At 47.0% G+C, this 288,358-nt stretch overlaps 5 protein-coding genes, 1 long non-coding RNA gene and 1 pseudogene across 19 annotated transcripts; 3 read left to right on the forward strand and 4 right to left on the reverse strand.

Moving 5' to 3' along the window:
- Positions 1 to 858: 858 nt before the first annotated feature.
- LOC8050983 (oxysterol-binding protein-related protein 8) lies at positions 859 to 34,455 on the reverse strand. Of its 3 annotated transcripts, none has more exons than XM_029986664.3 (19): positions 34,040 to 34,455; positions 33,527 to 33,566; positions 32,049 to 32,150; positions 31,716 to 31,811; positions 30,131 to 30,198; positions 28,675 to 28,740; positions 28,070 to 28,261; positions 27,307 to 27,429; positions 26,044 to 26,371; positions 23,337 to 23,524; positions 22,178 to 22,362; positions 14,249 to 14,429; positions 12,640 to 12,736; positions 11,451 to 11,647; positions 10,273 to 10,398; positions 9,174 to 9,274; positions 6,944 to 7,129; positions 4,690 to 5,039; positions 859 to 3,122 (listed from the first exon to the last, which is right to left on the reverse strand). In XM_029986664.3, exons 1-19 carry the CDS (start codon positions 34,049 to 34,051, stop codon positions 2,827 to 2,829), a joined length of 2,934 nt encoding a protein of 977 aa, XP_029842524.1. In that variant the 5' UTR covers positions 34,052 to 34,455; the 3' UTR covers positions 859 to 2,826. The 3 variants fall into 3 exon arrangements, with proteins under 3 accessions (XP_029842524.1, XP_029842525.1, XP_029842526.1); XM_029986665.4 differs by lacking the exon at positions 34,040 to 34,455 and adding an exon at positions 33,670 to 33,716; XM_029986666.3 differs by lacking the exon at positions 31,716 to 31,811.
- A 228-nt stretch (positions 34,456 to 34,683) lies between these two features.
- On the forward strand, positions 34,684 to 36,221 carry LOC8050985 (vacuolar protein-sorting-associated protein 25). Its single transcript, XM_002399415.5, has one exon. The coding sequence runs from the start codon at positions 34,801 to 34,803 to the stop codon at positions 35,326 to 35,328; it is 528 nt and encodes a 175-aa protein (XP_002399456.2). The 5' UTR covers positions 34,684 to 34,800; the 3' UTR covers positions 35,329 to 36,221.
- Positions 36,222 to 36,228: 7 nt separating this feature from the next.
- LOC8050986 (protein saal1) lies at positions 36,229 to 52,954 on the reverse strand. The gene is made up of 11 exons (XM_029986663.4): positions 52,722 to 52,954; positions 52,508 to 52,629; positions 49,612 to 49,722; positions 48,189 to 48,272; positions 47,468 to 47,547; positions 47,341 to 47,400; positions 46,634 to 46,749; positions 46,317 to 46,440; positions 45,690 to 45,775; positions 42,293 to 42,460; positions 36,229 to 37,726 (listed from the first exon to the last, which is right to left on the reverse strand). The coding sequence occupies exons 1-11, from the start codon at positions 52,759 to 52,761 to the stop codon at positions 37,560 to 37,562; spliced, it is 1,158 nt and encodes a 385-aa protein (XP_029842523.2). The 5' UTR covers positions 52,762 to 52,954; the 3' UTR covers positions 36,229 to 37,559.
- Positions 52,955 to 53,132: 178 nt separating this feature from the next.
- LOC8050987 (DNA polymerase delta catalytic subunit) lies at positions 53,133 to 95,565 on the forward strand. Of its 2 annotated transcripts, none has more exons than XM_040222493.2 (20): positions 53,133 to 53,214; positions 53,595 to 53,805; positions 56,555 to 56,847; positions 57,320 to 57,413; positions 60,717 to 60,888; positions 61,831 to 62,042; positions 63,407 to 63,573; positions 65,271 to 65,516; positions 67,297 to 67,407; positions 68,178 to 68,369; positions 69,900 to 70,213; positions 85,556 to 85,703; positions 86,150 to 86,383; positions 88,201 to 88,373; positions 89,257 to 89,409; positions 90,412 to 90,647; positions 92,202 to 92,315; positions 92,462 to 92,517; positions 92,658 to 92,755; positions 95,296 to 95,565. In XM_040222493.2, the coding sequence occupies exons 2-20, from the start codon at positions 53,628 to 53,630 to the stop codon at positions 95,390 to 95,392; spliced, it is 3,288 nt and encodes a 1,095-aa protein (XP_040078427.1). In that variant the 5' UTR covers positions 53,133 to 53,214; positions 53,595 to 53,627; the 3' UTR covers positions 95,393 to 95,565. The 2 variants fall into 2 exon arrangements, with proteins under 2 accessions (XP_040078427.1, XP_040078428.1); XM_040222494.2 differs by lacking the exon at positions 95,296 to 95,565 and adding an exon at positions 94,083 to 95,289.
- On the forward strand, positions 74,598 to 76,711 carry LOC115317934 (annotated as a pseudogene).
- LOC120850127 lies at positions 78,918 to 81,467 on the reverse strand. The gene is made up of 3 exons (XR_005718072.2): positions 81,391 to 81,467; positions 80,875 to 81,002; positions 78,918 to 78,970 (listed from the first exon to the last, which is right to left on the reverse strand). It is a non-coding gene; the product is annotated as an uncharacterized LOC120850127 (long non-coding RNA).
- A 617-nt stretch (positions 95,566 to 96,182) lies between the features above and the next one.
- LOC8053432 (ETS homologous factor) lies at positions 96,183 to 236,683 on the reverse strand. 11 transcript variants are annotated; one of them, XM_040222496.3, is made up of 9 exons: positions 236,606 to 236,683; positions 110,886 to 110,958; positions 109,245 to 109,410; positions 107,064 to 107,345; positions 101,021 to 101,128; positions 100,748 to 100,882; positions 100,335 to 100,421; positions 99,394 to 99,589; positions 96,183 to 98,551 (listed from the first exon to the last, which is right to left on the reverse strand). In XM_040222496.3, the coding sequence occupies exons 2-9, from the start codon at positions 110,922 to 110,924 to the stop codon at positions 98,377 to 98,379; spliced, it is 1,188 nt and encodes a 395-aa protein (XP_040078430.1). In that variant the 5' UTR covers positions 110,925 to 110,958; positions 236,606 to 236,683; the 3' UTR covers positions 96,183 to 98,376. The 11 variants fall into 11 exon arrangements, with proteins under 11 accessions (XP_040078430.1, XP_029845978.2, XP_040078434.1 ...); XM_029990118.4 differs by lacking the exon at positions 236,606 to 236,683 and adding an exon at positions 171,342 to 171,604; XM_040222500.3 differs by lacking the exon at positions 236,606 to 236,683 and adding an exon at positions 171,342 to 171,603 and having other exon boundaries at positions 96,183 to 97,940; positions 100,748 to 100,852.
- Between the last annotated feature and the right edge of the window lie 51,675 nt (positions 236,684 to 288,358).

The raw sequence follows: 288,358 nt of genomic DNA on the forward strand, positions 1-288,358 counted from the left end.
TAGGTGTTCGGATTTCGTGAAGCCCAGACAAAAGCCTGGCAGCGAGTCTTGACACCGATTGGTTGATGGGTGGGAAAGGAGCAGTGAGGTGCTCGATGCCGATTGGTTAAGTGGGAGGTCCTGCGACCAGAGGGGTAGGAGATCGACCACCTGTGCGCACCGAGGGAGAGGAGCTTGAGAATGTGAAAGGCTCTGGAAGATCACCAGGCTTATCAGCCCGATTAGCCGCTTCATTTTAGGAAAAACTATCAAATGTACACATGGTACGCATTGAACTACTTGATGAAGAGCGCCATGAACATAGGCGTCTGGAAACTCGAGTATTGCTAAACGTTTGCGATGTTTCAGGTATGCAAAGCAATTGCCTAGCAATGCGCTACAATTCTTTTTATCTTCGGTTTTGTTGCAGTAAGCTATGACCAGCGCAATGTGCCAAAATCTACAAGGTCCCCCCCCCCCCAAAGAAAAAAGAAAAAAAAAAAAAAGTAGTTTTTTTATTGCAAAAATTGACCATGCATGGATAAATGCTTGGCCTTCGGCCAAATGTAGGTGTGGCAGTCCAGACCAGATGACAATGTTTCCGAACAAACCAGCATCTTATTTAAAAGTTAAACAATTTCCGGAAATTTTCAATGGGAAACGTGACGGGCCTCATTTTCTTATTGAAGGCTCCATAAAATCACACGTAAAGTAACCTTCTGGGCCAGGCCGCTATTGCTACATTTGGATAGAGACTGGAGCTCCGAGATGCATACTTTATTTTTTATAATGAAGAAATGCACTATTTTTTGCTTTCGGGGACACACTGTGTATTACATCATGGTCTGCTTGAACTAGTAAAAAAAGAAAGAAAAAGAATTGTTGTGTGTATACATATACATTTTATTTACACCTTACATTCTTTCCTATAAAACAACTGCGAAACAATGCCAAACAAACGCCGCTACGAGATGTCTCAGCAGACACTTGGAACGCGCTTAATAAATCTTTCTTATACGCTCACAGTTCACATGGCAAAAGTTATTCACTCCAGCATGAACAAAGAAATTCAACAGCGATTAGAAAATAAATGCCATATTTTGGACACTTCACCCCACACTGAGAATCAGGTAACAATAGCAAACAAAAAAAAAGAAACCATAAACAGGCGAAAAAAAATACTGCTCAAATTTATGATCGACAGAAAAAGCTGCCTTGGGATATGAGTATCCACACCAAAAAAGCAATATGATTCAATGCGCAACAGGCATCTTTGTTTTTCTGAAAAACGTCCATAATTCTATTTACGCACAACGACAAACATTTAAAAAATCAGGGTGATATAACTCCAAAACAAACAAACAATAACATTTCCATCGTGCCACTCACACCGGGAAAGCATGGATGAGGAAAAAGTATGTAACAAAAATAATGAAAAAGAAAAAAACAGCTGTGGTTCCAAACAGTTGCCACCATGTCGGACTAGTTTTGTGCAGGTTTCTATAGGAAACACTTGAAAGACAGCAGAGCCTCACTTCTCTGAAGCATCTTTACTGCGAGGAAAGCGAAGCTAGTTGAACCCCAGAAAAAGTTGCTTGTCACCGTTCTATATATATACCACTCAGACCTGCTCCACAGGTTACTTGGCTTCCTAGGTCTCGCAAAGTGGCACCGACGTGGAGCGCACAATACCCTGGCAAAGTTGGAAAGTTGAATTAGATATGTCCGGCTGCAAAAGCCTGAACGCCGCAATAACACCGAGTGCGGTTGCATATACCCGATCGAAGCAGGCACGATCGTTGGCGTCCCACCATACTCGGTGCTGCCGCAAAATACTACCCGAAAGCTATTCGCCTAACCCAGCTAGGGATAAGAAACCCCCAAACCTAGCCGCTATATAAAAAAAAAGCAAGGAGAAGCGCTTGTGCAGGGTGCTGTAAAAACGGGAACCGCATCACAGCTAGAGACTGCAGACTGCAAACACCTTGCAAGATTGCACGTCACCCCATCCGAAAATTGTTCCCGTCGACAAGAGAGAAAAGCCACCATGCAACGGGCCGCCTCAACAGAGCGGTACACGGTTCGACGATGGGCAGTCTCGATTTGTTCTCGCCCCCAATGCTCGTAAGGAAACCTACACACCCACACCTACCGGACATCGAGCACGTCTCCCAGGACACCCCTTGAGACGCTACCGGACATCCGTAGAACGTCAGCCCGTTGACATGAATGGGACATCTGCGGTCGTGCAGAAAGTAATACGACTACATGTCCCTCAACTACCAACGAGCAAGTTCTTCAAAGGCGGTGGTTGGCATCCACCACAAGCAGAATTAGGTAGAGGGGAGAGTGTAGAGGTCGGCTTCAGTATGGGGGCTAATGTTTCCTACATAACAAGGCTGCAGCGCTGAATTTTCTATATAAACCGAAGGAGGCATATGCGGGGTATGGACTGGATGTGACCGCTGCATCGGCGTTCGCCTGGGACTCATTCTTACCGGTCCAACACTAGTTTCAGCCGAACGCGAGGCATAAGGGTATCCACACCAACAGATTGGACACAAGAACGCTGACGCAGCTCTCGTGTCCAAGCTGTACCCCGCGTTGGCCTCCTTTAGGCGATGCTGAAAATTCAGCACTACGGCCCTTGTTACCTAAGAGATGTGGCTCACAAACCTTCTCAATATTCCCAAATACGTCGTATCCCCTGGCCTTTCGACGGATCGCTCCATACGGCGCTTGTGCCACGCAAGAGCAAAGCACCCCGATGACCCGCCACCCGTCTTGAACTTCTAGAAGCAGACGACCCAGTTCTTCCCCTCGTAGGCTCCGACGCTCGGAGCGTGATCAAGAGGAGGACCATGCCCAGATGATCCAGTGAAGGACCAGCTGAACGAGCACCACCGCTGCCACCGTCGTCAGGTCACTGCGCTGTGCCAGCTGCTGTTCGATGCGGCGCTGCTGGGCTAGGGCCGCTTCCAGGTGGCGCTGAAGAGTGGTCAGCATCGATGTGGCGTCCTCCAGGGACTTGTGGAGGGGCCCCAGCGCAGGTCCCAGCACCTGGGACATGGCTCCCGAGATGAGGCGGTGCTGGTGCAGCCCCAGGCGCTGGGGGACCGTCTTGCCGGGTTCCACGGCATGGACTGAGTGGACGGAAATAAAGATGGAAATCGCAATCAGTATGAACGTTGAAAGGCTCATTGTCAGTGGCAAGGGCAAAGCGAGAGAACCAGGTAGATTAAAGATCGTCCGAAAGCTCGAGGCGTGGCCGAGTCAGCCAAGCGGTGTTTGGTGCCTAGTTCCAGTCAGCTTGCAGTTTAGATGCAGGTGCAGCAAAGGCAGGCATTGTGAATGTCACAGTTGTGGGCTCATTACCACTGAGGTTGACAAAAAAAAAATTACATATAAAGAATTAGGCGGCGAAGTATTTGAGGCGTTATGGCTACGAGCTCGGACAAAAGAGGAAGTTGAGACTGACAAAATTATCACATGGTGAAAGTCTACCATCACCAGAACTATTTTTCTTCTTCAGCAGAGACAATGTTGCTCATAGACATCTGTCCATCTCTGCTCTTTGAACACATCACTTTAGATCCAAAGATTTAAATTTGGGTGAACCAGTTGGTATGTTAAGGGGGTACGGAAACAAAATGTTTACACTTATTTATTTGCCTAAATATAAACTATTGAATACAAACACCTCAGAAACACCAGTCTTTGGCTGGACCCAACTTTAAATTCAGCATCAAGAACGAAAAATATAGCTATCCGCTCAATATACAAGTGTGCGATTATCATGAACAGGTGCTATTCATCCTATCCGACTTATTTCTTAATGTTTTGCATATATTTCAGTCTTTGATTCAGTATCCCTTTAATGAGCCCTTTGCAATGGCCGCACACTGATAACCAGCAGTGCTACTGGCCTTGGAGCCAAACTTCCCTGGCACGATCCTGAAATGTCCCTAGCGACCTTCCCTAGACAGAAATCAACATGGGAACCTTCTGAAGGGGGTACCATAAACTGGCACTGTTTGTGTAGATTATAGCCCTGCAATAGCACTAATTTATGGATAATTAAACTAGACTGAAAACTGAGGGGAACAATATTTCACAGAAAACAAAAGCCAGACCTTGCGACAATGAATAAACTCACAAAAAAAACTAGTTAACTTCCCAGTATATTTAGTCTTTCTGCATTTGTAGGTTTCCTCTTTTTTCATCTTAATCCCTAGTTGCAGCAGGGTAGTTACTGCAACAACGCCCATTTCCCCGTGTCAATGTTGGGAAATCGTTCCACGTTCCTTTTAACCGACCACTTCTACCAACCGCTTTTAAGTGATCACAAAACCTTCCCAGAGTATCGCATCGCACGGCGAGAATCGGAGAACCAAGCTTTCATATGCAAAGCTCCAGATGGCCTCAAATCAAAAAGTATGCTCGAAGGCGCGAGCTTTCCGAACGCAAGTTTAACGTGGGAGCTTTTAACGGCCAGCAAATTACAGCTGGTCAGACGGCTATGGGTGTGTCGGATTTCATCGAGGCTTCCCGTACCGGCTACCCCGTTATCTAGGCCATCCAGTTTTCTAGCCGGTGAGTATGCTCAGCCGGTCTTGCCCACCCCGATCCAATTCAAATGCAGTGGGCCACCATTTCAAAGCCATACGCAGTCGTAGCTGTACGACCGACAGACCCATCGAAGCAACCCACCCTCGCTGTCGGTAGAGTCGCACGAGAAGCGCGCCCCGTGCTCGGCCGAGGAGCTCTCGCTGTGGGGCAGGCAGGGGGCCCCGGTCTTGCTGCCCTTCTTCTTGCGCTCCTTCTTGGCACACCCTACCGCGGTCGAGTGGTGGTGGTGGTGGTGATGACGATGCGGGTGGTGGGGGCTCGAGTGCAGCACCCTCCTCCTCAGGCCGCCTGGCGGCTCGGGGGGGCTGCCTTCGACGCTCACCAGGCTGCCGCCGGACGGCACAATGGGGGTCTGGTGACGCGTCTTGCTCTGAATCACGCCGCCACGCTCAAACTGCACCACGTCGTTCCGGGGGTCCCAGGGTCGCCAGCTGCAGAGACCAAGTTTTCCCCCCCGACTGAGTTAGGGTGGGCGTCGAGTCACTGGACCACATTGGACCGTTCGCTGGCTAAAGAGTTCCCAGTAGTCTGCGAAGCGCAAGTTCGTCCGCTTCTTGCACAAGGGTTGCGATGACGTCGTAACGCAGAGGTTTTATTGGCTGATTGAAAAAAATAGTAGGTAGATCTCGTGGCATCTAGCATCGAGGTCTACCCACTATCCTTCCCATCAAAGCCAATCGGAGCTCAGAGTCGTTCCAACGTCACCGCAACTCCTAGGCAAGAAGCAGACGACTTGCTCTTCGCATTAAAAACCAGACGCGCACAAAAAAAAAAAAAAAAAACGCGCGACATGACGTACGATGCATTGGATAATCTGTGTTGCCAGCGTGAAAACTTCTCGCTAGGAAACTCGGAGGTTGCACGATCCTGCATAATTCCATTCCGACGAATTGGAACGGAATTATGCTCATTTCTTCGTTCAATTTCCCCAAAATGTACCATTGCCAGAAGCTGCGGCAAAATGCGAGACTAGCTTATTTCAAACAATGAATTGTCTGTGCAGTGCAGCTCAGCTCGGACCTTTCTTTCAAACAGCATTCCCCATCACCCGATGCAGAACCACCAGAAGGCATGCCGCCGAATGCAGTCTGGCGGCAGCACCATAATTGGGCATTGGGTAGCGCTACACCGCGCGTTAAAGAACAGACCTTCACCAGCTTAGTCGAGCATTCGGTTACTCTCGCTCACCTGCTAACTTCTCCCAATCTTTTCTGACGGCGGTTCTCACAACGACTACAGCTCGAACTACCTCATCCCCAAAGTGTGCCGCTTCCTCTTTTGCGCCGCAGTTTGTTCCGTGAAGCAAGGAATCAAATCCTGTTCAAAACGTAGATCAAGCAAGCACTGCTCCGAATAACACGCGGCAGGAACTTGGCACACGAGCAGCGGCGGCTCCAAACGACATCAGATCTTCTGGTACGAGTTTTCGAACTATTTGCTCTTCAACCGACTCTCCCGAGCCAAATCAATAGATAAAATTAAGAAGCCACATTGCTTCTAGAACTTTTGTTTATAACTTGCGATTCAATTCAAATGAAATCAACATAGCTTATCTGCCTTTACAATGTGACTATAAATACATATACATGCCGTAAAATACCGGGGGAGCGCCCAATTCACTTTCCCTGAAAACTGGGTTAATCTAGAAATGGGAACTTGTTCGGTCCAATCAGGTGCTTAACATATAATTTGCAAAATTTCCAAGTTTAGGAAATGTTAATAGTGGGCGCTTGAACGAAGTGGGTTCTTCCTCAGCGTTTTACTATACTTAGTTTTTATGTAGCCTTATTAGTTTTGTTAATATGAAAAGTTTCGTTAGCTAAGATTATGGGATGGATTAAGACGAATCGGAATACCGAAATCAGAAAATAAATGTATCTCAGTTAATTGAAAGGTATCTGGAATCCAATGAGGTCTAAATAAAAGCTCTAGGATGATTTATACATCTTTTTATGCACTTCTGAATTTTAAGCTTCAAGCTTTTTCATTGCAGAAAGCTTAAAGGCATCTAAAAAAAAGGTGGCATATTTAACATACTTATTGCATACCTCGCATATACACCTACCAGAGAAAGAAAAAAAAATATGAAGCTTGGATATGTGAAAGTGGAGATACAGCTTCTGTAAAATAGCAGCATGTAAATAGCTCATTCTGAAATAATAACAAAAAATACACGGACGCACTTTACAGTTCTTTACAACAATATTTCAAGATAAGAGATTTCACAAAAGTACTTCGGGACAACAAGTGCCTGACAATCTTCAAAAACACGACTGTCTTTTTGTTTTATTTTTTGCTTCGAAGAGAAGTGTCTAAAGGAAATTGAAAGACTCACTCTGCGTGCTTGTAGAGGAAGTCGCCCGTGAGCATGTCCTGGAGGAAGAAGCGGGGCGCCCACTTCTCCATGCGGGCCTGGCGCTCCTTGGCACCCCTCCGCTGGGCCTCCTCCAGGAGCGTCTTCTCCTCCGTCGCCGCCACTTGGTCCCCACGCACAATGGCTGCCGACACGTGCTGCCACAGCCTGCGTGAAACATGCGCACCGCGTTGCATCCTCTGCGGCACTTTGACTCCAAAGATAAGACTCCCCAAAAATTTCCTAGAAATTGTTGTTCAGATCGTACCGACTTTGATGGTGCTGCCATCAGTGAAGAGATTAGGCGCGTGCAAATAGTGGATTTTCAGTCCGAAGCAAATAGTGGTTTTGGCCGAATATTTTCGAATCGAATGTTCAATTGTTTCTCTAAGCCTTTCACAACTGTAACATGCTTAAGAGTTAAACGAAAGCCCAGCTGAATTTGTGAAGTTCGCTGTCAGCTTCTACTTGTTCATTTCTGAAATAAGTTAATTTTAATCTAACTATAATTATTGACTGTGGCTTCCAAAAAGTCCAATGCCTACATTAAAGTGGCCAGTGAACAAAACATTTGACATAAAATTAGAACTATAGAGATGCCCAGCTATACCTAATCAAGGGGATTTATGAATATTCTTGCTATATGCAAATATCTTTCCTTTAATCATGTATGATTAACACAGGTTGTCAGGGCACCTCTGCTTAAGGGAGGACACTGCCCGGAAGGGCCACCGTGGAACCTTTGGCTCAATATGAATGAAGTTTACAGTGTGTACTGGCATTTGCGAGGCAGAATGCAATGCAATGTTTCATTTGCATACATGAATTGTAATATAAATTCGAGTTGTTTTTATCAGGAACACGCTCAGTTTGTTTCGGAAACTATTGTTAGAAAACTAATGTAACAGCACACATTTTTTTTCACTAGATACGTAGCAGAAGTCCTGGAGAGTGCAACTGTGAAAACAAAATTTCCAAAAAGTAATTCATTTTATGCTAACATCGCAGTGAGGAATCAAATTAGTTTTTTGCCTTTTATGTTGTCAGCAAAATCTTTACATCTTTTATAAAAGATATCCACAAAGTAAAAAAAAAACAAACAATGTCACAGTTGTATTGCCCAATAAATTCCAGTTAGGAAAAACAGAGTGAGTCTTTCCTTTCGTCCCTTTACCAGACAATAGATTTCCTAAAGTAAAATTTATGCCAAAAAAGTGAAATGGATAAAAACGCGAAGTGCTCAAACATCTACATTTTCTTCAGTGTCAGTGCTCTGAAAATAGTTTATAAAAAAATAATTAACTATGCAGTGTAAACAAATGAAACTTTCTGGGAATACTTTCTAGATGTTGGTGGATGTAAATATATAACAATTTTCCAAATCAACCTATTATGCCAGAATAGGTACCAACACTCATGAAGTTTCGGCAACATAGATATCAACACTCATGAAGTTTGTTACCTTTTCCACTTGGGAAATGAGCTTTCTTCCTAAGCACACGGCTGCAATATTTGTACTTATTTAGCTATTGATCACGGCGGGTTAAGGCCCGTTCACACTCTTGCGACCTCTTAAAACTGGGTTCCTTAAAACCTCTTACGACAGTGGTGCCATCTATTGGGTAGCAGTGTAAACTTGGCGGACCGGCATTATTTCTATTTCTCTCGCGCATTATCCTTTCTTTCTTGGCTCGAAAAACTTTTGTCAACGTTATTAACGAGCCTTTCTCATAGGTATTACGCACATTTGACCTCGGAAATCCCGCAAAACCTTCGCTCTTGTGAAATGCAGTTCCAGGGTCACCGCATAGATGGCGCCAGCGTACCATTGTGTTCTCTCGTTCTAAGAAATTTTAAGAAGTTTTAACAGATATCGTCTCTCTCGGTCGTACTCGGTTGCAAGAGTGTGAACGGGCCTTTAGCCCCGTTGAGTGCACTTCTTACCGAGCACCAGCGCACTGCAGAGAAGCGGCACCTGAAGAAACGAGCTTCGCAGGTGTTGCTTTCCTGCTGTGCACTGGTGCACGGTAGGAAGCACATTGAATGGGGCTAACCTGCCGCAATCAACCCTTCGAAAGATACGAATATCGCAGTTCATCTTGAAGCAAATACCATTTTGCATACTTTTTGTAGGATCCTGGGGGTGTGGAGGAGGGCGTTAGGGGGGGGGGGGTATAAATCACTGGATTCTGTACACTCCCCAAAAACTCACCTCTCAGACTCAAAGTCCTGCTGCAAATCGAGGGGAACAGTGGAGCGTTTCAAACGCTTGGCTCGAACTTCGTGACTTGGGTTCCACAAGACTTGCTCCTCCTAAAATACAAATTATGGTTGAGAGTTGAAATATTTGCCTTTGTTGGACAATACGGTGGCAACATTCCAACTTGACATGCACAGCCTAAAATGCAGACTCCTCGTGAGAAGCGCAGAAATTGCACAGCAGAACGAGCCTCTCTCTGTTTTAATGGCTTTCGTGGCCCTAGGTCAAGGATTCTTAAATTTTTGGTTCCTCAGCAACTTGTATCCACCTAGCCTCCTTTGCATTCAAATAGCAAACACAGTTCTGAAGGTCAGCAACTTTGTTGATTAACAACAGTACACACTTTACACCCAGCGACAGATTTTCCATAGATCATTGGGGAAACCACAGTGTGCCCAATGACCTCAAGTACATGTCAGGTCCTCCAATGCCGCAATCTCCAAGAACCTCCACAAATACGGTATTTGTTGTTTCATCTTGGTCATTTTGCTGCTGTCGTTTTGTTCTCCCCACAGTGCCGCACACTGCTGCACACTGTATGGGTGTTAAGTCAATTGGCACAATTGTTGGAAGGGTTCCATTCGCACAATGCGGGATTGGTGCAATGAAAATTACCTTGCTTATCTCAAAACTCCACTTATCTAGAATTCTTTTTTCTAGTTTTCATGACTTCCGAGTTTATAAGGGTCTACTGTGTGCTCCGTCTGCTCCCAAATCAACGGCGCGGAAGAAGCTAGGCGCTTGCCGGAACACTTAACCGCCTCCCTTTTGTCACCCGACACTCCCGCTCTCTGCGCGAGGGTTTGGACGAAAGCGTGATCATGTGGCAAAAGACGGACGTACGGTCTGCCTAACCAGCACACTGTCGGCTTTAACATACAAGAAGCCAACCAGCACATTGCCAGCTTCTTCTCTAAAGTATAGAGAAGAAGGCTGGAAGCACTTTGATCGTGGTTGAACATCGACGCGCGAAAAGTATTTTGGAGTTCGGGGAGCCCGCAGGTAGCGCTCCGAGGCGGCGAAGAGAGCAAGCTTGCCCGGCCAGTCGTACCTCGGTCCTCTTGTCTCGGAGGGTGATCTGCCCGTCCCAGTGTCCCTGGATGAGGAAGAGCGTCTCCTTGCCCAGCTTCACCTTTCCCGTCACCAGGTTGCACAGCTCGGCACCGCCCAGGAAAGGCTGCATACGAGGCCACACGTATCAGCCGGCGCTCGTCGAGGCTCCATGGGTTCTCGCACTCTGCTCCTAGGAACTCTTGAGGGGCTGTTCCCCAGAGTACCTTGGTGCGTTCCCAAAGTTCTCAAATGTCCTCGGCCGCACCTGCCTCCAAGCTGGGTGCTTTTCAGTTTGATCGATACTTTAGCAGACCTAAGCCACTCATTGATGCGTAACAATGAACCAAACTCTTCCTACTGTGCACGTTACTCTTTACAAGGTCTGTGGGCTTCCACAATGCTTTATTGCGTCGGCACCAGCGCCTGGTCGAGTTCCTCGCCTGTCAAGCGAGAGAGATAGGGGCTCCTCAAGATAAAAAAAAGTTTGAGAACTCCGTCGTTAAGGAATCGCAGCAACGAGACATCGGCTGCGCAGCGCCGCTGCAACCGTTATTCTTGCTGTAGTTGACAAGATTCCGAAGTGGGCATAGAGGACGTCTCGTGTTTCTGTTAAAACCCCGGCGTTACTTGTTCCACAATAACTTTTGCAATTTTGTTTGTGTAATTCGCTATATTTTTCTTGGAACTTTTTTTTTACATGCGAAATGTCACTAAGCAAATGAAACTTAGGTTTCATTTGCTTAATAAATTATTATAAACCATAATACCAATATGTAAGCACAATTTCTAGACACGACTAATTCAGTACTGTAAACAAATTAATTTTTGCAAATTTCGGAATCCAAAATATATCGCAAAAAATTTATTACACAAATATATCACCTGATTATAACAAATACATAAAATATTTGTCTAAATTGTGAAACTGTGTCCTTAAGATACTCCAAAAACCTACACTTCGTAAAATGCACGAAACATACTCTGCAGAAATATAAAGTCGTTTACAGCTGTATTAGAAAGCAACTTATTAAGGCTAACTAGAATGGCAAGACCTTTTGATTCCCACTCGATCCTAGAGATCACAACTTGCACATCCAAAAGTTGTCCACCGAAAAATCGCCGTCCACGACTCGAGATTTCGCTGAGCCCGCGGTCTGTCGGTCCCGCATCCCCCACCTTGAGCTTGAACTCGAGCTCGGTGCGGTATCCAGTCTTCTCGCAGACCAGGTTGACCTTTCCGCCCAGCTCCATGGTGAGGGTGCCCATGAGGATGCCCTTGCAGTGGGCGTATGGCATCGTGATGCTGTACGTCTCGCCACGCGTGAGCAAGCACAGCCGCGCTGTCCCTTCCAGGATGGCCGACAGCGAATTGCCTGGGAGGGGACCCGTGGTTACAGTTAGTGACATGCCGGACCAAGGACCGAAATCAGAGACGTAACAATGGCCTACATAGACTGCTTCTAAGTTGTGTCATATTGTCTCTACTTCTATCTCGCTCGTTCCGGAAGCTTGCTGAGTATTAACTCCTCAACGATTTTGGACGAGCCTAGCTCGTCAACATGGAGCTGTTCCCAAACCGTCCAGGACAAGTATAGCTGGTCTGTTTTCGCCGGTTCACGCACTCAAACGTTTTGGACGAACCAGGCTCGCTCATGGCTTAGTTGAAGGCTCTGCCAACAAATGGCAGCACTGAATTTTTTTTTTAATTTCTCAAATTTTGTTTGTGGCTAGAAACTTGATTTTGAAGGCAAGACATGTCATTTTGAAGCCAAGAATTAAGCAGTTGAGGGTCAGAAATTTCTCAAAACTAAAAACGGTTATGGGGCCTCTGAGAAGACATTTATGCATCTCTTATGAAAACAATGTAACTAAAATTAGTTTAAAAAAAAAACATTTTTCAGGGCTTAATTTTGGTTTGTTGTTTTCTCACAGAGAAGTAGTCAGCTAAAAATAGGACACCTACGGCTTCCCCCATTCACTTTTTCTCAGCCACGTGCAATGAAGAAAGAACTTGAAATATCTGAAAGGTAATCAGCTCTTTGGGACGCACACACATTTCTGAACATACCAGAATCCACAAAGTACAACTTTTACGATCGTGAAAGCACGGAAAACAAGTTCATTTAAAAGAAACCTTGAGCATATAATCAGAGTGAATTACACACCCCGAGAAACTTCCAGAGACCCTGATGTCCTATTTCTCGGTACTAGTTTCTTAGCTTCAGTCCGACTTCAGTTCGTTTTTCTCAGCAACCGTGCAGCGTAAAATTACTTGGGGGGTGTCCCGACACCATATACTAGTGCTTCCCGTTAAAAAATAAGGACCCCTTATTGACGCAGCACGAGGCAAAGAGAACAAACCTACCGTAAAACTTTGACTTGGCCAAGATGGTCCCGCTGATGCAAAACCCATCGGGCCTGTTGCTCACGTAGAAGGCAGAGATTGGAGGGTGGTGGGACACCTGGGCCAATCAGGAACCTCCTCTCAGCAACATCAGTTATTCGGCCCATTACGGCTCCAAATAGCCCCCGAGCAGCTTCATCCCTTCACCATGGAGGTGCGTAGGCTGGAAGCTAGTAACTTCCTTCTTTAAAGCATAAAATGCTTTTTAATAGAACCCCCAGTTCTGAAATTTTGTCCGTCCATGCATTTTCTGCTAAACTGAGTTAGGAAATTGATGTCGTGTGACCTAACATCACATGACCAACGTCACACAAAGTAGAGAAATTTACCTTGCGTGACCTATACGGCAATTCAGCTTCCCCACTAAATTTAGTGGCAAAAATTTACTCATCTAAACACCAATTCAGTTTCGCTCCTAAATTTAGCGGGGAAATCCACACAACGTAACCTCAACACCAGTCTCCCCACTAACTTTAGCGGGGGAATTGTACGTCACGTGACACCAATTTACCACTCCCCTCCCTCTCCTCCCTTCCCTCTTCCTTTCTCTCCCCATCCTAGGGTGTCCTCGCCATCCCTCCCTTTTCTCGACCTTTCCTTCCCACATATCTCCCCCTCCCTCTCTCCTACAATGCCCTCCCACCCTCCTCCCTTTTTCGGTTGCGACAACAATTCTGTTTTCCACATCTCTCTCCTCCCTTCCCTCTCTTAATCTGTGTCCTCACAGTCCTTCACTAGTCCCTCTTCCCCTCCCCCATTGGCTTCCTTCCTCCTTTCCTCTTCCTGGTTATGTACCACACCAATTCAGTTTCCCCAAAAGCGATAAAAAATATGGGTTCTTCACTCCCGTAACAACTTTTTAATGTCTTCCAAACAATTGAAACAGTCACTACTGAATACTGCATTTCACACATCATAGGGCTTCGGAGATAAAGGTTGCTGCCCACTTTTTTATAGCAACTTTATGAGCATGAGTAAGTATCCGGCGTATCTGAACTGCTGCACTTTAAAATTAGGCGTTTCATTATATTATGAGGACTTGCAGTGTTGCTAGCGAAATGGATCTGTACATCAAAAGAGTGCAGCTGCAGGCTGGAGGTCATGAAAATGGCTGCATCAGTCGAGGGGAACAGGGCTCCCATTTTTGAGGGGAGGGTTTCTACACTGTACGACTGTCGATACACAATGAGAGTTTATGAGTGAAACAGCATTAATGATAATTACTATAGTAATTCTGCTACAATAACAGCAGTTACTAATATCATTAAACTATTATTATTGGCCCAACTTGAGAATTTATCAGATCTCACCATAATTGTACTTTTTTAGAGGAAAACTTCAGGGACTCTTGCATGTCACCCAGAATGCTGCATATGACATTCACTCGCTCAAACTGCCTGCATAGATGACCTTTTAGTCATTCACTGGTATCCTTCCATAAGCAGCAACGATAGGATCTCTGTAAACTCCGCAGGAAAGTGCATGTCCGTAAAAGTCTTGAGTAAATACAATAGCCACTGAACAATGGAAAAAAAGTGTGAAAGTGATCGTGCGACTGTCAAAGGCTCACCTGTTCGGCGAGGTAGAAGGTGCGACTGCCCGTTTCTGGATGCTTCCAGCAGCAGCGAAAGACTTCACCAAGGATTGGGTTGTAAGGCTTCTTTAGTCCCTTGGGCTTCTTGTAGAACCCCGAGAGGTACCACTGAACTACCAGCTTCATGCGTGTCAGGGGGTCGTCTTCCTGTACCGCCCTGTGCCGAGGAAAATGAGCAATATTGATTCCTCCGTCAACGAAGTGATGGCTCATCTTTTGAGTCTGAGAGCTAATACCAATGCTAGACAGCGAAGAACATGGAACTGTGTCATCCCCACTTGCCTCAACCATTTTGTATGTGCTACCGAAAAAAGTGGGAAACTATAATTGCAGTCCCTCTTTGTCCATCAACAACGACACTGGGCACGTTAAGTCCATGGTCCTTCACTCCTACTCCGACACTCAGAGTTTCATACTCCGAGCGCAGCAACTAAATGGTGCATGACGTACAGGAGCGCAACACACCGAAACTATCCATGAGCTCCCTTCGACCACACGGTTATGACAAGCCCGGCATCTCGTGGATTCAGGGCAGAAGCCAAGAATCATTTCGAAGATAAATTAATTAAGGCCTGTGTAGAGTGGGAAAGTTTAAAGTAAAAGACACGGCGACGTTGTGTGAAGTTTCTGCGAACGTTTTAATAATCCTGAAAGATTTGAAGACTCACCTCAAGCACATACGCAAAAAGGTACCTTGATTGATCTATTTGTTGATCACACATGTTGTTCAGATTAAAATGAACGACAACATTCTTGACCTTGCTTTTCGAGGCAGGAAACTGTCAAACTTGTCAGATGTTCCGTGGTTCCCTCTTGCAGGGCGAGACAGAACCCTTAGATGTGCAATACAGTTGAGCCCGGTTATATCAGACCGGGGTATTTCAAACTACAGTATAGACCACTTACAACGTAACCGCTTAGAGTGCGGGACCGGGTATAACGCGGTTTTTTTAAACCATTAAACCACCGGTTCGTCTCCCATAGAACTCCATGTAATTACATACCGCTTAAAACGCAGGCGCGCGAAGGGAAATACCGGTTATAGTGCTGTTTCTGGCACAGCCCGCCGGCCGCGCCGACGACCGGAGCAGCGAGCGCGCTTCCCTGTGCGACACTAGATAACGGCGCTGACGGCGCGAGCAGCAAGCGGCACTCGTGTGGCAGTTGCGCCAGAGCCGAGTTGCTCGAAGAAGCGGGAAGATGCGAAAGGCTTCAGTTGCCATAGCGACGGAGGGACGCACGCACGTGTCGTTCACGTGCGTGCGTCCCTCCGCTGCGTTGGAAACAAACAAACGCAGCGACAGACCAATCGCAGGTCGAGGAGAAGTGTTCGCACGCGTTGCATGCCGGTCGCGGGCGCCCAGTGCATACACACCATTGGCTCTCTCCTTCCCCCCCCCCCCCCAACCTCTATTACAACGCTTCTCCTCCTCCTCCGGTCGCGGGCCGGCTGCTTCTATCCGCAAACACGGCGTCGGTTGTGATCGCCGTCCGTTCATCTCATCGTTCCGCGTAAAAGCGCTATCCTTGACTGTGAATTTTCATTGTGTGTCGCTATGATAATCCAGCACGTACTAGAAGGGAAGATCCACCTACTCGTGCGGCAATGTCGTGGCGGCGCTCTCAAGACGGCAGAAACAACCGTGTCGTCGTGTTTGCTTACTTCGACTACAGTGGTGATTTCTAAGCATTTGTGTCCTCGAACATCGCCCGGGCTTCTTATTTGGCGCATTTCATGCGTGTGCTCAAGTTCAAGGTATTACTGGCGCGTACCTTATGAAGGATGCGAATTTTTACGTGTTTTCGTCTCCGGAGAAAAGTGATTAGGGTTAGCAATCCTGAACGCTCGCAACGTCCGTCCGCAACCCGTGACGCCGTTAAAAGGCTGCGCCAGGCAAAAGTCGCTCATTTCTTTCAAGATGTGTGACACACTTGAGAGAGAAGTGTACTAGTCTGGTGTAATAAAGACTTTCCTCAAACTAAACTTTATTTTTCATCTAACATAAAATAAATTCTTTTACAAGTGCAAGTTGTCTCATGGCATGTATTTGGCCTGAAAAATTGATGTTTTGGTTATAGCGCGGTACCGCTTATAGTGCGGATTTTCGCGACTCCCGCGACATACGTTATATGCGGTCTACACTGTATTGTTTATATCTAACAGTCCAAACATCCCCTTGAAAATCACATGTAATAGTATGGGAGCCTTGTTTTTCTGTATCAAACTCCCATGGCAGAGACACTCGGTACACCAAACAAAGCAGGGCTGCCCCTTGCTTCTCCAGCGGGGTCGGATTGCATAGCGGCAAGCACATAGCAAGCACATAGCTCGAGTTGTGGGGCTGGCAGATCGCCAAGCCAGCATACGGGCAAGGGGATACGCAGCGAAAGTGCAGTTGTAAGAAAGAAAAGGGCAACCGTAAAAAAAAGAAAAAAAGTGGAGGATGGCAAAAGCAAGAGGAAGGGCAGGTGCAGCGCACATAGGGAGGGCAGGGAGTGCCTGCTGTTGAAATGGTGTGCAATCTTTCCCCAATACACTGCTATTGCTATCGCTGCGCAATTCCTTAACCCCCCCCCCCAAAAAAAAAAGCAAAAAAAAAAAAAAAGGTCTTTATCAAGTCGACAACAACGGTTGTGCAATCGCACGTTGAATACCTCATCTTTGTTTACCTTTTGTCCTTATTGTTTTGCCCGTTTTTTTTTTTTTTGCTTTTTTTGCATTTTTTTTGTTTTTTTTTTATCTAGTGAGGTTGTTTTTTTTTTTGTTGCCTTCTGAAATATTTTTTTATATGCATCAAGAGTTTTTTTTTATGCATCTCACTTTTGAGTTTTATTTATTTATTTTTTTTTAATATTTTTGTGTTTTCTGTTGCTTGTGCTATGTGGAGGTTTCGCCAAGCGCTCGCGTAAGTGCGGCGGTGTTTGGGGTCTCTGCCACTCGGCTCTACTGTATTTACATCTCTTGGATGCTCTATTTGGTAAGCTCCCGTTTGTCGCGACCTTCGGTATTAGCAGAGACGCAGGAAATTACATCTCGAGCTTAATTTGACATACTTTTGTATATCAAATTATTGATAAGTCATACTATCCGGGTTTGACTGTATCTTTATTCCCTGGACTAAGCATCCTAAAAAGGGCAGCGGTCCGACTGTTTTCTCATCTCGACAACTTTTCTGTCGCTGAGCTATCGGCCCGCTACCGTTTGATAGATGGATTCGTTTTGAAGCGAGATGCAAGAACAAACCTTTACCGGAACGCTAACTGCTATCTTGGTTAAGCACTGCAGGATCTGCTGGGTTAAGCACTGCAGTCAAACCCACTTATAACGAACGTGATACTTACACGAAAATCAGTAGTTTGTTATATCTGCACTTACTTTAAAACATGTTATAAATAAGGCTAATGAAGCTGGTATTGGTAGTTTCACTCTGCCAGCTCTTTATTTAAAGAAACTGTTTGGAGGATTCTAACGTGCCCCCAATTCTAACGCGCAGGCAGATTTAAGTAGCTTTCACATAATCAAAAAGAAAAATTGCTGTCGATTCGACCGCGCAAGTGAAATAATGAAGACTAACCACATACCTCATAGAACAGATTTTATGAAATACACGCCAACACAAAAATAAATGCCGTGCACTAATCCGACGATGGCTCTTTGCCGTCCAGAGAGGTAATTAATACTTGCTTTGGTCTAAAGCGTTTTAAGTGCCGCGCTTCCTGCGCATGTACGAGTGTGCGGCCGTCGCCTATGGCAGGGTCGTCTTTCAAACAACACTTTGCGAGCCTGTCGGGTGGCTGAGATTGCGAGGCCACGCAGTGCTGCTGCGTTTTATCTTTTCCCGTCGGCGTGATGCTCCTTCGTTTAAATAAAGCCTCCTAGTGGATTTTTTTTTTTTTCCCATCTTAAAATGACAGACACGAGTCCATAGATGCGAGAGAATGTGTACGGATACCAAAATGGCGAACTTAAACAAATGGTCACAATGATGATGGGGCTAGCCCCCTTATACCGAGCATTGAGTTTTTCTTGAGTTGAATATAGACCATTTCATCCTTCCAAATATGGGCGCTGCCATCTTGGAATCACATGACGCGGCAGCCATTAGGTTGCTTCAACTTGCTGCTCCGCTCTCCCCTTCGCGCCTTGACGGATGCGTTGTATTCGTGTTTTTCGCCGCGTTTCACCGCGCTTTCTTGCCTTACTTCGGAAACTTGTCTGATACATTTACTCGTTGACGAAAACATCACGAGGGTTCAAGGGTCCTTATGACAACTGAGGTTTGTTCATTAATATTGGCGGAACATTCTCAGTAAGAAGCGCGTATATTCATACAGCGCATTTAGGATCTGAAGGCGTCAAGAATAGTGAGCGGAAGGAAACAGTCCGTATTTCCTGAAAGTATCGTTCTTTGTATTCATAATACATTGAAAACAGTTTCTATTGATTATGTGAGGAAACTCACGGAGGAGATAGGCAACGAACGTTTAACTTGTATTTTATCTGAGGCTATAAGTAATGGTACTTCAACATCAGGCGATTTGTTTGTTCATAATATCACACCTACATGCGTACAAGGTTCTCAATCTTTTTTTTTTTTTTTTTTTTGAGAAGTAAACATTTAGTTGGTCGGTTTACTTATGAAGTTTAAGAAATCGTATACCGTGCTCGCTCCCATTTCGACAGTCATTTAAGTGATTTATTGATCATATTTAGATAACCAATGCCATCCACTTAATTTATTTTAACATGAAGGTTGGGACTTCCCGCATAAGAAACTGCCACAGACAACTTAACAGTAGCGAGTTTAAAAATAGCATGCACAAAGAAATAACGTAATTTCTATCTGCAAATCCATAACGCTGTTTGGGTTTGGCGCATGCGCAACAGGGACGACGCTTCTTTTCTTTTTTTTTTTTTTGCATACTACGTTGTTTTAAATTTGCCAGTATCTAAAATCCAAAACATTTGACGCAAAAAGAAAAAAAAGGCCGTCTGCATAACAATTATTTGTGTCCAGGATTGTCGATGGCGAATAAAGGTTTACCTTTGGTGGCTGGCGACGCCGAAATTTGCAAAGCAAATCTGTTCAAACAAATAAATATTTGTTCTCACAGGTCCGTGAAGTGGTGCCTAGCGCTAGAATTCAGCCAAACTTTCCGAGCTATTTCTCCTTCTGCGCCCTTTAATTATACTTGGCCAATCTTACGGTAGACAAATGCCAGATTTACTTTGACGGGCCAGTCACTTATAGGGTATCATATATTGAGTAAGCAAATGTTCATATAAAAATAATTTCTTTCCTAGAGCCAATAGCGTGAAATGCTGCTTATGAGTACTTTAGCAGGGTTGATAATCTAAGAAATTTCCGACTCGGCCTGTCAAAACATGCTCGAGTACCGAATAAAAAAAGAAAAGAGGCCAAGGCGATACTTCGTGTTTATATCAATTATCTGCGTCATTACACGATACGTTTTTAGTCTGCGAAGTTCACTAAAGGTTGGGTGCCCACGAAAACCAAATAGTGAGTAGTAAACTCGCAAGTTCATCTGTTCTGTACGATTCAGCACAATGCTAATCACTGGTTTGAGTTGAGCTAGTTAGTACACTTCTATGAGAAACAGCTTCAACGGTAAACATTTGCACACAGACAGGAGCTGAACTATCAACTATTTAATACTTCCTCCTCCACCTCCTCTTCTTCTTAGTCCCTTCGAGCATACCACAACTGCGAGATAAGATGCACTTTTTAGACATTTTTTTTTTTCGTCTACCATTTATTTTTATATGCACTTCTCACCATGCTTTGTTCTGTTTGAAAAATTCTAAGAAGTTCATATCTCGCAATCGTGGAATGCTCGAAGGGACTAAGAAGAAGAGGAGGTGGAGGAAGACGAAGTATTAAATAGTTGATAGTTCAGCTCTCTGTATGTCCTGTCCTGTCTCTGTGCAAGTGTTTAGCGTTCAAGCTGTTTCTCATAGATATTGCTAATTAAGCTGTCGATATGCTTCTTTACATTCACGTGTTAGTCTCTTCATTAGTTTGTTTTTCTGGAAAATGGTGTCACCGGGTACGGCTATAGACGACGGTAATCTTCACTGTACATCAGTAAGGCATTACGCAACCGACCATAATCGGATACATAAGGGAGTAGGTAAAAAAAGCCCGCAATTTAGGCTAAAATACACCTCGTAATCCTAAAAGTGGCTCAATACCACTGTTTCATTGGTTGTGCGCCACAAGCAAAATAATCGTATCACAAAATTAAGCAGAAACAACGTAAAACAGCAACATAGCCACGTTCACGTTGAAACTGAAACCAACCAAATTGAAGCAACCCAATGGCGCCGGGAGCGTCAGCGCCCTCTATCCGCCGGTGAGGCAACCACTAAAATGAAAAGGTCTATAGAGCTTGCATAGAACGAACGAATGCAGCACGGCATGAGAGTTGACTTCCTCCTTCTTTTCCTCTTCTCCTTCCCGCGCATAGTCAACGGACTATGCAACCCATGCACCCAAGAGGGCATTTTTGCTTTTGTAGTTTTGTTTCCTCCCTGGGGAAGTACGCCGCGCGGCCGTGGAAATGACCTTGAAAACCTTGAGCCTCTCCCGTAGCACCGCGCCCGGAATGCAGCCCTTTCTGATTTTGTTTTTCTTTCTTTTGCTGCGCGGGAGTTTTTTTTCTTCCGAAAGCAGATTTTTTTTTAGTGTTCGTTGTAACAGTATGATGCTTTGAAAAACGGTCGTTTTATCTGGACTGATTTCAATGGGTAGGGCCTTGAATTCGTATATTTTCTGAAAGCTGGTCATTATAACCGATAAAATGTCGGATCGTTATAAGTGGGTTTGACTGTATTGAATTGAAAAGGGTCGGTGGTCCGACTACGTCCTTCATCTCGACAACATTTCTGTCAAAGCAGACATCTTGTTTGTGGACGTGACGTCCTGGAGCATGAAGAAGTCACTCGCGCTGCGAGAAATACTTGGTGCACAGAGTGCGCTCGAGTGCCAGCCTCCGGCAGTGCTCTGTCCATTTAGTGAATGGAACGCTAAACTCTCGCGCTTCGGTCCACGGACTTAACCCACCCACTGGCAATGCTGTTGCCGATATTACTGATGATGGTCCGTCTTTAATTTCTATTTAATCTCGTGATTTGGGACCGATTGATTTTGTGCACACTAAAGGACTCCAGATGGCTTATGCACAGCAACTTTATGCAGTGCACACCGAAATCACCTAGCACCCGCTTTCATGTAAGAAGCAAGAATTTCAGATGTGTGTGAAGATTAAATCGAGACCATTGAGCCAACCAAGAGGTCTGACACAAGGGTCGTTTCTCCTAGCACGCCGGTGGAACGCAGTGAAGCTTGTACCATGTGCACCGGTGCAAAGCTGTGAAGCTTGACACCCAAGCACTGGTGCTAAGCAGTGAAGCTTGAAGCGAGAAATCGGTGAACTCTCAAGACGGCAACAGATATGTTGCAGCGAATCAAACTGAATCGCACACACCATTCACAAATTATTCAAAGTTTTGAATGTTCACACATCTCTAAAGGATTTACTATTTTCCTACTCACCATTCACCTAACATTTGTTTATGCATTTGACATTTGTTCAACAGCTATTAAAGAAAATGTTTATATAAGAACCAATATCATACCATGTGATACACACGCAAGTTTCCAGTTTCCTCGATACCGTTAGACTACGCCATACAAGCAAAGCTCAGACGCCTTATGAAGTTGGACGGAATGGCCGAGGACCGTCGTAGCATGCATCCCACAACCGGTGCCTCTGCAGACTTGGAGGCTTCCAGACGTCGGACAACTTCACCGAGCCCCACCGGACGAAGCTTGGTGAGGCTCTGCTCCACAACAACGCACCGGGGGAGTGAAGGGCGCTCACCGTGACAGGATGTCGGCGTGGTAGTAGTAGTCGGCGAGCTTGTCCAGGAAGGAGCGTGGCTCCAGAATGAAGGTGGGCAGGACCACCTTGGACAGGTCCATGCCGGGCCGCACTTGCTTCACCAGGCTCCAGATCAGGCTCTTGTTCTCCTCGGCCACCTCTTCCGTCTGGCCCGCGTCGCCGGCCTGGGTGCAGCAACATGGTGGAGACAACAAGGTTAATAGCATCTGTCCAGGTTCTGGTTTACCTTCCACGTTTTCTCAAATAATTCCCACACCATACTTGTTTTCACCTCAAGAACAGTAGTGAAAAAGATTGGCTCCTCATGGAGCATTACTAATTTTCCCCTTTATGCGGAGAGCTAAGATATGTGTAAGCGCATTTTAGAATAGATATATGTTGTCTTATCAAGACGTGCACGTTTCGAATGCCAAAAGCATCGCTCCTTCCTCTGTAACCAAATCTTGTTAGAACTACTTTGCGCAGCGTCCTCCCGTCTGCTATTGCACGGACGAGTGAAATACCAGGTGTGCATATGCTGTTACGCGCAGAAACTCAATATTTGTGACATACGAAATGAGACATGCAAGTGAAGAGACAGGGAAAATGCTTGATCTTGCAATTTCCCATTCTGACCACGTGGATCGTCACGTTAGACGTCGTGGTGCTGAGTACATGTTTGTGCAAACAGGTTACCCCCACATTGTCATCCTCTGACATCTCACAAATAGCCAGACTGGTGCTCCGTTCGCATTGCAGGAAAGCAGATGCACAAACCAAATAAATAATTTAAATACCTTTTCAGAAAATTAAGCTACTAGTATAACCACCAGCTTGAGAAGCATTCTTGACCACCCCTTCCATCACCATCAATACCAACCAATTCTTTTCACAAGAAAAGAATGCTAATCAATATAACACGAAAGTCACTAAAAGAATTGGAAAAGTACCAGAATTGCTTTTGGCACCTAGTAACCGAGCAACCTAATCAACAACTTCTTGGTCACGAGTAGCTGTAATCGGAATCCTTAACTTTACTCAATGCCGGTAAAGCGTGGGAGCGTCAAAACACGCCATTTATAGCGGGGTCATGTCCAAGAGTTGTCCAGAGGTTGCGACGCGCACGCAACAAATCGCGCCGAGAGACGCTCCCACTTACGACGCCCAGTTCTTCGTTGCTCTCCTCCTGGTAGGGGGTCTCCGGAACTTCCGCCTCCTCTTCCGCCTCCCCGCTGTCCTCTGTCAACCTCTGCGGGTCCTCTTCGTCAGAGTCGGAGTCCGTCGATCGCAAGCTCTGGGTGCCGTCGTTGTCCCTCTGGTCGTCGGTGGGTGCGTCGTCACCGAGGTCTGTCGAAAAAGAAGTCCCGACAAGAATGTTTCCTCGTGCGTCTCCGCTACAGAATACCACCAGTCGCAAGGGTTGAGTCACACACTTTCTTTTGTTTGCGATTGGTTGTGTGCCAACCGGTTGCCACCAAATGCCAAGCGTGTGAACCACCATTTAACGTGTTGGATGGTTACTGGCATGGTATCAGGCTGTGGTTTCACATGACTTCAGATCACGTAATGTCACGGTGCAAAGTTGTGGTGTTGCGCAGTGGCGTCACTAGGGTCAGCGGCACCCGGAGCGGTGGCCCGCCATGACATTCCCCCCCCCCCCTTTCACTGCCCAACTGCACCCCCCTCTGTGCGCTGCACCCGGGGCGGTACCCACCCCCTTTAATGACGCCACTGGTGTCGCGTGACATCACATTGTCAACAATGTGATTTGTAGGGTTGTGCGAATATTCGAAATTTCAAATAGTAGTTCCGAATAATACACTATTCGATATTTGCTTCGAGAAGAACTTCACTATTCGCGTTTTTCGAAGTGTTGATTGCGGTGGGTTAGCCCCGTTGAGTGCGCTTCTTACCGAGCACCGGTGCACTGCGGAGAAGCAATACCCGCGGAAGCAAGCTCCGCGGGTGTTGCTTCTCCACATTACATCGGTGCTCGGTAAGAAGCGCACTTAACGGAGTAACCCGCCTTGATAAACACTTGGAAAAGTATGAATATCGCAGTTGCGTGCTTGGACGAAAACCATACATTCAAAGCGGGATGGTGCACGCGTGCCGGCTGTATATGAAAATAAATGAAAAATTTGTGAATGTGTATACAGTATCTACATTGTAGTAAAAGTTTTAAGATTAAACTGACTGTTTTGCAAGAGTATATGTTGGGCAGAGATGCCCTTACAAACTGCATTCATCATGCGCGAGTCATTCTTTTTTAACTCGAAATTAAAGAAAGAATATTAAAGATTTGTAAATTCACTAAATCGGGTATATTTGGCCATTTCCATTGGATTCATTTTATTACAAACTTGTTGTTTACTCACCATCCCAAGACATCAGACCTTCTGAGGTCACAGTTCATAAATATAGACAGATTAAACTTGGCTTATAATTGAACAGGTGGAAGAACCTTCACAAGTTTCGCTGGGGTTTTGTCTAAGCATTATGTTTTGGCAGTGAAAGGCGTGGAAAAACTATTCGATATTCGATTAGAAAATATTCGGACAAAACCACTATTTGCTTAGAATTCGCTTCGAACTCAAAATCCACTATTCGCACAAGACTAGTGATTTGACATTGTTTGACAAGTTAATTTGACGCTGTGACGCCTCTCGACGTTACGTCCTTATGCTACACAAATTTCTGCACTACGATCGCTGATGCATTCTGCATGAAGTACATATAAATTGTATACAAAAAAGCGCCTAAATTATTTTTTTTTTAATGTGCAACGTTTTTACTTTTTAGGCTATTTTCTTTGGATTCTGTGAAGCCGTGGCCTGTGACATCAGAGGACATCACATTTACGCCACATGACATGACATCACGTGACCTATGGACTAAATCAACTTCTCCGCTAAATTTAACAGGAAAATTGATGTTTTGTGACCTACACACCAATTCAGTTTCCCCGCTAAATTTAGTGGGGAAACTGACTTCACGTGACTTGTACACCAATTCCGCTTTCTCAGCAAAGTTAGCAGAAAATTTACATTACGTGACACCAATTGCATATCGGTACGGCCACGAGGTGCAGCTGCTCCAAGTAGACAAATTCGGATAGTAAATTCTGTCACTTAGCCCGATCACTCGCCCTGAAGAAGCGGCCAGCCTGTCTAAGAACAACTCAAGTATAGACATGACAAGCGTTAAATTATCTGATGAAGAGCGCCGTGAATGTAGGCGTCTGGAAACTCAGGGTATCGCTAAACGTTTAAGACGCAACAACATTTTATGTATCCAACGCAATTGCCTAGCAATTTGCAATACATTTTTCTGGTTTTGGTACTTCAGAGGCTTACAACCTCCCTCGTATGCAACCTAAGACACGTCCGACTCAACGAGTTATCCTTTCTTCATTTGTTAGGTTAAGGAGAGGTGCTGTCCAGTTCAGTGGAAAAAAAAAAATCGAGACTTCAGGAGGAAAAGGAATGGAAGTCCCATGAATTGGCTACTCTTATCAAAAGCTAGTGCCTGTAAACAATAAGTGATTCCTGTTCCCCACTTCACGCATGCAAAGTGCCTAATCTGAATTGGCTAAAATTTAAAAAAAAGTTGTTGCATGGTTTTTTTAAGAGATCACTGAAGGTTGGTTTACGCACCTGCGGTTGAGTTTGATAGACAGTGTCACAAGTGTTTCGAAAAGAGAATACAATAGCACACTGCTAGCCCTGAAATACATCCGATCCGCATATACTAAACTAAAGGGTTTGCGGTACCTGCAATATCAAATCTACATATTATCAGAAATGGTTGCTCATAATATCGACCGAATTAGTATTTCGACCACTGCACACGCGGCAGCGTAGTACCTTGGTCGCGGAAGTGGTTCTCGAGGTCGCTCTCGTTCCAGAGCTGACGCTGCTGGGACGGAGCGATGGCCGTGGGGCTCGTCAGCAGAGGGACCTCGGCATCCCCCGCCTCGTGCGTCTCCCGCGGCCGCCCCTCCCTGAAGGAGGCCGCGTGCGAGACGCCGCTCGGAGCAGATGACATGGAGCGCAGGAGCAGGGAGGAGCAGCGCAACGACAGCTCCAGGGCATCCATCCAGCACTTCCCCGCCGCCTCGGAGGGGGCCCGGAAGATCAGGTGGCTTACGGGCAGAGGCTGCACCAATGCCCCAATGGCCTCGTTGCGTGGACCCTGAATGAAGAGATGAGATTTGATGTCTGGTGCCGGACCCAACGATACGAATGGTGACGACATTGTCTAAAGACGCGTCGAGGTGGTGGTACGTAGCAATCCACATGGAAGACGTTGCCTCCTAAAAGCGCGTTGAGATGACAGTGCTTAACGACCCATATAAAAACACTGCCTAAGAACAGGTGCTTAGTGTTGCTGTAGTTTGAAATGGTGTTAAAGCTATACGGAGCGCAAGTTTGTCTGCTTCTTTTACAGGGGTTGTGTTGACGTCAGAACATCAAGCTCTGATTGAAGGATAGTGGGTAGACCTCAAAGCAAGCTGCATTGAGGTCTACCCACTATCCTTCAATCAAAGCCAATCAGAGCTCGGCTTTCTGACGTCACCGCAAACCCTGCAAAAGAAGCAGACGAACTTGCGCTCTGCATAGGAAGACCCGATTGCTGTTCCACTTACAGTGCAAGCTTTTTACTGTAAGTGATGTTGCAGTGTTGCACAGGCTTTGAGTGCATATGAAATTCACACAAATATTGCTTTATTTGAATGAGGATGAGAAGAACAAGCTTTTGTTGAGAAAACCCATTTGAATTAATTGTCCCTTGTCTTTAAGATAGAAAGTTTTAGATCTTCCCTTTTGAGAGCATTTGATCTTTGTTGCCACTGAGCATGTTGGAGGCCAATTATCGGCATTCGGTGAAGGACAGCAGTAAATGAATGCTATTCTGCAATTCCAAGCATGTGAGTGTCATACTCTGCGTCACAGGTTACCAATGTTATCAGTAACCTGTCAATCATTGCCCTCCTTCTGCAAATGCCAATGACTGCCTCTCTGCACTCTGTTCAGGAAAGCTGACGTGCGGACTTTGTTCATAAAGTGGCTCAGACTACCGGGAATGTATGCTGCTTTAGGCTCAATGCAGATGTCTTGGGCACTGACCCTGGATGCCCAGATGGACTGCTCCAGTGGATGGAAGATCTTGAAGCAGAAGCCGTCTTTCTTTGAGGGTCGCTCGATCAGCTCGCAAGCGTTCAGCAACACTGTGCCCACCCACTGGCTACTCTGCGGTTCACAAGAGAACAGGGTGTGGTCAGCGACTGTCGTTCACTAGGTATAGATAGCTCTTACACAAACAGCTTTCCAACTTTCCCACCACAAATGAACTAAGCAGTGTTTCATAATCAAGCAGTGTTTCACAATCAAGTTAAAATGCTCGGTGCGCACGAACCTGACCCGGCACGGGAAGGTGCGCACGAACCTGACCCAGCACGGGTCAGGTTCGTGCGCACCCAGCATTTTAACTGTCTCTTTGGGAACATGAAGAATACAAAAATACTTTAGGCTGACATTGTCCTTACAACTTTTATGTACTTTCCTTTTTTTTTTTTGTTGCTTTTTGAGCTATTATTGCTCAAAATTAATTTTATTTAAGACATAGTTTATTTAGCAACATTCATTTTGAACCAAACAACAAACCTGACAGCACACTGGTCTAAAATGCTATAATGAAAAATGCTTTTACAGCAGCCCGCTCAGCTACATTCACCAACTGCCAACCTGAACCAGTTGAACTACATTGCTTACGTCCAGCATGCCGAGATCCCCCGACATAAAGGGGGTGGACCAAGATCCAATTGAATCGATCGCAAGTCTTCGTTTAACTGAAGCTACCAAAAGTGTAAACCATCTGAAGCAACTCTACCTTGGCAATCTTTGGGCTCTTGTACAGCAGCAGTAGGCCCGGCTTGAGGACACACCACAGCTTGGTCCAGCCCTTGAGGGAGCCACGGACCTTGAGCCAGTCGGCCAGCACGATGATGGAAGGGTCCGTGAGTGTGCTCGACAGTTCCATGGCCACCCGCTTCTTCTCGCAGCGGTAGTGCTTGCGCTGGGCCTGAGAGTGACGCCCGCACGGGCAAGAAATGTTCCACACCATAGTAACCAACAGAATGCGGATTGTGCATGCGCAGCCTGAGCACAACGGGAGGCAGCGAGCGTGTACCGGGAGCCAGTGATCCAAAAGTATGCTGCCTGGAACGCAGTGATCTGAAAGAGACGTCCCGCTCCGATTCCCTCGGCAAGTGTGGGGGGAGGTTACACCCCGCATGGCGTCTTCGGAGAGTCCCAAGAATGTTTTCCGACTAGACCGGCTTCTGGGTGCCTTCGTTACCGATCTCTAGGTCGATGGAGTGCTGGCAATAACCGTTTCTGCTTTAGCGTATCTTTGCAAATGTTTTCGGAGCTCAAGGGCTCGATAAGTGAGTAATTGACGAAAAAGAGCTGCATTTGCATGACAGCCACACTTACCTTGTACGACTCTCTCTTGGCCAGCTTGGCAGACTGCTGAGAAGAGTCCACCGCTGTCATGTCCCCCTGGAATAGAAGGTCCCGTCACGCCAGTACGAAATTCCAAAGTTTATTTTACAGCATACATAATGTAGTGGTACCCCTGGTGAAAAAGCTGTAAAAACAACTCTTTTGCAAGGTTTTGCTCATTTTTCTTTGCCATAAGAACCGTCGTCTAAACAGCCCCACAAGATGCTCTGCCATACTTTTTTTTTCATATCATAAAAAGCATGAATAGAAAAGAAAAAACTCTTTCTATGTGAAAATGCACTACCGTGGAATACTGATCATGCGCCCATGTCACAATAAGCACTCGTCCACTACTTTCAAGATGTTTAAAAGCCAAGCGAAGCACCCACCAAAGAGTCGGAGCCCACTTATCTAACCGTGATGTTCCTCCTCCTCAGTCGCTTCTCCAAGCACTCCGGTGTAAAGCGGTGAAGCACACCTTTCATGTGCACATTCTGCATTTTAACACGGAGTGCATCATACGACTGATTCCTTGCGATTCCTGTCATGTTAACTCCTACAACACAGGAGCTGCACATGAAAATCCACCAGTACATAGACAGCACGGAAACGTGCTCGGTTTCAAACCGAAGTTCCTCCGGTCGTAAATTCAATGCTGAACAAACTGTGAAAACTGCATGTGGGAAGAGCAAGTTTGAATCGTCATCGCGTTCACACATGTGGTGGGAAAGTGAGTAAGAAGTTAGAGGGAAGAGAACAAGCATCTGGCTTCAGAGGAAACAAGGGGACGTGAAAGGTCGAAGGTGCTGTGTACAACTGCCAGAGGCACAAACTTCGCATTTCACACCGATTCAACCACTAGCTTTGGCAGGGCTTTCCTTCAGAAATGCTACCCAGAATGACGTTTGCACCATCAAGGTACAAAACGCATACTGAGATCATATGTGCAACATCACTGCAAAGCAGTGTATTCCACATTCTGCACTTTCACTTCTCAACCACTCAGGCTATAGAGGCGACTTTCGTGGGTTTGCCGGATTGAGCGGAGAAAAGTCGGGTTATGTTGAAAATTCGGGCGCAGGTATTTCGCACCATCAAGACACAAAATGTGTAGAGAGTTCATCTGTGCAACATCACCGCGAAGCAGCGCATTCCGCATTCTGTACTTTAATTTTTCAACCACTCAAGAATGCTACTTTACGACAACTGCGCTCCATTTTGCCCTTGTTGAATAGAAGGAATGGGATAACTAAAACTATATGAGATGTATAACGGAAGGTAGGAAGAGGCTCAAACTAAACATAGTTTGAAATCGAATTCATATAAAATAATGCACTCATTTATAATACTTTTTCTTTTCATATGCCTGGAGAGGGCAGAGTAAAGCCTTCAGTAAAGCATACTGAACCACTTCCGGCCGATATCTCAAACTTCAAAAGAAACTCACCTTCGGTGACAGCGAGGTGGTGCTCTGTGTGTCAGAGAGTCGCGGCTCCTCACCACTGGCCTCGGGACCTGCAGCAGGAAAGAACACCTCGCTGAGACCAAATCCACCTCTTGCCACCCCTAGAAGCCAGAGCCAGCAAACACCACACAGCCCATATTTCTATCGCACACACTGCAGACAGAAACAAGCATAGGTACCATTACCCTTGCACTACTGCATGCAGTAGCAAGCTCACAGTTCAAAGCCTCGGAGCAGAGGCGCTTCACACATCCCAAAGCAGCAGCCCCCCATCAAAGTGAAACAGTTAAAGCTAGGAAAAAAAAACAAAAAGTTACAAGCCTGAGAGCTCAAACAAACACGATGCAGCTGAAGCGTGATTAGCCGCTTCACAGCTTTAGCCAAAGCGGGCCCACATACACGCGAAAGAGCTCGCCAGTCTCGCGTTCTTCTTTTAAACTTTTTTAACCTCGATTTTAGAACGATCCAATACTTTCCCCAAAAGACCATCGAAATTTCCAAAAATGACCCGAAGTCGACTTGCGCGAGGAGCGGAAACCGTAGGGCCCAAACGCAAAACGGTCAGGCATTAGACGCCCGCGGGCGTCGGTCGCATCGCAAAGCCCGGTTCAACGCAACGTTGGCCACATCCCAAAGGTCGGCTTCACCTCGCGACGACTGGCTGCTGATGCACGCCGGCCGCTTCTCGATCTTGTTCTCGCTGGAACCCCGCTTCATCGCTCAGCAGGCCTAGCGCGAACGCGCGACGTCGCTGCACCGCGCGGTCAGACCCCCCATCCTCCAAACCTCCCTCTTTCTCCCCCGCATCCCATCCAGCATCTTCCCTATCCCTTTTCCCCAAGCCTCCTCCTCTTCCGCTGCTTACCTGCGCGGAACATGCGTTGGTCGACGCAGAAGAGCAGCAGCATCGGTCACGTTCGCATCGCCCGACGTTTATTGGCACGCCTATTCCTATAACTGTCGTTTTCTGTCGCAAGCTTGACTTCCTACGTGCATTGCGCGCTGTTATGCTACAAACATAAAATTAAAAAAATTAAAATAATAAAAAAAAATTCGAGAGTACGATATTTTGTAAGGAACACGATAGGAAGACTAAAATGACGCCGTCCTCGGTTTCGGTTTAGTATATAAAGCGTGCGTAGCGTTCGTCTGCTACGCGGGGTCGACTACTACTGCTACGACTACCAGCTGCCCCTAAGGAAAGAGAGAAGAGAAAAAGGATGGACGGAAGAGGGAAAGTGGAAGAGAGGCATAAAAGGGGAGAAAAACACAGGGATGATGAAAACATGTAGGGATGGAAGAGGAGACGAGGAGCTGAAGCAGCAGCGCCAGTTTAAAGAGCGCATGCGCGCTCCGCCAAAAGAGCGAGAGCAGACAGCTGCGAGGACGGCACGCTCGAGTAGGGTACGGACAACTAAGTTCGCCATGCAATTCGTCCTTTTTTTTACGTGCGTTGCAGAATGTTAAGCTTCGAACGTAGCTTTGCTCCCTGCTCGACTAACTAACGAAGCTGGCCTAACGAAGTCTGTTATAGCTCGCCTGCGTTTTGCACGCGCAAAGGACTCACCGACTGGTGACGACGGCGTCTTGAACCAGTCCTTGGAAGGCGGAAAGCTCGAAAAGGGAGTTCGGGACAGAATCGACGCGGACGTACGCCGACTTTCTGAAAAAGCCCGTTGCGTTTAACCTCCTCAGCCTTCATTCATTCTATTTTCTGTCTTTGCACAGTGCTTTTCGAATAGCTGAAGGCCGCGTATTGAACTCACGCGATAAACTGCATATATCTCTAAAATAAAGGGAAGGACTATTTAGGGATGGCTTGAATTGAAGGGAAGGGTTAGGGGAAGTGGGGTGGAAAAAATAAAATAAAAAGGCGGTCGCCAAAAAACAAGCAAATTACCTTTGGCCCCTGATGCGTTCGTCGGTCCGGAGCGCGCCATAGCGCCTCCGAACGAACCCGTAGTCCGACCCGGCGCTGAAGTTGGAGTGATGGGTGGCGCCTCTAAATCAAACAACAACACCACCGTGCGCCACACACTGAAGACCATAATGCCATAATGAGACACTACAATAACAGTACTAATACAGTGCGATCCACAAATAACGATACCACATATAACGATGCACTGCTTATAACACTCAGTTTTTGGAGTTTTTAGTTTTTAGTTCAGATAACAACGATAATCGGCTATAACGATTGAATTTTTGTGACAAGCTTCATGAATAATGAAAGATTAACCGGGGATCCCTGCAATAATAGAGAGACGGCCAACTAATGTGAACCCACACAGACTCGGCGACTGGGTCTGAAAAGGGCCACATGCCCGCCAGACGCCATGTTCCCTCCGAAACGCTCGAAGGAGCTGCTGGCGCGGTTCGTTGAATAGGATAATAATATAAAGGAAATTGAAGGACCGTGCACACGATTGAGCACGGAGGGGCCAGATTGGTACTGCCTCAAATTGAAGATCAGGAGGCTGCAAACGTACAAAAAAGAAACGAGAAAAAAAAAAAAAAAAAAAAGAGAGGTGGTTACTGTTCTTTGCTGTTCCCGTGGTTTACTCCGCGGCACGGGGGCAATCAGACAGCCTTGGACCAAAAAAAGTAAAAAGGGGAATTTTGTGTCTTCGTACCAGGAACTTCGATCGCGGACTTGGTGATGACGCGCCGAGACCATGACCTATCCTGCTTGTATTTATTTATTTTCCCTTCCTTCTAGCTAACCGCGTTCCTCGTCGCCTACATTAGCATTCAAATTTCATCGCGGGTGGTACAGGTCTCAGAGACAACGTGCGCACCCCGGCCTAAATTATCGAGATAAAATGTGGGAGAAGATAAAGAGAGAGTCGCTCACTTGATTATTTCCGACTTAGAGTAGGGCGGTGGTGAAATCAATACCAATAAGCGAATGGGGGCAGCCTGATGGATCGATCGCGCAGCTTCTGCTAAAACAAAATCCTGTTTGTTTTCTTTTTCGGCGGCTACGGCAGAGTAATATACGAACTCCGGGGGGTTTATTTGTGGAACTGTCCAAGTCGGCCCCGAAAAGCATCGCGCTAGTAAATAACGGCTTCCGCCGTGCCTGTCCGCCAGAACTCGATACAGCCGTACGTAATGAGTCATTTGATACAACGATGAAACGTTGTATCGAAGAGTCTAATGAACTGCACATTTAACTGATAAGCAAGACAGCGAGTTCAATTCCTTGCAAGTCTTTTCTTTTATTCCAAAAGTGTAGCGGAGATGTTTGTCCTATGAACTGCCAACAAATGCGCGCGCTGTTTTTATTTATTTATTTTTTTTTTAATTGAGCATCTAAGTTACTTTACCGCACGTTAATAAACAGAGCACAGGCACCGAAATCTATGTTGCACTTACCAGCTGGAGAGCTTACTGAACGGTTTTCTTTGAACATCGCCTGTAAAACAGAGAAACACGGCCAAACATCATGTTTGCGATAGCCTTTAGAATTTAACGAAGCACAGTTTGAGTTCCCCGAACAGTTAAAAATTGTATCTTACTTATTCACGGCATGCGAAACATCATGAATGAATGTTTTCAACCTCGTATGAGGTTCTATCGCAAGCAAGTGACGTCAAACAACATTGCCTACGAAAGTGCTCATCGTATCCCATTAAACTGGGCTGCATTGCCTTTTAATGAGGCGTTAACACAGCTGCGCCGCGAGAGAGAGCCGATGATTCGCTGCGTACCACACAGCAACTCGACCCTGAATCCTCAATCAAAAAAGAGGGACGTGTTTGGCCGGTGGTCGTGGATGCGCCGTCGCGCGCCCGCCACAACTTTCACGGTGGGACTCTCCGGGGATATATACATGCGACACGATCAATAACGTCGTGAAACAACAAAAAAGAAAGAAAAAAAGCTCACCGCAGGATCCATCACGTTGTCATTCTCATGGCTCGAGCACGAACGTTGGTCCCAAGGGATGCAGCGAGGTTCTTCGGCCGGCCTGAACCACGGCCTGCTGAACACACACCACACGCCACTTCACGCTTCCGTCGTCAGCGGCACGCCCGCCGACGACATCGCCGTCGTCAGTCGCCGTCGGCCCGGCCAAGACACTTCGGTCGAACTGCTGATGCCGCTACTTGCGAGCAAGAAAATTTCCCTGGCCGTGGCAGTGTTTTAGGCTGCTAATTTGTTATTCAGGAACGCTGCAGCGTGAACCAACTCTTACTAATGGAAGCGACCAGAAAAAGTGCAACATAAAAATTACAAAATGATAAAAATTAGTGGATATAAAGATTTGGCTTTGACCATTGAACTGGGCGGCAACTTGCGTTACCTAGTTTCAACAAATCGGGGGTTTGTCTCAAATTATATAATATTTGTTGCTTTTTTTAATTTTTACGTTTTTTTTTTGTCTAAAGAAAAATTATGCTAATAGTTTTACTAATAAAAATAAAAAGACAAAAATTACTTTGTGCACAGAACATAAACGTTGCTAAATATGGGACTCTTTGCTTTTCGTGCGGCAACGCTAAGCTCAAGCCTCCAAAACGGCCAAGCCAAGTTTCATTCTTCGAGTGACATGTGTGACATGTACGGATTGAGAGCAGGGGTTGTATACGGTTCTGGTTGTCTACGCCCCACTAGGTGTTCGGAACAATAACCCGACCAAACTAAAAATGTCGGAGTTTGAATGGCCGTGGCAGTACAACTTTCCGCCGTTCTTCACCCTCCAGCCCACGCTCGCCACGAAGGAGAAACAGCTCGAAGCTTGGAGCAGCCTCATCCTCAACTATCACCGGGCGCATCGGGCCTACGTGCTGGACGTCACCGAAGCCCTCAGCTCGCCGCTCTTCCACAACAAGACCATTTCGAGGAAACTGTCCGTCGAAGCGCTCCGAGACATCCTGAACGCGATGAGCGAACGAGGCGCCGTAGCCTGGGCGGACAAGCAGCGCAGCCGCTGCTACGTCTTCTGGAGGTCTCCGGAGGAGTGGGGCAAGCTCGTGTACGAATGGGCTGACGCCAGCGGCCACCTCAACTCGGTGTGTACCTTCTACGAGCTGGTGCAGGGCGACGACACCACGGACACGGAGTTCGCGGGACTTGACGTGGACGTGCTCAGACTCGCGCTCCAGGCGCTCGAGAAGCAGGGCAAAGCGGAATTGATTACGTTTGACGGTAGCGAAGGAGTGAAGTTTTTTTAGTAACAATTAAGGGAGTACCATGGGCGTTTTTCCCTGGTGTAAAAGGGGGGTCTAACTGGCATGAAGTGCTGGTGTCAAGGGCGGTTTGAACACCTGACGGGGGGGTAACTGGTGTGAAGGTCTGTGAAACCACAGTGAGGGGAGTTCTTTTAAGAACAGTGAGGAAGTAGCGTGGGTGTTTTCACTGGGTGTAGTAAGGTGGTAGAGCACCACACAGGACTTTTAAGTGGTGTGAAGTGCTGCAGAAGCTGTAACGGGTGTAAAATGCAGTTTGAGTGTCACTGAAGGTCGTGGCTGACGTGTAATGCCCAAATCCCACTAGAGCAACAAACAGAAACATGCGACAAGCCTCCAACACAGGCAGCATGCTCGCGATGGTACCTTTGGCAGGCGTTTAGTCCATTGATTCTACAAAGCCTGTCAAATTGCAAAAGACTGGTGAGGATTGTCGCTCTAGTGGGACTCAGGCATAAGGTGCAGCAAGGCCACAAATGGTGATGAAAGTTGCGTAAAATGTGGGTTAGGGTCCCTCCACCAAGCTCAGCTTTTTTTTTTTTCCCAATTGTGGTTGTTGAAAGTGTTTTAAGGCTCACAAACAACAAAGGAGCGCTTGCAGGCATGTCGAGTATTCCTCGTTGGCAACTTTTATTGACCCTTCAGCACTGGCCACTGAAGATGTTTGTGAAAACAAGCACTAGTGTTGAAAATGTTTGAGCTGCTTCAAAGTTGCTTTTAATTTGTTGCGTTGCCGGACATTATCCAACATTTGTGGTGCTGTTGCAACAAGCCACGAGTGCTTTGGCACATGCTTTTATTACAACTATCGCAAAGTGATCTCACTCGAGCTTTGTTCAACCACAGTGTCAAAAATAAAGTGCAGTGTCCCCATTTTCTTTTTTCGTAACATAGTCTTTATTGTGCCAGGCATTTATGCGACTTCATTATGTGCATGCAGTGGCTGCATAGAGATACAACTGTCGGAAATATAATGCCAACTCCTACCTTTATTGCCCACGTATCAAGTATTCCTTTCCCCCAAAACTAACCAATTCCAAGCCTTCAATTTATGCTTGGCTACTACACTACACACAATTTTAACCATAGTAAACAATGCCCGCAAGCATAATTTGTATCGCTCGCCGGGGTCATAGACTCTTACTAAAGTGTCTGACAAAGCGTTTACGCTTGCCTCGAATTGTGCAAAAAACCCATAAAGACCAGAAAAAAAAAATGCTAATAATCTTTTTTTGGGGCATAATGAAAAACTCGTTTTTATGACTCCCACAACACCGAAACCATAATAATTTAAACACTTTGAATGTGCAGTCGGGAAAGCGAAACAACCCAAATGACTTCTGGGGCCTCCGACGTAACATTTCCTCCTGGCAGTTCTTCGGTTTTGGTGCTACTGTTTTCCTCGGCAAACATGCGGCTGTGAAGAAAAAAGTAATGGTAGCGTCTAGACAACATGATCTAGCGCTTTCCACGAAAGCAAACCATTATTTTTAGGTGTCGAAGGCCTATTTAAGAATTAAACACATTCAGCTTTTGGGTTGCATTTGTTGCCAGTATAAATAATAATCTGTACATCAACACTAATTATGGAATGCAAGATAAAATCTGCCAAGCTGCTGTGAATAGTTCGTTATCACTTTTTTTTTCTCTCCTGACTGACTGACTTTGGTTCCCGTTTCGAGTGCCAGGAGCAGGAGCCTCGAGGCATCGTAGACGCTGTCAAGTGGACTTAAAAAAAACCTGCGTCGTGGCAAAGCCTTTGTTTCGTCTGCTCTCATTCTAACAGACGAATTGCAAACGCACCACGTCACAATTTATGAATCCACGCGGCTGCCGCCATAGTTACATTCCCTGAGCATGACATCACACCAAGATTCCAGCTCCCAACCGTCGAAAGCGAAACAAGAAACACAAAAACAATGTATTCGTGGCACTCTGGCGCATTTTCTTATGTGCTCCATAATTAGCGATGCAATGTACGCAATGTTTAGAGTAACAAAACACAACCCAAAATATGACGCCTTTAGATCTCTCTCCAACCATCATGGTTGCTTGGAAAAGACTGCTGAACCCTTTTAGATTCGATGGCTCTGCCCGGAACGTATCCAAATGTGCTACAGAGGGCAAGTGGGAGGGGGGTCTGAGGACACAAACCCTCGGCACGAAAGCAAAGATACGAGTGCATAGACAAGGTCCCCGGTCTTTGTAGCCACGCACTACAAGCTCGGATTCAGAGCTCGCTCTAGTGCGTTGTTGAGGAGATGAAACGAGTCATCGAGGCTGTCGGTACGCGGCAGCCCCAAGCGCTCTTCTGCTTGTGCTTCCTGCAGGCGGCTCTGTAGCAGCTGGTACATTTCCTGCAGCCTCCTGCAGAGGTCCCGTGCTGGAAAAAATGAGACAGTTTGTTCCCTCTGGAAGTATGGAGAGAGATGTGGTTCGTGCAAACAAGTGACCGGCAGCTTTTATGGTTATACGCTCGCAAATTACCGAAACCACAGCCACTCGATTAGCCGGGCTTAGAGCGTGGCTTGCCAAACCGGGTTCCTAGGAACCAAGGGGTTCCCGAAAGAACCCTTAGGGGTTCTACGAGCTTCCAAATCTATTGGAGTTTCCTCTCATAGAGGCGCATAGGATGGGGCCTGCATGTTAGTTTGAATTAATGAGATTCGACTGTACAGTGGCCCAATTTTTTAATAATATCAAGCGAGCGTCGATTGCCGCGACGGCTAGCGCTGTGCCGCGAGAGAGATTAAGCGCGTGCGCACAAAGCTCTTTTTGTTGCTAAGCTACTCCGTTGACCGCACACAGCCGCGACGGCCGCTGTGTCACGAGAGAGATTAAGCGCGTGCGCACAAAGCTCTTTTTGTTGCGAGCATCGTCTGCTAAGCTACTCTGTTGACCGCACACAGCCCCTGTTCATTATCTGCTGGCATAGCTAACCGCCTTTTTAAGCAAAGATCTGAAAAGCGCTTGCTTGTTTGATACTGCTCAGGTGTGGCGTAAACCGCGCGTCATCTCGAGTTTAATTTACTTCTTTTTTTTTTTTCATTACATGTTCGTGTTTACTTTTGTGAACACTGACAAAAATAAAAATACGGTAACGCGACAAACTGAATCCAACGATGCATTAAACTATATACCGCAGACAATGCTACGAGCCATTAAAACAAATCCAGTGTTTTCACCCTGCCGCGTGACATTGTGCTTCCTTGCGCGGTTGCATACGGTTGTACCCAACGGGAAAGCCACGTGACACATTTTTAGTGGTAGACTGGCCAAGATGGCTCGTAGCGTCAGCTGCGGTACAACACAAAGTGAAACGGAGTATAGACAGGGTTTCCGCTTAATGTTTTGTATTGTCAATTGCGCTGTTGCTGTCGTCATCTAGCTTATGTAGCCGGGTAGTCACACTTTTCTTTGACCAGGGGTGCGAGCACATTTTTATGCCCCCTCCAGTGCCCATACAAACACGAGAAAGTGCTGTGAGAATGTCAATGGGCGGCATGACGCAAAGGGATATAGCAACAACAGTCGGGGTTACACAGGCTATTGTCAATAGAATTGTGAACGCAATCCAAGAGGAGGGGTGTATTGGCGATGCACTTCGACATGGCAAGCGCCCTGCCCTCCTTTGCTACGGAGCCGGGGCTGTGTCCAATCAATGGAATAGCCTAGCAGACGACGCTCGCGCCGGAAAGAGCTTTTCGCGCACGCGCTTAATCTCTCCCGTATCGCTGCACGCATCCGCGTCCCAGCGCTCGCCGACCCAGCGGTCGACGCTCGCTTGATATTATTAAAGATTGGGCCACTGTACATGAAAAGTTTAAACAAAAATGGACAAACCAAAACCGAAAGCTTACATTTAAATTAGGAGTGTGCGAATATTGAAATTTTCGAATACGAATCGAATACAAATAGACAAAAAAACGGGCTTAGAATAGAGAATATTTGCCTAGTACATAAAAATTCCAAAACAAGAAGTAACAGCAGGTTTTACTGCCTTTTTAAAATAAATCTATGCAACTGCATTTTACTGGGCTGCAGCAAGCTAAAGATACTTCTAGTAATGCACTCATTACAAATTATTGTGTAGGAAAATTAACTGCTCGATGTGTTCAGAAAGTAAGTGCTCCCTACGCGCCGTGACAACATTTCTGCCAGTAGAAAGACCCTTTGACTCGGGGAACCGGCGAAATTTTGCTAAAGTTCGAAGGAGTTCGACTTAGGGACAGTGTTGCCCAGCTGCTACACGAATATTTCGAATTTTGGGAAACAAATAACGTAGAAAGTACTCTATTTTATATTTCATAAAATGGTTAATGTTTACACCATATAAAGGCGAAAATATGCGCTTTTAATGCTTTCATTAGTTATTCATGTGAGCCAGTGATGCCAATAAACCCAACAAATATTGCAATTTTCCTCTGCCAAATGGAATCAACTTTTTTTTTTTTTCACATGCGCACAAAAGTTGAACTTCACTCAAACCTTTGTGAAACATCACGTTGAAAGTTAGAAAAAGTTGAACTTGGTCGGCTTGAACCTGGGCAGGCTCGCGACATCCCTAGTTTTGACTGCGCAGGAGTGGCAGGAGTTGTTGTCAATGGCGATGCAATGTTCTGCTCGCACCTACTTTTTCTTTTTTTTTAATTTTCAAACATTTATATTAGATAACACTCTCAAGACTTATTTTATATTTATATTTCACTCTCGAGGCTTATTGTATTGTATCAATTTATAGAATGTGCAATTACATCACATATTGCTAAAAAAATGCCACACAACAAAGGGCTTGGTGAAAAAGAAACCGAAACTGATCCTGTCTTGCTGTTATCGGACAGATAGAAACGGAGCAGACCGATAACGCACGCATGATACGCCTTTCTCAGTGAATAAACATATTCATAGGGTAATGCATGGCAGGCAGATTATTCGTTACTTGCTCGAAAATTCACAGTTTGAGCGAATATTCGCCGTTTTCCCGAATATTCGGTTTTCGCCAAATATTCGGGAACTTCCGAATATGCAATTTTCGAATCAAATACGTTTCGAATAAGGAAAATATTCAATTCGTATTCGAAATTTCGAATATTCGCACACCCCTAATTTTAAATATCTACACACTAGTGATGGGGCTGAGCAGACGACTTCAGTGGAAAAGGGAGTGAAAGAGGCAGAAAGAAAAATGTGGGAGGTGAGAATGCAGGAAAAGTCAGCTTTAACAATATACACGACACAAAAACAGGACATAAGAAAGGAAAATGTGTTTGACAATTCACTGGGAAGTTCTTAACTGTTTGAGGTGAGAACAGGTCTTTTGAGGAAGAGGACATAGAGAGCTAAATTTCAAAAGACAGACACATTGTGTGCAGCCTGCCATAATGAGAGTGAGACACTAGAGCACTTGGTATTGAGGTACTCAGGGCTTTGCCCTGCCCTGGAGGGGTAACTGATGTGGCCGGGGGCCCTGGGTTTTGCTGGCGACGATGGAAGAACAGAAGAGAAATGGATTACTATCACCAAGAGGCGATTAGAAGACTGGTGGAAATTATCTAGGAAAGATGAAATGATGAACAACTAACTATAGCACAGCTGGGGAGAGGCAGGACGGAGGAAAATTGGGACTACCTCCCGTGTGGCTCCGGCCCAATGTCTCAACACTGTCCCCCAGTGGCTCTGGTGCTGGAGTAACGCCGACAAGGTTTGACCAGAGGAAACTTGGCGACTCCCTCGTCGGGGAGAAGAAACAAAGGGGGTGATGTTTAACACCGCCTGGTGATAGTTAGGGTGAGAAAATTGGCTTAGATGGGCGGGAGGGGTCATTTGCTCGTCTTTTTAGACTTAGGCTAGGTGGCGCAAGCTACCGCCTGTTACAAAAGGTATAGCCATTAACATCCATCCATCCATCCATCGATGGCCAAAGCGTTGTCACCCTGAAGCGTAGCTAATTTAGTGACTGTTGTCAAAAATACAAAACGCCTAAAAAAAAAAAGTTTTTTTTTTTTCTTTATTGCAAAAATAAATTATGCAATGCCCAACGCTCAATTATTCATCCAGAAGTATCGCCAAATTTCAGGACGATCCGTTATTTCATTCGAAAGTTATAACCGATTTTCCGAAATTTTCAATAGGGAAATGGTGCTTAAAAGAGCTAACGAATACGTGGAGTCACCGAAGATGGGCGAAAATGGACCCCATTTTTTCCGTTGAAATTTTCAGAGTTTCGACTGAGATAACGGTTATGGTAGTTCAGACACTTTAGCACCTGGTTTGGACAGCTAGTGTTACATTTGGGAGGAAGATGACCGTTCGGCGATGCATACATACAGCCCTCAGTTTTGTAACATTTGGAAAATACACAAAGGACATATCTTTACATATTATTGACTTTAGAAGTGCCCATCTTTTAGTTTTGCGCAATTAACTCAAAATTTTGACTAGTGTGCTGGTTTAAAATTGTACAACAGTTTATTTCTAAAGAAAAATGCTTTAAATAATTATTTTGTTTGGGGGGGGGGGGGGGGGTCGCTGTACAAATCTGGCAGAATATGTGCACTCGGGTCATCGGCTTAGGCAGTATACACATTTTGAGCTCGTCACTTCACTTCAAAAGAGCATGTAGAGCGCAAAAATAGCGTCGACGTCGCACTTGTGGCGACTGCATCACGCAGCGTAGGACCGCGGGTAAGGGAACAGCCACGGTGCTTGGGAAATGTTTCACGTGGTACCCTACACTTCTGTGGGATTCGTGTGCTAGTACGGTGGAATCTCGTTAATTCGAACTTGCGGATAATTCAAACTAACATACAGATCCCATCCTATGTGTTTTTAGGAAGGAAACTCCTGGTAATTCAAAGTTAGCATCATTGAAACAAAGTTTTTGTCCCCCCTCGGCTTCAAATGAACGAGATTTCACTGTAGAGGGGCAGGAGTGCTTGGGGCTTCTCACCCAACGGTTGGCTGGCACTGGCACGACTGGCGTCTCGTAAGTCGGTGACGAGCGTGAGGCCGGTCCCGAGCGTGCGCCAGCAGGACCTGGGTGGCAGCGTGGGCGATTCCTGACCTTGTCCTTGAAGCCAGTCAAAGAGCAGCGTTTCCAGCTTGTCTCGCCAAGGAACTGCGACACGGGGAAAAAAAAAAGTGCGGCTAAGGCAATTCTAAGGAGGTCGTCGAAGCTTCGTCTTACGGTCGAAATGAACGGTGGAGCGAGTCTGGACAACGGTGAGAAAATTCCCATTCAAACTTCAGTATCGTACCTCCCACACGCATATCTCACCGCACCAGTTATCTTCCTCAGGCTGCTCGCCCACGCACTCGCACTGTCACTTTTTTTGCGTCGTTCTTCCCCCTTGCAGCTCTGGACTGGAACGGCCTTCCCCACCACATTGCTGCCATCACCTGCCAATCAGCCTTCTTCGAAAATGTTACCGATCATCTCTCACCCTGAAAACTACCTACCACCTACCGTAAAATACTGGACGAGCGCCCATCCAACTTTCATTGAAAACTGGGATAATCTAGACATGGGCGCTTGTCTGGTCAAATCAGGCGCTTAACGTACGATTTGCAGAATTCCCAAGTTTCGGAAATACTAATAGTGGGCGCTTGAACGAAGTGGGCGCTTCCACGGTACTTTACGGTAAGTTGGATTATTTTTTGTAACCTCACCGCTTATGTAATACCCCCTAAAAGAGGGTATTACATAAGTGAAAGTTCTGGTTTCAGCTATTCCTGCTAGTTTTCACGAACTGTATTTCGGGAACAAACGTTAGTTGGGCCTGATGTTGAGCCCTCGCAAAGTGAGAAACAACATTTGTGTTGTTTTTTTTTAAGATGACAAGTAGCGAGGACTTTTCTATTACTTGTTGCGCCTGCAAAAGCTGATTTTTTTTTTTCATCTCAACTTCACCCCAAAATCAACTGTGGTCTTCTAGAAGAGAAGAGAAGTAATGGCTACATGGGCATCAGCATGACTTGTTTTAAGGGGAAGCAAACCCTATTTTTCCAGGGGGGGAGAGTGCAATTTTTTTTTTATGGAAGCAACTATGATTGGTTGAATGGGCACTATTATGTTTTAGTAGGATTGGATACCTTTTGGTCACTATACTCTGCTTTCATTTTTGTCATTCACGTCTGATAATCAGTCATGCCGTCTTGAGTAGAAACCATAAAGCCGTAGTTACACTACTCATACATCCTAGAAAAAAACATGGTATTTGCTGCAGACATGATGACAGAAGCATCTCTGGAAACGCACCAAGCATCTTCGAAGCATTTGTTTCACGCATACTTTGAAGATTAAGTTACTCACAAGGCCGAACCAGTAAAGGTCTAATGGCCTAAGAGCACTGCCACCGCGTGACCACGCTACCAAGAGAGTGGTTGCCGCGCCGGGTTCATTCGCTGACTGCAACGAGTGGAAGTAGCAGCGCCAGAACCAGAAGATGATCCAGATGCAGTCCTTGTTTAATGAAACTAGAGTTCCGTAAACACACTGCGGCCGAGGTAGTGTCGGGTCATAGGCCCGACGCTATCATCGACCTGAGTGCCGAAGACGTCGCATATCGTCGTCGGAGGTCGACAATCCACATCTTTCGTCAGTCAGGCCCAACTGAGCACGCACCCACGATCACTCAGGCCCGGGAGGACCAGCTCCCCTGCGCCGACCGATTTATCGAGAGAAAGAACTTTGCAAATGGGATGTGAGAGAGGATGTAGCGAAGGAGAGGGCAAAACGAGTTATCCATTCTCAAATAGGGATTCCCACACCTTCCACTCGAAAACTATAGTGAGCTAAACAGAAGGCCTACCGGCAATCGCAAAACACACAACCTGCATGCTGGCCACACAGGTGCCAGTCGCGCTCACATATGTGAAAGAATTGATGCCGAGGTTCTTGGCATCCATAACGTTCTATGCACCAGAGCCTGCAATGCACTGGTTTACGGTGATGATGCACCCTGGACACCGTCTGCCAAGTCTCGTTGAAACGAACACAGTGATACAAGAAATTCACCATGGTTGCTCGGGGAATGGCTGCGGAAGGCCAGCAGCCCGAACAGCGTGAGCCACCGAAGTAGGCACACACGCACCTCGATGCAGAGGTCAGGTGTCACCCATTACGAGGATCGTGTCAGAACACCCGGTTCAGCTGGGCGACTCATAGAGATCGGACCAGACAAATAGCGGCGGTGTCTCAACGCTCTCATTGGGAGGCATCCGACAGGTATCTGAAGCAAGATACCGTTGCACTGCAAAGATGATATGCAAACCAGTGCACGTTAGACTGCGAACAAGCGTCGGTGCCCAAAAGAAGAAATGTGACCTTTGTTGCAGTTCACACACGGCCAGGGCTTGCAGTAGCAGCCAACTTCGTAAAGTCTTCGAGCTGCTCGCTTCTCTAGCGAAGCGCTAGACACGAGAAAAACGAAAAGCCACTCTCCTTCGATGGCACTGTGCCACACGTGAACAATGCAGAGGCATAAATCTCAGAAAGTGACAGCAGCTCAATGGCATCGGCGAAAACAAATCTAACTCCCTTTTCGGCACTGTGCAAAGCGTATTGTATGCCGGCAGCGACCATGCTACTTCGGAGCATACCATCGCATGCACAGATGTCTCGCACCTACAACTACTTTGGAGACGATTCGGCCTACGCACCGCCCGGTGCGTAACTCATTTCACGAGTCCGATTCTCTATATGGTAGGCCAGGTTCCCCCCTGGCATCCCCTTCCAAACTCCCGTGAACAGCTATATTCTTCAGCAAAAAGCTTAACCACAAGAACCAGTTGCCACAAACATCATCGTGCTAAATTATCTACCTTAAAATACCGAGCGAGTGTTCACCAACAAGCCAAAGATAATCCCGAAAAAACAGAGATGGACACATATTACGTCAGAGAGCAGAAAGGTAGAAGTAGTACACGGTAGAGTAGTACACGGTAGGGTAGTACACGGTAGGGTAGGGAGGGGGCCTTATATGACCCTTGTTTGATATAACAAAAAGGTGTAGGAGAAGGATAGGAGGCTGGCGGAAGTCTTCAATCTTAAAGCAACTGCGCCGCTTCCATCAATCCTGCTTCAGGTCGGCGCCCTTGCACCAAGCTCCACTGCTTTTCACCGGCGTGCGCGTACGAAGCTTCACCGCTTTGCACTGGCTTCTCGGAGAAACAACCGGCATAAACATCTCGGTTAGGTCGGTGGGCGCAAAAGTTTGTTGGGGTGGGTGCTTGACATGCCCTCTCTATATATTTCTTATTGCGACGTGGGCACATACCTGGTACTTTACGGTAAACAATTCTTCAAAAGCTTCAGGAGGTTTCAGAAATATTCGTGATGGTCTCACCGAGCATGTCCCTGATATCTGTCTCGTAGTCCAGAACGTGCAGCAGATGCCAGAATGCGTCCAGGAATTCTTGCTTCTCCATGGCACTGCACGGCAATTCAACGCTGATCACGTAGCACTTCCCCTTATAGCAATAGGATTGTAGAGGAGGATGGAAAGATGGCATAAGAAAGATTAGTATAGTTAGGGTCATTTTTTGAGCAGGATTTAATTGTGGATCCTATGAATCATCTGTGGCTGCCATAGTGGCAGTTTTATATTAAAAAAAAAAAGTGCTCGCTGTCTTTCTTTCGATATTCTTTGCCAATAAATGCTGGCTCGATTCAGGTAGACTGAGCTGTTCCTCGGAATATGTTAGTCTTTCATTATTTCGGTGGCTCCAAATGGAATGCACTGCTAGAGCCACCATCATGTTTAATCATAAGTGCGAGTGAAGCCCATGCTATAAGCGTAAGCACATTGTTTTGAGCAACACTTTCATTTTACGAGCGCGTACCTATGTCCCTACAAAAGGTATTGTGCTCGCTTTTGTAGTTTTCCCTTCGCTCGCACTTATGAAGTGAAATGTATCCGCTCATGCCCCCTCCCCTCTCTTTCTCCGCCCTCCCCCTTTCCCCAACAATGTACCTCAGATGGCCTGCTGCAGCGAAGACAGCTGTAACAAACTCTTCGTTGACGCAGTAGCTGCAGAGGCTTGGATCCTCATCAACAACACAGTCCAGGACTTGGAAACACACCTTCAGCAGCTCTTCTGCAAAAATGTTTTGTTTCAGAGGCATGCATAGAGACCATGCAGTTCCCTCAGAATAGACAGGTAACAAAGTATGCATTGCAGGATGAAGAAAGCAGACTGCGGTTCTCGAAAGAACCTAGTATGCATGATGACGCCTCTGGCAACCATGCAACATCTTAAGTTCAGCTAAGAGTGACTGAGTTCCACAGACCGTTGATGGAGTTTCCCAAGATGAAAGTGATGTGGGGAAGGCAGCTGTCAGCTCCACGGATGGCCGCGAGCCAGAGCGGTAAGGACTCCCTGTTTGCGAGGCATGTGTGGCAGAGTCTGAAAGTTTGACACAATGTGTTCACTAGGCCTCATTGATGGATGAAGGGATGGATGCAGCTTAACCGTTAAAAAAGGAGGAATCGAGAACTCCAGTTAAGGGCAAGTGCGCTCGGACAAGGCTTGAAAACATTCATCCACTTTCGTTTCGCACCTTTCTAGAATACACTAGCACGGTGTTTTAAGAAAATGAAACACGCCTTAAGGTTAAGCTTTCTTAACCTCATCATGTTATAATGATGTATAAGGGTGTCCGGGAACTCCGATAAAAGAAGCTGATACTTTGCGAGCTTCACTGCATCATTGCAATGGCTATGAACTTGGTGCTTCAAAAGCACGATATGCACTCTGTACAGCCAACTCCAGATGATTGGCGACGACTGCAGTCAACAGCACAGGATTGCAGTCGTTGCCTTTCATCGGACTTTGGCAGTGCGTGCACACTTAGGGTTCCCGGGATGCCAAAGCGCTATTCAAGGAAGAAGCTCGCAACAGAGGCGGGACAACTGAAGGACCGCTTTGCCATTCCAGCCCTGCCAGTGACTTTACCACGGTGAAAAGAGGCCCCTTGCACTCTTTAACGAGGCTTACCTGAGCAATTGAAGCAGCGTGGGGGCGTCAGATCCCCCCAGAAGCTGCAGCACCATCTGTCTGAAAGCCAATGCAAGGCACTCTTTCAGTGCCTGCGCAAAGGAAGTCACGCGGCGCCTCCACTCACAGCATGCTGTCTTCCTGCGACAACGCCAGGCTCAGGTCGGGGAACACCGCCATGTTGCCCAGGATTCCGACCAGAATTTCCTGGGTGAACGAAAAAGGGGTGCTCGTTGAAAAGACGCTGACAACAAACTCAAATCTTTTGTGATCTACATTTCTGCCTACAATCGATGGGAGGTTTGGAAAATAAAATAAACTTTTTCGGGGATTTAAGGCAAGTGATTGTTATGAGATGTTGTTTAAAAAGAAACATTTCTTGAAGACATTGAAAGCGAGCGAAATGACAGCAAAAATCGCTCACTGCAACATCATGAACTGAGCGATCGTTTTGCAAAGTTCCCCGGTAAAAAAAAGACAGGGAGGCAGTCCACATCATATCACTGCAGCGAGCGCCGCTACATCTTTGCTGAAGTAATGCTCCCTCATGAACCCGGCTTGTAAGCGAAACATTTTGCTACGTGTTTGTGAGGTGATGTCCTTTTTGCATTTTTGGAATTTCGGGAATCTGAAAATTGATCAGAAGTAAACTGTGATAACTTCCAAAGATGCAACCGAAATGAAGTCCGAAAGCCGAGAATCCCAGTTGTGTACCCTAAACAAAGCAAAAGCTCAAGCAATCATGCCGGATGCATAGCTAATCGCTTTCATCTATGACCAAAGTCAAGCAGATTGTTAATAGTGGAAAAGACTGAGGCTTCTTTCGGTTCTCCAGAGTCAAATCTCACCACAAGACGAGGCGATCTGGATGTCTTGATGATCTGGAGAAAAATCTCGAAGGCCTTGAACTCGTGGAGAAAGCGAGCCACATCCTGAAAGCCAAAGGTGCCATTACAAAATTTTGCACAGCAGACTCAAACAACTTGAGATCAGTTCCGACTTCTGCACGTTTTGACATGAATGACTTACGTACAGTCTGAGGCAACACGATCTCGCCCACTTTAATGGTAGCTGAAAGGGGTAATATGCTACATGGGGCATCTCCTGTTAGCTAAGCTATGAAACCAACTGCCATATTGCAATAACAGGAATTGTGGCAGTCCGTTCCAACCAAAAGCTGTTTCCCAGTGGTTGGGTTTTGTTTCCAAAGGAATAGTATAGAGATAGGGTCAATGCGCAGGTTTTTTCCCAATTATCTAGCGCAGTGGTCCTCAAATGGGGGTCCGCAGACCCTTTGGGGTCCGCGAAGGCATTCTAGGGGTCCGTGAAGCCCTGCCTCATCAGTCAATGTCGGCAATAAAAGTTGTCTTTTTTCAGGTCGAGAAGAAATGTTTCAGTTTTCGGGCGAGTTTTCTCGTGTGTATGTCAATAAGAGAGGTCTACTTGACACTAGACCTTAGTTATATCCATTTATTAAATCAATATTATATTTAACCTATACCTTTCCTCATCTCTTACCACGATTGGGGTCCTCCATCATCTCCGCCGATCATCAAGGGGTCCGCGAAGCATCGATGGTTGAGAACCACTGATCTAGCGGGAGCACGTACAGTGCTCACAAGCTGTTCAGGTTTACAAGCATCAAATAGAAAAATTGTAGGCAAAAAGTTGTCACCTTTCTTCCATTCTATTGCATTCTGGCATGTCAATGGCAGATTCAAATTCGAAACTGGAAGCACTTTTCAGAGCTTCTCCATCAGATAGAAAGCTCTTATCCTCTTAATTAAATTCTGAGAAGTGCTAAAAGTCGGAATTAGAAGAGCCAGTACTCCAATTGCCACCACCCCCAGAGCACCTGACATGCGAAGCAACCATCTCACGCGAATAACGTGCCCGAAGCGTCTGATTTCAAAACTATAACCAGCCTCAGCAAAGCGAAACACTGTGTGAATATAACATTTATAGTTTACTACAGACATTAGAAAGAACAACACCTCCCGCGGTGCGCGCGGTTTCACGTTTAGGTGGGCGCTTTCAAATGTGTAATCGCCGCTGTATATAAGGGGCGGCGACGATCGTCAAAGGGTTCGCATCCCCGGGGATCTCTGCATGGCTGTTGTGCTGTCCCGACCCGAACACCGCTGGTCAGGCCGTACCGCCACTTTGTACCTCCCCACATTTATGCAAAGATGCTAGCTCAAGACCTCCGCATAAACGTCTTTCCCAGGCTACTGGAATGTGGCGATTTCAACGGGACCGAGCGACGCTCACCGAATTGGCAGCCATGTCCCAAAGGGTGCACAGCTCCTGCTCGACTTCTCTGTCGAGTTCGACGACCTCTTCCATGTCAGCCTCGCCGTTGGCACTCTCATTCTCGGCTGCCTTCAAAACGAGAATACGGGGCAGACGAAATCAACACGAACATTGAACAATCAGGCACAGAGACACTGTCATAAGAACAAAATAAAGGCCAGAAAAAAAAACTTAACTTTAGGAGTACAATGTGTTAAACCAAGAAAGGGCATCGGGTACACAACATCTGGGGAGTGAGAATTCATTTTGACAACCTGGAGATTGTGTGACATGCAACCGATTTCTCAGTTACATGTAACTAGGGTTTTTGTGTTTTTGGGGGGTGTTTTTACTTGAATTTGGGTGTGTTTTTTATGTCCTTTATTGAACTGTCTGCGAGGCTGTTCAAAACAGCCTCGAAGACAGTTCAATATAGGGCTGTGTTCCAGGCACGGTGTAAGATATACCGTAAAATACCGGGCAAGCACCCACTCAAAGTTTAGAGATAATCGCGAAAAAATGGGGGATGGGCACTTGTCCGGTCATCAATTTTACATATCAATGTACTGTGGATATTTTCTCAGATCTTACAAATTTGGGAATGGGCGCTTAGTGTGGAATGGGCCGATGCGCGGTATTCTATGGTATACGCAGGTGAGGACACGCAGCACGGCAAACAATGCGATGCGATCGGCCAGTTAAAGTCCTCTTGGTGCGCGCCAGAGTAGCTTCAACCAAATGCGTCTCCGCAATCTAAACACTGCAACTAAAAAAAAAAAAAAAAAGTGTTTTATTCTTGGGAGCATGTATTATTTGCTCGGGACGTCTGCTCCGACCTTGACAGATGCCGGATCAAACACCGCGCCAGAGATCTCTCCGCTTTGACGTGTTCACAAAACTGTTATTGCCGCCGTTGAAGAATGAATACAGGGTCAGTGACGAACCAGTATCTAAACAACACACATATCGCGAGTGCCAAGTCCTATGTGTCGTGGCACACCTAGAAAACTATTTTAAAAGCAAGCGTGTCTCCCTTAGAAAAGCCTGAAAAACCGGTCCCGTGACAGGCTGCCACCAGCCGCACGTGGAGGAGCCATCTGGTGTCGCCACTTGCAACGAAAGCGAGAGGAGGACTTTATCAGGCAGCTGCGATGCGAGTGCTGTTCTTACCTATTACATTTTACACCGTGGTTCCGGGTAAACACAAAAAAACGCTGCAGATAAAGATTTTTTTTTCAGTGAAGTTTGGGCTATTTTTATTTTAGGGTAACTTCCAACTGGTAGCAACGCGCAAAAACACAAGGACAAAGGAAAGAATGCACAAAAGGACTTGTGCATTCCTTCTTTGTCTTCATGTTTTTGCGTGCTGCTACCAGTTGTAATCATGAACGAACTCGCCTGCATACCGAAAACACGAAACACCTTCCCCGCAATAAGCCTCTATCATATTGCAGGAACCTCCGCAGGGAGTCAAACCCGCCGGCGACTGAGGCAAGACAGACGAGCGGGTAACAAAGTAAAAAACAATTTAGGGGTTTTACGTGCCAAACCAACAATGGGCGTTTGATACGCCCTAGTGGAGGAATGGCGATTAGACCACCTGGAGATTTTTTTTTTGACGTGCAACAAAAAGCTTGGTTGCAGAGCGACTTCTCGACAATAGGCCTCCGTCAGATTGCGGGCACGTCGGCCGGGAATCGAACTTTCCACCTTAGGCTCCCTAGGCCTGCACTGGATGAATGAATGGATGGATGCTAATGGCTGTACCGTTATATCGGGCAGTAGCTTGCGCCACCTCGTCTAAAAACTAACAACCAGAAGTATGACTCCTCCCTTCGCCCTTCTAAGCCAATTCGCTTCCCCTCTGCAATTTTGCAACTATTACCAGGCAGTGCGGGATATAACCAGGATCACTTTTGGAGGATCGGGCAAAAATACTAAAAACATCTTCCCCCGCCTCTTCCCCATGGCGAAAGAGTCGCCAATTTACCTCTGGTAAAACGTAGTTGGCGTTACCCCAGCACCAAGCCCACTTTGAGATAGGGTTGACTGAGATTTCGAGGGGAGTCCCAATTTTCCTCTGTTCCGCCTGTCCCCAGCCATGATAGTTAGTTGTACGTCATTCAATTCTCTTCAGATAATTTCCAATAGTCTTCTTATCTCCTCTTCATTATTAAAATGCACTTTTCATCCATTCTTTAATTCTTGTCTGCAAACCCCAGCGCTTCAGCTAAATCCGTTGCCCCTCCGGGAGGGCGGGAGCCAGCCACGTGCACCTCAACACCACATGTTCTATTGTCTCGTCTTCCCCTTGGCATACGGCCCCCCACACTGCGCCTCTATTGCCTCACACTTTGTCCTATATGTCCTAGTCTGCAATAGTCCCATTCTAGCTTCAAATAACGAGCTCCCCCGAGAATTACCATACCAGTGTTCCACATTTTCTGTTTCCGCCCCCTATACATAGTTAAAGCTAATTTGATTTTCCCTGCATTCTTCCCTCCCATATGTTTTTCTAGGCTTTTCCTTCCTTTGCCTCGAAGGCACCGAGGTGGCTTGACGAGCGGGCGAGGGTAAATGCAACTGCACAAACTGCGCTACTCTCTTTCGTGTCAATGGTAGTACTGCGGGAGCAAGTAGCATCATACAGAACATTTCCGTAAATAAACGCGCGCTCCATCAGCGGTATTTTGGTATTTTTTGCAACCGGTCTATTCGACTTTAGACAGTTCTCACTTATCGGTGCCGTACTTTTTTCTTTTTTTTCAGCATTTATAATCTCACATTTACAGACAGCAGAAGTACTTCTGCATGCATAATTATATCTACAGCCGCGAACAGAAAGTGTCCCAGTGGAGAGTGATTCGGTAGTTACCTTTAGAGCATTGAGTAGACACTGAAACACCCAGTGCCTGCTGAACACGGTTTCGCCTATCCGATCGGCGCCCAATGTCTTTTCCGCTTCCAAGAACCCGGGTGGTGGAGAGGGGTTTCTTTCTGGAAGATGAAATACGTTCGGAGCATCGGGCCACGTTCGCGTGAGCTTGACGAAATAAACGCGCAGCAAAGTTCGCGCCGCTGGCACCCACCCGTTTCGTCCATGACGACGAGCTGGCCTCGCCCGGTCATGAAAGCGCTTTGTCACAAAGTGTGCACTGAAAACCGGTGTTTTTACACTTTGCGCCCAATTCAAACCTCAGTAATCGATCGGATTGCAAAGGTTACGGTAAAAATTCTTCACACACATATGCAAAGAAATTTTTAGAACACTGCGGAGCCATCTTGAAACTTGACGTTTCTGCCGATGCTGCTTTACTGACTGAGCGAATACAGGACTGGTCTGTGAAAATCTATAAGACTCCTTAAAATATTTTAAAAAATGATTAATTTGTACATAAACATAAAGATAGTGTTTTGTTTTTGCTTATATTGACATTCTTTGAACACCAAATTGACTGAATATTTGCAAATATCATCATCGTCATTTCGGCGCCAAGACGGCCAAGACAGCGGCAACAGCGGTGTTTCTTGCAGCCGTAGAGAGTTGAACGGAGACTATTCTTCCTTCTTTTGCCAATTTACGTGAGTAACATTTAATTTCTCTTGGCTTGCGTTCTTCCCAGCCGTGATACAGGTTGTAAAAAATGATTTGCGTAAACAAGTACCCTGCCCAGCAACACCGTAGTGTTGACGATCCAAAATGGTTCACGTTGAGTGCCAGCGATTCCAAAACTGTCTACTTTCCTGTAGCGAGTGATCCGTTCGCCTTAATGTCTGCTTTTGTTGTTGTCATTTTTCTGCCAAAATTTGAAGAAAAAAAAAAAGGAGGCGGCAAAATCTAGGGTACCTAATCTGTCGATTTGAGTCGGCGTTGTACCGGGTTCCTCACTTGTGGGACATAGGACGTGTGTGTCCTGTACGCTGGCGAGGTCGACCTATCTTTTTTTGTCTTGGAACTGCATTCGATCAAGGATCGCCGTCGGAAGGCCACAGAGATGGACTACAAAAGAAAGCCAAAGCAGAACGGCGGTGGCCACGGCTCATCCCAAGGAAGCAAAAAGTTCCGTCGTCAGGACGACGACGAAGACCCGATGGACTTCGAGGCGGAGCTTGCCCTGATGGAGGAAATCAGCGAAGAGCAGATGGACGACACCGAATCTCAGGAATCTCTATGTAAGTGCACCGTCGTTCTTTCAGTTCCCCGTGTAATGCATGCCCTTGCATATGGTGCCTGGAACGCGTCTCGGAGTGGTGTGTTTAGCATCCTATCCCGCCCATACATCAAAAGGGGTCCCGAAATGACAACGGATCACGTCACAGAAACCGAAGTGTCATGCTGTTGCATGTCGCGATCCTGGCGGTTGGTCGTAGAAAGGCTGGCGAAAGGCACGAGCGAACGCGAAATGTCGCTGTCGTCACGGTGTCCCCAACTTCTGGCTGCCGTAGCTTCCGTAAACTGTCACAGTGGAGAGCGACCTGCAAAAGAACTAGCATCTGCCACATCCACCACCGCTGCTGTGACACCGCCAGGTTCGTGACCGGCGACAGCATGAACACTTCTATGACGTCATCAGGCGCAAATCAAGGGGCCACTTTCTTGGACACGGTAAACACACTAGTCGCAAACGCGTTCCAGGCACCATACTTGCATGCGCTATCGTTAAAACGAGACCTTTTTCAAAAGTGGGCACCCTCTGGTAGCTACTGTGCTTATTAACCGAGTCTGCTGTTGTTAGGCATGCACCCTGAGCTCTGGGCATGTATTGTCAATGTTTGGCGTGAACTCGGCTGAGCTAGTATTGAGAATGAGTAATTCATTCAGCAAGGACCTGGATCTAACGATTCCTGGATCCAATCAGTCCATGAATGGATGGATGGATGATATTGTCTGCCATTTGTAAAGGGTGGTAGCTTGCGCCACCTAGCCTAAAAAAAAAAAAAAAAGAAATGCTTTCCCCCACTTAAATATCTAAGCACTGGTGGCCGCCGATGTTGATTGATGAGGTGTTGAAAAGGGTATCTCGTTAACATGCTACAGGCAAGATTTAACTTATCGCTTATTGAGAACAACTAGCTGGGGTGGGACGTGCACAGTGCATAGAGCAGAGTGCTAGGAGGTCAACTCGGCGATGCCTGTGCACCAATGTGCTAGCTCATCCCATCTCGGAACTGGTAGGCAGTTGTGAAGAAAGCCACAGTTGCAAGGGCATCTATGTTATAGGTCAAAATTCTGCAGAATGCCGTGTTTAGCTGAGGACCTGCACAAGGGCAATCCTCTGAAGCCACGTGTTCACGTCCGTGTATGACACAATGTTGCACATCTCTTGAGATCGAGTAGATGTGGTACGTTTGAGACCGTGTGGGATTTTGGTTAACCAGAAAAGTTGCCCTAATGCTTTTGTAGTAGTCTCAGTTAGCTGCGCCTTTGGCTCTCACTGCAGCTCGTGTTGTTGCTGCGACGATTCGTTTTCTGTAAGCTTTTCTTAACTTTACAGTAGGGTTTATGCCATTTTGGGCACTTCAGAACCAGAGTTGCAAAGGTTACGCTTAAAAGGTAAATAAATTGCATTTATTTCAGCTAGAGTGTAATTGAGCTACAAATACAACCATAGAACCTCTCATAAATATATCTACTATAGTCGGTGAAGGTCAAGAACGAATAGGAAGCTCCTCCCACCTCTTTCTACTTTAGTAGTGCGAACGCTGGAGGGGAGGCAACCTCCTCTCCACCGTTCGCTCCGCTGAAGTGGAAAGGGGGTGGGAGGAGCTTCCACTTCGTTCTTGACCCATCACCGACTATAGTTAAGGCCCATTCACACTCTTGCAACTGAGTACGACCGAGAGAGACGAGATCTGTTAAAACTTCTTAAAATTTCTTAGAACGAGGGAACACACTGGCATTCTGGCGCCATCTATGCGGTGACCCTGGAACTGCATTTCACAAGAGCGAAAGTTTTGCGGGATTTCTGAGGTCAAATGTGCGTAATACCTGTAAGAAAGGCTCGTTTATAATGTTGACAAAAGTTTTTCAAGACAAGAAAGAAAGGATAATGTGGAAAGAAATAGAAAATATGCCGGACTGCCAAGTTTACACTGCTACCTAATAGATGGCGCCAGTGTGTCCTCTTGTTGTAAGAGGTATTAAGCCACCAAGTTCTAAGAGGTCGCAAGAATGTTAACGGGCCTTTACAGTTACAGTTACTTGCAAAAAGTAACTACCATATTTTCCGGGCTATAATCCGCACCCGGTGTATAGTAGTATGCAGAGATTTGAGGCCAAAAATAAAAGGTTTTGCTTACATAGTCCGCACGCCATGCGTAGTCTGCCCCTTGTGCTTAGTCGACACGAAAATCTTCTCATACACAACACACCTGGACAAATGTCCACTTTCTTAGCTCACAAAGAAGCTTGCATTATACATAAATCATTATTAACATACCCTTTCAGTCAATATCCATCACGTCTCGTCATAATTAACGATCTTGAAAAATAAAATTCCCGTATAGTCCGCATGCATGGGTAGTCTGCCAAGCCTGAAATTTCAACTTAAAACATGTGTAGCCCGCGGACTATGGCCCGGAAAATACGATAAATATTATGTCTGACTTTTTGTATTTGCCAACATGATTCTGTAGCTGCAACAGGTTACTCCCAGAATATAACGAAGTTCCATGCACTGAAATTTTACTTTGACCTAAAACATTAAATCACTAAGTGTAACTAATTGCAGTAACTTCATTGCACTAAATTAGTTGCCTTACAGCTCTTGCTGGTACTGCAGCTTCTACCAGTGCAGTTAATTATTTGTTTTGTTTGGAGCTTTGCATTTCTTTTTTCACTTGACATTCAAACTTGTGCTCCACACTGGGCAACTTCCTGCTGTCTAAACATACACACAACGGGATTTCTTTCGTTGCGCAGCGGGACAGGGCCCCGAGAACGCCTGCACGAGCGTGCGGTGGACGCGACCACCGATGCCCGCGTTGCGTCCGGAGCGGGAAAGCCTGGAGTTCCAGCAGATCGACCTGGATCACTACCTGGGACGGCCGCTGGACTGCATGCCGGGAATGCGCACTGGAACTGTGCCCATCGTCCGCATGTTCGGGGTCACCGACGGCGGCCACAGCGTGCTCTGCCACGTGCACGGCTTCCTGCCCTACTTCTACGTTGAGGCACCGGCAGGCTTCAAGAAGGAGCACTGCAGGGCTTTCAAGGTAGTGGCACGGCACAATTTAATGGCAGTGGGAATTTATTTTTTGGGGTGGTAATATGTTATCAGTATCTTCCAGGCGCTGCAACATCCTAAGGGCTTCTTTCTTTAGTACTTCAGGCACCTTGTTCAAAAATCTCTTGAAAATTGACAGTTGTAAATATTTTAAAATAAAAAGGTTACCAATTGGAGCGATTACATCATTATTAAGTGCTTGCCACCATGAATGCCTACTTACACATATTTAAGCAAGAATTTATTTTACAGGCATTAGGTCTCTGGACCAAGCTTCCAGGCTCCATTGTCACTTTGCAGTCCGTTTCTGAACTTGAGAATGTTTTGTTGTTTTTCAAAGTGGAGCTATGAAGCACTGGATCTAGATGACAAGCTTTTTTTTTTGGAAAGCTTAATTATTGATTGTGCGGTGTTAAATTTATCTGACATGTTTTCACCCTATTTTTCTATTGCTCTTTAAGGATGCTCTGAACAGGGCGGTTCTCGCAGACATGCGATCCAACAAGATGAACCTGACAGATGCAGTGGCTGCAATCGACCTGGTGATGAAGCAGAGTAAGAGGCTTTCCTTCAGCATATCTCTCTGTTGCTTCGTGACGCCAGACAAAATTCATCAGTACCAAGGGCTCCAGGAAAAGCTTTCTTCCTGCCTCAAGCTTTGCATTTTCATATAATCCAGAATGGTCAGAGTAACTAACGTCGTTGCTCAAATGATTAGTGCAAAACAATAGGTATGGGCGAATAGAGGATTTTGGGTCCGAATCGAATTCGAAGCGAATAGTGATTTTGGTCGAATAATTTCGAATCGAATAGTTTGAATAGTACAAGCAAAAAATACCACAAGATACGCTTAAACTATTGTTTTATATTTGCCCTTATTTGGTATAGATATACTGTAATTGTTAATTTCAAGTGTATCGAGTTCGGTAGCATGAAATGGTTGAAACGGTCGGAAGCTTGTGCCACCTGGCCGTAAATCCAAGCCAGAGTAAGTGGAACCCGTTTATATTGACCTCGCAAACAAACCAGGTCGATATAGGGGGTACTTCAATATAAAACTTTTAATAAATTTGACTCTCAAAAATTCACTTTCTGCTGAAATACTACACAATGAAGTTGTCTTGCATTTTCTGCTGCTTTCTCTTCATTGCATCCGCGATAACGATATTTTCCTGCGCGATCGACGGACTCCAAAATGCTGAGGCCGCTGCCTTCGATATTCGCGCATTAGCGCCGAACAATGCCGAGAGCACGGAGCACGTCCAATGGGAGCACCTTCTCCTGCAGAGCGCCGTTTTGCTCTGCAAGTTGGCTTTCCCCTAAAACAAGTGGCGGCGTTGGGGGAAGCCAACTAGCAAAACAAGCTGGCTTTTTTTTTTTTTCTCTCTCTCTCTCTCTCTCTCTCTCTCTCTCTCTCTCTCTCTCTCTCTCTCTCTCTCTCTCTCTCTCTCTCTCTGTGCGGTTGCATCAATATGAAAGAAAAAATAATATTCTCTTTTGCCGACGGAGGGGGGAGAGGGAGCACGTAGCACCCTCTGTCCGCAAAAGATATATTTTCTTACAAGCAGTCGACGCGGCCGCCGGGAAAAAAGAAAAAGCCAGCGTGCTCTGCAAGCTGGCTTTCCCCCTATGCGTCCGCGCGCGTTGGGGAAAGCCAGCTTGCAGAGCAAAGTCAAATTTGGGGGTTTTACGTGCCAAACCAACGACGGGCATCTGGCACGCCCCAGCGGAGGACTGGGGATTAATTTGGACCACCTGGGGATCTTTTGACGTGCAACTGAAAGCTCGGTTACACGGCGCCTTCTCCGCAATAAGCCTCCGTCATATTGCGGGCACCTCAGTCGGGATTTGAACCCGCCACCTGGGGATTCGTAGGCCGGCGCTCTCGCCTCGGAGCCACCGAGGCGGCTAGCTTGCAGAGCAAAACGGCGCTCTTGGCAGTTCAATATATCGGTAGCGGCTGCTAGTTTTGTTCGATGCAACCATAGTTTTTGCTATATAATGTCACTGTAATATTACTGTGCACAAAAATTGTTCGATATAAGGAATAACTCAATGTAAACTGGTTCGATATAGTCGAGCATGGCTGTATTTAGAAAGGTCGACTAATTCTATATTTTCGAATAATTCGATATTGTCGAATACTTAAATTCGATTCGAAGCGAATGCCGAATAGAACGGAATTTGATTGGCTATTCGTAATAACCGAATATTCGCCCATCCCTACAAAACAACTGTCGTCAATGCTAGAAACATTAATCAGTCTTTGTTGATACAGGAAGGAAAATCAGTGACTTTGAGTCACTTAGCAAGCATTTCGAAACAAATTTTTGGGAACAATTTTACTACTCTTTCCCCGATCAGAAGAACAATCTCAGAAAATGAAACTACCATATTTACATGACTGTAAGTCGACTCGATTATAAGTCAACCCTCCCCACATTGCATGTCAGCAAAACGAGAGAAAACAAATTATACTTTATGGGCACATTGTACATAAGGAAATGGCAGGGTGCCTCTTTTGAATGCCTGGCCTTCAGCGCGCGCTCGACGCCTTCTGGCATGCTTTAGCTGCACAGGTACATGCGAGGCGCTGGAGATGCTGAAGCACTATCCTAGTTAGAAAGCTCATGCTGGAGGCGAGACAGCTGAAACTTTTCCCCGTCATTATCGCTGCTACGTTCCTAAAATAGATTGTCTGTGTTGCCCAACGACATCTCGCACTTCGCAAACGACCGCGTCGACCGTATCTCCCGCGCTTACTCGGTGATTGTGTCTTGTGTCATGAGGACGAATTAAGCGCGAAACACATGTACGACGAAACCGTCCGATCCGACGTCTGACCGCGCAATACGACAGTCGGAGGCGAGGGTTGTCAACGCTCTCCGATGCTACGAAAACCCTCACCCCCCAAGGTCATTCCGGCAGTCCGCACGTCGGATCGGACGGTTTTGTCGTACATGTATTTCGCACTTTAATCGCACACTTCCGCAACATACTGTACTTTGCAAGCTCGACATCTAACTACAGAAAACATCCCGACGCATCCAAATTTCGGCCTGGCGTGACCCTTAAATCATGTGGTGCCACCCCCAGAACTCAGGCGCACAGCACGCCTTCCCGCGGTGCGGTGTATTGCACGCCGTTCACCGCCGTGCATTTGTGTTGATTTGCGAATCGCGACCACTGCAGTTAATCACTGCGAATTGTGATCACTGCAAATTAAAAAAATATATAGAACTTGTAAAATGAGTGCACAGAATAGCAATATGCTACAGGTACAGTCAGCTGAACTTGTAACAAGCCGAGATGTTCTTTATTTTGTGGTTGTTTCGTCTTTGTCGGCAGTGGAATGCTTTGGTTTCGCTTATAAGTCGACCACCCCCAGTTCAGATTTTGAAGAATTTAAAAATGGGTCGACGTACAATCGTGTAAATACGGTATATACTACAGTCAAGCTTGTAATCGTTGAGCATGGCAACATCTAATCCTAAGGGTGGGCTGGAAGAAAGGCGAAAGTGACAGTAGAGGGGTCTGGCACAACTTAAATTGCTCAAGGACTGTCTCATGTGTTGAGCACAAATGTGTCCAAATATAATGAATGTTGAGTCGTGTTTGAGACTTTTCTTTCTTTCTTTCAGTCTTCCTACCAGCCTATCTTAGAAAATTGTCAGTATGTTCAGCAATTACGTTTCGTTTCCTCAAACCCTTCAGAGTGCCAGTTAACTCAATCTCTTGTCAAGTTGTAGTGGAAAGGCAGACATGCTGACAATCAGGGGAAGCCCGTTGGGAGTCCTCACATTATGAGAGAGATACAGCAGTGAGCTGAGGTTTAAATTCTGTCCTCTGCAACTGCAGGCATCTACGGCTATAACAGCAAGGGCAAGACGCCCTTTCTCAAGATAACAATGGTCCTTCCGCGTCTGATTGCCCCGGCCAAGCGGCTGCTCGAGACCGGAACGGTGTCGGTCCCTCCTTATGGCGCGCCCTGCTACAGAGTCTTCGAGACCAACGTCGACTTCGAAATCAGGTCAGGAGGATTCCTGGTGCCATGTTGTGGTTTGTTTTCGGTATTGTGACCCGCATTGTATGCTAGAACAAGCGCAGCTGCTTTGGCTTCGGATAAGGAACTTCTGCGATGTCACAAGATGTGTGTTTTAGGCCAGCCGTACCGTTGAGAAGAGTTCTCAAAGTCGGAGGGTGCCCCCTCTTAATTTGTTGGTTGTTGGAGAATAACAGTCTGTGGCCACAATTGCATACTTCGGTACAACACATGCCTTGCATCCTTTGTTGTGTCCTTGCTGCTTTCATGCCGCCAAACTTTTTTTTCTCGGCAAGAACAAGTTGGAATGACAAGCGACGTGGGGCAATAACGTCATGCTCTAGCCGTGCATAAAACCTCTTTGTGGTACAGACGGACGTAAAGAAGATACGGATACAGTGAAGCAAACTTGAGGTACGCTTGTAATTCTGATGTCAATAGAGGAGTTTGAAGCATATTGATGTTCGATACCACGAGCTTGAAATAGTAAAATTCGTTGCTCAACACTCATTGGCCCGAATAATATGTGCACATATTTTGCATTCATGTTGATAATGTTGCGCACTGTGCTCAGTCCACCCTTTTCAGAATTCCCGGTTTTGGAGTTTCTCAGCATGAAGTTGCATGATACGAGCGAGCAGGAACGTTTTTTTAAGCAACGAAGCTGAATCCTGTCTGCTGCATTGAGCTACGGTGACTTGGATCAAGCTTCCGAACCACCGCTTTTGTGCCCGTCATGGCTCGTCTTCCTCTCCCAAGTTTGCGAAAAGAAGCTTCACCTTTTCCTAACGGCACCCTTCATTTCTTCGAGTTTCCCACCGAGGAATCCTCAAAGCAAGTCTCCGCCAGGGGGCGCTAGTTCTCCCGAAAGCGGTGGATCTCCGTCGTCACCATCTTTCTCAGCGTTGTCGGCACACTCATCCCTTGCAGATTCATGGTGGACGCGTCGGTGGTGGGCTGCAGTTGGATTGAGCTTCCCAAGGGAACCTACCGGGTCCGCGAGTCCACCAAGGTGTCACGTGTGCAACTCGAGGTCGACGTCGCCTGGGACTCTCTCGTGGCCCACGCCCCCGAAGGCAAATGGGCGCGTGTGGCACCGCTGCGGATACTCAGCTTTGACATTGAGTGCGCTGGTCGCAAAGGTACTACGTGCTTTCTTTTACTTCATTTTCGACGTGGGTGGTGGCAGAGTGTCAAAACCCTAAAAAGCATACTTTTCAAATGCTCGCAAAAAAACATTCTGCGTGGAGCTCTGCCGAAAAAATTCCACTTTTCGCACGCCTTAGGAGGGTTGTTTGTGTGGGGTGAGATTTGCCAGAAAAGGCCAAGTTATATTTTTTATTTGTTTGAGTACACTGTAAACGACCTATTTGCAAATGTCGAGACTCAAAATTGATTGCGAAAAATTGGTCTCATTAATACACCACCCCACAGTAACGCACACTTGGCATATCATTTCAAATTGCAAAATTTTGGACATAAGAAATGTTTCTGAAATGCGTAATTTACAAAATTCGCAAAATATTAAACCCTCAAAAATAAAATTTTTCGCAATAATATGCACTAAAAAAAAAAATTTTTTTTTTCTTTTTGTTATTTTTAGTTTTGTTACACAAAAGCACAAAACACATGTACGACGAAACCGTCCGATCCGACGTCCGATCAGGCAATACGACGGTCGGAGGCGAGGGTTTTCAGCGCTCTACGGTGCTACGAAAACCCTCGCCCCCGAAGGTCATTCCGGCAATTCGCACGTCGGATTGGACGGTTTCGTCGTACATGTGTTTCGCGCTTAATACACTTATGTTTAGAAATCAAACCTGGTTAAAGGAACTTGGCAGAAATCACTCGCCCTGTTTCTCAAAGAAACTAATCTGGTTAAAGAAATAAAGATATTTCAAACGACTACTATTTTTGTCATGCAAAATTATGCATTTAAAGAATGCATAACAGTGCTCCGAAGCCATGTCCTAAGCTTTACTCGGTCAGATTCTTTTCACACCGCTGGGTGACGCGACATTCACGCAAAGCAACACTTGCCACTCGTAAGATTTTGGAGCTCCGTGGTACCTAACCTCTACTCCGTCGTGAGATTGATTAAGTTTTTCTGAGGCCTCCCTAGAAATCCAATACTCGTAAATGAGTGCATCCAAAATCTGATTCTACCTGTTCACCGAATGAAATTGTAAAAAAAAAAATTAAAAAAGGACCGCCATTGTATGAATTCTCAAACTTCATTCCCCAAGCTTTTGAATTTCTTCAAACGTCCCTGCCCTAAGCGAAGAAGTCTTCCAGTTTAAGCACTATTTCTTCAGACCTGAACCACCCGTTCATGCACAACTACGAGTCCGAGACTCCCGAGCATGTGCATGTTAGGTTTACAAGCTTCGTAGGCTTCTAAAATGCTTTGATGCCACGATGACGAGAGGTGATGGGAGGCTGTCGATCGAGAGAGGAGTTCTTCGAGACCAAAAAGAACCTCCGCGTCACTGTGTTTTGACCGCAGGGATCTTTCCGGTGCCCGAGAAGGACAGCGTGATCCAGATCGCCAACATGGTGGTCCGCCAGGGGGAGCGGGACCCCTTCATCCGCAACGTGTTCACCCTCAACACGTGCACCCCCATTGCCGGCTGCGAGGTGCTCTGCTTCAAGCGGGAGGGGGAGCTGCTTCAGGTGGGCCTCCGCCGATGTTCATTCGCACACGCCTTCTATGCTCATCGAATTAGCGAGATTGCTTCCAGCAAACGCACATATTTTGTGGCTCCAGGCGCACTCTCTAATGCAAGCTTTTTGTAACTCTGAAACCGCTTCGAGACTGAGGGGCACCCCAGGCACACGACGTGGCAACCTTTTGTTCTATTTTATGTTGCGAGTGTTTGCATAATCTCAAGAACACGAATAGAACTACGGGCGAGGTTGTGCAGAAGAAATGAGTGTTGTAACCGCTAATTAGCAACGTACATTCTAATGCACAAGAAAACAACAAGAAGGATGCGAGATGTCTTTTTGTGGTGCATTAAAGTGTTAGTTGCTAGTTAGCGATTTTCCTCTTCCCTTCTTCCATGTGTCTTTATCCATAACACTATTTGTGTCCTTGCTACGTTTACCCAACTCGCCCAGCAGCCCCTTTTGCATTATCTCGCACTTTCTGAGTAGCTTGTGACCAAGCCTGTAGTATGTGCAGTTTTTTTTCCCTGAACTTAGTATTTATGTTTCTTCATTAGACTCATACTTTCGAAGATATTTAGTCTACAACAACTAACGGCATATATCTCTTATAGTGCTGAAGCACGAAATATGGAAAGTGTCCAGAGAACAGTCTTCCTTTTTACCCAATTTAATTACCGCTTTTCGTTTAAATTCGCATTAAAAAATTTTTTGGACAATGATGCTGCGATAAGGAGCTGTTTGCTTTGTTCTGAGTGCACAGTGTAGTCCACATTTAAGGCTGGTTCACACATTGCTTGCCTGCGACTGCTTACCATGAGAGCACATTGGCTCCGTCTGTCAAGTACCACTGGAAGGCTTCTTTATATATTTTATTAAGCCGAAGCCTGTGCAGTAGTTATGAGATCAAACTTATGCACTATCTATGGCGAGTGGTTGCTCGTAACATCGTGTCAGAAATAATTCGTGCCCAGTGAAATCAGGGACGGCGCCAGGATTTTCATAATAGGGGGGCGGCGGGGAGGCGAACCAAATTGGGGGAGGGGGGGTTGCTTTGAGGTGCTGTCACCCACGAGCTTATTGAAGATAGCTTATGCGGTGTGCTCATTGAAAAGGGAAATGCGGAGACACGAGGAGGAAAGGGGGGGGGGGGGGTTATCACAGCAGGGACCTCTGCCACCTGTGCTCAGGCTCACAGCTAGGTTTTGCTTCCCTTTCTGAGACAGTCCGGAATTCCCCATGACCTTGACTTTAACTAAGCTCACCTTCGTTCATGTTTCTGGTATCCGCTGAAGATAAGCACCGCAGAGCGGAATACGGAGAGAAAAGCCAGCAGGCGTCACAAAGGCGAGCTGCTTTTTCTAAAGCGCTTGATAGCTTACTCGCCCGCGGTACGACTTCCCGTGGATGGAAGTTGGTAGAAAAAAAATTTATAAAATACGCTCTGAACGGCTCCAAAGGCAGGACACTCGTTACACTGGGTCTTGAAGCCGACGTCGTAGCCAATTATTTGCATACAAAGCTGCTTCATCTTGGGGTGGCAGAAGAAATTTTAGGGGAGGCACCCGCCTCGCCTCCCCTTGGCGCCGTCCCTGAGTGAAATAACCGGGATTCACTTTGCCCCAACATCACTCATGTCTATAAATTAGACAAAACCGATTTCGAGCTCGTCTGCAGTATTTTTCTCTGTCACGACGTCACAGAAATGGGCCGACTTTGTGCGGGACGTGGACCCGGACGTGATCACGGGCTACAACATCCAGAACTTCGACTTCCCGTACCTGATCAACCGGGCCAAGCACTTGAACGTGACCCACTTCCCCTACTTGGGAAGGATCAGGGATTCCCGCACCATCCTCAAAGATTCCGTGATGCAGTCCAAACAGATGGGGCGGCGTGAGAACAAAGTGGTCACCATGGAGGGACGCGTCCAGTTCGACCTGTTGCAGGTACGCCGGCCGCTGCTTCGGCGATTGCTCGGGGTGTAGACGTTTCGACGAGCACCTGCCCAGTTAACCGTCTGGCTACTAACCACGAGCATGGCTCGCGTTGTTCTGCGTACTGAAAAGCCCGACCACGAGACTGGCTCGTGCTTCAGGGTCTGAACTTCTTTTGTGCCTTTTGCGGCAGATGGCAGTTCTACAACCATTGCTCTGTCTTTGAGAGAGAAAGGCTGTATGGCCTCAATATGTAGGTCCGTTTTACCCAACAAAGATATGCAGAAACTTTTTAGAGCGCAGCTCTTAGGGGCATGTTTCCAGCCTGAGCGGCGGCGGCGTAACCGGGGGGGGGGGGGGGGGGGGGGGGGGGGTCACGTGACTACCCGCAGGTGACGTGACCCCCCTCAGTACCCTTCCCTACTCCTCCTCAAGAGCTGCGCTCCAATTCGGCGTTACAGGGATTTGTAAACGGCTTTCATTTTTTTAAAGTTATAACTTATAAGTGCTCTACCACTTTCGTTCACGAGTCGCACCACCTCTCCAAGGACTCCGAAACTTCCTTTAAAATCGGCAATTTTAATAAATATTATCGGTAAAATTTAGTTTGCCTCTAGGTGTTATTTGCTGCTCTCCATCTTTCTGAATGTTTACAACAGTAGTACACGGTGAAGAACTACTCAGTGGGCATATCAGATGGCCTGGGATTAATAGCAAGGGCACCAAACAACATCTGTATGGCAAATGAATGCTTTCCTTAGTTTTTGTCAAAGTGGCTGATTTTAAATAAAGTTCTGCAATGCTTTATGGAAAAAAAAACAATTATTATGCAATGGGTTAAGCCCTGTTCATACATACACCACAGTGCAAACTTGGCGCCTGCGTTCCAATGCATGTGATCCCACCTTTTCTTCATTACATGCACAATGCATTGCTATCGCAGCACTGAGTTGGTGCTCACAGTGGCGCGATGCAGTGCTGGCTTTCCGTTGTCTCAGTGCTGAGATGCACGTGTGAACTGTCCTTTAAGAAACTTTGTGCGCATGATTTAGCATCACTGCACTTCGGAAGACCGAAGAATATAGTGGCAAGCAAGAAACTGTGTTCCACAATAAATGATTTGTTAATGTGAAACATTCTTTGACCGGGTGGTCGGCATTTCGTGAAGCCCGCATAAAAGCGCAGCCGGCAAGGCTCGACACTGATTGCAAAAAGGCCATTGCAGTAAAAAAGTGTTTCTGCCGGGCGATAACGAAACCCATACCATTTAGATTATTAAGTGAGTGTCCTTCCAGCATGTCACGTCACATCGCCGTAAGCTAAAGTGCCTTTTGTTGGGAAAGCCCTGGGGGGCACCTGCCGGCACGTATCTCCATTCCAGGAATTGCTATCAAGTGTACATGCCACGCGTTGGACCAGTCGCCAAACTAACCGACGAAGAGCGCCGAGAGCATAGACGCCACACATTTCACGCTCAACACAATTGCCCAGCAATTTGCTACGCATTTTTGTTTCGGGGTGTCTAAAGGCCCCGGAAGGCATTACTCGGAGGGCTATCGTGCAAAGCATCCTCATGATCAAGCAGTGAAACGGAAATTTAAATTATGCTGCGCAATTGGAAGTCGCATTCTACCGTCAAGTGGCGAATGTTATCCTCAAGGTTTGATTTACCGACCGTTCGCATGGATATTCGCACAAATTTGTGATTGTGTTTGAATTGGGACGCCGTTAAACTCAAGTGGTTTCCGTTTTTGGCAGCGTTGCCCCGTAACGTGCTGCGTTTTATTCCCAGGTCCTGCTGCGTGACTACAAGCTACGGTCGTACACGCTGAATGCTGTCAGCTACCACTTCCTGCAAGAGCAGAAGGAGGACGTGCAGCACAGCATCATCACCGATCTCCAGGTAACCTGCGTCCGTGCAGCGTTAAAGAGGCTGTGTAGCGATTTGTGTACCTTCAGTAGATCCTCGAAGTGCTTAGCCAACGAAACATGCATTTGTTCTCACCTTCTCGCGGTAGCAGTTTCAGAAAAAACTGGAGAGAAAAATGAGCAGCGTTGAAACCCTCAACCTCCGGCCGGAACATGAGGCCAAACGATCTGGGACCGATTATACGCCACCAGTGTTTGTCGTAGCCACACACTAGGGTCGGCAAAGCGCACGGGGCATAGGCCGGGTTCCAGACATTGTTAGTGCTTGGCTACTGCCGTCATTTTAGTGATTGGACACGAGCCTCTATTCGAATGTTCGTTAAGAAATTGATTGTCACGAATCCAAATTGGGTGCTCATATGCTCACACAGTGTTCATGCACAATCCATGAGCCTCGTTTGACTGTCGCCACAATGCAGTAATCTCCGTGACTACAACGACACTGTGACTCCCGTCACTGCGCCATCAAGGTTTGCAAAGAAAAGTTTGAAAAAAAAAAAAAAAAAGTCAGGTTTATTCTTGAAATTAAACCGTGACAAGGAAGTATTTTAGTCAGTGGCATTGCCTGCATGTATACTTGAATCCCACTAAGCGCCAGTGAGCTCAACTAAAGGGGAAAACATTCTAACCCAGTATTGCTGCACAGCAGCTTCGAAGAACTGTCTTAACTTGCTGCTGAGTAAGCAGGGCACAAATAAATCTACAACCCAGTACGAGTGATCCGTGATTTCCATCCGCGTCCAGAATGGCACGGACCAGACCAGGCGTAGGCTGGCTGTGTACTGTCTGAAGGACGCCATGCTGCCCCTGCGGCTTCTGGACAAGCTCATGAGCGTCATCAACTACATGGAGATGGCCCGCGTGACTGGGGTGCCCCTCACCTACCTGCTCAGCAGGGGTCAGCAGATCAAGGTTGTCTCACAGCTCCTGCGAAAGGTAGGCCTTTGCCACCGTTGGCTGTAGACTTCTTCATTTCGGCAGTTACCTAACCGGTGCATGGAAGGGTCACCACCATTTCATGGCTTCGATTTGGTTTGTTTTGGTTGCAGCGCGTCTGGTACGAATGTGTCTCGCCTCTCATTTGGACCCATTCTTGTGTGATAGAGGCACGGAATGAAGTGACATTCTCGTGCAGGTAGTCCCGACACCCTCAAAGCACTGTGGTTACTGTGATGTTTCAATAGCATGACATTTCCGTCCCCCAAAGTCCTCCACAGTGTAAGTTGTTGGCGTTGTGCGAATATTCAAATTTCTGAATTTCGAATAGTGGCATTGAATTCTGCACCATTCAATATTCGCATCTAGATAAACACCGTCGTTCGTATTTTTTTAATTGTGGACTGCGGCAGGTTAGCCCCGTTGAGCTCGCTTCCTACCGAACACCGGTGCAGTGCGGAGAAGTGACACTCGCGAAGCTAGCCTCTGCGGGCATCGCTTCTCCGCTCTGTACCAGTGCTCGGTAAGAAGCATGCTTAACAGGACTAGCCCATTGCAATCAATGCTTGGAAAAGTACAAATATTGCAGCCGTGCGCTCAGGAAAAAAGTGCACTCTTAAAGTGGGGTGGTGGTGCACGCTAGCATTTGGTGTATTTAAAATAAAAAGGTAAACTGAAACCTTTTAAACATGGTATTCATACTACAGTAAAATTTTTCTATATTAAAATTTGACTATTGTGCAAGAGTATATGTTGGGCAGAGATGTCCTGACAACCTGCGTTCATCATTCATTATTGGCTTTTTTTTTCTTTTCTCAAATTCAATATTTAATATTAAGAAAGGATATTTGCATGTCGCAAGAAGATTCACAAATCTTACTTAGGTATTGCTGGACATCTCTATAGGTTTAATTTTATGCCAAACACATCATTCACTTGCCACACCAATGTAGGCAGTAGACTTTTTGAGGCCACACTCCATAAATATGGCTCAAATCAAATTAGCTTAGCTATGGACAAGTGGAAGTTGGGAACTGCCTTTACGACTTCAGCTGGGGTTTCTTTCAAGCACGGTGCAGTAGTGAAAGTCTTGGAGAAACTATTCGATATACCAGTATGTGTGGCAGTTGGGTTTGCAGCGGGATCCTGCGTTTTTGTCCACGATCTGCGCGCGCAATATCGGTTGCCAAGACGTGCGTGTTCGTAGCGAGTTCCCGCATGTTAATCGCGTTGCAAAGCGCGAATTTGTGGCGTCTGCAATCTGTGGTATCATTTGCCGTCTCACGTGGTTTGTAGCGGGTGCCCCTTGTGTTTGTCGTTGATTTTTTATGAAGTTTTGCTGTCTCATCCCCACCTCATGTTTTTCGCCATTTATCTCTTCATTCATTTTGGGCCCTTACAAAAATTTACAATGATTGTAAGCTTCTTCATTTTTAATTTGAGGTTTGTTTAGCGTGAAGGGTTTCGCTGTTCCAATGAACTTGGAGCTACGAAATGCAGCTGTACACTAAAACGTTGTTGTCCCGGCAGGCGGCGGAGCAAGACCTGGTGATGCCGACCGTCCACTCCGAAGCGGGAGAGGACTTCACGGGCGCCACGGTCATCGAGCCGGCCAAAGGCTTCTACAGCGTGCCCATAGCGACGCTGGACTTCTCCTCCTTGTACCCGTCCATCATGATGGCACACAACCTGTGCTACACCACGGTGCTGGACTCCAAGCAGCGGGAGGCCCTCAGGGCGGACGAGTTCATCCGGACACCGTCCGGAGACCACTTCGTCAAGGCCTCCGTGCGGAAGGGACTGCTGCCCGAGATCCTCGAGGACCTCCTGGCGGCCCGCAAGAAGTGAGCCGTACTTGAGTCTCGCTCCGATTTCCGGTACGGCCTGTCTTGGGAGAGTAGAGCCCTCACTGCGCTCTAGCTGAATTCTTGGATCGCAGACGCTCGGATTTATTTTAGCCGCATTCGATCTCGGCTAGACTGAAGTTCTAAGGCATGCGTTGTGCAGTTTGTGGAGTGCATGCACGAGACCGAACCCTTAGCGATTCTTGCCTGTTTGCAGGGGTGGTCCAGCTGCGCCAATTGCGCCATTTTGATAAATTCTCCTTTACCTGCGCCTTGCTGCGCCTAAAGACACAAATTGCGCCAAACTGCGCCAAACCGCGCCAAACTGCGCCAAAAAGGGCTAGTCGGTCCGTGAACGAATCCTTTTTTGGAAGAATGGCGTTTTCGGCTGGCAACCCGGTGGGAGTTTTATTTTCTAGGCTAGGTGGCGCAAGCTGCCGCCCGATATAAAGGGTAGAGCCGTTACCATAGCCATCACAATCCAATTCAGGTTTCCGGCCCAGTGGCATTATTGCGCATTATTGTTTTGTTGCGACCATTTTGATATGCGGCGTTGTGGCTGTTAATTTCTGCATCGCCACTACTAAGTCCTCTTGAAGATGAGCCAACGTGAGTACTTTTTTTTTTCTGCATGCGTGTTTTAAGTTACAGACCCCATAGTAGAAGTTTGCTCGGACGCTCGTTCACCGGCAGACCAGCGGCATCATTACCGAACGTGGTACTCTTTTCGATTGCGTGGTCGTTGCTTGATTTCCTTGTTGCGAATTGTTGCGTGTTCCTTTTCATGTCAAATGCCGTAAACGATTGGTCACCCTTTGGTTGTCATACTGTCGCACTGCGTGCGAACTCAGAATAGAGCTTACAAACATGTTTAATAGGGGTGTGCGAATATTCGAAACTTCGAATACTTCGCGAATAATGCTTGCTATTCGATTCGATTCGCTTCGCCCTTTCGCTGTTCGAACTATTCGAGTTCTTCGAATACTTCGAAAACTACGAATAACGCGGAACTCATTGATTAGTGTCAGCTTGCGGTCGAGTTCTCCGTTTTGTTTTAGGACTGCGCAGTATGGTTTCGAGCTTGGCAAACCTACACAACCAACCTAAGTATCTTTTTTTTTTTTCTTTTTGTAGGAAGGATTGGAAAGTTATTTGCACGCGGTAGGGCGATCTGTCCTTTGCTTGCCGTGATGTCCGGAATGCAGAGTTGCCCAAGTGGTCGTGGTGCAAACGCTGCGATAGATAGGATGAAGGACTACGGTTTGCAACGGCACATGCATCGTCGCGACGGACCGCACGACGTTTCGGGCGTCCGCCCGAGACGTCTTGTATACGTTCCTGTCCACATTCATTTTTGATGTAGCACAACCATATATTCGTGATTTCGTACCTACAGTGACTCACGTTGGTCGTGCAGTGACTACAGTAGCCAAGGTGCTATGGATTGGGATATGGATTTATGGCTCACCTCGGCTATCGGTGATATCTGGCTTGTGTTATTTTCCGCTTGATTTTCGGGTTTATCAGTTTGCCAGTATTCCTTTTGTTATTTATTTCTACCCGTTTTCAATGATAAAAGTGAGACTTCCTCCCCCCGCCAAAAAAACAAACAAACAACATATTCTTAATTTATTGCATCTTTGTGGCGCCCTCCACGGACAGAACTATTGCACACGGAAAGAGATAGAGCATAGTCAGTGCGGTAGCAGCGGTAGTGCGGTTGCACAGCGCGATCGCGCAATCTGAAACTCAGCTGTGGCCTGTCGACCCGCCTCCGCTTGTGTACTTCGGTTTCCGTTCGCGTGGTTCCGTTCACGAGCGTAAAAAGAGATCGCACAAAGTAGAGACGCAATCATCGACTTCGTATTGCGGCTTGCGGACCCGCCACCGCTTGTGTACTTGCGTTTACGCTCAAGTGCCTCCTTTCGTTCGCGATGCGATCTCCGACTGCGTTGTAACTTGCCGACCCGCCTTCACTTTTCCACTTTCATTTACGTTCTCTAACCTCACTCAAGGAATGGTATTTTACTGACTAATCTTTCTTCATCTGTTTTTTTAACAGTCACATGTGGGACATTTTTCTTATTGCAATAAAAGTAACCTTTTCATAAACGTTTGATGTGAATTAAACAAGAATGCTTAATAAAAGAACACTACTGGAATTTTTTTTTCAACAAATAGAAAATATTTGTTTTCAAATATATCCTTATTTGGAACTACTATTCGTATTCGAAAATATTCGATTCGATTCGTAACCTTTATTATTCGATTCGATTCGCTTCGAAAGATTTTGATATTCGCACACCTCTAATGTTTAATAAATCGCTATAGTTTCGGATTCTCGGACGGCTTGACTATATTTATCACGATAACGAAAAACAGGTTGACTTACAATTGTGTGAATACATATTCACCGCGGTAACTTTAAAGTTTGTAGATCATGGCAAAAAAGTTTCGGCGTATTTTCTTGGTTTGTTTAAAATTGTAATTTTGTCCTTTTTTTCTAAAGCGAAGCACCAAGTTTAAAGACTCAGTACTCAGTGAGGTGGACTCAAATAATGATTTAATTAGTCTCTGGTGCAAAAAGGGGACTCACAAAACTGATGAATTTTGCGTCTTCTGCAATTCATCAATTTCCTGTGCACAACATGGAGTAGCTGCCATCAAACGTCACGGAGCATTGAAGAAACATGTTGAAGCTGCTGCAAGGCACAGAGATGAAGGTGGAAACCTTCAGGCCCCCAAATTGGTGCAAGCCGCATTGGATTTCTCACAAGGTGCTTCTGGCACATCACTCCAAGACCAAGTGTGGAAAGCGGAATCAATTTTCGCTATGTCCGTTGTTTCAAAGTCTATCCCCAGTGATGTGATTGCTGCGCCAATTGCGCCAAGCTGCGCCAAGGGGCTAACCCTGCTACACCCTGCTACATTTTGCCAAAATGTAGGTAATCTGCGCCAAGCCTGCGCCAAAGGAGCAATTTCGGTCGCCTTTCAAAACCGAAACTAAACTGAAAACCATAATGGCGCATGCATCAGCTACCGTAGGTGGCATAAGCGGCCGCCCGACACAAAGTATACCTGCATCAATCGTCCATCTGGTCTTGCATGCTTTTTCCCGCCGTCCTACCCTCCTTGCCGCCTTCTCGCATTTCAGCCCTCGTGCCCAACGTTGCTCGTGCCCTCGTCCTCGTCGTCTCAAAAATCTTGTCTCGCGTCTTCTTAAATTTTTTTTTCAACGATAGACGCAGGCGTGTGCGGACACCCCGACGCTAGTGTGCTGGGTGCCAGCCATGCCGTCATGCTGTGAAAAAAAAACTGTTTTTGGGCGGCGAGAGTTACTTTGGGAGCTGAAACGCCTGCGCGACCACAGTCACCATGGTCGCGCGACGTCGGGTGTTGCCGTCCCCACGTCGCTGCAGATATGGCGCCTTCTAAACTTGTTCATCGACGTTCCTGGCCTCCTTTAAATTGTACTCTACTACAAAAAAAAAATCTTTAGTTTAAAGACTGCTTGTCGAAATATTGATTACTCAGGTTTCTCTTGGTGGACTTTCTTTCGAGAGGGAGCCCGGTACGTAAAAATGTGCCGCGAAAGAAAGTTGGTGAAGAGAAGTGAGCTAAAGCAAAGAAAGCAATGTGTTCACGTTGAACCCGCACATCGCGCTTGTTTGTCTCGAGTTTGGTCGTTGCACAAAGCGCTCCAAGAACTTTTTGACCCTGGCTTGCAATGTCATGGACCGAGGCGCTCAGGTTCTTGTTTTCTGTGTGTTTAGCTTGTACATCGCCTGGCAAGCCCAAGCCGCTTGACTGCTGGTTTTTTTTTTGTTTTTTTTTTTTTTATGCTGGACAGTTTTATTTTGCACACTATTTTGGGAACCAGTTGGCGATGGAGGGGAGTGGCATTGTTTCGGTTTCGATTGAACAGCCGTTGTCTCCGCTCGCGCAATGAAGCACGTGCCACTGCAAGCCTGCTGAAGTTGTCCTCACGTGCATGTGAACATGACTGCATGACGGAGGCGCCAGCCGGGACGCTTGCAACTCATTGCTTTGCGTGTGCTTACTTTTGACAAAAATCTGGCTCGTCGGGAACCAGTAAAACGGTGGCAAGCGTTCTTTTCGGAATTCCTCGGCAACGTCTACAGCACTGTACACTTCTGGGATGTCTCAGCAGTAAAAACACTGGCAGCGAGTTCCGTCACAACATGTCACATCAGAACAGAACACAACATAAAGTGCATTCGTAATATTTTTGTTTTTCTAAGAATATGGGCTCCAAAAGCCAGTTTTGCTGCTCCGAAACAGTGTTTGGGCTGCTCCAAAAGCAAATTTTGCTGCTCCAAAACACTGTTTTGGCTGCTCCAAAAGGTGCTCCAAAACAGCCTAGGCCAATCACATCACTGTATCCCTTTCTCGTGGGGAGACAGTGCTACGGGAATGTACGAGTGTATGTTCCCAGACAGCGAGGTTGCTAAGAAGTATAGCTGTAGCAGGTCCAAGTTATCACGCATCGTGTCGGATGGACTCGGCCCTTACTTCAAGTCCAGAGTTGTGAGTGAGCTGTGCCACCCAAATGTTTTCTTCTCCGTGATGATCGACGAAACCCCAAAGCCAGAGCAAAGAACGCAGCAACTGGATGTGCTTGTTAGGTACTTTTCTAGCAGCCAGCAACAGGTTGTCGTTGAGCATGTGCAATCGTACAACCTCGGGCGTGCCACCGCGGAAGTAATTGTGGGCTGGGTAGAAGACGCGCTGACTGAGCTACCGAAGAGAGGGCTTGTTTGTTTTTTCAGTGACGGGCCTAACGTCATGAAAAGCGTGAGGAACAAGCTCCAAAAGGATGTGCCATCAAGTTTGGTTGAGATCAACAACTGCAACCTTCACAAAGTTCACAATGCTTTTGCAAAAGGTCTCGATGCGTTTGGCTCGGATGTTGAGGAGGTCGTCCGAAACGTCTACTACTACTTCAAAAGCGCTGTTCGTGCTGAAGCCCTCGGAGAATGTCAGGAGGCTCTAGGGATTGCTTCTCATGTGTTTCTGCGTCATGTCTCCAATCGCTGGCTCACACTTCAAGATTCACTGTGTCGTGTCCTAGAACAATTCGAAGCGCTGAAGTCATACTTTCACAAGGCAAGCATGACAAAGTAGCGAGTGGACACTCAGAATCTTCACAGCAGGCTTGCTGCAGCATTTTCAAAGAAAGACCTTTATGCCAAGGTGTTGTTCTTGAAGAACTGTGCCGAGCTTTTTTCTCGGTTTCAGACACTGTTTCAGAAGCAAGAGCCCCTGCTACGCATACTCCGCGCGGAGTTGCTGTCTCTAGTCCAGCGAATCCTCAGCCGTTGTTTGTGGAGTGCAGCCTATGTGGAGAAGAGTGCGGAGGAACTGAAGAAACTCGATGTGCAGGACTCTACCCTGTGGAAAACCAAACCAGAAGTGGGTATGCACACTGAGCAGGCAATGCTGAAATGGGATCCAGGTGAAAAGAAGCGGTTACTTCTTGGGGCCCGTGCCTTCTACTTGGCTTGCTCGAAAGACCTCCTGCAGAAGCTGCCTCTTGACAATAAAGTCCTTCAGCACACAAGTCTCTTGGGATTGCAGCCCAGCGACGTGGAGTCAGAAGTCCGATCCTTGCGATACCTTGCTTCCCAGCTGCCCCAAGTGCTCGAGAGCGACCACGTGTCATCACTGGTCGATGAGTGGCATCTGCTGAGATGTGACTCTGCTAACAGCCTTCAGTTGATGGAAGATGGACGGATCGACACCCGTTGGGCTACAGTATTTCAACAAAAGTGCGCAGCTGGTCAGAAAAAGTACCCACCGTTGTCAAGGCTAGTAAAAGCGCTGCTCTCTCTACCTCACGGCAACGCGGACTGTGAGCGAGGCTTCAGTGAGAATAAGCATCTCCTTGAAGGCCGAGCCTCATTTTGCATTGCGAGCATCAACGGATTGCGGCAAGTGAAGACCTACCTGCAGAGGTATGATGGAGATGCCACAAAGGTGCCCCTGTCACCAGACCTTCTGCGAAGCGTCAAAAGAGCAAGAGCCCGGTATGAGGAAAGAATTGGAAGCAGAGAGGCCGACATGAAGAGAAAAAAGCCTGACAGCGCACAAGTTGATGCTGACAACTCGCATGACAAGCGCTTAAAGAAGCAGTTGGAGGAAAGGGTGATCTCGTGCCGTGCGTTGCTGAAGAGGGCGGAAGAGACCATTGGTGCAGGACTGAAGTGCCAAAGCTTGGAAAAAGTAGAAGGTGGCCAAACTATGTTAGCTGAAGCCAATGCCACTTTGTCACGCACTCTTTGCGAGCTGGACGAACTGAAAAAGAAATGCAAAAAGCATTGAGTCAATATTTTTTTTTCACCTGTGATATATAGCCTACAGTCAAAAGGCAAGAAGTATTAAGCAATAATTTAGTTTTCATCTGTGATATTTTGTTACATAGTTAAGCTTTAGCTACAAGAATGTTCTGTCATAAATAAAATGGTTTTCTTATGGTGAGTTCTTTTCTTTGTAAATTACTATATGAAATTCAGATGTTTGTGACACACACAGACATATATGTATATATATATATATATATATATATATATATATATATATATATATATATATATGGGGGGTGAGGTAAGATTGACAAGGGCAGCCGTAATATATGATAATAAAGACATGGCACAGAACTGCTCTATGTTCATGCTGCTCCAAAATGTTTAGTTTTCCTGATACCAAGGTGCTCCAAAACAAGCTTTTCCCTGCTCCAAAAGGAGAGTTTATGTGATACGAATTGCTCCAAAATTGGGTTTTTCTTGCTCCAAAAATTGCTCCAAAACCTAAAATGGCTGGACCACCACTGTGTTTGCATTTCTCCAACTCTTGAAAGGGATGCTTGGGATTTGAAAATGTGCCACGTTAGCGCTCGGGTGATTTGTCCTTTTAAATGAAATGTGTTACATGACTAGCCGTAGCAGTTTCTTGTAACCACCCAAGTAGCACAAAATGTGGCTACAACGTTACTGGAATGTTGTCAGGCAACGTTGCCGAACGCTGCTAACGACCGCGGATTCTACACTCCAGTAACGTTACACCACAATGTTACAGTAACGTAACTGCATACGTTACCTGGACATTACCCAAATAACGTTACTGGAACGTTGTTAGATAACGTTGACAAACGTTGCTAATGGCCACCAGTTCTACCTTCCAGTAACGTCACATCAAAATGTTGCAGTAACATAGCTCTCTATGTTACCTGGATGCTAGATCAGTGATGTTACTCGGACGTCGTCGCTAACGTTGCTAGTTGTTCTTAATGGCCACGAATTCTACCATCCAGTAATGTTACACCAAAATGTTGCACTGACATTACGGCTTACTTAAAAGTGAAGGAATAAAAATGTGAAGAACATACACACACGACCACTCTTTTATTTCGCAACAACGTTTATTTTTTGAGGAGCAAAGAGTCGCATACAGGTCGAGATCAACTAGATACCGAAGGTGGAGTGTTACTGACTCATCCCTTATCTCCCTAAAGTTCCTTTGATCAAGCCTTCCTTTTGCAGTTAATCTTGACCTGTGCGCGAGTCTTTGCTTCCAAAAAACGAGCGTCGTAACTAAATGAAAGAGCGGTCATCTGTTTTTCCTCAGTGCTTTTATATTGTCAACTTTCAGTAAACGTTTTTACAATATGCTGGCACTGGCCAGATATTACTGCATCTGTTACTTGGACATTACTGAACAATGTTATCCGAAAATACATTGACAAGCGCTGCCAGGAAACTGCATTTATGGTTGTCATGAAGTCATTTTTTGAGCTGGTGCCTGATATGAGTAAATGGATGTGCATTACAGGCCATTAATGAATCAGCATTTTGAAATCCTAGAAGCAGGACTCCGGAAGAAAACAAGAAGTTATTGGAATAAATTTATTTCAAAAACGAAACCAACATTACAAGTACCAGAGAATTCTTCTGTTTCTTACAAGCTATTAGATCTACAAAATTGTAAAGAACACACTAAATTACAAGGCTGATCTGCATAAAAATAAAAATGTAAAATATTAAAACTCCTAGTAACATAAAGCAAGTAGCCTAAAATAAAATTCTAAATATATCTCAAATTACACCCGATCTTGGGCTAGGACATATAAATAAATAACGGAGGCAATAAACCAAAAATGACTAGAAAAAGAACATAAATTTTAAATCTTCTAAAAATACCACACTAATGTGTACATAAATTAAATAAAAGAAACCACTAGCTGGGGCTAAAATGTATGCATGAATAGAAATTAAAGGTAACATATGCATATTACAAATTGACATAAAAAATTCAAACAACAGGGACTCCACTCATGGGATGGCTGTAAAAAAAGAGAAAGAAATCATTAGGAAAAAAAGCATTTTAAATGATTAAGAAAGCATGAATTTTTTTTTTTTTTTTTTCAATTCTATGCATTTAGCACGGTTAACCATTCCATGCTTCCAACTGGGATCAAAGTAATCAACTACTAACATTTAAAACTAACAGAAAAATCAAGGCAGAAACATGCTGAAAAACAGCGCAAAATGCACGGATAAGAAAACACACAGGACAAGGTACTGTGTGTTCTTTTTCCTTTGTCTGGTTTTCGCACCGTTTCTCAACATGAATTCTTACCAACTAGCCCAGCCCAACTGTCCATCCTTGTAATCAGAAACATGCTTGCCTTCTCCCCTTGTGGCAGCCCCTCAGTCACTCGTGAGAAGAGGCACACTGCTCCTGCAAAAAAATAACACAAAAAAGTTGGTTGCATTCAGAAAATAGGTGCCTATTTCAGGGCAAAGAGTGTCATCAAGATAAAAAAAGAAATGCCTACATCTGTCCTAGCAGTTTCACCACAGTTTCTTTGCATGCACAAGCCATTCTTTTCATCCAGTTTAGACTTTTACCGCAAAGTGTGACCTACCCACAGAAGACAGTGGATACGCGACTTATTCTTTTCTGGCAAGGTAGGCGGCTGTTGTCGGCCACTCACTTTTTCCCACTTCAACCTTCTATTTATTCATGCGTGAAAGGCACTTTCTTAAGAGGGAAACAGCTATTTTCCGCAGCGCCTTTTTTATTTTGTATTTGTAGATTTAACTTTGTTTTCATTTTATCCTAAGAGAATAGCTTTCTTTTTAAGAACATAGATGTTCTTAAAAAAGACGTGCCTGCCCTCTTCGTCAATTTTTTGTAACCGACAGAACCGTGGACCTGTCGGATCTTTGACATGCAGTATATTACTGTATGTCGAATATCCGGCAGGTCCACGGTTCTGTCGATTATAATAAATTAACAAAGAGAGGAGACACGTCTTTTCTTTTCCCAGTATCATGGGCCACGGAGACAGATCACTGCCTCAAGGATGGCTTCGTCTTGAAGCAGAATAGGTCTCTTCAAGGATGAAGATATATACCGTATACGCTTTTGAATGGATGTGCATTCATCACTGCACCTGATGATCACAGCTTTTAAAAGTGTCGTTAGTGTTACCCTGTCTTATTGGCCTCATTAAAGGGGCGGTGCAATGATTTTCGGACTTCGGTCAAAGATTTCTGGAAGTTGCCCTCTGACACTTCTGAAGTAATGAACAGAAAACCGATTTCGCCTGCGTGTCCTAGTTGTTGCGTAAAAAAAAAGATAAATAGTGGCATTTCGGGCACCTCTCAACTCATTCCCAGCCTTCAGGGTCACACCTGGTCGCACTCCCAGTGACGTCATTCGGAGTGCCGTGTAGCTTCCCGTGTGCTATCTCGGAGGACGCTTCCCCTCCCTCTCTCTGCGTACATTAGCGGGCGCTATGCTGCAGCTTAGAGCCGAGCCAGGTCACGTAATCTTTCCGCCGTAGTTCCTTCGGCTGCCACTTGGGGCTGCAGGTGGGGGAAAAAGCTCGACTTTTACTTTGCGATTATGCAACGGAATCACGACATTTTTAATGAAGGAAGTGTTTTCTCTATCCTCTGGGACACGATAAACAACGTAAAAGTGACGAGATGCAAATTCTTTTAATCATGAAATCGTTGCACCGCCCCTTTAACAGAAGTCATCATTTACTAAAAAAAAAAGAATAGAAGGTGACAAAAAAAGGTTCCTTCCTTTTATATATATATAAGTTTATAAGTTACAATAAATATTAAAACACTGCTATCCTCCCGGCACTAAAAAGAAAAATATTTCTACTGCTCAAATAAGCTACGTTCAATGAAACAACTTCGATGAAATGGCGTTCAATGAAACAGCGTTCGATAAAACTGCGTTCAATGAAACAGCTTCGATGAAACAATGTTCAATGAAACGGCGTTTGATGAACTGTCCGGACCCAGGGGCAATGTCAATGAGCATCATATTTTCTACAATGTCAAGCTCATTGCAGACAATGTCATAACATGTTCAATGAAACGGCGTTTGATGAACTGTCCGGACCCAGGGGCAATGTCAATGAGCATCATATTTTCTACAATGTCAAGCTCATTGCAGACAATGTCATAACATGGTGTTCTTTCATTGGCTAAATAAATTTCTTAATACTTAAAAATGTCTTTATGTAAAGTGGACTAATGCCTTTGTTTGAAATCTGGGCTTGTTTTAGGATGCAAAAGTATTTTTCGGGAGTTTAAGCAAAATTAGAAATATCATATTACCATTTTCTTGGTCCTAGCTGGTGCATGCCTGACCGATTCAGCAGCAGCCCATTTGGCGTCGGCTTCCTGCACGATGATGGCTGGCTCATTGTTTTCTGCCTTCTGTTTAAAGCAGGTGCGCACAGCTCCTGTTTCAAAAGTATATAATTACAACACAACGTCAGCTACCACAGTGAAATATCGACAATTTCATGCCCTACTTCAGCATAACTTGGCAGACATCGGTAACTATGAAATCAGCCAGGGTGTCTAGCAAATTCCTCCTTCTAAGTTCCCCAGCTTTTCCAGGTTTTAAATTCCCTGTCCATTACAGAAGTTTGGAGATGTGGTACGAACTGCTACTAAACACCTCAGTGTCCACCGACTCCTCACTGCTCGTACCGCAACTTTCAAGTTCCTTGCGAACACTTTCGGCTACTCTATGTCTTTTTTGGCGATCGGATAGCTCTGATAGCGAACGCTTCGCCCGCTCCATTGTTCAGCACAAGTAGTAACAACAACGAAAATGAAACATACCTTTGTTTACGTTTCCTCGACGCCGAGAGATCGGCAGAGCGGACCGATGAAACAGGCCTTGACGGTCCGTTGACATACGGTCACGTGGTCAACCTGGCTTCGACCTTGCTTGGCTTGAGCTACTTGCACTCTTGGCGTCTTGGCTTGTCAACAGTGTGCGTAAACGAGTAAACGACTAAACATGAAGTTTCAAGTAGGAATAAACTGTGAAAAATCTATCTGACAGTACTAAAATAAGTTTTTTTTAAGAGCTATAAAACATTACATCGATTGGAGAAATTGGAAATTGGTCTAAGCCGTACAGCCATAACCGTGATGCCGTACTAGTGTGCAATCATGGCGGACGATGGCGATCTTGCAACGTCTTGCAGTGATCAGTGGATGACCTCGACCGTAATATCGGTAACGATAGTGAACTGTTAACATCGAAACGGTAGTACCGTGGCTATGCGACTGTGCTGTGCCATTGTGATGTGTCCAGATAACAAATGTAGGCAAAGAGTGGTCCACGCAGAGCGAGCTTCGAAGCCTCAAGCTCAATTATGTTCTCGTGTCGACGGCTCTTTGGCGAGAAGTGAACGGGGGCTAACAATGTGTGTGCGATTATACTCGTTTCATTATAATTAGGGTCCATATTAGATGAGCAAATGACGTTTTAGCGAACAGCGGCATTTGAGCGAATCGACGTTTTAGCGAATAACGGGGGCGCGCGTTAACCCATCCGCCGCGCGGCGAGTCTGCGGCGGCTCATTACAAAAATGTGAACCCACTTGGCCCACCCGAGAACGCCGCTTCGCAGCGTCCGAATTTTCGCTAAAGTGTCATTCGGTGAAACGTGGACATTCGCTAACACGTCACTTGATAAAGTGAGTGCCTCCCCCCTTGGGGCCCTTCATTTTGAGTGGTCGGCGGAGTGCGTCCTTGTATCCGTGGCCCTTGATGCTAGATCTCCTTCCTACCTCCCTCCCCTCTCACTCACTTTTCTTTAATCTCACCCCATTCCCGTCCCATCTCTCCTATGTTGCCTTTTTCTAACCTTTCACTCCTCATTTCCTCGCATGATTTAATGTTTGTGGCCCCCCCTTCCCCACCTTCATAGGATTATATGTTCGTTGCCTTTGACCTTTGATCTCGACTTCGGACCCTTGACTGCTCCTCCTCGCCATCTCCCCTTCTATCTCCTCGGTCTCCTTATTCCTCCCTCCCCTCTTCCTCTACTCTCTTGTCCACCTTCCTCTTCCCGCTACCCATCCTACTCATCTTTCCTCCCCTCTTCCCCCTTCTCTCTCGTTTGAGTGATTCTATGTTCATGGCCTTTGACCTTTTCTTTTTGGTGGCAGCTGCATATGGCTCTTCATTTTGAGTGGTCGGGGAGGTGTGATCTTGTGTCCGTGCAACCGAGGCCTATGACCTGCGATGTTTTACGTCTTACCTGGCCCCACCCCGTCCCATCTCCTCATTCCCCTCCACTCCTTCTCCCCCATTGGTCTCATATTCCCTCTGTGTGCTCTTCCTCCCCTCTTTCCTCTCTCCTCCCTCTGATCTTGCTCCTCCCTGCCCCACTTCTCTTCATCTTTCTCTTCATGCTCCCTCAGCCTCTCATCCTCATTCCCCTTTTCCTTTTGTCTCCTCTCTTCCTTGTGTGAGCATGTGTTTTTAGACTTCGAACTTCATACTTGACCTCTTTCTTCCTGCCTCTATTCTCCTTCCCATCTCATCGCTCACCTTCCCCCTCAACCGTCTCCCTTTTCCCCTCCTCTGTCTATGAGACAATGGCTACCGCCAGTCGTCTCACTTGCAGTGTGCTGCAATGAGCCGCCACTTTTTGAGTTTTCCGAATAGAGTGCTGAGCTGTAAATTGGACTGAAATATTAGCTTCTGCATGTAACTATTTCAAATTTTCAACCAGGGTGTATCTTATACTGCACGCTCCAAGATTTCTCTAAATCTCTATGGCAAGCACTGGCGCAGACAACCTAGACAGGGCGAGAGTAAGAACCACCCAGTCGCTCGATTTGACCCGAGTCCGTCGTGAAATTAGTCCTCGCTTCTATTTTAAATAGTAGAAATCATTTTGCAGCAAGCTCGGGTCGGATAGAGCAGTCGGTCGACCCTAAGAGCTCTCTGCGACCTGGCCGTAGGGTAATCATGTTCGTATTTTTCACAGAAACAGAGCTACGCTTCGAAAATAACGCAATAGAGCACACAACTAAAATACACTTTTGGTGATAATTTTAGCTAGCTACATGTTCCAAATTAATTTACAGGCTACGACTCTCATGCCATCCTATACATGTTCGGGAGGTCTTTGGGTCGTCGCGTCACCAGCGCGAGTTTTCCACCTTTGATAACACAATAACACCCCATGACTTCACCCTCTTGTTATCTTTAGCATGCGTTCCAAAAGCTGGACATTCGAATGACCTTAACCTAAAAGCTATGATGAGGGTGCATGCTAGCTCGTGAATATTGGAAGCAAGGAAATGCCATACACACAAATGAATTCAATTTTATCATAAACCTTTTGGACAGATATTTTTTTAATTTTCTGCAATCTTTCCAGGGTACATTTTGAACATTTGTTTCAAACATGCCCGTCACAAGCATTAGAGCGGTCTTTCTGTTTGTAAAAAAATAAAAATGTTTGAACAAGAGAATCAACATTGAACTATTATAAGTTTGGTATCTTCGTGTATCCTTGACCAGCCTCTGTGTGATGTGGTGATGCGTCACATTTCGTCACATTAGGCCAACATCGCTGCATAACATTGCCCGTATGTCAGGATGGAAATGTTACCAAGAGGTTATTTCTAAACGTTGCTCCAATGTTGCTTCTCTAACATTCCTGGAATGTTTGCCTATGTGATGTAACGTTACATGACGTTCTGTGACATTCAAACAATGTTACAGGAGAACGTTTCTGTTACGTTAGTTTTCAAACATTGCTATAACATACCCAAATGTGCCCCAACGTTACATTACATTTGTGACATTCCAGTTACGTTATGGCAACATATGGTGCTACTAGGGCAGGGGTGAGAATAAAAATCAATATGTTTTACATTGCTACTTCAATCGTGATCTAAATCAGTCTGGTTTTACTATAATAGTTTCAATCAAATATTTCCAAAAGAAATAATCAGAAATATTTTTTATTTACTGTTTGTCTATCATTTTATCATTTGATGCTTTTTCTATGCATCTAATTTGTATTTAGATCAAAGAATCATTGAGCAAGAAACGTTCATATAAGGCTTAACACGAGCTAAACAAAGTGCTCTTTTGAGCAAGTCGGAGCATTGAACTTGATTTCAACCTTCCGCTTTACGTAACATCCTGTTGCAACAAAATCGTAACGCTAAAATAAGAAACGAAATAGTAATGGTCCTTGCAACGAAGTCAAAACTCTAAAGAAAAATAAAACAAGGTTTTTAACTAACTGTAAAAAAATCAAGTCATTTTTGTTTTAGTATGGTGGGGATTACAGCAATAAAAAGTTATTGATTAAACTGTTCTTTATATTGCAGTAATTATTTTTGTTTTGCATTGTTATCAGCGGTGGGACGAATTGATTATTCAATCTGCCACATTAAAGAATTCATCTTGTGGTAAAGAATCACTATTTTTAGCTACAGTGATCTAAATCAAACTATGTACTAAGTAACCTAATTTAATTGATTTTTTTATTTTTTGTTGGCAACGCACTTTGTGTGATGTAAGGGCATCACTCAAAAATTGACTTTTGATCAATTTTTGATCAAAAATTGACGTGTGGCTATGCTCACGAATCATAGACGACTTCTGGCCAAACAATGACGCAGCGCTTGTGTTTAATACGTGATCTGCGCTCACGCTCCGGTAGATGACGTACAGAATCCAGCACTATGGCTCAATTATCTCGGAGGTGTCGAGCAGGTGCTCTCCCAGATAAAGCAGGAGAGTGTGCAGGAGGCACAGTAAAAATGCGTACCAATTTCATCTGTGTGACATCGTTGCAAAGCAATGATATACATACCTCTAACCACAATAGTTGGGAAAAGGAGCAAATCTTTTTTTAAGTGTGTCCAAGCTATGGGAACTTTTGCCGTCCGTTTTTCTGACCGTTAGTCGCCGGTTGTGAGCTTCCCACCGGGTGGAAGTTTGACACTTACCATGCGGCGCCCAGGGCCAAGACGGACCTGAAGAACGAGTCCGACCCCTTCCGGAAAAAGGTGCTGGACGGCCGGCAGCTCGCGCTCAAGATCAGCGCCAACTCCGTCTACGGATTCACGGGGGCACAAGTGGGGAAGCTTCCCTGCCTGGCCATCTCCCAGGTGTGCAGTCGCTGTCACTGTTACTAATTGCGACTGATATCCAGATTGTGCTCTGCTGAAGCGGCCGGCCACAACAAGCCACTGCGGGGACTCGTAACGCTTGAGCGTTTACAACGTGGAAGCATACTGGGTTGCATCTTAGTATTTGCTTTCTGCTAATGGCTAATGCTCTACAGTCCCTTAACTTTAGATGTGTCGTGGGGCTGGGTGTTACGGGGAAAGCAACATGCCACTCTCGACCGACACATAGCTCAAGGTCGTATATAAGCAATAAAGCAACTTAGGGGCAATTGCTTATAGGACCTTGACGTCAGGGTGTCCCATGTCACTGTGACAGGACACAAACACGCAGCATGTGACACAAACACGCAGCATGTGCCCAGTTAGCATGCAGTGTGTTCTGTCAAATATACGATCGAGACACTAGTCATTTTTATTTTTTGCAGAGCGTCACTGCCTTTGGTCGCATGATGATCGAGCAGACGAAGCGGGAAGTGGAGGAGCGCTACACGCGGGCCAACGGCTACCCAGCAGATGCCAAGGTCATCTACGGTGACACGGACTCGGTCATGATCCGTTTTGGAGTGGACTCCCTGGAGAAGGCTATGGAACTTGGGCGGGAGGCGGCCAATTTTGTGACGGAGAAGTTTGTGCGCCCCATCAACCTCGAGTTCGAAAAGGCAAGTTCCTGTCGCGAGTATGCGCTTTGCTTTTGCTATAGTTTAGTCGTCATAACGACGATGAGTCGAACAAGCATGTTTTCTTTTCGCGTAATTGTGTTGTATATGTATGTTTAGACAGCTGGAAGTTAGTCAGCCCCAGGAGGCGTCTGGTGTGTCTGCTGTAGACAAGAAATTTAGCCATTGCAGTATAACTGCCAGCCCTGGGGCTTTCCACATGCATCGTGCAGCAGCAATTATACGAACAGATGCCGGCATGATGCTCATTCAGATTCATTCGTTCATTCATTTGCTTATCTGTTGCGCTCATGAACAGCTTTTACCTTTGTAATTCACGATATATCGTGTTTGCACAATTGTAAAGTGCCCCCGATTGTAATGCGCAGGTATATTTAGCACTCAAATATTCGGGAAGTAGCTTGAGCGCGATTGTACCGCGCAGGTAAAAGAAAAAGGAAGGCTGAACACATACCTCATAGAACAGAACTTATGAAACGCACTCCAATGCAAAATACCGTGCACTAGTCGCCATTGTCAAAGGCCGCCGACGATTCTTTCGTTGTCTGCCTTCGTCTAAAGCATTTTAGGTTCCGGGCTTCTTGCGCTTGTACGAGTGCGCGACCGTCACATCTGGGAAGTCCGTCTTCCAAACAACTTTGCAAGCTCGTCGGGTTGCTGGGATTGCTAGGCCACGCAGCGCTGCTCTGTTGTCATCTTTCCCTTCCAGCGTGATGACCTTTCGTTTAAATAATGTCTCCTAGTAAAATTACTTTTCTTTTTCCATCTTAAGACGGCAGACGCAAGAGCATACGCATGATACAGATACCACATAGTCCCATGGAAACAAACAGTCACGGTGCCAATGGGGTTAGCCACCTTATACCGATTATTGTGGTTTTCTTTTACAGCAGAGCTGTTAAGGGCCAGTTTCCCCAGGATTGTGTCCCCCGCAAAGAAATGAAGACACCAAACTCTGGACCCCTACCACCATCTATGAGCGACGGCGGCAAGTCACGTACCTGGTTGCCACCGTCGCTCATAGATGGCCACAATTTTTCCACTCTGGCTTGCCGACTTGCGGCCGGCCATTACTTTCCATTGTCTTCCTTCCTTCTTCACCAGAGTGGAAAGGCTGAAAGTTTCTTTTGAGTTTCAGTTTTTGGTTTTGATTTTTCGGCACCGATTTCGGCGAAAAAATGTGTGCGTTACAATCGTGCTAACACGGTACATGGAGCAAAAAAGGGCAACAATAAACTCTAGAGATTATTAAGGAAAGACTGAGTGCAATAAAAGATTGATTAATAATGCAATGCATGAAGCATCGAGGCGATTATAAAAGTTCTGAATGCGTATCACGGGGCAAGTTTGGAAGATTTAAATGGGCACAGGGTGGGGGGAGTGTACGCAAGATTTTTGGGTTTCTTTTCACATGTAAACTTTTTTTTTTGTGTTTAATTTGTTTTGGGCATCTACTTATTTTCATCTACCACAGGAACATCCTCGATACAGTGCTGTCAAATGTATATCACTTTTTTCAGGTTGGGGTAGTATATACGGCGCCTGGCACTATTAGCGCAAACAAGTGGTCAATGATTTTTTTCGGGTTTTCTCTTTGAATCGAAGCACTGTCATCAATGCTAGTACTGTTATGAAAGAAAGTTCATTTGGATCACTATCTTAAGCTGTAAAGTTTGACACGTGCCAACACTCTTTCGAAGTGAACTGCAAAAAAATGCTTTTGTCCTGTTTGCGCTAGCAGTGTCGCGCAGTGTTCAAAACCAAAATTAATTTAGTTTATTCTTTCTATCATTGAGCAGGTGTACTTCCCTTACCTGTTGATCAACAAGAAGCGCTACGCCGGGCTGCTCTACACGCGGCCTGATGCACACGACAAGATGGACTGCAAGGGCATCGAGACCGTCCGCAGGGACAACTGCCCCCTTGTGGCCAACCTCATTAACACCTGCCTCGAAAAGATTCTCATTGAGAGGTGAGCCTCGTTTGTGAACGCTTCTGTTGCGTTGTCCAGCTGAGGAAAGTTAAGTTTCGTTGTTTCTTTGCACGAATGTTCATTTGTGTGCTTTCATAGGGGTATTCTTAATGAATGCATTAAGGTGTACTGTCGTCTTACATCTATGAATACTATGTAAAATTAACGAGGTATTACTACAATAAGAGTTGAAAGATTGAGGTAGAAAAGAGAAACCTTTGGTGTAGTAACCAAGGTATAAAGTTACTAGGTAAGAGAATAAAATGACATGCTTCGTATGCGGAAACGCTAACTTCCCCTCCCTCCCCCCTTTTCTTCCCTCTCAACCTTCTCTCCCTTCTTTTCTCCCTCTTGCTCTTTCCCCCCTTTCCCCACCGACGGGTGTTGGTGCAGACTTCGCTGGCGTCAAATATATGTTGTTGTAAACTGAAAGCTTGTACATGTCTGTTTTTGTCCCTCTGTTTGTTTTGTGCTTTCTTACTGTTACATATTCCTCCTCCTTTAAATAAATTACCAGGCAATTTATTTTTTGTATCGCCGACAAAAACAGCTGAAGAAAATCTTTAAAAATATGAAATGTGATTTCTATTTCTTTTTCGTTTATTACTCATTTTAATTTGATGTCACTGTTATTTAGTAATTACAACGTATGAAGTGTTTTGTTTTACTTGTGAGGCATTTGCTACTTGCCATCAATACACTTTCTACCGTTTGTTGGCTTTTTGGTAAGTTGTTTCATTGTTTACCCTGTCCCGTGGGCAGGCATTTCTTGCTTTTGTGTGTTATATTTATGTGGCCGCTTCCACAACGTAAAACACATACCACACATTAATATTACCGTTACGTCTGTGCGTTCCTGAGCGTGACCTAAACGTTGTCGCAGGGATCCCGACGGGGCGGTGGCGTTTGCGAAGCAGACAATTGCGGACCTCCTCTGCAACCGAGTGGACATCTCGCAGCTGGTGATCACGAAGGAACTGACCAAGAACGACGGGGAATATGCCGCCAAGCAGGCGCACGTCGAGCTGGCCAATCGGTCAGTGGGCGGACGTCGAGCCTGGGAGTGGAGACGCGGATGCCATCTTTCCGCTCCAGCCGATCCTTGTGCTCGTTATTAAGGCGGCAGCAATCTAATCAGACTAACTTCATTATGATTAGCAGCGTAATTTCTATAAAACTGGCAGTTTTATGTTGCGAGTCAAGCGGTTTGAAATTCCCGTAGGTTTATTGGGGACGCACTGTATTATGCATGCGGTAAAATTGAGTTGTAGGTATCGTGCTTGTTGGGGGACAAGGGTAAATGCAGTTGTGTCGACTTTGTCGGACGTGTAGTAACTCTAATATATTTGTGAGCAAATTGTTTTCATTTGGAACCGATTATGGTTCTTACAAGATTGATCTAACTTGACTAACCAAATAGTGCCGAGACAGTCCTGGGGCACTGCACTGTTCATATATAACTGGTACATATAGTAAGTGTTCGACCAGATTTCAACCACTTAGGACATGTTGTGTTTGGTAAAAAAAAGTAGAAGCTGAAGGAAAAAAAAGTATGGCTAATTGAGAAAAAATTTTGATTGATTTAATGTAACACTTTTTATTGAACACCAAGCTGTGCACTTTTTGTTGAAATAAACTCCCTGTGGGATTACAGTCCTCAATAGGCGCTTCGGACAAATAAACAAAGAATTAAATGCACACTAGGTACGGTAGTACTATTTGCTTTTCAGGAAGGCGGCTAATTTGACCATTTGGTTCATCTCCAAGTTTGGAAAGAGCAGCGACACAAGATGCAAATACGTGTAATAGAAGCCATCTAGGAGTCCGGTTGTTAATGCCTCGTAAACCCTAAATGCCTCCTGTAATTTAGCTTGTTTGTCTCCGTCTTTTTTTTTTTTTTTGCATAATTTTCAAGTTTGTACTTGCATTTCCTTTAGAACCTGGGCATGTTTACTATGTTTTATTGTAGACTAATATCCACGATTACACAACTTTTATACATATACTAGACGTACAAATGCGCTTGGGTCCGTCGCAGGATGCGCAAGAGGGATGCCGGGAGCGCCCCAAACCTGGGCGACCGCGTGCCGTACGTGATAGTGGCGGCCTCCAAGGGCACGGCGGCCTACCTCAAGTCCGAGGACCCGATCTACGTGCTGGAGAACAATGTGCCCATCGACACCCAGTACTACCTGGACAACCAGCTGTCCAAGCCCCTGCTGCGCATCTTCGAGCCCATCCTCGGCGAGAGCCTGGCCGAGTCCGTGCTGCTCCGTGAGTTGTTTTTCGGGACTCCGGCCCGGCTGGCGGATGGCTGCCTCGGTCCGTAATATAAAGGCGGCTTGTTTACCACGTAAGAAGTCGTTCGCAGAGAGGAGCACGCGGCTCCATACCTTACAAAGCTAGCTTGCAGATGAGGATTGTGGTTCATAAGGAACGTGACTTCTTTGCGGAGAAAGGGATTGTGTACTTGAGGGATACAAGAAGTTTGGAAGCAAGGGACGTGCAAGGAGAACTGATCCGTCTGTTCCAGCTGTTGCCCTGGTATCTTGGCACTTTGTATTTATTTTATTGAACTTCAGCATCTATGATATAAAAAGGGGAAATCAAAGATTAAGAATTTTTGTGTCTGTCTAACTTAAAAGTACTTATCATCCTCGTTTATTATTACTCCTTGAGGGCTCTTACGGGCATTACACGAGGGGAGGGGAGATGATGTTAAGTGTTTTTGTACAAAAGCAGAGAAAAACACAAGATGCACACTCGGACGAATTGAAAGTCTGAGTTGTCACACGGTAAGCTTCACAAATAAAATATTTCTAGTGAACTCTTTGCTATTAGTACAACTTTAAATGGGTGGTCAGCTGTAAAATGGATGCGGCACAATTACCTATCTAAAGCTGTGAAGAAACAAATGTAATTCGGGAGAGCTTGTGGTACTATGTACTTTCGTCATTGCAGTCAGCATCCTCAGTACCATGAAGTCTTGTTGCTGTGGGCCTGCTATAAGCAGTTCACTATATTTCTGCATGTTCAAGAATTTTCTGCGTAAGAGTTATAATATATTTAAGTGGAGACTCAAGATAGACCTAAACTGTGGGGGGGGGGGGGGGGGGGTTGCAGTCCTTGCCGTGCTATTGGTCGGAAAAGAAGACAGAAAACATGACATGTCACCTTGAAAGCATTTCGGTTATTGGGGATAGAGGGTGCGTAATAATGCTGCAAGTCATGGTTGAAAATTGAGCCTTCTTTTTACAGGGAAGCTGTTATACGCTAGGGTCTGGGAAAAAAATGCGTCCTCGCATGTCGACAGAAAACTCCCCGTTGGTCGTGGCAGGTATGAATAAATAAAAATAAAAAGAGGGGGCAACCAGCGTGAGTCAGCCTTCCTTGGCATTATTAGATAGTGAGTTCCTGATCTGTTATCATCTCTAGGCATCATCCTTGAGGTTGTCCTAGAATTCTTCCTTGAGGCCGTCCTAGACGTCGTCCTCTAGGCGTCGTCCCCGAGGTCGTCCTAGAAGTCGTCCTTGAGGTCGTCCTTGGCTGCGCCCTGTAGGAATCGTCCTGGACGTCGTTAAGATAACAGCTTCGCTGGTCCTCCATCTTCACGTGAAGTGGAAGGGCTCTACAACTCTTTTTTGTCTGAACGTGTTTTGAGGCTCGATAGGGAGGGTGTGAACGGTGAAAGCTAAGAAAAGGGAGTTGTGTAGCTCCTCTTTGGTGGTGCTTTGGAAATACCATTGGCGTGCACAGGGGACATTAATCTCACTCCTTGTTCTCCTGTTTGCATCGACGGTGTGTGCACCTTTCTTTTTCTCTGTACAGGCGGTGACCACACACGCACCAAGACAGTGGTGCACTCTAAAGTGGGGCCCCTGGCAGCCTTCACACGCAAAAAGAACACCTGCATTGGTTGCCGCGCTGTCCTCGAAGACCAGGGTATGTCCATCGTGCTTACTTTCCTCTTTCACATTTTGCTGACATTTTCTTATTTTGTGCACACGTGGAGTTTTCAATCTTCTGGACGTAAAGCTTTTTTTGTGCAGGCCGCCAATCGTAACATTTTTCATACTCTATTGTTTTAGAATCCGCTGTGTGCCACGGCTGCAAACTCAGGGAACCTGAAATCTACTTCGTGGAGGTGAGTGACATCTTTTGAATGCAGCACGCAAAATAGCATGGTTAATACTGGCACCTGTGTGATCGACCACTTTACGAGTTTCACGTAAGTAGCGTACGTACCGTTTTTGAAAAAGGAACTCTTTCGTGTCCCAAACACAGATCAACCACCTGAACAGTCTCGAATCAAGGTTTTCCCAACTTTGGACACAATGCCAGCGTTGTTCTGGAAGCCTGCACGAAGAGGTCCTGTGCACTAGGTAAGCTGTGGTTCAGTCAAGTCTCGGCTGTGTTCTGTTCATCTTTAGTCTTGTTCCTAGTTTTATGCTCAGCATCGCCCGTCACTTGCGGTTCTCTCGACCTTTCTGCTTTATGCAAACAGTTTTCTTACGGCAAAAAAGAGGCGATACGCAATTATGACTGATGTCAGATTTTCCCGAAAATACTGTTTCAGTATCTCCCACTACCTTTGATTTCTCTTGTACAATTGGAGCTATGAAAGAAGGTCGCGTTCCACCCGCAACTGTGCAAACATGGGCAATATAAGCTGAAACAGCCCTCTGACAACTGGAGAATAGCGGTGGCGCTTCCCCGACCCAAGAAGTTGGAACTATATTTATCAATGAGAAACATGTCGACGAAAGTGTGGCGGCCACTGCCATGCGATGGCCTGCTTCTTTTCCGTATTTTGGGAGCACTTCAGTGCGACTGGCCTCCACTCTTTGCTCCCGCCTCCTCACCTTCGTTATCTGGGTGCTCAGCCCTGTCGTAAGTTAAATTGTTTGTCAAATGTAGGAACAAGCAAAAGTGACGGTAAATGTAAACGTGCATGGTGGCAGTTTGGAGCAGCAACAGTGTGCAGTTCTCAAGCTTGACCTGGCCGAATCCAATAGCAGAGTAGCCAATGCGATTCCGTCCGCACACTATCTCTTGTTTCTAGTTCAATCTCTTACGGCGATTCGGCGCCACCGGCATGTTTCGGTCGTCGTTTGGTCGTTTCAGCTTATATTGTTTACAGCTGTACAGGTCAGTGTTCGAAAAACTTTGAAAAGTTGCGATATAATTGAGGTTCTGAAAACTGCAGACACAAAAAAGATCAAACCGAGTGTTTCGGTTCCTATTGTCCAAAGGGGAGACATGTTTTGCTTCCTAAGACAAGAGTTAGAATTGCTTTGAATCTAGACTGCCAAGTGAAAGAGCGGGAGGCAGAAAAGATCAAAAGTCTAGGAGATGAGACATTTGTGCCGATGTCTGATGTTGCTGGGTTCCTTTTTCTATGAAATCTAATACCTCGCAGAGAGGCATGTGCGTCATTTTATTTCACCGCTTACCTATGTAGAGTGGGTGTAACACCGTAGAAGACCGTCTTCGGTACTGGCGACCACAAAAACCATTTCAGTAGTGAACCCCCTCTACAGTTAAAGGGGTAGTTTAACGATTTTAATGTTGAAAGAATTGAGTTTTTTTTTTTTTTATATTGTTTATCCAAGAACAAGCGACTAAAAATGCATAATGTTGCCCCAAAAAACTGCCATTCCACTGCGTAAATGCAAAAAAAAAAAAAAAAAAATTGATTTGCATTTGCAGAGGTTAACAAAAACCTGTCCCTCTCCGCTGCTACACTGGCTGTCATCCCCGTGGCAAACCGTCTTTTGTGTCAATCGCTCGCCGCGACCTTCGACGATGCTAATCCTTTAAAAGTCGACAATCGCGGAGGAGGTGGCCGGGGTCTCTGAAGAGAGAACTCAAGAGGAAACCAGGTGATCCCCCGGAGTATGTCACTCGAAAGGCGACATCGAGAGTTGAGAGGCACTTTGACCTTCGATTTGTCTCATTTTTTAAAATAAAAACTAGTGCTCGCAAGAAAATGCGCTTTTCTGTTCACTCCATAGGTGACACAGATTCATTTCCGCAGTTAATTGACCAAAGTGCGAATATCGTTGTTCAACCGGGTGAAGGTAGTGAGTGGGCTAACTTTTAATGTATAACCCCCAAAAAAAAGTAAAAAAAAAAAAAATTGTAGCAAAAGAATGTGAAGCTTCATTCAGTCACCCTCAAAATCTTTAATCGAACAGTCTCTATCACTGTCAAACCAAATGTCAATCACTTCGTCGCATTGGTCCTGCAACCTCTGCAACTTGTTATCGCTCGTGCGCATTTGCCCAAATCTAATTGTACGACACGGTGCCCTTCTACGTTGGAATTAACGTTTTTCTTTGTAGACGTGTCAGGGTACCCGCCGTAACGCTCGAACACGATTGAACTAATCAAGAGGTTGAATTAACCGAGGTCGAGTTGCCGCCAGTTTATTGTGTATAGAGATTCTACCGTACGATCGCCACGTCCACTTATTCGAAACTCGACAGTCTGCCTTTGACCGCGAGACATCTCAATTTCAAGCCAACAATGATGCGCAATCCTCGTAGTGTGTGCCCAGAATTCTCTAGTTGTTTTTTTTTCCCCATTCCCCCGAGCCAGCCTAATGTCTGACTCGATTAGACGGGGCCGCTGTCGCAAAAGTCTGCTTGTTGTTGCCGGAGAGCCTGGCGTCTTGAAATCTGGACGCTTCTTCCAAGTTCGGACACAAACTTCCTGGTCACAAATTGCACGGTTTCAGCTGCCGGCTGACGTCTTCTCAAAAAGGGGGCGGCCACTCATTTGCTTGGAGAGGTGCCATTATTGTCCGAGCAAAGCCCTTACTTAGACACAAGACGTCTTAACAGCTCCGCAAAAGCCGTTTGTCCGGCACTCCCGTGTCCTCTTCGGTTTCCCCGCGCCCATCATGAGATGCTCGTTACAGCCGGGACTGCCCAATCTTCTACATGCGCAAGAAAGTGCAGAAGGACCTGGCTGACCAGGAGCTGGTAGTGCGGCGTTTCGGCCTCCCGGAGTGGTGAGGCTATGTGGGTGGCTGCAACCGAGTTTACCAGCAGGAACCGCCGGCGCATGGGGTTCTCTAGTAGCGTGCCTCAGCTGTGCGCCGTTGTAAATATTGTTCTCCCTGGCTGCAAAGACTGGAACGAGCCTGCTAGCTTGGGAGGTTGTAATAAAGATCTTTTAGTCGACAGTAGACCAATCACTTGTGTTGTTTTGAACATTATGCTAACACAGAACCAGGACAGACAAGCGGAGTAACAGGCCATGCAGAGTTGTATCCTCTTTGAAGTGGAAAAACCATAGAAAATGAGGACGCGTCCATAGAAAAGAATGGTATAGTGAGGCAAAGCTGAAGTATGCTCGTAACATTGTTTTAGCCTTTTGAGGTAATCGCATGTCGGAGATTTATCTTGAAAAAACTGAATTTATCATAGAGAGCTTGTACGGTCCTTGTTGACTGGTCAAAGTCGTTGACAAATTTGACAGTTTGTTTCTGTCATGTGGTCCTGGATCTTGGCTGTGGTCTAAATGTATCTTGGGAGACCTAGAGGAACACATTATAGAACACTATTAGTCGGTGACGGGTTAAGAATTCAGTAGAAGTTCCTTCTCGGCACGAGCTTTCTGCCTTTGATAACACTTTTTGACTCGCGCAGGCAAAGCCCAGTGGAAGACAATAAGAGCTTGCTGGAGGCAAAGTTTTCACTGCATTCTCAGCCCATCACCGACTGTAGACCACGCCTGTAGGTTTCCCCATATTCGGGCTCGTCTAAAACAAAGAGTGACGAGTCCACAAGGAGATCCCGTAGCTATCTACAAGTAATGTCTTTATTTGCAGCTTTCTTTCTTGTACAGAGTAAATAAAATCAGGAGGAAAAAAAGGCACTTTGCATACAGAGAGTTTGCTTATAAGTATTTATATATAATAGCTCTGTGTTTATAACCTCTCGAAATATATTTCTCCTCATAAAATATGGTTGGAAATATCAACAAGCCTCACTTTTTCGCAACACAATAAGTTGTTCTTTGAAGGAAAAGGACATATGATACACAAGGCCCCCCCTCCCCACAACCGTCAAAAAGGACCCCCAGTCTGTAGGAGGGGTGAAATACACTTTTACAACCAATGTGCCGCGAGTGCCGACGGCACCTTTGGCATTGCACGTCCGAAATTTACATCGGGGGAGACTGCTGCTTCGAGAAAACCATGCCAACCCGCTTGGGACGCCAGGAGGCAAGGCTTAACAAGTTTGTATCGCGTAAAAAAAAACATTGAGCAACTCTTTGAAATCCCGCGCAGGCAACTGCAGCGGGCTTTTTTGACTGGGTCCTCAATCGGTAACTTCAAATGGGTTGCATTCTATATACGATTTAAGTACACTTGCTGGGCTTCGGTTGCCTGGATGGGTCAGAGTATTGCGCGTAAGTAATGGAGCAACAAGTAACGTGAATCTCTAGCAGAGGTTCCTTGGAGCGCTGCAGCAAGCCGCGCTCGCAGGAAGAAAGTTGGAATGACAAAAAAAGGGGCGCACGCCCGCACACATTCTCTGGCGCATTTGCATAAAAATACCTGAAAATACTGCTCTGGCATTTATACACAAGGTTTGTACAGAGCCTCGTACAAGAGGCTGGTCACTCCGTCTCACTGCCCAGGGGTGAGCGTTCCAAAGGACACCGGATGAAGTGCACCTCACACGGAATGGATCACCGGCACAAAGCAAAGGAGTATGGTGAAGAAAAAAAATCAAACAAAAAAAAAAAAAGTCACCGGTGTGATGTGTATAATGCACTTTTGGAGAGTGACTCGAGGTGACATGAGTATGCTACTTGATGATTGCACGTCACAGAAACTCGCTGGCCCTCGTTATTTTCCTGTCTTCACATTTACGACATCTTGATTGGCGAGAGTCCAATGCTTGCTCAAATTCGTTTTTCCTCGCTTGCGTTGGACGGCACAAGAAATTGTAAGGTCCGAGAGATTGAAGTAACAACGCCTGGTGACTAGAGCGACGTAAATTTTATCAGAAATTGGGTTACGTTTGGTGAATAAACTGGTGCTGGGGTCAACGCCATGCAGTCTCGTGGAATGTTCCGTTCGGGTTTGTGAGCGGGAAAATTGGAGAAGACGGAGGAACGGCACTGCGCCTCGCCGGTAAGCGAGTGAACGTGTCGAGGTCCGCGCGGCCAGACCTCGAGGTCGAGCTTGGGCGCTTAAAGGTATTCCTTCCAAAATTTACGTGGCTCTGTCCGTGACTAAACTTGTTCCCTCTCCTAAAACAACTGAACAAAGGGAGGAAGAGAGAAATACAAAAAAGAGGGAAAAGAGCTGTTGTACTTTTGTTTGTTTTGGGGAAGAAAGATAGAAACAAACAAGAAAACGCACGTTAAGCGCGTCTTGGCAGAAAGTGTGATTTCTCTCTTCGGGGGAGGGGCCCGGCCGTGCCGAAATGGATATTTTTGTTCTTGCGGTGTCTTGCTTAGGGTCTCCAGCCGGTGGCGTTGGGACCAAATTTGTACACGAGCCGACGTCCAAACACTGGTAGGAGGACCTGGCTTTTGTAGTAGTATCTGAAGGGGGGAAGGGGGCCACACAGGATGGCACGATCGTTAGTCTGTGCAGCTCCAACGTCTCGCAGCGAACTTCAAGCGCCGCTTTTGATGCTCAAACTGACTATGATTGGCAATCGTTTTTGGCACATATGAGGACCCATTTTGGCCTCGCTCTGGTCTGGAAGTGCACACAATCGTGCGCCCATTAAAAATTTTTGGCAGTGGCTTTTGTAAAAAAAAGTGTCCGTACCCTAGAGCCGAAATCTCGGGTAACGAGGATACACAAGGAAATGGAAACATTGCTACTGTAAGGTCTCCAACTTGACTGTTTAGGGGAGTGCATGTCGGCTGGCTTCTTTTCAGTTTGACGCGTTGTTAGCGCACCGTCACCGCGCATAGAGTGTACAGAGCACCATCACCAGAGAGTTGGGGAACGAGGACGGGAGGGTCGGTGTCAGTAGAAACACTTGGTACCGGCACGGTGCAAACGGGGGTATGAAGAAGGGTGGTAGTCCCTGGAAGCTGAGCGGAACCAGCCACCGGCACGGGGTCCAAACTTGTAGACCAGTTTTTTGGGGAGGCCCTCTGTCTTGGGCACAGGTTCAAGGATCTGCTTGCCATAATAGGTTCTTCCGTTCGTGCACCAAGGCCAGGGGAGAGAGAGGGTGAGTGTAGAGAGAGAGAGAGACAGAGGTTAGGGTTAGTGAGAAAACCAACACCAATGGTTACTCAGAAATTCTGAGGTGCATTCCAGGGACGTGTCAGGTGGTGTTGCAGCTAAGAAGTTCAGTCGAAAGATAGAAACTAACTTGCTGTGGGCATGAACGGGAGCATTTGGATGTTTAACCCTTAGTGCTAACGTGGCTGGCACTTGTCGGTTTGCCCGAGGCAAACTAGTGCGCTTGGGCCCTGTTGTGATCAAATTTCACTTTGGTTTGCACAAGATAGCCTTTCATAAGCACAGCCTAAGCCTGATCTTAGTTTCCTCCAAGTTGGCTCAGCTTGACTTTGACTTCAGAATAGTGGGACTGAGCTGGAAAGTATCCTTATAAGTAAAAAGCTTAGTGACTGGTAGTAAGTCTTGTATCTAGTAAGTGTTTTGAGAAAGCTTATTCTCAAACCTCTTTATAAATTAAAATAAATATTGGCACTGGTAAATAACCCACTACCTTTTCTTTTTTTTTTTTTTTTTCATTATATTAATTTAGTTTATTAGGTTTTCCAGCTGCTGTAGTTCATCCAACTACTGTCCTGGCTTTCAGGTAAAACCTCATTACCAACCAGTATGACTCGCATTCAGGAGCATACTCGAGGAACAAATGTAGCTCGTGTTCATTTTGGGAAAGTATCAAGAGCACCACCACCTCGAGATCATGCATTTGTTAAGGGAAAGCAAGAAGCAGCTCAAACTCTCGGTCTCAATGCCACGACGAATCCCGTATATCTCTAACTAGAACCTCTGGATGCTTACCTCATGGCCCTACTGAGTTTCTCGTAGGTCATGCGTGGATTCTGCTTGCGGTCACCCCACATTTTTGCGACCTTGTCTGACTGGACGAACTTGAAGATGCCATCTTCCCTCCGCTCCCATCGGATGAGGCTCGGGTTCGTGGTCGGGTTCAGCAGAAGGTCTCGGATGAACTCCCACAGCTTGCCCATGCCTTTGCCTGGAGTTGCAGGGAAACAGCGGCACGCTTGGTTAGAACCCGATCCTGCCACATTCTTGGAGCTTTTCGCTGTGGTCCATAGAACACAGATGTTTGGGGACGTGGCCCAATTACTTTTTGTTTTGGCTCTGCATATTTGTGAAGAGAATTGTTTCAAGGTACAGCATCAATGCAACTGTTTCCATGAACGTCTCCATGCTCATTATTAGGAAACAAGATTTTAAATGTGCGTTGCCACAGAGCACCTAATAGCCCTTGAATAAGCAAGTAACCACGACTTCTTCCTGAAGGTTCGTTGAGAAACACCTCATGTTCCTGTTGCATTAAACTGGTTAAAGGCTTATCTGCATCTAGGAAGGAGGGAAAGGAGAACTTTCCCCTTATTCCAATAGCCACTGGCAAGTAAGCCAGATGCAAGTACTCTCCACCAAGTTCCCTTGAGCGTTGCTTTTTCACCTGTTGGGAATTCTCTTGTCTTTAAGACCTCCTCCTCTTTTATTGTAAGGACACAAAGGGAGAGGGAAAATAAATTCGGCCCCGCTGAATATTCCGCAGGTCGGCCTTTAACCGTTTTTCAGGAATGGTGAAGTCGAAGCCTTGTACAACACACAATCTGCATTGGGTGACCTTGTTTAACTCTCGCTGCTCCCGGATTCGGTTTAAACCGCTTGCCAAGGGCCCCAGAGGCAGACCCGGCGGAGAGCGAAGCCGCGACGTAGGCCCAGACAGGCTTGCTGGTGCTTACCTGCTCGGCTGCGCACTTTGGCCTCTTTGATCGGAGGTCTGCCTCTCCGGCCCTTCTTTTTGCCCATCAGGGGCATCGGAGGGGGCACTGCACACACAGAACGGGGGAGGGGAAAAGGGGTAGACAAAGGCCTGCATCAGTCTACCATCCTATCGCCAGTCTGCACCCAGCAAGCCTGTCTAACCGCAGCGCCGTGCCAGGCAGGAGCACTGGCCCCAGTTTAACTGCAACAGCGAGGTTGCGCGTCGATAGGTTTAACAGCTTTTCTCGGCCTGTCGGACCTGTGGTTTATTTTTTGACATCTGTCCTGTCTTGCAGTGTCCTCTATCTTAGCTCAGCTTCAGCTGCAGCAGTCGGTGGATATTGGTTTGCTCCCTAGGGGAGAGGAAGACAGATTTTTTTCCTAGACTCACTTTGTTTCGCAAGTATCCGTGTGTCGTGAGGCATGTAGGCAAAGAGGTTCTCTGTCCTCTCGTTGACGGTGCTCAAGCTGCTGCTTGTGCTCCCACTGTCAGACTCTGCAAGACCAGGAGATCTCGAAGATGTCACTGGACAGGGTTACAGAAAGGGATGGTGCAAGGCTGCAAAAACGGCTCTCGGGCGACTAAATTGGCGAGGCTAGCACGCCTGCCACTGAGATTGTTCTGGTGCAGCATGCTTTGATTGGGTTGGGAGAGGACGCTTACCGTTTTCTGAGCCGGGGCTGCTGTTTGGGATCTCCAGAGGGTCGAAGAAGTGCTGGAAGGACCCATACTTCTCTGGGTCGTAGAACGGTTCTGAGAGGCCAGTGACGTCTGTTGAGAAGAAAGGTTGTATGGGCTTAGGAAAATAGACGTTTCACCGAAACCGTTTGGATGTCATACTCATGTTCAGGAATAATCATCAGAAACCATCATGGCATGGCATATTTACTCCATTTCATAAATTCCAGGCAACACAATCAAGGATGACTGGGTCTCTAATTATGCTTTTCTAGGTATCTGCTGTAATACTCCACTTGTCTTTTTGTGCTTAACCTTTTTGCATTTTCACCCTTGAAAACACTCAGTGCCAAAAGTAAAATATAGAGCTCAAGTTTTTAGACCGTATTAAAATAAATCATGGCAGTAGTTAAGACAACAAAGAAATATTAAATAGTAATGTTCCACGGTACCGAACCTAAAGTGCACAAGAATGAAGAAAGTTAAGCCTCGAGAAGGGATGCCGGTGGCAACAGTGTGACCGGATAGCGCATCCGGTCACATGATGGTGTGGCGGATGGCGGATGGGATCTGGTAACAGTGCTGATGATGCAATAATCTCTGGTTCATGTGCTCACAGCAAACGCACTTCACTTTCTGATGTCTCTTTAGTTAGGGGACTTCTGGCACGCTCTTCTCCCTTAGTTTCGGAATGATAGCATGAAGCAAAAATGTTCTTCTATTTATAAGTAAAGTAATGGTGCACAATTCATTCCCTGATTATTGCGTCACACTCATGCTGCGATGCCGTTGTCGCTAAGGGATAATAATTTTAATTCAGACTGTCCAATCAAAACGCTTTATTTTCGTGTGATCTTGAAACGTCCGCGTGCTACAGAGCTTGCTAACAACATTCATCGGGCTAGCCCACCTCTCGGTTGGGCTAGTCGGTAACTCGGGAGTCAGAGTTGCGCGTTCATTTCCGTAGCGCCGTCTTTCCTGCACGACATGTTGAGCCTGCTCCTCGCGTGACTGAATTTTGCGCATAGCGGCGCCGCGGGTTCGAGGCGCGCGGCGCGCTCAAAAGCAGGGGAACGTAGTACAGCCTCTGTAAACGTACGCCGGTGCGTGCGCAACGTCTACTCTACTTTCCTGCACGGCATTTGAGTCTGCTCCTCACGTGATCGGATCTCGGCGAATGGCGGCGCGGCGGCACGTGGAAAACAGACACGCAACTCTGGCTCCTAACTCTAGTTCGGTTGAGCCAACACTTTTGTAATGAGCCGCCGTAGACTGCCGCAGCATAAAAGGGGCACTGACACATCAAAATCATATTTTTTTTTATTATCCGAAACGATTGAAAACGATGCCGGGACATTACCCTCAAAATTTGAGATTTGGGAATTCAGTATTTGTGAAGTAAAAAAACAATTTCCAAATGCCGAATTCGAAGTTCCCGCGCGATCGGCGCCGGTGCCTTGACGTCAAAAATTGAGGAGACCTGAGAGTCCCCTTCCTTTCACCACTCCCTGCTGTTGCCATGGCGACCCAAAGCAAGGAGGAAAGGAGTGAGCGGCGGCGTTTCGGCGGACCGGTTTTGAGCGGTGTCGCCTGTTTTCCGTTGGAGGATACAAATCCAGGAGACGGCACCACAACGAACTCCCGATTTTTGGTATTTCAAAAAGAAGGGCCGTAGTGCGTTCGCAATTGCGTTAAAAAACATGTTTTAGGATTGCCGTAATTAAATGTTATAGAGATGTCGCCTACAAAGCTTCTAAATTTCCTGATTTTTGACGTCACCGATCAAAAGAAGCGAGGAGGCGAGAGGCGGGAAAATCAAACGCCAAAAATAAAAAGGCGCGCGCGCGCGCGCGCGGGAAATTTTTTTTTCGCGATGCGGTTTTTTTTGCGTGTCTGTGACTGCAACCTGCATCGTTTTAGACAATAAAAATAAATACGACCTTTGGGGTGTCAGTGCCCCTAGCATAAACGCCGGGCGGGAGGGCGGAGGGGAGTAATTTAACACTCGCGAAACAGGGAAGCCTTTTTTAAACAGCGTTCCTTCTCGATAAACGGAGTTTCTCTAAATTTGGGCTTCGCTTTCTTTAAACCGAGCTTCGATAAAACGTGGAAAATGTTTCGCGGTGACCCGGCGTCAACCAAACTACAGTACATCTCTGACACTGCTTTCTCGAAAAAAAAAAAATATGTTAGGGGTTTGCTAACAGTGGTTCGAATCGAATAGCGCAGAGTCATCCCCTGCCCCAAGACTGGTTGTCCCGGCTTTCCCTTGGACTCAACCGCTGCCTTTTTATGCTACCATCATCGTGTGCATCGCTGTCAGCTGCATAGCGAGCAACGCGATGACTTGGCGCTTTTGAATTCGCGTCGGAAACATCGTATGCAAGCCCCATAATGTAACCCTGAGACGAGGAGAAATAAAATAACGGACAATGCGGATTTTTGTGTTGTCTTGTTCGTTATTTTCTTTCTTTTCATCTCAGGGTTTAAGTTATGATGTTTCCTAACCACCTTGCCTGCACACTTCCGCCCCTTGCAACGCAATGGGACCCGCCTCTTTGGTGCCGAAATAGTGGTATTTCGAATCTTCGGAAAGAAAGTCGGAGGTCTGCGGTGGTGGTTGCGGTTTAGGGGTTTGTTACGCTCGTGTTCTTGGCATCGCGGCGGTACCCGTGACATACGAGGTCCTGTGGGGCGTAGCCTCCACAAGCCATGCTGCCTTGACGCCTCGCCTCTTTCTCATTTTCCTCCTTACTCTCGTCACTTACCATGCCAACGTGACCACATCACGTGACCGGAGCTAGCCTTGGCCTTGCTATGGGGTACTACAATACACCACAGTCTAGTCTTCGATCTGATAAAACCTACCGGACGGAGCGCGCACAATCCTGCGAGGAGTCTTTCTACAATCAACCATCCATCTCACACGTGACATGTCACGCGCACCAATCACCAGACAGATCTGCGGTCACGCTGGGCACAAAATCGTTTAAACTTTTTATGACTAGGCTTCACCAATATTGCAACGTGCCCCCTCCTAGTACTTCTAACCTCCTTGGCTTTCGGCGAGTCGATGTGGGGAAGCTTACGTAATTCGTACAGGTGCGCCGGTTTTCTACTTTATCTTTTTGTGGCTCAACATGATGCCTACTTTCTCGGTTCTCGGTGCGAAGATGGAAAGGGTAGAACTGTCATCGAATTATTTGAGACTCATAAAAAGACGAAGTCTGACACTTTTTTTCTGCGTGCTTCGCGGAGAAAGCTATAGTACAACGGCAACTTCCCAGGAAGGTGGACATATTAGCCCCGGATGGATGGATGGATGAATACGGCTGAGCCCTTTGGATCGGGCGGTAGCTTACGCCACCTAGCCATTTTGTTTTACCATTTAAGCTTAGAATATTTAAATGTGAAATCTATATTCACTCCGCAGTGCAAAGAAAGTGAGGCTATGAAACCCCCTTGCCATCAGTGGATAAGAAAATACCTAGTTTTCTCTCGATTTCTGCCACCATTCACTTAATCTTTGCTTGGTAATCTCTACAGTCTTGAAATCCACTCTCCCTTCGCTGTCTCTAAAACCCAATGACTTTATTAAATCTATGTTGTCTTCGGTAGGCATAGGGTGAAGCCCTTTACAGTAGAGTATCAAGTGCTCAGCCGTCTCGTCCTCCTCTCCACAAGCAGTGCACACTGTATCAATTTCCTGGTACTTCACTCTATATCCCCCCCGAGAAGTTCGCGTGGCGCCCCCTTACGGCGAACCTGGGTGACGTCACGGCGAGGAGAGAATATTTCCCCGGCTCGCCCCGCTCGCCCTGTGGAGGCTGTGACGACGCTAGCTGTCGGCGCGCTCGTTTCTATTTAATATTTTTTTGGCGTGTTTTTCGTAGGAAGTGTAAATTTTTATATGTGCCTTTAATGAGGTATGACCTGTAGCTACAGGCGAAACTTCAACCAACATTTGAAGCATGGTTGACAGGGCAGGCAACGCATGAATCGCAGCAGATATATGAAAATGAAGAAATATAGCCACAATTGCAGGAGCATCACTATAGATTTACATTTCGCACAATACATGCTGATGATGGTCTGAATAAATTAGCAGGCTATGTATACTATTTTTTTTGTATCTTTTTAAACAAGATGTCCGAAACAGAAAAGCTGCATGTTGTTCGGGCAACATACTAAATACAGTCTGGGCCATGGAGAGAGAATCACAAGTACGACAGCCCAATTGCGGGGGCAAAGTAAATAAACAAGGAACATTTATAATATACTTTGCTCGCATTTGACCTTGGTTGGATTCGGATAGTATTTCAATGGACTACATGGGTGGTATCTGTAAACTTGTTTATATCAACCCTTGAGTAATGTATAACAAACGTAAGCGAAGGTGTGTAGCTTGTTATTAGTCCCTTAAGCCCTGAAATTGAGATGCTTAAATCGAATTGTCCTGAAGCTAAAATATCAAAAGCTTTTCTCACGCAGACTGTCGCCCTTCACAGGTTCCACATTTTCTGCTACTAGTGCTGCACCTACCACTGGACAGCCGTTCGAATGCTTGCTTTTACTCCTGTTTTCCTCTGCTGTCTGAGAGTCCAGCTGTAGGGAGTTCGGAGGCTGAGGAAGCTTTTGGAGACCTGCAGCAGTGTCTCTTTTAATTGGAAATGACAATTCAGACTCAACGCTGTATTTTACGAATACCAAAGGCTGGAATAAAGAATGTAAAAAAAAAAGTATAATCATTCCAAATTATGTCACTATTGCTGTGCATATTTTTGGCAGTTCAATACATATCATACAGGCAACTGGGGGCAATTCAGCCGTTTTTGCTGCTACAATACAAACTAATTTCCAGTAATTGTGCATCTTCTAAGAAATATGCCTGCATACGTGTATAAACTATATAATTAATTCACGAAGAAGCTACATTTATGTAAAACAACGCTGTTCCACGAGCACTTCAAAGATCATCAGACGCAGGGCCTTTAAAACATCTGCGAACCAGAGCATACAGAGTGGCAGCGCAGAGTCGGGGTCGCGAGCTAATTTGCCGACCACCCAAAGGCCCATGATATAAATGCCACTTTAAATACCTTGAAATCGGGATGTAATATCGTCCTAAATCATGAACATGCAAGGAACAGAATTCTAGCGTCTGAAACACTTGCGCCACCGCTTCACCGACCCCTCGCAAGATTGCCGTGTGTCTGGACGGACGAGGAGGTTCATCGGCGGTATTGCCTCCGCCGATAGCTTTCGAGATTTGTAACCCAATTTTAAAGGTAAAAGGGACAAGCAGGCTTATAAAATGTACGGAAGCACGTCAATATCGGCCTAACTCAACGCCTTTTACACCGGGTAAACAAAGTCCAGCTCCTCGAAGAGCTTGCGGCACACAACGCCAAACCAGGAAACCGGTGCTGGGAAGCGAGCCGATGCGAGATCGCGGAGCGGAGTACTCCCCCTGACGTCACGGTACACCTCACCCAATCAGGGCGCGGCGACCGCAGCGACGCTTGTGTTCGCTCTCGGCTTTTCTTGGCAATGCAGTGGAAGGTACGTCCCGCGTCACCCTCTCCCATTTTGAGTGTGCGCAGGCTCTCCTCCTCCCCCATTTCAGGGGAGAGGAGGAGAGCCTGCGTACACTCAAAATGGGAGAGGGAACGCGGGACGTACCTTCCACTGCATTGCCAAGAAAAGTTGTCGCGGAGTATAGCTACATGTACCGACATCCTTTAGAGCGCTCACGTCGCGACGGTGCAGGTTTCGGGAAGCAAATAGCAGCGCCTAGGATGAAGCCGGACTGTCTTAACAACTTTGACGCAAGATGTGGGTAGGAAAGTGATATTTTGGCTAGTTGGTGGTCGCTGAACATGATGAAAAACAGTGCTCAAAGGGACTTTTGTTTTGTCCTGTCCCTTCTGAGCGCTGTTTTTCATCATGCCGATGGGAAGCTGCTTTAAACTATCAAAGCCCGCAGTGGAATCGCGAATGGCGATGGGTGCACATATTATGCACTCACTGCGCGCTGCGGAGCCGCTGCCGAGGTGTCGCTGGACCTCCTCGTAGAGCATGTGGCCGTAGGACGGGGCGATGTTGCGGAACTCCTCGGGGCTCAGTCGGCACAGGTGGTCGCCAGCCATGTTGCTGAACACGTCGATCTCCTCTTCGGCCAGCTCGATCTGGTTGTGGCCGAGCCAGGACAGGAGCCAGGTGAGGACGTCGCAGGACTGCCAGTGCTGGATCGGAATCCGCTGCCACCGGTCGCCCTCCAGGTCCAGCACGTCGCTCGGGAAAGGGTCGCCTGTAGTGCGCGCGGGGCACGGGAGGTTCGTCACGTTCCAGCACTTCCTCCCCAGGAAGCATTACGGTGTTTTCCCAACTAGAAGTGTTTAAAAGCTGAAATTTTGAGCGGTGCGAACTGTCCACACCGTGCGGACCTACCGTATGTCCACAAACTCTACATTCTATTTATTTTACATTCCATGAGGGTGGGAAGCAAGAAAGTTGGAGAAGTTGTAATATGTTTAAAAGACATGTTTAAAAGTTGAAAATTTACGCGGTGCGGACTATACAATGACTTGTTTTCTTCAAGATGCCTCATTATGACGAGACGTGCTAGATTTGTGAATGGCGGACAATGTTAACGATAATTTCTGTATGATACGAGCTCTCTTGTGGGCTAATAAAGCAGGTGCGTGTCAAGCTGCGCTGCGTATGGGAATATTGTGTAAAGCGCGAACTGAGCACCGGGTGCGGACTGTGCGGCAAATGGGGAAAGTTCGGAAAATGCGCATGTTAAATAAATGTGACCAGTAAGCAGTAACGTCGACCAATTCTTCGTTTACCGCATTGAGCAAGGGCTATCAGTCCTCGAATTAATTTCACTCTAAACGAAAAATTTTTCACAAATGTCGCTTAAAAAACAAACTGACATGACGTAATGCTTAAAGGGATACTGAACCAAAATCGCAAGCACATAAAATAGGGCGGGAGTGATAGGAGGGACGCTGCAGAACCCCAAAACACTACCCATACAGCGGTATCTCTAACGGATGGTCGTATTTTTGGAAGTGCACGATTGAACACGGCTGACGAGGCCGACGAGACATGTGACGTCACGATTCTCATTCCCTCTCCTCGCTTCGTCCCGTCGAGCTGGTGAACCGAAGCGAGGCCGCTTCTCCTCATTCTTAACCGTTCCAGGAGGATCGTGAGGTTAGAGTCCTCGCTTGATCGCGCCCTTCCTTTTCAGAAATACGGCCATCCGTTTGAGATATCGATGAATGAATGAGGTTTTGGAGTCCGTATAGCGTTTTGTTCAACGCTTCTGCGGCCTTGTTTTGGGAAATGCAAATTTCGTTTCAGTATCCCTTTAAAGGGATACTTCAACGAAATTTGAAATATTCCCGTCGTGTTCAAAAATAGGTTGAATATGATCCACAATATCCGTAAGTGACAATCGCACGTTTGTATTTTGATCCTGGTGGCTGTATTTTTCGTTATAAACGGCCCACTCTGGCAAGCGCTCGGAGAAGGCCCAGCGGAGACCACGTGACATCCAACGCAATCGTGACGTAGGTCGTCTGAAGACGAGCAAAGCTACGGCGAGGCTGACAAAGAGAGGATGGCCTAGTCGTTCCAGCCACCGAAGCGGCTGCTTTTGTACGAATTTTGAGTGACGGGTTAATCTTCTATAACTTCTAGGGGGACAATAGCGACTTCTGCGGCACACAAAAGGGATTCTCGGGAAGAGGGGAGTTCCTCCTTCCCCCCTTCTCTCGTCGTGGCCGGAGACGAGACAACCTCCGTCACTAGCTGTCAAGGTTCCTAGACGAGCATTACAAACGAGGCGTTAGCGACATCCACCAGGTGCTCTTTGCTAATCGTTTAATTCGTTTTAAAATTCCTTTTCGAGACTTTTTTAACAAGATATATGTAGGTTCCATGTGATACTGCTCTTTTGAACACATATAGACCAAAAAATGAGCGTTGAAATTTCGTTGTAGTATCCCTTTAAGCCACATACAAGTCTGTAGCCTTGTCGACATGTATTCGCGTTCCTCTTTCGCAATAACGTACTCTAAGACGCTGTATGGTAACCAAATAATAAATAAACATACGCAGGTTTACACATTCCTGACCGCTCCTTTTATTTATCTAGCTTTTTTTCCCCGCTTTGTGTCGTAAGATAGGGTCTTGCCTTCAAATGGTATGGGCCTCGAGGGGGGCATGAGGTCCATTGTGTGTTGTAGGCAGGGCGTCACGTGGTCTGAGGTGTCCAGGCCTATGGGCTGCAGGTTGCAGTAGGCGTTCTTGTCCTCTTCCGTCGGTTCGTACATGAACTGTTCTTCTGTGCTGTAGGGAGACTGCGCGAAAGCAAAGAGAATCGTCGTCATTTTGTCAGTGCCCGGGTAGCGTGACTACATGCTGCGAGGCTCTCATTTCGTCAAACATATAAAATATAGCAAAATATGTTTGACTAAGATGAACCAACTAGCCCAACAACTTACCCTACTCTCATTTCGCTACACTGAAACGGATTCTCTCTTTGTGGTATGTCTAACCATAGCCTCCTCTAGTGTAGAAGAGGCTATGGCCTGACTCCCATATCAGAATATCAATTTCCCTGTACGGTTTCTATGGTCTCATCCTAGAGGTAATAAACTGGATTTTGCTAAACAGTTTTTTTTTTTTTTAATTTTTAAAGTTTGGCCGCCGTAATGTTTCTGCCGGTGAAGGCAAGCACATGCAATTCCAAGCTTGCCAAAGTTAAGGTTCATTCACCCTGCCCCGTTTTCTTACGTTAAGTTACGGTACGAAATATTACTTTGAAGTCACCGGGACCTCTGTGCTTCATATTAAGCGAGGCTACCATGCAGTTCAAGGAGAAAGCATGACAGCTAGGCGACATTCGAGACACGAATGTTTCGGTGACTTATACGTAACCTAACTTAAAGGGGCGATGCAACAATTTTTGTGCTTTGCGCAAATACCGCTTAGAACGGATGCCTGACGTTAATGACCTATAAAACGCGTTCGTTTTTCACCCCATGCAATAGAAGTCCCAGAAAAAAATAAATTAAAGAAAAACGAGCAGCGTTCACCCCCTCAACTCGCAGCCAGAACAAGCGGTCACGTGATCTGGGGCCTATTATATGTCGCCAATGTTGATCATAGCCACGCGCTGGGGTTGGCAAAGCACAGGACACACGCTGAGTTCCGGACATTGCTATGGCTCGGCTATTGTCGTTGCAGCGATTGGACACGGGCCACTTCCAGAATGCTTCTCGAGCTAGTAGTTATCACGAGCCCAAACCGAGTGCCCACGCAATGCTCGGGTCCAATCTATGAACCGCATTCAAATATCTTCATTGGGGTGTACTGCGATCCCCACGTTACGTCATCAAATTGTGCAAAGGAGAGATTGAATGGAAATGATCGCTGTTGTCCTTGAAATTACACCGCAACAAAGAGCGCATGCTTAGAACTAGCTCACGTTAATAGGCTCCTAAGATCGGCAATCTTGATGGTGCGGAATGCACGTTGCAAAGGGACTGTGGAAGCTCGCCATCAGCACGCGCTCAGCAGTCGCGCACACAGCTATGGTCGATAGTTAATACTCGCTATATTGAAGCCTCTGGCACGAGAGTGTAGCTGTGCGCAATGTTTTGTTTGTACGAGCAATCCCGCGAAAAAAGCATCTCTTTGAATGCCCCCCCTTTTTGCGGAAAGGGAGATGGGAGCAAAGTAGCCCTTTGAGGCGGTCGGGTTGGCTGATCGTCATAACGTGTCTGCTCGGGTTATCTCTTTAATGCCGAGGCACCCAAAGCACCGGTCTCACCTCATGCGGAGCCATCAAGTCTGTTTGGTTGACCATCATTCTGTAGGCGAGGTTCTGCGTCCTTGACTGGACTCTGCAATCAGACAAGCAGAGAGGCGAAATTGTAGCGAAGGCTGTAAACAGCCATTGCCGTTTCAATGTTCTCACACACACAGACACACACACACTTTATTTCACCGTCCGCAAGGACACGCGTCGTCTCAGTAAAAGGTCGAACAGACCCTCGGCCACGTCGTTAGGCCTAGCCGCGTACTCGTGAGAGCTTCGCCACGATGCTACCGAAGGGTACGCCCTCGACCGTCGACGCTCCTCGACAGCGAAGGTTGCGCGGGAGAATGGAAGCGTTGTCAGAAGCAGCGCCGGCCGTCTGCCTTTTGTAATGGGCTCGGGCACTTTGGCTTTGTCCCACTTGTCGCTCCTTGTTCGGATCAGTTGAGAGGCACTTTAGCTCGAGTGTGCGAGCGTTAAGACGATTAATCGGACGGTCTGCCGACTAACGACGCCAAATAGGCATTAGACTGCGGGAGCGGTCCAATGTTCGTTGTTGGATTACACCTGTGGTGGCCCGGTGTCTCCGCACTAGGTGAGAGATGTAAAGCCAGCGCGGACCACGGTGGTGATACACGACCACATACCCGTGTACAATGCTAACGCAGATCGAAACGGGCAGGGGTGGGGACGGAGCCCCAGGGATTTTGCAGCGCGAGCTTTCATTCCATCTGCTCCGAGCTGTGGTGTGCTATACTTGGGAACTTTTTTTTCTGTCCATTTCCGAAGAAGATTGCGCGAGCACATCTGTGGTCGGCGCTCAATCTGCGCGAGCGCATGGGTAACCATACAGCTTTGGCTTCGTTGCCAAAGTTGTCAAGTACAACACGTTCGGCCAGCAATCCCCCCCCCCCCCCCCCCCCCCCGCCCCAGTTGATGAGTCGGGTGAAACCGCAGTACATCGTACAAGAAACATGTCATCGCTGCACGCATGAGGACAGAAATATTTGCGTTGACACGCCTGAATCACGTTCCAAGCACGTTTGCTCCGTACATAACTACATATGGCTGGATGGATGTTAATGGTTAACCCTTTGTAACGGACGATAGCTTGCGCCACCTAGCCTAATATGTGCGCTTCAAACATGTCTGCAGGCAGTTTTTGTACGACCAATAGAGAGGACCGTCGTGCAAGTAAGACAATCAAGCAAGCGCTGTACGTTCGCGTTGCGCGCTCCACACTGAGCATGCGCGTCGTTGCCATGCGCCAGTCCAAAACGCAGTTTTGGGCTCCGCGCACGCGCAGTGGGGAGCACGCAACGTTGACGCACGATGCTCGCGTTTGTTCGTGTACGCAACTCTAAAACTCACTTGTGTCTGCAGTTATTTCTTTTGTACGATGTATTGGCGGTGTAACCGTGGCTTCACATTTCGCCAAGAGACTATATATACCTTCTTCACGACCCGAAAAAGCTAATCTCGTATCGACACGTCGGCTTCCACCCTAAGGTCTTCCGCTGGTCCCTTTCAAGCTCTGAGACGTCTTCACCCCAAAGTGCCACGAGAGCTGAACAACGACCAACCAAGCGGCCCAACTTAACCAGAAACGTGACTCCGGCTTCAACGTGACCACAGCCGACATCTGGGGACCGTCTCCCGCCAACAAGTTCCGCTTGCGGTATCTGTCACCGCGCCGGCCGGTTTCCTAGCGGGAGGAGGTCCCCGCGACGTGGTCCCCTAGGGCGCAATGCTGGCGTCTCTGGAGCCGGTCGTCCCGATATATCAGGACCGGGTTCGAGCGACGCGGCGGCAACCGGCCCGGCGTGGACGACGATAATGGTGGCGCGGCTAACCGAATAACCCAGATCGAGCGGAGCCATCGGCGTTGCTTCCCAATTAAAACACCGCGGGCCACGATACGCGGATGTGGCGTGGCCTGGCTTATCGCGACCTTCCCGCTCCTGCCACTGGGTCAGGACGCGCCGAGGGACTGCGTCGCTGCTGTCCCGCCCGGGCGAGGAGGACCACGGTGAGGGACACCTCCGGGTCTGCTTTTCTATTCTTTTTTTTCGACGCTACCCCCTGCTGTTTACTTGCGTGCACTCGTCTTCACACTTAACTGCACCGCCTTGAGACTTGGTCGGTTTTTGGTGTGGACGCCTTATATGAAGCCGATTGACGTCATGCGTCACCCCAGGGTTTGCTGCGGTCTGACTACCATTGTAGTTTCATCAGATATGCTGTCGTAGTGCACGTTTGGTGGTGGTGCTGCTGAGCGCGCGATCACAATGAGCTTCTACTGGTTCTATCGCTACAACTAAAGTGTTTCTACTTCTCGCGCATCGCAATCGGACTCATGATTTCAGCTGAGGAACGCCCAGGACATATTTGGTGGGAAAGGGGGGGGGGGGGGGGGGGGCATTGACCATTATGGTCATTAACTAGCCAGCAAGGTTGCCATGCTTCGCCCGCCTATTCTCGTTATAATTAATGACACTCGAGCTCAGTTCGCTGAAGAGTTGAAGTAATTGATCCGACTAAACGGTAGTCGTCAGTGATAAACGTATATATATGCCCAAGAACTTTCTTTTATAATTGCTGCGATGGGTCCTTACAACATTGCCTACAGTAGAAAGCGAGCGTGTGAACGAACAAACAGGAAAAAGTACAAATGCAGGTTGGCGTGGCTCGTGACGTGGTACGATGCTGAAGCAAGCTTATCGTGGCGGAGAGACTTCCGTTTGACATTGCAGAAAGCATAAATGAACCCAGGTTCAGACGAAAGCCCAGGTTCGATAACGTTGAAAGTTCACCGGCCTTCGTTCTCTCTGCACGTGCCCCCCCCCCCCCCCCCTCCAATAATAATAATAATAATAATAATAAAACAATCCGTTCACTTTCAATATAAGGCGGGACATCGAAGCAGACAACGGGCACTGGGGAAAGGTAAACAGCAAAGAGGGAGACAAGCGCCCGTAAGGCACGCAGGCAGCATTCCGACGGGCGGCATGACACGACACTAGCCCAATTCTGGAAATAGCCTCAGCGCGAGAGCAGACTGGCGACTCGCTTACAAGGCCACGACGCCCTACCGAAGAACAACAGCAGCGCGGGCACGAGCCGTCCCACAGAAGAAGCGGCCGGCCGCAGCAGCAGAGACGAACTCGCGGTTCGCTCTTCGCCGAAGCGCGGGCATTGCGGCAGATAAATGAGTCGGGAATCGTCTCGAACGTCGACGTCGTCTTTTCGGCATGGGCTCGCGGCCGACGGAATGTACACTGTACGTACTCGCCGAGTCCCATGTGGCGTTCTCTCCCGCTCTCGGGGGAGGAGGACGCGCCGTCTTCGTGAACATGCTAGAGCGGAACGGAGACCGTTTTTTTTTTCCTCTTTAATTTTGTGTTTGTCGATTACACTTTTTTTTTTCGTGTATTTCTTTGCTTTTTCTCCCTCGCTGCTGGCTTCCTTGAACGAACGGTACTCTCGAAGGCTGAGCTGCATTTCAATGAGGTTCGCCATCGTCCGTGTGGCGGTGCGGCGCATCCCTCCTCCTCTTCATCATCCCGCTTCTCTCTATGAGGGGGAGGAGGCGTGTTTCTAACGGACTTGTGAAGAGGGGGCGTTGAACTCGTGTATATACCATTGGCAATCTTCTGCGAGTTTGACGACTATGGGCTCCGTTTCGGATGGGCTTTTTTTCGTTTTTTGCTGATTTGCGTTTCAGTGTTGCTTTTTTTCCCCCTTTTTTTACGGTTCGTTGCTGATGGAAGTGTAAAAAGAGATACAGTTTTGGGGTGGGCACTTCACTCTCGTGTGCGTTATTTTCTCGAAAAAAAAGAAAATCTGGAGTGTGTTTGCTATTACTCTTTAGTGTACCGTAATCCAGTTGTACAATCGTCTTTGATACGAGGGTGAGCACGCGAGCATACACGCATGCGTAGAAGAAAGAAACGCGCTATCGCAAAAGCCAGGGCAGGAGTCAACTCCCGTCTTCATTCCTAAAGGCACCGCTCCAAGGCGCTGACAGTACCAACCGGCCGACGTTTGTAAGTTCACGCTTATATTCCATACGAATGTAGATCATGGTGTGCAAACTCCGAGACTGGGGAGGAACTTAAAAATGAATTACAAAGCACAAAAGAACAAAAGGCACAGACAGACAGAGCGCCACTTGTCTGTCCGTCACCTTTCTTCTGTGGCCTTCTAATTTGTCTTCAAGTTCCTTCTCGCAGGGTTTACACGTCATGATTAATGCGCAGCAAACTCGCCTGCCCTTTGGTCGTTCTTTTCGACATGGAGTCGAATCGTTTGCTGTTCGTCCGTAAGTCATCTGGCTACATGGATGGATTTTTTGAGCATGACCGAGCTCTCTATCCAAGCGCGTAGCATCGCTGATCATTGCCTGTCGCCAACAAAGACAAAAACGTTTCGATCACAGTTGCATCTCCAGTGAAGTTTAAAAAGAAAAGTCATGGTAAAAACAATCGTGCCTTTTGGCATTGCGATGCAAAGAGTTCGCATTGCAATGCATGTTTTCTCCTCTCTAACGTGTAACTCGTCAGCGGCTAGCCGGTTCAACCTCGGACGCCTCTTTTAATATAATTCGCCGTAGTGGAAAGATCGTTCGTGGCAACGCTGCACGTACTGCATACTTTGCTGCTTCTTACTGCGTGTATTAGCAAAAAACAAATGCTGACGCCCCGCTGTCGACGCTGCGCACTTTCGACGATGTTGTGAACACAGCGTTGTGCAATCGACGCTTTAATAACGTAAGCGCGGCGTCTGCTGCTTTCCACACTGGCATTGGCCGTAATATGGAATGTAATAAATATTTGCTCCTCAAAGTTTATACCGAAATATGAGGGCCGTGCGAGTAGTGGTTCTAATCGAATAACACTGCGTTATGCATGCCGTCAGGGGAAAGTCACGACAACCGGCGTTCACACTTGCGCTTGACTGTATACGACCGCGTCAGACGAGCCTCTTGCGACGGCTTGCGACAGTGCGCATTGCATGCTGCGTAGTCCTAGTCAAACGCAAGTGTGTGAACGGGCAGCGATGAAACCGAGGTATTTTGATTGTTCGCAAGTCTCTAAAAAATATGTGACAAAATTTCGTTACGTTGGTACCGTAGACTGCAGCCCTTTTTAAACGAGAATGCCTTTGTCCCTCTTGTTCTCCTTCTCTAGGGATTATTTTTGTCATGCCTATATATACTCAAAAAAAGTTCGCATGTCAACTGACTGCCTTTTTTTATCTTGCGCACTGTCTGTCTTATTGCAACAGGTAAGATCTCTAAAAACAGAAAAAAAAGAAAGGTTTGGCCCTGGGCACACTTTGTCGCGATTCGGCAACATGGCGAAACGAACAGAGACAAGCGTTCCAGACTACATTACTCCGATAATGTTAATTCAAGCTCGCGGTATATATCCGCGTTATCTTTGCGATCATTGTTATCCGTGTCGGCCGCGGTTGGTTTAAAACGCCGCCGACGGAGCACCGCCGCCTGCTGGAGGCCGTCTCTCTCTCTCCTTATCGTTTGTTGTGGCTGCGCTAATCTTGTATCACGGGATCCGAAGAAGGACTTGTTGCGAACGCGCCCGACCAAGGCCGAATTCCTCGCCTTCTTTGTTGGCTGTACGCACGCGCGTCCTATCTCGAGTAAAAGGGTTGCGAGCAGTGTGTGTACACCTCCTCGTAGCAAGGCCGAGCACGGCTGAGGTTTCTGCGTCACGTACTTGAGGCCAACGCGGGGCGCTGATTGGACGCTATATTTCTACGCCTATAGCGTCCAGTCTGACGCCGCACTCGTGTTTAAACCTGCTCTGCACCGTATGGGTCTCACGAGGCGACGCAGAAAATTCAGCAGGCCTCGTTACCTAAGACGAAACGCGCATCGTCACGGCGTTCGGATGTGAAGAGCAAGTCGGTGACGTCAGAACGATCCCTTGCTCTGATTGGCTCTGATTGAAGGATCTCGAGTCAGCTTGCTTCGAGGACTACCCAATATCCTCCAATCAGAGCTCGGCGTCGCTCTGACGTCACCACAACCCCCGCAAAAGAAGCAGACGATCACTTGCGCTCCGTATAAGAAGGCAATGGTGAGGCGCTCCGCGGCGGGATCGCCAGGTGAGGTTCCCCAAACAGTTCGCGATGAGCGTCTGAGGTCACCCTCGTCTAGTTCGCCGTCGGCCGGAGCTTTCTTACGCGCGCTCGTGCACCCTGATCGTTGCTCGCCTGGGCGCCTCCAGCTCTCTAAAAGCACCGCAAAAAGATATAGTAATAAAAAAAAAAGATGGCGGACGGCGGAAGAAAGAAAGAAAGAATGGGGGAGGTTGCTCCCGCCGCTGCTTCGGCCCGGCGCAGTTTAGCGACTCGAAAAACAGAGCGAAGCGGAGTATTTCGGGCCGGCCGAGCATCGCTCCTCGAGAGCGCATTTGGCCACGCAAGAAAGCCCACCATTTTTTTTTTCTTCTTCTCCGGGGAGTGCATTGCTTCCCGCGCTGCGTTGAGTGTGTGTGTGTGTCTGTGTGTGAGCCGCCGCCGAGATTTTTAAGCGCGCGCGCGCGGCAAACGGCGGCAACACCATTACCCCGGGCGCGCTCTTCTGGGGCCTTGCGCGAAGAGAGGGATATGGTGTTGGTCTGGGCTGGCTGCATGCACAGCGTTGCGTGACTTGCCGTTTGGCCGCTCACTCACGTGGTGCGGATGCGTCCGCGAACGCCGTATAGCTCTCCGCCGCCGGCCTGCGTATGCGAGAGAGATCCCCCCTGGCTCGACCCGTCCGTCTTTGAAGGGAATTAACAACAACAGCGGCAACAAAACAATAATGCATCGTGGGCACTTCACCGTTATCGCGTTCTTCTGGCCAGAGCGGCTAGTGCACGCCGAAAGAACGAAAGAATGCTTCTCAGCGCGTACGATATAGGATCAGGAGAGGCATGGACGATCTTTGGTGTCTACGGCATCTTTTGGATTGTTCCAAACTCTCGTGTATCATAGAAGCCTGATGAGTCGTGTTTCGAAGTATGACGGATCACTATGGTTCCTTTTTATCGCGTGGAATATATATCGAACGTCAGCCTATATCAACCTAGAGCGTCTTCAAAATATCGCGACTTTTCAGCATTTTTAATAGCTGTGTCTTCCCTATATTTTGTTTTATGATAGTAACTTAGTGCCAAGCGATTAATTTTCTTTTTTTAGGCGCGTTTAAAGTACTTTTGTATGTATCAATGTCTCCACTGTCCCTTATGCTATGTCTTTTCGACATTTCCGGCATCGAAACGAGTAAATGAATAACTATCCGCGTGGGAATAGTGGATTCTGAGTTCGATACGAATGGTGACTTTGGCTGAATATTTTCGAATCGAATAGTTTTTTCGGAGCCTTTAACCTACCGTGCACCATGCTTAAACGGAAATTCAGCTGAACTCATAAGGTTGTTCTCAACCTTCCACTTGTCCACTTCAATCTCAATTATTTGCAATTGTTACTATATTTATGAACTGTGGCATGCAAACAACTAAGTTTTCACAGCTATCCCAATGGACGGCATTTATAAACCTGCTTACTATGTTCAATTATGCTTTTTACAACTTCAAAATAAAAAAAGAAAAACCAAGCATGAGTGATGAACGGGGGTTGCCCAGCATATGCTCTCGCAAAATCGCGGCAGGTTAGCCCCGTTGAGTGCGCTTCTAACCGAGCACTTGTGCATTGCGGGGAAGCAATACCGACAGAGACCGCGAGCTTTTTGGGGTTGCTTCTCCGCAGTGAACATGGGCTTGGTGAGAAGCGCACTCAACGGGGCTAACCCGCCGCGATCACCGCTTCGAAAAGTAACAATATTCTCAGTTCATCTCGAAGCGAATATCGAAAAGCGTAGTATTCGAAACTACTATTCGAAAATTTGAATATTCGCGCAGCCCCGTAAATAGCCGTATAAACAAGCACCGTCGAGTAGCATGTACTTTCGTTTATAATTTTATAATGGTCCGTACTGGCTCGTGCGTTTTGACTGTTCTAAGAGTACGTTTCACTAGTGTTCAGTGTTGACCCAGGCCAGGTTAAGAACAAAAAGGAGAAAATAAAAAGTAGAGGTTCTGTTGAGTATACAATCTGAAAGTGATGCGATGCTTTTTTTTTTCTACAGTGTACTACAACTGTGCATTACATTTATAAATAAATATGTTCCGGATGCTGTCTGGAAAATTCCCCGTTGATATCGTGTGCTTGTACCAGCTGGTGATTAATGAGGCGCGCACCTTTTCTATTTCAATGCCGAGGACAGAACGCTTCACGCTAGTGAAAGGAGCATATATTCAGCGGCTCGTTGCGGTGGCGTGGCGCTAAGTAAATGCGCATTCCCCGTTCCGACATCCATGCGCAATATTTCCTACACTCGTGTTCGCCTCGAGAACTGTAGCACACATAAGTCTGGCTCCTTGCGGGACTTTACTTTGTTCCCTTGTCATGCGTTGAATAGGATATAGTACGTAGGTGCATCTGAAATTCGCTTTACGTTATTTTATCAAGATGTACACGTTTCGAACGCCAAGAACATCGTTTCTTCCCTCGACAATCGAATCTTGTAAGGACTATACTTCGCGCGGCGCATAAATAATGTGCAAAACTTGCTGATGTTGTAGTAGTAGTTGTTGTTGTTGTTGACGTTGTAGTTGGCGACGTAGGGCGTCCGTCGTCGGCGTTGCCAAATTCTTGAAAATGATCGCCCGGGTCTGCTGCGTGTGAAGCGGGCGAGTTACCACTGAGCCACGCCACAGCGCGTTAATAACCCGCTCTAAACTTAGGGTTTCTTGTAGTACCCAATCTCCACAGCACGCTCTCTCTGCTTAATATTTTTTTTTCTTGCTCTCTTTGTTATGTTCAGCTGGAGTAAACGTTTTCAATCGTGAGATTTTTTTTTTCTATTTGTTTGAGCATTTTAGGTTGTCTTGCTCGCTTACTCAGCAGTCCTTGCCTCGTCAAGCCCGCTGAGTGCCCTTGGAAGGAAGACAGGTCCTAGGTGATACACTGTGTACACAAACACACGCCTTTGTTTCGTCGCGTCTGGTGTTTTCGCAGTCCTGCTGGCCTTATCCGCGGCTCCGTCCAAAGTGGCTTCCTCCGCGTATCAGCCGTCAAGGTGGTAGTTCGGTTTAGCCGCTGCAGCGCGCAGACAATGTGTCCTCGCAGCGGGCGCAGAAGACTGGTAATTGCGCCTCGCACCAGGAGACAAACAAACGCCCGGCGCCATGCTACAGGTCGTGTCAGGGGTCGGGGGGGCACACGTGACCACACGCGCCCGACCACCGCGTTAGCTCGGACAAAAAAAACACAGATACAAACGAACAAAAAACAAGAAGCCTTGGCTAAGGGAGACAGCGCCACGGAGCAATCTACTTTGCCAATTAGGGAGGCACTACCAATCATCCCGTAATTCGCGGCGTGGTTTTGCGTATTAATTAGCGTGTGTGTGATTAGTTTCGCTGTTATTGTTGCGCGCGCGTGATAATGCGAATGGGAGAGAAGGACCAATCCCACCTGGAAGAGAAGGCCCCCCAGACGTCATCGCTCGTGGATTTAAGCAGTGCCGCCTAGCGGACGCGTCTGCCGCTTTGCCGTGTTTTGCCGCTTGGGGGCGGGTCGGAGATCCACAAACGATGACGTCACGCTCGGGCCGTATCTCCTAGGCGGTATTGGGAGGACACGGTTTCAGAGGAGGAAAACCGGACCTATGGGGACAGGACTTGGAGTGCGTGATTGCTGCAGCATTCAGGATGTTGCCGCGCGGGTCTCGTCCGTTTACGGGATCAGATGTCTGCCTCGCCCGGCCAAGTTGGCCGCGAATGAAGACTGCGATGTGACGGCATTAATCAGACGCCGAGATGGCGCTAGTGTGTAAGCCGCTCTAAAGCACTGGATAATATTTTGTCCAGTGCTCTAAGCCGTTCTGTCATCCGCGTGTGTGTCTTTGTGTGCCCGCACGTATATAGCTGCCGCTTTCCGATGATGGAGCAATACAGGAAGACGCGCGTCTTCCGGCGAAGGTCTTTCTCGGGTCGACACAGCCCGACTTTTTGGCTGAGGTCAAAGTTGAGGCGGGACGAATTAGTCGATCGGTCGCGAAGCGATCTGTACGACCGCGCAGTTTATTTGAGAAATGATGCGATTACGATTACCCGCGGTTATGGCTGGTGCACCTATTTCGGCGTCGCAAGCTTCGCAGTTGAGACCCGGAAGCTGGTCCTATCGCCAACAGGAGACACGAACAAATAAGGTGAACCTCAGATGCAAACCCGTTGATGTGGTCTAGGTTATTTTGTCCGCGACCGCACGTCTGGCATCTGGCGCGATTAAGATTATAATGCAATTAAATGCAAAGGTGCAAGCGAGCTGGACAAGAATGACGAAAGTAATCCCTGGAGAAGGGGAACAAGGGGGACAAAGGACAAACACAAATCTCCAAACACAGCTAGGTGACTGGTGGGCGACCGAAAAAATCCGCCTGGTCCGGGTATTGAACCCGGGACCTCTCCATTACAGGTGGAGCGCTCTACCAACTGAGCTAACCAGGGGTTAGACGTCAGTAGAGCAAACGGGTTTTATCAGCCGCGCCACCAGTCGTACACCAACAAGGGTGAAGCTTGCAATTTAATGTTATGATTATAATGCAATGAAATGCAAAGGTGCAAGCGAGCTGGACAAGAATGACGAAAGTAATCCCTGGAGAAGGGGAACAAGGGGGACAAAGGACAAACACAAATCTCCAAACACAGCTAGGTGGCTGGTGGGCGACCGAAAAAATCCGCCTTTGTCCCCTTGTTCCCCTTCTCCAGGGATTACTTTCGTCATCTGGCGCGAGTTGTCTGTCTGGCCCATTCAACACCTCTGCGTTTCTCTACGTCTGACTAGGCGTACGAGGACAGTGAGTCGCCGGGACATCTGCCGTGCTTCGTAAGTCGCGTGCGAAACTACGTCTTGAATTCGATCGCCACACGTCAGTAAACGAAGCGCAGATGTCTCGGTGACTCGCGGTCGTAACCCAGCGGATATGGCCATTCAGGCCCATTCACACAGTGTACCGTTTGATTACGTTTGAGCACGTTGGGAGGGCATTCGTCGAGTTTTGTGGAGCGTGGCAACTATTAATTGAACTAGCAGCTTTGCACGCGACTCACAGGAGCACGAGTCTCCCGGAAACTCGCTGTCGTATAACAACGTAACGCAAAACAAAATGTAGTCAAAAGCTGCGTGAAGGGACCTTGAATCCTCACAAAGCGGTGCCGTGTTAATGAGTTTTTAGCGCAACGTAGTGTAGTCAGACAGTGCTGTGTAAATAGGCCTCAGTCGTGACAAAGTAGTCAAACGCAATCTCCAACGCTGTGATGTTCGCGGGTCTTTATCACGACGTAACGCTGTCAAACAGTGCTGTGCGGATAGGCCTTTTGTCCTCAGAATGCAGTCAAAAGGTCCTGTGCAAATGAAGCTTTATCACAACGCAGCTTGGTCAAACGCTGCTCCGTAAATGGCCCGTTATCACAATATAACGTGGCCCAACGCTGCTGTGTGAATGGCCCTTTATCACAATATAACGCGGCCCAACGCTGCTGTGTGAATGGCCCTTTATCACAATATAACGTGGCCTAACGCTGCTGTGTGAATGGCGCTTTATCATAACGTAACGTGGCCCAACGCTGCTGTGTGAATGGCCCTTTATCACAATATAACGTGGCCCAACGCTGCTGTGTGAATGGCCCTTTATCACAATATAACGTGGCGCAACGCTGCTGTGTGAATGGCCCTTTATCACAATATAACGCGGCCCAACGCTGCTGTGTGAATGGCCCTTTATCACAATATAACGTGGCCCAACGCTGCTGTGTGAATGGCGCTTTATCATAACGTAACGTGGCCCAACGCTGCTGTGTGAATGGCGCTTTATCAGAACGTAACGTAGTCAAACGCCGCTATGTGAATGCGCTTTTAAAGCTATTGTGTGAAAGGCCTTTACCGCCGTCTACCGACTCTGCAAGGCTACGCCAACTGACTCCAAGAATTCGCACGCCCCAGTCGGACTCCGAATACCTTAAGTCAATCTACGTCGCATTTTTTTTTACCGTTTTTTTACGTCTTTTACGTGGAAAACGGTAAGCTCGAAACTACCGCTCTAAGACGCTGGGAATATGTTTGGGTGAGCGTAGATGGCGGATGCGGGCCTTGAGATGGCGCGGTTGTAGGTCTGCGAAAAAGGCGGCGCGAGCCTTGAGCTTGACGGAGAGAAGAGAGGCAACGTCGTCGCGTATGTATACACACGCCGTGGCCGCTTCATTAGCGCACCTTGAGCCCGTTTTTCTTTTTTTATTTCGAGGGTTTTATTGTTGAAATTGGGTCGGCGGAGACAATGGTTCGACAAATTAATGTCACGCTCTCCCCGACACCTGCCCGGGGAAAGTGAGAGTTTTCCCCCCCGCGCTCGCGGCGGGTTTCCGATTGTCTCTTTTCTAGACGGCTTTCAGCGACCAAAGACCTTTGTCACTTTGTTTTTTTTTCCGCTCTTATATAGAGATAGAGAAAGTGAAGGGCACGAAGTTTGCAACCTCTGAGTCAGCCGCCGTGCTTGATCTCGTGAAGTGACGCCACGATTACTTTTTGTTTTTAATCAAAGCTGGCTAGGTGTGTGCGTATGTGCGGGTGCGTGCTTTTAGGAGGGGATTTTGTGCAGTAGAGAAAGTGGATTGAGGACGGGGAAAAGATAAACACGAGAAAACGAGGCTGAAGCAAAATGAACCTCGAGAAGGATTTATTTATTTTTTATCAAGATGAACAGTTGGGTTAGTGGTTCTTCATCTGTAACGCAGTACGCAAAAGAAAAAAAAAATCGCTAAGACAGAGAAAAAGACGCTGTGTGCTTCTACCTCTTTCTCTGCCGCATTTTTTTTTTTTTTTTCGTAGACACTGACAGTGTACAGCTCTCTTCTTGTTTTTGACGCTCCTGAAAGTTTTGGAACAAGCTCTGTTCAGAAAGAGGGCTAGAACGCAAAGTTTAGACCCCAAGCCACGTATACCATTTGAGACGTTGAGAGTTAATATAGCTTTCGGGAGCCGTAAAACAGGCAAGAAACCAGGTAAGGTGTTCACCTTCATATTGCCGGCGGGTGTACATCAAAACTTCATAGGACGGAAAGCGGCGAGCGCTTGCTGGAGATCCGTCATCAAAACTCGAAATCCACTCCTTTTTTTTTTTCATTTTAAGTTTATCAACTCTTTTCGTCACACACTCGCAGATAAACGGCCGTTTCAATAGTGCCTTCAACACGCCACTTAAGAAGAAAGCTCGCTCACGAGTCACGACGCCATCGTTGGAACCCGACTCTCACGTCATGAACTCGAGCAGACCGCAGCGCACTGGCCGAGGACCGGCGGAAGGCGTCCCCGACGCCTGTCAGATCTCGGCAAGATCGGGTGACGGGCCTACTGGACGCCCCGTCGGGAGGCGCCCACCCCGACGACGCACCGATACCCCCCCGACAGCCACGCGGGGAGCCTCTCCTCCCCTCCGTGGAACCGGTATCAAACTGCTCGATCATTGCCTGCCCGCCGGGAGGATCTCTGTTTCCCAGAGGGCCTGCACTGCTACACTCCGGTGGGACGTCGGTGGACCGCGAAAGACGCCTCTAAGAAAGGTTTCCCTGTTTTCGGAATCTACTTCTCTTCAAACACAAAAACTTTTTTTAAAATATATATTTGGCGATTTGCGACGTAAATGTTCGGTCTTGGACAAAAATTCGTTTTTATCCGGGATTATGTTGAAGAATACGGCACACGGGCTTTGGATTCCCTATTCCCCAGGGAATGTGTGCGTTATCCCAATACTTGGAAAACGCCTCAGTATTGATAAGGAAAGGAAGCAAGCTGAGGTGTTGGAGATTTTATCTAGTCTTGTCCGTTATCTTATATTTCTTGGCTCAGGGTTTGGATTATGATGTCTCCTAACCAAATCGCCTTCATAATTTCGCTCCCTTTAAACAATTATACTCCCCCCCCCCCAAAAAAAAAAAACCAAAAAAAAAAACCCTAAAAACTTCGTAAAGGCTTGCACCTTTGCATTTAATTGCATTATAATAATTTCCCCTCCTTTTTTTTACTAAGGGGGTAGAGGGGACGGGGAGGATGCGCCGGCCTTGTCTTCGAAATGGTACCAGCGTCTCCCGCGGACGTCGTGACTGCCGCGACGGACTTAATATAGGGACCTCAGAGGCACTCGGCGGCAGAAGATGCTTGATGGACAAACGCGTTTTGGCCGTAGAGCGCAGATCGGTCGCGCGACACGCGTGTTCAATGGGATTTCGAGATGCGCGTCTCACGGACTGTCTCTCGCTTGTTGGCTTGTCTTGTTTCGGCACTGCGTCGTGCCTTCTGTCAAAGCCCCGCTGTTTCTGATTTTATTTTGTCTCTAAAAAGGACGCGTCAGTTGTTTTGAGAGATGGGTGATGATTGAGATGTAATGGGCCCATCGTCTCTCTTCCGTCATGACGCGATGGAGCTCAAATGTCGTGTTTTGCTTTCTTTCTCTCTCTCTCTCTGTGTCTCACTGTTATACAAAATACAGTCTGCTATCGTACAAAATACAGCCTGGAGATACCGTCTGAGAGGCGGATGTTTTCCTTGCATGACAGTCACAGCGGTCGTACAAAGCCTGCCATTCAGACATGTTCCAAGCATAGATATGTATGAAACAAACATTCACAGAACATGCGTGAGGGGCGTCCGCAAGTGATTCTGTCATCATGTGTGAAACAAACATCGTGTTTTTTTTTATATATATAATATACGATTAGTGCGGTTTAAAGGCATGCCTTTATAAGGAGAGCAAATTCGTCTGCTTTTCTTGCAAGGGATGTGGTGACGTGAGAACGACGCCGAGCTGTGATTGGCTCTGATGGAAGAATAGTGGGTAGACCTCAGAGCAAGCTGCCTTGAGGTCTACCCACTATCCTTTAATCAGAGCCAATCACAGCTCGGCGTCGTTGTGACGTCACCGCGAACTTCCTGCAAAAGAAGCAGACGAACTGGCGCTCCGCATGCCTTAGAAACGCGTTCTGCAGCCCAGTGTTGACGATCGCAGCGCGCGCAAAGCAATCCTTGGAATGGTCTGTGTTCGTTTACGGTAGTTATACTTTAGTATAAAGGGGGGGGGGGGGCGTGGAGGGGATTTATTATTATTAAGTATTCAACCTATCGCGTCAGAATTGTTTGTTTGGTCTTGGGGTTTGAAAATAGCTTCTTTGGTGGCGAACAAGAATCACTTCGAGCACGTGCAGCTTTGGCTATTGGTGAAACTCGACGACACTGAGCGAGAGGACGATTGGGGGGGATCATAATTACGGTTTCGTGTTTTCGGGGCTTATTTCTTTCCCCAGATCCGGTGTTTTTTGGCGTCTATTGTTGGGTGTCGGACAAAAAACAAAAAATCTGCGTTTTCACGTTTTATGTTGACGAAGAAAAAAAAAAATATATATATATATACATACAGGGCACGGGCATGGGGCCTCGCTATAAATTTTAATTCCCAGCCTTAAGGGAGCACGCGCGCGACCCGAATACTGGGAAAACGTCCCTGTATATACCCGTAAAATGAGGAAACGAGACAGCAGGCGTGATTCCCCAAGAAAGAAGGGCAGTGGAGTGGGGGGCCCGTATCGCGGGTCAGGGCAAAATACGACTGTAGCCAAAGGGTTCTCCCCGCGAAACTTAGGGGTTTATTTTCTTAATCCCCCCCCCCCCCCCCCCCCCGTTTTTTTTTTTTTTTTTTTGCTTATATAAAACTAGCGCGGGGGATAATTTTCGAATTTGATCGGTTCACGCCGTAAACACGGAAACGTTATTATAATCGTCATTCAGGACTGCGGATTCTAACAGGAACTTTAAGCGTCCACAAATAATCGAAAACTAACCCTACTGTTCTCCACTTTTTTTTTTTAAATATATATATAGCAGGTTAGTTTTAGTTTTGTTCTAACTAGTACCATTCTTCGCCAAGACGAGAAAAAATACAAGTCGTAACGCGCGAAATGGGGTGCGGAATTGCAAGATTTCCTTTTCGCCAGATAAAACGCGACCGCTCGAACCTAACCAGATGAAATCGCAGCGCTCATGCGAGGAGCAGACAAACTAATCTCGGCTGGAGCCAAATTTAGCCGAGCCAAAGCCGAGCTCTGGCATAGCCATGCGGAGCCGTCAATTCGGGCCCGTCCCGAGCCTTTTTCCCAAGTCGGGGGTTGGCTATGAATAATGAATGCGCTTCACCCAGTTCGGCTGACCTGATTTCTCGAAGAGAGCCCGGCGCGGCTGGCTCGTCGCCGATGCAAGACGCCCGCGCGCGAAGCGTTCTTTGACCCGTTTCGAAGGCTACGGCCAAGGGCGCTCGCGGCGGTCAGCTCACCGGCGTCCACCCCGTTCGTCCGCCCGCTTGACCGTCCTTGTCGAACGGAAGCGGTGATCTGCACCGATCTCGAGTGCTGAACGCACCGCCGACAGTGCCCTGGCGGAATGCGCCGCTCATCCTAATTTAACGCTGGTCAAAGTAACAACTGTGATGGACCTGGATGGATGGATTCAGCTGAACCCTTTTAATCGGGCGGCGGCCTGCGCCGTCTGGGGAGTTGTTTTGGAACTACAAATGGTGGGAAGCCCAACGCGACTACAGCGGGCAAAATACATTGGCATCGTGCCGTTATCTCGGTTTTCGTTGCTTTTTATGTTCCGTATAAACTACCAATGCTGAAAGAAGAGTCGTAAAAAGAAATGATGAAATACGACCAAAGGTAGGCGTTGAAAATGCTGGTCGTGCGCCCTCCGAAAATGGCGAGAGTATGGAAGCAAGGGCCGGGTGAGGGTGTAGGGGTTGCGCGGAGGCTTACTGGGAAAATGTCCATTGTGTTGCGTGTTTGTTTAGACAGCTGGAAGTCAGCCCCAACGAGCGACTTGTCACCCCGTTGTAAATGAGAAATTTAGTCAATGCTGCCCCACTGACAGCCTGGGGTCTTTAACGGACCTCACGCAGTTAGTGAGTGATACATTGAGACTGGCATGGGAGGTGATTGAGCTTAGGATCTCTGGGTTCTGCAGCGCGAGCTTTCCCTGCACGTGCTTCAAGGTTCGCATGGGTCCCCTGCAACCCCATTAGTCGTAGTCAGAGGTGCTTATTTTGGCACCAATAGGCGTTTAAGCATAATGCCGATTATATTCGGGCGGTTGTCGTCAAGTTTTCGGTGAAAACCGTTCAAAGAGAGATCCCGGGGTTGTTACGTTCAAAGCGAGTATCCGTAACTCGACTCGAATTGCGTTGTCAGACCGACGGCCGACAAGATTGATTGCCCGTGTTGCATCCCACGTTAGTGTATTTGCTTCCGGCATTTTTTTTTTTATGAACGATTATTTCCTTTTTTATAAACAACCATTTTTTTGCCACTTAATTTTTTTTTTCTGCTGCTGTATTTTTTTTATTGTTCATTTCCATAGAACTACGACGGCGAATCGTACGATACTATGTAACCAAAGATAGACCATTTCAATATTCGCCTTATGGGACGCAGACACCTACGTCTACACGAGTGTAAAACACGTTTTCCGCATGCGTAGGTCTCCTCTGCTGACTATAAGGCGCTGAACGTGCATCAATAGCCCAGAGACGCTGCATTTTTTCGCTTGTGTACTGAAAAGCGCTGAAAACGCACATACCTTTGACTGAGTTTTCCACCATTCAGCGTGAAGTATGCATACGCTATTAGCCCCGAGAAGTTCGCGTGGCGCCCCCTTACGGCGAACCGGGGTGACGTCACGGCGAGGAGAGAATTTTTCCCCCGACTCGCCCCGCTCGGCCTGTGGACGTTGTGACGACGCTAGCTGTCGGCGCGCTCGTTTCTATTTCATTTCTTTTGGCGTGTTTTTCGTAGGAAGTGTAAATTTTTATATGTGCCTTTATTGAGGTATAACCTGTAGCTACAGGTGAAACTTCAACCAACACTTTAAGCATGGTTGACAGGGCAGGCAACGCATGAATCGCAGCTGGTATATGAAAATAAAGAAATATGGCCACAATTGCAGGAGCATCATTATAGATTTACATCTCGCACAATAAATGGTGTTGATGGTCTGAATAAATTGGCAGGTTATGTATACTTTTTTTTTGTATCTCTGCTTTTAAACAAGATCGCCGAAGCAGAAAAGCTGCATGCTCCTCGAGCAACATGCTAAATACAGTCTGGGCCATGGGGAGAGAGTCACAAGTAAGACAGCCCAAGTGCAGGAGCAAAGTAATAGAAACAAGGAACATTTATTATATACATTGCTCGCATTTAACCTTTGCTGGATTCGGATAGTATTTCAAAGGACTACACGGGTGGTATTTGTGGACTTGTTTATATCAACCCTCAAGAAATGTCTAGCTCGTTATTAGTCCCTTAAGCCCTAAAATTGAGACTTTACTTAAATCGAACTGCCCTGAAGCTAAAATATCAAAAGCTTTTCTCACGCAGACTGTCGCCCTTCACAGGTTCCACATTTTCTGCTACTAGTGCTGCATCTACCACTGGACAGACAATCGAATGCTTGTTTTTACTCCTGTTTTCCTCTGTTGTCAGAGAGTCCAGCTGTAGGGAGTTCGGAGGCTGAGGAAGCTTTTGGGGACCTGCAGCAGTCTCTTTTAATTGGAAATGACAATTCAGACTAAACGGTGTATTTTTTTTTAATACCCAAGGCTCGAATAGAGAATGTCAGGAAAAAGTATAAACATTCCATATTACGGCACCATTGCTGTGCATATTTTGGGCAGTTCAATACATATCATACAAGCAACTGGGGCCAATTCGGCCGTTTTTGCTGCTACTATAAAAAACTAATTTTCAGTAATGTTGCGTCTTTAAGAAATATGCCTGCATACGTGTATAAACTATATAATTAATTCACGAAGAAGCTACATTTACGTAAAACAGCCCTGTTCCACGAGCACTTCAAAGATCATCAGATGCAGGGTCTTTAAAACATCTGCGAACCAGCGCATGCAGAGTGGAAGCGCAGAGTCGGGGTAGCGAGCTAATTTGCCGACCACCCAAAGGCCCTTGATATAAATGCCACTTCAAATGCCTCGAAAGCGGGATGTAATATCGTCCAAAATCATGAACAGGCAAGGAACAGAATTGCAGCGTCTGAAACACTTGCGCCACCGCTTCACCGACCCTTCGCAAGATTGCCTTGTGTCGTGGGGACGGACGGCGATGTTCATCGGCGGAATTGCTTCCTCCGATAGCTTTCGGGATTCGTAACCCAATTTCGAAGGTAAAAAGGGCAAGCAGGCTTATAAAATGTACGGAAGCACGTCAATATCGGCCTAACTCAACGTCTCGTACACCGGGTACACGAAGTCCAGCTCCTCGAAGAGCTTCCGGGACACAACGCCAAACCGGGAAACCGGTGCTGGGAAGCGAGCCGATGCGAGGTCGCGGAGCGGAGTACTCGCCCTGACGTCACGGTACACCTCACCCAATCAGGGCGCAGCGACCGCAGCGACGCTTGTGTTCGCTCTCGGGGCTAATATTGCCGAACAAGAAGTGGCAAAACGTACTATCTACTGTCGGTATTGCCTTTTAGTCAGTCACTTCTTTTCCGACGTGAAATCGCGTTGTCGATTTTGCAACTATCCGTCGTCCGCCCCCCTTTGGAATTCGTTGTTAGAACTTGTTTTGGGTAGTACAAACTAGGGTGCCTCCATGTGCGCTTTGCTTGGGGTGATGACATCTGGCCATTTTGTTTCGAACGCTTATTTTTATTTTTTGTTCTGAAGCGCGTGTCTTTGCACGCGCTCGTGGCCCTGACTGTACTACGGCAACATTTTGTTTCCTGCGATTCCTTTGTATTTTCCCTGTGAGCGCGTGCTGTCGGCATCGGGTACTACAAACGATGGCATCACCCTAAACAGAAGGACATTGAGGCACACTAGTACAAACCGGTACAAACTTGAGCGTCTCAAACTGTCACACATGTAGAAGCGTGTCTGATCTGGTGTGGAACGCGAGATCACGAAGAAAATACAAAGAAGTAGCAAACATTCGAACGCTGTCGAATCACATGTCACGTAAGCCAAGAGACGCCGTTCCATGTGTTCTAAGGTAAAAATGAAGAAAAAAGAAAGAAAAAGAACATCCAAGAATGTTTTTTCGTTCTTCAACACCCGACAGAAAAAAAAAAAATGCTCAGTTAACGTGTTATAAGTAGCGCGAGGTCCAATCAGGTAAGCTTGTACTACCCAAAATAAGGGCGCCACAGTTTGTTCAAAGCCAGAGCCGTATATTGGGAGAGTTTGGCCAGTGGGCGGAGCAAAGGCCGCCGCCAGCGCCGAATATCACCCCCGAGGTTAGAGTGTCAACTAAAAGTGCGACATAGCGTCGACCAATCAGCAGACCGCGACGTCACAATACTGGAAACGGCTTTTAAAGCGTGAACTAGAAGCGTTCAATCTCGGCGTCCCGGTGACTATGGCGTCAGTAGCAAATGAGCAGCAATGATCGCAACTACGCTGTTTGCTCTGGTTTGGGACGCACGTTCGTTTCTTCTACCGATGAATATGGGACGTGAGGAAAACTTCACACGCGACAAGTTTTCAGTCACCTTTTCACTCTAGCGACGCTGCAACGGCTTAAAGTAGTCGAGTCGCATTTCTAGAGTTCACGACCACCGCCAGGGGCTGTTTGGCCGCCTGTGGTGTGCCACGAGATGCTCGCCTGTTCAAAGCAATGAATGGCCAAACTCTCCCAATACACAACCCTGTTCAAAGCTTCAGCGCAAGAGGCATATTAAAAATACACACTATAGCAGCTGTGTTCCATACGCGTGTCAACATTTTCTCGACCGGAAGTCAGAGTGAAGCGTGGCCTGACGCTATTTGCGATGTTGTTCTCACTGTTTCGCAAAAACTTTTACGTGTTCACGGCCATGCACATAGGCTTGTATTCCTATGCGGAGCGCAAGCTCGTCTGCCTCTTGCACGGGGTTGCAATGACGCGCAAGCTCTTATTGGCTGTTTGGAAAAAAAATAATGGGCAGACCTCAAAACTTCCAAAGCCCTAAGCTCGTCAAACACAAAGTTGGAGTCGAAAGTTTGCGGAGCGCGCCGATTGGACGTAGAAGAAAAAAGCGCGAAGTCATCGTCGTGATAGGCCAATCGCGAGCTCCTCCAACTTTGGCCCCAACTTTGTGTTTGGCGAGTTTAGATACCTAGGATCGAGGTCTACCCACTATCCTTTCAATCACAGCCAATCGGAGCTCGGCGTAGTTCTGACGTCACTACAACTCCTGCGCAAAAAGCAGACGACTTGCTCTCTGCATGCTTAGCGTTTCACAGCATCCTTAAACTTTTTTAATGTGTTGTTGTGATAACTTTTTCTGGAGTATCAGTCACGTGGTTGGACTGCCTCGCGGGGTTCGAGTGAAGACCACCGAAACTTACCTCAGTTATTTCAGCTAGGACCAAGGGGAAGGTTGTGGGCGACATACGAAAGCTCCGAAGCTCGTGCTCTCAAGCGAGGATCACCCATGTGACCCGTGATGAATAAAGTTGTTAAAGGGGAACGGTGACTAAACATCGGCGTGCATTTGGTCACAATCCCAAGCCTAGAACAAACCCTGCGTATGAATTCGCCTATCTCGTCTGATAAGGATACTCGAATTCCGTATCGCAATTCTATGTGTCCAAAAGCCACTGACTATTTTGTTTTCTTGCCCAGACACTTCTATTTTTTACGCCTCGATTATCGTGTTGTCGGCTGGTACCCGATCGTTGACAACGATACATGGGACCAAAAATAGCCGTACAAACTTTAAAGATTGTTTCTTGCTTTACCCAGCTCAATATTTAGTATTCATTTCTTTTTTTTTTTTATTTAGCAGCCTTTCAGCAAAGTTTATCGGATGTAGCCTGGGCACTGCAGCCTGTCAAGGCGTGCTTCAAAATAGCGGCGCCAGTACTGGATTCCAGCATTGTGATTCTAATATAAACGGATTCCAATATACACTGATGCCAATATCAACTGATTTCAATTCCAGCTGATTCCAAAATCAACTGATTTCAATATCAAGGGATTCCAATATAAAACCGATTCAAAGACCAACTGACTCCAATATCAAACCAGATACCAATATCAAAACAGATTCCCGTATCAAAACAGATTCCAATATCAAAACACAATATGCTAAAACTCAAGTTCTACCGCCTCGAACACAACTCCAGTTTGTCTTTAGCATGCTCGAAGTTCAGAGAATCGTCAAAGTCCAAGAGCTCGTCCTGAAAGAACGAGCACCTGAAAGGCTCGTGTCGTTCTGGAGCACATGTTGTGCCACTAGTGTTGGTAGTCAGGGTCTGCCGTTGAATTGTTCTACTTTACTGGCTACCTACAAATCTAGTTTCGGCGCCCGCGTTCTTTCTGAACTTGCAAACAACATTGATATCGACATCCGCTTCGCTCGGCATCAATCCCGCGATTTTGAAATGCATGTGCTTGCGTTGTGTTGGCTGCTGCTTTTTTTTTTTTCAGGGCTATTAGCAAGTTATATAGACCAAAAAGGGCAATAGATCTCATGTTAATTTCTGGTCGCTCCTCGGGTCGAGGCGACGCTCGCGTGAAGTCTGTCGCGCTAGGGCCAACACCCGGTCGCGACCTAGCCCGGATGGAGTTGCAAAAGAGACAGAGAGAGAGAGAGAGAGAGACTGGATGCACTATGCGCAGACGTAAGCACTGATAGGACAAGAAGGTCAAATAGTCTGCGCATGCGTGGTCGAGACCCGCCCTAGTGTCACGCAGACATGAAGTTCTGTATCTATCTTCTTTTTCTTTTCTTTTTTTTTTTTCTGTTTTAAAGTACTCGCATTCACTCGCCGGTATTAACGGCCACGCAAGACTGCCCTCGATGCAAATCCAGAAACTACGACCTCGCCTGATCCTCCACGGTTCAGCATTACTTCTTTTTTTTTTTTTTTTTTTTTGTCACTGTCCGGAAGGGCATGGGCAGCCCTTAGAGGGCCGATAAACCCCCGATCCTCGGCGAGGCAAACACCGCAGTCCAAGCCTCATGATACCACGGGCTGGTGTCATGGTCAATGACAATAATAAGCTAAACTGGCTTATTATGCTCCCGCTTTGTGATTGGTGGTTTGGTGTTCTTAACGGCTAAAATCGTAATCTCATTGGTTACGGAGCGACCCTACGATACCCTGGACCTGCCAGGCCACCCTGCCGTTCTTAAAAGGGCAGTGACTTATAGTTTGGGACGTCTGCTTCGAGCGTTCAAAGAATCGAATTCGATAACGCTGGGATCGATCACGCTGGGACCGGGTGTCGTTATCAACGTCAGCGGAACGATCTAGTAAAACTCTCTAATAACTCTGATAACAATACGCGACACTCCGCCGACGCCTTCGCGCATGCACCGTATCGTAATCAGAAGGATCGGAACGACCTACTAAAGCTCCTTAATTAGTGATAAGCGGTTGACTTGCACGGACGCGCGGTTGTTGCTTCGTGCTCTGAGTAACTGTCAACGCGGCTGGTTTTTGTTCTGAGCCGGCAGTCACAACATGCCGAGACACAAAACGACGAAGACGCGAGACGAACGAAGGACGTCGGTATCCAAGACAAGGAACACGCGTATACGAATTGCTGACGGCAAGCGTCTGGGTACACGGTAATAGATGAACTCTTGCACTTATGACGGGGCCAAGTGAGAGTGGAGGAAGGCTGTTATACATTGTTCTCCCGAATGACGGCGGCAGCTGGACCAGAGGACGGCCCCGTTGAAAAGAACGCCGTCTCGTTTGTTTGTTTGTTTCGAGCTAGTTTCGGGTTGTCTGCGTGTCCGCGAAGTTCGTCGCTTTTCGCCGCGCGCAAAGGAGGCAATGGGATGTCGTGGTCGCTTTCGCTGCGAAGTGACAATAAAATTCTCGTGTTTTGCCACGCGTGTCTTACAATTGTCTCTGACTGTAGTGTTCTGCTCTTTATGCTGATGTACACCTTTTGCTTACTTCCTATGCATCGAATGATTGGGGCGATTAATTTCGATAAAGTGAGGCTGTAATGAGTATGTTAGAAACGCTTTGTTCGTCGTTTTATTTCGCTCAGTGTCGGGCATTCATTATAAACATAAACCAGCTGTTTTTCCTCTTTTATTTTTTTACTTTAGTTTCACTGATACGGCTCGCGAATAATGATGCACCAACAGCGGGATTAATACAGAGAGGTCCAGCTTGAACATCATAAACAAACGCGAAGAGAGGGAACGAACATACACGCAGCGGTGTCCACGTTCGCTCCTTCTATTTGTGTTTGTCTGAAGTTCGAGCTGACCTCCCTGTATTGACGTATACCGACTATAGCTCAACTTAGGCCTGTTATTCGGCGCGATTAAGCAGGTTCGGTCGTCGAGTGCGTTAAAACGCACCGCAGCTTTACAGAACGTGGAGCGAAAGCTCAAGGTGTGAACTCTGACATACCGGTGAACTCAATTTCCGCTTCTGTCGGTTTCGAACTAGATTGATGTTGTATACCGGCACATATTCGTGTAATTACTGGATGCACGCTCTCAACAAAATTGGGTTACAGCCAGGCTGAACCGGCCAAATTTCCTCACTACAGCAGAAACATCAGACGCCTTTGTTTTGTTTTAACAAACTGTTCTTTCCGCTGTCAGATAGTTTACGCAACGGAACTCCCGCAGAGTATGCGTGTACGAAGCGCAGCACCTGATTCGGTCGATGCTGCAGGACACCGAAATTGACTCCCCCGAGCATCATAATTTTTTGTTTGCAAATTGATAAACAGAGAGAGAGAGAGAAATTTCGTTTTTCATTTTAACCCGGGACCTGCCTACGATGAAAGGTTTAGCACAAAATGGGTTGCATTCCATAAAGTATACTATAGTTCGCAAAAGCAATCAGGCGTCGGAAGCTAGTTTCGCCACCGCGGATGAAAAATGCTTTGTTGGGGCAGCAGTCTGGCAACCGTAAGTCTGGCAAGTAGCCGACTAGGTGGCGCAAGCTGCCGTCCATTACAAAGGGTATAGCCATTACCATCCATCCAGACGATTTACACACATGAGTAACAAGACGGCGGCGCCTAAAACTATTAATAAGGGAAGCTTATTTATTGACTAATAATACCTTCATAAAAAAAAAAAAAAAACAGTCCGCATGCAGGCATTGTTTGAGACGCGTTTCTTCGTCGTATGACTGCCCTGTTACACCGGTCATATAAAACCTGTTTGCAAACGATGTTCGAAGCATTCATATCAGTGAAGCAGACGCGGAGTGTTAAGTTCGTCTGCTTCTTGCACAGGTGTTGTGATGACGTCAGAACGCCAAACTCCTATTGGCCGATTGAAAAAAAAAAAAAAATAGTGGGTAGACTTTGCGGCATCTAGCATTGAAGTCTACCCACAATCCTTCCAATCAAAGCCAATCCAAACTCGGCGTCATTCTGACGTCGCCGCAAGAAAACGCAGAAGCAGACGACTTGCTCGCCACACATGCTTCGAACACACCTGAGGCGTCTTCGCGGATATTTTTGCCATCTAGTTCGCAATCAACAGCGTCTTCTTTTTTTTTTTTTTTTGTATACTAGCATGTACGAGCAGTGCGGCTACGGCCATACGCGTGAAACCTGGAGCCTGCAGCTTATTTAAATGGCCCTAGGCCTCACGGCAAGCGGAAACGTTGTTTTGAGTGGACGCCTATCACGTGACGGTCAAGACGCAACGGATAGCGGTCCACGGTAGTTAGTTATAGCCTGCTTCCAAGCGACTTGGCGCAGAAAGGTTTCCCCGCTCCCACGGCAAAGTCGCGGTCTCGGTTCGGACAGGAGATGCGCTCCAGAGAGCGTGTCAATTCGCTAGAGACGCTGCCGCTGGCGTACGCTCGCCCGAATGACGTCACGGCTCACGGGGCGGGGGCGTGACCAATCATCATCACGGTCGCCGAAGAAACGAAGTATCGCAGGGGGCATCGTGTCGTCGGCTGAAAGTATAGGCATTTGTGCAGAACAGAAGCAATGGATGTAACAGGTACGTGTCCAGCAAGCCCGTGGTGGTATGTGAGAGGGGTAATGACTCCATTTTGTAGATAACATGTTCTCTTAATTAATTTTTGTTAGTAAAAAGCGGGTAGGACATGGCGATGAAGCTTTGATTTAGCTTTTTTTCTTAAAGTATCGTCACCCTCATGACAATTGCTTTGGCTTATTAAATTGATACGACTCCGTTATAAATCAATGATCTGTTTTTTTTTTTTTTCTTTAGTAACACTACTCAGTTATCTTCGTTAAAAACACACGTTGCTCAACCTGCGACAGAAATTACGTTATTTTAATGAAGCCGAACCAGCCAACTGCATGTCTATGGGTCCATCTGCTTCTTCGGTTGATGATATACGCTTTCCTTCTAATAAAAACTGATTGACTGTTTGCCTGATTGAATGACAGAGTAATGCCTATGAACCGGTTAATAGCGTAACTAGAAAAAAGGTTAAAAAATAGCGTTTCGCCGAAAATTATCATTGTCTTCGTCCAACACCAACGTCATCACGATCACGCCTGGTGCGAGATGACTGAATCGGTTCGAGCTTGATCCTCAGCTCGTGCAGTCATCGCATTCAAAAGGACCTCCAACCTAACGAAGGGGTGGAGTTGCGGGGTAACTCTACGTCAAGACGATGTTAATCTTCCGCGTAACAATAGCATAGCCACTTCATAAACACAACGCGCGCGCGCGAATATATCGTCAGCTTATCCGTCGCTATTCCAGAAGCCCCGTCATCATTCACGGCACGATTCTCATAGACGCGGAAAGAGTCGCCAGCTTAGAACGGCGTCGTCGAAGCAGTAAACAAAAAAATCCGACACACTGTCGCGCCGGGAGTACGGTATAGGCACCCAGGCTAGAGTTTTCTCAAGTCGTAAATTCCCGCGAAAAGAATACGCATAAATATGCACCAGTGCGAATAAAATGAAAGAAAGAAAAGCGAGGCTGGTAGTCTAGCTGCTGCAGCGGCGCGGTGCACTGCTATATTTACACTGGCGCCTGTCGAAGCGAGCCGGCCAGTTGTGTATCGCTATCGGTTCTCCACCTGGGAAACGGGCTTGGAACGAGAACCGCTTTGGGACCGTCCCGCGGCGATCTCCTCGAAGGCGTCACTCGGCGACCTGCAGAGCAGCTGTTCTCGGTGTGCTTGTTTCGGTGTTACTGAGGGCAGCTGCTAGCTGCTGCATGTGTGTGTCCGTGTGCCTGAAACACTTCGCAGTCTCGATCCAGCGGGCATCGAATCATTAGTTTCGCTCACTTGCTCTCCCGTCTTTTTTTTTTTTCTCTCGCCCGTGTAGGGTGCTTAAAGTGCGCTTTGGAACGCTGAGGAGTTTGCATGGGAGGGCCTGGATGAACGTTGTGCCGGCCTGCGGTCGTGTATCGCCGCTGCGTGATGCACGTTGAAGAACCCAGGCTAGCGGTTGTACCGCACTGGCTAATTTTTTTTTTTTTTTTAATCTATGATTGAGACACTATGTATGTCCATTGGGGCTGACTAAAGTCACACTGTTTCAATATACACCCAATACAATTTTGTGGATGGGTAAAGATTTTTGCCTATATTGGAAGAGCAGGTAGTAATATCGACTTACTAAAGCTGTCAGCCTAACAAAAAAAAAAAAAAAAAATGGAAATTTGGGGGACAAGTACAGAAGGCTGAGCTGCTTTCCGAGAGAGCCCGGTTGGGATGTTAAAGGTCCTCTGATGGTCGGTAACGAATAATCAATTTTTCGGTGGTTGGAAGGAAGGGGGGGGGGGGGGGGGGGGCAGATGTTGCTACGGCATGTAATCTCGCCCCCAATATTCACTTGTCTTTTCAAACACTGAATCGGTTAACTCCCCAAGCGTAGGATTTAGAATGCTATCCTCCAAGTGCTGTCAGGAACGACTACGTGGGATGTTGTCGGCATAGTACACACATCCGAGCTTGTCGACGCGCTCGAGCAGGTATCGGAGGTTCTAAACGGTAGCGGAGCAACAAAAACAAAACAAAAATCACCGGCTGTAAACGTCGCTCTTGTTTTACTCTTGTTATTTCCCCCTTGGGCAACGTGGCGGAAGAGGAACAACGTTCTGGACGTGAATCACCGGGAAAGCCGTCGAAAGCCGCCGCGCCAAGACGGAACGTACAAAATAGCCGAGATCTCGGTCTCCAACCCGGAAGAAAAAGGGGGCAAGGTCTCGCGACTCGGTGCGCGCCCCTTTTTTTGTTCTCGCGCCGCGCCGCGAGCCTTCGTCGAGAAAGCGGCCGCACGCGCGAACGTGTATCGGTCGGTAGAGACGCCGTATCGAGCTGCTGACGGAGTTTGCAGTCGCCGTTCCGCGTGCGGGGCGTGCGGCGCCCAGTACGGGTCTGCAAGATCGGCGGCGACACTGCGACGTTGTCAGGCATCGTACAAACGACGCGGTGTAGTATCTGCGCAATTGCTTCAACCATATTGAGCTCATGCATTTGCACACCTCGATGTTTTTGTGAGGCCAACGTGGAAGGACCATCGTACAAGAAAGAAACACGCGTCAGACTTTCTGCAGACTACCTTTGTTTGATGCGTTGGCAGTGTGACCACGGCTTCGAGGTGGTCGACCCCTCCTTACATATGTTTTTGTGATGTTTGAAGGATACATACGAGTCATTGCATCGGACATATTTCTTCCGATGCACTCCCGATGACTGGAGGTCATCAGAAACCGTTATGATGTCCCAATGTATGTAGTACAACATCCGCTGCACACTCATATTTCACGATCATGTCGTATGAAAATGACAGCCACGTCTGGAGGTGTTGTAGATGTTCCGCGATGGCCACGTCCTCCGGATGCCCCTGAGGGAAATCTTTCTCAAGACCCGGAGGGCATTTCCCCGCAGCAGACACCTTTCGGGAGTCTCCCTAACGTTCCGAAGGCGCACGTCCGCGGGACGTCCTACCGACATCAGGAACGTATCGGCGGATCTGGGCGCCCCAAACGGAGCCCACGGAGGGCTTGTGAACCAGCCTAACGGGAAGTGGTTGCCGCCACGCACGGTCGCCCGTATGCCTCTCGGCCGAGCTGAGCGACGAGGCAAGGCAGCGGCGGCGAGACGCCGGGTGAATGCCCTGGCACGCCGAGAAATGCTGCCCGATTAGGAAAGACGGTGAAGGATCCAGGTTGGGGAGCCCGCTCTTGGGCCGCTCCAAAAGAAGCCCCCTCCTCGCCGTTGGATGTGGTTGGTTCCTCGGCGCAGCGGCCGCGGCGGCGGCGGACCTGCGGGCTGCTGGCTGGCTCGCATGCGCGCTGCGTGCCGCCGACCTCTTGGAGGAAAATTCGGGCCGCGTTTCTAGGTCGACCGTCCGACGTCGTGCGGACATTGCCGCGGGGGTCCCTCGTCTCGCACAGCGCCGGCCGATTGGGAGGAGTGAGTGTGTATTTTGAGGAACGTCGGCGGTGGACCAAGGCGCCCGCGTGCGCGGGGCAGCCGGGCCGGCACCAACCCCCTTCGGGCTTGCTGCAGGCCCGCATATGGCGAGACGTGCCGTGCGAAGTTTTGGCGAACTTTTGGCGAACTTCAGGTTCGGCGAACATTGGAAATTTTGGCGAAGTTTCGACAAAGTTCCGACATTTGAACAGTGTTGCCCGACTTCCCACAAAAAAAAGTTCAAATTTGGGGTGAAAATAACTTGCGCGGTAGCCCTGAATTTTGAAACGATACAGAAGCAAGCGTCTGGACTTTTTGATGTGTAGTTTGTGCCGAGCGATGCACCCGATAAATATTACGCCTCCTGCCTGGTCAGGTGGCATCGGCTCCTGGTAAATTTTCACGCATGTGCATAGCAGTTGAACTTCATTAGATATATTGTGGAACCTTAGGTTACAAGTTCGAAAAACCCGAACCTGGTTGAACTTGAATCCCGGCAGGATCGCGACATCAGGAGTTCCAGTGTAGATTTAACAAGACCTTGGACTGGATTGACAAATATGCCGACCGATCATCGGAAGTGACGGGGCCGTCCGACTCTTCAGTGAAAGCGTCCAAAAACTCGGAAGTGAAGTTACACCGGTGACCGGCTTGACACCGTCGGTTGGGAAAGAAGAACGTTGCGTTCTTACTCGAATAGCGTTGTTTTCTGAACAGAGGCTGCGAGACCACTTTCCCACGGAGCACGCGGATAGTAAATCACCGCGATGGACAGTTAACGGAGCAGAGCTAACGAACGTCCTCACGCGAAAATGTCATCTGCGCGGGTCGCATTTTTCGCTGAGAACCGTTTCCTCGACCTGGTTATTCGCTACATTTCTTATCTAGAGCGCGATGATTGACTATATCTTTGCTCCGGGGGAAAACAGACGCGCTGGCCTTGTTCACAAACAGCGCGTCTGTAACTCGAGCAAACGGGGTAATTCGCTGACTTGCCATGGAACATGGGCCAACTCACCGATAACCAGCGGGCCGTGGGACGTTTATTGCTGTGATACATTTATAACAAAAGCGAATTGATATCGAGTTTAATCGAGTCTTGCTTTCCAAAGTTACAGTCGTAGCCCCTAGCAGATTTTCACAAACGCGGAGCACGCTTGGGTGCACCACGTTGATCGTTTCTGATAATCAATCCCACCGTGCTATTAGAAAAACTTCTTGGCGGTAATGAGCGAGAGGTCTCGGCTGACCACAACTTTCGTTCATCCGGCGATTCTACGAACCACAGCGTTCAACCACGCGCATGTTCGGGTGCTGTCTGCCTCTTTGCGCTCGAGAAGTGACGCCTCTCTGGACAAGTGGGCGCCTTTCGCTGCGGTGCCATGCAGGCGCGTTCCGTTTCTGACAAACGGCGCGTCAGAGCGAGAAATGGAACCAATGCGAGGCTTGTTGGAGGCGGCGAGAGGAGGTCCCAGGTCGGCGGGATGCTCGCTTCGACGACTCAAGCGTCCCGAAGACGGCAGGCAGGCAGCCCGTTGCGGACTGCTTGACTGGACCATTGACGGATGGATCGACGTGTGACGGCCCGCGAAGCAAACAGGCGTTTCTCGAAGGAGGCTTGCCGAACCGCCTCCCCAGGGGGACGACCTCTGTTTGGGCGACTGGACTCGGAGGAATCGCGTCAGCGATTTTTAGGACGGCTCTTGCGAAGGGCCGCCGAAAAAGGACGAGCCGTCTGTCGCTTGCCGAGTCTTCTGATTGGAAGGTTTGCACCAGCAGGGAACAAGGCGTGCGCCAGTTATCAACGACGCCCGTGTCGCAAGTCGTACTTGATTTTGAAATCTGATGTCCGTCAGAGCAATATCAAAGTTGAGTGAGTGATAGAGATAATGGAAATAGAAAGATGTTTGCCTGGACCAGCTATCCTAGCGGGGCTACTCTTTACAAGGGTTTAGAGCGTAATTATAGCTGATGAATTGCCCAACGCTCGAAGGTAGTGAAGTGTCCCTGAAGGCAGGACAACTGGATGATGGTTCCTGCAATTACCCATTGCGGAGATTGGCGAAGACATCTTTTCGTTGAAGAGAAGTTCACTGATTTCTACAGAACGATGGAGTGTGTATGTTCTACATACCTACGTAGGCAAGTGGACACCTTTTGTAGGCGGTAGGCTTATTCGCGCCCACATCTCTGTACCCGCCAAAGGCGTCTCCTATGGTAGCGAAGACTACTTTCGCAACGAGTTGCCATTCCCGTCTTCAGAAAGGACGACGCAGGCGGCGCCATCTACGGCGGAGGAAACACGAACTTGAATAAAGAGGACCCCGTGCCCACTGAACACAAAACTGCCGCCGCGTAGCGGCGAAAGCACGAGTCAGGGAACAACATCTACAAACAGCGATGCGCAACGCGCTGGACCATCAGCCACATTCGGACCCAGCCTCAGCTTGCGGTGGCGAAGAACGTGAAGACGCGTTCTGCCGTATACCATGTATGAGTCCCGCTGATGGAGTGGGCACGGCGTACCCAGCTGCGCATGCGCGGTGAACGAAAACGTGACATCCGTCTCCATTAGATGACTTGTCCCTCTCGTAACGCTGCGGCGGCGAGTGCGCCCGCGGAATACGCCTTCATGTCCCTTCTTGTTGCCCTCTTGTTTCTCTGCCTGGTTCATTCATCGAGATTCCGCTTCGGATCTGCGCTTCTTTTGTTTCTCTCTGTCAGCGGCGGCGCTTTGTTTGTTTTGCGTGTCGACAGCAAGGGTGCGCTGCTCGTTTGTTTCGGAACGAGCGCTACCCAAACTACGTCCAAGGACGTTGAGATCTTAATCAGACTTTGAATGAAGGGAGCGAAAAGGAAGACGGCGCGGGCATGTCTGCGATGTCGGCAAAGGAAGGCGGCGTTATTTAATAGAGAAGAGAGAATGAAGGATGGTAGGATGATATCGACAACGGTGAAGAGGAACAGGTTATATTTTGTCGAGTCACTTTATGGTCTCATAGACCATTCTCTTCTGATAAAAACCTGTCATTATACATTTCGGTACATTATTGGAGGTGCAGTGAAACGCTGAAGACGTTGAGGGTTTGCAGTTGTGATTAAAAAAAAAGCGACGTTAATACTGTAAAATGAGGTATTTTATTGAAGTGATAGAAGTGATCTAAGTCGGTAACAGGTCAAGAAGCCCCCTCTCCAGCGTTCGCTCTGCTAAAGGGGAAAGAGGTGGGAGGAGCTTCCACTTTTTTCTCGACCTGTAGAAATTCCATTGACACAACCAGAATATGAAGAGCACGGTAAAGATGACTAAATATGATATAAATATAACGACAAATATGAATCGCCTCTTGTTCTCACATAAAGCAGCAACAAGAAGTGAACGTAGCTCCTTTGTCGAATCTTTGAACCTGCTTAAACATACAGGCATCTATCAGGCGCGTCTAGGTGAACAATGGATTGTACCCACCGCTCGCACAAACTATGGTCTCACATCCACTAAAGGCCGACAACGAGACTCGATATTCTGCAAGGCAGAACATCCTCCTCACCATAGGGGAGGAGGAAACAGGCAACGGAGAACAGGGTAGAAGGGAGAGAGGAGGAAGCGGGGAAAAAGTGGAAAGCGCGAACTGGTCGTCGGTCTTTAATTATACGTACTACCATCTCTATTAAACGCGCTAAATCATCAGGGATATTTTAGCGATAATTTGCCATTGGATGAAATTATGAAGCTTCTCTCTACGCCGTGAATACCATTAGTTATGTCGTTACTTCTTAAAATATGTATCTTGTCAATCGATGTATATTAGCGAGATTGTTCTAGCATCATATTTTGTTGTTTGCATATCCTGAAGTGTACGCTTTTGAACATGCTGCTGTGTAGTTACACTGTATTACGCAGGCACTGAACCAACGGTCGTCTCGGCGCTGCGGCCTCGTCAAGCTGCACTTGTTCTCGCAGAAAGAAAAAAGAAAGAATTGATCGATTGATCGAATGTAATTATGACAAAATATGACGAACGCGACTAACGTCATCTGACTTCCAGCGAAGCGGCTTCACTTCAAGGGACGCCTCCACCGACAGGGCGCCTGTATACTACAGAATCAAATTTTCTGCCAATGCAGCAAACTCTGCGACTGGGACCCTACATGTGTATATAAAAGGTCGTCTATTGCCACACCACTATTAGTCATTCTTTCCCCGACCAGATATTCCCCGCACATAGGTCGTGCTCTCCTCTCTCTCCGTCGGTCATTCCCCGTCGTAAACTCGCAATAAAAAGATTAAAAAAAGAAAATGGTCGGGCCGCTGGTACGCACACACACGCACCGGCGTCGCCAACAAAAAAGAAAACAGCGGAGTCGAACCCTGAGTTGCCCCGAAGGCAGCTGGTAATGAGGCACAGTCTTACGAGTCCTAATGAGAGAGAGCGGGCGCGGTGCCGTCGCCTCCGTCGAATGAACGCACGCCGACGACGCCGATGGCGCAAGTGTATATCCGTAGGGCCAAGATTAGCGTCGACGCATGCAAGCCTCGCCGATGTTGCGGTCCGATGCAGTCGCAAACCCCTAAGCGGTCCGTCAACGGTAGCTGTCGCAACGCGCTGCTCGGCGGCCTTGGCTCTGACCTTGAGGGCTGTGCGCTCCGCGCATCTCCCGCCATCGAATCGCGGCGCCCTGGGATACCTGGCCACTCGATGCGAGTGCCATTAGAAGGCAGCAGAGTAGGGTCGACCTTGCCCGCCGTTGGCGCTGCCGTGGTCACGTGACTGGGCGCTTTTTTTTTGTTTTTATGTGTTAGCCGTGGGGGCGGTCGTTTTCATCCGATCCGCGTTTCGGACCATTATTCACGTTGGTTGGGAAACGAAGCGTGACATTTGGGACTGCGGGACGAAAACGATGTCTAAATGACGCGTGCTGTCAGGGTCGCATGGTCCGGCATGCCGCATGCAGTGATCGAATCTTACGTTCTTCATTCTTTTTGGAGAGAACTGTAACTGTTAATACTGTAGGTACCCTCCTCCTACCAGTACAGTCCTCCAAAGATATATATACAGCTCAGAGCAAGTCTGCCTGTCGAACTTTGAACCTTGATCATCCTCGTATACAAAGTGTGCCCCCCCATCAAAAAAAAAAATATTTTTTTTTGGTAAACAACGCATTTTTTAACTCTCATTATCTGCCCACATGTAGTGCAGCTAAAGAAAAAAAATCTTATATGTTTGTTTTTGGACACCTTGTACTTTCTGTCTAGTTTTAAGCCTATGCAGAAGGTTTACTTTGGGAGTGAGACCACATGATCGTCCTTGTTTTGGAATCATGAGACAAGACAATCCCGTCTGGAAAGTATTGCCACACGCCGAAACGCCGTACGCGCCGACGCCGCATTCAGCGCAAACGCTGACCTGGGGAAGACCACAGAGAGAGAAAGAACTTGCGTAGCAGTAGAGAAGCAGCGTCGGCCGCTCGCGCCGTCACCTTGAAACCCGCAGAGTCGCACCTCTGCATTGTTCGACAGGCCTTCTAACTACTACCCGTCCCGCGCAGCGAGGATGGAAGCTGCAGAGCGCGCAAGGTGGATGAAAACGCGTCTCTTTTTTTTTTCTCTTCCGCGCATAATGGCGGGCGGGATTGCCTAGTGAACCCTCCCGCTTCTGTGAAGAAGGTGAGCTTGAAAACAAACGACGCGGGAGCGACGTTTAGCGAACGCTATATACTTAGGAAACAAACAAGGTCGTCCGCCGTGTTACCGCGCCGCGGTTGACGAAACGTTCGCGGGAGACGCATCATAGAAGACTCTTCTCCAGCTCGTAGCGAGGCTTCTTCACTCGGCGAATTTAGTCGCGCCTGGTTGACAGTGTGGCTGTTGCCAAGCAACGGGACGACGCCGTGTGGGTGACGTGGGCTCGAACGAAGAATAATCGCTTGGGAGACGCGTAGTGTTCAAGCTGCCGGCAACCTGTATTTCGATATTTGAATCCATCGAAAGCCAAAACACTTAAAAAAAAAGAACAAAGAAGAAAACAGCGATCGACTTGGTGCTTTAAAAATATCTACAAGAAAAACGTGCATTATATAGTATACAAAAAAAAAAAAAAACTTTCGCCACAAAAAAAAAAAAAATTAAAAAATCAGACATTAAGAACGCGGGGAACGTAGGTAGATGCGCCGCACGCGCTCAGATTGTCTGTATAAAATCTCATAAGTGAATGAAGAAAATAAGGCGTTGACGAAAGCACTCGCAAAGTGCCATTTGCTCTAACTTTAGAAAAGTTACCACCTCAGACGTCAGCGAGTGGAGCGCGTGTAACTCCACTCCCCGCCGAACACGTTGATATTTACGTGTTCAGACTTCAGAAAGGAAAGATGCGTTGTCCTTTGTACGTTTAATTCTCGGTTATATATATATTCAAATTAAACCCGTCCGCACGTGGCTCGCTGACGTTGGAAGCTTCCGAGCTTCGAAAACACGTATTCGGGGGCAAGCAAATTTCCGCGTGCGTCAACCCCCCTTTCCCGCGCGGCACAGCGACAAATTCGTTCGATTTCCCATCCCACCGTCCGCCCCTGGCTATCTGCATGATCCAAGACGCGTGACGACTTCGGGGGACGGCCCCGTTATCTTGGCCCGCATCGACGTGTTCTTCCCTCCCGCACCGCGACCGTCTGTAATGACCGGAGGCGTTTTTTTGTTTCTTGCGGAACGGCGACTCCCGGCGTCGTCCCAACCGAGGCCGACTGTTCCTTGCCGATGGAGTCCCGCACGCGGGTGGGTGGGACGTACCACCTGGAAGACAAGGTTTCCGCAGCGACACCCCGCTTCCGTCCGCATTGCCGCCGGCGCGTCTTTACAGCGTCCGCGATTCAAAGGGTTCAGCCTCGCCCATCCGACGATAACGTCATAACGCAGGGCATAGGTGGTGTTGGCTGGGATTGGTCGCGCTCGGTCCTTGTGTGCTCACTCTAAACAGAGGAGGGTGTAGCCTTTACACCCCTTGTCAGATGTAAGACATCCCAAAACTTCAGTTCGTCGGTTAGCGCACTCACGTTGAACTGACGGTTCCAGCTTTTACGCGAGGCTCGATGACCGGCGGGATATAACATATTAAACAGCTAAAGTACGTATCAAAGCTCAGAAAAAAGAAACACTAAAGTTTTGCCGTCACTCACACGCACATTAGCTCTTTTAGTAAGTTGTACAACTCGGCTATCAAGCCGCTCGTGAAAGCTGGTACGGTCGGGTCAACGTCAGTGCACCGTACGTCGAACTGAGGTTTTGGGGTGTCTTATATGTGCCAAGAAATGTAAAAATACACTTTTTTTTTTTTTTTTTTTTTGAAGCGGTGCGGGGACGCCCTTAGAGTTTGGCCAGTACACACTTACGTTTGATTTCGTGCTCAAAAAAAACATAGACGTCATACCGAGTGACCCCGAACGAAGCGAAAAACAGAGATACAGGGACCCTTGGCTGCTTGTCGTCTTCGATTTGGAGTCCCTCAGACTCATCGTGAGACACATTTAACACGAACAAACGATCGCTGTTCCTCATGATGTAGAAAACCCGAGACTGTGGTAAAAGCAGGGAAACGGTGTCGAAGAAGAAAGACAGGGGAAAAGAACGTCTCAAGATCTTGAGACGTTCTTTTCCCCTGTCTTTCTTCTTCGACCAAGTTTCCCAGCTTTTACCACAGTCTCGGGTTTTCTACATCATGAGGAACACCCACCAGCTCGCCTGCGCACTCACTGTTTTTTTTTTACATGCGAATTGTTAGCATAAAAACTATGATAGAAATCCTTCGAAAGCGTTCTTTTTGTTGGAAGCTGCGCAATTCCTGTACAATGGCGGATACAAGCGCGAGTTCCTCTTGTTCGTTTTTGCCCCGGCTGCACGAGCACCCGTACAGCGGGAGCACACGTCGAGGGAAGATTACCCGCTCGCGCCCGTAAAGCCTTTGCGGTTATTACCGCCATCCCTGGTAGTTTTAGAACTCGTACGTTCCACGTTGTAGGATTCTTCCGCCATTGTGCGGTGGATCGGATCTTCCATCAGTCGGCACATGAGTTTCCAAAATGGCCTGGAGTCGCAGACAGGACAAGAACGGCAGGGCGTTTCTTTCGGATGCCGCGGCCTTCCGTCGTGCTTCGGTTGTGCACGCATGCTCGAAATCGTTATCGAAAATAGGAAGTGCGCGCGCTGCAGGACTGAAAGATCTCGCCGTGCCGTTCTGATGCTATCGGTGACTATGATGGGGGATGGACGGAGCTTACCCGAGTCACCAACTGAGCCGGTAAAACTTCGGTGGTCGTCGTCACTGTATACACCTAAGGAGAATGAGAGAGAACCACCGATGCTGCAGCAGTGTTGCGAACGCACTGCAGGCGTTTCCCGCTTTCCACTCTTTCTCACTTCCTCGATGTCACTCTATTAGTATTAGTATTGCCCCCCTCGTCCTTTCACTGTTCCTCCTCTCCTAATGTTTGAATCTTTTTTTCTACTGAGCGGAGAGAGAGGGAAGAGAGGGAGGGAGGTCCTCTGCTTCTCCTTTTTGGTGCCATCTTTTTCTCCTCGCAGTTTGACAAAGAATGGCTCTCAAACCTTCGTTTCGGAGAACGGTGGATTTGACAAATCGATTAGGGATGTCCGCCTGCCGATGTCCCTAACCGATTGGTTAGCCCATGGCGCCTTTGCTAACGCGTGCTTGCAGAATGCCGATGTTGACCCGGACAGGGCAAGTTACGTTGAAGCGTAATTAATTAAAAAAAAAAAAAAAAGCGCGGTTCGGTTATTACGTCGGGCTCTACTGGTACCCGGCTGCGCAAACAAAAACAAAACAAAAAAATGGCAGCGCTCTACACGGAACGCTTAATTGATCTGATCGAGGCACGTGTCGCCGGCAATGCGACGCGGCCGTCCGCTGCTGGTTAATATGAAGCCGTGTTCGCTTCGCGATTTATCATGATTTAGGGTTACCAAACGCGTGTTTTTGTAAAAAGCATTCGCGTCACTTTTTTCCTTTTTTTGCGACGAAAAAGTTGTGGCGAAAGCCTAGACAGGGTTACGTGCTTTGCTTGTGGCGAGCACGTGCTGCGCCCTGTGTCGATCTGCGTCACGTGGTCGAACGGTAATTTACAATGTCGTTGCGACGTGGACGCTTGACGGGCACGCTTTTGATAACGTGTATGCGCGGTGTGGACATATATATATATATTCGAAGATTTCTCTCTTGAGAATCATATAATATCAAATTCTACAGCATAATAAGAGTGCTCCTTCATAAAGCGGCAGTCACACTGCGCATGCATCATACTTAGGACAGTCGTGTCTGCACAGACTGTCTGAGGAGTGTTGAAGGGAATTGAATTGAAAACTTAAATTCAAGGTGGAAGGACCGTCATACAAGGAATCAACATGCCCGTGCGATGTTATTAGCAGTGTGAACGCGGATTTATAGACCCTTTTCATCCTTTTCATCAGAGTAGTTGCTCGACCGGCGGATAGAGGGCGCTGACGCACTCGCCGCCATTAGGTTGCTTCAATTTCGTTTCGGTTTGAACGTGACCGCGGCTGCGTTGCTGATTTACGTCATTTTTACTTATTTTGGAGATACAAATGCGCCTCATGTAGCACGAAACGAATTAAACAGTGGTACTGAGCCACTTTGAGAACCACGGAGTGATTTGGAAACGAAATTGCGGGTTTTTTTTTGGGAACATTTGATGCTTCTGATTACGTTCATCGTTAATTTCGGCCATGTTCGGCGGCGAAACGTCCGAGCTGTCTTAGTCATCTACATACTCAGTCTGCCCCAGGGATAGCGCTGATTCCGGTGCCTCATCTTCATACGTTTTAACTACGCCGGCGCACAAAAACAGTAAAACACGTGCTACAAAATTAACTGCACAAGTTGCGCACACAAGGATGTAACGGAATCGGGTATTCAATATAAGTATCAAACTACACTTTACGAAGTAAGGCGAAGAAACTGGGTGAAGCACGACGAAAAACACGAATACGAAGCATCCGCCAAGACGCGGAGGGGAGAGCAAAGCGGCGGGTTGAAGCAGCCTATAATGGCGGCCGCGTCACGTGGTTTCAAGATGGCAGCGCCCATGCAACGCGGGGTGGAAAGGAACCGACTCTGGGGACTCGTGACCTTGGACATCCTTTGAAGCCCCCGCTACTGATAGTGTTATCGTTCCACCGGTACGCTTGCTTGTACAGCTCGGTACTTTCAACGTAGGCGAGCCTGCCCCGCTGGCACACCACCGTGTAAATATATATACATCCACCCGGCTGGGGTCTTGTAATGGTGTTGTTTCGTGAACTCGGGGACTGGCCCGCGACCAACTCGGATAAAGAAAAACTTTTTTTTTGTTGTTGTTGCAGGTCTTACGAAGGTGGGGAATGGAATACGCAAGTTGGGCTGCCGCCATTAGCGATGGGTGATATGAAAATGAAACAACCATTAATGGTGATGAGACTGCATGTGAGAGCGACGACGGGTTTTTTGGTCGGGGCGGTGATTACGACGGACGACAGCAAGAAGACTACCGCCGCCGCTGCGTATGGTTGGTATAACTGCTGGACCGCCTCTTGCGCCGTTGTACGCTATGGGTGCTTCTGGGTGGAGACAGGTTGTACTGCTCATTTGTCGAATCTGGCTGGTGGAGCTTATTTCTGGGGAAGGAAAAAGCCGAAGCTTTTTTTTTTGTCTGGAGACACAAAATAACTATACGCAAGGACGACTATAAAAGTCACGTACACAAAAACAGCGCTCGTCTCGCGTCCCTTCTTTTGATTTACGTATTTCTCGGACCATAGTCCTCACCCAGTCTATAGTAAGAGAAAAAAATTTTGGCTGAAAAAAAGAAAATGCTTTCCTTAGACATTCCGCCAGTTGTTGCTTGGTGCGCGACCAAAAACCTAACCAACACGTACAAAAAAAAAAAAAAGAAAAAAAACGGCACAGATTGGCGAATGTTTGTTTTATTAGCTTACAAAAAAGGTCGTGTGATACATAAATCATTAATAACATATTCTGTTCTTCATAAAATCTGGCACGTCTCCACATGACGAACGATCTAGAGAAACACGCGTAGATAGACAGTACTAAGGTAAAATTGCAACTTTTAAACGTGCGCTGCGGCCTAAGGTCCGGAAAATACGGTATCCTGATCCTGCATCGATTCGCTTCAACAACACACTTTGCTTCAGTCGCGTCTGAAGGTCTCGGTAGGTGAGGAAAAACGCCGGCTTCGGCGGATTTAGATGTGAACAAAAATAGCTGCATATGTAAAATGCTTCCCCAAAACGTTAAAACCTTTTCTTTTTCTTTCTTTTTACGTGAGGTAAATTTTATACTGCCTTTTTACAATATGAGAAAGAAAAAAAAAAAAGAAAATGTTTCGGGAAGCGTTTCACTAAAATGGGGAGCTTTGGTTCGCTTTATAATTCCGAAGTCGCCTATTTAAGGGCTGTTCATACTCCGACGTTGAGCGCAGTGAACACAGCGTAGCGCAGAACGCGCGCCTTTCATTGGCCGGCAACCAGGAACTCGATATCTGCGACCAATCAGAATCTGTGCGCGCTGCGCTACGCCGCGCCCGTCGACGTTACGTTGGAGTATAAACGTACCTTTATTCCTTCGATCCGCTCAAATTCTAGAGAAAAAAACAACAACATTGCGAAGTGTTACGAAATTTTTTTAGCATACACAATAGCCATTGTATCGTATTGTATATGCTGCCTTTAAAAAAAAAAAAAAAAGTATAATGGTCAAAATAAGACGAAATTGTCTTCTGATCAGTCTCGTACATGTTACTCGAACAGAAGTATAATCGATTACAATTACAGTTAATCTTGGTTGAAAAGTATTCAACTAGGTTACTTGATTACCTCAAAAAGGAAAGTAACTAACCGTTACTCAAAAAAGTAACCTTTACTTTTCCGATTACTTTAGCTATTTTCAAAACGACATGTTTTTCTACCGGTTTGAAAACAGGTCCTGCGTACTGTCCATCAGGAAGTTTTAGGGAACCGTTTTTGGCACATCCGTAACGGTTCGATGTGGCCCTCCGGTGCGAACTGCGCGCGTGCGAATCTTCTGCGGTTGCGCATGCGCAGTTTGTACCGGAGGGCCCCGTCGCACTATCGGGTGTGCAAAAACGGTTCCCTAAAACTCACGATGATTGGATTAGAATCACCGGAATATAAGCTACTTATCCTCTTGATTAAACCGCCGATTTGGACAAACCGTATTCTCCCGTTGGAGTCTCGGTTCGAAAAGTTTCTCGGTAGGAAACTCGTAGAGACGAAAGGTGCCATAGAAAGGGGAAGAAAAATAAAGAAACGGTACAAGTAATTTTAGAACCTCCAAAAGTAATCGGATTACCCTTTTGATTCTTTCCTAATAAATGCATTTAAATGATACAAAGATTACTCCAAAACGTAACCGATTACTGTCGAGACCGGTTATAACGAAGTCGGTTATAACGAAATAGCGGATATAGCGAAGTGATTTCCTATTCCCTTCATCATCATCATCATCATAATTTACTTTCCTTGAGGGCCCGTGGTGCATTATACAAGGGGTGGCAATATAACAAAAACAAATAGAACAGTAAACACAATTATAGCACTGTGAGCTAGCTAGGTATAGGTTAGATAAAGAGAGGGTAATGGCTTCAACAAATTTAGTAGTATCATTAATGGACACGATGTTATGAAGTAGTGAATTCTAATCCTCGATGGCCAATGATAGTGCGGAAGTCTGGTGAGAAACAGTTGATGATCGAATTGGACGTACCTAATTTACATAAGTGATCTAGACGCGGGAAGATACGATGGGAAGGTGATAGCAGTGATTCTTTGAGTTGGCTATTGTGATAAAAAAATCAATGGAGGAGAGAAAGACGTGATACTCGCGGCGAAGGGAAGTGAATGAAGGTTAGCTGATTGGCGTAATCCTGATATGCTGGTATATGGTGAGTAGTTGTTATAAATAAAACGAAGGGCTCTGTTTTGGACGGATTCTAGATTATTTGCAAGGTAGGACTGCCATGGGGACCATATAGATGAAGCGCATTCTAACTTCGATCTTATACGGAGGGTGTAGCAAGTTTGAGGTTACGGCGCAAATATCAGAGATAACGGTTAGTATCAGAAATAACAGAAGTTATGTATGTAGTCCATAAACGTAGAAAAATGTTTGAACAGCAGTAGAGGTGATAGGTCAGAGGTGATATGAACACCCAGGTATTTATAAGATGAGCATGCTATTACTTTAGTGTTAGAGAGGTAATAGGAAAATGGTGTGCAATGCGAACTGCGGGAAAATGATAGGGATCTACATTTATTGAAGTTTAACGTTATTTGCCATTTTTCACACCAATAGATTACAGACTCTAGGTCTTCCTGGAGAGCATGATGATCATGGTATGAAAAAATGGGTCGGTTAATGACACAATCGTCGGCGAAACGGCGCACAGAAGAAACGATATTAAGGTGGAGATCATTAATATAGATTAGGAACAGAAGGGGGCCAAGTACGGTTCCCTGGGGGACCTGACGTTACGGTAGAGGTGGGAGATTTTACGTTGTTAACAGAGGAATATTCCTTACGGTTAATTAGGGATTCAGAAATCCACTCACCAACAGAGGGATGCATATTAATATCGTTAAGCTTTGTTAAAAAACGTTGGTGGGGTACTTTGTCGAATGCTTTAGAGAAGTCAAGGAAAATGGCGTCGGTCTGAATATTCGAATCGAAGCTTGAACAAATATCAGTAAAGAAGGCGGTTAGCTGGGTTTCACAAGAGTAAGATTTACGAAACCCGTGCTGATGTTCAAAAAGAAGGTTATGAGAGTCAAGAAAGTTTATTATATTTAAGTGAAGTATATGCTCCATGAGCTTAGACTCTGTTATAACCCCTTTGACTCTGTTATATAACCGGTCTCGACATACAAGTCATTTTATTACTCCTAATAAGTGCCGTACAAGTCTGCTTCTGAACGGGATTAACCCCTGGTGACAACACTCGACAAAAAAAACAAAAAAACATTAATTTATATCAATGGGAGATTGGACTGGTTCTGAATGATGCGCGTAAACTAACAAGCCGATGTTCCAACTGCAGATCATGAGACATTGGTAGTATATTGCTGAAGGGTTTTTTTTTTTTCCTTTTTTTTTTTAATGTTTGGAATGAGTTGGTTGTTTGAGATAATTCACCTATGACAGGGTGTCTGTTTAGTACATCGGGAATGAGATATGCATGTTGCTGCAAGCTATAGTTTGTGCGAACTTGCTTTTTACGTAGTGAGTGCATCTTAAATTGTAGTTTTCTGGGGTTTTAGAATATATGCTGAAAACTGCGATTGATCTTGCACCATTTTATTAAAAATTATGATTGAAATTTTGAGGATCTTGATTTGCTCAATTGTTGATATTATGTGCTGTGTAAGAAAAAAATGGCGTTGAGTGCTGAGACCTTTCAAGTTTTCCAATAAATTAAACGTCGTTGTTTCGCAAGATTAATATCTTGTCTGTATTCACTTTTGCTCTTAATTGTCCCCCGTATCATTATACAAATACAATACTGCAGATGTGAATGCGTAAGTGAATAGTATAGTCGTAACTTTACGCGAGTGCAAAGTTTCGAATTAAGATAGTAATCGAATTTTGATTCACCTGGATTGAGCGCGTTGGTAATAGGTTAAAAAAATACGAAAGAGCTAGGCAAAGAGGACAGACAGGACAAACTTCTTTCGATGTCCTGTCCGTCCTTTTTGCCTAACTTTTTCGTATTTTTGAATTTTGATTCAATGTGAAAATTTGCTATATGCGTGAAATTATCTTTGTGAATGTTCTGCGCCCCTCGATGTTTGCTCCCTCCTCCCGCTACGGCCGCGAATTAGCCGGCGATAATTTTATTTTAGATATAAGTTATAACGCCGCCAAGTGAAGACGAGTCAACGCGGGGAAACATGTCTTGAGAACAGGTTTGGAAGTTTCGTTCGTTGCGAAAATTGCAAGATGCCTGCACTCGCGTCTTTCAGTCACGCTCTCTCTCTTCCCCTCCCTTCTTTTTGTACGCGGGTCATTGTTGGTCCAACGCCAAGGTATCGGCATACTTTCTATATAGGTAGGTACACGTTCTGCCTTGAACCTATTCTGATCGCTGTTCTTAAAGAAATCCCCGGGAGTGTAAAATCCTTGCGGGAATTTTCAAATGATATGTAAACATCTTTGGGGGTCGGAACCACTCCCGAAGTGTCTATTTTCGGGCCCATATCAGATCACTCTTGTTTATCGACGTTGTTGCTGCCTTTACTACATTAATCCAGAAAAATATGCATATATATATTTTTTTTTTTACTTTTTGAGATTTAGTTTTGTTGTTTTCTCTTGGGAAGAACAAGTAGGACTTGCCATGCACCAGCACGGTGCGCTGACGCCACGTGCAAGCCATGTATCGAGGGAATGGAGTCGACTACGCGGTTCTCTAAATAGAAACAAGGTTCACGTCTTCCTCGTGGTTATCTCGCTTACCTCAAGGAAATGGCTATTAGGGGAAGCTGACGATACAATCCAGACTTACAAATCGCCAAGAATTATACTAGATGGCTTTATACATACCTTGTCCTTGTCGAAGAAAGGACACTGTATTTGGAAGAAGACCCTATCGGGGGGGATGTGCGTCTGGATCAAAGCAACCACGAGGCACACACGAAGGAAAGGCTGCGGCGTTCTGAAATCCAAATGATCCCTCTTTCTGTCGTGCATAGCCATTACATACGCTCAGAGCAATTTTTTTTAATACTTTTGTAACTTTTGCGACGCGCTACGACGCGCTCTTTGTTTCAGCTCTAGGTAACCATTCTGTTGGCGACGTGCTTGACCAAAAGGACGGCTCTGGTCGGCTTTCTCCAAATGACCAAATATTCACTGCGAAGCTTTAATCGACGAAGATGAGAGAAACGTCAGACTGTGAACTTCGGTGACGTTGGTTTCAGAACGCGACGATTCCGAGCTTCCCGAACCTGTTTTTACGCGCACCATCGCAGTTGCGCCGTTCGCAGCTGATGATACGTAGTCAGGATCGCAACCTATGACGTCACGGCGAAGCGAATTCCGGCCGTAACGTCACGGGCGGAAGCCATAAGAGGGTGCCACCGAAAAATCTCGGCGCTAATAAATCGATGTATTTGTCTTAAACAAGAAACTTTACCCACAGGATCTGTAGGCAGTTAAAGCTAGTAGGCAAGCGAGTCGGCTAAGGATTGACACAGAGCTGCGGTCGAAGTTTCGTGTCTGACCGTCCTTTTTTTTGTCGCCTCGCTCCAGGGTTACATCGTCTATCTGTAGGCAGTGCGCTTCAATCTGTTTTTGGAGGGCGAAGCATTCGCGAACGATCCGTTGCACAGCCCACCCCCACCGCCTCGGGTGCGGCGTCATAACCACGAGCCAAGAAAGTAAACAGCCTATCCCGACAACCATCTGGCCAAAACTATAAAAAAAATATATCGTTTTCGTAGTTAATAATGACGAAACGGGCTCGATTTCTGGTGGCGCTCTCGCTCGGCACTCATCGGGCGAGGGTCGCTCCTTGCCGCACGCTGGTCGTCGGCGGTGACGAGCACGAAATGGTCAAGCCGGCCGCGATCAAGGCCGCATTGATTACACGGCGCCGGCGTGCGACGCATCGCAATCGGATTGTAAAGGCGCGTCCGCGGTCGCCCGCGGCGGGACGTTGACGGCGTCGACGTGCCGGCACGCTTCGCAACCCGGAGCCCGCGACTTCTTTCTCTCCGCCCGGTGAAGGACAAGGCAGTGCACGCGCGGGCACACTCGGGAATGGCAGTGCTAAGTGCCTGCTGTCACGTGACGCCTGTGTGACTCGCGGGTGTCGTATGGGCGACACGCTGACAGCTCGCTTCTAATGACATTCCAATTCGTGCGAAGTAATTCTTAAAAAAGAAAAAGGAAGCTTTTGCGCATATTTGTGCGCCGTTCTTAAAATATTTCGTTGTCGGAGAAAGAAACTAGGCTTTTGGGCGGTTTTGAACGTGTTCGTTTTGATAAAATAACGGCATGCTAACCTACAATTTACCAACACGTATCTTAAAAAAAAAAGCACTCGAATGCATTTTTTTTTTGTAAAAGCTTGATTTTGATTACATATTATTTGTTGGGCTTTAGTCAATAAAAGTGACCAAGGGCCCTATTCTGGACACTTGGCGATAAAGACGGCGAGGAACCCGACGGCCCTGATTGGTAGGCGCCGAGGTCAAGTGCGGAGTTGGCCAATCACAGCTGCCAGGTTTCTCGGCGACTTTTTGGCCAAGTGTCCAGATTAGGGCCCCACTTCTATAGATAGAGCAAGACTTCCTTATAGTAAACTCGCAGTAGTAGAACTGCACGGGCACTATTTTCTCTCGGGGAAAAGAGGAGTCGGGGAGGCCACTTTGAAGAAAAAGAAAAGCCATCAATGGGGGGTTTACGCAGCGCCGCGTAGCTGGAGGCGTCAGCGTCGCCGTCAACGCGCCTTGCAGCGTCTCGGAACAAGCGCGACGCTAGAACGCAAACAAACAACGCCAGGCGTACGGCACGCGTCTGTTGCGTCGTCGTGGAGCTTCAGTCTGTTTGCCGCTTGAAGCGGGTCGGGGAGCCACTAATAACGACGTCATGCGCAGGAGGTATTGGTTGAACTCGAGAAGACACCAGAAGTGTCTTTCCTGCGACGCACCGATTGATCTCCGTTAATTCAGCACAGTAACCCCCCCCCCCCCCCCCCCCCAAACCTCAAAAAAAAAAATATTCCTTTGGCTTGACGACATCTGCCCGCCTTCCTTCGTCCTGTCCCCCCCCTGTACGCCTCCATCCTTGCATCGTGGACGTCTACCAGGTGGGCCATGGATATCGCCGATCGGGCCAGAGCGACGTCACGAGAAGTCAGTGCGGAGCCAACGAGATGGTTTCGCAAGGGAAGCCCCAGCAGCCCGCCGCCTCTGGGACCCCCCCAACCATCTCGATAAGCCTCTCCCATCGCCGCGCCGGCCAACGTCGAGCGCAGACGCTAACACAAGGCCGAGTGGGCAGAAGAAGTCTTGTCTCGAAGGCCGCGAAAGCACAACTACGTAACCCCCAAGTGGATGCGTGTGCGTGCGAGCGCTCCGCTGCAGGCACTTGGGAAAATCCTGGTGATGGCTCTGTTTCAGTTCTGGACGCAACGATAAGACCTCACAAACGTGCTTAGTTAGCGCGCGTGTTGCGTCTGTTCGGACGTGCTTGTGTCGCGCAAACCGCGATCTTGGAAGTTTAACTTTTTTTTTTTTTTTTTCCTCGTTAGAAATGCAGTCAGCTGCTCTCTTCTGGCAGGTGTCTAAGGCCGGAGCGTTGAGACCTGCCTGGGACACAGCTCAGGGAGGTATTACATCTTCGGGGATGGCCTCGCTGACGCGTAGCTTGGTGGGGTGCTGATGTGCGAGATGCATGTCTGACGGATGGGGCGGGGTGGGTTTCGTTCGTCGGGGGTAAGGGTACACGTCTTCCTATATTCAGAATGCTCTATATGCGCGTTGGGAGTTTTGACTCTCCGGCGTGCATCGACCCGGTTTTGACCACTATCGTAAGCGTGCAATAATAGGTTTTAATAAATCGTTTGGATAGCTTTGGCAACAATACTCCGCCGACCCCCCCCCCCCCCCCCTAAAAAAAAAATCTTTATTGAAATAAGGTTATTGTTTTTTCGCTTTATCCGGAGTTTCCTTTAGAAGACTATAGATATAGACGCATAAAATATTTTAAGGCATATCTACTAGGGCAGCCTCTCTATGGAAGTGTCAAAATACCCCTGACTTTATTAGGGACCACCAGGATTTTTTCCCCCCAGATAAACCTGACATTGTCGTATACAGCGTTTGCCAGGAATTTTATCGCGGTTTCCACGTACAGTGCTTTGTAGAAAACCTCTATGGACGCGATAAAACTCCTTGACAGATATCGACTATGTTCAGTCAGCCATGCTTTTTTTCTTTTTTTTTTTTTTTTTCCAAGAGCACGATTTTATACATAGAGCAGCCTGCAGACACTATCCGAGACCAGAAGAAAATGGGCGACTCCCTCGCTGGGAAAAACAGGCGGGGGGTAAATTTTTTTTGCCCGATCCTTTAAAGGTTGTTTCGGTAATATCCCACACTGCCTGGTGATAGGGGGAGAAAATTGGTCTTAGAAGGGCGGGAGAAATCATATGTTCGTCTTCTTAGACTTGGGCTAGGTGGCGCAAGCTACCGCCCGTTACAAAGGGTAAAGCCAATAACATTGATCCGTCTATCCATTCATGTATGGGGGCACGAAGCGCGTGACTGGATCCGAGTCGTCGCCGAACGATGACGCTCCACTCCTTCTGCCGAGTTCACGCCAGAACGCATGTCGCAACCATAACATCCAATACATGCCCAAGAGGACGTGCGCAGCGGCTACAAGACGGCGCAAACTTTTGAAAAGAGTCATCGTTCGGCTGGGGGCTCGTGTCCAATCGAAACTCTCGGCGTCGTGCTCGGGCCCAGTTATCGCCGAGTTGGCGTCATCCTGGCGTGTTGGCGTAGGACACGGAAGTAGAGGGGCGACTGTTGGCGGTATATCTGATTGTTCTAGGTTGTGTTGTGTGATCCATCGGAAGCAAGCAGCGCACGGCTGCTCGGTTTGAACCGGGCAGCTCCTTCATCGAAGCACGTCGCTTTTCATTGCGCGTAGATCATCGGGGCCCAGAGAAGACCTTGAGGGACTTGCACTTGGCGCATGCACGGCGGCTGCGGCATCGCAAACGGCTGCCCCCAAGGTCGACTTGGCAGTGGCCCGTCATTCCGCCGGCAGGAGATGGTCGCGGACGGCAGGGCGGGATAAACAACAAACACGGCGACGACGACGCGTAGCACCCCCCAGGCGTTGCCGGTATACCTTTCGGCCATTTAGCGCGCGCGTGCGGCCCGGCCGTGCATGGTCTCTCCAGCAGACAATGGACGGCTCGGCCGCCAAGGATCGCGCGTGGACACTGCCGCCATGGGGCTTCCAGGAAGCCCGCCCCACGCGGACGCTAAGTACGACGCCTTTTGGATGCCCATTAGCCGCGTAAGACGCGATAGCATGTTTTATTTTTTTCTCTCTCTTATTGTGCGTGTTATAGAGACACCTTGCTGTACTTACACCCGCGCCTAACACCCGGTTCGCTTACAAAACTCGTCGCTATTCCGAGTCCTTGACCTTACGCGCAGTTAACCCTACAAAAGTGTTCCGTCGGCCTCGCTTTCACTCCTCTTGCCGAGCGTCAAAAGCGGTGCTGATACAGGAAGACTGCGTTTGAAAGCTTAATTTTTAGGGCGTCGTTAAATAGAGATAAATATTTAACGCGGCGTTTATGTACCATTCGCTTTGTTTGGGCAGTGGTGTAGAAATTGTTATATCTCCGTTTTTCGTGTCCCGAGAAAGTTCTGGACTCGCATACGGTCGTGCGATACGAAAACACGTCTCCGGCGATCCGCTGCGGACCAAAAACATGAAAAAGTTCGGCGATCGAACTAAAGAAAAGGCTTTTAATTTTGACTTTAATCTACAAAAGAAGCAATGAATGAAAGTTTGTGTATCTGAGGAGGACATATAAGTTTAAACTACACATCGATCTGTGCGACGGTCGCTGCGAAGAAAAACGGAGAAAACGCGTGTTGACTTTGTGCTTTCAGTATAAACATTGCATGCTGTTTTCCTTATTTTGGTACTCGGTTAGTACGGTCCGCTCGTCCGCATAATTGAATTTGTTTGCCCCCGAAGAAGATATACGTGTAGATAGCTAAAAATTAACTGCCCGCGTCTCTATACCGTGTCTTGCCCAACCGCCAAGTTCAGAGTTTCGCATAGCACTACCGTGCTCTGTGCTGCAAGCTCTACGTGCTGTCATACATTACAGGCAGCGTAATTTGACAAGTGACTACAAACGAACGTCACCAAGAATAATAAAAACAACTTTTGCCCTAGAAATAACGACTTCATGACAATGAGATCGAGCGAAGACCCGGGTTGGGCACGAGTGCTTCGTCATCGTTCGACTGAGCCTCGTGTCCAATCAACGCGTCGAAGGACGTTCGGCATCGGGCTCGCGCTGTTCCCTTTGAATCAGGTGGTAACTTGCGCCACCTAGCAAAATATTTTTTTTTTCGGAATAAATTCGTTTAAGCTAATTCAATCAGATGTAACCTCTATCCGTCTCTTTCGCTCAAGTTGCGCCACCTCTAGACGGATGGCATGTTCTCGGAGACATTGGGGAATTGTAGTAGACCGTTTCCTCAGCCCGCTAAGCACCCGGATAGCGCTCCGTAATCCACCACAAGACCTTGAACGATGCAGACAAAGCTGACGGCGCGCATGCGCAGCTGAGGCGTTTTCTTCACGGACACCGTAGCGGAGGAGAAAAGCGGTCTGCTACAATTACCTATTATAGGCACCGAACTTGCTCAAAAACTGGTCGCCTGAGAAGGTACTTAGGTAACCTCGGTTCGTACGCGAGATGCCCCCAGGCAGTGCTTGTAATCTTACGAGCCTCAGATTACAGGGAAATCCCAACGGGAGCCGGCGCCGTCTCGTCCGAGCAATAAGTTTCGCCGACGCTCGATGGACGTGCACTCCCCTCTTGTATGTATACCCGCCGCAGAGTTACGACGCCGCATCCGACGCAGGCTTTAGGGCCAAGGCCACTGTCGCGAGCGGTGTCAATCACTGCCGCGGCTTGCCTCATCTACTCGCCGCGAGGTTGAATCTTTTATGCACCGTCGGGCAGCGGCAGGTCGTCGCGTCCGTTTTACAAGTGTTGACGGTCCGGTCCGTGTGTACTCCTCTGCCACGGTGAAGACTGCATAGGGAAGTCGCCTTGACAGAGGCCTTTGTGACCCCTCGCCTTCGAACTAAATCGGATATTGTGGTCGTCTTACGAGGTGTCGAACATACGTTCATCAGAATTTGCATCTTGAAGCAGCGGCCCTTCGCAAAAAGGACCTTTTTCTGCTTACTTGTGCTTCTTTTCTTCCACAGCTGCGCAATTCGACGACTCGATGCCACATAAATTTTCCAAGAGTCGCCGATACGTTCTTGTTAAAAAGTAATATCACATAGAGAACTTGGTTGGCGTATTATGCCATTTTCAGTGAACCCTCGATCCACCCCAAGTGGTAAAACGCTAGAGCTCGACGGGAGTTCGCGCGCTAGCCTTGTACTTTTTCTGACACACCGATAAACGCGTTTGCGGCAACGTGCCAACCCGGTCTTCTGTACGTACCAGGGTTGGGCGAATATTCGAATTGTAGTTTCGAATATTATGCTACTCAATATTCGCTTCGAGATGAACTACGATATTCGTATTTTTCGAAGTGTTGATCGCGGTGGGTTAGCCCCGTTGAGTGCGCTTCTCACCAAGCCCATGTTCACTGCGGAGAAGCAACCCCACTAGGCTAGCGGTCTCCGCGGGTATTGCTTCCCCGCAATGCACAAGTGCTCGGTTACAAGCGCACTCAACGGGGCTTACCGACGCGGTTATGCGAGAGTTAGTGTTAGGCAATAATGTATTCACAACTCGCGTTCATCATTCGTGTTTGGCTTCTGTTTTGTCGAATTTGAAGTTTAGAGAAAATTCGCATATAGCAAGCAAGTTTAAAAATAGTATCGATCGGGATAGCTGTGACAAATTTGTCGCTTGCATACTACAGTTCATAAATATAGTTATCGTAAAATTAACTGAACTTAGAAGTGGATGAGGGGAATTTTGGGGAAAAGCTTCACGAATATAGCTGAATTTTTTTGTTTAAGGATGGTGCGCGGTAGTGAAAGGCCCGGAGAAACTATTCGGGATACGATTCGAAAATATTCGACCAAAACCTCTATGTGCTTCAAATTCTCTTCGAACTGAAAATCCACTATTCGGACATGACTAACACGTACAGTTAGTAAAGTGCACGAAGTAGTTCTTACAATCGTTTGTTGTCAGAGAAAAAAAAGAAACTACGCGTTCTGCATTTGAAACGTATACGTTTCGACAAAATAAGAAATATCAAATTCTAATTGCGTATACGGTTATCTTAATTCTCCACATAGAAACAAAAACTAGTTACACACCACGTGTAGCCAAACCCTTTTTTACTACTCTTCTTAAAAGGGACAACGAGCGTAGCTGGTATTGTCAAAAGGCGATATTATTGCAATGACAACAACCACAGGCTGTCAACAGGCTGTCACAAGGCGTTACAACCGCTTATGACTGGAGAGGTTAAAAAACGGTTGCTTGCGACCGCCTCGCAGACGGTCCTAAGCAGTCACAAGAGGCATAAAACCGGTTTTTACCCTCCCCGGTCTTAAGCATGCAGTCGCAAGCGCGTGAACCGGCCATAATTCGTATTCCGAATCCTTCGAAGGCTGCATGCACTGCGTTTGGGGCTCAACTGCTGCAGTGCGCGGTCTACAAACGGTACTGCGAAACAGGTTTCTTTCTGTTGTCGATTCTCGCAGCATGCGCTGCCTGAGCGTCGACGGGGTTATCGATAAGACCTGCAGACTGAGAGGCTGTATGCGCAGCTTGTCGGAGCTGCCCGGCCTCGTTTGCACAGCGGTCGCCGCCTGTCCTTCGTCAAGACACGTACGCTGTATCCACAGCGGCACACTGCAGCGGCGGCCATATATGCCTCTCTGGGCTCGTCTCGAACCGCGGTCCTAACTCCGACACACCGGCACGACACACGCTTCCTTTCCAAGGCTGGATACAGTGCGGTTGATCTTTGCAACCCCCCCCCCCCCCTCCCCCCATTTGGACCTCTGGGCTATTACACTGGGATAAAAGGATCTACCTGTTTCTCGCATAAAATTTATAATATTTAAAGTCACGCGCGAAGGATGTTGTTATGTGTAAAAGATGGTATCAAGAAACTTTAGTTGCAAGCGTTGAAAAAGTGCGTATGGATCGCCTTTATACTTCTTTTCAGCTTCAGTTCACGGTACGAACTCATGGAAGCAATGAAACAGCGTCAAAAGTGCAAGTCACTGGGTCTTCCCTGTACATGGCTCGTTCGGAGATAATAAAACTCCTACAAAAACATTCCGAACACCATATCAGTGCGCTTTTAACGCTGTTCGATGGGACCCGTCAGCTCGTGGCATCGGCTGCGTCAGGACTTAATTAGGGTGAAACGCAGAAAGTCTGAAAGAACGGCGAAGTTGAGCGCTCGCCCGCGTCGCCGTGGGCGGCTGGCCCGCCGGCGGCGGAGAGCGTCCCAGCCAGCGTAGCCCGTCGGCAGCCTCGGGGATGGAACGACTGCGTGTGGCGGCGGCGGTGGTGATCCAGTTCTCCCGCGGGCCGATCGCATTCCGGCCAAGAGCGCGCGGGGCTTTCATCAAGGCGAAGGTGACGCCTGGCCTACCCTCTCCCACCCTCCCTTTATCCTTCTCTCCCTCCTCCTCCCCCTCCCGTCGAACTCCCGTTAATCGTACTTGTGCGGTCGCACGCATGTACGCACGCACACGCGCACCTCGAAAAGGTTTGGGAGCGGTGGACGGACGTCAATCCACGATGTTCGAGAGCGCGCAGAGCTTTTCCGACTAATTTGGTTTCCACGGTATATTGTCTTGTCTGTTCGATTCTGTGAGTCGAAGGGCTGTTTGTACCCTCGCGCTTTGACTGACCGTTTATTTCACGCGGTTATCACCTCAGGGAGTAAGGCTGGGTCAGACACTTGCGTTTTCGTGTGTCACCGGGCGCGTAATTACTGCTCCATACCTTCCACTATGACGACGCGTGGCGCGGACGGATCGGTTGTCATGGCAACCATGTCGCCGTAAGCAGTCGTTGGCGCTCGTAGCGCGAACGCAGTGACCCTGAGTAAGGGAGCGATTCTTTACACCTATACCGTCGTCGGTTGACCCTGCCACAGCATTAGTTGAGACTTTTCCATCATTATTATTGATTATTAAAAACACGCTAGGTTAGTGGTAACACTCCATGCGATGGCTACTTCCAGGAACTTTAAAAGAGACATAAACGTTTTCGTTATCGTCATCGCGGCAAAATGCATTTGGTTTAACGAAATGTAAGACTCAGCGGAGGATCGTAGGAGCAGAGACACGGTGTCAAGCGCATCGTATTCTAGACTCATTAATGATCAATTGATTATCAGGTTTGACATGCTTTCTTAATAAATACGGGTAGACTTATAGTTTTAATCCTAAACAAACAGAAAATTACTTAATCTCGTTCGTGTTTAAGGTGCAATTACCCGGAAGGCAACACAGATTCTAGTAGGGATGGAACATAACAATGGCCGCGTAAAATGCGTAAGCTCAGAGCCACTCGCCGGAAATAGCAGGAAATGCGAAAACAATACATAAAATCAGAAACGACAACCAGTACAGGGTCGCAGTATCGAGGCTCGAGCAGCGAGCCCGACAAGGTCGCGTGTGCGCAGCTGCAAGGGACAGCTGCGTCGACGTTGGTGACGTCATTGCCGACGGTCTGCGCATGCGCGGGTCTTCATGGGTCGGCGTCGCGTTTGTCACCAGCGTGCGCGGCGCGTGCATGCCTTGCGCAAGGCACCAACATCCCCGCACATGTTCTCGTTTAAAAAACGCCCCGTAAAGCCGCCGGCCACCCTGCTAACGCACCCTTCAAAAGACAGTCTGCCCGACATGTTCTTCGAAGTCTATACAGATGTATGGAGCAAAAAGAGACTTCGAACATGCTCGAGTTATTTTCGAAGATACTTTTGTCATCCCGTTTGCAGTGAACGCGGTGTCTTTTGTATGTGGCTGAGGCTTAACGCCACCTTCGCGTTTTTAGAGGGCCTTTCGGCCGTCGCCGTGCGCCTTATCTTTACACGAAGAACCCTGCAAAACAAGCCGTTAAAACTTTTTTTTGTGACATTATAGGTTCCGCGGTTATAATGTCTAAGCGAAGAAACATTGGAGACTGGTATCGCCGCCTTCCGCCGTGCTCGTCGCCTTCCAGCGTGCTTTGGCTACGCGTGCACGCTCGAGGATCCGAAGCGTTCGGGGGAGGCGGAACAACCGAAAGGCGACACTCCTGAAAAGTTCTCATCCTGTCAGTTATTATAGTAACTTTGTTCCAACATAACAGCAGCAGAGGCGCCGGCCCTGAATTTCAAGAAAGAAATGACGTCAGCTTTAACGTCACTCGGTTCGAAGGCACAATTTTGATGACGTCACGTAAAGGGAGTTACTCGTCGGCACACTTTCTGCGAGATGGACACAGAAAGAAACAAAGTTTCACCTAGTACTCAATGCTGCTCGATGGATTAGACATTAAACGGGCGTTTCATTTCCTTCTTCTCTTTTATATGTCGTACAATTGTATGTTGCAACGAACTATATACATATGCGAGTAAGGCCTATGGACACCGCCATTTTGCTGCCGGTGCGCGTGCGCTGGATTGAGACTTTGGGCCGGAGTCACGCGGGAGAGGGAAACCCCATTTCCCTCTGTCCCCAGCTGTGTTGGTTAGTTAGTTGCACGTCATTCATTTCTTCCTAGATAATTTCCACCAGTCTTCCAACCTCCTGTTGATTATTCATCGTTGCTCAGGTATGCCCACGGTGGCCAGACTAGTTTTTCGAAGCGTGGCTGTTCGCAGACCTGACGCCATCGGCGATGTTTTCGTATACCCGACGTTGTTACTGACTGTATTTTATTTTCTATGACATAAGGGGGTAATATGGTGACAAAAACTAAGCACGTGTCTATACGTAAGCGATTTTTTTTTTTTTTTACTTGATCGAAGAGGAACCGGTGTTGGTAAAAAGAAGACGGACGCGCAGGAAGGTGATGTTCGAAAACAGTCTGGGAAGGAAAAGATGAATCCCCTCCACCGGGTTATCCTCTTCAGACGCCCCTGCGTCTTCCCGTCTAGTGCTCGAAACCGCCGAAAACAAGGAAGCAAGAAAGAAAAAAGTCAGACACGAATATCAAAGAATAAATCGAAATTCGAACGGTGTGTAATTTGAAGGATGACCCGCGATGTCGGTTGTGCAGCTTGCTAATCGATTTCCATCGGATTCAAACGGTAACCCTTTCGCACATTCATTTATGTGTTACTTCGCGCGCGTGGACGCGTTGAATACGGGTCAGATAGGTGCACTTTTCTTTTCTTGTGTGTTTTTTTTTTATTTTGCGTCGAAAGTACATTTTCGGTGCAGGTAATTTGATTACTCAATAAATTGGCTCTGCTATGAAAGCTGACATTTTTTGTTTTATATTAGTTTGCTTTGTTCTGCCATCCGGTTTATCCATTTGCTGTGATACCGATCGTAGTCGTCTTTCTGGCACCACTTTTTTTTATGAGGATTAATTTGACGCTTTTTTTCGGTGTTAGCAGCTTCAAAAGATTATATTTCCCAAATAATTGCAAGTGCTTATTTATTTATTTTTACACTACGGCTCACGATTAGCTTCGAAGCGGGTTATACGGATGTGTTTTTTTAAATATACATAATACTTTTTTGAATTATATGTAAGGACAGTTCATTTAATAGGGCAACAAAGTGGTTCCTTTGCAGGTTCGATGCATTAACTCTTCTATTCACTCGAAAGTACGCGGAAAGTTTCAAAGGAAATATTACTCGTTCGAGTCAACGAATTTGACATACAGCACATTAATATAAAATATAAATAAAAAAAAGAAACTAAAGCCCTAGAAGTAATTGGTTCATCATCCTACATAGCGTGTTGCTTCGATAAATATAAGATCGGTTTGCCCATTTTTTACGTGCCGATATTCCGATCCCTTCTGGTTCTAGCTCGAACATCGATTGACAGGAATCGCTCTTCCGTTTCACACGCCATGTGCCGAAAGCTGTCACCAACGTCACTCACACGTTACTGTAATTCGTGTATTTTAGCTCAACCCTTCGTTATGTTAATATATCTACTTTAGTAATTATGAAAAGAAAATACATGTAAAAATATAACGTTATTCTAAGCCATTGCTCGAACGCTACGTTTCTTTTTCTTTTTTTGGGGGGAGGGGGGGGGGGGAGGAAGAGGAAAGGGGGTAGGGGGGCTTTATGTTTAGCGCGCGAGCTCCCTATCGCAGAGAGTTTTAGAAGAGCGTTCCGTAAACTTTGATAAAAGTCCCCGATGGCGATGCGACGCATGCGCAAAGGCAACCGGCACAGTATCGGGTATCGTTATCGAAACAATCTACTAAGATCTCCGTAATACGGATATCGAGCAAAAGTAAACACGGCAATTTACAGTTCCCAATTCAAAGCTATATAGAAGCGCGATATCGGAAGAAATGGCTCCGAGTCTTTGACCCGACCAAGCAGCCGTTTGTCGGGATTGCGGCGCGAAGGGTGTTCCGCACAGTGCGGCCCCCGACACGTGATACATCCAATTCCGACAACAATGAGCGGGCAACTTGACGGACTGACAAAACGCGGGCAGAAGAACGCGCCACGGTGTGTGCGTTTGTTCCGCAGCCGCCCCCGCCGCTGCTCGCCTCAGGTAGTTGCGCTCTGCGGATGCAATGCTGCACGTGCTACGCTTCACCGACAACAATAATAATAATAATAGTCGCACGCTCTCTCTCTTCCTTTCTTTCTCGCCTTCCCTCTTGAACAAGAAAAAAGTCTCCCGCGCGCACCCTGCTGTTGCAGGTTTTGCGGCCCGATTGTTTTGATCATGAAGGATGGGTGGATGGATGGATGCTAACGGTTGTACCCTTTCTAACAGGCGGTAGCTGGCGCCACCTAGGGCTTCAAGTGGGTGATCGGTTGCCTACCCTAGTGCGTTAGCGTACCGCACTCTGGAGCACGTCGAGCGATAGCTCGGCGCTGCGGAATATATACTCAGGGGGATCCCACGTTCGATCCCCATCCCTGCCCGTTTTGATCCGGATGAGCATCGCATTGCGGCCCGCGTTCATGTTGCGTGATGTACGTTACAGATTCGAGGCGAGCGATGGTTTGTACCGAGTAAATTCCTCACCTACAGCAGAGACATTCTACACCCATTGGGGCTCGCTAAGTTCCCGCTGGGTAAACAGGCGTACGACACAATTACTTGAAAAGGGGCAAACCGGTTAATAAAGAGTTTTAGTATAGATCGTTGTGATAACACTGACAATCATCTGGATAACGCTACGAAGTATGCGCTAAGGCTCCGGTGGAGTAACCGATGTCGCCCATCGGAGATATTAGATAACACTCCCTGATGTGAACATGACAAAGAACGAGTGAGGGCGGCCACAAAGTTGCTGCTAGCTCGCTTTTTGAATCGCCGGCGACGCGTCGCGACAATGTAACGGTCTCTGACAAACCCCCGTTCCGACGGAGTCCTATCAAGAAATAGGACTAGCGGGACACGTCCATTGATAGGGCGTGCTCGTGGCCGCCATTGACTCCTCGTGTCTTCCATCGACAAGCTATGCTGTGTTCGTCTGCTAGGCTGTCGTTGCCAGATGTCGATAAGTTCGAAGCGACACCGCTACAAGTATGGGCGTACCGAAGTCACGAGTAAGATGGCGCATCCTATAGCGCGACCAAGTGACATATTCACTGGGTTAATCGTTAACTCGTCGACCAAAAAGAATGTCGTAAATAACCGTTTCATTCACATCCTTGTTTTCGTTGCGAACAGTCCCAAAAGGTTTGCCACCACCTACTCGCATACTCCCAGGCTGGGCTGGCTCGCTCGACAAGTATAAACCAACTGACTGCGAATAAGTTTGACCAACAAGGTTCTAGTTGTAGAGTGCCTACAGTGTGCTAGAGATAGAGAGCACCTGCAGAGAACTAGTTGCAGTGTGCCCGCAGAGTGCTATTTGCGGAGCATCTATAAAGTACTCGATGCAGAGCACTGGTTGCAAGGTACTAGTTGCAGAATGCCTGCAGAGTTCATACAGAGTACTAGTTTCGGAGTACCTGATCCGCAGAGTGACTGCAGATTACTGCAGAGTATCTGCAGTGTACTGGTTGCAGACCCCCTGCAGAGCACTGGTTGCAAAGTACCAGTTGAAGGGTGCCTGCAGAGTACTTACAGAATACTAGTTGCAGACTGCTTGCGGAGTACTGTATGCAAAGTACTAGTTGCACGGTGCCTCCAGAGTGCTTGCCTAGTTCTACAGACATCCTGCAGAATACTATAGTTACAGATTGCTCGCAGAGTGCCAGTTGAAGAGTACTAATTGCAGACCGCTATAGTGGAAGAGTACTAGTTGCAGAGTACCTGCAGAGTGCTTCTTGCAGGGTGCAACAGTACCTAAATCGCCCCTTTCCCACGGTGGCGTAACTCGTCATCTCAAGCCAGACTAACATCCTGCTGAATGCACATGCCCGCGACAAAGTTTCGGAACAGTATAGGCGCGCTTCGAGCATTATCAACTGCACCGGATATCCGAACGGTTCTATCTCCGGACAAAACGGACGACGCAGGGGAATCCCCGCCACGTCAGTAGCCCAAAGAACACCGCTGCCGTTTGCTTATATGTAATTTGTTTCAAAGTTTATGCGAGCGAAGGCACAAGCGCGAGCGTGTTTCCCTGAACGACGCCTGCGCCGCACGAGCCCGCGCGTGCATGGCAGGAAAGCCGAACGCCCGGAGCTCGCTCTCGTAGCTTCTGCTACGCTCATAGTTAAAGCAAAACCAAATACAGGATCGGTGCTCTACCAATGAAAGGCGCTCGCGTGTTCCAGCTTTCCCTCTCGTTGACACGCAGCGCTGTCGCGCGACAACAAGGCAATGCTTGCATCGCCATGCTTGAAATGTAACAACCCAAATGGTACACTGCTAGAGCACCGATACTGTTTGTTATTGCTAGTTAACTTTTCTTCTGATGTTTTGTTCCCCCTTATGTAAAGCGGGCGATTTTAAAAGGGATAAATAAACGAAGCGCAAGAAGGGAAGCTCACCTGAACGTCTGGAACGACGGCAAGTCGTTCCTGGGGTCTGAAACGTCCGTGCCCTCAATGGTGGCCAGTGGGCTTAATCGCTAATCCTTGGGGTGATCCGGTCCTCTCTGGGCTAATCCGCGGATAAGTCAGTGCACGCCGCTCCCCATCGGTGGTTGGTGTCACACGCGCACACGGGCTCGACTCCGTCGTGTCTCTCTCGGGACGCGTCCGCTCGGCGCACAAGCGATCGTGCCGGTCTCTGCCGAGCCGCTGCACGCCGGCCGCCGGCGAGAAGCGGCGAGGCCTTGCGCGCCTTGCGTCATTTGCGCTCGCGTCGCCCATTGGCTCCGGCACGAAACTGACGTCAGGGGAGGGGGAGCGGGACGAGGGGATTGTCACGTGACCCGGACGCTTGAGAGAGGAGGGAAAACAGAAAGAAAAGCGCCGCCTGGATCTCTCCTCGTGTTTCGCGGCGCGGCCTTCGGGAGTTTGGGCTTCTGCTTTTTTTAAATATAGCGGCGCGGAACGGAGCGGCGGGTGCCTCCGCGCTTGGTCCGTTATGATTATCGTTATTATTATTAGGGTTATTATATTTTTCTCTTTATTTCAGTCCTAGAATGGTGGACTCTGTTCCTCTTCAGGAGTTGCGTATTTCTTTTTAATTTTATTCAAGTTTGCCCGAATGGAGGCCGTGAGGCTGTTCCTGGACACTAAAATAAACACTGATTGACTGATTGTTTCATGATTATTACTATTAATATTATTATTATATCCTTCCTTTTTTTTGGCTTTGCATATTAAAATACTTCGAGATAAGAGGAAGAAAAGTACAAAAGTTGCGCTGCAGAACGTGATCTGTCTCGTTGCCACATCAACATTTAGCGGAGGAAATAGGTAATAATAATTAAAAAAAAAGATTATGGAGCTGGCGTTTATTTTTATTTTTTGTTTCTCTCGTTGCGCTTTTCCTTATGCTTATCACTTGGACACCTCATTTGGCATACTCTCTTACCATTCTTATGACGATGTTATTGAGATCTTGAGGGTCCAAACACATTCGACGTCATCACTGACGAGCGCCGAAGTAATTGTTGGCTGGTTTGCACATTCTGTGTGGTCTGATTCTGCTTGAATCCCAAACAAAACCGGAGCACCAGTTAGCTTTCTTTTCACCGTGCGCTTTTATATTGGGAGAGCATTATATTAATTTGTTTGAAGGCGTCATCAACTTTCTTTTTTCCTTTGGGGAGGGGGGGGGGGGGGGGGGCTAAATACAGAACTTTAACGTCAATTTTGTTTTTAAATTTCATTCTTAAAGGGTTTTGTTTTGTACTTGTGGTACGTTGCTTACCACATGTGAAAAAAGGAACAAAAAAAAAATGCTCTAAAATCTTAACGCATAAAAAAAAATAGTTCCACTCCATTTTGTTATTGTCTTCTCTTTTGCATTTTTGCGGAGTCTCGGTTTTTGCATCGGCGTCATTATTATCGAGATCGACCGTAACGCTTCACACCTAGAAGCCGTCTCAAGTGCAGCGCTCCAACTTACTCATGGCCGGCGTGCTTTAAACGTCGTGGCTTCCCCTTTGAGGACAAGAGCGAGAACAACAACGACAAAACGAAAATCGAGTAAGACATAATCGGGGAGTCAGAATATGCCAAGTGTACGCGTTCAATTCGATCGTCGTATATATATACGCATTAAAAACAAGACAAAACAAATACACACACACACAAAAGAAAACTACGATTATGCACCATGTTCGTACAACATGTATACGATTTCGCGGTTATCCGACTCAAATGACGAGCCGAACGAGAAAAATATTATAATTATCACCGCAGCCACACCTAACGGCGGGTGCGCGGTACCGTACGTGGCTGCTCTCGCTGAGCGCTCGCCGTCACGTGTCACTTGGACGGCTTCCAACGTTGAACGCATCGAAGAGGGACGCCTGTCAGAGGGATCCGTGACATGTATCTATACACACCCCGTTCCGACTCGCGACGGACCGCGTCGGACGCTATGGGAGCCATCGGTAGCCAATCCGATGCCACGCGAGTGTCACGTGATCTTCGGGAGTGGTCACGTGACGCCTTTACTGCCTAAAGCCCCTCGGTGTGTTTGGTACTGCCAACACCATCTTTCTTTTCTCTCTCTTTTTTTTTTTTTTTTTTTTTCATAAGATATATTTAATGATTGCGAACATCCCGTCTTTTTCTATGCAACGCCATCAGCGTCGAACGGCGCCAGTTCGGCAATCCGACCCGAGCCGGATGCCGAGCGACCTTCGACGCGTTCATTGGACACGAGGCCCATGCCGAACGATGACGTAAGCACTCGTGTCCAATCTGTGTCTTCGCTCGATCTCGCTGTGGTGACGTCAAACGTCTTGTACAGGCTTTGATCGATCTCACTGCGACGAAGTTGCGTATCCGGCTTTGATTATTTTAGGCAGTGTCGGGATATACTGTACTCGGCTGTGAAGCAGCGTCGACGACGCGGTAAACAACGGAGATAGTGTAGCTGCAGAAGCTCGAGAGGATGTTCGGGCATCTGCGGGAGCAGAGATAGTCGTTCGGCAGCTCGAGCGATGCTCCGAGGAACGGCTGTGTGGATGCCGATAAGTGAGGGGTGTATACTATATGTATACGTATAGCGAGGAGTCAGTACACCCGTCCTCTAGTCGTGTCCTGCGGAAGCGTGCGATTGTTTCGATGAAAACATCTTTGTCAGTGTGCTCTTCTTGGCACGCGGTGTACACAGCGTTCTTTAAAGCCGGGATCGCACTGCTTATGCAGCATATACAAAAGACAGTCTGCATGCATGGAGATTCGAACGCGAGTCATGGCGAGATCTGTGCTTCGAGTGCCGCGTGGCAGTGAGTTCAAAGGAGACACTTGGGCGCGGGGCATTCGAACCACGGATATTGTAGTGACTCATGTTTGCAGACACTCCTTTGTGTGATGCATGTGTGACCGACCGCGTCTTAAAATGCGTCGTCTCTCTGTTCGCAACTTCATAGCGTGCCTAGATTTGGAAGTTCTTTTCAAATTTTCGTTCGGGGTCACGTGGCTTAGGCAAAAACGTCGATCGTCTGCAAGCGTACCAAAGCTTTGCTCAGCCTCTTCTCACGCTATCTTCCTCCCCGCCCCGCATGCGCAGGAGAAACCAATTTGCAAAGGGTGCTAAACTCTCTTACATCTGGGTTCTTTATAGGCAATGATGATGATGGTGATGATGATACTGCGGCTGCTCCCTTTATAATGGGCGGGCTCGATTAATCGTGCCCAAGCTTGGGGGTGAATTCACAACTCCAGAGGAGTCGACGCCACCTGGCGGAAAAGACGTGAAGGAGAGAAGCGGGGAGCTATTGTGCCTGTCCCAGTGTGCAGCGGAAACCAAAGCAACGTGGCGGCCGAAGTCTGAAACGGAGGACGGGGGATTCAACTCACGCCGTTGGAGTTGCGAATACAGACCAACTTCACGGTGTGGCAAGGAGCGCGATTGCCCGCGCGAGCTGTGAGGGCACTATTCGTACGCGCGGGCGTTTCTGACGTCACGGCCTGTGCCGCCGTCTTTGAGTGACGTCACACACCCTACGAATTGGTGCATGTGGGTCGTTGGGGTTTATTCGGTAGAGGGATGGTCTCAGAGTCGTGAGTTCGTACTTTGACGCCGAGTGATTGTTTTTTTGGCTGCCGGGTCGGAGCTTTCATTTCAAACAAGATAGCTGGCAGTGGCGGTGAACCCAGATGCTTTATTCTGGTCTACATTTTAAGGCAATACGTGAGGCCTGAATTATGAAAAAATGTATTTTTGTTCCCGGCTTTTCTATTGTAGGAAATCGTCGAATTAGTGCCGTTCCAACGAGTCTGGTTCACATTATTTTTACTGTACTGGACAGCTCTGAGCTACTGAGATAACGATTACGCTAGATATTTAACTTAAGAAACTCTTTTTAATATATACTATCCTCGATATTGCCGCGCGCGGGGCCGAGCAAGCAACGCTCTGTCACGGACTTGTAGAAGAGTCGTGTTTATTCTTACTCTCGGCGAACTTTTTTCATTTCGTCCTACTTTCTTGTTCTCGAAAGTGCCTCTTCATTCTCACCCCGAACCCTCGACTCTCGAACCTTCTAGGCCGTATTTTCGAGATGCCGATTCACACTTGTCGAGTCAGTCTTCTTCTCGCTTGCTGTTACACCGCCGAATCGCCGCCCGCTTTTCTGCTCCCTCGACTCTCGTTCTTCATTTAGTTTGGCGCAAGTATAACCATTAAACATTCAGTTTGAAACTGTATGTTCGCCGCTTCTGCTCCTCTCATTCGTGACATTTCTGGTGGAGGTGCGGTGTAACAGCAAGCGAAGGCGAGACTGACTCGACAAGGTCACGCGCAGCTCCTTATCTAGGCCTTGTTCCAAAATTTACTCGATCTTACTTCCAGTGTAAGGGTTTTGTACCTTGGCGTTCCAAAACCTACCCGCATCCAGCGCTTTTCAATCTGTGTTGTCACGTGACACAACCAGCCGGAGTAACTCGGATTCATTTGGGTAAGATTTGGAACACAGCCCTACTGTGAGTATGCATCTCGAAACTTCGGCCCAGAAGGTTCGAGCGTCGAGCGTTCGGGGTGAGAATGAACAGGCACTTTCCAGAACAAGAAACCTGGACGAAATGATAAAAGTTACGTCCCGAGTAAGAATATACGGTAACTTTCTGAGAAGTTCGGCCCCGCGCGCGGCAACAACTCACAGTTTCACAAATAGCTTAAATTTTACTCTAAATAACGCATAGACTCATGGCACCAAAGTACTATTTCTGCGCTTGTCAATCTTTTGACTACTTCGTGGACAGCGCATACGATATATATATATATATGTATAACAAAAAAGTTAACATGCTGATGATAAGAATAAAATCTTGGCTTCAACATTAAAAAAAGAAAATAATAAGAAAAACTGTGATACCGGTGAAAGACTAGAAGTAATATATTCCGCGTCGTATCAAGAGCAGTCTCGTCTCGAGCAATGAACTCTTCGTCTTAATTTATTCGATCGCCAGGCGTACAGACTAGAAAGAAGTTCTTCGGGGAATATCCACAGCACAGCCTGCAAGCTCACGTAGAAAGAAGACAACTCCCAGCCCCTAAGGGAACTCGACGGAAACCTTGGTCGTCAACCTTGGCCCCACTTTTCGTTTCTTTCTTTTTTTTTTCTCACTTTCTTATATTTTTATTTTATGGCGAGACTCTCCGAGTAAATTTTACTCGCCGCAAACGTGACTTCACATCGGATTCCCTCCACTTTTTCTCGTACGATGAACCGCAGAAAAACCTACGAGCAATGTAAGCCAATCGCATGCGCCCGTGTGTGTCACGTGACTTTCGGGTAAGGTACCGCGATGAAGGTGCGTATAATCTCACGTGACACGTTCGCAGCGCTGGATCGGCTCGTGGCATCCACAACGGACCATCGTGAGGTGGAATGGATTATAGCCAGCGAGTTTTTTTTTGTTGTTGTTGATTGATTTTTTGTTTAATTTTTGGCGACGTGCACAGTGCTGCCTGCACGTCTCACGAAGAGTAAACGGCTCCTCATCGCGTTTTTTTTTTAAATTTTGTTTCTTGCCGATTATTACGTACTGTACAACGAAGAATTAACTGTACCGTATCCGTTCATATCAAGAAAAAAGAAACAAAGATCGATTTGGTAGTGGTATTTTTTTCTCAAGGTTACAGTAGGGACTTTTCGCTAACCGTTACCGTGTTTAGCGTACCGCATTACTGGACCGTTTGAAGTATGCTTGTAAGCTCGCGCCCGGAGTGAGCATGCCTCAAAGTCTCCGGTAGGGCTGGGCACGCGGAACGAGGTGACGGTTTGCTAAAACTCCCTAATGACCAAAGTGACAAAAAAGGAAAAAAAAAAAAAAAAAAAAAAAAAAAAAAAAAAACCGGTTTGCTGGAAAAAAAATATTTTTTTTTTAATTGGGACCAGAAATTGCGTGAATTCAGTCTTTTACAGTCTTGACTGTTTTTTTTTACGGTTTCTTGGTTTTTGCTTTAATTTCTGTAATGCTTACGAAGCTCGCATGTAGGTGACTGACTTAAATCTCGTGTCATTTAATGTTTAAGTCGTTATTTAATGTTTATTTTTGTTTCTTTATGTGGAATGAAAAATCACTTTGATCTAGACTGTAATTATTTGCGTGGACAGATGACTCCTAATGTTAAATCTCTTTCCGTGTGCTCGGTTCGTAACTCCGTGTTGCACTACTGACTCTTTTTTTAAATTTATTTTTGCATTTTTGGGGGGAATTATGTTTTACATGGGTCCATTATGCGATTCTTTATTGTGGCCATAGACCACTTACTAATAAGGATGCTTTCGGTCTTTTTTTTTTTTTTAGTATGGCCAAGGGTCTTTATTAGCGAAAAAGTAGAAAGTGCAGTGCAGCCATCGCTATAGACCTTTTCATTTCAGTAGTTGCCTCACCGGCGGATAGATGGCGCTGACGCATTCGGCGCCATTAGGTTGCTTCAATTTGGTTGGTTTCGTTTTCAACGTGCACGCGGCTATGTTGCTGTTTTATGTTGTTTTTGCTTAATTTTGTGGTTCGATTATTTTCCTTGTAGCACACGTCTAATGAAGCAGTGGTATTGAGCCACTTTGAGGACTACGAGGTGTTTTAAAGACTACATTGCGGTCTTTTTTTACCAACTCCTTTGATGTATCTGTCTATGGTTGGTTGCGAAAAGCCTGTCTGATGTACAGGGAAGATTACCATCGTCTACGGCCGTACCCAATGACACCAATTTCCAGAGAAACGAACTAATGAAAAGACTAACACATGAATGTAAAGAAGCATATTAACAGCTTGATTAGCAATGTGCTGAATCGGACAGAACAGATGAACTGGCGAGTTTACTACTCACTGTTTGGTTTTTTGTGGGCACTCAACCTTTAGTGAACTTCGCAAACTAAAAATGTATCGTGTAATGACGCAGATAATTGATATAAAGAAGTAGTATCGTCTCAGTCTCTTTTACTTTTTTTTTTTTTTTCTAATTCAGTACTCGAGCATGTTTTAACAGGCCGAGTAGGGAATTTCTTAAACTATCAACCCTGCTAAAGTACTTATAAGCAGAATTTTGCGATATTGGACATAGGAAATAAATTATTTTGATATCAACATTTGCTTACTCAAAATTGTCACGTGATATAAGTGAAAACCCTATCAAACTAAATCTGACATTTGTCTTCCGTAAAATAGGTCAAATAAAGTTAAAGGGCGCAGAAGGAGAAATACCTCGGAAAGTTCGCTTGAATTCTAGCGCTAGGCACTACTTCACGGACCTGTGTGAACAAATATTTATTTGTTTGAACAGATTCACTTTGTAAATTTCGGCGTCGCCAGCCACCAAAAGTAAACCTGTATTCGCCATCGACAATCCTGGACTCAAATGATTGTTATGCAGACGGCTCCTTTTTTTTTTTCCGGCGTCAAATATTGCAGATTTTAGATACTAACAGGAGTTAAAACAATGTATGAAAAAAAAAAATTGCTCATGCGCCGAATTTAAAAGGCGTTTTGAATTTGCAAATCGAAAAGACGTTATTTCTTTGTGCACCCTATTCTAAAACTCGCGACTGTTAAGTGTCTGTGGCACTTTCTTACGCGAGGAGTCCCAACCTTTATGTTAAAATAAATTAAGTGGATGGCACTGGTTATTTAAATATAATCAATAAATCCTTTAAATGACTGTCGAAATGGGAGCGAGCACGGTATACAATTAATTAAGTAGACCGACCAACCGAACGTTGACGTCGCAAAAAAAGATTGAGAACCTCATACACATGTAGGTGTGATGATATGAAAAAACTAATTGCCCGATGTTTACGTATACCATTACTTCTAACCACAGATAAAGTACAAGTTAAACGTTCGTTGTCTATCTCATCCGCGAGTTTCCTCAAATAATCAAAAGAAACTGTTTTCCACATATTATGAATACAAAGAACGATACTTTCAGCAAATAGAAATAGTCTCCTTGCACTGACTATTTTTGACACCTTCCGATCCTAAATGCGCGATATAAATATACGCGCTTCTTATTGAAAATGTTCCGCCACTATCAGTAAACAAACCTCAGTTGTCATAAGGACCTTCGAACCCTCGTGATGTCTTAGTCGTCGAGTAGACGTATCGGACTACACTTTCCGAAATAAGGCAAAAAAGCGCGGTGAAACGCGACGAAAAACACGAATACAACGCATCCGCCGAGGCGCGGAGGGGAGAGTGGAGCAGCAAGTTGAAGCAACCTAATGGCTGCCGCGTCACGGGATTCCAAGATGGCAGCGCCCATGCGGAGGAGGATGAAAAGGTCTATACAATCGGATTCCAATTATTTGCGTGATCGTTAATATGGTGGCTACACGTCGGCTTCAAGGTGCTGGATGTTTTTACTTCTCAGAAACCAAGTATTACGTTCGGATCACGGCAAACCGATAGATTGATCTTAGCAAATCGTCCGTGTTTCGACACAAAATAATCGCCGCGACTACGACCCTCCGTGTCGACGGCAGCAGCGATCGTTACGACATTATACACTAAAAACGCGAGGTCAAATGCCGCGACGTGTCCTCATCAGACTTTTAAATCGCGAACGCAAACTAAACCCTTCGGCTGTTGCGATTATTTTAGTAACCACCCCTAATGCCTTAATCCGTCCACGTCCCGACAGACGCGCCGGTGGCGTTGACGCAAGAAGGGAGAACCTTCGAGTGCTAATAACACAAAGAGAAGCTCCCCGAGACTTCCAGTTCACACATAAAGAAGACGGGAGAACAAACGCTTGCGTGTTACTTTCTGTTTATAATTCAATCCAACCCGGAGTTCTTTTTTCTTATTATTCTGTATTCGTTTTATGTTACACCGTTTGAATTGGAAAGCTTTTGTTCAAACTCGGGCGCGCTGGTTTTGTGCGTGAGAGTTTGCCCAGGGCTTATGGGGGATGCGTGAGTTCTGTGTCGTGGTTAACGAGACAGGCGGGTGCCACAATGCGGTTGCTTTTTGGGCTCGGGCACGCACAGACAATGGAAAGGCTTGACCCCCACCGGCCCCACAACGAGGGAAAGTGGAGAAAAGCCGCTCGGCAGGGGGTTTACCTTCCACGGATGTCCTTCGAGACAGCGACACACACTGGGAAAGGCCAAGCTGCTCGTTTAATCTCCTGAATTTTCGTTTTAATTTTATACCTTTTTAAGTCTTTAATGATTTCTTAATGATTGCCTTTTTTTAAGGGTGTGTGACTGTACACTTTTTTTTTTTCAAGTGACAAAGTGGCAACGACTTATGGCTGTAGCCTATCAGTGGCAACTCCGGCGAGTTAACGGTCACATGATGCGCGTTCTGATAAGCGTTTAATGAGAATCTCAACGTTATCAAACATGCCCTAATACGTTTCGTTAAAAAAAAAAAGATTGTCTAAATATTAACGATTTTTCTGATAATTGCGAAGTGGGATTAGACGAACACACTGTCGACAAACCAGTCCGCCTTTGCTCTTTACTTTTAATTACGTCGATGAAAGTAAAATTAATCACAAATCGTGGAAGGCCGAGGCAAAAGGGCTGGGAGGGCTGAGGCTCAACATTTATCGACGATCCATCGCATCAGACGCAAGATACACGGGCGCCTAATCCCCGCCGACATTCAGACGGCTGGGAGAACTTCCGGTTCCGATGAAATACTGCGTCACGACCGCGTGATTTTTCACGTCGCATTTTAGTTGTGGAGGAAAGCTAAGGAGAAAGAAGCTGAAAAATCTTTTCATGGTCCCTTTAAACTATGGTACCTGGAACGCGTCTCCGACTGGTGTGTTTACCGCGCCCAAAAACGTGGTCCCTCGATTTCCGCCTGATGACGTCATAGGAGTGTCACGCTGTCGCCGGTCGCGATCCTGGCGGTGTCCCAGCAGAGGTGGTAGATGTGGCAGACGCCTGTTCTGCTGCAGGTCGCACTCCAGTGTCGCGGTCCACGAAAGTTTCGGCAGCCAGAAGTTGGGACGCCGCGACGACAGCGACGCTCGCGCTCCCTCGTGCTTTTCGCCAGCATGTCTACGACCGACCGCCAGGATCGCGGCATCGGACAGCGGGACGTTGAGAGCCTAGATTGTAGCGATGGCCCATCTCGGACCAAGGGCGGACGGCCCCTCCTGCGGAGATTGGTCGCAACTGCGCATGCGCCGCGTTTTCCCGCGGCGAGAAGGAAAGCGGGCGGAAAGGCGGAGGCGTTTGCAGACGATCGGCGCTTTTCAGCACCTCCTCGCAGCTCGTATTGCAAATGCGGCCCATAAACCGCGTGACCCGATCGAGCGGTTAGAAACTCTCTGCAATGCCGGCTCTCTTAGCGGGGCACCCTAGCTTCTGTGACGTCATTTTTTGCCATTTTAGGACCGTTTTTGACGTATATGAGTGGGAGAGGACTCTAAACACACCATGCCGGAGACCGCGCCCCAGGCATCATACTTTAAACCTGCCCGTGACAATTTGACATTGCTCCTCTTTACGTGGAATAAAGCATCGCAGAAAGCCTCCGAGCCTTTTTAACGTTCTTGTATATTGTGCGTGCAGTGTTGGCCTTTTCGAAATGACGACGCGTTATTTTATTCGACAGTTATACGTGATTTTCTGAAATTTTGCAATGGGAAAATGGCTGCCGACAGCGCTCTCAAGTACATGGACCTCTATAGCGCCAAATATACAAAAAAAAAAAATATTTTCTGACATGCCATTAAACTCCAAAACCAAGCGCGAGGGTTCATCATGGTGGTTGAACGCTGCCCCGTCTCATCGGTCGCCAGTCGTTTCGCAAGCGTCTGTGACACGCTCGCGGTTCCGTCACGGTGGCGGCGGGGGCAAGCACGCTATAGACCGCGCCGCCGATGCGCTCATTAAAGGCCTAGCTCGGTGAACAAATCCGACTCGCCGTCCTCGCCCAGTTTATATCTTGTGCGGAGTCCGTAATGAGGATCTGCGACGTTCCAGGGCTCCATACGTGTCCTGCCTACCTGCAGCCGGACGGACGGTGGCGATCTCCGCTGTGGCATCCCGCTGCCCCCTTGAGGCAAGACCGGAGTGGGGAGGGACTCCCTTTGTGACCGGCATCGAGGCATATGAATCAGATGTTCACAGCGCCTTGCGTCTAGAAACCAAGTCTCAAACATTAAAAAAAAAGAAAAAAAAACAAGTGTTCAAATTTGCCAATAGATGGCATTTTCATTCGTCCATCTTTTTGTCGAGTCTGTGGGGTTTCACGAAAGAGTCAACGGATATTCCGCTACTTTCCTCTTCTTGCGATGTTGTTCCAGCGACTTTCTCCGCGACGGCTTCTCCGAACTCACGTCCATTCGTTAGGTTCTCCGAGCAATCTGATTGGTTGATCCCTACCGCTGCGAGCGCCTTCTTATACTTTAATTTTTATCCAAAGGATCTTTCCCATAGGGTGGCGAAAACATTTCAGACCAGATAATCCGAGAACCGTGGTAGTACATTGTCTGATAGACAAGCCTTGATCGCTAAGGCTTGCCCACGGTTGCCAGACTGGTGCCCCAATGAAGTATTTTTCATCCAGGGTGGCCAGATTAGGTTTTTTTAAAGCCTGGCTGCTTGCAAACGTACATACGCTTGCCTCAGTCTTTTGTGAGAGCCTTCACAGTCTTAACGTGTACACGTCTGCAAGTAAGGCCTCTAAGTGCAGCCATTTTGCTGCAGGTGTGTGTAGATCGTCCGATAGTCAAGCATTGCAAAGGCGTGATTGCGATAGTCAAGCCTGGCCATCGTGTGTGGAAAGCCTTCTGTTGGGCATAAGTCGGAAAACTGTGGACACGCCTCAGTGAGAATTCAATACAATCCAGTCCAAACGATTGATTATCAGACGATCCACACACACCAAGAGCAAGATGGCGACGGTTAGAGGGAACCGAGGGTTTACGTTTCCTGCTGTCCCCTGCAAGCCTGGAGTCATGAGCCGTACTGCACTGGCCGAATTTCCCCAGGTGCACAGCGCTGACGCAATAGGTTCTCCATGTTTAGAAACCAATCAACTGCTTCATGTGTCGAAAGTAGTAGAGTAGGTTTGAGCAGGTGCGTCAAAGCACCTGCTTATTTTTTTGTCTTTATTTGTGCTTTTTTTTTTTTTTTTCGCTGAAAGATACCTATTGATCGTGAAATAAGGATCTGCAACAGACACAAAATTAATGAGCAGTGTAAATGTTTTTTTTTTCTTGCAATAATAATACGAAGTTTTAAAAATAATCGAGAAAATTAGGGGCTTACTAAGAGCGAATGCATAGATCAATAATTAGTCACTTGTTATATATATGTTATTGTGCAAACAAGTTTATGCCTTCATAACTGATTAAAATACTTTTTTTTTCTTTTTGAGGGGGCGGGGTTTATATAATGCTATATAATCTGTATAAGAAATTAAATTGTGATTTGGCCCCCCAACATGAACAACGTTTGAGGCTCTTTACATAAGAAATTATAAAGTATACAATGAAAAACAAAAGAATTGGTATTTCTGGATATTTCCGCGAACGCGCAGCACCATTTTGCACCTAAACGAATGCTTTACAAACGTGCTTCTTGACTGATGTTGAATGCTCAATAAATTGATGAACTGATCGTAGTTCATCGGCGCGCCTTGGAGTAAGCTCCACCTCACGACACGCATGCATTACACGAAAACGAAGCTTCGTGAGTGGATCGAACTTTTTTCGTGATAGTTTTGCGACTCGTTCTAGTATAGAAAGCAGAGCAACCAACATTACTCGCACATACGTGCTAAGTACTATACCTTGCGTACCCGTGTCACTCTTTGATGCTCATTAGATTCCCCCCCCCCCTTTTTTTCTTCTTCTTCTTCTTTGAGGTGAACTATCGGGGTCTATTTCTATACTAGTTTTCATCTAAACAAAACAAGTAAGTTTTGCGCGTTGTTCATACGCCGCGGGAAATAGTTCTTACAAATTTTAGTTGTCGGATGAAGAAGCGATGGTTTCGGCGTTTGAAACGTGTACGTTGTGATAAGATCACATATATAGATAAGCTACATCTTATTCCCTACTTTATAAAGAAAGGAATTTAGTCATGCTCCGCCAGGAGCCGGACTTTTTTTTATTAGGGTTTTGGGGTGGAAACGAGTAGATAGAGTTGGGTTATTCCGCCGCCTATTCCAGACTACGTTCGCAGTTATTTCGCGAACTGTTGTTTTGTGCATCGCGAGTACTGGCGGCTGGTAGGTGACCACGGGACTTTCTAAGGGGACTGATACGCGCGCACTTACATTTCGTAAAAAAACAATTAAAAAAAAAAACACGTTATCTCAACGTGCATCGCTTTCTAACAAGGCCGATTCGTGGTTTGAAGACTGGTCATTTCCTAGGAAACCGACGTCACTATAACGTTCCGTTGACACTTTTAAACCGAGGCATCTTGAGTTGCTTACGTGGCATGCCTACAGCTGCACGGACTGCGGATTCTGGGACTTCGAGACACTCTTTTTAGTTCCTCCAAATAAACTTTTTTTTTTCTTTTTTTTTTTTTTGTTGTTGTTGGTGTGTGGCGCAATCCCGTTTGTGTGGTTTTGTAGACAGAAGCGAAAATCGCGATGTAAGAGGGAGTTTTTGTAGACTGTTTTTCTCCATTCGCATAAACGGTCCCCGCAACGAAAACGTCGCCATACTGCGCACGCGCGCCACTATCTTTTCGCCTGCCAGATTTAGGGGATCCCGTAGGCAGGGTTCCGGACAGCGCGTTGCGAGATGACGGAAATGATCTATACGAAATTTTCCTAATAGAGAGTTTTTAGTAGACCGTTACGATGCCTCCGCGAGCGATATACCCAATAACGATACGCGATGCATGCGCAAAGATGCCTGCGAGACTTTGATAACGTATCGTTATCGGAGTCATCGGAACGACCTATATACTAAGTCTTTGATAACACGTTAGCTGTATGAGCTCAATTCCTACGATTCCTGGCCGTTGGGAAATGTGTGTTGCATACCGACGCTCATCTATAGAGTATAATCGGAACATCCCCCTCTTCCTCTATAGAACGCCATCGCAGTCGGACGGCTCCAGCTCGATGATTGGACTCGAGCCAGATGCCGAGCGTCCTCCGACGCGTTGATTGGACGCGAGGCCCGGTCGAACGCTGACGCGTCACTCGTGTCGAATCATGCGCCTTCGCTCGATTTCACCGCGATGACGTCAACATTCTAGTGCGCGGGCTTTTGATTATTCTATAGGTGGTGCTGGTTGTACGTGGCATGTTGGAAACGCACATAATTCGGCCCGACTTCGTGGCAGAGAGATAAAAAAAAAAAAAAGAGAAATCTGTACCAGAAAGAAAAAAAAAGAAAAGGAGTAAAGGCTTATATATATATATAAGCGGTTATGGTGCCCTTTATTTAAATATATATAAAGGGTATGGTATGCGGCAGGGCACACGACATCATATCAAGTGTAAAGTGGTTTAACCAATTTTTTTTTTTTTGTAGCAACGTTTTGAAATAGGTTTGACACTGTGTATATGTGGTACTAGGGAGCCTTCCATGTGCGCTTTGCTAGGGTGATGCCACCCTTTGTAATACCACTCGCCGACAAACCAGCAGCCATTTTGGTTCTGGGCGATATTCCGTGGGGCTTATAACCCTCCCGGAAACAAGCACCTTATCTCACAAGTTCGGAGCAGCGTTGTGGAACCCACAGAGGGAGGATTAGCATTTTCCCCCTCGGATGGGATTACCGATGGACACAAAGGCCACTTTCCGGCGCACGGGGAAACAATGCGAGAAACAAAATGGCGGTGGATGAGGGTGTGGGAAAGGGAAACAGGCAGTTGGCATCACTCTATGCGAAGCGCACATGAAGGCACTCTATGTGGTACTATCTTTGCACGTGTAGTGTTTCATGAGAACTTTTGCCCCGTTGGGCTCATGTGCGGCCACCCACGCTGCTGCTGTTTTAACGTCACGTCCGCTGTCAGTTGCAAAAAAAAAAAAAAGGTTCGTTTTGTATGTTTTATTTTTCTACAACAAAAAGACGATAGAAGCGTAGGCGTATGTACTTGTACGCGATTTCTCCTAAAAAAAAGAATATATATATATATATATATATATATATATATATAGAAAAATGCCCGAACAGGTATAGACTATTTTCATAATCCCCTTCCGCGCGCAGCTATTAATGTTTACTGTGATATAGAACGATTTCTGGCATGCGCATTGACTCTCTTCTGCCAAATATTAGACTCCGCGCATGCGTCGACAGCAGTGACTCAGCATGTTTCGCCTGTGCTCTAAACGCCAGAAAGGTGTATACTTGCCTATACGAAACAGGCGGCGAAAGCACTAATATTTACGATTATACTGGATCAATCGAGGTTTGGATCATTTTTCTACGAATCTATGTTCAGGAAGAAAACAACAACCTATTTCTGCTTAGATTGGCGGAAACAAATGTCGGTGAAGCGCCGTTGTCCACAAGCGGAAGTCATGAGAGACAAACGACCAAAACGATTGAGCGCAAGAATACGACGAGTCATTTCAGTTGAGGTGTATAGTGAAGCGAGTTCTTACGATCTTTTTTTCTCTCTAAAATATTGAAGAGTTGTCTTTGAGTTACGTACGAACTCATATGCTTCTAGTTTCAATGGCCAGATGTCATCGTGCTGATTATGCAGCGAATTGAGAATGAATCGGTCTTTTGCGACTTTTCCTACCGTGTCGGAACTGCCGACACGTCATCATGGCGGAACTCCGACTAGCACGCTCGCTCAATTCCCACGTTATTTTTTTTTTTTTTACTACCTGTGGAGCCTGTACAAGTCAAAATATCGCACCACGATGGCCATATTGGCCCCCCCCCCCCCTCTTTCCTTTTTTTTATACCATAGAAAACAAATTGACAACAGTATACCCGATTCAAGTTCATATTCACTAACAATCTCATAAACGCAGGGCGTGACTGGTGTGACAATCTTACTGACGGTCTGCAGCTAGTGAGTCCGGAGCCAGTAAGTCATAGCTGATCAGGACGTCGAAGAAAGAATTACGAAGTAAAACGTAAGAAAACGTCTTCTCGCGTTTCTTAAAGTGTCAGCAACATAGCCACGTAACATGGAATAAAAATATCAAAACCACCCACTCCTCTTCTCCGCTTTCTCTCCCCCACCCCTCCTTCCCCTTTCCGCCCCCTCCCCCACTTTCCCAGTCTATATGCTAGTCATTTCCGCACGGTGAGATGATACATTAATAATACGCGTGCTTCCTTTTTTTTTTTTTTTTTTTACTTTTGAACAGTACGTGCAAGTTACAACACAGACACAGACACACTCACTCACGCGGAACAGCAAGCGCGTGTATGGCAGTCAGGTGTGCCGCACCCGCACGTTGACGGTGTGATCCACTTCGCGACCGCGGCACAGCAGTCGGCGTCAAGGTTTCTGCAACGCGTGGGGGGCCCCCCTTCCTCTACTTTGACGATGAACCGGACCGGACGCTATACGAGCCATCGAAGCCAATTTAGCGCCGTGCGAGTGTCGCACGAACGCACGAAGCGTTGCGCGTGTAGTCACGTGTTACGTTCACTGCGCTTTGATTGGCTGGGAGTGCCTCGTTTGCGTCTGCTGCGGTCCGTTGTATGCGCTCTTTGACGCGCGGTGGCGAAATAGCGGAGCTGTCGGGCGAGTGTCAGGAAACACGTGCATGGAAACGCGAAAGCTGTTCCGTACATCGTTCGGCGAAACTCGGAGCTCGAACCACTAGCACGTAGAAGACCGGTGTGCACCTTTTCCCCCCAGAACTCGTCACTATATGGCGGATGCACGCAGCACTGTGGCCAGTGTCCACATCATCGTCAGGGCGTATTGCAGCGTCTCGCAACGAACGCGGCGCTTCGCGGAGCGAAAGTTGGTCTGCTTTTTTTTGCAGGGGTTGTGGTGACGTCAGAACGCCGATCTCCGATTGGCTCTGATCGAAGGATAGTGGGTAGACTTCAAGGCAGCTTGCTTTGAGGTTTACCCACTATCCTTCAATCAGATCAAATTAGAACTCGGCGTTTTGACATCACATCAACCTCTGCAAAAGAAGCAGACGAACTTTCGCTCGGCATAGCGCTTGACGACGCCAAGGCGGACGCGTCCGCCTTTTTTGCGGCGACTCTTTGGGCGGGCTTCAGCTCGCTTGCCGCTTGCGGGCGGGTCGGGGGTCCACCGACGATGACGTAATGTGCGAGCCTTGTCTTCTTGGCGGTATTGTTCCAACACGGAGCTTTAAGATTCGCTCTTCTTGAGCGAGTGTGCTACGTTCTCAAGGCTATCTCATCCACAGTGCTGCAGCGGAGGGATCGCGGTGGCCGAGTGTCTCGGAGCACGTGGAGCGAAAGCTCGCGTCGCAGAACTCAGGGATCCCGGCCCATTCCTGCCCGGTTCGATTCGGATGAGCATCGTACCGGCGTGCGGTCGTGTATCACTACTGCGTGGTGCACGTTAAAGACACCAGGCAAGCGGTTGTACTGCACTGACAAAATGTATCATCTACACCGGAGACATCAAAAGCCCATTCTTACTAACGTTCCGCCGTCTAAGCACACAATTCGTAATTGTGCTGTGTGTATGTTTATACAGCTTGAAGTTAGTCCGCCCCAATGGTCGTCTGGGCCGGCCTGCTAGAACAGCGTTTCAGCTAAGACTGGGCGAAAGTAAGCACCGGAAAGGCTGGGGCGCGCGAGCGTCTTGAGACGCGGTTTGAGTCCCGCTCTGCTCGTGCGCTGGCTTTGGTGGGGCTTTCTTTCATCTATGTCTCAGCAGAGGTGCTGTTTCTAGCAAGCCGGTCCTCGTTTCTCAGCTGTAGGTGAGCAATTTAGATAGTTGCTATACAAAAGCTAGTCTGGGGTCTTTAACGTGCACCACGCAGTAGTGATGATACACAACCGCACGCCGGTATAATACGCTCATCCGGATCGAAACGGGCTGGTGTGGGGATTGAACCCAGGACCCCTGGGTTCTACAACGCGAGATTTCGCTCCACGTGCTCCGAGCTGGCGTGCGATAGCCCACTCGGCCAGCGGTCCTTCTCTGTATGAACGCACCCACCGCATAATTACTGTGCTGCAGTCCCAGACTGTTTCCAGAGCATATATGCGCCAGAAATTTCTCTGTGGATTCACGTGATCTAGCACAAATATATAGCTTTGCCAGCAAACGGAGCGCTGCGGGAGATATGCTAGCCTTGACAAAGTAGCAAAATAGTTGACGCCGAGTATATGCAGTGCATCATCCGTTGCCGCCTTCGATAAAGCTGCTCGTGACAGGAAAAAAAAGTTAAATATAACAAAGGTATGACACTGCAGTCAGCGACATGGAGAAAACGGCAGACACATATTTCAGATTCTCACTATTTTTTTTTTTCTTCATTTCAGCTAATGAGTTTAACGGATGTTAGCCTCATCACTGGTTAGCATGTTTCTGCTCTTTGCGCTTGTAGGTCCTTGCGTCGGCGTGATTTCGATTCATACTCTCACCTGCCCTTACAAAGGTGAGCATGGAAGCGCGTTTCATTAGGGCCGTTGCTTGGAAAGTACACACGCGTTCTCGGACGCCTGTCATTCTGACGCCAAGCGCGTGCGCGAGTGTGACGTCCGAACTCCTGCGTCGTCCTTGAAGATGGTCAGTGTGTCAGCGAAGGTTATAGTCGGAAGGAATCCGCCGTTCGAGAAAAAGCTTCCATCTGGCCGTTTCACAAGAGGGCCCAGAGCAGCGCGATGTGCCAGCGAGGCACGTGCTTCTTCCCGAGAGCGCTCCCTCGAGACAATGGAAGGAAAGCGCGGTCCCAGATGGGGGGCCTTCGCGGAACGTCTCTTTGGGACGGAGACTGCTTACGCAGGACATCTTCGTCTTTTGTTTAATCTCTTTCTCTATTTTTTTTCTTTCTTTTTTGTCAGAAGTCTTAGTTTTGTCTTTCAGGGTGTCCCATCTGGCTTGCCGTAACTGTCCGTTGAGCCACAGACGACGATTGCCCTTGTGGACGTGACTGCTGCGACGTTGGTTGAACCGGGACCCGCGGCTGGGAGGTCCAGGCGATGCCTCGTTGCTGAGTAATCAAGGGGCAGAGACGCCTCTTGTGTGGCTAATGCTTGGACATTGTCTGGGTAACGCGTTTCTGTCGTCATAGCGAGTATGGATTATTCAGCTAAGACTCAGCTGCCGATGCTGTCCATAGTCCATGCCGGTAAAGACTCCGGTATTTCAAACTCTTTCGTGAGTCTACAGCTCGCGACAGACTATAGGAATATGAGGGCTGCGGCTAATGACAGCTGCCGTATTATCGCGGCGCTACCACTAAAATTATATAGTAGGTTACGAGCCAATAAAGAACCAGAAAAGGAGGGATAGGCCAAAGCTTGATCTAAGACTAATTAAAAAAATAACTATACGTCGTTTTTCAAAGTTCTGCAAACACTATACAGACGGTAACAGGAAACACGGTCCTCTATTCGCGATTCCAGCTAAGTAAGTGGATGACACCTAGCAGGAAAACACTGAACTGAACGAGACAGGTCCTCTCACTATTTCTGCTGGTTCCTTGTGGCTTCCGTGGTTAGAAGTTGTCGACGGTTGGCGCGATGGAACAGTTGTCATGATGACTCTGATGTTACTGTCGTATCAGCGTGCTGCCCAGGTCGCTATGCATGCAACTATACGCTACCGCGTGAGCCAGATGATTGTGCGTTCATCAATGTCCATCAGCACCGCAGTCCTTCCATCGCTTCCTCGAAGAAGGTCGAGCCTCTGGAAACTCGCGTACGTCGACACATCGACGCAAGTTGGAAACGTTGTGAATAAAAATCGGGGCAGACCAGTTAGAGTCTAAGGCTTGCCTGCTGAAGCCCGAGCGTTGTGTGTTCAGTTGACACATGGAGAAACACGACCTGTCTCAGGCCGCCATATTTGGCCGATGGTGGCGACCCCTATAGGTCGCTGGAGTAGCCAATAGACGCTTTACACACGCGCCAGATTAGGGCTGCCCTTGCTGACCTTCCCATGTCTCATCGAGATATCTTGCTACTGAAGCGGGCGTTGCGGTGCGCACACACAAGCCTGCGTTGGAAATAAGGACACTGCAGTGTCTACAAAGGCAATAAATACCCTGTCCTTTTACTGTAGTGATAAAGTGAAGTGACTGGAATAAGAGGAGGCAAAAAGTGGAGATCGGAGAGCTACCGCAAAGCGTTTTTAACCATATACTATAACTGCTTGTAAGTTAACATCATATACGTTATGGACAGGTCAGTTCGATGGGGCCTTCAGCTTTCAGCTCGACCAAATCTCAGCTCTGAAAGGTGTCTATTGAACATTTTTCAGGAGTGAGCGCCAGCCAGTAGTTTGTGCGCCAGTTATCCGAGGGCCATGGACCACCATGTTTTGGGCACCACACTGAGGATGTACACGCGACTGTTACCTCAACTCTCAGCGATGACTGGGGTCCAATCGCACGCTCCGCCCTTAAAAACGATGCCAAAGGTCCAAACTGGGTTTTTCGTGGCTCTCAAAGCAGCAGTCGAACACTCGTAGTGGCAGTGAAATCATAAACGATCGTCGCGCAGTGCCTGTTTTTCTCCCGACTCGCCCGAAAGGCTCGATCAAATCCTTCGGCACGTCCCGATGTTTGAGGCCGAGCGCAGATGACGGCGGCTCGAACGACAGCGAAGGTCCGCCGCCCTCTTCAAGGTCAACAGCGGGAGTGCAGCAGGCAGCAGCAACGTCGTCCCTGCGGCATCCTTCGCGATGGTACTACTTGTCCGTTTGTTTAGCCTTAACGACGTGTCCTATACCTAATGAAGGCGATCTCGGACGCGCTCGCTGGCGAGGCTCATCATGGGCGAGGAGGAGGGTGAGGCGAGGGAGAGGGGTTCCGCACACTTGATTGAAATTGAGACTCGCTCCTTTCAATTCGGCCTGATGAGTTCTGCGGGGCCTTGCGGATCCGGGGGCCTAATGTTGTTTTGCGCGGACTGGCCCGAAAATGGCCGTCACTGCTCGCGCACGTCTTTGGGAGGAGCGCGCGCGCGCGCGGTGGGCGATGACGCTCTTGTCAGCATGCCGGTGCGTGGAACGTTTTTGTTGTTTTATTTGCGGGGGGAGGGTGGGGGTTTCGATTGAGCTTCGGCGTGCGCTTGTGTACGAAAGTGGCGGAAGAGATGGGCTTTTCTTGGAAGCGAGAATTGGAAACACGGGCGAGAACAACGCCGTTTATGTTTGAAGAGGAGTGTCTGGAGGAAGAAAGCGTAGTACCTATAGGTGGCTGCGGTTGTCTTGGTATGCTACCAGAATGAGACTCGTGGAAAACCCCAAACATCCGGGATGTCGTAAGACACTGCAATGTTTCGGTGTAATTTGCAACGTCGTAGTTTCCAGATGTCAAATTTGACGCTATACGCGGGTTTATAGGGCGGGGGAGTTTTTACAAATGCCGCAGCTATTTGTGTTTTCTTTTGTTTGTCCAGGTTTCGGCCCATGTTATTTTGCGGGTTATGTACGGGTGTGCGAACAGTGGTTCGAATCGAATAGCGTGGTGTGGCGTACCTATTGGCGACGTGAGCGATCGAAAGCGTCGCTGTGGTCGGCCCACCACAATTGGCCGAATGCTGACTATGACGTCAGCAAAGAATGTCTCATCGACGGAAATAAGAGGAATGTAAGATCTTAAATTTTAACGGTGTTGGCAGTGTTGCTTTGAGAGCGCTATGATTTCAGGCTTCCACCATGCCAATTACGAACCCCATCGAACTTGTTATTCACAAGGTAATGACGTCACGAAATGTAACCGAACGAGGGCGCCACCGAAACATCTCGCCGCTAAGACGTGAGCGACTGAAAGCGTCGCTGCGATCGGCCTTCGACGATTGGCTGAATGCTGGCCATGACGTCAGCAAAGGATTTTTCATCGACGGAAATAAGAGTAATCTAGGATCTTCAATTTTGACGATGTTGGCAAAGTTGGTTTCAAAGCGCTATGATTTCAAGCTTCCAACATGCTCATTACAAAAACCATCGAACATGTTGTTCGCATGGTCATGACGTCACAAGCGGGAACCATACGAGGGCGCCACCGTAATATCTCGCCGCTAATAGCTCCTCCACTGCTAGGGTCCCATGGCAGCCTAAAAACGCAGAACGTGGTTTCTTAAGTTGCCGCCTCTTCGGAGGTTGGTTCTTTGGTGTTCGTATCGTCCAATGCAGCCATCTGATTCGCTGTGGAGCGATAGTAAGATGGCCGCTACTCCCTACGATCTGCGTTTTACAAGCTGACGTGCGAGGTCGAAAGCGTCGCTGTGGTCAGGCTTCCACGATTGGCCGAGTGTTGACTATGACGTCAGCATAGGAATTTTCATCGACAGGAATAAGAGTAATCTAAGATCTTCATTTTGAACGGTGTTGGCAGTGTTGGTTTCAGAGCGCAATGATTTCAAGCTTCCCCCGTGCTCATTAGGAACACCATCGAACTTGTTATTCGCGAGGTAATGACGTCACGAGAGGGAATCATAGTAGGACGCCACCAAAACATCTCGCCGCTAATAGTCTAAAGACGGGGTCACACAGCTTATACATCATACAAAGGACAGTCCGCATACAGATTCAAACGCTAGTCACCGCGAGGTCCGTGCTTCGAATGCCGCATAGCAATGAGTTCAAGGAGAAACTTGGCACGCGGCACTCGAACCACGGATATTGCGGTGACTCTTGTTTGCAGACTGTGTTTTGTATGATGTATGAACAGTGTGACACCAGCATGAAAGGACCCCTTGCCGTGGCTTTAATTGGTCCTGTGAAGGCTACAAACGATGCAGCGTTATTACACTGTAACCACTATGTGGAGAGCAAGTCGTCTGCTTCTTGCGCAGGGGTTGCGATGACGTCAGAACGACGCCGAGTTCTGATTGGCTTTGATTGGAAGGATAGCGGGTAGATCTCAATACTAGGCGCCTTCAGGTCTACCCACTATCCTTCCAGTCGGAGCCAATCATAGCTCGGCGTCTTTCTGACGTCATGACTTCAGTTCGTCTGCTTCTTGCGCAAGGGTTGTGGTTGCACCGCAACCCCTCCGGAAGAAGCAGACGAACTTGCGCTCCTTATAGAACTGTAGCTCTCAAGTTTGGAGCAGCGCCCCTGGCGAGCGAATTCAAATATTTGTAGGTCGCGTTTCCTTTGTGCGTCGCGTTTCAATTCGTTCTTTCAGACGCTCTGTTAAGACCCTGTTATACTCCGACGTCGAGAGTAGCAAGGTGGCGTAACCTAGCGGACAGCGATGCTGATTGGCTGCAGATATGGAGTCCCTGCTCGCCGGCCAGTGAAAGGCCCACGTTCTACGCAACACTACATTCGCTGATTGGCTCTCACTTCCCCCCCCCCCCCCCTTATTCTCTTCTCACAACGCCCACACACACTCACGCTCAACGTCCGGGTGTAACGGAGCCTATAGTGTCCTTTTACAAACGCCGAGAGACGTTGGCCGACGCTAAGGGACGCTGACCGACGCTAGTTTGCGCCCGTGGCTCGTCTATGATGGGTCGCTAGGACGTCGTCACACCTCCAGCCATAGTCTCCTTTCTACTCACAAAACGTGGCAGTTCGACGACGGAGCCATAGAATGCCCGGTCGTAGATTTGGAGCGCGAGGATCTGGTAGCACAGAGCATCAAAGAGCCATTTCTCGGGGAACCTGGACGTCAGCGCACCGCTTTTGCAGCGGCGAGGGCCGGAAACACACTCGTTCGCTCGGGAGAAGTGTTTCGACGTCTCGCCGCAGCGGGGCGCCAGTCACGTGGCTCTCCTCTCATCCGTTGTCTGCCGCTCCACCTTTTCCACTTCGGCGGCAACTTCTCGTGGCGATCTGCCAGGCTCTGTCAGTATATAGAAGGCTATACCTCACATTGAATGGTCCCGTCTCGCGAACGCTAGTGGAGGCGGCTCTTTTGCGGTCGCATCTCGTCGATGCTACAGCGCCCCCTGACCGAGGGAAACAGTCCTATTCGACATGGCAAGCAGACTGTTCATGTTACGAGCAGTCAAATGTTTTTGTTTCTTTTTTTTCCAAAAATAGGCAGAGTAGTGTTTATTGCCGAAAGCGAGATTACTAAAGCTTTACATTTACCGGCGAGATACTTTCTTTCAACAAGATACGGTGAGAGAGAGAGAGAGAGGAGGGGAGAAAAAACGAATAAAGACAAAACAAAATATCGCGCAGGTCGCTACTTTATGCTTGTTTCAAAACTTCATGATCTCGCGTTAAATAGCAGACGTCTCGCCGCCCACGCGAAGACTTCAAAAAAAAAAAGAAAAGAAACGTTTCACGTAAGTGCCATCGCCGCGTTGCGCCCGGCGAGGCTCATTTAAAGTTTCCTTCACGACTAATGATGATGGAGCGTACCGCTTCTAAAAAGCGGACCCATGCCACTACGATTGTTTCCCCCGCTCCAAGATGAGACGAAGCAAAGCGCCTCATCCGCCACAGCCAAGTTCATCATCGCACGGGGACAAAACGCCGCTAAACAAACCATACTCTTCCGTATTTTTCCATTGTCGCGGCAGCAGCCCGCCCAGCCCACTCCTTTCTTCGGATGCGCTGCGCTCATGTCACTGCGCCTCGTTATTGTTTGTCTGTTCGCGCGGACCGCCGACATATTTGCCTCAAACGGCTGTACGGCTCACCGTCATCATAATGTGCGCGCTCTCGCTTTTGTTTCGCGATGTCGCTATCCTTTGTTTTATGTCGTCTCATGGTCGCTATTCTTTCTTTTTTTCGAGAGGAGTTATACATTTTTTGACCAAAGCTATCCTTTTCTTTTTCTTGCCCCTTCACCCCTTGACGCATTCTGCATGACATCGCCGCACCGAGGACGTCATAACAGATATTGTTTTTGTGAAGTAACGAAGTTTAGACCGTTCTCGGTGGTGACGTGCGCTACCAAAAGAGTGGTGGTGGTTAGGCTTCCACTATTGGTCTACAGTTCGTTGCAATCTAACTAAGGTCTACAGTATAGAAGTGGCTGTCTCAAGCGCAGCTTTTCTGCTTTCGACGACATGAGCGACTCGAGAGCACACTCAGCCGACGTGTACAAAAGAAAATATACAAACGCGTGCTGAAAGAGGATCCTGCAGAATCAACGACAACTCCCCCTCCCCCCCCCCCCTTTTTTTTTTTCTCGAGTGCCACGTTGTCGGGGCTGGCTTGTTGCATGTGAAAGGTTAAGCTCCCCGATGCTGCGCCTCCAGCGCGAGCTTTCTGGCTTTAATAACTCTTCGTCGCACTCGCAGACGAATCCAGGCGGCAGGCAACGAACGCTTGCCGAAGCAAGGCACCCGTTCGTTGCTACTATACTGGGCTCTTACCTGTCATTGACCCTATGCAGTTTACGCAGCGCTGTAGCCTCGCGCTATAGAGCCACTAAATGAGCTGCACTTTGAGCATCGGCGCTCCGTTCCCCGACATTGTTGCGGGCGCCTTCATTTTGGTGATCGTGCAGAACATGGCGCAACAGCCGATCGTCATGATTCAAAAGTGTGAGTTCCTCAGCATCAGATTCGGTGTCAGGAAGCTCACGCACTATTGCTTTGCTCTGTCGCGAACTGTTTAAACATTTGTGGAGGACAGAAAAGCGTTGATTTCATAAGAAAGCTTCGGATAACTGGCAACCATGATTTTAAGGCACAATATGTCCAAGTGTCGTTACGTTACTCTGAAGCGTAGCTTATTTAGTGGAACTATACCTCGCACCTCTGCGAGAGTACGTGGCAAATTGGCCTTGCGTATCGTTCGAAACGTCCCGCAATATGGGATATGCGAGACGTCGCAAGGAACCGTCAACGTGCCACGTTCCCTGGAGCCTTTCCGCCTCCCATCGTGTGCTCCGTGCACGGCAGTCGGAGTTCGATGACGGTCTTCCTCCTCACTTACCGAGAGAATCAAATCAAATCTATGATTGGCGCGCAGAGCACATGGTTGCACAGCGACGTGGCTGCGGTGGGTGCATACTCCGACGCCATCGAGGGACTCCCGCGCTATAGTTGCTGGTGCGTCTGGGGCTGCACATAACTCGTGACACGAAGCATATAGTAGCAACGTTGCTCGCGTTGTTATTTCTCTTCCTCTTCGGCTCACAGGGATCGACGAGGCCTTTTCGCCAGTTTCTCCCTCGCTTATTATTTCGTCTTTTCGGCCGACGCCGTCACACTTCTCCTCCGCGTGCGTCCCACGCCCCGTCCCAGGGACTTGCGTGTCCAATCGTTGCCATCACGCAGCCGCCACCACCGGCCACCGAAAGCACACGCGTCGTCAAAGTGCGCCTGGGCGCGACCGAGGAGCTCCCTTCTCCTTTGGGCGCGGATTTGGTCGCTGCGCTATGCACGCGGCCCCAGTGTGTCTTGTTTTTTGGTCTACGGCCGCGCGGCAAGTAAGAGTGGTCGGTCTGCTCTGGGCTACTCGCGTGCGAGGCCTATTTTCGGAGGCAACCCCCCTTAATCAGGCCTTGGAATTGGGTTGCGGCGAATTCTCGGCGGCGCATTGGGCTGATCTTGATGTTATCTTCGCATGGATCGCGCGCTTTGGGGCGCTTTTTGGATGAAGACGTTCGAGCCGTCGTGCTCCCGGTAGCGAACCTAACTTAGTCTAGCCTAACCTAACCCAACCCAACACCTACGTAGATGATGAGGGCTTTGCGTTTGATTTTCTACGTCATCAAGCGGAGGCCTGCGCGGGTCGCAGGTTGGACGCCAGTGCCGCGTCGGGGTTCGGCAGGTACTCGTGTCCATCGACAAAGACGCGAATTCCGAAAAAAAAAAAAAAATCTTAAGCGACACTTGATTGTGTCCGTCCGACCTCGTCTTGTTCTCCGGAGTCGTGATCTAGGAAATGCAGCGGCCTCTTTATCTGACGTCACGCCAATACGAAGAGTTCGTTGGATTAGGCGTCTTTCACTACACCGTACGGGGTCTGAGGGCTACTGCGACCCTTTTGTTTATGTGCTCGAATAGACATAAATGTTGATTGATTAATTGATTGATTGGTTAACTGACTCATTTACTTATTCGTGTTTTCCACGTGACGAATATTTTTTTGTGCGGGTCAACTTGGTATTGGGCTTTAGGGGTATTCTTTTGTTTGTTTTGTATACAGGTAATTTAGGTTGGCGGAGTCACCTCCGTCTGCTATTTACTGCTGCACGTCGGCTGCATTTTCATGAATCGCCGTTTATGCGTGGCATGTGAATTGTGACGAATAGCCGCGGCGCACACGCCGCGCTTATCGCTTCGAGCCCTCGTGGACTACTTTGCCTCAAACATCTGTCATAAACAAAAACAGAGACAGTCTTTTTTTTTAATCCCACTGGAGATGCGTGACGTTTCAGATTGTACTTTGACTACAATAAAGATCCAAGCACACGCGTCTAATTCTTAGCTCTTCAAAAATGTAATTGACGAATAGCCCAGAATGCTATATTTCAGCGCTGCTTCGGCCGAATAGTTTTTTTTTTCTTTGTATATTACGAACGCCAGATGCGAGACAAAATGTGAGTCAGCGATAGATAACGAGGCATCTTGCCGTCGCCGTATTTCTCTGCTCGCGAGGACAAGCACGTTTGATCGCCGGCCAACCTAAGTTGCCTCCACACTTGCAGGCTGCACGTGCTTCCACGCGCAGTCGGGATTCCCGTCGCGGTGAAGGCGACCGTGGTTTCGACACGCACTTGACCGACCTCACCAGCCAGTTTGACTATATACGCCAGCGCTGCCGCAATGTTTCGAGGGAACCTGAGTCTTTCTGCACGTGCGACGACTCCACTGGCGCTCTGTGCGCGTGTTGTGGAGCTCGAGACGGCACGATCTTTCGCACGCACATCCGTTCGCCTCTTACAAACGAAAGTTACGGACTCGCCGTCACGCATGCGCCGAATACTCGCTGAGATCGGTCTCATCTGGTTCGCAACAGTTTGACGCGGAGACAAAATTGCGCCAAAACTAGATTCTTTTTTTTTTTTTTTTTCTTTTTCAGGCCTCACTTTGCAGCCTGCATTTGTATACGCAACGAGTGATACTTAATTTTAATGGCATGCATTTTTTGTTTTGTTTTTTTCCGCTCGATTACTGCATTTTATTTTTTGCTAGATTACTACATTTGGTCTTTTTGCTATATTACTACCTTTGTGTGTGTGTGTGCTAGATTACTAGATTTTGTTTTTGCTCGATTACTACCTTTTTTTTTATCAGCCGTCCTCCACTGCCCGCTTCAATTTTACTATCACCTGCACTGAAAGTTTATCACCTGAACTGAAAGTTTTATTGCACGAACGGCATAGTATGCTTGACCATTTATTTCAAGTAGCAGATGAAGTGTTCAACGGGTCTGGGGCGGTCAAGTAATTATAATAATAGTAATGATGATGATGATGATAGCAGGAAGCTTCCTGCCTTCGAAAATGCTCCGGCGTCTGATGAGCCACGAGTGTGGGTGCGCAGCCGAAGCATGACGGAAGGCGACGAGAGAATGGGAAAGGACGCCGTGCCGTCTTTTTTTTATCCTTTCGTGATTATAACTGCACATATCGAGCAACGCGACACGCGAAAAACACGAGAAGACTACGAGTTCAATTGGCGCGGGAGACGTGATGGGAAATTTTGAAAAGAATAACAGACGATATTCTTGTTTCGTGCTTCGTCCTTTGCCCTTGCCAAAAAAAAAAAAAAAACAAGAAAAAAAACAACAACATATATATTGTCACTCACCTTTATCTCCAAAGTCCTATAATGCACGGTATGCAGTATCTAACTAGCGATCTTTTAAAATTGTTTAGGAGACGTTAAATCGCCGTTTCGGGGCATGAAGTTGATTTTTATTTTTATTTTTGTTTCACCTTTATTTTTTATCAGTTTCTCCGGTACATGGAACGGTGAAACTAGGTGCATATGTCGCCTGGCGTCCATTTCCCCGCTAAATTTAACGGGGGAACCGAAGGTGTTTTGGGTCAAGCGACATCGATTCTCCCTCCAAATTTAGCGGAAAAACTAAATTGATGTGTAGGTGACGCGACAGGTTGGGTCACGTTGACGTCAACACTTTTCGCTAAATTTAGCGGGGAAACTAAGTTGGTGTATGAGTCTCGGAGACATAAGGCTACGTGTGACATTAAATTTTAAGCTAAATTTAGCGGGGAAAGTGATTCGCTGTAAAGGCCACGTGGCCACGACACCAATTTCCCCGCCGACCGTGTCGGCGAAACTTATTTGGTGTAAAGGTTACGTGACATCAGATCACGTGACCTAAATGCCAAACATTTCGTTTCCCTTCTATATTTAACGGGAAATGCAAGAACGAACGGACAAAATGTATGAATTCAGTTATAAGGCATTTTTCGTGCTTTAGAACCCGCAGACTTTGTCGCCGATTCGTTCTGTTCCAAACGCGATGCAGTGCGCCTCACCCACCGCGCGGAATTCGTCTCACAGGTTGAGCACGAGCATGACGTCACCGGTCGGCTTGCATACGCTCGGTCCGCCATCGATTCATCAGCGAATATTCGGGTTCGCGCGCGTTTCGCGTGGCTAAACACGTGCATTGCAGCGACGGGAATCGCCGAAGGCGAAAGCGCAGTCAAAAACTGCACAGACGTCACACACACGCATACAAAAAAAAAAAAAAAAAAAGACACGGTGACATCCCACACTGCCTGGTGATAGTTACGGGGAGAAAAATTGGCTTCGAAGGGCGGGGGGAATCACATGTTTGCCATTTTAGACTTAGGCTAGGTGGCGCAAGCTACCGCCTGTTACAAAGGGCAGAGCCATTAACATCCATCCAGCCACCGATACTCAGTGTTCGCTGCGGGCAGGATGGTGAAACTATCTGCGGACAAGGCTGTAGCATTTGTTCTTCAAGTATCCCTGTGTGCTCCGAGCATGCGCAAAAACAGTTTCTGCACGACCAATGTCACATGATCATCATACAGGGAAGAAACGCGCATTGGACGGTGACTGTAGCCTGTCTTTTGTATGATACGTGAACACTGTTCACACGTCATAGAAAAGACAGTCTGCAAGAGCGAGTCACTGCGACATCTGTGGTTCGAATGGCGAGTGTCAAGTTTTCTCTCCTTGAACACATTGCCATGCGGCATTCGAAGCAGGGACCCCGCGGTGACTCGCATTCGAATCTCTATGCAGACTTAAAGATCTTCACAGCATAACATGTCTTCCTTCTGTGCATATCTAACCAAAGCAGATGGTTGAAATAAAAACAATAATAATTAAAAGAAACTTGGCGGCACTTGATGGTGAAAGAACACTTGCCAGCTTGTCCCACTATCCGGTTGTTGCAGTTAGCACGTGTAGCGAAAAACGAACTTTTTTTTTTTTCTACATAGTAAGCGGAGTATAGTATAGTCTGTTTTACCTAGTTACATTGTACATATTTTTTCATACTATAAACAAATATTGATTACCCCTAAGCAGTATTTACACGTGCTATAATATAGTTCATTTAACGTATATAGGATTGGTAAGTTACGCACAAAATACTAATGATGTTAATAAAAGATTACGGCACCAAAACTATGCAAAGCGACCAACTACCAAGGTCAAAAGCCGTACGACCATAAAAAAAAGTAAACTCGAAAAAAAAACAAGGAACAAAATTCTTTGCGGGATATACTTTTAAACCACTGGCCGTGCATCAGTTCACGCGTTCATTGAACGTTTCAAGGTAAGCAAAACTAAACGACTTGGATACTCATTACAAGGGGATTCCAGGTCACAGAATTAAAACCCAATACATTACCGCATGACGGAAATCGTGTTCCTGAGGCTCGATGGAATAGGCAATAAATGCATGTCCGGGCAGACACACTTGACAGAACATGGAAAGCTAAAGTATAGTTTGTATCTTGGACTGAATGAGAACAGTTCAGCCCAAGATTAAAAATTTGTTTCATAGACCCTTCTTTTTGACAGTCTCCCCATTCATTCAGCCCCAAATTAAACATTAATGTATATGTGCCGCGAAAAATTTCGCGCTGCTATTCGTAGACATTATGTCTCGGCAACGCGGTCTTGTTGGCCAGGGTCGACGGCACCCGGAGGGGAAATCCGTGGGGGCACCCATGGGACGCCCATTTCAAACAAACTGAACGCCAGATACCGAAATAAGAAAAGTTGTCTCCTTTAATCTCCGTGCCTTCTATTTCGGGTACCACTGCATTTCCCTTTCCTCAAAACCTTTTATCGCACATAAGTAATAAATTCTAAAAAAATAGCCACGAACAAGTGACATAATGACAACATAGGTTCCTAGCAGACACATCTTTCTTGATTCCCCTAAGCTGTTCTTTTTTTATCTTTCGGCCTTCTATTACGGGTATACCGCTCAATTTTCCTATCTTGAAAACGCTTTTTTTATCACGCATTCAAAAAAAAAAAAGAAGAAAAAAAAGTAACAAAAGTAACAACGAACGAGCGAAGTATTAGCCGGCAAGGTATAATACGCACTCTTTTTTCTTATAGATATAAATATATCGTCACGTCCGGAGAAACGCTTTCCAGTGGTTTGATATCCGAGAAGCGTTAAAAACCCAAGTCCCCTCACGAGGGCGGACTCGCGAGCGGCTTAACAGATTAACGAGCCTCGAGTCTTTCGCGTACGCGGTTGCAACAAGTGTGACCACGAGCCAACTGTAAAAGACTGGCAAATTGCCGCGCGGTTTACGTAGGTCCCCCCCTTAACTTTCATTTCGTGGAAAGGCGTCATCCCGTTCGAGCGCGCACAACCGAATCAAAACAGTTACGCCTCCTTAAAAAGCGAGTAGAGAGCGAGAAGGAAGGAGAGAGAGAGATGAGGAGGGAGGATGGGGGAAGAGAGGAGTTGGTTGTGTTTTACGGCAGCGGAGTCTAGCTCGTCGTCCCAGTGGCCTTGGTTCTCCCCGTCGGTCCAAACAACGCCTAGCGCAGGAGACTGCGATGGGGAGGGGGGCTTCCCCGTTCAATCTGGAGCTTTTGGCGGAGGTGCTAAAATTAATGCCACTTTATGACGTGCGCGCAAATAATAGTGGTCTCTCTCTCTCTCTCTGTGTCTTTATTCCACCTGGCATTAAAAAGAAAAACAGAATTAAAAAAGCGGTATTTTAGAGTAAGTGGTGATGAAGACGGTTTCCTGGCTTTGCTAGTCTGCAATTTCTGTTTCGAGTGACCTTCTTTCTGATCGGACGCTTTTTCTCTACAAAACCCCGTTCACTCCGTAAGCTGACGGTGCAATGGAAGCCACGTGCTCGTGGGCTCCCACGTGGTCACGCTCCCGAACATAACTCACGGGCGTGAGAGCGGGTTCGGGTGGTCAAAGGTCAGGTGGTCGATTGGTCCAGCGCACGGTGTATAGTCCAGCGAAGGCATAGCTTCCATTTAGTGGAATTATGATGGGGGAGATTGTTTATATATATAAAACTGCCGTTTGACTTCTTTGATCTCTGAGTTTTATCCTTTTTGCCGCCTGCAGCTTCGATGATGTTTTAATCGTTTCCGGTCGTAAATTCGCCCGTGTTTTCGTCTTCGGACGCATCGGATATAAAAAAATGGTACATTCCGTGACACGTGAAAGTTGAACGACGACCAACTAGCCGAGACTTTAACGTTAATCCACGACCCTCGATGCATTCCCTCTTTCTGTTTCGGGAAGTGCGCCGCCTTATATATACACACGACTTCTCTTCCTGACCGAGCCTTCCTGGTGCGTCCACTGTGCCGTACGGTACCCGTCGAATCCGTTTCGCTTTTCCGCATATCTGATTCTCGCTGCTACACACCAAGGCGCGTCCAAATGTTTCTATATTTGTTTTTGTTTTTTACCCGCGTCTCTATACCAGAAATTTTTTTTTGCACGCACGCGAGCTACGCACAGCCCTACTTCTTAATGACGTCGAACGAAGTATCACGCTGCGAAAGCCGTTGACGTTTACGACAAGGCGGCGACGATGATGGAAGAAGATAGTTTAACCTTACAAATAACGCGGAAAGCGTGTTGTGCCGGACAGGTTGCAACGGGATTTAACGTATGCCAACAAAATAGCGCTAAACACTTCACCACCATGCACAAGTATGGCTCGTACAAGGGTTTACACGACTCTCGTAAAATATCATTTGCATAAAGCCTGTCTATAGGAGGGAGGGTAGTGACAACCCTTGATCATGCCGCCAAATCGCGTAAAGGGTAAAGATGAAGGACTAGAAAGTTATGCGCCGAAAAACTCGGGGAGAGAAGGAAACGAGAGCGCGGAAGGACGTCAGAACTCCGAGCTCTGGTTGGAACGATTAGTAACTCCTCCCCCGTATTGTTTACATTACATTATATATATATATATACGTAAACGAATATGTGCAGATGAATGAACCGTACTTAATCCAATGAATCAAAGAATCAAAGTTTCCAGGAACCCGCCGAAAGCCAAAAAACGGCGGAGACAGGATTCCTGGCTCCGCCGCGGGTTCCTGAAAACTTTGATTCTTTGATTCATTGGATTAAGTACGGTTCATTCTTCTGCACATATTCGTTTACATCCTCCTCGGAGACCACGTACAATGACGTGAAGTGCCCGTGTTATATATATATATATATATAAAAGCGACCCCCCGCCGGTTTGACCCCACTGCCTCGAGGTCTTCCTCACAACGACGCGCGATCTTGTTAATTGAGGACGCGCCGCGTGTTATGTGCCGAGTGATATCACTGATCTGGCAGACTCGTGGTTCCGATGAACGGCGCACGAGGGTTGTAAATACTAGCTGTAGGTAACGAATGTTTTTTGGCCAGGTGCCCGGCAGTTTGTGAAGCCTGATAAGCCTGGCCGCGGAGCTCGGTCACGTGACCAGAGGGGTAGGTGAGGAGGGGCTCGACCACCTGCGCGTACTGAGGGAGAGGAGCTCGAGACTACTATGGAAGGCTGTGAAAGATGGCCAGGATTATCAGTTGAGCATAGATGAAACTCGAAGTATCGCTAATCGTTTATGATACTATAGAATGTTTCACGTATGCGAGACAAATGCCAAGGAATTAGCCATATTTGTTTAAATAAGTAATTGTTTTTCTTTTACGGTTTATCTACGGATGTGGCCCGCGATGTGTTTCTTTAGACACGGAAACTGTGTCCATTCGATCGTTTATAGTTTGTTTCACCTACAACTAAAATCGGGAGCTCGCGGCGCATTCACCGCGCTTGATTGGTTTCGCCGATCATGGCGGACGCACCACGAGATGACGAATGACGTTGCACATTTAGCTCTCGTTGACTGGCCCCACCGAGCGCTGGCCGAGCTCTGTCCTTAAAAGGGCACTAAAGTTAGCTTAGGAGTGTATACTCCTCGTATAGCCCAATGTAACGCGAGCTATACATAGCTTCTCTTCCACACTGGGGGAATTTTAGTATACCGTTCCGATTTATAGCCCCGGTGACGGTATACCTGACACTCAGCTGACATCCTCGAGCATGCGTTGTTATAGTTAGCGGAAATACATATCGGAACGATTTAGTAAAACTCCCTATTAGAGAGTTTTAGGGAAACCGTTTTTACGTTTCCGATACAGTATACGATAAGCTCTCCGGTACGCACTCCGCATATGCGAGTATTCTGCCGTATAGCGCATGCGCAGTGCGTACCGGAGAGCTTATCGTATACCGTATCGGACGCGCAAAAACGGTTCCCTAAAACTCCCTATTCAGTCCGACCGCAGTCGATGTGGGAGGCAATCAAGCAGCGCAAAAATTGCGTCGTCATTGCACTTTAGTCGGTGAAAGGGAACGCACTAAAAACGAACGCCATGGCGATGCATTTTTTTTGCGCCGCTAGGTCGGCTTCGTATATGAGTGTAGCGTCGTTTGCGGTACTACTTAAAGTGAAACAGAGTATACACAGGGAAAGCAACGCGGAGCTAGACCACACCGTATTCAGGGCGCCTGGAAGAATCGAACCGCTCAAATTCGCCATTCACGATGCTTGAGAAGGAGAAGAACCAACGGGTTCTATGTTTGCGTTCCGCTCGTCCAATGGACGCTGCCTCCTCCGAACGACCGCCGATTGGCGACGGCCGCGCGCGCACTTGGCGATGCCCAACGACGCACTTTGGCGGGCGCGGATCACTTTTTGGACAACGTCAATCGTTTCTCGGACGAGAACGGCAGCCGTTCCCTCGCCGCCGCTGTCCCACGAGAGGTTTTTGTGGCCGTCAATCAGTCTGCCGACGCTGCTCGCCCTCGCCTCGGAGTGTGTCCCTATATATGCTCCAAGTACCAGTGTGCGAACAGTCGTGAGCGATGTGGGATTGGTTTTTGAGGCGGCCGCGGGAAGGCCGGCAGGCAGGTATAGGCAAGCAGACGAACGCCTTCGACGACGTTTCGAGCGTTCTACCTTACCGATGTGTTTTTTTGTTGTTTTTGGTCGCGTAATTTTGAACGATTGCGTGGAGAATCGCAGTCAGACCGGTTCTCCGATACCTGACTCTTTATCTCGTGTTGTGTGTCGTGTTTGAGAAGCTGTGTGTGTGTGTATGTGTGCGTGCTTTTTTTTTTTTTTTTTGTTTTTTTCTTGAGATTTTTGTGAGAGTATACGTGTGGCCCAGTCAGCCGAAGCCAACAGAGAGGAGAAGGCGTTCGAGTTGAATTCCCTTGGGTTGTATGCGCGCGATTGCCGAAGGACTTCTGTGTTTGGGGGGGGGGGGGGGCTTCATTCTAAATTTTGTCAGTATTTTGTTCGAGCTTGATTTGTTTCGTTTTATCTTAAAATTTGCTTGTTGTTCGTTTTTTTATTCTTTATCGCCAAAACTGCGTCATGTCTTTTTTTTTTTTTCCCCATCGTTGATATTGTTTTGGTGTAACTTTGTTTTTAATTTTTTAAATTTCGGAACGCAGCATCTTCTTTCCGGAACACAGACGCCCCTGAGAAACGCGAGCTTTGTAGTTCGGCCTTTTTTTTTTTTTTCGAGATTAATTTCGAGTAATGCGGATCTGGCGGAGGTATTTATCGGTCAATGCCTTAACGTGTATTCATTTCACGTCAGCATGTTATAGTTCAGTTTCTTCTCCAATTCATAATCCGTCTTCTTACAGTGATATGTCTGCGTTTCTCTTCTAACGACAATAAGATGAAATATTTTCAATGCCACACCATCGCCGCTCCAGTCGATAAGCGATTCTACTTTACTCAAAGTTTTACACAATAAGAAAAAGAAAAAAGAAAAAAAGAAAAGAGAGGAACACGCTCGAGAATAAATTTATTCTACCAAATGCACGCGCACGTGTGCGTGTTTTTTAATGTGTTCCAATAGTTTTTTTTTTTTTTTTGTTAAAAGTACTTGCCATCTATAGTAGCTGCTGCACGACCGATCCGAGCCCCGCAATTGTTTCAGAACGTGTCCTGACCTTTCATTGTACGCGACGGCTGCGTCAGTGTTCGGCGAGCACTCGGACCCAATCACACACGTTGCGCCCCAGGATGGATGGATGAATGGATGGATGCTAACCACTGTACTCTTTATAACGGGCGGTAGCTTGCGCCACCTAGCCTAGAAATTAAGAACCAAAAGTAATCGCCATTCATCCAATGAAAACATGCCTTTCCCTTTATAGAGTCGGTTTGAAGAGTGTCGAACACAGTTTTACGAAACTAACCTTCCTCGAGAGTATTCTTCTTTTTTTTTCCCCGCCCAAGTAGGCAATTACGTTTTCTTTTCTTCTTTAATGCTGGCAAAACAACGTTTTTGGTTTTTACCTTTATTCATGGATATTACTCGACGCATCCTCTTAGGGGTCACTTCTGTGGGACTTTCATTTATCGCCCGATGAAACGTAAGCGACGTCGATCGATGATAGCCATTGTTTGATTGACGGGTGGCGGGAGGATTGGTTGCTCGCGCGAGACATCTGTCGCAGCTGCCTACCGACAGTTGATGTTTCCGGATGGGTAAAAGCATCGATACGGAGATGACGTCTCCGAAAGGCGGTGGATGGTCACCCTTCCACACCGTTCAAGACTGACGTCACGACGCCATTTTTATCTGCCCCTCCACGATACCCTCTGCAATTTCCGACAACAGACGGATCACTCGATGGCGCTCAGAGCTGCCAGTACACGGCAGCAAGGTACAATAGGGAGTATTCACTGGCGGCCATAGCTGTGTGCGCGAATGCTGAGCGCGTACTGATGGCGAGCTTCCACAGTTCTTTTGCAACGTGCATTCCGCACCATCAAGAGTGCCGTTCTTAGCAGCCTACTGATGTGAGCTCGTTTTGAGCATGCGCTCTAAACAGCGCTCACAAATATGGCGTCCAGTGGATACTCCCTATACAACACGCGACAATTCATTCGAGACAACGACATTATATCGAGGGACACGGCTAAAGGCAGTAGATGCCTGACGAGTGCATGACACCCCTTCAACCACAGCGGCACAACAACAATACATATAAGGGAAGAAAAAAAAAAACATGGCTTTGATGCGGAGCTTTGCTTTAGCCGACGAAAAGATACAGAACCTTCTTTTTTGAAAGGGATTAATGCTCACGCATATGCAGCAACGAATCCTTCAGTCTTTCCTATTTTTAGGAATCAGAAGGTATAGTTTGATGGACAGCGACAGGAGTGATGAAAACGAGATGCGAATCCTGCAGGCATTCCGTCAACTTCGGTGTCTGTACATTACTGGAACTCAGATCAGAAGTCCCGGAGAGTAAAGTATAAGGTTGACCAGCCGTAGTAATATTGTAAACGAGGAGGGGAGAGAGTGATTATTGAATTTATTGCATTAAAGTTAGGGGAAGGGAAAGGAAACAGGAGCTGGCGAAAAACATGGCACCAATTTTTCGTTAGTTCTCTTTTCCTTTTCCTTCCCCTAACGTTAATACAAGAAATGCAATAATCACTGTTTCCCCTCTTTTATTTTAAAAGTATTAACTACTAATTTATATGCTCTTGTTTGTGGGCAGATTTAGTCTAAATATATAAGGAATCGTTGTTGTAGGTGTGCAAATACGTTTAACATATAAACGGATTAGTAAAGCAAGGCAAGCAAGCAAAGCTAAAGCTACAACCATAATATAACTCTCATAAGCCACTGAGAAAGCACTACGCTTGCTTAAACCGTTCTTAAACAGACCGTAACCCCGCCAGTTGAGTTCACAAGTTTCGGTACGTCAAGTAGGACCGAAATTGCACACGGGCGAGATTTGCGCCTTCGATTGGTTTGGTATATTCCTCGTTTGTTTTAATTACTAACATTGCTAACACCACCGAAAAAAAAAAAAATCTGATATGTTGAGCTCACTTCTGATGTGTTGACAGATTCCTAAGCTCAAACTACAAATGTTGTGAAAACTATTAGATGTACGAGGACAGACTTCAGCGACGGAGAGAGTATATAGCTTAAGTAAGCACAAAATAAAACTTAAACAAGATAGCCTTTTCTCTGTTGAGGGGCCGCAAGTAGAAAACAACTGAAAAGTGCTATGGTTTTTTATTTAAAATCGTCAAACTATCTATTTAGAGTGAGAAATGTATAGCAATACATTCACCCGCAAACATAATTTCTGAAAAAAGAAAATCGCTGTACGCAAAAATTCCAAAATTCCTCACTTGTCGGAGAAACTTTCCCTTTTATTTTCTTCGTAGGAATTTTTAGGGGTTGTCGGGCTGAACATTTAGGGTATGCCGTATAAATCACTGGCACAAGTGTCTTGGCTCAAACGTGCAGGGCGGAATGACGAAGCATCCTCTGGCTGTCTTGGGATTTCTTTGGTTCTAAGCCAGAAATACCTCTCTTATTCAGGTTCACGAAGGGGGAGGGCGGGAGCAGCAGTTTCTTGTTGCGCATTGACGCTAAGTGCCGAGATTACATTGTTGGCCGGGAGCTTTTAATGCGTCGCCACTCGCAAGCCGTTGAGCTTAAGAGAGCTCGACTTTCTTTCAGGGCACGCGCTCTTCTCTACACGAAAATAAAATCCGAAAGGAGCCCATTATATGATAAGGCATCCGGTTGGAGTTCCCCGACACGCTATTCTCAGGCTAAATAAGTGCTTGTTGCCTACATGCATGATATTGACGATTAGCCTTCTTTCTAGTGCTGCGTACACGCGTTAATTAAGTTGACTAGGTGCACACAATGATCAGATACGCTCAAAGCTTTTTTTTTTCTCACAATAATGAAAGCTTCAAAAAAAAGAGGCGTGGTTTTTTTAGGTTGTTGCTGCTTGCTTCATGATTCTTTCTCGGTCTGATCAGCTAATACCGCGATTTGATTGGCTGCGAAGTGGTAATGAGATTCTCGGTAACTATAAATAGGACTTCACTTTTTTTGTTTTGTTTACGAAGATACGAGTGATTTTATTCGTGGTTGTTCGTACTTGATTCGCTTCTCGCTCGGTTCGTTGTCGGGAAACGAGAAGCTCTAGGGGTTGGCGGGTGCTGACGATTCTTACTTTGGGAACGGCCTTGGCACCTCTTCGTCTTCGGACATGTCCGGTGAAGAATTAAAACCAGAGGTGCCAAGAAGAGATAATAGTGATGATGTCGACGCTGATAACGCGTATCGCGATCTCGCTGGCGTTTGGTGTGCGAGGATTGTGCAAGCTTCTCCCGCCTCTTGTTTTAGAATGACTCAAATATGTGGCCATGTCCTTGGCATTTCTTGTTTGCGTGCCTCGTTATTACGCTCGAGCGCTTTCTAATTACGATTAATGCTAAGGAACCTACAGATTACGATTTGTGTGTTAGTTCATTTATTAGCGTTTGAACTAGCGTCGGTACTACGACCCTATTTTCCACGCCATTCGGATATCTGGAGTGAAGCGTTTATAGATAAACGCTGCGAATTAACGCTAAGATAAAACTACGATTAACGCCAAGGAACCTACATATTGGGACTGCTGTTTTAGCTCGTTTATTAACTTCCGCATTGGTGTCAGTACTAAGCCATATTTCCTCACTCCTCCCATGTGGATATCTATAGGTTAAACGGACGAGTGCTAAATCTTATTTTCGATGTTAATTTATGTTGTTCTGTGTCAAACCGGACTGGGTTCCTCCCCGAAGGAAAATATTTCCTTATTCTCTGCCACAAACAATTTGTGATTCATAGCTACACCTTTTATATGTTGTTTGTTGAAGGACCGGCAAAGAGATCAAGTTATATCTTCTGAACGGGAATCGATGTAAATAGGTTCTTTGCAAAACCCCATCATGCAAAGTTAACGGTCGCCATTTTTTTTTTAAGGGCGCGAAGCGTGTGGTTGGTCCCCGGTCCTGGCTGAACGCTAACGCAGAGCTCGTTTTCGACACGAGCTGAGCCGAGTTCAGGTCAAACGCTAAACAAGCCCCTGCGTCCGTTGCATGCTCAGAGTACGTACTTAAATAATCGCGGACTCAGATTAATGGCGAGGCGGCTACTAAATCGGCACGCACTTTTGCAAAGGGTCTGTTACCCTGTTAACTTAAGACTTTCATGTTCACGCGACTTCATACACGCATAGAACGCACACGTTCCGAAGGTTCTTCCTTCAAAAGTTGCCTCGACCATACATCTTGACGTTACCCTGACACAACGTTCCCCTCGTAGTCGACCGACCTGGTGGGTCAGGGCTGTCATCGCTGTATACGTATACACAAATAACGTCTTTTAAAGAGCTTCGTTAGCCTTTCATTTTCCCTCATTAGTCTTAGCACTGTTAACTGCAAAGCAGTCACCATCAACCACCAAATGAGATTGACGTGTTCCATGTCGTCTTGTCCCTTTTATTCTAGTGCTGAACCTGTATAGCGTCTGTCTGTTTCTAAACGTACAGAGCGCGACACTGTTAGCGCGAACAAGCGATCGCCGGTTTTTCAGTTTTTCTTTTTGAAACCAAGGGATGTCATCCGAGTTATTATTGCTGCGGAAAGAGCTCATTTAGTTCTACAATGTAAGCGATAAAATTTCGTGCTCACTAATACTATTTAGAAGTAAAATGCGAAAATGCGCCGAAGTCGTGTTCGCGCTAACAGTGTCGCGATGTGTACATGCCGTGCGCGCTAACTTATCGTCTGCTGCGCGTTAAGAATAGCAGTTCAAGCTGTCCTCCTCTCCACTTGCCTCTCCTCCAGTGTACGTTCTTTCAAAGTAGAAACGGTGTGTGTGTGTGCGGGGGGTGGGGGGCGCTTAGACGGGAGTAGCTTGTCCTACTCTTCTTAAAGGGGTGGTGCAACGATTTTCGGACTTCGGTCAAAGATTTCTGGAAGTTGCCCCCTGACACTTCTGAAGTAAAGAACAGAAAACCGATTTCGCCTGCGTGTCCTAGTTGTTGCGTAAAAAAAAGATAAATATTGGCATTTCGGGCACCCCTCAACTCACTCCCAGCCTTCAGGGTCACACCTGGTCGCACTCCCAGTGACGTCATTCGGAGTGTTGTGTAGCTTCCCGTGTGCTATCTCGGAGGACGCTTCCCCTCCCTCTCTCTGCGTACATTAGCGGGCGCTATGCTGCAGCTTAGAGCCGAGCGAGGTCACGTAATCTTTCCGCCGTAGTTCCTTCGGCTGCCACTTGGGGCTGCAGGTGGAGGAAAAAGCTCGACTTTTGCTTTGCGATTATGCAGCGGAATCGCGCCATTTTTAATAAAGGAATTGTTTTCTCTATCCTCTGGGACACGATAAGCAACGTAAAAATGACGAGATGAAAATTCTTTTAATCATAAAATCGTTGCACCGCCCCTTTAACATGCAACAGATTGGAGTGTGCTATACTCTAGTAACTTAAGAAGTCTACATCTTACAACGTAATGGATGAAAAAAGTTAAGAATAAAGTCCTTACTTTTTGGAGGCTGCCTTTGTCTTCACTGCACTTCGACTATTGCATTCGAATGCTAAAATCAAACGCGGGACGCCGGCGTTCCGCGTTCTAACGCGTTGGACGAGTGGAGACACAGGTATCTATAGCTTTATATCTACCCCCTAATCGTTCCAACCAGAGCTCGGCGTTCTGACATCTCCGCGCTCTCTCGTTTCCTTCTCTCCCTCAGTTTTTTGGCGCATAGGTAAGCGAAACGACGAGGGCGTAATGACTACACACATGCGTGTTCATTGCTCGAAGAAGCACGTCACTCAGTCTTGTGCTTCTAATGTTGTTTACGAGCCTTCCACTAACATGTGGGCCCGTGTATATTGGACAGATTGGGCGGTGTTTTAATGAAAGGAAGCGTGAACATCGTCTAGAGGTTCGTAAGAAATCGGGGAGGGGGAAGGGGGAGGGGGTGACATCTTGCTGTACAGTGCATCCGGTGCGGGTGTCATCCCCGTTTAGAATTAACGAAATTTATTAAAAGAGCAAATGACGAGACTGAAAAGGGAATAGTTGAAGCATATTTTAGACAGTGATAGCAGACCCATAAAGACAACGAACGCCGTGACGATGCACTTTTGGAAGCTACTCGATTGGTTCTATGAGATCGTGTATGCGGAGGGCAAAGTCGTCTGCTGCTTGCACAGGAGTTGCGGTGATGTGAGAACGATGCCGAGCTTTTATTGGCTTTGATCGAAAGGATAGTGGGTAGACCTCGATGCTAGATGCCTCGAGTTCTACCCACTTTTTTTTTTCCATTCAGCCATTAGAGTTTGGCGTTCTTACATCATACCAACCCCTGAGCAAGAAGCAGACGAACTTGACTGCAGTCGCACTAAAAAGTGAAGACCGACTCGGCTGGGCTCGTTTTCTCGCGCTCGCGGCGAGTCGCGATCCCTCGACGTCCGCGCGTCGCCACATTCCCAAGAAATAGAAATAAAAAAATTAAAAAGAAGAAGCCTTCGCGTCCAGTTGGCGATTCTGTTCTCGGCGCGTACGTAGTCTCGACACCGCTGCGAGGCTCACCGCGCCGCGTTGCGTCACCACCACGCGGCATCATCATCCTTGGAGATGGGCCATAAAAACGGAGAGACGCGCGACGACTCGCAGCGCCTATACAGCCATCTCGGGAAACCCAGCGCGGTCCGTGTGTATGTATACGTCTGTATACCTGCGCGGCGGCTTCTTCTCAGAACAAGTCCCGAGAGACCCGCGCATAGACCATTCCTATAATTGCCTCCTGCGCGTTGCCATCTCCCGGGCACGCGGAGCACACGCAGTCGCTCTCTTCTGCGGAATATTTAGCCGACGCGCATGCGCTGCACGGATAAGCCCAGTGGCTCGGCGTTTTTATCCTGGGTGATAAGCGCAGGAAAAGGTGTATGTAAATCATTCCAATAATTGCACTCTAAAAAATTCCTGCACGTCTACTTACCCGCAAAACACTGAAAGATGAGGTGGAACATCCGTTTAGACCTAAATATGAAGTCTGCGCTGTGGCATTATGCAATGCAAAGCGTCATGCTTGCATTGCGTAGTGCCACAGCGCAGACTTCATTTTGAGGTCTAAACAGACGTTCCGCCTCATCATTCGCTGAGCTGATTTCGTAGATCGCAGAGACTGGCTCTTTGAGTGTTTTGCGGGTAAGCAAACGCGCAGGCATTTCTTAGAGTGCCTTCTGCGTATTTTCCAACTATAATGAGCCTCGCAAAGGGGGGCGGGGGGGGGGGGGGGGGGGACAGCGTTTTTTTGCAAAGCTTTGCTGACATACGTTGGGTGCCTTCAGCAAACCGTTATCCTGCTCTGCGTACCGCACTACCGGAGCCTTTCAAGCATGCTTTCAAAGGGACACTAAAAGGGTATTTATGCTCGCCAAGGTTTTTATTTGTACATGACATATGAGAGCCCAACTAACGCCAACTCATGCTTACAAACAAACCGGAGCGCCCCTACTGGACGCCACGGGTGCCGCGTATGCGCGATGTAGTGTGGGCAAGACGCTCGCTGTCGCCCATAAACAAACCTTTGAAATGCGATGTTCTCGGCGTCGGTGTGAGTCCCCCTGCCCTTTTTCGCGTTCGAATTGTTGATTCTTTGTCTTCCTGGGCAATGCCTGACTACTTGAGAGGCCTCAGCGAAATTACCGAGGCTCGTTACACCGCAAAACTTCGCGTGAATAATTTGACATGGACAATTCATTCCGCAGGGACGCCGCAGAATGTACGGTAAAGCCTGATTCTTCGCGTGATGAGATTTCACTCGCAATTTCCAGTCCCGACGTCGCTCGGGCTGCAAAAGCGTGAACCGTAGCTGAGATGGATAACGTCGATACTGAAAATCGCAAGCAGAATCGGACCAAATGAATCAGGCATAACAAGTCGGTGATGGCCACTGGCAACAACAATCAACATCTCCTTGTGTCTACTGTTTACATCGAGCCTGCTTACCAACCTTCAAACTTAAGTCCTTTGACGCCTGCACTTACTTCCTATTGCAAGTACCGGGCCAACTTTGGTCTAAGGGCCGGTGTCGTCTAAAAGAGCAGACGACAAGCAGAAGCGTATGAAAGAGCAGACGACAGTTCGAACGATTAGGCGGCCGTTCGAACTTGAAGACGCACTGAACGTAGTCCGCAGGTGGTCCGTACAACTTGACGGTTTTTCGGCGTTCATGTTGGAACAAAACAAATAGATCTGGTGACCACAAGTTTCCATGAATTCAACCCAAACTGCTTCCCGCCCAAGCAGTCGTGGCCCGACAATGTCTGGCTTTCAATTTTGATGGCACACACTTAAAATTTTTACACCCTTATTCGTGTAAATGGCTCGTCCTCTGGCTAACGCCTTTATTCGTGTAAGGGTGTTAGCCGCCGGAGGTGGTGAAAATCGTGTTAACTGCTAACACCCTAAAAACAATATGGCGGCCAGTATGCGACAGGCGATACGAGCCTGGCGAGCCGTACGCGGCTTCTCGCCGGAGCAAGAGCATACGGCTCGCACGCTCGTTTGGTGTCATCTGTAGGCGCAAAAAACTTTCCAAACATCTCTATGTTCAAGCGCCAACACCGCAAATAATACGAGTAAGGCCGAGACCGCTGGAGAATGAACAGCCAAGACTGTCGCCGAAGTCTCGCTCGGCCTGCTCGATGCCGGTCGCATTTTCATCGCATCAGAAGCGCTTATAAAGAAGGGATAGCTTTACAAAACACTGACAGGCTGGCTTTATTGAACAAAACGCCCACTTGCCGTGGACGACAAGTTGACAACGAATCGCTCCGACACCCTCTGTCGACAGCGGCTAGGAGGTATCGCACTCGCGCTCCGTGTGGCTCTCGATTAACTATTGCCTGTGCTCACCTCTGTTACGTGCGTTATCCACTCATGAACGCTTGTGCGTGAACAGCGGCATTCAGCACCTAGAACACGCGCTGGGGAAGCCGCCTAACGTCCTTTTGTTGCAATCAGGCAGCATAACACGACGACACAGCTACCAGCGGAACCGATAACCGAACAACTCGGAGCGATCAACACGACGGATGGACTAATGGCATCCAGCCCTCTAATAGTTATAGACCACCAACCGGCACACTTTTCAAATTGGGCGGCGACAAACCCCATCTAGCGACAAAAAAAAAAGTGATCAACATTTGAAAAAAGAAAACAGCAGATTTTTTGCTGCCCACCGCGCGGTTACATTCACTTACGTAATGGACATACACACAACACTGTACATTCACAAGGGCATACAAGCACTGATCAATTGCACAATACACAACAAATAGCACATACATCCTACTAATACAAACCAACAAGTGCCCCGAACGGTATATATGCCCTCCTATTTCGCGCATCGGTTAGCCCGGTGACCACGCTGGTCTTAATCAAGATATGAAAAGATTACGCCAATTTTATTTTTCAATAATATTTTTTCTGCATTTGTCTTAGGTAGGTACACATATCCCTTAATAACTTCTTACAGCATAATGTATTATAATGATACGCGCCTAACTTCCAGTAACTCAACGTGAGTGACGAGAAAAAAAAATCGTGTGAATTCTGTCTGGCAACCACACTCGCGGCGTGGTTGCTATGGAGACGCTGTCGGTACGCGCGCCGGCAGCCGTCCAGCTGGTTCGGCCGTTCGGCTACGGCCGAGTGCGCGAGTCCACGGTGAACGCCGCGAACGCAATCGAGAAAACAAAGCGTCGACTACTGAAGCTGTACGTAATCTAGTTTCCGCCCGTTCGCTGCCGAATTCTTCGTAGTCTTCTTCCGCCCGCTCGAAAGGGACCAGCCTACCAGTCCGATTACCGCCGTGGCTTCAGTGGCTTCATCTTCGGAGGGAACTGTCAACTGAATTAGTTCCCAAACGCGGGTGCAACAGGCAGCGCAACGTGGCGCGGTCCACGCACAAAGTCGGTAAGTAAACAAAACACTCAATGCCGTTCCATTCTTTTTTTTTTTTTTTTTTTCTCTCTACGGGGGCGCGCGGTGTTTCTGGGTGGCTCAAGGTATGGGAAAGCAACCGGAAAAATCGGCGCCTGATCGACCATGGGGTGAAAATTTCAAGGCGTATCGTAAACAAAACGACAGCGTTTGCCGGTGGAAGACTCGGTCGTCCGTGGCGAACGCATTTTTAGTATTTTTAAGGATGTTCTAGCTGCAAAAGAAAGGAGCGCCTTAAAATTTCACAAGGTAAAATACACTGCTGAGGAAACGACGCCCCTTTGCGTGCAGGCGCCGATTTTTCCGGCAGAGTTTAGCGCGCTGTGAAATGCAGTGTGCATTTAGGGAGAGTTTTGACATAATATAATGTTGCTCATTGGAAATAAAAAAAAGAAATGCTGGCATCATATGTTTACAGACTCTTAGTTATTTTTGGAATCTTAAGTACCCTTTTTGTGGCAGGTATTGGACGCCAGCACATTTTACGTAGGAACGAAGAGTGGAATCGGGCCAATTCCCTTCCACATTAACATCAAATGAGTGCTGTGAAAGCAAAGAAGAAAGTGAGGGTGAAACAGTTCCTGCAGTAGTAAGTGCCAGAAACAAGAAAAGTGCCCCGAAGTGGAAAATATACTCCCTTGAAAAGGATCCAAAAGAAATAGAAGTTATCAGGTATACCGCCGAGCATCACAGACCTGGACACTCCATTTCAGTTTTTTAAATGCCCATGCCCTGATCAGCTGTTTACAGCAATATTTGAGGGGACCATCCTGTATTGAACTCAATGCCACCATGAACACCATTTTCGGGTTCTGGTCACACCTCCACGCAGGATGTCCTGCTTCAGATCAAGGAGGATATCCTTGACAGAATCTCCTGTACGACAACGCGGGCGGTCCTGGCCCTGGATATAAAGGGCGCCTTTGACAACGTCAGTCACACGCTGGTGTTCGAGAACTTGGCCTCAACTGGGTGCGGGCCCTGGATGTATGATTATGTGCGGGACTTCCTGAGCAACTGGATGGCCACCATCGGAATCGAGTCCATCCGCACAAGCACCATCCCGATACCGAGCAAGGGAAATCGGCAAGGCTCGGTCCTGTCACCCACCTTGTTACCTGGCGATGTGCAAGCCGCCTCCTCTACTGGAACGGATTCCCCGGATGAAGCATACACTCTATGTGGACGACCTGACGATTTGGGCTACGTCAGGATCGGACAGCGGGAGGCAAGACTTCCTCGAAGAAGTCATTGAGACGGTGCAGAACTACCTCGAGGCCGGCAACCTCCAGCGCGCCCCCGATAAGTCTCAGCTGTTGCTCCTCCGCGCGGGCAAGCCAATTCCCGAAGAAGAAGAAGGCGGACATCCGCCTCACGTTAAAGGATGGTACCCCCGTGCCGGTGGTGAAGCGGGTTCGGATCCTGGGGCCTTCACCTCCAGCGGGACGGCGGACCCAAGTACACGGTCGACCGACTCGTCAAGACAACCACGCAAGTCATGCGCATGGTGAGAAGGATAACGAGTCACAGACACGGGCTCGAGGAGTCGGACCTGATCCGGCTGACCCAACCACTCGTCGTGAGCCACATCACCTGCGCAAATCCGTATCTCAACCTGCTGTCGAGAGGTAAGGGCAAGATGGACGTGATTATTCACAAGGGGTACTAGCTGGCACTGGGGGTGCCGCCATACGCGTCGAACGCCAAGCTCCGGCAGCTAAGTGTAAACAACACCTTCCAGGAACTCGTCAACATGCACCTAGCCAGTCAGTGGGAGCACCTGGCCCTCACACTGAGTGGGCGGCATGCCCCGAGCTCGCTCGGCATCCCCATCCCCGCATCGCAATGCGAGGCTATCCAGCTGCTGCTGGCCCTTTGGGACAAGATCCAGGTGGCACCAATCCCGTGGAAGCTGAACCCATCTTTGCATCCAGGTCGCTGGATGGCTCCCGGTCCCTTGATTCCGCTTGGTCCCGTCGTGTAGCATAGGGCCCCTGGTAGCAATTGGGCTAGCCCAGCATTTAAGCATACTCCAGCCCTTTTGTATGTAAAGCAAAACAATTACTGCAACTGAATACTTCTTACCTGACAATAATCGTAGTTTGCACTGCTCAATGCCCTTCTGTTTTATCTAAAATACCGCAACTAAATACTTCGAGTACTGGTCGGAGCACTGCAGTGCAGGTGAAGTTTCTACTTCACCTGTTGCCCTTCTGTTTTATCTAAAGTACTGCAACTAAGTACTCCGAGTACTGGTCGGAGCTCTGCGGTGCCAGGTGAAGTTTCTGCTTATAAAAAAGTGTCTGCCCAAAAGCTTGCTTCGGTACCACAAGCTGCAACAGGAAGCCTGATGCAGAGGCTTTAAGAGCAAGCTCCATGCTTTGAATGTTGCTAAGCATGCGCGCTTGTGCAGTGCAACTGTCGTTCAGGACAACGTGCTCATTCTTGGCATTTCAGTTTCACTTGCACTTAAAGGGATGTTGAACCGAAATCTGGATTCCATAAAACACGGCGGCAAAAGCGTGTAACAAGATGCTACAAACACCAAAACATCACTCATACAGCGATATTTCGAATGGATGACCTTATTTTTAAAAATAGGAGGCGCATTTGACAGATTTGTTTGTCTTGTTTCTCCGAGAAGGAAAGGGAACGACCTCGCGTCTCCTCCACCTCGCCGCCTTGAAAGGGCGAAGCAGAGAGAGGAGAAAACGAGATATCTCGACGTCACGCGCCTCATCGGTCTCGTTCAATCTCAACCTCTTTCTCCAAATACGGCCGTCCATTCGAGATATCGCCTTGTGACTACGAGTAGTGTTTTAGGGATTGTAGCGTCCCGCCTACGGCTTCTGCATCGTTTTCTGAAATCCAAATTTCGGTTCACCAGCCCTTTTAAGGGGAACGGAGTGTGGCAGCGATGGGATGATTTCTCGTGTCAGCCGGAGTTGCCTACCATTACCACTGTAGGGCAGCAAAGGCTACAGGCATGCAAGAGCGACTTTGAGAAGCGCTTTCGCAGAACAAGAGCTTGCGATAGAGCGTGTACTAGCTCGCACTTGTCGCCTTCGACCGCGCTGTCACCCTGGCAAGCCTTCGGCAACACCTTCAGAATGCCCGCATTCTTCAAGAAAGCCACAATGTTATGAATATACCATAACAATGCCTGGCTTTTATTTTTTTCTAAAAAAGAGCATTTATGAAACTTTGAAAATGCAGCAGTGCACGCTCATTACCTTCGGTACTGCTTAGTACGTGCTCACTCACGCTCACCTTATCCAGGCTGAAAAGCTTGTGCTCGGACGGGGCATATTGAACACTGGTGGTGTCTTTTGACTGAAGTAATATACAAAGTATGAACAGGAGTGATAAAGAAACACAACATTTAATGCCGGTCATCTCCACTTTTAAAAAGTATCTCAACGTGAGATTAATTTGACATTTCGTAGTAAGGGTGATGAATTCCAGACAGGGTGACACAAACCGTTTTGATAAAAACGTAAAAACAAAATGTAACTACTCCATACAGGTGCCTAATACCTAGTTTGATGACTAGGAAACAACACGGAGGACTAGAGAAATGTGATGAATATAAATGAATAAAGCTGGTCATGAATTGAAGCATACTTAGGTATGTGAGCCACACAACTTGCAGCTGCCATCTCAAGAAAAACAAACAAAGCCTTTAATGATTTCGAAAATCGGAACAATCCTGGCAGGAGTTTCACAGACTTTGGCGATTGCACTATGTGATCAGCAATCAGGCTACAGGTGTTTTCTTGATTGTATTAATCACCTTGATTGCAACTGGCCGTAGCTGTGAGTAGATTAGAATAAGACAAAGCCTCTCAAGAAGGCAGCTCGTATTGTACGTCTTCTGGCCATGGGCGAAGCCGAAAAGCCAGTAGGCCGCCATGACCACAGTAAAGCCTTCGAAAAGCCAAATGGTTCCCTCCTGCATATAAAAGCAGAATTGATTCAGTCAGAGAATAATAAAGGCCGCACTGATGAGTATGATTTTAAGCATGAAATGCTTTTAGCTCCCGGCCACCAAACTGATGACATATCTTTTTTGGGAACTAATGCCAAAAATCACTTCAAAACATTCCAGGTTTCGAAGTTGACTTTTGCGTTGGTTTTTCTTATTTGAAACCGGCTTTGAAACCTACTGGGTCTCGAAGTCAGTTTTGGATCGGAAAGGTGTGCACTAGCAGGGTTCAAAATTTGCTGTCAAAATTTTGTTTCCTTGATACAAGGAAACAAAAAGGAACATACACACCACCGTCTCAAAACCAGCACAGCATACAGCTGTCATTTATTTCCACAAGTCTTCTTCCTTGTCATCCCACACGCTACACATGCTATGGAACCTATTCCTATACACACTATGAAACCTATTAATTCCGAACTACAGCTTTAAAAAAATTATCCAACATTCAAATTACTTTTTTGTATGCCATCTCACTACCGAATTCTAAACCAAGAGCGCATCATTCGTTTAAACCGTTTGAAGCAATCGCCTGACGAGGAGCCCGTTGTCGTCACGCTTTGACGGCGCACTTTAGTTCACCTTTCTGCCGCCGTCTTGGGGGGGGTCTCAGGCATCGTCCCCGCGCGAATATTAACACAACTGTTTAATTGATTGGTGCGGCACACAAACTTCTGTTCTGGCTGGAACTTGGTCAACAGTGTCTGAGATGAGCCCGACGCCCATTTCAGACGTCAAATAAACTTTCGAAATTGCTTTTATAATCTCTTTAAGAGTTTGAATGCAGGAGTCTATAATTCGCAAAATTTAGTGGCCGCGATTATGTCCTCTGTGACCGATTTGCAAAAATAAATGGCTTTACAGTAATGATTCAGATTGTGATTTATTGGGAATTAACCAGTGCTGTTAATAACATGCTCTGTATTGTCCGCTCTGCTGGTGTTTTTTCTGCCGTCATTGCATCCACGCAGCTTGAAAGTGCACTGCTTTATGCGACAGGTGGCACGCACACACCGAGGCACTCACTTCATAGCGTGGCATGTGGTGGCAGCAAAAGCCTCTGCCAAAAACATGCTAAGCACAGCATTTGTGGCGGCAGAAAAGATACAAGGCTATTAACTTGTTCCCGAGAGTATAGTATGTTGCAGGTTAAGATGGTACGGTGAGGGGAAGAAGCTCCGTCTACACTCTTTTCACTTTAGCAGAAAGGATGTTATAGAGAAAAGAAGGAAACCGCCAATCGTGGCAAGCAAACCCTTTTCGGACTGGCAGAAGTGATGGGAGGCGCCAGGCAATGTAAAAAAAGGGGAAGGGGGCGGGGGGGTGGACTGCAAACGTGTTTACCAAGAATAAAAAGGGGGAAGAGTGAAAAGAGGTATTCTTCTGTAGATTCCTTTTTCTCCCAGAGCTGTGAATGTGCCATGGCCGGGCTGGGCTCAACTCAATGCCCCAAATCATATTTTTAAAAAAAATTATTGCCGGCAGAGTTTTGCGGACTCCTAAAATGCCTTTACAGAGAGGTTCCACAAACCCTCTTTCCAGAACCGTTGGCTTCAATTGCAGGCATGGGCACCTGCAGTATGTTTTGCAGGAAAAGGAGGGGGAGGGGGGCAAACCTTGTTTTCTTTTAAAGTTATAGGTTTGAAAGCTACACCCCTTCAGAATAATCCCGCCCCCCTTTTCCGCCACTTTGCTGACGCCCATGATTGTGGGCACCTCATCACTTACAAAATGTTTCCTAGGACCCATGTGTAGAAAGTAGGAGCCACCATTCAAGCCCCTGTCATGACTACAGTGCAGACATATCACAATAGCAGGGAAGAACAATAAATAATAATGGACAGTCTGACCGGAAACAATATTGGTACAGTTTCAGACTCGCTGCTCAGCTTGCCAGCTGAGCCAGGCTAGAAAAACGAAATTGGCAAAGTGAATGAGTTGCGAGTATAAAGATGCAACAACAAAAACCCTACTGGCATTCTTAAAAAATGCTGGGGCCTTCTTGTCAATGGAAAAGGCACTCAGTAATTAAATCCAATACTCTTTCGGATAGTGAGATTGATATCGTGGTAAGGTGGGTGCTTGTCCCAAGCTCTTGTTTTAGCACCAGTGGGTGTCAAGTTACACACAGCCAGAAAACAAATCAGCATAGCCAAACGAAGCACAGGACAATTGCATCCGTAAAATAGCCGATGTTCCATATTTCAATTAGTTTTTGATCTCACTCTGCGCAGCACACAATTTATAGCAGACGATTGTCCCTTTTTGGCTCTGTTCGCAGATGACTTGCCAGTCTGTTCGTCGTTTTGTTTCTGTCAGAGAATGATACCTACCTAGTAGCAAACAAACTCATTATTATTCCTTCATGTTAGCAGGCGATGCGTCTGGTAGCGGTATTTTATAGCGAGTTCGTTTCACACGCACTGGCACCGTTCGAGTTCTCTCCCAGAATGCATTGCACTCGCAGAGTGTTGCACTGAGAACTAGACTCAAACCAATTCGCCAAATGCACCAAGTGCGGAAGACTGATGCTGCCGCCATCTATGTTGTAGAAAGAATACCGACCTCAAACCGAAACTGGCGCCTTGCTGTTCGGAGTGATGGGTGGGAATGCGAGAGTACAGTCGCTACCAACGATTATCTACAAACGTTGGTCGCTGCAGCCTTTAGTTTATAGTTGCGATTACTTCAAGCAACACGGCCGTCATAGGGATAGTTACAGACGGCGTAAATTTCCGCAACCAGCTGTCTACAAAGCAGCTGGTTGCGATCTTTCAATTCTCATAACCGTTTACACTGAAGAAAATGGATGATGCTGTCTGAGCAGAAGCTTGATCCATTTCAGCATGGCATTATGCAAGGACCACTGAAAGGGTACGCATTAAAACTAGTCTGCTGGAATACCCAGCAAAACTTTTCGATTTCGATCGTCATTACAGGTGGATCAGATATTAGCTTTGGTGAGGGCGTCGAGAACGAGAGCTTTCTCGAACAAAATATGACGGGGCAAGTTAGCTGAAGTAGGTAAATGTTAAACATGATGATGTTGCCCAAGCCTCGGGTAAAATCACTAAATTTAGCTTTCTCTGATGCTTATTGGGCAGTCAAAGTTACTGCTGGGGCAGTTTTGTCGACAAATGTTCAATTTTTCACCCGCACATGTTGGTGATAAACATCTCGGGGGCCGCTGATGCATTTGTTCTGAGCATTTCTTTACACACTGGTATATTTCAGCGTTTTTATGGCAACAGAGCGACTTAAAACCTCCAAATAAAGCAGTTTGTCAACTGCTTCCTTCATGAAATAGGAGACGCTCACAGTTCAAGCTCGCGTTTGATTCCGTTGCCCGCGGGACGCAATTTCTATCAGAAAATCTACTTTTTTTTCCTTTCAGTTCTGCGACACATCGTAGCAGACAAACTTTCGTCATCTGCTCCAGCACCTTGCCGGCCCAGCCGGAGCGAGGCACGACGGGATTGCATTTTGGCGCAATCTCGATTTTCTCAGTGCAGCGAGTGCATGCACGCGTGGGGTGTCAGCAATGAAACGAACTCGGAGGGTGCAACCACTTGTGGAGTGCCGGCTGAAACGAACCCGCTCCACGCTGCGAGTGGACACACGTGGGCACGAGTGCCGTGAAACGAACTCGCTAATACTTCTTCAGTGCAAGCCGGTTGAGACCTCAATGACCAAAATCGGGCTCTCGGTGAGATGGAATGGCAAACTGAGAATGATTTCATGACCGGGGGCCGAACAAATAACAGGTGCATTGTATGGTGAGAGTATTAGCACCGAGAAGTTTGGGAGGCGACCTTTTACAGCGAGCCGGGGCGACATCCTGCTGAGGACAAAATTTACCCCCTCACTCGCCCTACAAAGGCCGAGACGGCGTTAGCTGTCGGCATATTACTTTCGTTTTTTTTTGTTGTTTTTTTTTGTGCGCATTTTACGTAGGAAATGTGAATTATATGCGGCCTTATTGAGGTATGGTCTGTAGCTGCAGGCGAAACTTCAACCAACATTCCGAGCATGGTTTCCAGGGCAGACAGTGCATGAATCACAGATGGTATATGAAAAGGAAGAAATGCCACCACACTTGCAGGAGCATTGCAATATATTTACATCCTGCACAATCAACGCTGCTGATGATTTGAATAAATTAAGAGGTTTTTTTCAACTTTGTTTCTAAACAAAAACGTCTCAGCGAAAAAGCTGCACTCTGCTCGAGCAACATGTTAAATATATTCTGGACCATGGGGAGAAAATTACAAGTGAGACCGCCCAAAGGCCTTTGACTTAAATGCCATTTGTATGCCCGCAAAGCGGGGTCTGATGTTCTCCTAAAGCGCGAGACAAATGGACGGCAGAATCGTCCGATCCGACAGTCCGAACGCCGCTCCGAATTGAGACACACGCACACACTTCCGATCTTGCAAGCGACACAACGATCCGTTCGGCTCCGCCCAGGAGATCCAACTTCCAAGCACTCCAGCGGAGGTCCGCGTTCATAGATCTCTGGTCCCAGATTGATGGTTTAGCTCGCACGAGCGAAGCTAGGAGCTCGTTCTTGTTAGCGCGTGCATTCTTTGCCGGGGCCATCTTTCTCGAATGGATCAGCGGGATCCACGCGTCCGGCTTCCCGTCGCCCGTCCCGTTTTCTTATTCGTCCCGACAGACCAAGTATGTCATCATGACGTCCGCACTAGCTGTGCTGTCATTGGCTGGACGCATCCGACAATCCGTCCGCCGTGCAAAACTATCTGGCGCGTTTGACGCATGTCGGATCGCCGATCTGACGCCTGAAGCGACCAAATTTTTCGGATCAGGCAGTCGTACTGTCGGATCGGACGTCGGATCGGATGGATTTTTCGCGCATGTGTCTCGTGCTTAACTCATGAATCTGCAAAGAACAGAATTTCAGTGTCTGAAACACTTACACCGCCGCTTCCACAACCCCTTGCACAACCGCCTTATATCGTGTGGAGGGGGCGGGGGGGGTTCATCGACGGGAGTTGCCTCCACCGATAGCTTTCCATACTTATAACCCAATTATAAGGGTAAACGTGACAAACACGGTTGGAAAAGCTATGAAAATTCTGTCGGCATAAGTCTCACCCAGCGCCTTTTACACTGGGTAAACGAAGCCCCGCTTCTCAACGTGCTTACAGCTCACAACGGCCGATGTTGACGGTGCCTTTCCCATCCTTAGTCTGACTGTCCATGCTCTTTTTAATCTCGAAGTTTTCGGGTGGTAGAATATGATACCAGCTTCTTTTTGGAAATTGCATTGCAGCGCTGAACAGTAGGTCAGCATGATCACAAACCTCCGATCGTGAGGAAACGGGCGCAGGGAAGCCAGCCAGATGCCAGAACGCGAAGCGGAGTCTGTCACCAGACGTCACGGTACACCTGACCCAATCAAGATGTGGCGACCGCAGCGACACTTGTGTTTGCTCTGAAGACTAATAGTACTCCGTGCAAGCAATACCATTGATCTCCACGACAATTTGCTGGATCGCGTGTCTCCGCTTGGTCGTTGCAGCTCAGGTGCGGCCACCGGATGGCCACCTTGGGACAAAGATTATCAGTCAACGTTTTGGAGCGTTGCGGAGGCTGGGCGGCAGTAAGCTGAAGACATGTTTTCTGCTCGTTCGTTGTCATTTACCGAAGAAGTTTGTTGAAACCCCGAACGGTGAGAATTGCGTTTGAGAACACGTGGAAATTTTTACGAAAGCTCAGCACCGCAAGAAAAAGGGGCAACTCGTCTAACGCAAGTCTTACCGTTCTGGCGGCATGATCAAAGCTTCCTTGGCATGCCAAAGTGCTGCATCTTTGTCTTCGCACGCTTGAATACCGATCAAGAATTAACGCCGTGTGGATTTGTTTCGCGAGTGCAAAGAGCATGAAGATGCATGTGCCTCTGGAGCAGCATTTTACTTTACTCTTACGACTGTATTTGTAACTTGCGGCACTTGCAGTCCAGAAGCGGGCATGATCCAGTGGCGACAAAGGAGGGGTAGGAAGCTATGGCGACGACGACAGATTGCACACAACCATATGGACGGGCCACGTTTGAAAAACTTCAGATATCGCCGCTTCATACTTTTGCCTTCGAAAACCTACCTTCTTCCACAGCATTGCTCTATTTGTGCTGTCATGTGATCCATTTAAATAGATTTGGAACATAGCCATGGTTAATCCATAATAGCAACCACCGATTTCGTTTCCTATTGATAGCAACTCGCTGGAACAGCTGGGTGATAGAGAAGACGCCTATGTGCGAGATACCTTCAAAGCTCTGCCATGGCATCGATTCTTGATAAGTATCCAAGCGTGAAAAGGCACAGAGACGCAGCAGTTTGGCAGGCCCAGGAAGCTTTGATCACGCCGCAAGACCGGCGAGACTCGACGTTCGACAAGTTGTGCCTTTTTCTTGCGGTGCCGCGCTGTTGCAAAAAATTTTATGCGATTTCAAAGGAAATTCTTATAGTTTACACATTGCGAGCGTTTGGCGCTCCTTTCACTAAACAGAGGGGAGCGCCGCCGGAGACTGACACTCGAGCGTGCTCTTCGTGCTCCGAGCATTTCTTGGAGCACAAGTGACTTCTTTGCGCTCCGTGATGTCACGTCCACAAACAAGATGGCTGTGCCATTGTTGAGATTGTTGAAACAAAAGGCGTAGCCGGACAGCTGCTCCTTTTCAGTCATTAGTGGTCAATCCAGCAGGTAAAAACAATTTGATTTGAAAGCCAAGACAGCAATTAGCATTCCGGAAAAGGTTTGTTCATGTGCCTTGCCTGAGAACAAAGTGATCTATCGAACGAGCGTGCTGATAGCTCGGCGACAGAAAAGTTGCCGGCCGAGAAGACAGTGGGACGGCTGCCCTTTTTAAACTGCTTAGTCCAGCTGCAGCGAATAAAGATACCTAGATTGGAAAGCCGAAGCATCAGTTAGCATTGCGGGAAAGGTTTGTTCGTGCATCTCGCCTGAAAACGAATTCATCTATTGAACGGAAGGTTACCGACAGCACAGCGACAGAAAAGTTGTTGAGATGAGAAGACAGTCGGAGCGCTGCCCTTTCTAGGATGCTTTGCCCAGAGAATCAAGATACTTCGAATGGAAAGCCGAAACATCATGTTCATGTCTCGCCTGAAACGAATTGACGTGCTATCTATTGAACGACAGTGTTCCGGTATCGGCATAGCACATCAACAGCTTCCATCGCATTCCGTCTCGCTGCAATATGGAACCACGAAATATCTGGCAAGTGTGAGGGTTTCGTGCGTCGACAAACAAGTTCAAGAATGTTGTCTTTAATTCAAATATAAACAGCTTGCACGGTCAATAAATAGATCAGCCAAGGTGCCTTTCCCCGCACGTGCTCGAAGCGAGTCTCCAAACCTCTAAGAAATACTTAAACGTTCGTAGAAACTTCATAACGTCGCCGTCTCTTTTACTTTGTACCCTGCCGCTCTACACTGCCTTTAATTAATTTACCACCGAAATAATTTTGGCTTCTCCCACCCGTATCCACGGGATGCCAGGTTCGTCATAACCATGCGGTGGGAAGGAGCTTGTGCGGCTTGTCAATAGATTCGGTGTGTCGCGCTCCTGTACGCCATGCGCCTGGAGTATGAAACTCGGAGCGTCAGAGTAGGGGTAAAGGAGTGTGGACTTAAAGGGGAGCTGCAATCATACTTAAGCGTCTACCTCTTTTGCGGTTTCCACGTCTCTTTGGGTTCGGGTAAGCCAGCGGGCACGGAGAGAATAACTAAATATCAGTGAGTCATATTTTAACCGGACGACGCGGAAACCTCCTCCACCTACGAGGGCGACCCGCGTTGCCGAAAGCGCGGAATATGTGACGTCTTTGGTCCTGGGCTTACTACTGGTCAGAGCCGCTAAAAGCTTTTTTTTTTAGTCGATACAAAATATAAGTGTCGCGAACCGTTTCAATTATGTATGAAAGTAGTTTTTGTTCAGTATTTTAGATCAGAAAAGAAACAAATGCAGTTTATAAAGTACGGAAACAAGAAAAGACCCGTCGACAAACCCGCCACCAAGCGGTGAAAAAAACGGCGCATACAGTAAAATCTCGTTATAACAAAGTTGAAGGAGCGGTCGTAATTATTTCGTTATAACCATTAGTTTGTTATAGCCAATGTCCATTTCTTCCCACTATTAGCAAGCAAGGGGAATTATGATTGCTTTGTTATATCCCGTTTTGTTATAACGAGGTTTTACTGTACTAGAAAGGCGTAGTGGGATGAGGCTCCGACGAACAATGGGCTTAGAAAGGTCCCGGATGTACGCGGTGGCGCTGCGGTCGTATACTGGCTCGAGGATCCGACCGGTTCCGAGCGTTCCCAAGGCTTTCGGCGCGGGCTTGGCTGGCGATTTGACCCTTTGGCGGTATGGCAGCGCGAAGTGGCTCCCGTTCTGAACTGATCTTTACCCCGTGTTTACCGTCGTTTGTGGCCAATGAAGTGTTATGCCGAATTAGTCTTTAATCGCGCGGCAAATGCAATGCGAGCTGCCCTGGCCGCCCACTTCATACAGCCTAGTCAACACGTGCTTTAGTGGCACCCTCTCGAGCCGTCGACACTGAGTGCGGCAGCCGTGAGCGCTCGATGAGCTCACTACTTCACGGCCACTCAAACCAGGACCTACGACGTCATGAAGGATGTTATTTCTTGCTTGTTTTTGTAAGTCTAATTTGCCTATAACTTTTAAAATAAAGCGAAATTGGAGAAAAGTTTCTTTAAATTACTACGTTCAGTGCGCTCAGGTTCGATCCAAATTAAAAACCAGTCCAAAAGTTATTGCAGGGCCACTTTAACGCTCCCAATGACGACAAACGAGCAAAAAACATGTCTGCAGCACGCTGCCGGCCAGCCTCTGCAACGCTCCAAAAGGTTAATTTTCCGTGTCCCAAGATGGTCGTCCGGCAGCCGCAATCACGGAGCGGGGAAGCGCAATTTAGCAATTGTTGTAGAGATCAGTAAAAAAATATGGAATGCATAACCTCCTAGCATCCATCAGGTAGGGATAAGCATTCTTTGCAGTCTATATGCCCATCAATATCAACACATGTAGCCATTTGCAGGCAGTCGCATCCTTTCGAAGATCAATCTGGCCTTCGTCAGGCACCAGCTTTCGCTCTCAGCACACAGCCACTGTTGGTGGGCTTCGAGGCTGCTCGCATCTTCACCCTCCACAGGCGGGGCAGCCCCGGTCTGTAAATGTAGAATATGAATATGGCAGGTATTATTTGATAACACTTTATGTTTTGGCCGTGTAAAGAAAATCTGCATTCCATTTTCTAACATATCTGTTATGAAATAACAAGGTCAGGTGGAACGGCTCGAGTTCGCTGACTGAAAGACAGAGGGCTTAGCCTGAACCAATATCCTAGCAGCCTTCGATATTGGTGTGGGGGGAGAGAAGGCTGAACCTCTAAAGATGTCTTCAAATGATTCTCTAATTGCTTAACTCCAAAGTTTCAGGCTGCTGCACTTTAACGTTCTGAACTTTTTCCAACATATATTTGCGCTGTCGCTAACCATGTTCCATTTGCCAATTTTTTACACGCCCCTTCTCCTCCAATCAGAACAGCACGAGAGTCCGCCGTGAACAGACTTGGCATCATCGTGTGTCATATATCCCCGATGATTGCCTTCCCCACTAAGATGCATTAAAGCCAAGGCTCGAGCACAAGCTCATAGCATCGCTAGATGGTCGCACTGCACGAACCCTCGTGCAGCCTGAGTATCTACTAGTACTGGTAAAAGCGAGCGAGTTGAAAATGAATACTTAAAATCGAAAGAATAAAGCGCGAGGAACAAGCCCAGGACAACCACGTAAAGCCTGGTTCAAACAGTTGCGTTTGACCGCGTTGCGGCTGCGAGAAACCAGGACATCCCTGCTGCTTATATCGCGTGCCAAGATGATTCTTTGAATTGGAATCCACGCTTCATACGAAGCACAGATGTGCCGGTGACTCGTTTTCGGTTCTAAACGCAACGCAGACAAACACACTCAAACGCAAGTGTCGGAACCGACCTTTACGGTACAGGCTCACAGTAAAGCTGTGAGCCCGAACCGTCTCGCACGTCTAGCCTTCCTTTAGTACATCTGCAGGATGAGACGGAATGTATCATAATAGAACCGATGTGGTCTCACCATTCTGAGCAGAAGTGCGTGAGTAACCGATGATATTTTCGTGGTCGCTTGCACGTAAACAACCAAGGAGCTTGTACACAACGCCGGCATTCATCTGGCTTGAAAACAACTTGAGCGTTGGCTTGGCTTGGATGTCAGCTGCCCATTGTGCTTACTTGAACTTCACGAAATCCTCTAAATTGAGCAGGCTGCTTCTTGACTTCTGCTGTCGGCGCTTATGTCTGCAATTCGGCGGTTTCCGAGTTCGACGATTCGGAAATCATGGGTGTACCACCGCAACACCCTCTTAACACGATTTCGGTAGCCGTAGGGTGTAAAAAGGATGTAGGAAGGGTGTAGGCCTTTCCGTACACCCTTGAATATTCAAAAATCATGTAAAAATGGTGTAGGAAGGGTGTGAGCTCGGAAAAACACCCTTTTAACACGAACATGGGTGTTGAAATTTTTAGTGTGCACATATCTACGTTCTCGGACGAACCGAGCACATGAAAACTTATCTGCAAGCCTTTTTCGGCTCTTTTGGCACAGCCCCAGTCGCGGCGTTTTGACGAGAAGGCAGGTTTTTGTCAGGTTCCTCTCAAAACAACGCAGGAATACACGTCTCACATGGGGACTTCCGCCCACACCCCCAGACCTGAAGTGCGCCCGACGCGCCACCACCGCGCCGTGACATAACAAAGATGAGTTCGTGTATACTGCAGCCATCTCGCGAAACCCTGTGCGGCCCGTGCACTGTACACGCCTGTATACCTGCACGGCGGCTTCTTCTCAGTACAATTCCAGAGAGACCCATGCATAGACCATTCCTATAATTGCATTCTGTGCGTTGCCATCTCCCGGGCTGAGTAACGCGCGGTCGGGGCACGCGCAGTCGCTCTCTTCTGCGGAAGATGGGCCGACGCGCATGCGCTGCGCGGCCCAGTGGCTCGGCGTTTTTAACCTGGGTGATAAGCGCAGGAAAAGGTGTATGTAAAGCATTCTAATAATTGCCTTCTGCGTATTTTCCAACCGTAATTAGCCTCATAGGGGGGCAGCGTCTTCCTGCAAAGCTTTGCTGACATGTTAGGGACTTTTAGCAAACCGTTATCGTGTTCCGCTTGCCGCACTACCGGGGCCTTTGAAGCATGCTTTGAAAGGGACACTGAAAGGGTATTTATGCTCGCCAAGGTTTTTATTTGCACTTGACATATCAGAGCCCAACTATACCCAGAACACAATTTGCGGCTCGATCGAAATTCGTTATCTTTCCGCCCGAAAACCGCCGATCGAGAACTGGACGGTTCGAGTCGCGCCCGTTCTCTTCTCCATGGTCACGTGCTGTTTGCTATGGTTTCGACACAACCACCAAAGATAACCAAAGGCGTGGGTCATCGAAAGCACACACTAAATATATATATTAAAAAAAAATACTACCCATTTTTTTTTTGTGGCTTTTAAAAGCCGCAATTACGTTGATTAAAGAAAATGAAGTTGCAGAGCCACGTGACTTCCGCCAACTCTCCTCCTCTATACTTCCTCTTCTTCGGCAGTCCAGTTTCGGTTTCGGTTTCGAGCAATTGCGTTTGTTTTTTGACTTTATTAAAAATATGCGTGACGCTGTAGTAACATATTGATAGGGTAGTATTCTGACACCATAATGAATCGCCTGGCAAAAATTAAAACAAACTTTTTGGGGTGTCAGTGTCCCCGCGGTCACGATATCACTCCGACCGCGCGCTTAAAAGCACGCTTTAAACGCTCCCGTAGTGAGGTACGCGGAACACGGTAACGGTTTGCTAAAGTCCATGTTTTGTTCTTATTCCGTTTTATTAAACGTTCGTTATTTAACCTATGCCGCGAATTGATTACATTTTTAAGAGCTCGCATGCGTCGGCTAACCGTATACCAATAAGTTTTTCCCTTTTCTCTTTATTATGGAAACGTTTTGACTCTCGAGTAATCCACGAATGATCGGATGAAACTGCGGGTTTACTTCCCAAAGGGAAGCTTGGCGCATTAGGAATAAACTTGTTATTTTGTTTTTAGAATGGTTTTGAGCACAAGACGACTGGGGAGTAGTGAAATTTTAGCCGATATTTTCGGAGGCTAGTTGAGCTCATCGAGAGAATGAAGAGTGTAAGATTGCTAGCTGGAAACGCTGTCTGCAAATATAAAGCTCTCCCCGAGGTGTTTCCCTTTCGAATTATTTTTACCGCCTTCATCACACAACGTACCCTGTTTTCATTCGAACTACTTAGGGAGAATGTTTCATCTGCTACTGACGTGTTCTATTTATGGTTCCTAATATTTTATTTGTATTTTATTGCCTCCTTATGACGTTTTTGTTTTATAGTCGGAGGGAATTCTAGCACCCAGTCACAATTCTGGACCTTCCTTTTCTCACGAGGAATTAAACGAAGAACACGGATTGCTATCACTCATTTCGTCATGCAATAACCATCATCATGTCTCTTTATTGTGCCCATAAACGACCAGACGTCTGTAATTCGCAAGACTATATTCGAAGAGTTACAACTGACGCCAGCAGCCGACTCCGGACACTTGATGAAACCGAAACTATACATTTTAACCTCGCAACACGAGCCCGTTCGTCTGCTCTTTCAATCTGATAACCCCCAAACTCAAAATCTCATGATTCCCGAAGCCATGGTCTACGATAAGATTAAGAAAATGTCAAACTAACCAACGCCAAACACACACACAATAAAAAAAAAAAAAGATACGTTTTGAGACAGGGCGTTGCCTATTCCACAGACCAGCATGGGTGACCTTTCACCACCATAAACGGGCACGCACCCGCAAGTATACTCTTTATCAGCTAATATATCAACTGCACATTGCAGTGCACGGTTGTTGTTTTTTCAGTTAACATTGGAAGAGACATATCTAAGAACAAGGTACGTGTGCAGTGGTATCTTGAGGCAGAGAAAGAAAGAGTGACAGAGAGAGAACGAAAGATGGGCTTATGTTGCCAGCGTGCAGACCCTCTTCTATGTACAGGGAGTTTCCGATGTTAGATGTTAAAAGCGCTTACAATGCATTTCCTTTTCTTTTTTTTTTTTTTTACTTTTTTACAACATTCGGCTTAGTGGACGTCGGCCTATAGAGACATTTCGTTTTTGTAAATTATATTTTCATCTAGGTGACGTCATGTTCTCAAACATTCGCGTTCTATCCCCACCGCGAGCGTCACATTCTCACCAAGTTTGAGCTTTCTGCGATGCTTAGTTCATGTACCCGAGCCGAAAAACACGGTTCTCGTTTCTCGGGAACTCTCTGGTATATCCATTTACACAATGAGAAATCGGCGTGTATATCCTTTCTTTCATTTTGACTCGTAAACTTTCTGGGACGCAATATATCAGTGTATTTTGAAACTATCTAAATCACGACCCTACGCACAAGCCGGATAGGCGTTTGCAAGCACGTGAAATGTGTAACTTAGTAAAAACTCGTCGATTCATTGGCTGATCTTGCTAGATTTCTTCAAGATCTAAACTAAGAATTGTGCTGCGTCAAAAAAATATATCTCACGAACCATAGTCACGTGAAAGCTTGGGAAGGCGTGGCGAATCCCGGACATCCTAGCATCGGCCGGCAGCCAATCAGATCGCGGCATTTTCCGATAAGAACGGCCGAGATCCAATCACGAAGCAAGGTGTTTGAACATGGTGATCCATACCCTGCGTCTCTGAAGGCGTCGGTGACTCTAACGAGACACATTGGTATCGGGCGCAACAAACACGGCTTAGAGTGAAGACAACCTTTGCACGTGACAACAGAATTAATCAGAGTTCGCAGATTAGTCTGCTGAGGTACGCCTCCAAAGTTTCGCTTGGTTGCTTTTCTTTTCTCGTTTCAAGTTCTCTGAGTTTTTGTGTCGCCAGCTTCGCGTACGTGACGAACTTGACTCGCTTCTCTTATCGCGCCGCGGCTTCTATATCTGGAGCAGCCACCACAAAACCTGACATCACGGCCGCCGCCTCCGATTGGCCGGCGCGCGCGGTTTGTGTTCGTGTGGATTTAGTCGGGCACTTGAGAAGGGTTCCGTTATCGCGCGCACACTTCCCGGGGGTAACTGTCGGCGGCCCTTTTTTTGTCTGTCCCGCTCCCGGGTGCCGTGCGATACATACAACAACAACAGTGCCGCCGGCAAAAGGCGCTCCCCCCCCCCCCCCCCCCCCCCCCCCCCTTCGTAGTCGTTTCCCGGACGAATGACGCGGCTGATCTCGTCATGTGCACTCCGGGCGATCCAGACACGCGTGTTTTCGGCCTCAGTTGACGCATTGCCTTCTGTATATTTGCAGGTGGGTAGTGTTGCTGCATTTCTTCTCTTTTGTGGTTGTCTGGATCGCCCGGCTGTATTTTTGGCTGTGTTGGTTTGCTGTATCGCTAGTTGTTTGGTTGTTAGCACCGAGTAATGGGTGAAAAACAGCCTGGAACTGTGAAGGAGCTCGCTAAGCTTTTCTTCGAATTTTCAGCAAAGCTGGATGAGATGAATACAAGCTTAAGCCGGGAAATGAATGTAATGAATACGAACTTGGGCAAAGAAATGGAGGAAATAAATCGGTCAATGACTTTTATGAACAAAAGTTTTGAAGATTTCAAGGAAGATCTAGCCACCACTGTTAAGGAGGTAAAAGAACTAAGGGTGGAACAGCAAACTCTTAAGGACGAAAATAGGAAGCTTACTGCAGAACTTACCTCTGTAAAGAGAGAGCTGGTGGAACTAAAACAGTACAGTAGAGCTAACAACCTCGAAGTCAAAGGACTACCACAAAACGCAAACGAGGTTCTTGATGCGCTCGTCGTTGAACTTGGTACCCGTGTCGGAGCTCAGCTATGTCCGTCTGACATTGATACTGTTCACCGTGTGCCTTCAAAAACCAATGGCGTGCAAAATGTAGTTGTGAGATTTGTACGACGTAGCGTTCGGGACCAAGTCTTGCAAAAGGCAAAGAAACATAGGCTCACGAGTGCTGACCTTGGTTTTCATGGTACTGAGCCTATCTTTGTGAATGAGCATTTGTGTCTCGAAAATAAGATCTTACTGAGCAAAACGATTCTTTGCAAAAAAGAAAAAGGATGGAAGTTTGCCTGGGTTTCTCAAGGAAAAATTTTCATGCGAAAAAATGAAAACAGTGACGCTCTTCAGATAACCTGTGATAGTGACCTTTCCAGTGTAGCGTAGACGGTTATCTGTCTCGAAACGGCATTTACTTTTATTTGTTTTTTATTCATGGCTCAGCACGTTTTCACGCCACTTGAATTGTGTGAGTTTCTAGACGATAAACGTACCGTTTCTGATACGTACTTTCATATGAATGCGAGATCAATAAAAAATAAACACGATGAATTGAATACATTGTTTGGCGAAATCGGACCACATTTATCTGTTATCATGTTTTCCGAAACGTGGTACAGGAGTACTTCGGACTATTATATTTTACCGGACTATAATCATCTTTGCATGGATAGATGCGATCGAAGAGGTGGTGGCGGTGCCATGTTGCTGAAAAAACATATGGGTTATGAAGTATTAAAACAATTTTCTAAAATAACCGGATGGTATGAAGCTTTGACAGTGATTGTAAACAATGTACTATTCTCAGTTGTCTATCGCCCTCCGGGTGCAAGTTCAGCGGCTTTCCTTGAGTTTTTCAAAGGTTTATGCGGGTTTATTATTGATAATAACTACAAGTCTTATATTGCTGGTGATTTTAACATCGATGTCCTTAGTCGGAACAACCTGAAATCACTCTTTACTAATCAATTTCAGTCTTGTGGTTTTTCAAACGTTATTACAAAGCCTACTAGAGTGACTAGTACCTCAGTTTCCCTTCTCGACTTATTTATTACGAACTGTGAACATTCAGTACTTTCTGCCGGTGTCATTTCATCAGATATCAGTGATCACCTTCCAATTTTTATAACTGTGCAAAAACAGTGTGCTAGCAAACTTGTCACTAGCTCAACGCTCAACATGTATCAGCCAATTTCACAACGTCAGCTGAACGCGTTTAGGTATGAAATTGAGCGCACAAATTGGAGCTTCATTTTGGAAATTCAGTCGGTAAACCAGGCCTATAACACTTTTTTGGACACTTACATCGGCATATATAATAAGCATTTCCCATTCAAAATCTTAAAACCATCGAGGCATTCTCGCAAACCTTGGGTTACACCTAAACTTCTAGCTATGATTCGCACAAAAAATAATTTATACGGGAGGTTTTTGAAATCTAGGGATAATGTTGCACTCGAAGTGTTTAAAAAGTACAGGAATCAGCTGACAGCCATGTTGAAACAAGCAAAAAAGCAATATTATGTTCATATGTTTAGTGTTGACGATATGCGGAGAGCCGATATAATCTGGCGCAAGCTAAGATGCGTAGTTAATTATAAACCACAAACTGCCACCCCCGCTCGAACTTAATATAAACAATACTCGTGTTTCAGAGTCGGATATGACAAACGCGTTTAATGAACATTTTGTAAAGTCTTCGTCCTCTTCAGTCTCCACACCCCTTGCAAGTAACGCAATTGAATATATGCCCGTACCTTTACCAAATTCTATATTTTTATTCCCCACTGATATTACTGAAGTACAAAATATATTCATGAGTTTGAAAAACAGTAATAGTCTTGATGCCTATAATATGCAAATAAAACCAGCCAAATTTGTTCTAGATATTCTAGCGCCATATTTAACCCATATTTTCAACCTCGCATTTGAGACTGGTGAGTTCCCTGCCAAAATGCAGCTAGCCAAAGTGAGCGTTTGACATAAAGGAGGAGAGTTAGGCAATATTAATAATTTTAGACCCATTTCTATACTTCCAGTGTTTTCCAAACCGCTTGAAAAACTAATTTCTGTGAGAATTACCTCGCATCTTGAAAAATACAGTTTAATAACTGAGTCTCAATTTGGTTTCCGTCAAAATCGTTCTACCGAATTTGCTTTATTAAAACAGAAGGAATTGATATTAAAAGCACTAGACAATCGCTTATTAACAATTGGAATTTTTCTAGACTTTTCTAAAGCTTTCGACACAATAAATCATGACATACTTCTTGCAAAATTAACATGTTTTGGAATTCGAGGTAACACGTTAAAGTTATTAAAATCATATTTGCAGCATAGAACTCAATTTGTAGTTATATCTAACTTTAAGTCGCATATTCTAAATATCACCAGTGGCGTTCCCCAAGGTAGTATATTAGGCGCATTACTTTTTACTATTTATATAAATGACATTGTTAACGTAAATCGCGACCCTGACTTCGAGTTTATTATCTATGCCGATGATACTAGTATTTTTTTTTCTGGGCGAGATATTAATACACTTGTAGCCAAATGTAACAACTTGCTTGATAAAATCAATAGATGGACGACGAGCAATCTGCTTAAACTAAATTCACAAAAAACCAAGGCCATCATATTCAGCAGTTCCAATATTCCAGTTGTGATCTCAAGCCCCGTGGTTTTAAACAACGAAGAAATTGAATTTGTAGATAAAATTAAAACTTTGGGTATCTGGTTTACTAAAACTATGTCCTGGACCGCACATGTTGATTTTATTCTATCCAAATTATCAAAAACAGTTGGATTACTCATAAAATTTAAGTCGTTTTTACTTCAATCTGTGAAGCTTTTACTTTATAACTCATTGGTATATTCGCAGTTTAATTATTGTCACCTTGTGTGGGGCAATACGACAAAAGCAAACATGAACAAGCTGTTTATTTTACAAAAGAAAGCTGTGCGCGCTATCGCTAATTGTTCATATTATCACCATACCGAACATTTGTTTTCTTCGTTAAAAATTAAACCTCTTCAAAATATCTATGAATATAAGCTTTTAGTCACGTATAAGAAATCATTGCTGATTACAGATAGCTTTTTTATGCGTCTATGTAGTCTTGTCCCATTCACTTCACCATATCAACTTAGACCAAAAGAAAAATGGTTTGTTGCACCATCACGCACGTTGTATTTTAATCAAACATTAAATTACCAGTTAACTACTCTATTAAATTACTTATTTATCAAAGAAATTGATATCGATGGGATGACACTGACTGAGGTACGAAAATGTTTTTGATTTTCTTTTTCTTTGTATTGAAAAGTCCCGTATGTGTATAATTATATTTATATCTATTTTTCTTAGCCGTATGTGTGTAATTATATTTATATGTATTTTTCTTCGCCTGCTGTAAGAGGGGGCTCGGACCTTCGTCAAGCTGCAGTTGCAGCTTTTTGTCCATGTCCCCTGTTTTCGTCTCCGAAACGAAATAAAGAGATTTATTATTTATTTATTTATTTTCACGCACCACCACCCTTTTTCGAGTAGAGACAGACGCGGCGGTCAACAACCGGCCTTGCTGGGTGCGTCAACGTGTTTTGATTCGTCCTTCCTGTTTTTATTATGTCTCTCGAAAGTATGCATAATTAGAACACGCTCGCTTTAACCAGAACATTTTTTACCTTTCTATATTTTTTTAGACTTTTATAACTCGGCTTTTCCGTTCTTTCTTATTTCTTTGTCTTCCTTATTTATGTTTTTCTGTTGGCTTTTTGTTTTTCCCTCCACCTTTTACCTGTTCACGCAACTCTCTTATACATCACCGTCTACTCTCCCGCACAACACTTGGAGAGCCAATCAGCGCAACTTACGGAGGCAGCTCAGCGAATGACGATGCCCGAACATATGTTTAGACCAAAAAACGCAGACTGAGATGTGACATTAAGCAGTGCAAAACGTCACGCTTGCATTGCTTAATGTCACAAAGTTACTACGTTTTCTGGTCTAAACATATGTTTCGGCATCGTCATTCGCTGAGCTTCCTCCGTAAGTTGCGCTGATTGGCTGTCCGAGTGTTGCGCGGGAAAGCAGACGCACGGGCTTTTTTTAGAGTGTACTAAGCACATTCTAGATATTATTTCAATGCGGCTTTCGCCGCACGCTATTACATATAACATGGATTGACTGCTTCAAAATTTCGCGAATCGCGAAACACAAAAATGTGCATTAAAAAAAAAAAAAAAAAGAAATTAGACGCAGCGACCGGGCATTTCCTATGTCGTGACGGCTTTTTTTCGGGTTCCGAATTGCCTGTGTCGGGGAGTTCGCGTGTACTGTGTCGCGCAATCCACGAGGCCCGTCAGCGCACGGCTGAGCGCGAAGTGCTTACGATCTGCATATAGAAGTCCCGGACGTACGATCGAGTACATGCCCCAAGTGTAAACAGAATCAGGCCCGCGCGTATCTTCTTCTTGTCTCGCCGATTACTGCAGGCCAGCACACGTTCGAGCATTGCCGCCGTTCCAGACGAGACGGCGCCCGTCTCGCAGTCCGTTCCGTCCAACTGACAGCCTTACATAGATAAACATACTTCACGCCGTCTTAATAACGTAGGTGTTGTCTCCGAGGGTATAGCGACGGTTCGTCTGGAGTTTATTTAGCTTCTGTTTGGTGCGTTTGACCACGATATGAAGATTTGTTATTAATATCGAACCGGGATTTGTCGCCTATACTCCATTTCACCTTACGATGAAATGCAGCGCATGCTCCGAGCCGTCCCAGCCGAACGTGAACCGCGAGGCGCTGCGCTCCTTCGCAAGGTCACAAAACGCTCGCACGGATTGGATTGGCTCACGCGGCATGGGTTTGGCTTCGGATGGCTCGTAGCGTTTTATGCGGATCATCGTAGGGTGAAGCGGATTATGGAACTCATGTCAGGAAGGCTACTTCTAGTCGTTTCACCGTCAGATCCAAGTGCAGGGCTCGCAAACACGGACGCGAACACCAAAAGCGCGTGGTCACGGACGTTCAGCGAGTTTGATAGGTTTTCTTTTTGAGCCGATGGTAACTTACGTACAGAACGACGACGAACACCTTGATGGTGCGTTTTTGGCACTGCTTGATTGGCCCAATCGACTCGTAGCGTTAGTTGCGTTCGGACTTAACCAGGTATTATAGAAGGCCTGTTTTTATGTTCGCGTGATGAAGTCGTTTTGTTGATTTAGTGTAGCGATTACAACACTCGTCTGGAGGAGTCCGACCGCTGTCTAAGCTGTCCCTCGAGACTGCTGCTTGAGCAAACGTCCGGAAGCTGAAAGCTGATGCAACTTATTATCGAAAGCTATGCATACAAAAAAAAAAAAGAAGAAAAAGAAAGAAAGATACATTACTTATGATTGTCATATTTAAACTCTTTCTTACCGGTTATGCAACGTTTCGGCAAGAAAGGTGTTTTAAATTTACGTATTCTTTGCTGGCAACGTCCTTGAGAAAAATATGACGTTCCAACAAGAAAATCTGCACTCTATTCTTTGTTTCTGTTTTAACGAGAAAGTGAAAATTGTTGATATTTGTGCAGTCTCTTTCTATACCAGCCTCAATCACATCATCATTTGCTCCCCCCACCCACCCATCTCTTTCTTTCTCTTTCTCTCTCGCTTTCTTCTGTTGGCACACTCGTTCTCCACGACGAATATTTGGAAACAAATAGGTCACAAGACCCGATAAAACTCACGTAAGAAAAAGGGTCGAGTGAGCTTCGTTGCACGAAACGTCTTATCTGCAGCTTCTTCCGAACGTTTACCGACCTCAAAGGGCGTCGTTATCCGTGATGTCGTTCGGAAGTGGGACGATACGGTTCAGACACACGAGCTATGAAAACGGGCGCCGCGCGACAGTATCCATGGCAACCGGTGCTGGGCGTCCCTACGTCACTTCCGCGCCCAGTTTCGCCGCTCATGTGTTCTATGCTTTAGACACCACAATATTATACGTATATAACGAACCTTCGTGCGTAAGTCCATTGGTTTCCAACCTTACTGACTGTAAACTAAATTCCCGTCGTTTTTAATTTTTTTTCCTTCTTTTTTATCGCAGCTAAGCAAGAAAGGGCGTAAAGTGGAGAAGGAACGAGCTTTTGCCATCCTCCCCCCGCCTCTCTCCGCGGTGCTTCTCTCCGCGGAGATCCTCTCCGCGCGGGCTCTCTCGCCGTACACTTTAATACGCGTGTGATTTCGCGCGTGTCAAACTCGGCGGAATCCATCACTCAGCCCTGACGGGGTCCTGTCTGGAGATCGCTTTGGAAGGGTCGAATATAGCATCGAGGCGGACCCCCCCGCGCACCGCCTCGGGCCAGTACCACCCACAAATCAAGGGCCGCGTGTGACGTCATCCATAGAGGCTTCCCCACTCGTCCCAAGCGACGCTGCGTGGGTTCAGTGGCGATGACGTGGAGGGGGAAAAAGTGCGCAGGCCTTGACTTCTATGTGGTACCCCCATCGGGGCCGGGGTCGTACACTCTCGCAGATCTGCGTCAGCATCGAGAAGTAGGTTTATCCTAACTCCTTTTGTGCCGGCGTAAGAGAGACTGTCATTGCCGAGGGTGCGTACAATAGGATGGTTTCTGGGCGATGGTTTTTCGGCGTTGGTGTTGAGGGTTGACGTTTGGAAAGCGGCCGCTGTTGGAATGTTGCGAGGGGCCTTGTATCGTCGCCGGGGACGCCAGAAGAACGCCGAATCGCCACGGCATCCTGAGATAAAACGTTAAGTTTTTTGTATCTAGATTTTAGATAATTATATATATATATATATATATATATTTTTTTTTTTATTTTTTCAACAGAGCAAGCTTAGCAGATTTCCTCCTTAAAGACGTTGGTATTATTTGTCGTGTGTGTAAGCCTAACAAAGTTTTCACACAATTTGCGGTCGGTGCTTGCCGCATACCAGTCACCTAGCTTGGTTTGGAGATTTGTGTTTGTCTTCCCCTCTCCAGAGATTATTTTCGTCATTCTTGTCCAGCTCGCTTGCACCTTACCAGTAATTGCATCTTAATCATAAACTTAGAAAATGCAGGCCGTTCACCATTGTTGGCGTTAGACCGGTGGCAGCTGATCAAACCCGTTTGCTCTACTGACGTCTAACCCCTGGTTAGCTCAGTTGGTGGAGCGCTCCACTGGAAATGGAGAGCTCACGGGTCCGATACCCGGACCAGGTGGATTCGTTCGGTCACGCACCAGTCACCTAGCTCTGCTTGGCGATTCGTGTTTGAACTTTTTCCCCCTTGCTCCCCCTTACTCTAAGAAAAAAAGCCTGCGCGTCTACTTTCTTGCACAACACTCCGAGAGCCAATCCCCGCAACTTACGGAGACAGCTCAGCGAATGACGATACCGGAACATATATATTTAGACCTAAAAACGCAGTCTGAGTTGTGACATTAAGCAATGCAAGCGTGACGTTTTGCATTGCTTAATGTCACAACTCAGACTGCGTTTTTTTCTTTGTCTAAACATATGTTTCGACATCGTCATTCGCTGAGCTGCCTCCGTAAGTTGCTGTGATTGGCTTTCCGAGTGTTGTGTGGGGAAAATAGACGCGCGGGCTTTATTTAGTGTGCTCTCGAGGGATTATTTTCGTCATTTTCGTATTTTTCTCTTGTTACTGTTGTACTATAATGGACACAAACGTCAGTGACCAACAGTATCTTATTCAAGGGGTCCACGTGCCTAAGAATTCGGTGAGATTTTCGTTTGAGATTTGGGAAGCTTGGGTGAGTTTAGTGCCGAAACCAACCAATGTAAACGCATCCACTTATTATTTCTGGATTTCCGAGTCATCTTTTATCATACGCTCCAGCCTGCTTTCTCTGCGCATTCTTCGGATAAATAAAATTAAATTATACATGGTGGCAATAAACAGCTCAAAACATGCAGCGAGCGATAAATAAACAAGAAAAAAGCTGTGTCATGTTGGGTGTGTTTATTCATCGCGGTTTGCGTTCTTTTGAGCTGTTTACTTCCTCATGTACAACGACTACCGAATGTCCCAAATCACCACGTTACAATAATTTATACCTAAAGTATATATATTATATATATATATTTTTTATTTCTTGGGTTTAGGGGGGGGGGGGGGGGAGGAGTAGCGTATTTATAGCTCGACCTTATTCGCTTGTCTCTATACGGGTCAATTTCGTCGTTGCGCTCCTGCTGGCGACTGGACGCTGTTTTTCCAATTTAGGAGAGCTGACAGAGCGCACGTGTGCCGCGTGTCTAAGAATGCCCATCTGGAGCTACTCCGCCGCATTCAGGAACCAGCGAGCTCGGAGGCCTCTTTGGGACTCCTTGGAAGCTCCGATGCCCAAAGACCTGACAATCAAACGTCGCGCCGGCTTAACAATGGATCCGCGTTGAAATGCATTCGATTTCGGGCCACCAACCGAATAATTCGAGGCGTCAACTCGTTACCAGGTGCGTTCGACACAGAGCTATACACATACAAAAACAAAAAAGAAAAACAACTAAGTATAGATAAAAAGAGTCTTGTCCAGACGTTTCCGCGTTTACTATACACGCCGTTACACATTACCACGGACCGGGGAAGATTGTACAAGTTATCAAAGCCAATCCAAAGCCACGGAAAAGTCACGTGACTTTCGGATGGGGCATGGTCACGTGATGTCTTGACAGCGCTGACTCGGCTTGGACAATTCGCAGCTTCGGCTGCGGTCTGCCGAAAGGCGAAGTATATAGCGTGGGCTCTCCTCCGCAAAAGTCGATCCGTTTATAAACGCGAAACCCCATACAGTCACAGTCAGTGGTGTCACCCGCATTCATGGAGTCCGGATTGCGACAACAGGTGTGAAATCGTATATATTCAGCTATTTCTTCTTCTTATTTTTTTCCGAACCTTTGTGCCGCCGCGGCATTTGAAGTCTCGACATCTGACTTTCCATTCTGACTTTCCATCCCATCTTTTCGGCGGTCGTCGGGAGAGAGACTGCTGTCCCTGTTCTTCTCTGCGCCGTGTGTCGCCGAGGGGCATACGGCGAGTCATATGATAACCGCGACGGGACGTCCCTGTCCAAAACGTCCCCCAGCTTTCTTCGTCTTCCAGGTTTGGCGCCTTGGGAATAAACGACGAGTATACCACGCGTCCGACAAGGCAATGGATGGCGCTGGTGTTTTTAAATTTATTTTTGCGTCAATTTTTGTAGTCCCTCGGACTTGTCGCTTTCCTCGCCCACACCCTTGCAGCTTTTTTCGAGCCGTGTATACTTTATTTATATATATATTTTTTCTCTCAAAGCAGCAGCGGTTGATTCGCTCAAGTTTGACCAAGAATGTCAGAATTCGTTAGGGATACGGAGGTTCGGAAAGGTCCCGTATTTATTGTTTTTTTTTTTCCTGTCGAGGATGCGGTGCCGTTACGGGCCTGCCGAGCCACACTGAATTCCAGATATGGCCTTTATTGTGTGTTTGGTGCGTTGTCTGATTTGGAGACGGACTAAAGAAAGGTTAAGGTTCAAAGATCGTGCTGAGGGGGCGAATAATGCGTGACGGCGTACCTTGTTAACGCTTTTGATCGCGGGTGACGCTGTATTTCAAGGGCGACGTGACGAAGTGGTGCCTTCTGGAGGCTATCCTATCTTAAAGTATGAAATGCTTTTTACCGCTACCCCCCCCCCCCCCCCTTTTTCCCCAATCCCAGAAGTTCGTCCGTCCGTCCGTCTGTTCGTGCATTTCCCGCTAAATTTAGCGAGGAAATCGATATCACAAGACGTATAAACTAATTCAGTTTCTCAGTTAAATTTGGCGGGAAAATCGGTCTCGCGTGACCTGACGGAACGGGACATGCATGCAAATTCGGTTTCCCCGCTAAATTTAGCGAAGAAATTGACGTCACATGACCTCTGCACCAATTCAGTTTCCCTTCTAAATTTAGCGGGAAAGTGGTGTCACGTGACTAATACACACTGGGGAAATTCGCGGCACGTGACCGGCTCAGGTGGTCATTGACATTTGCATTCCTGATATTGAAATATCAATCAGTGAAGGCGTACTTTCATTGCTGCTGAACCTTGATCATAAAAAGTCACAAGGTCCAGATAACATTCCCAAATCATTTTTTAAAACGATGTGCTCAATGGCGTTCAAAGTTTATTTTTGTTTTATTTGCGGGATCCTTGTCAGAGGGATATGTCCCCGGTCGGTGGAAGATTGCGAAGGCCATTCCTGTTTACAAACCTGGGGATGTGTTATCGCTGAACAACTACAGGCCCGTATCGTTACTGTCGTCATCTGCAGAAAACTTTAGAGCATATTTTGTTACGTGTCCTTCTTTCTTGAAACTGAAAACTTTTTTTTTTTTTTTTTTTTGCCGTGGCCAACATGGCTTTTGGCGCGGCCTCTCAACTACTACGCAACTAAATAGAAACGACACATGACATTGCTAAGATACTGGACCGACTGACGTTATCTTCATTGATTACTAGAAAGCGTTCGACCAAGTGTCTCATCCCAATTTTTGTATCAGCAAAAAGGACCACCGATTGCCGATATCTAATCACTTACAACCTACGAAGCCAACCAAAACACAAAAGTGACAGAACAAGATCTAGAAACTACAAGAGCAAAAACGTCCGCACCGGTTTAACAAAAACAACCGAATGAACGCTAACACAATTCCCTGCAATAGGGCGCCCTATTAATTGAAGACCGGTGGCTTCGCCGAGTTTCCATAGGAGGTTATAGCCTTTTTTTTTTTTACTTCTTCCTCAGGTACGTTCGCTCTTTGCAAATTTTATAGAAAAAATACACCACCTGTGGGCAACTCTGCACAAAATAGTAGCGTTATAGGTTAAGAAACCTTTTTTTTTTTTTTGCGGTCGATTTAAAGAGCTTGGCCACTATTTGAGACACCCTGTATATACACTGCGTTACACTTTTAACACAAGCAAGTGATCACCGTTTTTTTTTGCTTTTTTTTTTTTTTAGAATTGAAAGGCTATTATCACAACTATCATACTGTATATACATATGGGGGAAAGTGTTCGCTCGAAGTACTTACCTAAATGGTAAAGTTTGGCGCCCGCCGCAATACCCAAGTAAAGTGCCAAAAAGCGTTGACGTCGTGTTCGTCGTAGCAGTATCGCGGAGTGTATACGTTACCATTTTAATTTGATCAAAACGTACGTACAGGTTTCAAACTTAAACGCTGAGTTTTGAAGTTCTGTGTTTGTACAATGTAGAAACGGGTGTAGAACACCCGTTCCGTTTACACTTTCCCGCGCTGCCATTAATTTTGAATTCCGTGAATTATTGGGCAATATTCATCCTTAAAAACAAGGGTATAAAGAAGGAAAACGAAGAATCGAAAAATAAACAGTTGTTAGTCTGCGCTTTCACAAGTACGTCATATTGGTATCTGTCTATCATATCGTCTCACAGTTTACGTGTTTATGTGTTCAGGGTAAATTCGCAGCGCAGTATACCTCATAATGTAAACCAGCTGGTCCAAATCCCAGCATCGTTAGATTTATTTGGTTTAGAACAGATTTATTAGATTTAAATCAGATTTATTTGATTCATATAATGTTTATTTGATATCGAACAGATGAATCTTATTTAAATCACTGTAGTTAGGAAATAGTCATGTATTTTTAAACATGGCAGACCTAATTGATCAATCCATCCGATTCCTAAAAAAAATGCGGAAGGGAGGGTTACTGTAATCTAAAGTACAATATAATCAGCAACTTTTTATTGATGTAAACCTAGCCATACTAAAAAAAAGGAAAGACAGCCCTATTTTTTAGCTATCGTCGGTGACAGGTCAAGAACAAAGTGGAAGCTCCTCCCACCTCTTTCCACTTTAGCGGAGCGATCGCTAGAGAGGACGCGACCTCCTCTCCAGCGTTCGTTCTGCTAAACTGAAAAGAAGGGGGAGGGCCTTCCCCTGTCTCTTAATTTGTCAGCGACTATAGTTAAAAACATTTATTGGCATTTTATTTAGGGTTCTGGTTTGCTTGCAATACGATGTCACTTAAGCGCCGTTCACACCCTTGCGACCGAGTAAGACCGAGAGAGACCAGACCGGTTTTAAGCCTTTTCCGACTTCTTAGGACAGGATGCGCTGCAGCGGAGCTGGTCCTAAGAGATTGCTTAAAAACCGGTCTGGTCTCTCTCGGCCTCAATCCCCTTCCCCTCCCCCCAATCCAACGATGACCGTTCGGCCCATGGCTGTAACTCCAGCGACGGTTTTTCCTCTTTTGCAAGACTTCTCTCTCTCTCTCTCTCAGCCTCACTCGATCGCAAGAGTGTGAACGGGCCTTTAACTTACGAACGAAGTGTAAGATGGAAGCTCAACGCTCTGATTTTGCCCACCTGCTTTCTTCTCGTGTTCAGCCTGGGATAGATCTTCCTTGATCGATGATTATTTGGTTTAAATACAAGAGAAATGCACGCAGGAAGCATCAAATAACAGTCAAGAGGTACATTTTTAAAAATATACATTTTTGGGGGGAATATTTGGCGCGAAACCCTTCGAGTTAAATCATCGTCGTAAAATTGGTCCGATATCAATCACGATTCAACACTTCTCAAATGTTATTATCGCCGCGCAGTGTCTACCCCTGGTGCGGAAAAACGTAGACTCCTCTTGTAAACAGCGCGTTGCTCTATAATCATAAAAAAACAAAAACATTAACGAGGATACATTCTTTGTTTGTTTTCTTAAAAATGAACTAGGTCGTTACTTTGCTACCGAAGAAAGCAACAAGGCTCAAGGAACGAGCCACGAACAATTTCTAAGCAAACGTTTCTAATGTGTCAGAATCCCACTACCGAATTCGGTATTTCTGGGATGACGTTCGACCATTGTCGTCCCTTCTCTTGACCTCAGCCCTTGACCTCGACCCGACCAAAACGGCTGACCGCAAAACAAGATAAAAAAAAAAGAATGTAAGCTTACAAGACGAAACCAAGTGCCGACAAGTGGAGTGCCGGCTGCCAACGGCAGTCCCTTCACGCGTGTGTGCACGTCGGTGTGCGGGCGACTCGTGGACTGCGAATCGTGACTCGCCAGGTGTCGCCCCCTTGCAATGTTCTTAGTGACTGGTTAGACTACTCTGGCAGATGTCCGACGCCGCTCTCCGATACTGCTCGTTTCGAACGTCTTTCTCGAGGGCAGTCAACTTCCGCTTGGCATCCGCCTTGTCTGCGACGGATGTTGCGCCATCTTTCGGTTATTGAGATAAATTGGCGGCGACCGGCGCGGTGTTTTATTTTTGCCGAGAACGGAAGCAATGTCACAATGGCGTTTCCATAAACATAAACATAGACGAAACGTTCCGAATGACGCTCGGTCATATATTTTTTTTGCATACGGTTAGAAATATGTTTGTCCACTCCGTAAGACGACGTGTTAGGGCCGATTCCGCTATTTTCTTTTAAAACTGGACGCATTCGTGTTTTGGCAAAGGCGGTATAGAGAGAGAAGATATATGCTTCGCATAAACGTTTTCTTGCACCGCAGGAACAACCTGGTATTGCTTGTCACAAAATGAGTAAATATTATAGTCTGAGATAGTCCCACCAGAAGCAACCTCGTGTACAGACATGTATACGTGTCACACACACACGCGCGCGCACACGCAAACGCACACACATACACATACACAGTGTCTAAATAACGTTACCTGAACTTGCTGCTCCCTCAGAAAGGAAGACTGCTCGAGTCTAAAAAACTAACATAAACAAGTATCTTAAAAAAAACAAAAAAACAAAAAAAAAAACACGCTTATTGAACAAACGTTTGCCGGAGCAAAACACGTCGGAGAAACTCTCGCCGGAGAAACGCTTGCCGGAGAAATGCTCACCGATGAAGCGCTCAACGAAAGAAACGTTGGTCAGTTTACGCCAGGTGAGTTCTGTTGTGACGCCATCCTATCGTAGTGCCGAGGAAAATAAAAAATCAAAAATCAAATTGTTGTGAGGAAGTTAGTCTGCCTCAGTGGGCGTCTGGTGTCTCAGCTGTAGAATTATAGATGAGATATTTAGCCAGTGCGGTACAACCGCTAGCCTGGGGTCTTTAACGTGCATCACGCAGTAGTGATACACGACCGCACGCCGGCACGATGCTCATTCAGATCGAAACGGGCAGGGGCGGGGATTGAACCCAGGATAGCTGGGTTCTCCAGCGCGAGCTTTCGCTCCACGTGCTCCGAGCTGGTGTGCGGTAGCCCACTCGGCCGCCGATCCCCCCGGGGGAAATCATTGTTTCCAAAAACTGTTTGATAGTTCTATCAGATTGAGCTTTGCTATCGTGATGCTATAGTCTCGAAAGGTGGCGGCGCTCTTCTTAGTTTCCCCGGAAATATTCTTCAGATTGCGTCGCTCGGTGCGAGGCGATTAAAAAATTGGATGCATTTGACAGAGGTTCGGCGAGCTCCCATACAACAAAATTGTTCCCGGCCGGGGCCCATCTCCGTTCCTTCTGTTATGCTCACTCCTACGTCGAGACAAATAGACGAGCTGTCAACTCGACATTTCTCACTCTTCTTCTCTTATCTGAAGATGTACACAAGTAAACATTAACTATATATACACGCGCGCGCGCGCGCGCTCACGAGCAAGCGCTCATTTGTTCTTGCGTGCGACAACATGGCACGCGAGTCCCGGTGTCGTTTTGATGGACGACCGCTTCTATTTTCCGGCACAACGTCGTAGATCCTTCGTCTGCGGGGGGCGTCTAAAGTGCCAGACAGACGTAGGGTTCGGACGACGTCTCGGCCGGTGGGCTTAGACCTCCTGTAGAGCTGTGGCGCGCGCCCTGCCCATGGGACCGCATGACGTGTCGTCTTGATGGACGGTGCTTCCGTGTCTGAGTGCCGCGCGGAGAAGCTCCTGTAGACTCCCTTTCGCCTTACGACGAACCGCTGCTGACACTGCCAGCCATCGGGGCCAATGGAGCGCTGTAGGAGCGTCACTTGACCTTGGGGAGGCGTGCAGCGACGCGTGGTGCGTAAGTCACGTGATGAGCCCAGTGCTGTGGATTGGCTGGAATGGTTCGTAGCGTCCGTTGCGCTACATCATAAGGTGAAAAGGAGTATAGCGCCTCGTAGCCCGTGATATTGACTGCAGACACGTGTAACTCGACGTCGTACGTGTGACATGGTATCGAAATAGGTCGTACAGTGCGAGGCCGTCTCAGTTGACAGAGATACCAGGAGTGGGATTGATTGCATGGGAGCTGTGCATGGAGAACCGAGATGGATTGTGGTTAGGGTCATACGCTGACGATGGTGAGAACGCCGGCAGGTTTCAGGTTTGATATATCTTGTTTGTTCCTGGACTGGCCGAAGCAGCCGAAACTGGAGCCCGCTTTTGTAGCTGATCCGGGTTAGTGCCTGTAGAGCTATTCAGATCGGCCTTGTGCAGTCCGACCAAGGTAATAGGAATCCATGTATGATGACTGTACCAAAATATAATTGTAGAAGTGTTATGGTTGAACGACAAGGACCCCTTTAGCGTCGTCGCCTTTCCAGCACTAAAAGCGAGCAGTCAGGTGCGTGGAGTTCAGTCAAGGTGCACATAGCTACTCAGCTGTCGGACTTAAGGTTCTCACACATCTGTATCCCCATCCCATATCTACTGCGCGGTTTACGAGTAGCAGAATTTTCACGTGGCTTCATAACTACTATCCAGTATCGTTCGACCTGCGGGACAAGTCGCACGTGACCTCATTAAAGGGGGATATCGGCGGGTACGAACTCGGGGAGAAGATTAATAACGGTTCTTTCGCAATCCGTTTCACCCGGAGGGCCAGCAGAAGGAGCCATTCCGGCTGACCCAGGAAGAAGAGATAGCGGAGGATCATAATTAACGACAGCAACGATCGGACAGGATAGAAGATGGCGGCTGTGGTGGCGCTGCTGATGAGGACAAAGACGACGACGACTACGAAGAGGTCAGGGGCAGGGATCTTGCGAACCTGTCTCGAGTTCGATTAAGTTCAACCTTTCTTCGAGCTTCTAACGGGAAGTTCGACAAATAGTTCGACTGAAGTTCGACTTTTGTGCGCATGCGCGAAAATTGTGAAACTTTTTTCTTCCGTCACCTGGCGGAGGAAAACCGTGCTATTTGTTGGGTATATAATTCTTTTGTTCTGTTTCAAATGGATAAACTATATACCCAAGCCACACGGTAAATTCAGTATTAATTCCATCGACTGTTTTCTCCTTAGACCACGGGCACATTGGTAATGCAAGAACTGTCTGTGCAAGTATGCTACATAAGTATGAAGCGCTTCCACCATGCTTGCGGCGTATGTCTGCAGCGAGCATAATGAACATCATATCTGAAACGAATAAACTACTCAATGAAATATTCACTTCCCGAAATGTAAACGTTTTGAGTAGTTGTCGGGCAACACTGTCCATAAGTCGAATTTCTTCGAACCTCAAGAGCAACGGCGCTGTTTGCGGTGCCGCTCGACAACATTGGCCCGGAGGAGAGACCAAATATCCACGTTGGGGGTCAGGCTGTCTTGCCTCGGCCGAGACTTTGCGGGACCGCGTCTTCTTTTGTGGAGGGGGTTTCTGTGAAGGAATGCGGTTCGGCTAACGATCGGCTGTCGCCGGCGGCGCTGGCGTCGTCCGTTTTCGTGTCGGTCGGAGTCGTGAGCGGCTTGGACGGATGGGCGCCGATCGGTCGCCCTCTCGGTCTTCTCCGATACGTGCTTCGCGTCAACCGCTTCGCCGGCGTCGTCCTCGCGTGTTCCCGCCGACGGCAACGTTGTTGTAAACGGAGTTCCGTCCCGACAACTTACGAGAACGTTTCGGAGTGTTCTTCTTTCGTGAGCGCGCCCCGCGGAGAGTCTTCTCGACCTCGACCGACATCCTTGGGCGCCGGCCGTGTTTAGCGGCACCCTCTCTTCTTCTTTCCTCTTTTTGTTTTCTTTGTTTTTTTGTTTGCGTTGTGCATATCCTCGAGATTCGTTTGGAGAGTTTTCGTTTCCCTGAAGTTAGGCTTCTTGATGTGACCCACGATTTCGGGAACCCTACCCAATTCAACCTGCGTTATGAACCGCTTGTGGTACATACATACTGGGATTTGGGAATTATCGATATGTTCTTTCGCTAAGATATACTTTTTTTTTTTTTAATTTCTGATGCACGTTGAAATTAGGAGTAGGCGTAGAATCTTAGAATTTCATATTCGTTTTTCCCCTTCTCTCGTAATAATAGCGTTTTCAAAGTAGCTAACCAAGGCATTCAATTTCCACTCTGCTATTTCGCTACGTACAATCCGCGCAGATTAAAGGGACCTTGACATGCTACCAACGTTGGTCTTTAGAGATATGATTAACGTCCATGTCTTCACTACTGCAGGCGTTTCCAGTGGTAAACTTAGATTTTACCGCGTTTTTCTTTATCGTGCACAGCGGAGGCTATATGGAAGCAAGGTTGAAGGCGCGAAAGGCACTTATGCAGTGTTTTCGTTCGCGCAGTTCAGCCTGCACCTAAGGCTAAGAACTCTTTCCCCCTAGCTTTCATCGTGTTCTATCTGCGACAGTAGTGTGGTTACGTGCCTTAACCTGTTGTACAGGCTCCGAAGAGCCCGTACAACATGACAGCATGACCGGTACAGCATGACCTATGAGAAGCAATGGATGAAAAGGAGCATCGTCATCTCCACAAGCTCTCCAATCCTCTCTCTCTTCTCTCTGTGCCTGGGAAAAGTAGGCAACTTTTTGCGCTAATAAGATAAGAACCAAGGAGGCACATTACCTCGTCCACATGAACACCGGTCAAAGCATTAAACTCTCAAGTCGATATAGTACATCAACGGCGCCGCCCATTCATGGCTCTCACCCATGACGACAGGACGAGGATTGATCCTAATGGTTGTGTGCTCATGACTCATGTACGGTTCATATTGCGGCCGACACGGGTCTGTGTAGAGAGCACGGTGGAAGGTTTGAATTCATCGCGTCCTGGAACCAACGTCATCGAAGTTGACGTTCTGACATTACGTCATAGTAAGCTTTCGGTCCATCCTATAGAAGGCCAATCACAGCCACGCGTCTGGTCGCGTAGGACGCCAATGCTTCGAGCGCAGTGAAAGCCTAGTGGCTGGACCGCGAGGCCGCAGACTCCGCCGCGCTTCAGCATGCATCCAGCTAGACCGCTTTCCAACAGGCCGTTGCTGTTGGTCCTGCTGACGTTGCGGTAAATTTGCGGAGAGATCCTCCGACGCCGAGTGTGTGCCGAGCAAACGGAGCGGCGTTTGCGCTTCCGTCCAAGGGAAAGGCCGACTGTGCAAACCAATCGCGCGGTGGGGGGCTCTTGCTTCCATGGGCGACAGGAGCGAAGCCTCGTCCCCGCTCTTGGCCCCGCTTGAGAAGCTCGGTGCCCTTGCGAAAGCCCGATCCGGAGGAATTATAGACCTCTCGCGCAACGCCTTTGAGACGACCATCTTTTTCTATAAGAGCAATATCCTCCTTCCTCTCCATTTAAATATGGCGATGCCATGGAACGCTTGTCCCGACCGGTCTGTTCCGCCCGTGCGTCAAAAGTGGTGCCGATGTGGCAGCGAATGACGTCACGAGAGCCGGACTATGGCATGCTGTCGGACGTCGCGGTCCTGGCGGTTGGCCGTTGAAGTTTCGGCAAAAAGCGCGAGAGAATGCGAGTGCTGCTGACGTCACGGCGTCCCAACTCCTGGCTGTCTAAGCTTCCGTGGCCTGGCAAGCTATATAAAGAGGCTCGCAGCAGAACACGCGTCTGTCGCTTCCACCTTCGCTGCTGACCCATCGCCGGAGTCAGGCAGAAATCGAGAGACAGACCAGATTTGAGGAATCCCGTACAAAAGCTCACCGAACAAACGCTCCCCTGACAGAAGCTCACCGGACAAAAGCTCACCTGACAGAAGCTCACCGGACAAAAGCTCAACTATTTTTTCACAGACCCGGACAAAAGAAGGAGAAAATTTTACGGACAACTTAGGTGCATTCGTGCGACACTAAAATGTAACGATAAATTAAATCTGACAGGCGCATGGTTTGTTGCTTAGAGTAGAACCAAGTTTATTTATCGATTGGTTAGAAGCGAATGCAGTCCCTACTAGCTCCAGCAGTCTTGGTAAATTTGGGTCAGGGCTGGGCAGAGATACTCCAAAAAGTATTCGGGAATACAAATACTGAGATACATGTGTTTTAAGGCCAAAATACAGATACTGAGATACATTTGTAGTTTATGCAACGGGATATCCCTGAGATACTTCCTCGTTAATGGCGAAAAAGTATTTCAGTATACAGATACAGATACTCATAGAAATACATTTGTTCCCGAGCGGTGCTACGTGGAGAGGGTGCATTTCGTGGCGAATGCGAAAGGTGATCTATGCTTGTGCTCCTATTTTTGTGCCGTTTAATGCACTGCCCATTATCTCGAACTCTTTATCTATCATTAATTCCGCTAAGAAAAAGCATGTCACCCCCGTTGAACCACATAGTTACAGAACGGTAAAGGCTGCGTACCATGCTTGACAAAAAGCGTATGCCCGAAATGAACCTTGTTTTGCCGTGAGGGCGCATCTCAAACTGTCACATTATAAACTTCTGAGCCACCCATAGTGTAGGGAGATTGGACGATAGGGCCGTAGTTTTTCTCCACTCAACTCCTTTACAGCGTTCGCTATGCTAAATTGTAAAGAGTGGAGGGCCTTGTGAGAGGAGCTGATTTTGTTATTCTTGCAAGTAACCTTCTTTAAACCACAATTTTTTTTTTATTGTTGGTGACTGAGACGAATTATGTTATAGGGCAGTTTTATATTATAAATTCCGAAGCAAGTTGCACCAAACAAAAGTTTTTACTTTTTAAATTTATCTTAAAAAGGGCAACAAATGTAACGAGATGCCTAAGTCGGGCAAAGTATCGCGATACAAGCGATACATCGTAAATGTATTTCGCTACTGAGATATAAATACATTTTACAAATGCATCTCGATACAGAGATACAGATACTCGAAAGTATCTCCAAGGTACTATCGCGATACATTTGTATCGCGATACTGCTCAGCCCTGATCTGGGTGTACCAGTAATATCTCGAAAATATTTTTCACACGATTCTGCAGGCGCAAAGGGGTTTTTCGCACCCGCTTCTCTGAGGGTTCACCTCTGGGGGCTTGTGTCAATGCCGTGGCAACGAACGCCTGATTTTCCTGTGGGCATTCAATCAGCATCCAGACGCTTGGATGGGCGTGGCCGACGAACTTGTGGAACCCGGTATTACATCCTTCGCAGGTGTATGTCCGGTCTTTATCTTGAAGAGTGGCGTCGTACATATTCTACCGTTCCGGAGGAAACTCCGGTCGTCGTCGGCACACAGTCGGGCAAAGGGAAGAATTCGCTCTGGGTGCCGCCGCAGAAGGAGCAGAAGCATAACGGAAGGGGCCGTTGACGTATACGTGCAATCAAAGTAGTTCAGCAGATCGACGATGTCGCCGGTAGACTTTTCCCTGATGTAGGTTAGTCCTTCGGGCACAAGCTGAGGTGGAAGGAACGCGAGCCTATCCAAAATCCCGCACAGCTTTCTAAATTGGTTATCTGTCCAAAAGGCCACACTCCCGTTCCTTGAAAATATTTGAAAAACTTCGCAACTCAATGGTTTGTATATTACAGTTTTGCTTCAGTTTCCTTTTCACAACACCCTGAGATAACCTTCGATTTCAAATAGATTTATGACGCTCAGTGACGGAATGAATTTAATTTTCCTAGCCATTCACTTCAAATATTAACCTGAACCCCCAAAAAACCCATGCATTAGTAATTAAGAGACACTGTGCCTAACCTTTATGTGCGCGTTAAGCGTGACATAAGCAGAATGAAAAAGCGAGGTCGACAAAGGGTGACTTCGCTTCTTCGGTCACTCTTCGGGTTTAAAAACTTAGGTTCGCGAGGTTTCTTGGGCATGGCCCAAGGGTGCTCCGGCATACCTTGAGTCAGGCAAGCTTGATCTTATCAGCTCCACTCACTTTCGGTGACCTAAATTTTGGTCCCAAATCGTTGCTTCTCTGCCTGTTATGACCTATCTGTCGACACCTTTGCATGAGCAGGGATGCCAGTTCTCCTAAAAATGGTACAATGTCCATCGCCTCCCAACTTTATCGTAGCCCGTGTTTCAAATGGGGTAGCAAAAAAAAAGAGGTGAGCTTTTGTCCGTTGAGTTCTTGTCCGTTTGAGCTTTTGTCCGGTGAGCTTCTGTCCGGTGAAATTTTGTCCGGTGAGCTTTTCTCCGGTTACCGATTTGAGGACGCCTATCAGAGACGGGTTCCAAACACCATAAATAAATAAAGCTTTTTTTTTTTTTTGCAAGGTTAGTGTTTAAGTAGACTTTTATTATTATGCTCAAGGGAAATACTCGCATAGGCAAAGAGCAAAGGGGGAGAAAGATGCGGATAGGGACCAGCTGGAAAGCGTATAGTTTAGCCGCAGTTGCGCAGTTTTATGTCAATCGAAACCGAGACCGAGAAACTAACTACAGGGAGGGGAAAAGCGACGTATTGACAGTATCAAGGTTGGTTTAGAATTTAGATGCCCGTGAATCGCTTCTTAAAGAGAGTTGCAGCCGCAGTTTGTCCTGCGAGGTGCAGTCTCGCGAGGAAAATCGAGCGGTGCTTTGGAAGCCGTCTGGGTCCTTTGCTTGTTGCCTATACCGTTAACAGTAATTCCGTAGTGGACACTCCGGCGCCCGTGACTTAAATGCGAGAAAGAAAAATATCTTTCAAGCTGCACTGGGGGCAATGCCAGAAGATGTGGTTCAGATCTCTTTGATCCCCGCAGGCAATGCAATCGGGACCGATCCCGAGATCGTTTTTTTTCTTAGAATACCCCAAGAATGTTTCTGTATAACGGCTAGAAAACTGGTCAGTCAAAGAATACGCCTTGCGCAGTCTGTGAAGGCATATACTTTTTTTTTCTATTATCTCGCAGACGTTCACTTTTAATGATGTCGCGAAGCTGTTTTACGATGCCGTTCGAGCTTCTGGTTCAGGTATGGGTACTTTCGAACGGGACCTATTGCCGAAAAAAATATTTCCAATCGCACGCGCAATAAACCGGTTACAGTTATCGGCAGACTATTTATTAGTGCAATCTGGCGGAGCTGCTGGAAAGAGGAGTTCATTTCGCTAAAAGTCGGTTTACCGCATTAAACTTCTTTATAATCATAGAGTAAAAAAAACAATGTCTCGTGATTTTAGTTTTCAGAAAACGCGAACTACATGAAACCGACCGGACGCATTTGGAAACAATTAAAATTGTTAACGTCACTTAACGATCGATTAACAGCGTTATGTTCTCAATCGCGTGTAGCATCTTGGAAACATTATGCGTGAATCCGAGAGTAATTCGGACACACCTCTTCACATCTTGCACTCACAAACGATAGAAAGCTGTGAAGAGGCGTCGCACCTTCCCGTTAGCTTAATAAACGCTCGACGCGACAGGTGAACGCCGTCAAGTTCAACCGCCGCCCCGGGCGCTGACCGATTCCTTTTGGTGGCGACTTCCCAGCACGTGTTTTCACACCTACTTTCGCGGCTCGCTTGGCCTAGTCGCCGAACGCAATTAATCTCGCCACGGCTGGGCAGAGCGTCCGCGTTTTTGATTGTCAAGAACCAGGGCGCTGTCGGTTTCATCCAAGGGACCAATCCGCGATCTACATCTCTCTGTTCTGTTTGGGTAGGTGTCAAAGGAATTAGGGCTCATCTATCGCGTGGTCCCAATCAGCGAGGAATGTGAACTTCTTTTCTGGTGTCCCTATCGTCCCAAATAAAATAGAATCGCGGGGATATTTCGAAGAGATCTGAAACGAGCGGACACTTCGACTCGAGACCAAACGAAAGCATTTGTCCGAAGCTCGATTGTGAGACCAAAGTGACGCTAGCCTTGTTGGGCCAACGGTATGTTAATCAAAGGCGCCAATTTAAGCGTAGTCAAAAGTTTATCATTATGGCACTCGTCGCCCAATCATCGGCTAAACCAATCAACGAATGCGCCCTGATCCTGCGTGTCTTCTGTGCGTGATAAACTTAATCTGTGGTAGCGAATGACGAAAGAGTAGTTAAACATAAAATAGCGCAAAAAAGACACGGACAAGAAGTATACAGGACAAGCGCTAACTTTCAACTAGTTTTACTATGAAAAAGCAAGCATATGTACACAAGACAGGCGAAGCAGCACCACACAAAAGTTGATGAATTTTGTACCCCATCATTCAAAAACTGAAATTCATTACAATGAAGAACAATAGAAGCGTCGCTGACACAATCTGTCCGGTCGACCCTCACGTAAAACGAAAATCAGAGCTATCTGAAATTCGATTTTTTTTTTCGTACCTCACTTCAAAGAAACCGGATCAGAATATCATTCGTTTTTATGCTCTCCTAATACCATTGACTTCTATTGTTCTCTTTACTTTCAACTTCCTTTTCTTTCGGCGTTAAAAAGAAACACGAAAGTATAAAAGCCATGGACTTATAAAAGACAACAAAAAGGAGAAGAACAATTGCAATGTCGCTTGGCGTGCTCTACACGAAGGGAAAGGAACTCTTTGGTTTTCCGTTCTGCGGGTAGTGCATTGTATTCTGGACGTTTATGGAACGCCTCGTTTGTCTGGTGCTTTTTATTGTCTCGACGTGCCGAACGGCCGAAAGCTGTACCTCGAAGCGGGACAATGGAAGGCCCGCGTGGACAAGTCTGTGATAAGTTGAAAACCTCCGGGGAGACATCGTTGATAAAACTGGTAGTGTTAAACGATGGCACGAATCGTGTGGCGGACCCCTGACACTGTGTGAACGTTGCTTAGCAATTTGGCTGCAGTCGCACTTTGTTTTGTGTTGTTTCCTAACTGTACACTCTCTCTAAGTGAAAAGACAGTGAGTGTGCAGGCGACCTGGTGATAGCTGATCATGTCATATAACACCTGAGACTGTGGTGGAAGAGATCGGAAACGTTTTAGTAGAAGGAACGCACACTTTCTCTCTCTTCTTGTAAGTTTTATGTTGACGGTTTGGTTTATGAGGCTTTTAGGTAACTGTCTCTTTACGCAGCATAGAGCCAGGGTCGGAATGCTCATACATCATAAAAGAGACAGTGTGCAAATACAAGTCGTCGCAATATCAGTGGTTCGAATGCCGCGTGCCAAGGTTCTGCTTGAACTCATTGCTATCCGGCTTTCGAAGCACGGATTTCTCTGTGACTCGCGTTCGAATCTGTATGCAGACTGCATTTTGTATCATGTATAAGCAGTGTGAACTCCGGCTTAAAGCAACGGGCGCGAGGGCGTGGACTTTGAGAATACGTGCCTTGGGCGAATCTTCGAACAAAGAAAGCAGTTTCCGTAGTTTGTGATTCACCGCTGGCCTTAGTTGAGTTTGTTGCCGCTGAACGCGTGCTGTTGATGCGCTTTATGGCTGGCAGGCGATAAGAGGGAGTTTGTTCTGTGGGTGCGATGTAACGAACGCTCTCAAATATGGCATAAAGTAAAAACCACCTCTACACATGTTTGCAAGTACTGCCTTCGGGCGTGGGGGCCATCGTGCTTATAGGTCTCGTTTACCGTCTGATAGTCGTCTTATAAGGCATGCCCATAACTGCCCGATGAACGCCTCGACATGAATGGATGTAGAGACGAATGATTGTGCCTGAACCCTTGGCATCTGGTGGTAATTTGCGCCACCTAGCCTAGAAAAAGTTACCCCCCTCACCTTTAAGCATTGAGTCTCTCGTCAAATGGCATAACCCACCGATTCTGTGCAAAGATCGCGCTTCTCAATACATTTTAAACCAGGTAAGGCTGGAGGTAGATGGTTTAAGTTATACCCTCTGCAACGGGCGGTAGCTTACGCCACCTAACAATTAACTGTTTTTCCCCCACGGTGATCAGCCTATAGCTTTTGAAGCGACATGGCTTGCAAACGCGTATGGCTTTCCGATTGAATCATTGCTGGAACGTGTTATTAAGTGAGTTTTATGAGTCAAAATAAAAGGAGCAATTAAGAAAATGCCTTCGTCGAAAGGGCGTTTTGGTTCCGCACCCGAGAAGATCGCCCCGAGTGGCTCCCATGCTCGTCGCTGGGTGTGTAGTCTAGGCAGGTGGTGGCAGCGCAGCGCTGCGAGCGTGCGAGCGAGCGCGTAGCGCTTTTCGGTCGTCGAACCGGCGGGTTCGCTATTTCGAGCCTGGCCGATTCAGGTCGCGACATTGCCTCCCCAGACCGCCCTATCTGGGTCCGCCGAAGACCGCGGCATCGGATCGACGACGGCTTCTCGGCTTAGCTCCGGGGCCAGCTGGGAAGCGCGGCCGTGGATACCCGAGGGAGACCGCGTGCATGGTCGGGGCACACCTGCTGCCGTCTCCGCTTTTTGTCCGTCGGTGTTTCGGGGCCCGGGAGCGCTATACCTTGTCGAACTAAGCCCGGTGTCTGCGACTGGATTATCCGCTTAAGGGCGAGGTTTTAAAGGGACTTGGTACTTCTAATACGCGGATGATGTTTTGTCAAAGCCGCACTCGCGCTGCTCGTCGTGCATAGTGCAAAAGGGACAGGGTTTGTTGCAGACATGGGGACAGAATTATCTACGCACGCGTCGCGTTCATGCGGGAAACACATCCGTGCTTTGAACATGTCTGTCCGCAGACAGTTTTCCTATGACCGCTGTGAGTCTCATGAAGAAGAACCTGTCTGCGGACTGTCTATTGTATGATGCATTAGCCGTTAAACCGCGGCCTAACGTTCTTTTTTTTTTTTTTTTAACGAGACAGATAGAAAATGACGCGATGGCGTTGATTTGTTTTAGCATGTTAGCGCGAAGTTGGGTAGAAAATGGGGTTGAAACGGTGTGGAAAACGGAAAGTTTAGACTTTCAAACCGCTCACATATTGTCTTTTTTTTTTTTTTTTTTTCTTGGCGTGATTGGTATTCCGTAATTCATATTCTCGTTTTTCACCCAAAGAAACCCGGTAGTAAATAAAAAAAGAAAAAAAAAAAGTCCGGCTCCTCGCTGAGTATTACTAATTTCTCCCTTTATGTAAGGAATTAATATATTTGTAGGTGCGTTTTAGATTAGATACATGTTATCTTATCGAGACGTACACGTTTCGCACGCCGAAAGCATCGCTTCTTCCTCCGACTAGCAAATCTTGTAAGAACTACTTCTCGTGGCACATGAACAATGCGCAAAACTTCCTTTTTTCTTAGGGGGAAAACGAGTACAGTGCCTACAAATTGATGCCTAAAAATAAAACACAGGATTGAACATGAAATGAATAATATTACAGCAGTCCCTTCGGCAACACCTGACAAATTTTCACTCAAAACAAGTGTTTGATCCGGTGAATTTAGGAGCAATTGTTTATGTACCGACACTCATACCGCGACTTCCGACGAGAACGTCACTGCTAGCCGCCGTGGTCACGTGATCGCTTATACCAGCCAATCAGATCGAGGCGCCACCCGTGGCAGAGCCCTTGTGCCAGGTCATTTAAAGCGTGACTCCGGTACATTTTCTCGATTTTAGGGTTACGACGGTTTTTAGTGATGTAAATATCCCTGAATTACGAGGGTTAATCTTGTTTTTAGATGCCTCGTGTAATTTTAGTTTCGGGAATCTACGGCGAAACCGAAACGACCAACTCGAGCATGATGGCAGCCCTTGTGATCAGCTGCATAGACATCGTATGACGCAAAGTTCGTACCGCGGTACTGCATAACGTGCGACTGACCTAGTCGCACGAGCTGTTCCAATCAATCAAGTAAGATGCTACGGCTGTTTTACTGCCTTTCTGTGTAGATATCGGGCGTCTGTCGCAATTATGAATGCAGAAGTTGCCGGCCGAAAAGCGAGTTCGCCACGACGAACGCAGGCTCAGCGCTGGCTCCAGAACGAGCACCCACTAAGTTTCTGAAAAGAACTACTATCTTGGTGGAGCGCAACGCACGTTGCAGAAGCAACTTGTAGAAGCTAATCGTATGCTCGACGCGCTGAGCAGGACAGGATTTAACTGTGGCCGCCAGTGAATTCCACCTTGGACTCCCCGACGCGCTTGACCGAGCAGAGTCAATAATCTTCGTGCGCGCCACCGCTGTAGGAGCACTTACAAACTGCGTCCGCTTAAAAATACCGTGACAAGCCTAAATCGTCCACTGAGACGGCTGAGAACGCAGCAGAAAAATGCGGCGAAAGAAGTGACAGTACGAGCAAGCAAGCTTCTCGCGTACGAACATGACGTTGGGGCTCGAGGTTGCTTGACAAACAGCCAACCCGCTAAATGCCCGCTGGAGAAGCTGGTGGTAGCACTTTAATTATCGTTTTTAGAGTGGATCGTGATTTCCTAATGGCGTAATATTTTGGCAGTGCTCGCATTTAGTCTCTGTAAATCTATACTAGTAGTTTATTTTGGTTCTGCTTTTGAACGGAGTTACCCTTTAAATCCACTAAGATTATCGGGTCATATCTTGCCAGCCAAATTTAGCGCAGTTGCCAGATTATGCTACCACTCTAGCCACGTTACATGGTCGCTCAAACGTGACATATTTTTCTAACCTGACGCTGAAAGAGCCTGGTCTTTACATATACCTAGGGTTCCGTGTTTTCGAATAAATCCGATAAACTCTGAGAAACACTCACCGGAAAATTTTCGACAATTCGGCTTTATCCAAAAGTCTTTGAACTTCAATGTGACAATGGCAAAATAAGAAGCGAAAATAGGCGGCATTTTAAGAATGAAGTTTGTAAGAGCACAGGGTTAGTAGTCCGAAGAAAAGGCCAATTCAGTTTTTTTCCTTCTTCTTCTTTTAAGTTTGGACTATTGACAAAGGGTAGAGTGCCGCTTATCTCGCCAAGTATCGTTCGGTACAATGAACCAATGTACTTCTGAATCTGAAGATTTAATAGGATGGGGAAGGCAGCTGAAGGTTTTGCGCGTCCAGGAGTTTGGCTATTTCAAAGTACCGACGTTTATTGATGTAACACTCGTTTTCAAGAGTCGCCGTGGGACATTTTAGTATTGCCAATCGCAGGGGTGCCAATGCTAAATGCAGTTGCAAAAATATCGTGCCATGCCGGTTATATATATATATATTATGAATTTAGTGTACTTTATTGTCCTGATATTGTTTATTCTTATAAAAAGCAAAACAAAAGTAAATAGCTGAATTAATTTTTTTTTATTTTGGAAGAATTGAGAATCTAACAAAAAATAAACTTCGATAAACCCCAAATTTCCAGCGAAAAATTAGCTCCAAAAAACTGCCCTCCAAATTAAAAAAATAAATAAATATTAATAAACTTCCAGACCACGGAATACTACCTACATATAGTGTATCGAAGAAAAAAAAATACTTTAGACAGAAACAAAGAAAACTGACGCCTTTAAAAACACGACAGAAAGTCGGTGATAACATAAAGGTGTAAACACAGCAGAGGGTTAATCAAACAAACCACACGCTATTTAGTACAAGCAAACCCCCCTCCGTTCTTGAGGACTTGGTGTTCCTGTTTCTATTCGTGCGATGGTCAGTCTCTGCGCCTTGTTTTCTTATTTTTTTTTTTTCTCTTTTTAAGATACCAGAACGAGTTCCTAACTAGATGAGCGTCGTTTTCCTATAAGCGAGAGGCTGCCGCGACGACGTTTATGTGACGTTGCGCCCAGCTCCGAGCGCACTGCGCGGCCTGTCATGTTCGGGCACTGATGAAACTGCGCAGGTCAGAGCCTCCTTAGACAAAGATGGAAGAGCTCCCTAATGTAATCGTTCGGGGAGACTAGATGTGGCATCGTTGATGGCCGTGATGGACGACTCACAGAAGAGACGTTGGCAGACAACGTCGACCGCGGGATCGTGGTTCTCTGATGAGCGTTCCACGAGCGCGTCTGCACTTGGAGGAGCGAAGCGGCTGAAGGCTCTGCAAGTTGGCTAACCCGAACGGTTTGTTCGGTTGGCGCCACGCATTTTGGTTGTGTCTCTGTTTTTTTCTTCTTGTTTTAGGTTATTAGTAGAGCTGCGAAGATAGCAGTTTTAGTCGAACAGAGTTCATCTCCTTCGTGGCGTCTGCGAGGAAATCGCGGACGTATTGAATCATGCCGTCTTTTCGGGGGCGCACCGGATAGCTTTAAGTGACTTTTGCGCCTAAGACTGCCATTTTTTTATATATGTTATTTTAATTGCTCGCTTAGGAGATATGAATAATGCAATATGATTTTAGATCTAATGTTTTATAACTTGAGAAAGTGGTACCATAAAAACGAGGACAACACACACACACACAAACACACAGATGTGCACACACACACACACACGCACTTGCGCAGAAGCGTTTATTTACGTGCTTTTAATATGATGTTGCTAACAGTCTACAAAATCATACTGCTGCCGAATAAATATATATATATAAAAAAAAAAGAATTGTCGCCGTGCAAATTTATAATAATAAAAAAACGGAACTGATAGTATTCGGCTCGGTTTTTATTTAGTGAAGTAGTGAGACACTTGTTGCCGGTTTATGGGATACATGCCGTCACATAAAGAAGCAGCAATAATGACACCATGCACGAGACAAAAAGTCAAATACTCCATGCATTAAAGACATGATCAGTCGTCGTTCCCTGAATCAAAATCTTAAAAAAAGTATTCTAATTCCATCCTCTTTTTAAAATTTTTGCTTTCTTTCGCGTTTGCATTTTTTTCTTACCCTACGTCGTATCGTTCACTGGCGAAATCTTTTTTTTTTTTTCGATTTTTATTTGCGTTAATGCATCTGTTTACGTGCGACCTTTTCACGGTTGCCTTTTTTCGCACGCTGCTCTCGTTCCCCGCGTCGCTGTGGCAGCTTCTCGCTCCAGCGCCCAAAGTCACGCAACGCCGTGCGTGCGTCTGTTGGCGTCGCGTGCCTCCCGCCCGTCGCTTTGAGTTTTTATCCGGCCATCTCGGGGTCCCAAATACGCGTCCGCGGCGGTAGCACACACACGACGCGCATTCCGTTGTCAAAACCAGCTTCTTTTATTTAATTTTTTTTGGGGGGAAATGGGGGGAGGGGGGGGGGGGGTTGGGGCGTGAGAGGCTTTCGTTATCGACGCAGGAACAGGAACGAAATGTCCGTACCCGATTTCCCGGGGCGAGGAAGTTTACTTGGCCGCTTTGGTATGGCACACTTAGAAGCACGAGAAAAAATAAAAAGAACTTCAGCGCAGCACGTTTCAAAATGGTATACCTGACGTGTTAAGTCGACTATGATTTCTCGAAGTTCTACGCAGTCACCCTTTGTAAAACGAAGGTGAAACGATTACTTTGTTTGTTCTTGCTTCGGATAAGTATTGCGCGAATAGATCTTCGGCGTGCAGTGTCCCAAATCCTAGTCCCCAGCGATAAAACTGGGAAAAAATGACCTCAAACGCAGGCTGTTGCGAAGAGAGGGGCTGCGCATAAAACAAGTTTTTTGCATTTTTTACAGCGTCTCTCGGCATCGGTGTGGTTCTGGCAACTTCGTGACTATGAATATCTCACGTTATTCCACTGCGATATATGTGCGAAGGTTTCTAAAAAAGACAACGGAGTCCCACAAAAGGCGCAGCCCCCTCCCTCTACTGCGTCATGTCGTGAGCATAAACAAACATGGCGGCGTCCATGGAACGGAGCAGACACTGGACTATGCGGAGCGCAAGTTCGTCTGCTTCTTGCCCAGGGGTTGCAATCATGTCAGAGCGCCAAGCTCTTATTGGCTGATCGAAAAAAAAAAATAGTGGGTAGACCGCAAGGTTTCTAGCATTTAGGTCTACCCACTATCCTTCTAATCAAAGCCAATCAGAAGTCGGCGTCGTCCTGACGTCACCGCAACTCCCGTGCGAGAAGCAGACGACTTGCTGTCCGCGCAGCAACACCACCAAATTTCGTTTCACATGAAGTCTGACCGCAGCCCACGGTGTATCCTCCGACACTGTGTTTACACAAACAAGCCCGCTTTGCCCACAACAGGCGTGTGGGCGCGCGCAGAAACCGAATTCGGGAGGAGGGAAGCGTCTGCGCATGCGCAGTACCGACTGCAGCGCCACCGCAGTGGCGTGACGTCAGTGAGGTGAGTTGGTTCATACGATCCGATGGAACCGACCAAGCAGAGCCAAAAGGTGTGTCGTCATGACGATCGTAGTCTTTTTTGCGTTTGCTATGAGCCAATTGCGCACAATAAACGCAGCAAAATTCTACGTTTTTGTTTTTGTTTTCTTTGCACGCTCTCTTTGTTGTCCTTTGGTTGGCTTGCCCCTTCTTGCGTTTTGAGGCGTTAAACGCGCGTTTTGGAAGACTTGCTCGCCGTATAGCTCTTGGCCCTCCCGCTCGGAGTTAAGAGGAAACAGAGTAAGCTCGTGCCTCGTTGCTACCGATCTTATTAATAGAGAGTTTTAGTGGATCGTTTTGATGACTCCGATAACGATACCCGATACCACGCCGGAGCTTTTCCTCGTGCATCGTATCGTTATCGGGTACCGTTATTAAGAGTATCGGAGGTACCAGAGTGATCTACGAAAACTCTCTGATATGAATACCCCGTGATACAGATAACGTTTTCGGCGAGAGAACTGGGCCAATTACATATACATTTCTCTCGTTATTAGGGAGTACTCTAAAAATGGACGATTTTTGAGGAGGAACGGAGGTGTCCATATTAACGAGACATCACTGTATGGCCGCGTTCTAAAGTTTACTCCATCTCACCCCGGAGTAAGAGCTTTGTAGTGCCTTAGCGTTCGAAAACCCACTCGCATCCGGCGTCGCTCTTGTTGTCTTATCACGCGATATGACTCGAGGGAGTACCTCTGATCTACTCGAGTAAACTTCGGAAGGCAGCCATCACGGTCCCGTACCCCAATGGCGGCGCCCGGAGGCTTCCGTCCAGGATCGCCTCCTCACGTGCGTCTATCCGAACGTCGAGTGCCTAGACCGCTTTCTTCTCATGACTCGCATCGGCGTGCGGTGTACACATACGCCCTCCGCTCGAAGGAGAGCGATCCCACGCGAGACTGGTTATCCCCGCCACAGAAGGGGAAGCGTTGTTTGGATAGCGGAGGAGCATCACGCTCCCGGGACGCTCCTTTCTTCGGCGAACAAACAGTGCCGCTGTTTGATCCGAGTCAACACAGACCTCTTTCCCCCCGCTGTCCTCCTCTCGGCGGCGCTTTCTCTGCGACGGTTCCGGGTCGCTGGCTGCACCGCACTGCCCGTTTGGCCGGGAAGCCGCCGTCCAGGGGAAGCCTGACCGATACTTATTGCCCGCATCGGCTGGTGTTTTGCGAGGGCTTGATTTTCTTTCGGTTTAGGAGAAGGACGGTTTTTGAGGCGGGTGCGTTATTTGAAGGGTACTGATCATCTGTAACCGTTTCATGATTTACTGGTTAATTTACTGGTTAAGAAGCATTTCTTCGATGTCATCTTTTAGATGTTTTTAGATGTTTTTGTGAAATAATGGTTGTGGGAGGCCAACGAAGTGGTAGAAGGTTTTTTTCTTTTTTTTTGTTGCGTGTTTAGCAATGATGAAAAAAAATGGATAGTCGCCGATTCTTTTTATTCTCTTCGTTACACTCTCGGTTTCTTCTTCTTTAGTTTCTACATCTTCCCGGCGGGCACAAAGTTAGTTAACTTATTGACTTCAATGGGGCCCAGCAGTTAAATTAGATGCTTGAGCGTTGTTTGGGAGTTTAATCGTATGGAGAAAACTCGTACCTGGCCGTCAGGGCCTGGGAAAGCTTTTTCGACCTTTCCCATTTTCCACACAAGTCGAGGTTGAGCCTTGTCAGCGTCAAGCACCACATTACCAACGTTTAGCCTAGAGGATGGTAAATTTGCAGTTTTACTCGAATTTCTTAGTTCTAGGAGGTACTCTTTCGTTCATATTCCTTTCAGAATTTTCCAACTGCACCTGTCTTTTTTGCCAGTATGCCCGCAGAGAGAGAGAGAGAATAAACTTTATTGAAGAATAAACTCTATTGAAGAATAAACTTTATTGAAGAATAAACTTTATTGAAGAATAAACTTATATTGAAGAATGAACTTTCACCTCTCGTCACTGCGAGGGGCAACGTGGTTAGTCGCTTCCTGATTAAATGAGACGCGGGCGTTAAGGCTTCCGGGTCATTTGGCTCGTTATATACATAAGTCAGGGGTTTTAAGTTTCTCACCGCCTGCACCTCTTCCAAGATAGTTCGCAGGCTTTCAAAACTGTTCACCTTCCATCCCCCTGTCTTGGGTCGGGCTATCTTGACAGAACTCAACAGTCTCTTATAAAACCTTATCCCTACCGAAGAGAGCGCTCAAGGATAAATTTACACTGAATTATGGAATTCGCGAAAGAGTTATGCACCCCTTTGCATTTTATAATTGTCCAGAGTCTACACAGTTTCTTTGCACTCCTCTTGAAGGAAAGCGCATTGTCGGAGTACACTCGACGGCAGGCACTGCTTCTGGATGAGAAACAACGGAAGGCTTATAGTAAACTCTGATACTAGCTCCAAGTGCACAGTTGTTGTTACTGCACACGCGAAGAGTGTGATGAAAGCCTTAGCTGTAAAACGGCGTCTCCTCAAGTGGTCCCATTAAATCTATTCCCGTGACTTCAAATGCATTTGCTGGCGAGATTAGATCCACTGGAAAGGGGCCCGCTACTTCCATCACTACACTTCTGTGTGATGACACCGGCAGATGGTGCAACGTCCGATAATTTGCTTAACTAGCTGGCGCGCTCGTGTTGGCCAATATCTATCTCAAACTTGCGTCAACGTATCCTCACTCCGCCGTGCAGTAACTTGAGATATGCTTGCCTCACAAAAAGAGTTCCGAGATGTCTAGTCTTAGAAAAAAATCAGTGGATGGCGTTGGCAATATGGTACCTCGCTAAGCTGACATGTCCGTACCGTGTTACCAGTAACGCGTTACTTTTACGTAGTTACTTTTAGAGCGCAGCTCTTAGGGGCCCGTTCCCGGCTTGAGCGGCGTCGCCGTCGGCGTCGGCGTCGGCGTCGGCGTCGGCGTAACCGCGCGGTGCATCATGGGAAATGTCCCATAATGCACCGCGCGAGCCCCCCACCGGGGTCACGTGACCTCGTGGGGGGCACGTGACCCCCCCGAGGTCCCGTGACCCCGGTGCATCATGGGAAATGTCCCATAATGCACCGCGCGAGCCCCCCACCGGGGTCACGTGACCTCGTGGGGGGCACGTGACCCCCCGGTCACGTGACTCCCCTGAGGTCACGTGACCCCCTCCTCGAGGTCACGTGACCCCCCGAAGTCACATGACCCCCGCCGATGTCGCGTGACCCCCCGATGACGTCATCCTCACTGATGACGTCACCGGCATCCACATCGTCATCGTCATCATCACTGATGACGTCACCGGCATCCACATCGTCATCGTCATCATCACTGATGACGTCACCGGCATCCACATCGTCATCGTCATCATCACTGATGACGTCACCGGCATCCACATCGTCATCGTCATCATCACTGATGACGTCACCGGCATCCACATCGTCATCGTCATCATCACTGATGACGTCACCGGCATCCACATCGTCATCGTCATCATCACTGATGACGTCACCGGTATCCGCATCGTCATCGTCATCCACATCGTCATCGTCATCATCACTGATGACGTCACCGGCATCCACATCGTCATCGTCATCATCACTGATGACGTCACCGGCATCCACATCGTCATCATCACTGATGACGTCACCGGCATCCGCATCGTCATCGTCATCATCACTGATGACGTCACCGGCATCCACATCGTCATCGTCATCATCACTGATGACGTCACCGGCATCCACATCGTCATCATCATTGATGACGTCACCGGCATCCGCATCGTCATCATCACTGATGACGTTACCGACATCCGCATCGTCATCGTCATCATCACTGATGACATCATCAGTGACGTCACTGATGTCGTCACCGGCATCCGCATCGTCATCATCACTCATCACTCGCTGATGACGTCATCATCACTGATGACGTCATCAGCGACGGCACTGATGACGTCACCGACATTCGCATCGTCATCGTCATCATCACTGGTGAAGTCATCAGTGACGTCACTAATGACGTCATGTACCCGCATCGTCATCGTCAGTGATGACGTCATCAGTGACGTCAGTGATGACATCATCGGCACTGGGGGTCACGTGACCCCCAAGGTCACGTGACCACCCACTGGTTAGTTTAACCCCCCCCCAGTGCCCTTCCCTCCTCCTCCTCAAGAGCTGCGCTCTGATTCGGTGTTACAGGGAGTTGTAAGCGGCTTTCATTTTTTTTTCGGTAACGAGTAACGTATTTAGTTACTTTCTTAGAAAAGGAACGAGTAACGCACTTAGTTACTTTTAAGGCCAAGTAACGAGTAACGGTACTTCGTTACTTTTGTGGAGCAGTGTGTACAATTAAAGTTTAAGTAGCGTAGTTTTAACTCTAACCTGGGTATGCGTCTATTGCGACAAATCCAGATGGGCAACCCGTAAAATAACTAAACAGTATGATAGTATAGCAACGTTGAACGGTTTAGTCGAGCTCTACAGCTGGTAATGTCCTTCACCCAGTGAACACAATAAGGTTTGTTGGTTGGACCTTCTAGAATCACGTACAGACCGAACGTAAACCCGGAGGTTGCGGGAAGGCACAGAGCCCCTTGACAACTTCAAACTTTAGAAGCAGAGAGAACGAAATAGAGAGGAGAATCTCAGATTCACCAGCACTTCCTCAAGCACAACAACAGTTCCATTCATTCGAGCGAGTCAGTAGAATGACTCTTCAGCGTCCCTGGAGATGTAGACTCAATGAAGCGGGAAAACTTAACTGGTGAAAACTTCGAGAGGCAGCTAGTGCGTAAGTGCAACTACTACTGAAAAGAAAACAATAAACCATGAAACAGAAGCAGTGGTGTATTTCATCGTCAATGTAACGAGAAAAAAAGCTCGCTACTTTTAAGGTAAAGTCACGCGTTCCTTACGAAAATCGGTAACGAGTAACGTAATTAGCTACTTTTTGAGCGAGTAAAGAGTGGACGGTATTTAGTTGCTTATTTTACGTAACGTGTACATGCCTGCTCTGTAGTCATTTCCAAGTCGTAACATTCCATCTTCATCAAGAAACGGAGTAATATATTTTATGATAGATGTTCGAGATACGATTTTTTTGGCGTTGAGCTGTCCAATCTCTGCATCGAAAGCCTTTTGCTGTACCGTCTTAATCCAGTATTTCTCTGCCTCCAGCAGTTCCTCTGGGGTCAATTAACACTCCCGTTCTGGACGTTATTCACATAACGCATGTACCCAGGCTGTGACTCGGTAAAAACGTACAGCCAAGCTGTAATCTTGAAGCTCAGTCACAGATATTTATTAATTTATTTTATTTTCATCAAAAAACCCTGGAGGAGGGGGCATTACATGAGGGGTGGGCATTACACAGCAAAGCAGCGAAAATTCCAAAAACTGGACAAGATACAAAATAATACAAAAAAAAAACAAAAAAACATCTATATCAAGAAAGACAGGGAGAGCACACAAATGCACGTATGAAATCAAATCAAAGGTTTACCGTTGTTTTCAAAGCCCCGAACTCCACTATTTCTTCCAGTTCATTCGATTTGAAGTCGTTCCTTACGTTCTGCCTAGGCCAAGCGCATTGTTCACGAAGAATCCAGTCTGAACCATTCCACCATAGTTTATTATTGTTCAGAATTTTTTTCAGCAGATATTCCTCGAGTCAGTAAATCTGCGGTATTTTTTTTTTCCAGGACAGAAGGACTAAGAAAGGGGGTTTGTCATATCATAAACCTTCTCAACGCGATTTCTGTTAAGCGATGTCCCCCGGCTGATATTGCCTTGAATACAAAAGAGAGACATTATCGAATCCATCCAGAAGTTTACAGAATCAATAACCCCATAAATGTGATCCGCAACATAAGCATACGGATTCGTAGCCACCACTGTTGCCATCAGCTCCCACCTAGGTATACATAAGGTGACCTTTTTGATGGGCGCTACCCGGCCTTTTTCTACCATCAGTTTTGATACACAGTTTTGCTCTTTGTCTTCCACACAAATGTATGCAGCAGCGCCGTAAACTACTAAGGTTACGTTGGAAAATACATTTAACATGTTTCTGGTCACTGTACCTGATGATCCGTGACCATAAAATCTTGGTAATCTCATCTCTTTCAGCAATTTCGAATTTTTGCACCACAAGTCTCAAGTGGTTGACATTTCCTCGGGCAACTGCTCGTCCCAGTCTAACTTCCTTTTCTAAATCTCCTGGGACAAGAGTATGGCACGAATAACAAATGGCGCCAAAAATCTAATTGGGTCGTACAACTTTCCGGTTGTTTGTACAGATCGTTTTATATTCGTTCTTGCCTGCAACTGCTGAAGGGTACAACTTGTTAAAAACAAGAAGGGATCGTCTTGTGGAATCTTTGGCAGTTCTAACACCTTGAGCGAGTTTGTGGAGTTGTCAAATGCTCTTGGATCGCCGTCAGTTCTTCCAAAAGTTGTGTATATCTCCGGATCATTAAGAGACCACTTCCGAATGTTCATTGACTCCCTTTGAAATATATCCTTAAATTCCTGCTATGCTTTTTTGCCCCTTCTTTGTTTTTCGCTCCTTTCAACAAATCATCAACGTAGGTGGATGATTGTAGCATTTTTGATGTTTCGGGATACGTTTTTTTCTCATTTCCGAGAAGTGGTGTTTTAACGTGGCGGCCAGTAGATACGGGCATGGGTTTGACTCCGAAGGTGAGCCGCGTCAAACTCCAAACCTTGAGACTGGGCAGTGGTTGGCGGGCTGTGGGAAAACACTTGTATTAGAAGAACCTTAGTGCATCTCCATCACATTCGTTAATGAGGATATGTAAAAATGCTTTTTCAATGTTTGCTATCAGCTCTATTCGGTAACTGCGAAACTTCAGTAATAGAGTATCAAGATCTGGATTCAGGTTCGGACCAACTTGCAACTTATCATTTAACGATTTTGCGAAACGCATTAAATACAATGCTGACCTCGGTCGTTGCGCTAGATTCGTAGACTACTTCTCTCTGAGACATCTAGTAGAGAGATTGAGATATTATATCCTGCCAGCAATTGAACACCTTTTCAGCCATGCCGGTATTTTCATGCCGTCTGGTAACTTCATCGGAAGAGTTCAAGAGTATCTGGTCTTTACTCAGCTTTTTGAGCGATCGATCTAGCCGGTTTTTGGCCACTCGTTTGATGACTTTTAAGAGACATCTCTTTGTTCCAAGTTAATCGAACTACATGTCGACTTCGACTGTCATTTTGTTCTCTTTAAACGCTTCCGGCACGCTGATATCGTCTTGCATATCGTCTGAGACCTCCGCCACTCCAATATATTCCATCTGCCAAAACCTTCTGAGGATGGCTGACGACTCCGAACCGTCTACGGATACGTTGCAAATAATAAAGTGTGAAAATTCAAATCGTGTCACAGAGGAACCCGTCCGTGAACTGTCCATGTAAGCAACGTGCCCTCAAAGTATCACCCAGTTTCGTTACTTCATGGCATGGTCAGCTCTTATCACAACACATACAGGCATTGCTACTGCTTTCAAAAAAAAAAAAAAAAAAAAGGGCGTCTGTTGTCGAGCTTTGTTCTGAGTTCCGGAGTAGGAATTGGAAGATTCTTCTCGCATATTGTGGCAACTTCTAGTGCTTCCAGTTGAATAGTGTTATCTCCCCTCGCGTTCAGTGACACAAGAACTCTTTTAAATTGACACTCGGATGTTTTTCCTCCAAATACACCTCAGGTGAGGTTTTCGTCCCTTAAATAGATGCTTTGTAGCTCATGAGATAGCTATTTTGGTGATAAAGGCTCGTTGACTACCGCTATCGAATAAAACTCGTGTTGTACTAGCTGGTCCTGTGCCAAGACATTCGACTATTGCCGTCTGTAGCAATATACATGATTTCGTTGATGTTTGGGCGACCGTTGCACACCTAACAAATTGGCCTCTCCCTCCTCGTGCTTCTCCACTGATATGCTAATCCCCTCTGCTTTGAAGGGGGCGGGGAGAGGGGTTATATCACCATCGCACATGACGCTTGCATGGGATCCCTCGCAGATTTTACTTTTGTTATTGTTTCTACAATTTCTTGCCAGGTGGTTAGCTTTCAGGCACCGAAAGCAACGTTTCTCTCTTAGTAACACTGCCTTCTTCTTGTTTTTATGGTCTTACTAGAATGGCAGTCGCACATTTAATGATCTTGCTTCAAAGAGAAAGGACAGTTGAAACTCTTACCACCGCTTGATGGAACGGCTGCCACAGGTTTGTTTTACTGCTGAGACTTCCGTCGCTTTGATCTAATTTTTTTTTCGTGGCACTCTACCTTCACGTTGAAAAGCATTAGCAGCGATTCCAACGCTTGTTTGTTTGTGATTTCGTATGTTGTCAGACTCTCTGACGAGTTGCTGTTCCCTCGTGATGCCTTGTCCAAGGCGACCTGTTGATGGTAGCGGAGTGCCACTTCTTCCGGAAGGGCTCGCAGAAGATTTCGATGCAGCATAACAGCATAAGTGTCACTGCTGACTCTAAGAGCCTTTAGGCCCCTTATGTTGACCTGAAGTCGGTCGTAGAGCCTGCACATCTCTTTGATGTCGTTTATCGACCTGATGGAGTGTATGTCTAGAAGTTTGCGAAGATGTTCTTGCACAAGGCCTTGCTTGTCGACGTACCTTGCATAATGTCTATAGCATCGTTGTAGCATTCTTCTGTCGGAGTCCGGCGATGGCTCCTCTTGCTTCACCCTTTAGAAGTGAGGTCAGGTAGAAGAACTTGTCCCCGATGACTATGTCTACGTCGTTATGAATAGTCATATGAAACTGCGATCAGAAGGCTTGCCACTTGTCGATTTTGCCATCGAAATATGTCAACTCCAGTTTGAGTAGCCGCATTCTTACACCTCGTGTAGAGTAAGCCTACAGAGCCTGTAGACTGAGTTCTCGTTTAAACCCGTGGCTTGCGTTTTGGAATTGCCAGAAAGGCGGCGGCAGGTGCTTGTTGCGCTGGAGTCATTTTTATCTTGGTGTCGCTTGCCACCAGGACGATTGTTGTAGTCACACGCCGTAGTGAATTCTACTACGAGTTTAGAGGGCGATATGGGGTCGTTCAGCTCGTCATCCGTATCCGACAGTTTCATTCTGGATGTCTTGAAGTCTTTCTATAATGACGTAAAGTTCGTTGCTTGAAACTACAGAATCTCGCTGGCATGCGTTCTCAGTGCCGTTCATCGCCCTAGTCACCTGAGTTCGAAGGACGTTTCGATTGAACTTCACACGCTCCACCTTCCTTCAAGGACTCACGCCGGACCTGGCCTAGTATGTAGTCAAAGACTCCGGTCGACAGATGTTGCGGTCTCTGCGGAGAACTTGTCCCGGGTTTCGGCACCAAAATGTTGTAAAATAATATTTGTGGGAGGCCGGCGTAGTATAAAGAAGCACCGTTTATTAAGGCGTGTTGAGCAAAGCTAAAAAGGAAAATAGTTAGTCGTCGGTCTTTTTAATCGTCTTTGTTGTGCTCACAGTTTCTTTAGTTTCTACAGATGTGTTTAACAAAGTATAGAAAGTACAACCGCAAATGAGAAAAGAAGTAATGTCGTGCATATAATCAAACTGAGCTTATGGCGACTCTGTAGTAATCGTATCCTTTTCTCCCTTTTGTAGACCAACACACTGTTTACAAGCAGATTAGTGTTTGTCTGCTTCACGTGTGTCCACGCGTGTGCGCAGGCGAGCAGCGCCAGCGTTGCAGCGTGACGTCACAGTTGCGCGTTGGTCTATAACCGTAGTTCGTCCTATAATCCGAAATGTGTTGTTTTAGTCTGTTTAAAGTTTCGTCTTTTGCTTTTCATATATGTTTGACAATGGATACATTGACAACATCGTGTACGCAGCGTGGTCTACTCAACTATAATTATTCCGTTATTTGGGAACAGTCAAACCCGATCAACTGTATGCAAACGTCGATCAAAATCTATCTGCGTAAATAGATACGACCGTCATACAGATGAGCACAGATGTGCGCACAAACACGTACACGAACAAAACGCACGCGCGTACACAGTCATTATAATGTGTAGATGTGTATGCACATACTGACTCTCTCTTTAAACATGCGCACTCAGTAGTTTTAGAAAGGGTCGAATGTTTGTATACTTGACGCAATCCGTCATGGATATAAGGTCAGCTCGAACTTATACACAAGCATGCAAAAGATAGAACTGGACGGGGAGGGGGGGTGCCTAGGAAAAAATCTGTTTTACATAGCTTAAAACAGTGACAAAACAGCACTTTTTTTATATTTTAAAAACAATAAAAAACAATTTGTGAGTACACTTTTTTTGTGAAAACATAGAGACGGCCAATCCCCCGCGCACAACGGATGGATCCCTGCGAATGACAAAGCTCAGAATACAATAAGACCTTAACGATGCGATGTGCGCAGGAACGATGGGCATGACGTTTCACTCGCTCATTTTTTTCTGCACATATCGCATCTTCAGGTTCAATTGTATTCTAAGTTCTGTGATTCGCAGGGATCCTGTAATTGTCCAGCTGACTCCGCCCGTTTTGCAACAAAGCAAATTCAGATCCCCCCCCCCCCCCCCTTTTTTTAGAATGCATGATGTTAAGTTCTGAATTTTAGACATATGTGATCACAAATTCAAGGTCATTTCAGCTCGTTGCCTTTAATTTACAAAATACGGATTCAATTTGCACGAATTATCGACCATTTGAACCACGATGTAATATTGCTACTAACTTCACAAAAAAAAACATTGTTTTCCGAACGATTTGCGTAAGCATAGCCATGTGTAGCAGAATCTCAGGTACATACTTGAGCAACGTGGTCGTGCTCAAGCGTAGCCAGTGGCGGCGATGCAAAGCCAATTCGTGGAAGGCTTGTTGACCAACTGCGCGTCTTCACGTGGACCTTGAACAAGCGCGCGCGAAGACGTGTTTTTTCTTTCTTTCTTTTTTGAGCGATGATTCATGTTGTTCATGATTACCGAGCTCGTGATTTACTCCCCGCGCTCGAATCTCGCATTGCTTCGAGTCCTGTATCATAGCCTCCTCTATACTCACAAAGCCTGGTAGTTCGACGACGGAGCCATAAAGTGCCCGGTCGCAGATTTGGAGCGCGAGGATCTTGTAGCGCAGAACATCGAAGAGCCATTTCTCGGCGAACCTGGACGTCAGCGCACAGCTTTTGCAGCGGCGAGGAACCAAAACACACTTGTTCGCTCAGGAGAAGTGTGTTTCGGCGTCTCGCCGCAGCGAGGCGCCAGTCACGTAACTCTCCTCTCATCCGTTGTCTGCCGCTTCACCTTTTCCATTTCTGCGGCCGCTTCTCGAGGCGACCTGCCAGGTTTTGTCAGTACATAGGAGGCAATGTTCATGTTTAAAGAGCTCGTGATTTACTCCGCACGCTACGATGTCGCATTGCTTCGAGTCCTGTACGCAGGGTAGCGAATATCTTGCGGAGCGTCACAGAATTGACATGTATGTTGGCGAGATCCGCTTTAGTCCAAGATTTGTTTTGAAGACCCTGGTACATTGGCACACTTACAATGAGCGCACAACGCGGACAACAAACCATTATTGACAGATGACTTTTGCATGATGTGGTATTTGAAGGTCTACGAAATGTTTAGAGGTAATCTTAGCAAGGACGCGATCTTATTCGAGCGTGTGAAATTAAAACAAACTAATTCCCTTCCAGATTAGGCGGTGTTCACCTCTGTGTAACTATAACCCATTTTGAGAGTAATCCGCCACCGCCTATGTTGACTGTGTGCAATTGGCTGGAGCGCAGTTGGGTTATTATCTGTTGTAAATACACATTTTATAGTCCTTTCTAAATACATTTTTGTTTTCGAATATGAGTGAGAAATTATAAGTTGACTCTATATAAATGAAGAAACAAAGCGAATAGAATGGCAAGGTGCCCCTTCTTGGTGAGTAACATATACAGATCGCTGTTTTTGCCACGCTGCCACAGGATAGTTGGCCATATAAGAAACATTGAGTGCTTCGATACCGTCAGAACTCGGGAGTACAACCTCATTCCACTCTGGCGATACAATACACCTCCTATACGACAAACTTCATACCTTGAAAATTTTTGGAAATAACACGATTTGCTCGGTACAGAAATGTGATGTCGAGTTATGACTCTCGCCAGAGCATAGACCAGAGCGCCATCGAAGGACGTCAACAAACTGGTAGAGATATTGCTCTTCATGTACTCTGACAGCGAACGTCTTCCAATCGAGCATCTCAGAACAACAAGAGCACAAAGTTATAGGGCAACGAGTACGAAGTTAATAGCAGTGTAGAGTCTTCGATTGAGCGAGCGCTCGCGCACCGGTGTCGCTTGCAAGGCAATGAGTCCGAGTTGGCAGCTTTACATGATTGACCGCAACTCTGAGTGAAGTGGTATATGGGAAAAGTTAGTATTAGTAAACGATTCGAACTACAAAACAGTTAAACAACTAAGGTAATTGGCACCACCGGTTTTCGCGCTGCCAAGGTTATAATAAAAAAAACGAGGAACAAAATACGAACAGCATGAAAGCGTACAACAAGCTGGACAAATGAAACAGACATCGCTGTTTATAAGTGTGTTTTTTTCATTATGTCCTTGTGTTCTACGCGGTGTTTTTTTTTTATGTCATAATTAACAACAGTACATCAACTTCTTTTTCTTTTATGAAGAAACACATTTGAATTGCTTTATCTTGCTCCGTTACAGCCTGAGACACTTGTTGACTCTTATCACGCTCGGTTTATCCGATAATTAAGCCGTTTAACCTTGCGCCATCTTTCGAGAATTGTGTCATCACCGCCATGTATTTTTTTGCTTTATAATTAGGCTTCGCCGAACTCCTCTGCGCATGGCTTATCATCTACGCCTCCTTTGATTCCAGTAAAACCTCTTGGAGAGGTTTTTACGCGCAATGAGTAACTACCGGCGACGAACAAAGTTATGAAAAAACCAAACAAAAAAACTAATTAGGTGACCTTTTCTAGATAGCACCTCCCAGAAGTCAGTCGCATTTACCGTCCACGGAGGGGAATTCCTAAACAGATACCGCGGGTAACTCCCGCGGTGTCAAATCAAATTTAAATACGTTGTAGATACATTTCTTCTGCAGTTGACCAGTCTGAATCATGATTGAGCGCCCCCCACACCAGAGATCACGCGAACCATAAACAACGCGCCGTTTGTGAGCCAGTCCGTGTTTTCCCACACCGGAGAGGGGGTGTCACTGCGCATGCGCAAAAACCAGATTCACGTGAAGTGAGGTGTTTACGTTTACAAATGCACCCCGCCAACAGCAGTGCCACCATCCTGGCGTGACGTCATAGTAGAGCCACTAAATGAGCTGCGCCTAGAGTATCGGCACTTCGTTCACGGACGTTGTTGTGGGCGCCGCCATTTCGGTGCTTGTGCAAAGCAGACGCAACTGCCGACCATCATGATTCAAAAGTGCGACTTCCTCGGCATGAGATTTGGTGTTAGAAAGCTCATGAAATATTGCTTTGCTTTGTCGCGAACTGTTTAAACATTTGGGGAGGACGGAAAAGCGTTTTATGTGATTTCAGATAAAACTTAAGATAACTGGCAAGCCTGATTTTAAGCCACAATATGGCCAAATGTTGTTACTATGAAGCGTAGCTTATGTAGTGGCACTAGCGCGAACCGTAGTATGAAAAGTCCGGTTCCTCGAAGAACCTTACTCATTTTTCCGTTCACGGGTTTAATTAAGACACATGTAGGTAATTCTTTTTTTTATTTTGATTTATGAATAGGTACACACTTCAAACGTCAAAAGCATCGTCTCTTCCTTCAACGACCAAATCTCGCAGAAATTATTTCGCGCAGCGCATTAAAATGCGCAAAACATTCTTTTTTTTTTTTTTTCTCGATCTGGCAACGATTGTATAGTCATATACACGGGATCAACTCAAAGACAATACGGCAGGATGTACTCTCGAGTCTCGAAGCGACTCTATACCACGACGATTGCGTCGTCCTGTCTTGTTGGGAACTAAAGTCTTTCGAGAACGCACCAAGGGTCTTTGACCCCTCGATGTATATGCGAAGGAGATAACCCGCATCGAGGAGCTTTATTGGCAACCCGATGGTCCGGACCGACGCCGATTCGGTCAAGTCTGCCGGTCGCGCTCACCACCACTGCACCTTGGAACGATGGCGGCAGCGCGCTCACGTACGCGAGTCACTAACACGAGTTTGTAAGGGATTACGAGGAACCACCCCCGTGACCTCTGCCGGGCGTTACACCTGCGCCGATGGAAGAAATCCACTCCGCGAAAGCATCCATCATCGAGCTAGTCGAGCGACCATGAACAAGAGGACGTCCATGAACAACGACGGTGCTTCTGCGGGTGACCAGACTCCGTTTCATCTTGCGACGGACCGCAGCGTGCGCTACGAGCCACCATCCCCAGCCAATCCAGCGCTGTTAACGTCTGACGTGTGACTAAGCGCTCTGCGCCTCCCTAAAGTTACCTGAAAGCCCAGATTTGGGCTGTACTCATTACAAGTAACCAAGTTACTCGTTATTCGAATACTTTTCAGAGTCACTCTGCAGTTGGTTAATCAAGAATTAGCTTCTTGATTTACCGATTTTTGGTGACTCAAGATTATAGTTCGGTGTTTCTGATCCAATACTGGGAAGTACAAACAACCCATTTTCAAACTGGCCAAAAAAAAAAAAGTGGTTTTAAAAATTAGAAGTGGAAAAGTAACGGTTGCTTATTTTCAAGTCACGGCCATTTACCTTTCTTCTTAATTAATCGATTAATCTGACGGGGTGCTTTTTAATCGAGTGTAATTGTAATCGTAATTGTTTAATTTTTTAAACAATGTGTACAAGACTGATCATAATTGGTGAAGTGGAGTGACTCGGTAGCTATACGGAGCGCAAGTCGTCTGCTTCTTGCGTAGGAGTTGCGGTGACGTCAGAACAACGCCGAGCTCTGATTGGCTGATTGAAAAAAAAAATATATATATATATAGTCGGTAGACCTCGACGCATCTAGCACTGAAATATACCCACTAATTTTTTTTTTTTTTTTTTCAGTCGCTTAATAAGAGCTTGTTGTCGTTCTGACGTTACCGCGATTCCTGTGCAAAGAAGCAGACGACTCGCTCTCCGCATAGCGCGTCATTCTGGGGCTCTCTTCTTGCAGAGACTGCACGTACGTGCATACATCTAGCCGTACCTTTCGTGTTTGTCTTTCTTTGAATTCAAAGTTGTTTGGCTTGGTGAGAGAGTGGCTGACAGCGTCCGCGGGGGGTCCTATACCTTCGATCCCGCCAAAATCTGGGGCCCCGCTGTCGTACTCGGGCCGACGTCGGAAACGTAATCCGTAACAATGGTAACCCCGCTCCATTCATCATGTCATCCTCGTCGATGGATGTGGAGGCGGTGAGGATTTTGCGGTCGTTTTAGCGACGCGCTCTCCGCTTGCCGACTCTCGTTGGCTCTCTCGACAACGTGGGGGGCGTGGTTCAGCTTACGTGTTTTAAGAATTTCTTTGGTTTTGGTGATTGTGTGTGTTTGAAGGCGTCGCTACGGGGTTGTCGCGAATGACGCTTCGTGCCGCCCTCACGCGATGATTTTTTTTTTTTTTTTTTTGCTTTTAAATACGTCGTGAGGGAGGTACGGTAACGTAAGAATCTTTGTAGTAAATACCGCTCACTGCCATGACTAGACAACGAAGGAGCGTTCTTGACTTGGTGGCACAATCCGATTCGGTTTTGGAAGGATATGCACCAAGAACACGGCTTGAGGATACTACAAGGATGCGAAAAGTCAATTTTGGGGGGTTTAACGTACCAAACTAACGACGGGCATCTGGCACGCCCGCAGCGGAGGACTCTGGATTAATTTCGACCACATGGGGATCTTTTGACGTGCTACCGAAAGCTACATTACACGGCGCCTTCTCTGCAATAAGCTACAAAGACGAAAAAAACATTACATCTCTTTTTTCTTTCAACAAGCGCGTATTTACCGTGAGCTTTTGTTAACGTTTTATTGGATCATTCGAGCCGTACATGTGTGTAGTTCATTTGTGGACTTTTTTTTTGTTTTTTTTTGCCCGATTAAAACTTGTTAAGCTATTCGGACATTATTTTCTTTTTTAATTATGTGTAACAGAATATTATAGTTATTTATTCCAGCATCGTCACTGAGCCTTTTTGACTGAATTGGACTGCTCTCGTGGCAAACATTGCTTTTGTTGCGCGACGATTAATGGGAGGATGCGCCTTCCGTGTTCGTTGCAGCACTATCTCGACGAAGACATCTTATATTTTATGATGCGAGGAACCCATTCGAATTCTCTTCATGCGCGACGCCCGAGACCACTCGATTGGGGGCAGCGATTTGCGTTAGAGATCCGCGATATACACGCAAGGTTAGGCGACCGCTCCTTTAGCTACTGTTACAAAAATACTTTTAGTTTGCGTTTATCTTTTTGCTGGCTTGTCTGCCAGGACCAAACTTTACTGGCAGTTAAAGACAAACTATTTTCTTCATCTCAATGGTTAAATAGTTGCGTGTAGATCTACACAGTGGGAAGGTAGTAAGCCCCAGTGGGCCTCCTTTAAGCCCCTCCCCCTTTGCCCTTTTCTCCTATCTCTCTCCCCTTGCACAGAATAAGCAAACGGGATAATGTCCCAGGGTAACAATTCTGTCTATCTTTTCTGTTTGTCATGCGGTAGAGTGATACACGACCGCACGCCGGTACGATGCTCGTCCAGATCGAAACGGACAGGGGTGGAGTCTATACAAACCGAAAATAGAGAGCAGGGCGTCACTGGCTAAAGTTGTCCGGCTGACTGGCTATATGCTTCGGCTTCGGCTCTCAAATACGCTAATACCGCGCACGGAGGTTTGGCTGCTAGAGCTTCGAAGCGCCCGTCTGATGGGGAGATTAGAGGCACGGGCGGAACACCCTGACCGGCCGGTGATCGACTGATCGATGCTTACGCTAATTCCTTCTGTCTGTTTTTTTGTTTTTTTTTTCGTTTAGTTATGCGTCGGAGAAGCTTCGAGCGTTTAGCTTCAGTATGCGGCGGCCCTTTCGATTCAAATTCGTGATCTTTTCGTTTCCACTGGATCTACTGGAGTCCCTGGTTCACGGATGTGCTCTGACGTTACCTCACATTCACCCTCCTCATGCATGATACAAGAGAAGCACTGTTCGCTGCAGACACGATCACAAAATGATCAGCAAACACGCAACAGGCGTGTTAGAGGCACGTCTGCATTATTCATAGTTGTGTGCTTCCAAGTTCATAGACTTAGCTATAGGTGGCGCAAGCTACCGCCCGTTACGAAGGATATACCCATCAACATCCGTCCATGTCTGCGGGCAGTTGTTATATGACCAGTGTGTCAACGCGGTCATGTGCAAGGAAGAGACACGCTTCAGATAGTGTCTTCAGGCTGTTTTTTGGATGATGTGTTAGTAGTGTGTTAGCGGGTGTCGGGTCTGATTCAATGGGTGTGCTCCGACGCTGCCTATAAAGGAACAGGCGACGTCACGGGCGGAATACAATTCCCCTGTTTGTCTATACGCTGGTGGAAGCTTCGCGCTCTCGAACGTGTCATGTAGGGCATCGCAAAAAGCATCCGCGTCTCGACGTGAATTCACGAGAGAACCTCGAGTCATTGCTGGCACTCGTGAAACGCACCGTGACCGCGGTTGATGAGCTCAACTTTTCGTTCGAAATAAGCGCGTTTTCCGTTGAATATATACGAGCATGCGAGCGTGCAAATAATACTTGATCAGCAAGGTGTTCTTTCCAAACATACAATGACTAGGCGCTTTCTCGAAAGTTGTACTCATATTCGGCCACCCCAAACCCCTTCAGACCGCATGTTACTAAGATCTCTGCCTTGCAAGATCTAGGCAGCGCCCCTCTCTCTCTCTCCCCAAACCCCTTCAGACCGCATGTTACTAAGATCTCTGCCTTGCCAGATCTGGGCAGCGCCTCTCTCTCTCTCTCCCCAAACCCCTTCAGACCGCATGTTACTAAGATCTCTGCCTTGCCAGATCTAGGCAGCGCCTCTCTCTCTCTCTCCCCAAACCCCTTCAGACCGCATGTTACTAAGATCTCTGCCTTGCAAGACCTGGGCAGCGCCTCTCTCTCTCTCTCCCCAAACCCCTTCAGACCGCATGTTACTAAGATCTCTGCCTTGCAAGACCTGGGCAGCGCCTCTCTCTCTCTCTCCCCAAACCCCTTCAGACCGCATGTTACTAAGATCTCTGCCTTGCAAGATCGGAGCAGCGCTTCTCTCTCTCTCTTTCCCTCTCTTTCTATCTATCTCTCTATCTATATACATATATATATCAATGTTTCCAGCTATTCCCTGGCGCTTTTTTTAATACATCTGAGCAACAAAGCATGTCAGAGAGCGCCGGACAGAAGACCGGAGGTTAGCCACGACGTCGGTGTCACCCACTGCATGCTATATACACGTCTTCGCGGAGATTCCAGCCCGTACATGCACAGCTAGGGCACAACCAAATAGCGGGACAGCCGTATAATTTTACACTCGTAGAAAAAAAGCCTTCCGCCTTCGGGGGTGTGAATGTCCCCTTGGGGCGGACCGCTTTTTTTTTTTTTTTTCTCGATGCGGGTTGTGTGTATATACTCTGTTCTCCGTGGGAGAATTTTGACCCGATCGGTTCGCTTGTGACAGTGAGGTGCCACTTTTTTTGCTGCCCCTGCGGTTACCGACGGAGGAGCGAGGTGTCAGAGCAGCCAAGTGGCAAAAAACAAGACGCGTAGAACAAAACGCGGTTTCATTTTTTTTAATGTGTATACTGAAGCTTGTTGTTGGAGCCTGACGGCTGTTCGGTGTTTATTATTATTTTTTATAGTTCGACAAGGGGGGGGGGGGGGGGGTCTCCTTTGGATCGAAGCATATGTGAAGTTAAAAAAGAAATAGAAAAAAGTTAGGTTTCTTTTGTTTTGTTTTCTAGGGAAAAGAGGGGGGGGGGGGGGCAGTGAGATGCCTGAAAGGTTCAACCTCAATTTAATAGCATCCGTCATTTCTATATAGTTTTAAATTCCGCTTTTGAAGGATTTGAAGGCCACGATAGGGCACACTAACCTTTCAGATGTAGATATTAAAATTAGAATAGCTTACAGACAGTGACATTATAATTTTAACATGTTGAGAAGTACCACAGTGCGATAACACTAGCGCGTTATCGCACTGTGGTTTACATATATATATATATATATATATATATATATATATATATATATATATATATATATATATATATATATATATATATATATTTCCCTTTTATGACCTGCTTATTCTTTGAAACGTGAGGATTTTTGTGTATCTTTGTCTCAGAACGCAGCATCTACTTCATCAGGTTTTTCTGCGGAGAGGTGTGTCAACGAACCGCAGTTCGACAACAAGTGGAACAAACGCGCCCGTGCTTGAGACTTGGACATCTGGACTCGAATTGAAACTCGTTCGAGCTTTGAACTGGGCGGGCCCAGACGCCGTATCAAGGCATGCAGACCGACCTCTCCCTGTTCAAGCGACGCTGCCTGGTGGACGAAAAGCTCGTCCTTATTCGTTTGCGCGGCGAAGACAGGTACCGGGCAGAGGAGCGCGACCAGGAGGGCGCAACGGGGGTGCGTGTGGGCCTGCCTGGGCCCAGCAGAGACGGTGGCCCGCTGCACGCCACAGTACGAGGGGCGACTCGCGCCGTCGGCGCTGGCCTACGGTGTTTTTCCACGCTGGCCGCCTAGAAACAATGGCCATGGGAAAACTAAGAGAAAAGAAAAAAGAAATGCCATTATCGGCTGATCGAACGGAGCGCATGCATTCGACGATTTCGCCCAGGAGGGGAGCGTACGGATGACTGAGCCACAATCCATGCGTGGATGCCGCGTCGGGGATGACCAACTTGTGGCCGCGGTGCGGCTCCGACTGCGTCTCTTCTGCATTTGTTGGTTTGCTTTATTAGTCTATATTTTTGCTTTTGTCTATTTGGGGTTGCTCACTCGGTTCGTGGCGGACGAACGGGCAGGTGTCACACAAAACGGAGCGTGTTTTTTTTTTCTTTCTCCGAAGATGGTGCGATCCTGGTGCGGCCTCTGGACTTGGATTGTTCCAGACAGTTCCTGATGATCTCCGCACTGTTCATAGGCGTTAAATGACGCCGGATACCTTCCCTATAATCCTTAATTTTCAATAGGCGCGAATGCTAATACTGCGTAACCATATTCACTTAGTGTTTCTCCTCAGTCTCGTATGTCTCTGCTCTGCACGTTCCTCTTCTTCTGTGTCCTCTGTCTTGTAAGCCTTCTGTTTTGTATGTTTTCCGTCTTGTGTCTTGTATGCCTTCTGTCTTGCTTCTTTTATGTCCTGTATATCCTTTGTCTTGTATGTCCTCGGCCTTGTATGTCCCCTGTCTTGTACGTCCTCCGTCATGTATGTCTTCAGTTTTGCACGTCCTC

Source organism: Ixodes scapularis, unplaced genomic scaffold, assembly GCF_016920785.2.
Source record: "Ixodes scapularis isolate PalLabHiFi unplaced genomic scaffold, ASM1692078v2 PGA_scaffold7__128_contigs__length_106722199, whole genome shotgun sequence".
Taxonomy (NCBI): Eukaryota; Metazoa; Arthropoda; class Arachnida; order Ixodida; family Ixodidae; genus Ixodes; species Ixodes scapularis.

What these genes read in the sequence shown, in the direction of transcription:
- LOC8050983 (XM_029986664.3), bottom strand. An exon ending in GACGCCGTCGTCACCAGTCG is followed by an intron (nt 30,199 to 31,715) that starts GTGAGTCCTTTG and finishes TTCCTGCTGCAG; the next exon opens with GTCCCGAGGCCAGTGGTGAG. An exon ending in GCAACGAAGAACTGGGCGTC is followed by an intron (nt 22,363 to 23,336) that starts GTAAGTGGGAGC and finishes TGCTGCACCCAG; the next exon opens with GCCGGCGACGCGGGCCAGAC.
- LOC8050985 (XM_002399415.5), top strand. Translation starts at nt 34,801, where the DNA reads ATGTCGGAGTTTGAATGGCCGTGGCAGTACAACTTTCCGCCGTTCTTC.
- LOC8050986 (XM_029986663.4), bottom strand. Translation starts at nt 52,761, where the DNA reads ATGACCGGGCGAGGCCAGCTCGTCGTCATGGACGAAACGG. An exon ending in AGATATCAGGGACATGCTCG is followed by an intron (nt 42,461 to 45,689) that starts GTGAGACCATCA and finishes CCCGTGTCGCAG; the next exon opens with TTCCTTGGCGAGACAAGCTG. An exon ending in CAGTGCCAGCCAACCGTTGG is followed by an intron (nt 37,727 to 42,292) that starts GTGAGAAGCCCC and finishes CATTTTTTCCAG; the next exon opens with CACGGGACCTCTGCAGGAGG.
- LOC8050987 (XM_040222493.2), top strand. Translation starts at nt 53,628, where the DNA reads ATGGACTACAAAAGAAAGCCAAAGCAGAACGGCGGTGGCCACGGCTCA. An exon ending in TGAGTGCGCTGGTCGCAAAG is followed by an intron (nt 62,043 to 63,406) that starts GTACTACGTGCT and finishes TTTTGACCGCAG; the next exon opens with GGATCTTTCCGGTGCCCGAG. An exon ending in CTGAAATCTACTTCGTGGAG is followed by an intron (nt 92,518 to 92,657) that starts GTGAGTGACATC and finishes TCCCAAACACAG; the next exon opens with ATCAACCACCTGAACAGTCT.
- LOC8053432 (XM_040222496.3), bottom strand. Translation starts at nt 110,924, where the DNA reads ATGATGGTCAACCAAACAGACTTGATGGCTCCGCATGAG. An exon ending in CAGCGGCTCCGCAGCGCGCA is followed by an intron (nt 101,129 to 107,063) that starts GTGAGTGCATAA and finishes TCTTCTCAACAG; the next exon opens with ACGTCACTGGCCTCTCAGAA. An exon ending in AAACTCAGTAGGGCCATGAG is followed by an intron (nt 98,552 to 99,393) that starts GTAAGCATCCAG and finishes CACGAACGGAAG; the next exon opens with AACCTATTATGGCAAGCAGA.